Raw genomic sequence first — 248,143 nt, forward strand, 5'->3', positions numbered from 1 at the left:
GTTCATTGTAAGCCAAATTGGCAAATGGAAAATGAATGACGCAAAATCGGGTGAAAACGTTCAAACAAGGTTTGATTGTTTTCTGTTGAACCAGCAAAATTTGTTCAGAAAAGCATGACATGGTTTTTTTTCCTAACTATTACGGTACTCAGAAACAGACATTGGACACATAGTGTAGTTCAAGAGCTAATAAATGGCCGATGTTTCATATTTTCTACCACTAAATAGTGTATTGTAACATTTTCTTCGGAACTACATCAGCTCCACATGGACTCTCCGTAAAGCCGACAAATTGAAGGAGAAAAAAAAAAGGTTTTATAACACAGATTAGCTGCCACATAGGAGCGAATTGAAACCACTGTGAGTACATGTCATGGCCACATTCGTCTTCCTGGAGTCTTTCACTTTATGGTTGGCCGGCTCCACTTATATGGGAAGTAAAGAATATGTCAAAGCAGAGTTTTCTGGCCGTCGCGTAATTTGTGGGATTGAAAATTCAACCCAATGAGCACAAATTCTCAATGATCATAAAAGGCACCTCATTATAGCGGCCTCACCGCCAGATTTGCGCTCACGTCAGCCTGGCTCCCAATATTGCTGCAAAACTAAGTGGAGGGTGTCGAAAGAGTGGAAATCAAGCAAAAATTGCTGTTCTAAGGTACTTTAAAACATACATTCCACTAGACTGCAGTCTCCATATGGATAAAGGCCTTTTCTTCTGTGCTTTTAGCGAAACAGCTGGCCATTGGGAAACACATCGAACAAATGACTGATCTTATCTTGGAGTTATCCTGATGGGAAAGAGGCTTTATTTCCTTCACACGAGTATGGCTTCATCAAAAGCATGGGTGAGCTAAACTTTTTTCTTATCAGGTGCCTTTTTCAAATAAATGTGCATTTGTAGGCTTTTAAAATGCAAATTATTCTAAGGTGTTATTTGTTTTTCACGTGCAGTCAAAAATTTTTTGGTTTTAATTTTTGCACTTTTTTTTGCTAACATGTAATTATTACCATTCATCATACATTTGCTTAACAAGTTCGTCAAGTTGAAGTTGACTGGTCTATAAAATGTGAATTTCAATACAGTGCCACAGTCCCTAACTTTTTGGGCCATGGACAGAAGGTCCTCGTGTCTGCCAAAATTTTAGTTTCCCACGGCGCCCCTGATGATCTTTCACGGCACAGAAATTTGCCGCGGCCAAATGGTTGAGTGTCATTAGCCTATGTGGTCCATGGGCTGCAGGTTACCCACCCCTCAATAAAACGCATCACAGAAGTGAACTTGGCATCTCCACAATTGGTAATGCGAGTCAGTCAGAGAGGTCATAAATTCAAAATGCATTACGTCATTATTTGCACATTAAGAATCATTGACACGTTTTTTTTTTTAACTTGAATGACATCACGGATGAGTCACCTCTCCACTTTCTACTAGTGAGATAGATGATGAGCCAACCCCTCAGTAAAGACAAAAATGCCCTCATTCACTGAATATTTGCGCGGGGTGCTCACCCGACCCACAACCGTGAGGAGGACAGGCAAGCCCACCATGTTACTTTTGGCACAGGACCTGCTCCTTCATCGCCCCCCCCTCCCCTTCCTCCTTTTTTCTCTCTCCTTTGATTTGTTTTCATACTGTTGGCTGGGGCTGAATGAGCAGTCATGCTGTTCTGTTGGATATGGAAAGGGCCATGACATCCTTTCAAATGATGGATGCCAAGCTCGCACACAGACACAGTGAAATAAGTCTTGCTGATATATGCTCATACTCAAACGCACAAGTCACCAACGGGGTAGTGGTTCACTTGGTTGATGTCAGCGTGGGTTCAGTACGCACTCAGTGATGGGCATTGACTACTGGGGACCGGAGTTAGTATCGTGTGGGATTATTTTTTATTAAATTGAGTTTTAATTTTATTTTGAAATTGTTTTTTGAAATGATCAGAATAATACTGCCTGAAGGAGTTGTGCCAGAGCATGGATGTCGCTTAACAGCGCCTCAACTGGTCACAGACAAGTACTGCATTTCCACTCCAGTCCTGCAGGATGCAGTACCACCAGTTTTGGCTAACTGACAAATAATATTAACACTCTTATTTGTGCAACACATACACAGGAAAAAAATACTTAGAGACAAAATTGGGGGCATTGTTGGAAAAAAAATGACTTTGCTGTTTTATCCGACAACAGGTTTAGTGTGACAGACTCTCAAAAGTCAAATCACCTTTTATTTGTTTTTTCCAAGGGACCACACACCACCCACGTACCCGCGCGTACACTCACTCCTTACCGACAGTCAATCGCATGAGTCTGAGTGCCTCCCATGTGAGCAGCTTTCATCGGTTAATGGTCATCACTCCCCTCACTGTTTTGGAGATGGCAATTTTACCCCAAAGCTGCCCCCCCCCCCCCCCCACCCAACCATTTATCCTCGGAGGGCCCCTGTCTGAGAACAATCATCCACTATACGTATTTGTCAGCTATTTGAAAAATTGACAACAATCTCAAATTGCACTTATTAGTCACAGCGCAAGCTGCTGGAAAAGATTTGAAATGCCAGCGAGGAGGTGTGCACGTGTTGCGGATCCAACGGGAATGTTTTGCAGCGCCAGATGCTCTTGTTGTGATTTCACACACTTTTGCCGTTCACCCCCGCCTTTGCATCAAAAATTGAATGCTTTCTACCTTGAATCCCGTCCACCAAGTTGGGAGAAAGCCTTTCAACTTCTTTTATTAACGTCCTTTACCTTTGTATGCCTTCTTTCTCCCTTTCTGCTCCATCACTTGTCATCTCACCTTGTTGATTTGGTTTTCGTGCAGGCGGATACTTTGTCTGTCAGTGCCCCCGTCGCCCGCCCACAATTTTGCACGCCGCAAGTTAGTCTTTCCTCACGCAAAAGAAAGGAATTAGACTTGCATTTCAGCCCCCCTGTTTTTCTGGCCAGGGTCATTGTTTTCATTGGCTACCTCCCTTTAGGTTGATTGAAACAGGTCCTTTTGTTATTCTTTCATGTCTATAAATTGACTCTTTTCATGACTCTTTGACCGAACGCTCGCACTCGGTGGTGATTTAGGAGGATAGATACTACACCACACTCAGACAGGGGATATGACATTGAGGCCACACAATGAAAAACACCGCACATTCCGTCTGATAGGAAACAGCAGGCGAAACCTAAACGAGCCATTGTGGTAGTTGTTGATATTCTTACCGGTGTGCCGAAGACAACTGCAGAGGTGATGACAGTTGTTAGTGAATTACTTCCCGTCTCTGAGCTGCGGAGCGAAAAAAATGAAGGCGGCAGCAGGCAGTCCGAGCCATCCAGCCGTCAGACTTTTTTTTTGCTTGGTAGGTTACAATAGTTGTGCCTTCATGACATTTGGGGAATTTGGGAGTATTTTGCATTCAACTTTCTTCACCATTCACACCTATAAACAATTTTGAAAAATGATCTCGCTGCAGGCTAAATTAGCCTGTTCCTAACAAGGGCGATCAAGCCTGACGTTTTCTCATGAACACTCCGATACTCTTCAGGGTGAAGCACACGTCCAAATAATGTCAAAACAAACTAATATAAAGTCCTCACTTAAATTGTTCCAGTTCCTGAAGGTGTTCATTGACCAGGTCCATGTGGACTAATGGCAGACAAAATGAGACCTCGGGAATGTTTGCTCTTTTGATTGCTTCCTTCTACTATTATTGTGTCATATATTCCCTTTCATTGTTTTTTTAATTTTTTTAAATTTAATTTTAACCTGCAGTTATAGTAGATTGACTTGAACTGCACACGCACACGCACACAGACACACTGTCTTACAGCGCAAGCTCATTTAAAGTTCCGACTCAATTATTTCTGTCAAAAAAGTGCCCCCGCCGCACACAATGCGGCTTGTCTCAGGTTGCTGGAAACGATCACATGACCCTCTGCTGAACCCCCGGCATCAAATGCTCCAGATGTAGCGCGACGTGATTGTAAAACGTCAAGTCGAACCGCAGTGAACCCAGAGGGCCCGTCGCCGCACTTTGCCCTTCATAAAGTGTCACTGAGCGACTCCCAGAGGTCAACCCCACTCTTTCCCTTCACACTTGCCGTCATTCTGCGATTTCCGTGCGTCAGGGCTTCATTTAGCCGCCGAAGTCAGCCTGCTGCGTTCTTATGCCCAGAATTCCATACGTTTGAGATTTGAGATGGAGTAAGCCGAATACGTCACTTCACAATTAACTTTATGACGCAAGATAACATTTTGGCAGAAACATTAAAATGAAAGCGATGTTGCCCGGGTGGCATGAATAAATAACGACCTTCCGAAACGCGATTCTAAACGAGAACCCCTTGTGATGAATTGGTTACGGTGCTGAGAGTTTTGAGTTAAAACTTTCAATCTGTTGCGTGTGATCAGATTTTCGCAATATCCCATAACATTGAGTTTTAAACAAATGTCGTTTCCCAATCGAATGTGACGCCAAACGAAACCATATGAGTCGATAAAAGCCGGAAACTTTCTTCATCAAATACCACTGAAGTCTTAAACTGAAACCACTTGAGAAATGATGCCTTTTTTGAAGAAGTAAAAAAATTTAAAAAACAGTCCTTTGTGTTTATTGACCGGATTATGGCTTGTAATACAGAGAAAAGAGGCACTGTTGTTGCCCTGGCAACTGAACACTTATTTTACTTGGATTTGACCAGCCCGGACACTTTATATTATGTTAGCTTTAGCATCTGTGCCAATGTTCAAATCAGGCAACGCTTCTTTCAAGACGTGTTTTGTAACACGTTTTGACAATTGAGGGAAACCTTGAGTAAAAATAAGTATTGTTTTGAAATGTCGCGTTAAAAAATAAGAAAAATCTCTTATTTAAGAGGCCCCCGCGTTGACAAGCGCCATAGAAACTGGATGGATATTTCAACCTCTTTTCAACCGCTTAGAAAGTGTCACATTTGTTTCTCATATGACTGTAATTTCCTCAAATGTGTTTCTCATTTGTTCTTTTTTTTTGAGCTCTCAATTACTGTCCCATTGACATCACAGGAGTTGTAACAATAAATGCTATCGCATCGTTAGGGTTCCTCCACCTCGCTGAAGTGAGAAACGCGCAACCGGCGGACTGCCACTCAAGCAACCGCGTCTTCCGATCAGCTTATTGTTTAGCTTTCGTGGCCCCGTCAATGTAGCGCTTGGCTGGCTTTCACAGATCTTATCCGCCCCGCGTCCAGATGGAGCCGGCGACTTGGCCAGGAAGCGTCAGATAAAGTGTACGCCGCATCAAATGGAACCAAAGAGGAAAGTGAGCCACATGCGCAACATCGTGTAAGGTGAAGAGTTAAAGAGTCCCCTCAGGACAACTGGGGCCTAATGGGACGTGGATAATCGGCTGTTTCAAACATGTGCGCTAACCTTATCAAGATCTCTCCACCGCAATCTAATTTTTTTTAAAAAGCCCTTTTTGATGTGCTGCACTACAAGAGTTCATAAAATATAGTGACACGAGGCGTGAGAAGATGTGACCAGCAGAACTCGATCTGGAGGAATAATAACATCCGCGTGGAAATGACCCAGGCACGCTTCTTCACCAGACATCCACGATGAACCCTCGAAAACCCCTTTTGGGGACCACCATTCTTTTTTTGATTCTCCCATATGCCTTGTTGACCTTTTTTGTTTTTCTTTGGAAAACAAATCCATTTTATTTTGAGTTGATCCTACCTTGCCTCCCTGCATCGGGGTCCCCCATCCCCAAGTTGTGACAGCCAATGTGTGAATAGGAGCAAAAACATGGCATGGGAACACGGTATTGAAGAAATGACAAACAACGTCGTGAACTCAAATCGTGGCTGAGTGCAGACAGCAGACAAGAGTTATTTGGAGTGCCTTTGTATTTCAGGCATGCTGTTTCACATCTGTAAGCGTGTTCAAAAGAAGACTCCCGACAGGACTGCGGGGACATTCATCAGTCCTTTTCTAGTTGGACTGCTTAGTGACCGACAGCAGCCAAAGACTCAGCAAGCGGCCTGCTTTATTTCATCATGAAACTTTTACACATGGAAAAATAACGAGACATGGAGCCGAGTGGCCTGAGAAAAAGAAAAAAAAAAACAACCCCCCGAGACAAAAGACGTCTGTTGAAAAAAAAAACAAAAAAAAATGTCAATTAGCAACTTACCATAGTCTTCCCTGAAAGAGTGTTTCTGGTCAAGAAAAGAATGAGTCAGGGTTCCATTGTTCACATTTTTTATGTTTGGCTTTAACACCCGAGAGCTCTCCTACGGTGCATCTAACGACTTTGCGACCAAGCGCAAAGAATAATGGAGCAACCGCCATTTACTCTTCCAGTCGCTCTCCCTTGACTGATGCCGCAAAACTAGAAGGGAGTCATTTTTCAAAGAGAGTGTGCAAGTATCGAAAGGTGACACACATTCCGCCATTCACCTGAGTGCCATCTGTCTCCATTTACAGGAAATGTGCGCGCACAAAAAAGGGACTACGCCGGTCTGGACTTGATTCGGAGGCGAGCGGCGAGCCGGCCAATTTGTCATCATTTGGGTGACAAGTGGTCTGAGTGACGCACTCCCTCTCTGACCTCGCCGTGTGCTTTGAACTGACAACGCCGGCACGCATGTCACGGGGTGTTTGCGGGTGAAAAAGCAGAGGAATGACAGGAGGCAAACTGGGGACGTTTAGGGGGAAAAGAAAAACAAAACTGCGTGTCTGGCTTAAATGGGAAAACTCTTTCGCCTATCATAGCTTAGCTGACAGTAGACAAGAGGATTTGGGATACACCCTGGACTGGTCGCGAGCCCATTATGTTTAGTAATCATGGCTACTGTTTCTAGGTAGAAATGCCCCGATCTTCAGGATCAGCAAAGATGCCGAGCTAACCGCTAAGCTGGCCCGAGCTTCCAAAACCTTGAAAAGTGCATGAGGAAATGCGCATGTCAAGACACGGCGACCGCTCCTTTACCACCCAGTTTGGCTACTGTAACAAGCCACACGCTTGCTTCTTTGTTAGCGGGCAGAAACGGCTCTCCCTGTGCGATCGCGGCAGGGCGCAGGCCTTGGAGCAAACTTGCGCTCACTTTGCACCACAACCAAGGGGATTCTCCATCTAATGAATGTTTAATGAGCGAGGAGCAGGGGCCTGTCATTTTCCCACACATGCACAAACTTAATGAGGGCCGTCTCACACGTAGACTGAAGCCAGGAATGGGAGGAATGAGTCGAAGAGGTGTCGGAATGCTTTATGACGGCCTGTCATGTATCTGCATGTATAAATATACAGGTTTCTGCATAAGAAATCTCTGGATGCCTTTAATTTTCAATTTTTAATTTGCCTTGTGGCTAACAGACCATTTTATATAATAAGCTACCTCACGGGAACAGGTCTTCTGTTTTTGAAAACATTGTGGCAAGGTAGATTTGAGAGGGCCCGATAATTTGGTAGCGCGGCACTTGTTATGAAACGCAGATAGCAGTTCTAGTTGTGACCCAGTGGCTTCACAGAGATTTTCACAAGTACGTAGACGGGTTTTTTATTGGTACTTTTATGAGAAACTGTACATCCACTTACTATCATGGACAATTTCAGCCATTAAAGGCAGCCAAACATCTGAGGTGCCATACCCGGAGGAGAGAGTGTGAATCGTGAGTGCAGAAATGAAATATGTGCGAAATATGACATGCAGGACCGGCGGTAAACCCCCGACGGTTGTAAATTGTCTGGAGGTGTCTGAGTGATAAAAGACTCGTGGAGTGAATGCGGGGGCGCCGACGCAACAGCCTGTGGGCCATACTTTGTGCTTCCTATGCGTTTTGTGTTTTTTGTGGGAACTAAAAAAGAGTTTGATCAAAAACAATCCAAATTGGGTCAAAAAGGCTGACTTACTCAGTTAACACCAAAACGTTGGGTCAGTTGAACGACCCACCAGACAACCCAACAGATTGCCTTGTTTTTTACACCCACACTTCAAAATAAAAATTTTTTTTTTTTTTTTTTTTTTTGGTGTATCTAGACCTTGATGGCCACTATCCTGCATGTTTTAGATGTTTCCCTCCCCGCAGCACACCAGATTCAGGCTCGTTATCAGGCACCTGATGAACTTGCTGATGAGTGTGTTGGAGAAAGGGAAACTCCTAACATTTCTAAAATAATAAAATGTTCACTTTTTTTTTACTTTTTGTGCTCCGAATATTTTCATCATCCCTAATCACGGCCATTCATTGACACTGCAAATGTCCCAAATGTGAACTCATCTCTGACTCTTGCAGGGACACCCACCACGCATGAAAAACGATGGCGGTCCCGTGTCTGATCATGTGCCGAGTCGTCTGGGAGCATGCGTGAGGAGATTCAGAGGTAATCTACGTTCTCACCTCCTAAAACAACCTTTACAGACACAAAGAGGACTGGCGGTGATGGATTGTAGTCGGAAAATCCCTTCCTTACTGATCCTTCAAAAGAGAAAAGCCTGCAAAACTCTTTAAGGCACATCCTCTCAGCACGTAGACATGAGGCGCATGATTCAGATACTTTATTAAGATTTTGAGTCACAAAGCCACTGGAAGACATTGTGCTCCACAGCCGATGGGCCGCAATGAAAATGTTTGATGCCGAGCATACATCTGGGATACAGCTTTGGTGCCGAGTACTCTGTGCTGGAGACCGGTCCATGTCCTGCAGACATTTCCTCAGCATTGGACTGAACAAAGATTGATATCAGGATGCACGAGAATTTGAGTTGAGCCAAAAAAAAAAAAAAAAAAGTATTGGATGCAAAAAAGTAGCCATGAGTCTCTAAAAAGTCATAAATCTACAAGTGGATCGCATTACAGGTGCAAAGAGGAGAGTGTGGTCAGTCTGAGCAGACCAAAGCAGAAGTGGAGAAGAATCCATGTGTTTTTTTACCCTGCTTAAGACCGTCTTTGGCAATGTCAAAAACCCCCATCCATTCATACTTTTTATTTTTTTTGTACCACGTATCCTGTTCAGGGTCATGGAATAGGCTAGGTCGTATACGGACCTAAATGCAATTTAGAGTCTTCAATGGATATACTGTGCGTGTTTTTAGACCATGAAAGGAAAACGGACTATCCAGGGAAAAAAAAAAACATGCCCAAAATAAGGAGAACCATCAAAGCCCACACAAAATTTAACCAGCGCTGCACGCGACAAAATGAGCCTAACTCCGGACATGATGGTTTGAACCCGCATGGCGGCTCGCTGATGAGATCGATCGCCTGTTCATTCGCAATTGTACAAGTTGCGTTTCGTTTGGTGAGTCGAGTGATGCGCGGCGGTCTTAAAGTACTTTAATGTCAAGTAATGTAACACAACCTCATGTAAGGTCAAAGCAAACTAACAAAACACGGCGCAACGTAATGTCGAAAAATTGGGTGCCATGCTTGGCAAATTTTGCCCGTTAGTCCATTTCGGTGAGTGTTGGTAGTACAGTACTCTCTGACATTCTCCCTTGTAGTTTCCTGGGTTACGCAGCTGTCCTATAAAGCTGCTTTCTTTGTGTAATGCGTGTGTGTGCGTTTATGTGCATGGAGCTTGTTACTTTTATGACATGCTCTCTGCCTTTTTAACCGCTGGCCGTTTTTTGACCATTGTCGTCCGTGCTCCTTCAATAAGACTTGCATGGCTGAACACAAAGTCAATTGGAGAAAGTGTGGGATTGTTTCACTTCACTGGGCACCAACACGCACCACCAATGGTCCCGAGTATTTGTTGCAGTTCATTTTTAGCGCAGCTGCTACATTGCTAAACATTATTAATGAAACTGAGAACAGCAATGTTGTGTATGGATATCCTCAATAAGTAGGAGCAACCTCTCACTGACTTCTGTGACTCTTGTTTTTGTCTTTCCTGATGCCGAGGGGGCGTGGCCAGCAGGTTAGGAAGTCGAGTCAGTGCCGCCGTACTAATTAGCAACGGGGGCCATTTAAAGCTGGTTCTACGGAGTTGGCTGTGTCATAAAGCATCCCTTCATGGGCGTACAAACCCCACGTCCGACTGTCACTATGATGCCTTTTGCCCGGCTTGGCCAAACACAGCCTGCAGGAATGCGAGTGTTTAATCAGAGGACAAATGCCATATTTTGAGCAGTTTGTTTTTACACCCCAGCGGGAGTATGTGATTGCAGTTCTGTGTGCGCGCTGGTGTCCAGATGAATTTGTGCAGAAGGTACATGTGTTTACTTTATGGATGTGTGCATTAATGCTTGTGACAGGCCGGTCAATACGAGAGTGCACGTTTTCTCAGAATGCATGTGCCAACCTGCTGTGTGTATACCACCGACTGATAATTTGTATACACCTCGCTCTTTTTGAGTTTGCGCTGCATTTGTGTATGTTGGGCTGTTGGCCCAAAGTGGCCACCCATGATGCTTTTCAGGCCTCTGAGTAACACAGCTTGAATCAACAGCAACACAAAACGCATCTGAACCCTGCTGAGTTCTTCTATGGCCATTTACAAGAGGTTCCCTCAAAATACAAACAGAGCATATATGGACCAGTCTACTCGCGCTAAAAACTATGTGAATGGCCGCCTATATGCATCCATCTACGGATTATCTCGGCTGATTATAGGTCAAAGGCGTGGTCTGGACCGTAATAGTAGTCAACCGCATTTATGTAAATGGTTCGACACAAACCCTTTGACTAAGCATAAAAAACCTTGGAAATTTCTTAACTGCCTGTGGCGGAAGGAGGGGGAGCACTGCGTAGTGAGTGTACTGGGCTGGACTCCCAGATAAAGTCTGACTGACCTGGAGCATGTCCATGAAAGATGTTCTAGCAAAACTACTCTTTGAGCCACATGCAGGATTTAAGCAACACAGAGGCGATGTACAATAAAATTTGGTGAACTAATGTATTGTTGCGGCCCATGTCAGGAGAACTCAAAATAATCACTTAAAATTGTGTTGACTCTATATTTTTGTTGGCAGCTGATGCATATTTTCTTCGGAGTCCGAATGAGAAAAGCGGTAGCAGGTGTTTGGACAGGATTTTGAGTTCCAGTTTATTTAATGTAATAATGATAACTTCTAATTTGGCCTGCTAGTGGCTACCTCACACCACTAACCCCTGAACCATAAAATGGGCATTTCCAGACATATGCAGTACATACAAGAAAATGGTGATGAAGAACGTTTGCCTATCCGTCTTGTTTTATTGTCTGTCTACACCTGTTGCTCCACCGATTGTGTTCAAATATCTGTTGCCTAAAGGGTTGCAATGCCGTGACACCAATGCTATTCGTGTGCCTTTCTATGCCATTTTGCATTGTATGTTAGCATTATTATATTGAATGCTTTCTTTGGTTGTCATGCAACGTGTAATTTGCACTGTTTGATGTTTAGTTTTATAGCAAAGCAAATCAAAGCCCCCCCCCCCCAAAAAAAAGCAGAACAACGCTTCGTATCAAAAGTAAAAATACAAATTGGGAAAGCCAGGTCACTCAAAGCTCAAGGCAGCAAATTTCAGATCATGTTTCTCCTCTTTTATTATTTTTTTTCAAAGAAAAATAACTGCCGTGCAAAAAAAAAACACCCCAAAACGATTTCTGACTCAAAGATCAAGTGTCTGCCATCTTTTCTCTTTTGGACTAGGGCAAAAAAAAATGTCTAAGGGTCGTGATAAATGAAATGATGGCAAGGCTACAATAAGTGAAGAAACATGCAGACACACCTCTTGTGCATTTTAACAGAGCTTCTGGCACCTGGGGGATGCGTGGACAGGGATAAACGGTATCATATAACGTTCATCACACTCATTACGGGGAGAAGATGACACGTGCGTTGCAGTGAAATATTACGCAGGCTCAGTGAAGTGTTGCGTCTTGTCACAAACACGCCACATGTGTGGAGAGGATGGATTGCAGATAACAAACAGCTACAAGATATTTCTTTGTAACCCAAGTATGCTGTCATCTTAATCCTAACTGTTCACTTCTGGGCCTAAATCTCCTTGACTCTCCAAACATATCCTTTTTTTTTTTTTAAGATTGTAAAATCAAACTATTTAAATGCTGTAAATGTTTATAGCTATGGTCACCTTTTACAGTCCTGCGGCTGCAAGAGAAAATAAATCCCCGGCCGTCTTAACAGCCTATCCAACCATATGATCTTGAAATCAAAATTCTATGTGTGCCACAGTGGATTTACTTTGCCTTGTGGGATTTAAAAAACAATTGGAGGTAAAGGAGAAATATTTATTGGGATGAGACCGTGAAGCTGGAAGCGCACAGATTTTTCATGGGACGGTTTTAAAACAATGGCTCAATTGTGCATTCAGGAGAGAAAGCTCAGTGGGATACCTGCGCTGTACTTTCAATCATGAACATACAATTGATGTTCAACTTAAACTAATCAAGTAAGCAATTGACTGGTTGATTTCCCCCAAAAGTACAACTAATGAATACATATATTTTTGCCTTGAACCACTTCAATTCCAAAGTCCCCGTACATACCCACCTGCTTATTTCAACTAAGAGATCAAACTTGACGGGACATACATTGGAGTATTGACACCGCCAGCTCTGCACTGCCATCTTCTGTTCATCCAAAAGTCTTGATTGAAATACAACACAGGCGACGGAGGGTGTGTGCACCGTACTTTCCAAAAATCTAAATTTCGATTCACCGACATTATTTTGTGACTTTTTTGAAAAATTGTGTTCTGAACAATGACTTCATAGATGAGGTCTTGTGATATGAAAATGTCCCAGTTTGAAAAACAAAACAAGAAGTCATAAAAATGTATTGATTAATTTACTAATTATTATTCTCAATTTGTTTTGCATGCATTGAAGTTTTTGGTTCATGTCCATGTGTAATATTGTCCAGGACTGTATGAGAAATCACTAATAGCATCCGCTGATGAAGCCGTTAATGTTCGACGTCTTTTTTGACAGTTGGAGGCGAAGTGATCCATCCTGTGATTCCCGTTGATGACAAGTACCACCGACACACGCTGTCAACTTGAATGGTAAGAGGAATCCGTCATCTGTATCGTTGCCGTTGTTCAACGCGTTAAACAGAGTCCACCTTGAGATCTGTAGATCCGATTTCACTTATTTGAACCCATGGACATCGTCCTCGAGAGTTTTCAAATGAAACGACTTGGGAGAATTTGGAGATTTTGTGAGTTGGTGCGTTCACAAATCGGAATAATACAGATACTAAATAACAAGTGGGGGACATATTCAAGCCATTGTTCTATTCAAATTGTGCACATCTTACAGCCTTCCATGCATGCATGCATCGTTTCTTCATTTCAGTTCCAATAGACTGTGCGCGTCGTGCCTTAAATCAACCGTTTGTGAGCGAGAGATTGGAACAAGATGGTCCCGGGGATGGTGATTTATAAAATAAATGACAAGGAATGATTTACGGGAATCTGTGCCACTCTTTCAAAACATTTGCCGGGCAAGGCATTCCGCATAGCAACAATGGGGCTTTTATATGAACCGATGGAAAGATACGGCTGCGGGATTTACAGCTGTTTTTTTTTTTTTAGCCTGCTCATCCTCTGCGATTCATTAGGCCAAAGAGAGAGTTTGGGAGGATAAGTTAAAGGTGAAGAGGAGGAAGGGTAGAAGGAGTGTGAACTACTTTTTTTAAAGCCTGTCTGGAGAAATTAGTCAGTAAATCAATGACTGATTATTTATTTACGTATTTATTTTTCCTTGATTTCCTATCTAGCTGTTAAAGCCTCTGGAAACTCGTGTCGTCTCGTCTCGCACTCGTGTTACGATGCTAAAATTCAACTGAGCCAAAAAAACCCAACAAAATAAAATGACAAAAAAAACCAAAAAAACAAGCAGTCTTTTGCTTGTGAAAATTGGTGGTCTTCAGTTTTCAGCCCCTTTACCGATTTTGTCTTTTAGAGCAGCGTTACTTTCCGCGAGCATTTTTTTTCCCTATGGGTCTTCAGGGAGTGGTTTGAGTGCGGAAATGGCACCTAAGGGGCGGAAAGGCAGCGGTCTGATTGAGGGCACGTCGGCGAGGGTCGGTCTTGTAAAACTTGTCTGGCCCCGATACGATCTTGCTGTTTGTTTCACGGTGGGTGATGTTAACTGCTGTAGCGAGGCGGAGGGTCCCGGGCCTGGTGTGTTTAAACTGGAGATGAAGGGGCCTGGTTGCCAAAAGATGGGAAGGGATAAATTTTGATCGTCCATCCTCTGGGTGAAGACAGGTTGGATTTACAAACACATGTGAGTTGTATATCGTGTATGCATTGGTTGGAGGCTTCTGCCACCTAAATGACAAGACAATACTTGCCTTCACAATTCATTTCCTATCCATAAGGGACATCCGGGAGAGATGTTTTCTTCATCTCGGCCAGCTCAGAGACCTGGGACCCTCACAGGAATATTTTCAAGTATGTCCTGTGTGCTGAGTTTGTACACTGGGCCGGTTGAGTTCATAGGCGCCCCCTCCCACTGTTAAAAAAAAAGAAAGAAACAGCTACCATCTGATTTCTTTCTTTCACATTTGTGCATGCAAACCTGGGTGGTCGTCCTCCTCAAAATTCATCCCCGTAATGTTGCGATGGACTGTGTTTTAAGTAGGAACACATCCGGTTCAGTCTACCTTGCAAGATCCTTCACCTTCTGTCGATCAACTCTGATCTCGCTCTAAAAGTTGCATCAAGGGGCCTCGTTGGATCTATGGCTGTGGTTTATCTCCATAATGTCTGATTTTCTATAACCACGCATGCCTCGAAATCTGAGGCCATGATTTTTAGGAGTAAAAGTTTGATTTGAACCCTTTGATTTGGCGTTGCCGTCCTGACTTTGTTGGAGAAATTTAAGCATTGTCGCTTGTTGTTCGCAAGAAAAGGGAAGGAAAAGCACGTGAGATCAGCTGCAGCATCAACAATGATGTGGACACTTTATTGGACTTTGATGCCTCCTGGTTGCCTCCCTGGTGAGGTGTTCTGGATATTTCCAACTGAGAGGAGGTCGTTGGAGGAACTATCTCACAATTGGGCCAGGGAACGCCTCAGCATCCTCTCAGGGGAACTGAGGAGGTGGCCAGAGACAAGGAAGACCGCGAGCATCGCCATCTCCGAAATGGATAGCTGAGGGAAGATCATGGATTGGATAGACTATGACCATGTCTTCTGCGCTTCAATCCCGCGCCAACTTTGGCACAAAAGAAGACAACAAGAAGTGGCGCATGACAATTGCGGCTTAATATTTATTGGCTGCCAAAGTTCATCCAGCCAGACGAAAATGGTCAAGGACAGTGTACACGGCAGCAAGTATGAAATGTCCACAGCTATTTAACTGTTTAAAAGTAATGCATGTATGCGTTTATTTATCTTCCTTTAACTGGTTTCCATCTCTCCTTGTTGGTTCATCGTTAGTTTGCTGTCTCTGACCTTGTCGCTCTCGCTTGCCTCCATTTTGTTAAATGAGGTATCATATTCCTGTTGTCGAATGAGCAAATCTTAAAGCGCTAGCCCGGGGCGCCGCGATTATCTCACCAGACTGTTTTGCTTTCTGAACGCAGCCGAGACGAATGACGATGGTTTCCGTTGACAGAGTTGCAGAATTCGTCCCTCGAGTCTGTCAACCGGCATCCTCTTGGGATTTCAGTTGTGGAAATTAGATAAACGTGAGGGTACATAGAGGCAGGCAAATGGCCCCGATGCGTGCACCCGAGCCTGCGTTGCCGTCTCTCCATTGGAGCGTGCGTCACAGTAAGCGGCAATGGAAAATCTGAACAATAACCTGTAATGCTGAGCGAGGCCTTTGATGCCTGCCAAAAAAGCATCACTGTGCCCATTTGTCTGAGCTGATGTTTCACAAGGCCCGAGCATTACAACAATCACATTTAACCGTGCGCTTGCGTTGTCACAGTCTATCAGCTCCGAAAGTAGGACCGGCAGTGTGTGTTTGAATGTACGCCCTTTTGATTCTAGGTGAGGACATATTTAGTTAGATGGTGAAAGCTGTATTTAAATTTTTTTTTTTTTTTTACTGAGTTCCCACTCCAAACTCCTCAATTGATATTCTTCCCATCCTCCATCATTCCCCTCATCCGTCATCGCCACGTGCACTGACCTAAGCAGAGGCCGCAGAGGTCAAGACCGCGCTGTCCATTGCTGCTTCTCCGCTCATGAATAAACAAAGGCTAGTGTTTGGGTGTACACGTCCGTCAGGGCGATTACACACAAAACATACACATACTCACACAGCCTTGGGCCGTCTCCACTGGCATAATTAGAAACATTTGGGATCATTTGCAAAGGGAGCACAAGTGGTGATGGGATCCAGATGCACTACTGGCTTTGGCTGTAATACAGGAACCCCTTATTTTACGACGATGGACTGGCTCCTCCTCACCCAGGGAGGCGTGCGCCAGTGTCCGCCCTGCCCAATTTGTCTTCATATTTAACTTGGGCTTTTTTTTTCTTTTTCTTTTTTTTTTTTAGGAGGGGGAAATCATTCACATTGAGGTCAGATTTTGGTTCAGGTAGTTTTATTTTTCATTGAAAATAATAGCATCCACAAACAAAACCTCCAACATATATACCTGTATATAAAAAAAACAACAACTCTGATATCAGGATACATATTCAGAAGCAAAACCCACGGTATTATTTTATGGTGCCAAGAAGCACAGGTATCCTTAAAATGATGTCGTCTTTTTGGTAGATATTCCAGTTGCCTGTGGATGAAAAATAAAAATGACACTATCAGCACCTCCTGGCTAGTAGGTGAAAAATTAAAGGAGCATCTGACTATTTTAAGTACAAGTCTGCCACCTAGCGGCAGATGCTTGGAAATATTTCCCACCAAACCAGTTTCTTACATTTGAGTGAGGATGATTCAAATGTTTTATGCGCGTTTTATACCCAACTACTTCTATGCTCAGATTTGACAATTCAAATACTCTAAAATCTGCACAAGACTCAAATATTTATCGATACTGTTAAGAATCAGTTTCTCACCTTTACTTTGGTTCATGTCGCCGCAAACAAACTCCCGTGTTTCACCTGCAGTCAGTTCATCTGTTTCTTTCGTATGCTGGGAACATAAATTAGATGTGAATGAAGTAAAAATGAATCAGGCTGTCATGCATGCCTTTTCCCCGATAGCCTATTGTAAATTCAGCAGAGCCATCATTCCTCGATCACTCCCCCCCCCAAAAAAAAAAAACACAAAAAAACCCATCCCTCTGAACATCTAATTCCCTGTCCGAAAACATCTGTCTCAATCCCAAGTTAAGCCTCAAGAATTTAGAACTCCAGCTGTTAGGTCCATAATGTTCGGTCACACAGCACTGACCTGCCCTCTTTGCGCAAATCCTCATATGTCATCTCCGTCTGATCAGGATGCAAAGAGAGCTGCCTCCAAATGTTCTTGGTAGCCGCTGTTTGACACACGACTGACTCACGCGCCCCCTGTAAGCTGATGGATCGACGGAAGGATCCCTGAAGAAAACACAAATTGAGAAACCCGAATGTAAAACGTGCGTCTATGGCCGCAAAGAAGTGTGTGTCAATACCTGGTAAAGGCCTACAGAGCGTCAGTCGGACCTCGGGGCCTGACGTCTTGAACAACTTTAGTACTTTCTAAGAAAAAATACAAAATATGAATTGTGAATAATGAAAACGACGCCAAATATGAGCTACATGAGCAAAAACATCTCGAGCCTATCCTAGGGTCTGACATGGATGTGCAGAACAAAGCCTCTGGAAAACCACTTTAGTAGTTTTGGTCAATATCACAAAGACAAATTGTGTCCATCGCAATGGTGACGGTTGTCAGTCTAAAAACTGCAGTTATGATCAAACGTTGAGAGGTAAAAAAGATGACCTAGCAAATTTAAAAGCCGAATCCACATACTGGATAAGACAGCTCCTTGAGCGACTGGCCGTCGATGGCTAAAAGTACATCCCCCTCATTGATCCTGCCACTCATTTGGGCCGGTTGGCCGGGGAAAAGCTGCTTTATCCGGATCAGGTTGCCCAAGTCCGGAATGGGCGGGTCCAGCTCACACATAACGAAGCTGAAGCCCAGACCGTTGGCGCTCTTAGTCAGAGTCACTTCCTGTGTATTGTCTGAGGAGTTTTGGTGAGAGACGATGGAGATGCAGAGAAGATGGAGAGAATAACACACAACGCTGGTTAGTGCATCAAACGTCACACCACTCCAATTGGGCTTGCGGAGTGACAACTAACTTGAGTGTGAGGAGGGCCCGACCGATTAATTGTTGATGTTAGCGCTTTTAAAATCAGTGCAAATGCGAGTAGAGATTTTTTTTTTCGTTGGTTGGAGTAATACACGTACATACTGTTAATATTAAATTACAATTCCCAAGTAAAGGAATCGTTAATTGCGCGTCCTCACAGCTTTTGAAGAACGCAGAGAATAAAATGCAAAAAAAAAAATAGGCAGGTGACAGATTACAAACGGAAATGGCCACAGGACAAATTCGCAGAACACGCTCATTTCATTAAGCAGGAGGGATGGCAGACCTTGAGGATAAGGGAGGCCGGAGGGATAAGAAGTGGAAAGGGCAGGGTCAGAAAGGAAGATCAGGAAGAGGAAGTGTGTGAAAGTTCATCTTCATGCAGTCCGTTGAGTTTGCTTTTGCTAACGTGCGGCTTAGTGACAACCGCCGATATATCTTAAGCAGCGTTCCATCCAGTCTTTGCCGTAAATTGTATTGCAAAATATGTCACGACAAGTTGCAAACGTACCATCAGTAACAAAGTTGTAGTCCCTGGGCCGGTCGCAGAAAATGTGGGAAGGGGTGCTCATGGACGAGGCGCTGTTGATCCCAAACTGCCTGGTAGCTCCATCCACGTTCTGAGTGGGCTCAGTGGTGTCAGTGTCGGCGCTCAGTGAAACTCTCGGGAAGCTTTTGGGCGCACTCTCCACAGCCAAAGTCACCGTCTGGAGAGAGGTGGGTGGGAGAAATTTTTCATCACTGTCCCACTTAACTGCAGAGTGATCAGTCCCACGTTGCACTGACCTCCCCGGTTTTGCACAGGCATTCCACGGCCTGTTCATAGCTGAAACCTTGAAAACGAATCCCATCGACCTCTAATATCTTGTCACCTGCAACAGAAAACAAATACAGTACAATTATATTTTCACTACTTAGCCCCGGTAGACCTCTGTGTCGCCCCGATTCAGCCCCTCCAACATTGTAGTTGATATTCTAAAATATATGTGCCCTCCCTATGTATTGGTTAAGCCCCCCCTTTTGAGAAACCATTCTGGAGCCGTGCCTGGGCAACTTGCTTTTGTGTTTGGGTCAGAGATATTTGCAGTTAGTCTCACTTTTAGTGTTCAAATTCATTCATTTCCTGTTTGTGTGTGTGTGAGAGATAGGCCTCTTCTAATGTCACAATATTGGAATACAGTAGTATACTAGGTACAAGTGTTCATCAAAAAACAAAAAGGCAGAACTTAATGATTTAAATCAAATATAGCGCACAGAAGTTTAAAAAAAAAAAATTAAAAACTACTTAGCTATACCTGCACGTAGGCGACCGTCTCTTTCAGCAGACCCTCCCGGAACAAGGCTCTTGATGTAGATTCCGCCGTTGGGAGCATTAGTAGTGACACCATCCTTGAATGATAGTATTTATCCTCGCATCAATCCAAAAAAAATATCTTAATATTATAAGTAATACTACGACATTGATTGTTGGCCAAAGCGGCAGTTTCGGTGTTACAACAAGAGCAATCTTTCTGTCGCTAATCCTATTCGACCGTGAATGTTAATGAGATTGAGTCAAGAAGACTTTGTGAGCCACTCCTGCTCGTTTCCGCATCGACTCAAGGTTAGCCTCCTTAAAATCCACATTCAGTCACTTAGTCGGTACCGTAAATCCGCCGATTTTTTTTTTTTTTTGTGCAAACTCACCGTGATGCTGATGCCCAGGCTTCCGGCGATCTTCTTGAGCTTCACGATGTTCTCGTCTGACCTCACGCAGTTCAGAGAGGAAGAAAGCGAACAGCCGTCCTTAAAAATGACACCCAACTTGTTGTTACGCGCTCAGCTGTCAAATCCTGTACCGTCACGGCACTTTGATAAAAATAAGGGGTCAGAGTTACCGATACCTTCACGGTGTTTTGCATATATTGTGCATTTTTTGTACACCTCCCCTCCAAAAGTTTAGAATGGTGACGCCAAATGTTTTGGCCTGAGTCAATCCAGCAAAAAACAAAGGCGGCAGGGAAGAGCGTCAATTGACCTTGTTAGAATCCTTTTTGGGGGTGGGGGGGGGGGCAGGTGTACAGTGTATGCACTTAAAAAAAAAGTATGCTCTACCTGCGCGTTTAAGATCCGGACTTCTTGGGGAGGCTGGAGTCTGTTGCCGGTCTTTGGCTCCATCATGACGGAGACAATCTCATCCAGGCTGTCTCCCGGCTGCCCGTATGCCATCAGCGTAGTTTGCGACTCATAATTCCTCAATGCACAAGGCCGCAGAGTGTTTGGAGTTTGTGGGGCTGAGATTTAAAAAAAAAAAAGACACACGAGTTATTTTGTATGCTGACAACACGCGTCCACACCAATGCGCGCACACACACACACAGACACCCAGCACCTTTTGGCTGTGAGATAATAAGCTGCACCTCCTCCGGGCTGCTCTGCATGACCTCCGCTGCCTCGCTAAAGGTGGCGCCCTCCAGGCTGATGTGGTTCAGAGAGATCAGGCGACCACCTAAGGGGAAAAGGTCATTCCAATTGTGCTTTCCGCCAAAACCGCACCCGACAAAGTGCGCTGTTCGTACAATAGACCCGCTAATTATGCTCTAACGGCCAAACAAAACCATACAGAGCAGAACAGAAATGACATTCAAAAATCATATTTTTCATTCATTCATTCATCTTCCGAGCCGCTTGATCCTCACTAGGGTCGCGGGGGGTGCTGGAGCCTATCCCAGCTGTCTTCGGGCAGTAGGCGGGGGACACCCTGAATCGGTTGCCAGCCAATCGCAGGGCACACAGAAACGAACAACCATTCACACTCACACTCACACCTAGGGACAATTTTAGAGTGTTCAATCAGCCTGCCATGCATGTTTTTGGAAAGTGGGGGGAAACCGGAGCACCCGGAGAAAACCCACGCAGGCCCGGGGAGAACATGCAAACTCCACACAGGGAGGCCGGAGCTGGAATCGAACCCGGTACCTCTGCACTGTGAAGCCGACGTGCTAACCACTGGACTACCGGGCCAACTCATATTTTTCAGTGGATTGAAAAAAACAAAAACATTTGAACTTAATATGAGTTCACTTGGATTCGGTACCTGCTCGTATACGTCCATCCTTATCAGCAGGCCCCCCCGGCACCACAGATGCAATAAAAATGCCCAGATCATAGCGTCCCACCGTGTCTTCTCCCACAATCATGATGCCTGCATAAACACGTGATTTGGTCCAACCGAATTACACTTGTGACCCTGAAACCTGCCGTGGGAACCAACTGTTCCGGTATTGTAGTCCAACCTTACCAAGGCCAAGCTTCGGATCTTTCTTGAGAGAAACGCACAGGACCTCTCTCTCTGACGGGGGCCCTAGTTTCGTTGGAGTTTCTGTGCAAGATAGAGATCCACGCTCAGGCGACTAGTTAAGTGAAGTCGACTAGACTCGCCAAAAGCTACTCTGGTCTTACCTCTGGCTGCTGGTGAGCCAAAAGGAGCTTCAGATCCACTTCTGGGAGAACAGGCTGGAGAACGCATACCGGTGCTGCCGCACTGACTGCTGGAGCACGTGCTGCAAATGGGACGTTTCAGAATGGCGTCGCATTCGCACGCAGTCCGACAACATAGTCCAAGGTGGAGGAGAATGGGGATAGGATTTTTTTTTAATGGAAGATTTTTGTACCTTTGTTCGTAAAGGCTCTGGCGCTGCTGTTTAAAGCGGGCCTCGATGCGAGCGGCGACATCTTCACAAAGCCTCGTCAGGGACTCGCTTTGAGGAGTGTTGAGACCGTTGACATCTTGAGGCGTCTCTGAGCCCATGATGGACTTGAAGCGGCTGTTTGGAGTCCGGCAAGCTGTCGTCGCGTATTGAGTAATGTTCTCGTCTAGAGACAAATGCAACAAAATGGCCCCAACAGAGTATCGGTATTATTTCCCCGTCTTTTGAAACGAAAAGTGACGTGCATTCTACTGACCCGAGACCATGCTGTGACTGAGCTGACGAGAATTCATCTCGTTGTTGAACTTGTGCTGCGATGAGCAGAGGTTGCACAGGTATTTGGCTATCTTTGACGTCTCTGCGATGAAGGTGTGTTTCTTCTTACCGGCCCGGCACTCGATTACAAATTTATGCCTCTGGAAGAAGATGATGGGACATTCCGACGGGATTCGTTAGATTCCACATTCTAGTTTTGGAATCATTGGTTGGATAGTTTGGGTTCACCGTAACGCTCACATTGGAGGAAATAGTTTCCGTCTCCCTCCAATAAAACGTCTGGCTTGTGCTCCGGCAGCCATCTTTCACCTCATAGACAATAACGCCTTTGGCACAAACTCCGAGGATAATTTCTCCTTCCACTGGCTTTTTCTCACGTGTCACGCGGTGGAACAAAACACCGTATTCGGGCAACTGCAGACACACCTGCACGATGGGTATCAAATTCTGTTGTTGCGTAAACTCGACGACGCGGCGTCTGCATCGAAATGAAAGGATTTCTCATCAAATGTCTTACTTTGAGGAACTCCAGCTCGGATTCATCTTTGAGCATCTGGGCGTTGTTTGTGTGGAGCCGTTGCAGTTCTCCGAGAATATAAGGCAAGGCGCGTTTCTCTATCACGCTTTTGGGGACATATTGATCGGGGCGACAGTAGTTTCTACCGTACACCTGAGGGAAAAATAAACCCCACGGCATTGTTACTTATCGTTTTAATGTATCTGATTGAAATGCATCCCACGCATCTTTTTCACAACCTCATAATCAGAGCAATGTTTCTCCAAACCTCAGGCATGCAGTCCCCATACTCCGTCTGCAAGGCCAGCGCTCCAAGGTACAGAGCAGTCTCCTCATGGCAGGACAATCTGTTGTCCAAGAGGTCTCTTCGAAGTTGGAGGTAGTACTGGTGGTGGGTCTGTTTGTGCCTGATAGGATGAGACTCTGAATCAGTTTGAGAAGGTGGGCCGGGGGGCGGGGGGGGGGGGGGGGGGATTTTAAAATACTTACAAAATAGTAGAAATGTCATTGACGAAGAATTTGACCCGAAAAAAAAGGACAAAGGTGGTTGAAGGCACTTTCTTCCAGCTCTCGGGAGCAATTTTGGAAATCTTGGTCTCGTTGTCCACGAAAAAAAACTCGTTATCTGATGAGAGAGACATCAACGGAATCGTCATATCCTTTAATGGCGCCCGTTGGCGCAAATTGCTCATATACCATCAATGTAAGCAAGGCCGAAGTAGAAGTGTTCCACCAGATTGGCGTGAGCGACAATCATATCAAACACGTCCCCGCCTCTGGATTTCACCTCGCACTTGATGGCTATGTTCTGACCGTTTGGCATCACCACAGTCAGTTCTCGCTGCGTGCTGGGAGATTTCCCTTTTTTTGACTGCGCCGTGAAAAAACAAAATGGAAGGAAGACCGAACGCTTTTCTCAATGCTCGTTACAAACTTTAAGAGTACAAATACGAGTAAATTTCTTTGGGCTCTCACCAAAATGGATCCAGGCAGCTCTAAGACAACCACGGGCTCATCTGACATTCTTATAAATTCTGGACCCATCTCCTACAGCAGAGATGGAATAATTCATCAGTCATAACCCCCCCACCGAAAAGAAAATGGACTTTTTGCACAGACTTTTCCTCACCTTCATTTTTTTCTCAGTCAGACTCATTGTTGACTCAAACTGTGTGAGAAATCTCGAGTTAGCGCGTCGACCTCCGTCCAGGTACGGGCTACAAACGGTGCGATTGAATTGCTGCCAGCTCCCGTTACTCTCAGTGCGTCGACATCCCGAGGACTCTGGTGTATAGGATGCTCCCGAGAATCTTCTGGAGATCTTCTTTTTTGTCAACCATGTAGAGTTACAAAAAGACCGGCCTGAAATTGAAACCAGTGAGGAAGGTTTGCACGGTACATTGTGTAAATTCTCAACCGTAATACCGTCACCTTCCATACCGTGTAACTTGTCTCTGATGATCTGACTGCGATCACTCAGCAGGGATCCGTTTTCTGTCATCGACACCGGATCTACCTGGGACGAGGACGGTTTGTGCTGTCAGTCAAACCCAGTGGAGAGCAACATCGTCAAAATTTGTGGTCCACGAACTGAATTTCTGTAGATGTCTTCCACCAGCTGCTTGACAAGCCGCTCCGCTGGATGGAGCATAAAGGTCTTGTGGTGAAGCTCGCAGGTCTCCAGCACCGTCATCAGGTCTGTCCGCCTTACTACTGTGTCCTCGCACATGCTCAAGAGTAAACCCTCCAGCGCTGCACTAAGATAGACGGGCTGGGGGGAGTTAAGGAAGGGGCGGGGGGTGTCCACAGGAAGAACATTTCTTAAGAGACATTTTTATCATCTGCTAATTAGTTGGATAGTTGATGTTTGGAGGAGCAAAGTACCTGGTTTTGAGGTACCTGATAATCCACGCACCAGTAAAAAGTCATGCCCAGTGAGTACACAAGTGTCTGTGGGAAAGCAGGGACAGAAAAGGCACCTCGTTGTTCCAAGTTTGCTCTAATAACTGGCTAATAACGATCACGTGATCGAGATCGGGGGTTCCGCCGCAAATGTTTTTACAACCTTTTCAGCTGTGGTTCTTGTAGAGGCGGTGTGACCCTGAATGACTTCAGGAGCCACGAAAGAGGCCACATCATCATTTCGCCCGCAGCTCTTGAAGGCCATACGCCCATTAGAGGACAGTAGCACCGAGCCTGGGCTGAGGACACTGCACATGTTGCCAGAGCCTGAACAGACCACAGCAAGAAACCGTTAGGGATAACTGGGGGATCGTTTGTGGGAATTTACAGGAAGCTAATTACCTTTCTTGGAAACATCCAGTAAGGCCTCGGTGGTGACAAGCAGCAGACACCAGACCTCATCCTCATCGAGTGGTGAACCCCTGGCCTCTAGCACCTCTGCCAGGGTCACAAAGGTCCCCATCCTGATGGAAAACAGAGAGCTGCATGTCAGCAGCCTGTTTTGTGTGATTCACAAAAGCCTCCCACCTCTATAATATCAGCCAGTGATCAAATATTTAACCAAACCAAACCGGATTTTTTGATCTATAGGCCGATAAGAGAACGTGAAGACCCCGGTCATGTACCTTATGTTAGCTTCAATGAAGATCTAAAATAGAGAAGATTTTTTTTGTCTAAATGGTTGTCTTTTCTGTGTGAGGGTTACTTTGCCTGTAGATCAGCTCGGAGCCAATGACCAATCTCTCATTATAATAATAGACACTTATTTCTCATGACTGCATCCACATTGTTTACTAAGTTCTTGAAAAAAATGTGTCCATCTGTCAAGTGGAAATTAGCAAGCGTGCATGCCTTCTGTGTCTGTGTGAGGAAAAAAGTGGTTAAAACAAGATACCGTTAGAAGCTATTTATTCTGCTCCACAGTGCAGCTAGTATTGGGTATTTCTGGTGTTCTTTTAATCATGTTTGGACGTAATAACTATTTGTTTACATGTAAAGTATAGCTTACCTTATTCCCTTTAATTTGCCATAGACATCCGCCTTGTCAATCTAATCCTTCCTCTCACACGTTCCCCGCTGTCATGTCATCCACCTCTCCTTCGTCGCCAGGTCCCCATCTGTCATGACAGCTTGTTGCCTATCTCATTGTCGTCGTCATCATGTCCTCATGACAGGTCAATTGTCTTTGCTGAGACCAAAGTCCCAAGATATCATTTCCTCTGCACTCACAACAAGTGACGTGTCGATTCTGTGTTTTCTGTCATTTTTGACTATTTTTAGACTGGAGACCTAAGCGCATAATTGGATTTGCCAGACAAGCTAATGGCAGCTGTGACAATTAAAGGGCCAATCCAATGGAGGCAGCACTGTCTTAATGAGCCATTTCAACAACAATTGAAATTTAATTTTAATAAATTTGATTTATTAAATACATACTCTTTGGCATTGTATTAATGATAATTCGGAAAAATTACTGTATATGTTTTATGTTCAATAAACAAACAAACAACAACAACAATAATAATAATACTGTAGTACTGTGAAGTTACTTTTATTGCAGAAGCTTAAACTTTGAGCATCTGTAAACAAGGGAGAAATGTGACATGTTAGTGGTGAGATTTTACAGCCTTAAAATCTATCGTGCAATATACAGTATTACTACTTCGCGGATTTCACGCGTCTATATTGTTACGTAACACCGCGATAAAAGAGAGACCACTGTATACCTGTACAGTACGTTGTGTGACATTTTAGTTCCGTGACGTGCTGTGCTGTGAGAAACACGAAAGTAAAATGACTTTTGTCTTTAATGAAATGTATTCTTCTAAGTATGAATCATACAGTCTGTATTTGTGCATATGTGTTTTATGAAACAGTTTGGAAATTACTTTTGTAAAAGCCAAACGAAGACCGTTCGAAGTAAACAGTCGGGTTTTCTTGAACGCAGCCTGCCTAATCGTCATTTCCGCTTTCGTTTTGCTTGTCGTAGCAGCAACCGGGAACTTGCAGGAGATCTTGAACGTCCCACCCTGGTCCTCAATTGTGCAGCCGAGGAAACGTCGCAAGGTTCCGCCGACGTCGGTATGAAATGGCAGAAACTGCTTGTGTCACGGAAGCGCAAAGATTAGGTTACGCCGAAGCCACACATGTATATTGCCGGGACCCCGGCCTGTTAGTTTGAGGGGCCACCGAAGTCTTTCCGAAGAAGGATTTAAACGTTGTTTTGTTTCCATAAACCGCCCAGATTGCGTCTCCGGCGGGGGGCGAACGATCGGCGACTGCGGGTCGACGCTGTTGAAATTATCCGGAGAGAGGTGAGCTCGACTTCTGGTTGTTTTCCACCGGTAAAGCGTGTTGGTGGTGTTATTGTCAACAGTTGCGAGGTGGCGGGGTGGCAAGTGCCAAATTTGGGACCGTCAAAATGTGTATGCTGCTCATGCCACTACAGCAGATAGGACAGGTCTGGCCTAACTGGTACACGGCGACCAGGCTCGTGCAGTTGCCGAAGCGCAGGCTACTACTGTTTTTCTTATTTTGGTTGTATAGTAACCACCAATTATGAACATTCAACTGTGTATAGAAACAAACAATGTTCATACTATGCACAGACATACGATTAGCAGTCTGCGTCAACACATTTACACCCAGTGGCCAAATCATTTAAAATGACAAATGGAACATGTGCAACGATTGATGTCACGTGGTGTACAGTGGATGTAGAATATTTCCAGTAATGACAGCAAAACTTTTGATGTAGTCTAATTGACCTCGCTCGCATGCCCTGCCAATTGCATTGGCAGTTGCATAACGCAGCTTGATTTTTCTGCTGCAGTAATTCTAATGCACTTTGGTAGAAAAAAAATCAACAACAATGCATGATAGCTTGTCGGTGTTGCATTGCTATTATTGCTATGCAGCTTTTACTCTTATTAGTCGCACTATATCAGTGAGAGAAGCTTTTTGTTACCTCAGCCACACGCACTTGATCGTTGGTTTAATACATATAAAGTAAGCTCGTTGAGGTGGACGCTCCACTGTGTTTTATGTGTTTAATTATTGTAAATGGAAGCAGGCATACAGCTTGTTATCTCAAGACACTCAGCCAAGATTGCAGGAATGTGCCATCATTCAGTTTGAATTGATACATTCCACACATAATTTTTGCCAATACATGTAACTGCATGCACCACAATGATTCTTTTTCCACCGCCCGCTTTTCTTTTTTTGATAACAACACCGCCATGTTCATAAGTCGTTGTGGTAGAAATAACCTTGGTGCTATTTCCAATTTTTGTTGGTAGAGGAAGATTCGCTATTGGGAAGAATATTGATAACCCAACCTTAAACTGTGCGGCAAGTAGAAGTGTAACCTTTCATGGGAAAGGTGCACAAATATTACTTTGAAACAAACTGAGCAAACTATTTGGATGATTTTTATCATTTTGGCTGGATTTATAGGGATATATATTTTGCAGGGACCGTGTTAAAGGTAGTAATGCCTCCAGCCATTGACTAAGATAAGAGCGAGGCTTGTTCACCGGGGCGAGAATTATCAACATGGCAAGACTTGCCTCTGCGGACTTTGACTTGCATTTGGCGCGATCATCAATCAGCGCTCATCCATTGAAAATGACTATCATTTATCAAACGATTTGATGATGATGAAGGTTGCAGCGTTTGCTGGAAAACATGCAGAGCAGACTTAAAATCTTCCTTCAGGGCAAGTTTCAAGAGATGTCGTTAATTTCTGAGCCCCACTTCTGCCATTTGGTCACCTCAACGAGAATTAATTCACCCTGTTATGATTAATTGATTTTGTCAAGTACCTGCAATCCCCCGATGGGTGGTCTATGTCGGCTGCCGGGCCCCTCTGCAGACAATTAGGAGGGACCGGGTGATGCTTTGATAAGAGTTCAAAGAAAAGAAGGCGGCAAAGCTGAGTCAGAAAGTCTGAAACAGGATTTAGAAGAGAACCATCAACATTTTTGTCCTTTACAAAGATAACAACGTAGAACCTCGACTTAACAAAGACGATTCCACATTGTGTATTTAAGATAATGACATCATTCACAAGCTTGGATTAAAAATGGGTGGCTTGTGTCAGGAAGGGCATTCGGCATCAAAACCGTGCCAGCAAATTATGCAAAGTGACTCACTGTGGCGACCCCGTTGATAGGTCAAGCCGAAAGTGGTCCACATGAGCACACAATGAATAGTCCTGTCGTGAAACGTGACCATCAGTGACAAGAAATAGAAAGTACAATGCCTGTTTGAAGGCTAATTGGCGCGGAAAGGAGGGCTTTGCTCGCCAGTCACGGAAATGAAGATCAAATCATGGTCCGAGAAACATCCAGCGATCGTAGCCAGCGCCGGTCTTCTCAGCACACAGTGATCCAAATCCCTCTAATGATTCTTCCCTTTTGGAGCGGGCACGAGAGGCGGCTTCCTGCTTCCCTTCATCCTTCACCTATTGTCATCGCGATATTGCTCTGAGCCTTTACCTTTACATGTCGTTGCCTTCGCAGCACGGACGTGGTTGTCCAGCTACGATATCGCCAAATATATCATCTGTATGATAAATGAAGAAACTGCAGGATTTTCTAAAATCCTATCATTCAGAAATATGTGGGGATTAATTTTATTTTATTTTTTCTGCTCTCTGAAGGTGTCGTGCGTTCTCCTCCATTTGGATGCTCGGCCACAGTCCAAGGCAAAACCATGAACCGCAACAAGCGTGAAAAGGAATACTACAGTATAGATGTGGGCGACTCGACTTTTATGGTTTTAAAGCGCTACCAGAACCTCAGGCCCATTGGGTCCGGAGCACAGGGAATTGTCTGGTGAGTCACTTCTATTTTGGACAATGTTATTATTTTATTGTTGGGCTGACTTGGTGATAAATGGATCCATAAGGAGGTGGTGAACTGCGCAGGAGAGACGATCACCATCGGTTTGCATTTCTGCACGCCATGTACAAAAAAAAATAAAATAAAAATAACGATAATAACAAACACGCCGTGTCAATTTTTCGCTTGTAAGGAGGAAGGAGCCAAACCAAATCCAGTCAGAAGATGAAGCAATGTGAATTTTCTAACTCTGACCCCCCCCCCCCCCCCCCAACCCCTACAAAGCACTCTATATGACTTTCCCATGAATTTGGCCGCCTCTTTGCGTCCCGGGTGGTGGCCTGAGTCTTTGCTTTGCCTTTTCACTTCAGTTCGGCTTATGACCACAACTTGGAGAGGAACGTCGCCATCAAAAAGCTGAGCAGACCCTTTCAGAATCAAACGCACGCCAAACGAGCCTACAGAGAATTGGTGCTGATGAAATGTGTCAACCACAAGAATGTAAGTTTGGTTTCTATTTTATTCCAATTGTTTTTTTTTTTCCTTTTGTTCCCCCCCACAGACTTGATTTCCATAAAATTCCAATACACCGCACATTTAAATATTGACACACACACACACACAACCCGCTTAGTTTCTCACACAACACATCTGGGAGCATCTTTTTCTTCTGCCACATTATTTAAAAAAAAAAAAAAAAGACGATGTATCTCCTTACGTCTCCATCTTGCATCCCTCAAACGGTCCCAAATGCTTAATTGAAACGGAATAATCGCGGCCGACCATGGGTTTGGCACGTCTTTGTATTATTTACCGCGCTGCCTCCTCCACACGCGGAAACAAAATCTCCTGCTGTTTACGACGATAGCTCAGGCAGCTGCAACCTTTCAGATGAACAAGCCAGCATTGGCGGGATTTGCGGTGGCGGTCATGTTGTCATTTCACAAAGCTTTATCCCTCTGCAGAGTAATAACCTCCCTTTTTTTTTTTTTTTTTTTAAATTTTGACAGATAATCGGTCTATTGAATGTATTCACACCACAGAAGACACTGGAGGAGTTCCAAGATGTGTGAGTAGCTCATCACTCAGCTCCATCACTGCATGTGTCAATTAATGCGGGAGCAAGCGCAAAAAGGGGGCTTGGATTCTATTTGCTGACATTTTGAGGTGCTTGGTGAGTTCAGATGAATCTGGAATTGGTGTTGAAGCAGTCTTCTTACTGCGCTCAGGATTTGCATCGAACTACATCGCTACAAAATCAGACCGAGGTGGTGTTTGTTGCTCCGTCCGAATGAGTGTATCGCATTTCATCATTCCGGGGCTTGATGAAGATCTTTTCAACAATTTTTGACATATAAACGACCGAGATGTGAACTGGAATGAACTCTTTTGCGTGTTTGTGTTTCTTGCGGTCTGCCTGATTGGAAGTCAAAAGGAAGCTGAACAAATGGTAGCTGGAGGGTCGCAGAAGAAGTCCCGGGATGAAAGAGTCGCCCTCCATTAATGCCTGTGCGCCAAATTAAATTTCATTGCGTACGGATTCTGCACACTTGTACAAAATCAGCCTTGGGCTTTAAAATTTTTTCAAAAATTATTATTATTTTTTTAATCGCCTGCGAGTTACGAGTAATGAGCCTTGAAACGAGAAATGCTGTGGGCGTTCAATTATAAATCTGAAAGTTCGCAGACAACATTTTCGCAGACTGACATAACAGCTGTCAGATCGTGTTACGTCATTATTAATGAAAATGAGAATTCTGCCTGTCAGTTCTTAAATGCCATGGGTTGCACAAGTGCGATGTCTGTCGCAAAAAAAGATCACCTAAACTTGATAGTTTGGGGTTTAATTTTTTTTTCTGTGCTTTTCAGGGAATTTGTAGTTGCATGACTTCCCTCGCGACTACTTGCAAAATTCGCTGTCCGTTTGATTCTGTGGACGTCATTGCGTGTATAAGATAAGATAAGAAATGCACGTGCGTTTGATTAAAGCACCCGCACGTCTCTGCAGATATCTCGTGATGGAGTTGATGGACGCCAACCTCTGCCAGGTGATTCAGATGGAGCTGGACCACGAAAGGCTGTCCTACCTGCTCTACCAGATGCTGTGCGGAATCAAACACTTGCACGCGGCTGGGATCATCCATCGGGTCGGTTCACATACACACACTTGGATTTCTTGACATTTTGATTAAAAAATAAATAAAATACCCGGCAGAGTTGACCTCCGCAAGTTGTCGGAACCCAATTGTGTTCCCCTCGAGGCGACAGAATGGTGTGCACACATACAAAAATAAAAAATAAAAAAAACACCTTCTCACACATGCACACACATCGCAGACTGTCGATCACCCGCATTGAAGAAGCAGCAGAGAGCCTCTTGCTTTGCCAAGCGGAACTAATCGAGCCACTGGCGGAGAAAAGCAGCCCCGCTCGCACTCATTCAAAGCCTTCGCTAGGTGAACAGATGCGACCTGACTCATGGCCACGCATTTGGGCCATTTCAATTCTAATAAGAATTTGTATCTAAGCCCACTCAAGAGTCACTCGAGCGTAGCTTAATGTTAGCCCCGACGGACACGCTGGATGTATCCAGCGCTGTGACTCACCGCTGCATATCTGATTTGGTTGAAAAGAGGAGAAAGTCTTTTCACTCGTGGAGCCAAGCACTTCTTTACCGGGTAGCTGATTGGCACAGATCTGTGTATGTGTGGCATGCAGCGGACGCATCGCAAAACACAAATCACCCCCTGTAGCGATGACTTAGTTGAATATTTGCCTGGGCTGGCTATCAGAAGCTAACGCTGCAGCTCTGCTTACCTCTTGATATCACATGAAGTATGGCTTCATGGAAGAAACTGTTATATTCTTCTCCTGAACTTTTTTTTTTCCAACTTCTTCAATTCAAATCAGTTGTGGAGCCTTTGTTAAGATTTAGTTTCCCATTCCAGGACCTGAAGCCGAGTAACATTGTGGTCAAGTCAGATTGCACACTGAAGATCTTGGACTTTGGCCTGGCCAGGACCGCCGCCACGGGGCTCCTCATGACGCCCTATGTGGTCACCCGTTACTACCGCGCCCCGGAAGTCATCCTGGGCATGGGCTACCAGGCTAACGGTGAGTGGTTAGGAGCAGACTTTTTGGGGCGGTGCAGGGGAGCAAAGGTCACACTTGGGCACGACTTTTTTTTTGCTCTGTGGGGCAACCTTTCTGTAAGCACGTGATTGATGTTTTATGGGGCCCGTCCGGATTGTCACGCAAAAAAAAAAGAATTCTTTTGCTTGAGAATTGCTTTTCAAAGTTGTTTTTTTTTTTTCTTCTTACCCTTGACACACCCCCTGCTGACATTTGTTTTGCTGATTCCTTCTTCCTTCTTTTAACGCTGCACATTGATAGTGGATATATGGGCTGTGGGCTGCATTATGGCAGAAATGGTTCGCCACAAAATCCTTTTCCCGGGAAGGGATTGTATCCTTGAACCTCTCGCAGCCTTCGCCGGAACTACGACGCCTCACATCCGATTGTTCGGCCCTTACGAGGGTCGCATACCGATTCCACTTTTAACTCTCATCTCCCATTCCGACGATTGTCGACGCTCCCGAAATGTTTTCAACTGGATTATACGACTGCACCTCGATTTTCCAAATGACCGATCAACTCTTTGTTTGTTACATTGCATGTATTTGATTTTTATCTCACCGGCACATCCATTTTTTGAGGTTCTTCTTTTTTGTTTATTATTTATTTTTGGTTTGTTCGTTTTTTTATAATTTTCCTTCCCGCATGCTAATGTAGCTATTGTCATTCCATTTTTTCAGTTGATGTCTGGTCTGTTGGCTGCATCATGGCCGAAATGGTCCGGGGTAGTGTGTTGTTTCCCGGCACTGATCGTATCCTTACATCGAACCTCCTCCCATATGGCCCCCCCCCCCCAAGTGCCATCTTCTCTCATCTTCGCTCACATCTTAGCACGCAAAACACATTTATTTTTTAAATCCCATCACGTGTTTTATTGTCTCTGATTATTTCTCGCTTTGTATTCATCTGGCTCATTCAGTCGTTGACCAAAAACTGTTGATGGTGAGAAAGCGTATATCATGCTAGCATCCTAACAAGCAGATTCGAATAATGAGCGTCGTTGGTTTACGACGGTCCCGATTTTAAGCTTCCGCATGGCGCGCTATGAACTTTTTTGCCTTGACATTTCTCTCTCTCTCCCCTCATGCCCTCGTGCGCAGTTCTTTTCTTAACGTTGCTCTCCAAAGATATTGACCAGTGGAATAAGGTGATCGAGCAGTTGGGGACGCCGTCTCAGGAGTTCTTGATGAAACTCAACCAATCGGTTCGGACCTACGTGGAGAACCGACCGCGCTACGCCGGCTACAGTTTCGAGAAGCTCTTCCCCGACGTTCTGTTCCCCGCAGACTCTGAACACAACAAACTCAAAGGTAAATCTGAGCCGAACTTCAAAACGATCCGTCCCGTGAAAGCTGCGATGCGGACGGTGGCTGCAGGAAACAGTCATTTACATTTGATTTGTTGTTTTTTTTTTTTGTCTTCTCACACGCTCGAGGCGCCGAGAAGTGTCAGACTTGTGGTCGTTAAGGGTGTTACGCAACAATATTCAAATGTGTTTGGACAGAAGGGGTTGACCTTTATATTTAGATAGTCGAGGAGGCAACTGTGGAAAAAACAAAGTTACATTTGTCATACCTTGCAAACGTGCGTGTGATAAGTCACCGCCTCGGAATAAGCTCTTAATATGGAAGCCGACACTTGGGCGACAAGTTGTTGACCGAGACGCAATTTAACCTCAGGCGCGTCTTCACGGAGAGACTACGACGAGAACATTAGCGGCGAGCACCGAGGAAGGGGGGGTGGGGAGTCGCACATCTTCTTTGGGTCCTGGTGAATAAAAAGTATCAGAGCATATTTGCGTTTGACATCTGCGTTTTCCCTGGGGGGGTGAAAAGGTCCACATTGGGGCTCAGCCATTTCAATATTTTCCAGCTTTGCCTCTTGCGCAACAGAGTGACGAGAAATGTACTGACGTGAGGCGGTTTGGAAATGAACGTCTGTTTTTGGTCCTCCCAAAATGCATTGCCAGCAAGTCAAGCCCGAGACTTGCTGTCAAAGATGCTGGTCATCGACGCTTCCAAGCGGATCTCCGTGGACGAGGCCCTGCAGCACTCTTACATCAACGTGTGGTACGACCCCACCGAAGTGGAGGCGGTAAGCGCCCGCGCGGAAACGGTCCTTCGAGCCCGGCCGCTCGGTCTCGGTGATGAAATTGCGTTCCGTCTCGCCGCAGCCGCCGCCCGCAATCACGGACAAGCAGCTGGATGAGCGGGAGCACACGGTGGAGGAGTGGAAAGGTAGGAAGCCGCTCGTCGGCGTCTTCGTTGCCGCCCCGACTGGCTGCCGCCGAGGCTTTCGCCGCGTCGGTTACATAAGAGCGTTTTCAGGGCGTGGATCCCCCCATTGTTGCTTGCGGGGGATTATACTCAAATGTCGACATCTTCCCCGGGAGTTGCTGTGGGATTTGCTTGATTTTTCTCCCAATACCAAACAAGTTTTTTTTTCTTCCCCCGGAGTATCGACATCCCCAGTTCTAATCGAGATGTTTTTCTTATCAGAAGAAGAAAAGTGCTTCCTCTTGGAAATATGTGCCATGATAAATGAACAATTGAACCAAATCTCTTCAGCTCCAAACGGATTGTATGATTGATTGTACATTTTTTTTCCTTCCAGATTTGATATACAAAGAAGTCTTGGACTGGGAGGAGAGGACAAAAAATGGCGTCGTCAGAGGACAGTCGGCATCCATTGGTTAGTGCTCATGTACTTGATGTATTTCATGATTATTGTGATTTTTTTTTTTTTTGCTCAAGTATTACTTCGGTGGCATCTCTGACCTGGCGCTCTGTCCGCTCTTGCCCATAGCACAGGTGCAGCAGTGAGCGGCGACACCCCGCAGCAGCAGCACCAGCACCCCACCTCCACACGCTCCCCCGCCCACGTCACCTCCGCGCCTGCAGACGTCGAAGCGGGCGGCGCTCCGGGCCGCCGCAGGTGACCATCTGGTCAGCCGCTTCCTCTTGTTCGTGACAGTCTCAAAAGACAGATCTTTCTTTTTTTCTCCCCCCTCCCCCCTCACCCAATGTTCTTTTGAGTAAACAATCTCAAGCTAAGAGACAATTTGAACGATTTCACAACAAAGCGGTTTGTAACGACCCGACAGTGACGACCTAAGTGTGTGTGGAAAGCCCGTCAGCTCCTGCCCCCGACAAGCTGTCTCGTGAACGTCCCGGCGACTTTGTGAGTTTTGACACGAGATAGTCGATAGTTGCGCCTCCCTTCGTCTGTCCTCCACAATGAATCAAGGCGTAAGGGACGTTGTTTTGATGAAGTGGAACCTCCCAGTTAGAACACAATCGGTGCCCAACTTCAGAGTTCACATTTTTCTCCCCCATAGAAAATCTTGTCAAGTCAATCATTTTTTTTTTCTCTTCCTCAAAGCGCCTTCCGTCCTCAACGTTTTAAGTATCCGTCAATGTTTGAAAAGCAATATTGAGTCTTAGTGCCCAGGAACGGTGTTGACGTGAGTCGAGGAGCTTCATTCCGTCAAAGGTCGTGCTCTGCTGTCAATTTGCGGCGGGCTTCGGTCTCGCCCACATCCCTGTTACGATTGAAAAGCCAAAAGAGAAATAAAAAAACAAAACGTACATCCTTTGAGATGTTCATGGGCGGGCGCAGAGTGTTGTTCAAGTTGTGGAGGTTCCACCGACTGCTGTTGAGAAGGGCCTACAGTTAAACGGACGGAAATGTTGCATGTGAAAATGTTTCCGTTCAAAGGTTTTCAAGATGTAGAATGTGACTACGACGCAAGTTATTTTTGGGCCGTTGGGAGAAAGTGAAGAAAAAAAAAACATCCTGTTATTAGTAACTTTTAATACTGTTGTGTGTTCATGATGTCCCTACAGATGCGAGGCGAAAAAGTTGGATGTTTAAACAGCAGCGCACCACCCAAAAAAAACAAAAAACGACCCCCCCCACCCCCAATTCTCACTTGATGCAATAATGTTGTCCTTTGATGTGTTTGTACCCCATGAGAAAAGTGCCTGTTGTACTGTAACAATTCATTGGTGTTGTTCTGAAGGCATCTGGACAGTTAACAGTAGATTCCATCAAGAATCACGACTGTGTGGTTAAAAAAAAAAAAACCAAAAAAGCATTAGTATTTTTTTCCACTTTTTTTTTTTAATTTGACCCACGAGGGACACCGGAGGTGGCAACGTATCCGAGGCTGGCAGTGGCACCAAGGTCTTTCAGCAAAGTTTAACATGCGGCTTGACAACGGGCCCCTTTTTCCAGGAAGCGCGAGACAACACAAGAGATGACAGAGAGCTTGAATCATATTTTTTGGAAAAATTTCTGCTGGAGTCGTTTTACATTGCGAAACGGTGAGGATCTTTGTATGTGCAAGATTACCATGAATATTTTAAAGTTTTGGAAAGCTGTGGTCCGACTCCGGCCTTCCTGTGTGGAGTCTGCATGTTCTCCCTGTGCCTGCGTGGGTTTTCTCCGGTGTCCGCCCACATTCCAAAAACATGCATGGCAGGTTAATGGGACTCTCGAAATTGTCAGTAAGTGTGGGCGCGGATGTTTGTTTGTCTTGTGTACCCTGTCATTGGCTGGTAACCAGTTCAGGGTGTAAAATACACACCGAGGGACACTTGACAGTGCCCCATTAAACTGCATGTTTTTGGAATTTACGTGATTGTTTAAAAATGCCATATGATCATTTGGAAAAAAATATATAAAGCCTGACTGTACATGGTCGAATAAAAAAATGCCAATTTAGATTGTTCCATTTACCTTGCCATGCATGCCTTTGGAATGTGCTTGGAAAAAGGAGCACATGCAGGATCCACAAAGGGAGACCGGAGCGGAGATTGAACCCTGGACCTCTGCCCTCGGAAGTTGACACATTTACCACAGCTTCCGGTGTTGATTTAGGTTTAAAAATATGTTTCTCAAGCACGGTCACTCACACACTGAATAATTACATTTGCAGGCTCTCGGCTGTGCAAATTGGTCTATTGTAATTGGTTATGCAAATAGAGGTCCTGTTGTGATTGGTGGATGTGGACTATTCATAGGGTCAGTTTAAAATGTTAAAATTACTCAACAGGGTTTGTGGACAACAGAATAACTTGCTCGTTGAACCGGATGTGACTGTTCTTATATTTGTTCTTGGAGGACTGGATTTCCTTGGTCCAAATCGCCCCCTGTTGTCCGGGAAACCACAAAGGCGTTTTGTTTGGGAAGCAATCAATCTAATTCACAGGATGAGCCGAGCATGCAAAAACACAAAAGGAATTGAATTTCCCAGTTCCAACTCTTCCATAGGATCATAAACGCAACAACAAAGACCAACATGGTGAGATAGCATCTGATAAAGCTACTCAGACAGTTGTATTTTTTCGCGGAACGATATCGCGCACACAAGCATCAACGCGTCGCAGACATACACGCGAAGCCGCGGCCCAGACCCAACCCCTAGGTTCTTTTTTTGGGGGGTGGCGGGGAGGCGGCGGCGACTATTTTATTCGGGGGAAAAAACAATTGTGAACCGATCTCACAATGACCAATAAAGCAATAAAAGCATGATGTGCGCATGCACGGTAGGCCGTTGTAAGGGTTGGGTTGTTGTTTTGTTAGGGGAATCGTAATCATTTATAAGGGCAGCTATTTGCCGAGGTTGACAGGTCTGCAAAACGAATTGACTTTCCCAGTTGCAACTTGTCCAGAGGATCATAAACACAACGACAAAGACCAACATGGTGAGACACCACCTGGTAAAGGTACCCAGAGAGTTAGATTTTTTAGGTGACTGTACTTGGAAATTTGAGAGCCACTTCAGTCGAAGGTTTGTCATTCCTATTAGTCACCAGTAGACGGCGCCATTGCGTTTCATTAAGACCTTGTCAACACCGTCGACGACGGGCCCGAGCCTCTTGTGAGTTTGCGGTCGAATTTGACAATGATTCTTACTGTTGTTAGCTGACATTGGAAAGCGAAATCGGGTTTATTGTTTCCCCTCGCCAATGGCGGGCCCTCTGCTGGAGTTTGAGACCGAAATGTTTCTGACTCCGTCCAGCTGTGACAGGCTGCTCGTGGTGGCGCAGGGGCCGGGAAGAGATCGCATTCTGCTGGAGTTCATGCATTGTCGTAGTTGGGTAAACTTTGTTTTAGAAGTGGTGGTGGTGGGGTGGGGGTGCATGTTGATCGATATACAGTGAATAGTTTGAGGGGGGAAAAGTTATCGGGGCCCTCAGAAAGTCATCCGTTGTTTACTCCCCAATATGAAACGATGTTTGATTTCACCGCGATCCTTTGGGTTTTGCAGGTTCTTCAGCCCCCGGCCCCTTTGGGACCAGCAGAGAACACCCCGCAAGCATCCAGAGACTTGCGTCTCAACTATTCCAATGGAGTTGGCCTGATCAACAAAGCATCTTCATATAATGAATAAAGTTGGCTCGCACGTTTGGAAGTGTGCGTATGGGTGTTTTATTTGCACTTTATTCACGATCGCCAAGAAAGCACAATGACAAAATGACACGATCTCATTGTGCAACTCGCCTTCAATCGAAAACAAAGTTGGCTTTGCAAACTCTCTCTCCTGATCTCAGGATGGCGTTCTGAGTCGTTTATAAATTAAGCAAGAATCGAAAACGGTTTTTTGTGGGTAACAAGTATTGTAAGTCTTACTGTCGGTCTATAGCTGAATGGTATACGACTGTGTGTCCCACCTGGTGAACTGAAGTTCGAACCCGGGTATCGGCACTAACCAGTCCTTTACATCGACGTTCTTTGTTATATATATGTAAAAGCGGCAGGTGTTACTGTCAGTCTATAGCTCAATGGTATACTATACGACTATGAGTTCCACCTGGTGAGCTGATGTTCGAGCCCGGGCGTTGGCTCTTCCAACTTTTATTTTTCCCTTTAAGTTGACGTTCTCTATTATATATATGTAAAAGCAGCGGCTGTACCTGCCGGTCTATAGCTGAATGGTATACGACTGTGAGTTCACGTGTGTTCACGTCTAGTGAATTGAAGATCGAGCCGGGTTTTTAGCATTAATCACCCCCCCCTCCCCCTTAACGAGGAAGTTCTTTGTTATATATATATGTGTAAAAGCAGCGGCTGGAACTGTCAGACCATGGACCAATGGTATACGAATGCGAGTCCCCCCTCGTGAACCCCGGTTCGAGCCCGGGTCTTCGTTTAAAATTTAAGTATTTTTTTCCGGAAGTGATGTCATCACCTGAAACCTATTTAAACGGCGACAACGAGGCAATCATTCCTTCTCTCTTTTGACAGCCTGCGCTTGGCCACACGCTTCTCCTGCTCCGCACGCCTGTCTACAAGATCACGCAGAACCCAAACAAGGTGACTTTTTACTCTTTAATAGCCTCTTAAAACACGCACATTTCCTCACTTTGAATGGAAAGCAGCACGTACAACGTTCTCGCATCTGGCAAACATGCAAAGCAAAAATGTTTGTTCAAGCATTGCAATTAACATCTCCTGCGACCTTGCAACAAACGCGTTTTCTTTTTCTCGAACTTCCTAGGAAAGCTACGTTCACCGAGAAGGTAAGTAGACAAAACTCATTTCTAAATTCACAATTTAACCGAATATGCATGTGTGCATACTAATTGTACCATTTCTGTTCACAGGTACAAATCTTCAAATCGCATCTAAAATGGGACACTTGTGCGTTCCAATGTGCAATTTAAATTGAACCATTTGGAGCAAGCCCAACTAATTGTCTCGTTTCTATCCACAGGCTTTGCATCTTCTACAGAATGGCCAAATCGACTGCAACAAGGTAAAACTGCCACTTTTGAATACATATCAGACTAAATCCTAAATGTGTCTATTCTCATTTCTGTCTACGCAGGCTCACCTCGACAAAATGGCTGCCATCCTGTGGCGTTTGGGTCTTCGAAATATCTGGGTGCCCAGTCACACGCTTGGAAGGTTTGAATATTAAAGAGTCGAGGGCTAACGTTACCGTGTCTTTAAGGCCAGCGTGCTGTCGAAGCGTCCTGCTCTGCTCTCTTCACAAGTGAAGCCAACTCTTTTATAGAGGTGCACATGTGAAAGTACTCGTAATTACGAAAGCACATAATTGAGCACAGGTGTCAAATCCAGAAATTTGAATAGGTTTGGTTTAACCACAGGACCTCTGGTTGAGGCGGCTGTGGCTAAAATCAAACGGTGGCGGGGCTCCTGTGTTGCTCTCTCGCACACTGACAAATGATCATATTTGCTGTCCGGCCTTCAACGACCTTATTGATGATCTGATCATTTGAATCAGGTGTTGCAACGGGAGGAAACGGGCGGGAGAGTGACACTCAACATTGCGTTTGTCCCACTGTTATCCACCAGGTGGTGCTGAAGAACCACGTTGTGAAGTCGAGTCGTCCTCAAGGTTTGGGCCTGTCGCAAAATTCCAATCAAAGTCCTGGAACTGGAGGAGGCGCTGGTGCAGGCCCTCGGGAAACGTGGCGTCACGATCCACCTGATGTCATGCATGTCAGGTGACGGAAGCTACAAACAAAAAGCACAGCACATTGAATTTTCAAGCACTCGCCTGCTTTTTCTTTCATTCTGCAGTGCAGCTTCCAGTCAGACCCTCTGCCTGCTGGGCAAAGGGACAAATGCGACAAGCTTGTAGCAGGTCCTCACCGTTTTCAACGTTGCCGTTCAAGGGTACAAAAAGGAGTTGACGAGCCTTGTTTTGTGACATTGGCAGATTTGACCAGCAGCAGCTTGGCCTGTTGGTGCTGATCATGCTGGACCAAGTGTTGCAGCAAAAGATTCCAGTGAATTAATCGGTTGAAAAAGAAGCGCTTGTACAGCAGCAGGTTCGGGTAAGATAGAAATGCATTTTGGTTCGTAATTGGTGTCTACTCACATGTACTTTGTCATCCAGATGAATCCGGTGGAGTCTGAGACGAAATGTGGCTGAGCCATTTGCTGGTAAGAAGGCTCAATTCATTTCAACAAGCATGTTTTCCGCAGTGTTGAAGACTTTTTTTTTTTCCCCCCCTCTTCAGGCAGCAGTCAACATGATCAGATTCCTGCACAAAAGACCCAACAACTTGTCTCTCTCGGTGGTAAGTTTCAGGCCGACAACATCTTTGTCTGCACAAGACATTGACTTGCGTGTAACTCTCAAATGTCTTTCTTCTTAGGTCGGCGCACTTGTCCGACGTTCTACTCATGAGCCGACCACTTTGCCACCCAGGGTCAAGCAGACTGGCATCCAACTTGCAACTTTTCCTCTGCTTTGTGATTTTCTGTTCTGCAAAAGAAGTAAAGCTTGATTACGAGGAATACTTTAACTCTCAACTTCATTCCTAAACACATTACAAAAGTATAACTGAAAACACTTTTGAAAAAATAATTTTTGAAATTTTTTTTTCAATATTTTTTTTTCTGGGAAGTAAATTTGAAGAAAGTGGGTGTGGCAAACCTGGAATGGCGGTTCATGATTGGCTGTTGAATGTGGAAGTGGGTGGAGCGTGGCAATATCATGCTGTGATTGGTGGAGACGAGGGCGTGGATATGCAAATTAAGTGCACTCTAATTGGCGGAGCCTCGTTGGGGCGTGGTTATGCAAATCTGAGCGTTCTGGGTGGCTATACAAATGAAGGCTTCGCTGTGATTGGTGGGTGCCAAATTCGGCGTGGTTTGGGTGAACTTTGCAGAAATTTTTCTAAGTCCCACTTGAGTTTAGAGGTGAGAGCTACACTTAGGTCACACCAGACAGTCTTTTCACTGTTCCCGTCGGTTTCACATGACCCAACAGCTAATAAATTTGTTAATAAATGCTGTATATATATATTCTTTATTTATTCATATATAGTGCATATATATATATTTTAATATTCATATAAACATGTATTTATTTATATAAATATTTTACCTACATGTATATATATAATATTTATATATTTGTGTACGGATCGTTTTGGTATAATTAAATACAACCTGTTTGCTTTTTACCGTCGTTCAAAAGAAATAAAGCTTGATTAAAGAACACTTTTACTCTCAACTTTATTCACAACATTCTCACTTGTTACTCATCACAAAAATCTAAAGTACCCAATTTTTCCACAGGTTTCTTCCCCCCTTACCATACATCCCCCCCCTCCCCCCAGGATCCCCCCCCCCAAAAAAACTTTTGAGTTATGAATGAGAGGCAAACCATGCAAGGGACATTGTTACATTTTGATGGTGTACCTAATGTTTTGGCAAGAGAGCACGAAGTTCTCTCCTGTGCCAACGGGCCCACACACAGAGGGCCCTCGCAGACCTCGGGGTGTTTTCCCCCCGCCTCGGCTACCTCTCGGGACCCTTCCAATTGCTCCGTCCAAGAGTCCCTTAAAAATACACATCCCCCCTCCCCCTCCCTATTTCATAGACACGGAAACAATTTATGGTCATTACAGATCATTACAGATAGCATCTCCAAAACTTCCCGTTGTTGACTAAATGTCTGACAAAGTGCACGCGCTTGCGCGCACGCGCAGGCACACGCAAACGAGCACGTTGGACAGTCAAAAGAGTTAAAGAGGAAGAAAAGGAAAACAAGGACTCAGAAGGGTTTGTTTGTTGGTTTGGTCTTAGCAGTTTGAACTACAGCAGCAGAGATTAGACTATAAAGAGAAGCAAAATAAAACATAAAAAGCAGCATGCAAGAGCGACGGACCACCCAGAACTTTCTTGGATGTGACTCACGGGAGTGTTTTTCTTCCCTCTCAGATAAGCCGTTTGCTACTGTGAGACGGTCTGGGCTGAGTAGCTGCATAGTACCACCATTAATGTACTCCGGGAGAAAAATTAAGAAATGATGATGGACGATGCAAAGCGTTGGGGAGTTTTTCCATCTAAAATCTGCTTCAAGAAGTTGCGGTCAGGGTTCGGTCAAGTTCTTCCAACCCAAACTTATCAAACCTCCATTTGACCCCCCCCCCCCAAAAAAAAATATAAGTACTTCATTTCAAATAGTAATATGAAATATAAAAATGCATTGTTAATATCACCGACGTCCAAGGGGGAGGTAACGGACATCCAAAGAATCCACATTCTCCTCTTGCACCAAATCCAATTGACAATCATGCAAACTTAACAGGAGTGGACACCGTTTGGGGCAAGACGGGGGGGGGGGGGGGGGGGGGGGATGTCGAGGATGTTGGAGGGAGGGTGGGGGGCTCTGGAGGAAGAGGAGGCCGCCACCAGGAGAGCTCCCAGTGGACGTCGGCTGGCTGAGCAGAGCAGCAGGAGAAACGACGGCAAGGTGTTGCTGCGGGAGACACACACACATTTTTTTGGGGAGGGGGGAAAAAAAATATATCACATAATAAGTGCAGACATGTTTGACACTTCTCACTATCCTTTCAACTGTTTCAATTACGATGGAGACGCGTACGCATCTTGTAGCACGGACCAGGAGAAGAAAATGTGTCGGCCAGCCTACAGGTAGGAAAGAGCCAAACTTTGCCGTTTCTTTTCGATTTTTTTTTATTCCATTATGAGGAAAAAAGTTATCTCGAGGCGTTTTGATGACGGCGTACTAACGGCCAGTGTTAGTGTTCAACTTTTGTGACAAAACAGGCTTTCGGTTGTTTATCAAGCAAGCAGCCATTATTACAAAATTCCAATTTTACCCAAAAATATAGAACACTCAATATTCACATGAATGTGCATTGTTAAAAATATGTATGAAGTATACCAGAAATGAATTGACAGCTTTGTTATAATTGCGAGTAAATCCGATTTAAACTACCGACTTATTTTCTCGAGGTAAGCACATTTGAAAACTTCAGTTTCCTTTCAATGATTTTATGACCACATCTGAAAATAGCACCATGGAAATACATTTTGCATTACGGTACCTTTTTAAACAGGGATTCTGAAATATATATATTTTTTTCCTTTTAACTTTGTACTTTGACATATTTCTCTCGTTCAGATGACATGACTTTCACTTGTCGTCCCCCCCCCCACCCCCAATATGTACGAAACACAGGCCATGTGTAGATAAATGTAGCAATATACTGCACATTCATTTTCTACATTTATCTACACATGGCCTGTGTATTTCGTATTTATCACACCAGAAATGAATTCAGCATATTTTAAGGTCACTACAACTTAAGTATGAATATATAAGAATTCATGGAATGGTGATAGTGTGTGCTTATATACATTTATGCTGAATTGAAATTCTGTCATTTTTAATTCTCTCATGACCTTTGACCATGATAGACCGTTGATCCGCTTGTCTAACTGACACGCGTGTATACGCGCACGTGTTCACGTCAGCTACATCGCCCTGATCGCCATGGCGATTCAGCAGAGCCCCGAGCAGAGGGTGACACTGTCGGGCATTTATGAGTTCATCATGAGAAGGTTCCCTTACTACCGCTCCAACCAGCGGGCCTGGCAGAACTCCATCAGGCATAACCTGTCGCTCAACAGCTGCTTCATCAAGGTGGCCACGCAAGTAAAATTTCATTCATGATGAAAAATTTTGGGAGATTTAAAGGATCTCACTGTCGCGTCGCAGGTTCCCAGGACGGAGGGAAATGAGAAGGGTAAAGGAAACTTTTGGACTTTTGCCACAGGATGCGAATCCATGCTTGACCTCTTTGAAAACGGAAACTTCCGGCGGCGCAGGCGCAGGCGCAACATGAAAATCGGCCTCCGCGACGCGGGAGAGGCTCCGCCCCGGCCTGCCGAGAGCCCCGGCAAACAGCGCGCAGCTGAGGTCCGCCCTGACCTTTGCCCTTTGAACCCCGGCAGGCCTCGGCCACGCCCTGTGCCGAACCCCCTCGCCCCGAAACCGGAGTCTGAGATCAAGTTCAGCATTGACTACATCCTGTCGACCCCGGACCCACCCGCACCTGAGGTCAGACCCTCGCACGTTGGCCCAGCAGGACCACCCGTACATGTTCTGGAGCCTCAACACCTGAACCTGCAATTCTGGACCCTGTGAGGGTGTGTGTGGGGGGGATTCTGGATCAAACTGTGATGATTATTTTTTTTCTTCCAAAGACGATAGTCATTGTATTGACTTTAAACTGTCATTAAATGAGAAACAAAGTAGAAAGGTACAGTACAACGTGTTGGCTTCTAACGCAGAGAAAAAAAAAAAAGAACATCGTAATTAAATATATGGCATGCACAGATAAGATAGACAATAGTGTCCCGTATACATTTACATGAGCTAAAATACAGTATTTTTTTGGGTTGGTTTTTTTGGGGTGCATTTACTCGACAAAGCTCAGGATTAGCGTGTAGCGGGCATGACGGCGGCCTGTTACGCCCGCACCGGCGACGCGCCCCAGCCCACTGCCTAAATTCTTTCTTTGTCGCTGACCTTTGGGAATCCTGATTGACTGACACTTAAATTCTAATCCACTTGCTCCTTATTATAACACATTATATGCACCTTCTTGCTAATGAAAAAAACCAAAAAAAAAAAAAACAGGTCTGGCAAACACATATTTCCTGTGTGAGGGAGATCAATCATACTTGTGTGCCGCTGAAGGGACATTTTTCAATTTAACCTTTATATAATGTGTTGACTACATCGGGGAACACACTTAACATGAGTGGCATTTAATATAGCATAACACTTGCAAGGTGAGGCCCAGATGTGACCCTATTTAAATAGTGAGAGGGGGTCGAGGTAGCGGCAGAGCTTTAACAACGTCCCCCCCGCCCCCACACACACTTCCTTTATACACACGCCTACAAACCCCCAATGCGATTCTAATTAAACACTTTATGCCTCCTTTGCAAATGGCCCTCATCGATCCACGCAATTTTATTATTATTATTTTTTTTTTGGCGTGAGGTGCCCCCCAGCAAACGTCTGCAGCAGCGCCAGCGTTTATGGATCAGCAAGTTTCCATTAAGAAAGTTGTTGATGTCGCATAGCGGGCAACGCCGTGGATATATTTGGGTAAATTAACTTAGCATAAAGTGCCCCCAGGCTTCTGGCTGCCAGGACCGATGTCGAAAAGGGAAGGCCAGAAAAGTCTCGGTATGTTTTGTGCTCTGAAAGAGTGCGCGGGTCGTGTGGAGCTATTGGGCTATTAAAATAATAACAAATCCCTTGAAATCTTGCGGTAGTTCCAGCCGGCGGTTTCGTAATTGCTGACGCCGACCACGCTCCCCATTTTTTAAGTCGACGTGGATAACTTCATTAAATGTGTAAAATGAGTAGCTCGGGGGCGAGAGGAAGTAGCGTAGCAGGTCGGATTACATAGAGAAAGCCGCCGATGAGAGACGTTCATAAATTCATAAACACAAATGGGTCATTTGGTTTGAAGTGATTACAATGAGGCTGTGGATAAATATCGGACAATTATTTCTACACGTTCCGATGAGGATGTTTCCTACATTGCATTCTGCAGGCGAACTAAAGAGAAGTATTGGGGGTCGGGGGGAGGCATTTACTGTATTTGATATTCAGTTGAAGATTTGTGAATTAACCTGACAACATGATAAGCTGTCCACTGTAGTAACCGCTGTCCCCTAAGGGTGAAGACACCATTGCAGAATTGTCCTACGGGTGAAGAGCGTACTAGTAGGCCGGTGAATACGCAAACTGTTTTCCGTAGCAGGAAATCATGATGCGCCGGCAGCTAAATGAACTTTGTTGAAATAGCCTTGAGTCTTCACACTCACACACAGACAAACAAACAAACGTACGCATGCGTGACCTTTAGCAAACATTCAGGTGGCGGTGCAACCAAAGCAGTTTTCTTTTACATTGGCCTCGTAGGAGTAATGAGGAAATCAACTCAGCATGTCAATCGATGCCCGCTGGGTGACGCGTTTACATTTTTTGTTGTTTTGCAGTCTGATCATGAAAACAAACTTAACACCTTCATATATGAAGCAATTCCAATCTGTACTCGTCTCTCGGGCAAAATATTAAATTAAAAAATAAATATTTATAATTTTAAAAGCATTCCAGAGGTGGTGAATGATACCGAATGATATTCTGAGTAGCATGGAGACCAAGTTCTATGTTGCACGGCAGTAACATTGCACTACGTGGGGAAATAACATGCATTGCAATTACAATGCACCACAGTTCGGGCCGCAGTTCCGACTTCCTGCCACTTGGGCTGACGTCAGTGTGCAGTACCTTTTGACACCGCCAGAGGCCGCTTGGAAGCTGCGAAAGGAGTCTCCACTGTTTTGAGTTCGGCAAAAACGTTGACCCCCGAAGCAGAATACAAATCTGAAATCAACCATAAGAGATCATTCAGGATGTGACCACAGTCAAGAATAACACCGCCACTTTAATTTTATGACTAAATTCTTGAACAATAACAGACCAAGGGAATTGTGACTCAAAAATGTTATTTACACAACAAACTTTTCTTCTCAGAATGACAGCGTTTCGAATTTAAGATAAACGACAAAGAGATAAACCAGTTACCTGTTTGCATCACAATCCCTCACACTGCAAGTGTTCCTTTTTTTCTGGTGATTACGTTAACAGACCCTGCTTCTTTTATTTTGACCGAAGGGGAGAGAGAGAAAAAAAAAACAACTGCCACCGTCAAAGGAAGAGGTGATTTCAGACGACCAATTGGGAAGGCCCTGGTGTGGGGTCCACGGGCCCCCATAAGAGAGTCAGGGTAGGGCAAAAGAGGAGGTTAAATGGCGAGCGTTTACTACAGGCCAGCCAATTAGTCTGTCTCGCCAATAAAACGCACAAAGTCAGGAGGATGTCACACTGCTAAGGTTTTATTTGGTTCATGCAGATGTCAAACAAGGAGAAAATCACACACCTCCACCGGCGGTTCTCCACTTAAGTGTTCGGTGATGCGCACAGAAGCACAACGTTAATCCGAAAGGAGTGATACTAGGACCCAGTTACACATCAGCAACAAAGACACAAAAACATGAACGGATTCACACGGGGCTAGCGGAACACCGGCAATGCACGAGGTATGTCAGTAAAAGTTCCGAGACTGGAATCAAAGAAAGATCTCTTTGTAAACCCAATTACTTTCAATTTCGGCCGACCTGGAGTCTCACGCACTTCCCGAGCCTTTTCTGCAACACCTTCATGCTTCTGGCACCATCTGCATCCACAGCTTCTAAACGGATGCCCTTGATGACCCCTTGACCTTCGGTAAGAGGAGGGGGGGGGGAGGAATCCCACGGAGACGTGTTGTCATGAACAACTCTTGTCTCTTCCCCTGCACTGAACGATTATGACAGGATCTCTGTGGATGAATTCGAGGTTTTGAAAATGCTCTTTACCGACGCCAGTCCTGGAATTTTTCTGACACACTTCTTGGGTTGAAAAGTTCAGAGCGGGGAGAGGATGCGCCAGTCAACCTAAAAAAAATTTAACAAAAGATGGATCCTTCATGTCTCAATGACACGTGATGCTTCTTTACACAGGTTTACATTCAGTCCACAAGAACACCAACAGAACCACTAACAGAACAGACGTCGGCTAGCAGCAATGTATAAAACATATCAAGACTCCATAAAAAGCCACAAAAATAAACGACTGTCCTTACATAGATCATTTCTCCATATAGTTTTCCTTGAGCGCAATAAAACCATTTAAAACACTCATCTGAAGGAGGAGGAGGAAACAATTACAAATAAATTATTTTGACACGCCTTAACTCATTCATGAATTACACCCAAGTGCTCGTCACGTAGCTGATTTCCCATCCAGTAATAATTCACATGCCACGCCGCAGTCAAAAGTGCACGCTTGCGCTGAGCACGTGGGAACACGTTTACTCCCGTCAAGAGCATGAAAGGTCTCGTCGGTGAGCGCCCGAGCTCATTTCCGGCGAACAAATAGCGGGCGCCGGAAAAATCAGACCCTCACGTTGGCGTCGAGGAAACGCACACAAATAACGCGCAGACTGCACAAAAGGGGATCAGATGATGGAACGGTGCGGTGAACTCGTCATTTCCGTCTCCAAGGGCAAAACACATTTGGACCTTTGAACGAAAGAACGAGAAGAATAGAATACGACTGCCTCCTCAATTCTCTTCAGAGCATGAAGGTGGTCACACAAACAAAACGAGTCAATTACACCTCAGCACGTAACCGCCTAACACGGCGGTTTGAAAACTATAACACACACACACACACACAAGCAGATTGGACCCCAAATAAAACAACTACGCCAAAAAAAAAAAATCCTTTTAAACGTCAAGTTCCCGTTACTTGTGCAGCATTGTGGGGCGCATCCCTCATGATACAGCAGCAAGGAAATGTTAAACTCATCATCCCTCATTACAATCCCACTGTATATTAAATTTGTCATTTACACATTTACAACCGACCTCGGGTCGACTTGCAGAGAGGGACACAAACGGAAACAATATTCTCGTAGGAATGCTCGGGACAACCAAAACCAAACCGGAGGATTTCCTAACTAAAAGACTCGTCGTGTGTCAAAGCATGCTGAGAGGTTTTTGGGGACTGGAGGAAGCCCCAAAAAAGGGCAAACCCAGTTTACGACTACATGCTAGTGTGAAGAGAGACGTACCGGGACGGTGTCATTATATGCCGCTCGTCCCACCCCTTTTTAATTTATTTTTGAACATATGAAAATAGACCGCTTTGTTTGGTTTGTCCCTTTTAGACATACAGACTTCCCTTTCAATGACGATACATCCCTGTCGTGGATCTAAACAGTGTTGTTGGATGTGTCTCGGTCCATCCCGGCCATCCTCCCAGGTGAAGCGGACGACAGCTCTACATGGCAAACAAAGTGTCCTCCTGTTTGTCCGGCTTTTTGCGGCTGGGGGTCCCCTGCGCTGTGCCGGGGTCGCCACTCGTGGGCGATGGCAGGTTGGGGACCATCTCTGCAGCTTTGGCCCGCTCCTCAAGGAACTTGTCAAACTCTGCCATCATAGAAGCAAATAAAAATGACAAGTCTTAGCTGGGCTGCAACGTCTGCTGAATGGTTGAGTAGACGCACGCAAACGCTAATCTACTGCATCAGGGCTCTGCGATAAATAGGACTTCACTGTACTGCACTTACCTTCACTTGTCACGCCCTCCTCACCTTCCTCTCCTTTCTGTCGATAAGAGACAGGTTTTAAATGTGACACTGCACAAAGGAGGGGAAAAAAACCCTCCCATTCGTAGTAACGGCACCTCAGAACCAGCATGCAAGCAATTGTCGATAAACAAACACTCATCCTGTTCAATCAGATTACCCTGCTGCCTCTGAAAGTTCTGAATTAAAAATGACACCAATGTGCCTCGAGAGAACCACATACCCTCAAACGCGTGGATGGTGATATTCCAAAAAAGAAAGGATTGCATATTTGTGTAAAATGAGCATGCGCAGAGACCGTGCAAAAGCAGATGCAAATGAGTTGGAATTGATGTTTTAAAATCTTAGCACATGGGCTGCATTTGGGGGAAGTTTTAAAGAACGTTACAAGGGTAAAACTGTACGACTACAAGTCTAGCAGGAGAAGAAAAGTAATTTGTAATGCTCATTTTTAACAATATGCTGCCTTGTTAATGACCACCGGTTCCCACAACGGCGTGTTAGCAAAGTCATCTAGGATGTTAAAATTGGATGATCAGAGGGGGAAAAAGGTGTAAGTGGCTACTCGAAGTAGCGAGACAAAGGAGAAGACAGCATGAACAAAAAAAGTCAAGAGGAGGCAGAACAAAAATCATGATGGGCTCACCACATCAGTACTGAGCCACACCTCTATGTCATCCATGACAGAGGACTGGCCTCCGACACACTAGAGGGCGACATCAAAACGGCCGTGGGGTGGGCCATTGAGCGCAGCAAAGCCACAAAACAAAACCCAGCCCCAAAACAGAAAATATGATTATGCCTATTTTTTGAATGAACTTACAGCAACTTAAAAAAAAAAAAATTAATGGGATGAACAAGGTTGATGTAAAGCTTCATGACAACCCATACAGACTACAATTTAATAATAATGAATTCAAATTTTTTAAATGTCCATTCTTTATCTGCTTATTCTAATTTTTTCTTGTTAGTAAGTCTTAAAATTAAATCTCAGATTCTTTGCAAAGCCCCCCCCAAAAAAAATTCTCAGATTTTTGATTTCCTCTTTGCTTATGGAAAAGCCAAAGAACATTATTCAAAAAACTTTTTGTTTGCTCGATTTCCCCAGACAAATGACACTGCTTTCGAAAACATTTTTTCCCCTTTTGCACCGAGTGTGCAGATCAAAGAGGAGCGCTTTCACCGACAGAAACTGCTTTAAAATAAATTTAATTTTTTTTAAAAAAGATTATTCGCCCCACCCTGTTTATTTAGTGACTCCTACATTTAATCATTCAACCTCCCATTTAAATGATTCTGTTAAAAAATCTCAATTAACAGGGGTCTATCATGATTTGTTCTTTGGCTAAATAGCATCTGGCAGTGTTTGCTGCAGGCTGCGGACTTTCTACATCTCTCTTTATTCATGCACATCTGAAAAAAAGTGTTTCACTGGGTAGACTCACCGTGGCGGCACGTGGCTGTTGTACGTCCAGTGTGGGAGGATGATCAGCCGTCGCACCGGCAGCAGCAGCCGGGCTGTCGCCTGCCGAAGTCCTGAGAAAGGAAGAAACCATGAAGCATTGAATGAGTGTTTTCGTGTCATTTAACCCTTTAAGGGACAGCGATGACCACAGTGGACAGGTGATCGATCATGTTATCAGGTTACAGGGTGCATGAACGGGTTCATTAAAACAGCTGTTCCAACTTTTTTTTTTGTTTGCACCATAGGCTGCTTCACATAAAGCAAATTGTTTGACCTATCAACATTAAATATCAAAAACAACAACAAAGGCAACTCACGATTACATCGAATGTAGTTGTTGTGATTCACAGGCCAGATTTAAAGGCTCGTGAGTGGCACGTCACAAATTCATTGATTGTTCAAGCTTGCCTATTTGACTTACATCTTGTTCGGTTCAGGGAGCGATACAGTCCTAGTTTGGGCGAACACGTCAAATTCATCTTGGGAAGGGGGAGGCTTGGAACTGGTCAAAGAGCTCAGAGTGCTGGTCACAGTGTCTGCGCCGACATCTGCGGGGAACATAAATATGCTTCACAGTTTACCGCTAACACAGGACTAACTTGCGCAGCTCATCGACAGACAAACATGACACATTTGTTCAATTCGTTTTTCGCGAGTGGTCCTGAGCCCCTTTTTTTTTTGTGTGTGGGGTTGGCTGTAGTTGACATACCGAGTCCAGCCAGGCGAGAAGCCAAGGTTGCCGGAGAGGAGGGTCTCCCCGCGGTGGTGGTGAAACTCGGGGGCAAGCCGCTCGGGGCGGCGTTCGGCATGTTGCTGACCACTGCCGGCGAGGCGGGGCCCAGATCGATCAGGTTGTCTTCCGTCGCTTCACTTAAGACCTGGTGGGGAAGGGAGAATTATATATGAGCAAATCAAACTCATTGTTGTGCGTGTTTCTTTTCCCCCAGTATGGCTGCATCGGGGTGCGAGGAGGCAGGGGGGGTTCCATGCTGATATGTGACAGCATAACCTCATGATAATACGGGGTGGAGACAAGAGTGTAAAAAAAATAAACAGGTGATGACGTTATGCATCGCAAGATATGGGCATCATCGATGTGTGGAAATGAAATCTAGCCGATAAGCTTCAGGACAGCATGAAAATGTCTGTCTGGGGAAAAAAAAGTTTCTTAAGGGGTTGTATACTTTAACTGCAAGACTTTACATACAGAATATACCATCAGCAGAGCATTTTTTTTTCTCTCATAATGAATAAATAGAAAATGTTGAATAAAACTCCCCTTCAGAAAGATGAGTTTATTGAGCTGCGTAGACAAAACATGCTATCAAGGGTTGGAAACTCTTCATATTTAGCCGGGTTTGAAAAGTCCACATCAGACTACTTTCACAAGCTAGCGATCTTTTAGGGAAGGCTGACATTGGTTTCATACTTGCCTGTCTCAGCTAGCCACAGAAACAGAACAGAAAAGAACAGGGGGGGAAAAAATAATAAATAGAGTATGAGTACAGGTCGATGCCCGGAGGGTGACAGTGACAAAGAAACGATGGAACATATGCACAGACAGTGCCTGAGTCACCGGAAACCTAACAAAGCAAGCGGCTATATGCTTCTGTCTTTCGGATAATGTCTGTGGAGGCAAAGTACATCTTGAAAACAAAGATCGCCGGAACTAAGCCTCGGCAGAACGCACTGCAAATGGCTTGCATCATTTTCTTGGATGCGGCATTTTTGTTGTTCAATAGAACAGGCGCATTTCAATGATTTAAAACTACAGCGGGGAAAAAAATCACTTCTTTTACTCGTCCAATTCAAATCAATTGAAACTCATTCTTGTTTGAAGCTGCGTGGCGATTTTCTGAATCAAGGCATTGATGCCCAAATTAAACGACCGTGTCTTTGTTGAGTTTCCGGTTAATCAGGCATGAAAACCAGGGAATGACATTATGAAGACGGACGGCTCAGAGCGTTCGGGCCCACCAGTTAAAAGCGGAAAGGCGTTGGCGTCGAAGAATGTGATGTCATGCAGCCGCGGGTTGCGACAGTAAAGCAATGAATGGCAGAACAGACGAGGGGACACCTTTGCCCCCGCCTGAAGTACCGACTTACCCCATTGTTGACACTCTGGGCTGTAGACCTTCCCGATCGGAACCTCTCGTATCTGTAGTGGCGAAAGGGCATTGTCAAAAAGGGGCGGCGACAAAAGAGGGGTCAGTCCGGTCGCGTGTAGCCGACGTCACTGTCAGCGTTTTCACCTTTCGTAGCGCAAGAAGATGTTATTGAGGTCGTCGTTGACGTGCAGCAGCTCCTCGGTCACGGCTTCGTTTGAGACGCAAGAGATGAGCTCCACGATCCTCTGTTGCATGGCTCGACAAGTCCTGTTCAGCTCCTAAAAACACACACGCGGTACACAAATCTATTAAAAAAAAAAAAGTGCAGAAGTGTTTTGTGTGTGTAAACTCAAGGCAGGAGCGCTTCCTTGCCTGTAGCAACTCGTAGTCCGAAGTGTCCTCCTTTCCCGGGACCATCTCAGTCAGCATCTCAGACATGACCTTGGTGTTTCCTCGAACAACATCCAACTCACTGCGCAGTCTGCAAATCTGACATGGAAATGAAAGCAACAGACTGAAAAATTACGGACAAAAGTAAGACTCACTGGTCAACATAAAGTACAGTAAGTAAAATTCCCGGTATATATTAAAAAAAAAAAGTACCTGTTCAGGTGTTGGGTTGATGGATCCAGAGGGTTGAATGTTTGGAACCGGAGGGCTAGTGTAGGCTGTTGGAACTGCATGCGGTGCAGGCTGGGGAGGCGTGGTGTACTTATGCAGGGTCGAGTCTCCCTCCGGTGCAGATGCGGTCTTGGTACAAAGCAACAAATGACATGAAACGATCTGGCCGCACGCGCCAACAATCATCCGCTTGTAAGCGATCTCGTTTTACCCGCTGAGGCGTATGTATAGGCGAGAGGGTCTCCAATTCGGACAGGGGGAACTCAATGCCTTTTCTCTTGAGCTCCTCATAGATTTGGACAACGCCTGTGAGGTCAGGGCTGCTTCTGAATGCGTCGGCCCACGCCTGCAGGTGCGGGCGCGGAGGAGCAATATTTTAGGTTTTCGTTCCGTTCAGGTTCCCATAATAATCATTTCTCCAATTTAACTAGTAGCCAATTAACTGCAGGGCATACATAGACAAACAACCACTCAGACTGAAACAGGTTCTTTTCCATCAGTGCAAACGGTAATCTTGCAAAAGCATTCTCGGACTTGGTATGTATAAGAACATCTGTTAACATGCCAACGAGACTCATATGACCCGAATGGAACAAACTTGTTCGACTAATGGCTTGACAAACAGTGTTCTGCGCCTGTCCCTGGCTCCATGCAATGGCCAACTGGTGGAAAGAAGAGCATTGCAAGGTTACCCGATCCAAGCCTGGTAACATGAGCCGCACTAAGTGAAGCCCTACAGACACTCGATTTCAATCAGACTGCACCTCGCTCACTGCTGCGCAGTCTCATAAACGCCTCATTGACTGTATTTTGATCATAAATAACAATTTCTCCATCGCGGCACATGAAAAGGGATGACGAGCACGCATGTGCATCGCGTTTGTTGTGATCTTACCTGAATGAGGGCCAACACTTTGTCTTGAACGATGGTGGGGGGGTTGTTTTTCGGAGAGATGATTTTGACAAGCACGCCGTCCACAAAGTCCCTGCTCGTGACCAGCGCATGAAACCGGTGGCCACAGTTCTTTACGCAAGTTTCCAGCACCTGCAGGAAGAGGTGACAAATGCCAAAACTTGTTTAACACACAGAATGCACTTTATCTCCCACTGTTGTCACTTGAACCAGCAAAGGGTACCGGTGGCATGACGACCACAACAGAGGTGGTAATGAAACCTATGACAAAGCGACGGCGTACGCATGCTCTCCTGGCTGCACAGTGTGGGATGTACACAGCAAGAAACTCACCTGAAAAGAAGTGTGTTGAGTTTTATTAAACAGCTTGTCAACTTGCTTTTATACAGCCTTGTACGACAGGGATATGAACAAAGCAAAATGAATGCCTTCAGCAAGTGTGTTTTTCTGTTTGAACATAAAGCGCGGCAACCACGGCCCAAACGACTGGAGTGTGCTGTGCCTTTCGAGGTCCACTTTAATGAGCTGTGCGCTCACCGTTAAAGCCAGCATCACTTCCCTGTAGTTCCTATTGCCATTCAGTCTCTTCTTCACTGCTCTAATTGCGTCCTTTGGCCTGCACACAAAACGGCATCTCAAATTAACAACGGCAGCATAAAATAATACACAGAAGAATTTTTAAATAGGAAATGAACTTCAAAATCGTGAGTCACTCTTTTAAATCAATGATTTTCACAAAGCCGGTGTTTACTTGTACACAGGCGGTAGTAATAATTAACGAGTGGTTTGTTTGAACAGTTTGGCATAACGACATGGATCTCATACAATGAATACCCAGAGAGGAAGAAACGTAGATGTGAGCAGACTATTTATAAAGTGGAATGCAGAGGCTGGGCCCATCTGAGACGAATTACAATCACTTATCAAACACGCTCTGGACTTCACACAACAGCTCAACCATACAGCGAGATAAGCAGCGGGGCCTAGTATAAATCGTATGTGCACAAAAGAGATCGGCTTCAAATTACACAAATGTAACATAATGGCAAGCGTGTTGCGCTGCAGCTATCCTCATTACCTGTGTAAGTGACCAATGTCTTGATTTGCTCTGTGCACTCACCCGTCTTCCGTTTCATTGATAATGTCACATATTTCCATGTTCAAAGTCCAGTCTTCACTTGGTAGCGACCCATCAGTTGCTTTTTCTAGAATAGAAGTACAGCGAGGGGAGAAAACGCCGTTTAACTGCCTCTTCATCAACGACTGGAGTTAATACAAGGGTGATGACTAATGATTAGCTAACTACTGGATAACTTAAGCTCGAGCTCTGCTCATTCAGCGCACCAATGAATGAGCGAACGACTTCGCAAACGTTATCTGCGGACCGCTAAGCACAACAAACGACTTAAGTCATGCGTTCTGTCACCGGTAATGATTTTGCAACGATCACATTCAATATATGTTAGCTAGGCGGCTAACGGGGAGACCTTAAAAGAGCCCTGTTAGCCTAGTGCTCGCTCACACGTACACAACATCGACACGGATTCAACGTATTTTCCAAATATTTGAAAACAGTGTCGTTTCTGTGATGCCTTTTTTTTTACATACCAATGCAATGCCCCACTGGGGTACTGTACGGATTTCCCAGTAGGAACTCCATCTTGCCCGTCAACAAACAATTCAGGTCGGGGAATGGTGACGTTGAGACATCAGGAAACATCCAGCATACCCCGCCCCCCAAGATATGTCATTGGCCGAGGAACGCTGCGCCTTAGTGCGATTGGTCAGTCCTGACATCACTCATCGGGTGTAGTCGATTATAAATAAAGGCTCCAAAGGTTACCACTGTAAAACATAAAATGGTTTTATGGTTACCTCGCTTGCTCTGGTTTTGTAACAAGAAAGGATTTATACTTTTTTTATTGTGTAGTGACTGCATGTTGACTGGTGCGGAAAGAAGACAAACGTGACGTAACTTGTCTATATCTGTCTAAACTGTGCTTTGAAACTTATATGTAAATGACAACTTTAGATTTGCCACTATTAAGGCACTTTTTACGCATATTTCTTGTGGTAGCTCCTGTGAATTTATTGGTCACAAACAATGTACATTTTACAGTACAGTATTTAATTTCTACCACAAAAGATGATGAGAATGTCCGTATTTCAACAACATCTATGCCCCGTTACCACAGAGCGTATTATCCACACATTTAACATATTTCTATGTAGCAGACAGTTCGCTGGCAAGCAGCTCAGGGTGGACCCTGAATCTTGCCCAAAGGGAGCTTGGATGGACTCCGCCAACTCTCACATAACCGTCATGAGGATTAACAGTATAGGATATGGATAGATTCAAAGTGTCAGTCAATGAAAACTGTGACAGAGATTTAACACTCAAACAAATAGAAAGAACATTAAGTCTCCATTCACTTAATGCACAGTGTCCAAAAATGTCACAGGTGACTGAGAACCGACTGGAGACTGAGTGGGTGGTGTCATACTTGGCATCTATCACAGACCTCCCTTCCCCCACAAGAAAAAGACTGGAAATGTGTTTTAAAGAGTGGATATGACTTAAATGGCTCACAGCTGTTATTGTCGAATAGAATGAACATGAACATTTGTATTTCTGACTCATACACTGTAGAGTTCTGTCAGTTAGGCTGGAAGTTTGCATTTCTTTGAGCATGCAAGCTTCTTCCTCAGTCCTGCAAAATTTTGCGTTTGACAGTTGAACCCTCCGACGAGAGGTGTACAAACAGAGCACCGGCAGCCGTGCGTGCTCTCAGCTCATACATGTCATAGTCGTGAGCCCATTCCACATTTCCCCAGCATTGAATCTGTTGGGGAACAGGAACAAGGCGTACTGGGTGAGTCAACAACAAATATAATTTCTTTATGTCATTGCTGCTGACCCAAAATGTCAGAATCGGGCTGTTAAATAATGATCAAAATCTCCACGCTGAAGTGTGAATTATAGGCCCAAAAGGCAACGTCTCCACCAAGGCAAATATAACTGGATGATGTATTTAAAGGTAAAAACAAAAATAATAAAATGCGGTCAGCCTTTGTGTTGTACCTGGTATTCCTCCTCCAGCCTGGAGAGGAGCACAGCCTGCTCCACACTCAGATATCTGTCAATCATTCCGAGTGACAGCACGACAGACTTCAGCTGGGCGATCACATACTCAAGCCCTACATGGAAGAAACCAAATTATTATGGAGATCTACTCTGGTAACATCAAAACAATCTGATATTTCAATCACGGTGTTAAACTGCACATAATATTATCAGGACTTCTCATTTCCACTCAAATACATAAATAAATGAGCAATCATTTGCAAATATATACCTGTGAGAGACCAGAAGTTGTACGATTTGAGATGTTGGTAGAATGTGTCTTTGGTTGTCTGAGAGATGTCAGGGCCCATAATACTGGACGAGGAGCCAATAGTGACGTCATATCTGAAATTCACGTAATGAACATCTGGAAAGTCCTTTATAGCATTCATATCTACTTGCATTCACAAGTCACATAATATATATTATACGTTTCTTTGGAGTGTGCTGGTGTGTTTTTGTTCACCACTATTACCTGTTCTCAATCCATTGCAATACAGGGTCCCACTCGTTTTTCTGTAGATCAACCAAACCATAGGGCTCTTCGACTCTGTAACTACATAAAACATCAACCTAATTAACACGAGATTGTACATTGTGGCTTTCGATAGTTACTTCCTTATTATTACATTTCAATCGACATTGCAAACACATAAAAGTTGAAATGGCGTGTGTAATTAACACACCAAACAGTGTCTGTCTCCAGAAACTTTAACGCAGCGCTGATCATTTGGTCCTCATTGCGTTGTGTAGGATTGTCCAGTGCAGTGTTACAAAGGGTTGTCTGCAAAATGAGTAACAGTACAATGAATTGGAACAATTTGGGGATTTTGGCAGAGCAAAAATACTAATATTCTGAGTGACTGTGTACAAATCTTTGCAAAATATTACACACAGATATGAAAGTCGCTTGACTTTAATGTCAGTTGATGAGCTTTACCAGGTGCATGGCATAAAACTTAAGCGAATCCCTTTGAGCATCCCACTCAGTTGCCACGGCGATAGCGAGAGCTTCATTTGGCAATGTCAACAGCTTTCCTCCGGGAGTTTTCAGCTTCCTTCTGTCTAGGTTTATCTCAAATAAACCTCCTAAGAGGGACAATTTAACAAAAGATTGTAGATTTTATCTTATACATAAAATCTGTGATCATTAACAAGCACAGTGATTCCGATTGTGACATGAAATGCATCTCATCATTCTGCATGCATTGAAAACTGATTACCGGTAAGTTCACATACCTTCACCTTGGGATATCGTGACATCCTGATAAAATCTCTTTCTCTCTGGAAGCAAATAAGAGTATGTTTGGTTCCATCTTCACAGCGTGAAAGCAGAAAATTCAGTTCAGTTACCTGTTGCGACTGATGAGTATTTTAACGAACAGCTGAAGTGATGATGATTTGTACGTCTTTTACACAGCGACAAGGCATTTCCAAACTGATGGTGGAGTCTTGCAAGGCTTCTAAACATTGCAGCGAAGATGTGATGTGTTCTGTTTACGGAAAGCTAGGTTAGCCGAGGAGTACAAACGCGCTGGGTTCCTGTTCTTAGAGCACGAGACGCCACATTTTTACGTGTATTTAGGAGCATTAACAGCGCATGTTCACGTCTGTAGTGAAATTATTAGTTAAGTATACCTACTGGACTTTACATCCCAGTTGAAGCCCGTGTTCAACAACACGCGTGTGACCTCTGCGTCTGTCAGGCAGCAGTGTAGCGCATTTTAAAGAGTAGGGAATTGTAGTTTTCTAAGTGGCTGTTGGTGCTCTTACACAAGGCAAAAACACTACATTCTAATCCCGTGAAGCTTTCCGACAAATGAACCAATAAGAATACAGGACATTACCACGTCGAATAGTGGTAGCCAATGAGAGCTGCGGATGCTTTTAGCATCGTCGTTGCGACGAAGTCCACTCCTCGGAGATCGGTACCTGGCAAACTACGGCGTTCAGGTTTCGAGGGGATTTGGAGCCTGGAGGACAGCTTCAGCCCCCTTATCGCTTCTTTGGGGACGCCGGCATCACGCAGACGGCGATTGACCAGTGTGGGTACCCAGCCATTTTAACGGGAGCCATGCCTGTCCCTGCTGGATACACTAGCGACTCCCACTGCGCGGCCTTCGCATCCTCGGCCTCGCTTATCCCTCCGCCCCCGATCAACACTACGCAGCCCGGTGTTGTCACTTCGCTGTTGTATAGCGGCTCAAAGTTCAGGGGGCACCAAAAGAGCAAAGGAAACTCGTACGACGTGGAAGTTGTTTTACAGGTGGGCATTCGAATGGTGCATTTCATGTGAAAGGTGAACTGTGAGGGGCAATGGTGATCTGTCAAATGGGAGCGTGATGATTGACAGTTGCAGAATCAATGAGCATGGGCCTAGCTCGACAAGGCAGCAATCGCTTAGCATTGCCTGAATCAACACTAACAGCCACGAAAACAGTTATTACTCCATAATGACACACCCCACTCTCAAGTAAGACTTTGCATCTGCGAATATAAATCTGAAGAATTCCTACTGAACTGAAATGCATGTTTTGTGTGAGTGAAGGGGGGCATTATTGACTTGCCAATTCTGCTTTGAGCCAGATTGTCAACATGCTCACGTTTTTTTTCTCCTTCCAAGCACGTCACCATGGAGGACTCTTACTTGTGTGGTTACCTGAAAATAAAAGGACTAACAGAGGTGAGCCCGGGCTATTATCACTATTTAATAGGTCCATCTTAAACCATGAATAATGTCATGAGTAGTTTTTGACGTCTTTCTGCAAAATGCATTCATCAACAGTCTGCCGCATTCCATGCACAAGCAAGTTAATAATTTTCCGCTTCACAAGAATTCCCACTTTTCTCAGAATTCAAGACAACTCCTGCACTACATTCATTTGCTAGCCATGCAGAAAACAGCTTGTGCAGCTAATGTTATGTATATGTAGCAGCTGCAGCTGCCAGCTTTTAATTTGAGAAAAAATGGGTCACATCCTAAATCGCATACTGTGAAGAGAATAATGCACATGAAGATCATTTCAAAACCTAATTGTCTCTCGGGTCAGGAATACCCAACTTTAACCACGTTCTTCGCTGGAGAGATAATCAGCAGAAAAAGGCCGTTTCTCACCCGAAAGTGGGACGCAGATGAGGATGTGGATCGTAAACATTGGGTAATTGTCTACTATTGTTTAAAGTTTGACATGGAGCAAGTTTCTTAGAGAAATGACCAATGTTTCCTGTTTGCCACCAGGGCAAGTTCCAGGCCTTCTACCAGTATGCAAAGACATTCAACTCAGATGATTTTGACTATGAGGATCTTACAAATTCCGACTACATTTTTATGAGGTGGAAGGTAAGTTGTCGTTTTATCGTGTGACCTTGATGCCGTGCCGTTAGTAATATCAGGCCTATTCTGCATCATTAGGAGCAGTTCCTGGTCCCGGACCATACAATCAAAGACATCAGTGGCGCATCCTTTGCTGGATTTTACTACATTTGCTTCCAGAAATCCACAGCAACGATCGAGGGCTACTACTACCACCGGAGCTCTGAATGGTAACCTCGGCACAACCATTATTCCTTTTTCGTCATCATGGCGATGAACTCATTTCTGGATTACATCCCAGAACAGCTGGAGATTGTCGGCAATGACCGAGCCACTTTTATTTCAGCGCCTGCTTAGCTTCACCATTGTTGACATGATAAAGTCAACATGACCTTAAAAGAGGATGTTCAATTGTATTTAGTTTTCAGTTAATATTCAAGCTCTCTGATGACATAAGAACTGATGCTCACTTAGCTTTATATTAATGCACGAAATCAAGGAACAACAATTCTCCTTTCACATTAGCAAGCTGTGAGTTTGCACTGGTGGAATATTACATGTTTTTCCTCCAAAGTGGGGAATCATCAACAGCCAAAAAAAAAAAAAAATCTTTTCTCTATTGGCATGTTTGTTCTGCATGGCTTTCTCTAGAATCCACCAGAACAATTGGCATGACCTTTCGGAGTGAATGACAAACTGGGGCACCCACTCTGGGGCACCCGAGTAGTACACAGCAGTACTAATAGTATGTAACTTTTTCACATTTACACATCATTCACATTTTGCTTTTTCCACATTCTCTTCCTGTTGCATTGTCAACCAATCTGTGTATAGAGCAGTAGAAACCTATTGGAACTTCCTTTTGTTGTTGTTTTTTTTTAAACCTGGATTATTAAACACATTTTAGCTCTAGTAAGGGTGGGCCAACCTTTGTGATCAAGAGATGTCGTTGATGTTTAAAACAGACAGATGGGTCAAGTTATTTACATAATCATATTACCCTTGTAATCTTAAGTATGTTGTCTCACCTCACTCAGGTACCAATCTCTAAACCTCACCCACGTCCCCGAGCACAGCGCCGCCATCTATGAGTTCCGGTGACCCCGGCTGGCATCGTGGATCTTGTTTGATGGACTTGAGGCGAAGCAGAGGTCTGCAGATGCTACTGAGACTAGAAACAGACAGTATTAGGATCTTTAGAAGACACATCAAGCGCACGTGGACTTGTCGGTCGGACGGAGTGCGGACCAATGGATGCGAAAGGACATTTGAATGTATGTGTAAGGCTCCAAAAAAGAAAAGGAAATGCAGCTGTGCTCCCTGGCTGGAGTGTGTAAAGTCCGAACCAGCATCAGAGTCCGGGTGTGGTTGTTCTTACCCGTATTATGTTTAAATGTCTGGCTTTTATTTTGTAATCCTTGGGACATTTCCTCAAGACACTTTATAAGCTAAGCTGGCGTTTGCCAAGGGGTGGACAATAACCAGAATCAATAAAGAACCGTGGCACTTCAGGTTGTAGAAATGGAACGGCTAGACATGACGGTATATCCATTATTTGGTTGAAACCAGTTCTTTGTTTGCTTGCCAAGAGGATATTTTTGTGATTCTATCAGAAAAGATGGATACTTAGCGGCACTTTTATGCCCCCCCCCCCATCCCTGTGGGTGACACGCTAATTACGCAAATACCTTTCTCCTTTCGCCCTTGTTAGATATGCTTTTTAATCACAAGTGATTGCGGTGGATGTTGTATGATTGTTACATTTGCACAACGACGAATTGCAGTATGTTATTAACGCTAATGCTCACCTGCCCCGCGGTACAAAAGCTCAAAGCGATATGGAGGGGGGAAAGCTTTTCAACGACTTTTAAAGCATTTGACTGTTTGGAGTGTTGAGAGACAAAACAATCACATTTAAGTATTATAACAGAGTACCCCCCCCCCCCCCCAGCTCTGCATTTAAAAAAAAAGCTTTTTATGTGTCCCTTTTAACTTATAGATTCCATTCCTTCCATTGACGTCTCTTGACTATGCAACATGTTCAACATAGCACTCTCCAAACACCAAACCTCCATTTTCAGAGATTTTATTCTATTCTTAGAGTATATGAAATAAAATAAAAAAGTTATCTTCGTTTAAAGAAAATATTTTTGTTAAAATTCCCAATGAGGCCCCTTTATCATGTTCCCTTGTGATGTGACTGTGCCATGTTTTTAAAGTGTATCAGAGTTGTACTATAACAGATCCAGATGTGTGTTTTCTTGAGATTGAGGCCGAATTGGATTGATTGATTGATTGTATCCAATGAATAATGGATTTGAAAAGGAGAAATCATCCAAACAAACCTGCTGTCTGTGCTTTTATATTTTAAACATTTGCTTCCCTCTAGTGGGTGACAATGGTTTCTGCTAATTTGTATGCCTTAAAGTTGCATCACACCAAATTCAATAGGGTACAGTTTTGTGTTTGGAGGTCACCACCCAGATTAACAAAACAAAAAGAGGTTATTGACAAAGTAACTGCAATGTTATATTTTAATTAACAGAAATGTTGCAATACAGAATATTTATGTATCGCCAGTATTTTATATTAAAACACAGCAACTTTCCAAACACCCCATAAGGCAAAAGGCCATCTGTTAATCATTTCTCCATTATGAAACAACCATTAATGAAACAAGCACCGTACTACTTGAATGCGGTAGGGACGGGACAAATACAACTTAGCAGAGAAGGTTGGAGAAGAAACAACTATAACATGGTATTATCTAACAATGGCGCAGTGATGACCAAGGTGATCCAAGTTTTCACTGGAAATTATCATTGTGTGAATGTCTTCAATGGAAATGATCAGAAAGACATTGGGAAAATAGTTTTCAGGTACAAACTACACATTAGTTCTAATTGTGTAGCAAACAGCACACACCCATCATGTGATGTCTTTGCAACCTTTATGGTTGGCTACGTAACAATGGTTAAATGGGTTGGAAAACGTTTGCCATTATGTAATAGAAATCAACAAGACTCTTAAGAAACATTTTCTCTGTCACCCTTGAATATAAGAATGAGGAGACGAGTTGCTGCATTGATCACGTTGGATGTTTTGATCTGACTGTTGTTAGACCAAGAGATGCAAACGAAACCCAAATTGACTCGAAGGTAGAACACCACATGACTTGAAAACATTAGAAAATGAAGCATTTTCCCTCCGATGACAGGTGAAACCAGTGTCGTCAATCGTGGTTGATACATTAATTTGACATTGAAACAACCTGGATGAATGAGAAGCATGTTTCCCTCATTTACTGTGACGCTGCAGTCACAGCAAATGAGGTCAGGGATAATAACTTTTTGCAGTCTATGTTTAGGTTCATAATTTAGCGGAACATGTTTTAGTGTGTTGTTCGAGTTCCGCTTATATGCTTGTGTAAGATCCTGACGTAAGGTTGTGTGCGTGGGGCTCTATTGTTTGCTGCAATGCCATCATGCTGCGAATCAGGACCTTTCCACCTGAGGTTACGAGACACACAATTAGGTACACTTGCAAAATCTGTAAAGCTGATTCAAACTGAGAACGTTTTTGAAGGACTATCTAGTGCATCCACCAGTATCAATATAGATTTAAAAAACTGCTCACACTCAGATTCAGGGCAATTTTTAGTCTTTCTTGCAGTACAAGTTAACACTAATTGAAAGACAAGAGACTCACGCAACTTGAAAACCAACAACGCAGGTGAAGTGCGTTGAATTGCAAACATGCCGTACCTGCCTTCATAAATTTGCTCACTTTTAACTGATGTGGCAGACAGGTTTTGGCTATTGTGCTATTGTGGTTATGGAGTGCGGTGAGTGAAGCCTTTGTTAAATTTACTGACACTCAAGCAAACTCTGGTTACCTTTTTTTATGTTGAAGCATGTTATATTTATTATAACTATTATTTGGGTCCAAGCAACTGCTCAAGGTCCCCATTGTAATTGTACAAATTCTTTGTTCAAGTGAGAGATTTTTATTGGTTTATGCTAGTTTATTTCATGATGTAAGTTGAAAGGATCAACAACAAAAAAGATTGTTTTCACATTGAGCAACTGTAACATCATGACTTACCGACTTGGCTCAAAAGGTAGTGAATAAATGTCATTGAACAAATGGCATGCACGCCTGTGATGAAGAGTTGGAAGCTGTTCGGTAATGGCAGAGCAAACAAAAGGGGGGGAGAGGGTTAGGGCTCGTGGAATGCCACATTACCTCAAACAAAGGTTGCTGTCAATCCTAAGAGAAAACCTCTTAAGTCTCAGGAACTACATCCATCATGCACGCACAACCTTTGGGGAAATGATATGAAATGAAGCTGCTGTAACTGAAATATTGAACAGCAAAATTGATATATGAACTCAAATTTCACCCTTGCCATCTGCCAGTGGAGCTACAGATTCCTGACACGTCGACAAAGCAGTTGAGGCCGCTGGGCCCAACTTCATCAACACGCACCACTAGTACAGGGAGCCCCCCAAGGATCTGTCCTCTCGCCGCTGCTCTTCTCCTTCTTTACAAATGACTGCACCTCAACACCCCCCCCCCTTTTTTTAACCGTTTTTAATGAAGGAATGCTGAGCATTACAGTCTTGAGAGCCAATTTTGTGGTTGCTCAAGCTCAAAAAGTCCCCGCTCTTCATCATTGGAAACTCGCAAAGTGCAAAGTAAACATTTGGTGACAGAGGTCTCTCATTCTTTGGACTGTCTTCGTCGCGACACGGTGCATTTAGGTTACCTTTTAGCATTCCGTGTTTATCATCTACTTTTGGCATAGGCATGTTTGTGTCAGACTGGAAAGATGCCTGGGGTGATTCAGAGCATGTACACATAATGTGCTGCTCAAGTGTTACGTGTTATATAATGAGTGAACGGTTACAGAATATTAAGTTGACAAGGTGCACACAACCCCCCAAAAATAAAAACTGAATCTAAAACCTATTAGCTTGATCCCCCCAAAACTTTTCCACATACGGTAAAACCCCCCTGTCCCCCCCAAAAAACAGAGCAACAACTATCACACACCAAATAACTTTCACATACCAAAAAACAAGAAAAAAAAACATTCACCAAAAACCTCTGACAAAAAAAAATCTTTCACGTCCAACAAAAAAAAATCTCACATAAATATCTCAAACGTAGCCAACAAAAACTCTCACACCAAACAACTCACACACTCTTAAAATATTCATACTCGGCAAACATTTCTAACACAACCAAAAAGCTCGCACGCCACTAAAAACACTTCTCATCCACCCAAAAACTCTGATACACACACACACACACACATAAAAAAAAAATTCTCATAGAAAAACACACACACACACACTGACGCGCACACACACACACACACACACACAAGGAAAACGTTTCTGTCTGCATCAGGTCATTTTTTGGCCTCCTGCTGAGTCCTTTATTAAAATAAATGTCTTTTCATTATCATGAGTCAGTCAGGAGATGCATTTTGCTTTGGATGGGGAGAAAGAGGAGCTGCCCACGTTCTGCTAATTTCGTCATTTCTTTTGTGTGCTCTTTGTGCTTTTTATTTTGTGTGCGTGTGTGTGTGTGTGAGACAAGCATTGTGTTTTCCCGGCAGTGGCTATACATTTACACTTAGTGATAGGTTGTCTATGACCCGGTGTCATTGCACGGACTCCGCCTCTTTCTTTACACGCGAATTTTCAATCAAGGTCCTTTGTTGGGACTACGACAATTAAAAATGACGACGATGTATCTTTGACCAGAAAATGTAATAGGTTTTGTTGATTTAACCCGTTTCGTTTTCATAAAGAACTATGTTAGGTTTAAATGCAGATATCCTTCCTTGTGAGAAGAAAAAAATAAAGGCAATGCTGCTTCCTTCTCCCACTTCCTTGTTTAGCTTTTGGGTTGAGTCACTGGTCAAATGCCAATGAGATTTGAGAAAAAAAAGAGAGAGATTAGGGCATTGGCTTTCACTTCTGCAGCCCTTTTCTTCCTTTAAGATGCTTTCGGAGCATTTAAACCGTTTCCTCATTCACCCACTGTTGACAGAACATCGGGAGCGCCGGGGGAATTTGGCATCTTGCTCAAGGGCTCAGGATTGAACCACCCAACTATTGTACCACCTGAGCCACACCTCATCCAGATTTATTATATAACGCTTATAAAGATGTAACAGAATGTTTTTTGGTCATACCCCGTGCCGGGTTTCCTCAATTTGAGGCGATTTGACGTTCATATTTCATTGCACATGTCGTGCGGACGGATTTAAATGAAATAAATGGCGTGCACCTGCACAGACAAAGAGTTGCTTGTGAAAACCGGACAAATCATGCAAAAATTATGCCGTGGGGATTGGGGTGGCTTCAATTTTCTCCAAAAGACTCAAAGCTGTGGTAATTAATTCAATTACCAGCTCGTAAAAATAGAAATCTAATGACGATGTTGTTTAATTTATGCTTGTTTATTTATTTATTTTTTTGCATAATTATCAGTGTTACATGGAGAACTCAGATTACAGTGACACCTTTCCTTTCCAGTGTGACATGTTTCATACAGTTCCTTGTCATGACAATTAGTGAACAAGATTGCGGTAGGAATAAATGTCGGAAGGTTACATCACACATCGGCTAAGAATTAATAACCTTAAACAGGAATGGGGATGGACATTTTTAGCGAAACAAAGCGAGTACAGTAATTGAATGACTGTGTAACTTAAGGCCTCTAAAAAAAAAATCGGAATGGCTGCATAGCTCTTAATGTTAATGATGGCGTGACCAAACATCATTTTGTATGCAACCGTAAGTGCTGCTTCATAATTCATTCATAATATTATATAGTTTTTCATATTAATTTGTTTTAAATAATGTCGATAATTGCAACATGATCATGTTAAATTGGGCAAGTCCCCCCACAGAAGGTCCAGGTGACAAATGCATGGCCCGCCCACCCATCACTGTCAAGGTGAGAGCTTGTTTGTTTTAGTGTCTTATATTGCCTTGCTTTTTGCTTCCTTGTGTGCCAACATACCGAGAAACCCCCCCCACAAAAAAGTCCCATCATGTGCGCTTTGCTCACTGTGTGAGACCTCACGTGGCTCTTGAACTGAGGTGTTGACATCTTCGGCAGAGACACATAAAGCTGGACGGACACTACTGCCCTTCTCCTCCCCTGATGCCATCTGAAGATTGATGCTATGTGTGTGTGTTTGCGTTTGTGTCAATCAGAAGAAATCCTGGCATCGCTTCATACAGGAACTGCACACTCGCACACTCTAATGAGTGGTTGAGATAAGCCCACTCAAGAGTGGGGACTTTTTCAGAGCGTCTTTGAAGAGACACCTGCTATTGTCTCTCTCTCACACACACACACACACACACACACACGCACGCACACACACACACACACACACACACACACACATACATACACAGAGTCACATTAGCAGGAGCTCTGCGGGTTGCTGATAAGAAATATTGCTGCCGCATGACATGTCTGAAGTGACTGCACGTGCACAAATTCAATCATGCAGTTGGGAATCCAGGAATCCTTCAAGTAATTATAGAACGAAAAACAGCCGACAGAAAGGGGCTTGCTCACCGGCCGACAGTCTTTTGGATACAATTTTAAACTTGAAACGAAGATCATATGCTGTTACATTTCGGGCAAAGGTGTCTAGATGAAATGAGATGATCGCAGATTAAGAAGGATGTCGAAATATGAAAACTTCTCAGTTTGGCGCAAGGCGGTTCTACACCGGCTATTATAAACGCATTGATAAAGCCATACCTCTGTGAGAGTATCATGACACTCAAGTCAAGTCAAGTCAAGTCAACAGTATTTATAGAGCACTTTCAAACAGCCATCGCTGCATACAAAGTGCTGTACATGGAGCGATTTAACATATACAATAAACAGTAAGACGAATCAGTAATAAGTAATAAGGCGGTAGAAAGCACCAAGCAGTAAAAACAATAGCAAATCTAAGTCATGCTGAGTCAAACGCCAAAGAATACAAGTGAGTTTTGAGGAGGGATTTAAAGATGTTGAAGATAAACAGAAAGTGAAACAGTTATTCACTGCATTCACAGCACTCGTCATGGTTCTTATCGCATGATGTAATTTAAACACTATATGACAATTTCTGTAATTTCACTTACAAGGAGACGTGTATTCAATATAAGATAAGATAAGATAAGATATCCTTTATTCGTCCCACACTGGGGAAATTTATGAATCTGCCCAAAGGTAGAGATTTGGACGCTTGCACCCAAAGCACTGTCATCAATTATGTCTTTGTATCACCATCCATGCGCACTGCTCACTGTAACCTAAATGCCCAAATTGTACGGCCCACAATAAAAACAAAAAATATATACAGTATATAGTTCCTGCGTTGTGCCATTTTTGGACGACAAATTCAACTCAACACAAGTATTTTTAAAAAAGAATTTAGCTCCATTTATCTATCTCAATCATATCCAAACTACAAAATAAAACAATACTAAGGACATCTCAATGAATATCTGTCACTAAGCACGTACAAGTGCACATGGAGTCTCCCACGTATGACTGCAGGAAGCCTGCCAAGCCCCTGTGGCAGTGACTCCGCCCACTAGACGCATGACTATTTCAAGAGGCTGCGGCACAGCGGCACTGCATAAGCGCAGCGAACGGTGTTCACAGTTTTCGCCCCCATCCTGCACCCCCCTCCACTCCCACCAAAGTGACAAACCAAGCGGAGCAAGATGCCTGCAGAAAAGCGCTTTGTGTTCTCCGCTCGCTTTATCGGAGCCATGCACAGGGAGACACCAAAACTGAAGGTGAGTGCAAAGCTCCAATTATAAGTTTGTAATGTCAAAATATGCATTTGGATCGATTATTTTATTTTATTTTTTTTTGTGGGGGCATGGGGTGCTTCCCAGATGTTCATGATATCCGTGCTGTGGTCGGATGAGAATGAAGTGATTATCTACAGGTCTTATAATGATTTCAAGAACTTTCATGTAAGTTTTTTTTCTTGTATTTCTTTTTTTTTGAAAATGATTTTAATATGTAAATGAATAAACTCTTTTTTTCCCCCGCCCCGAACAGAAGCAACTGAAGAAAAAGTTTCCTGTCTTTGACCCTTCACAAAATAACAGCAGAATGATCCCAAAATTTAAAGGTAATGGTACGCCTGCTTGTTAAAGAATTGCTGCCTATGTTAAAGGTCAGCTGCACTGAGCATTCTGAAGTGACTGAATCCATGTCCTCTCCTCAGGGGAGGCCCAAAAAAAGGGAATCCAGCAAAGTGGATCAAAACGATCAATCGAGAGGATGAAGGACTTGCAGGGCTACTGCGACAAGCTTCTCATGTGTCACGAAATGGTGACCCGCAGTTCAGAGGTCACGCAATTTTTCACGCCACTCGACCAAGACATGGTGCCGGAGTTCACCAAAAACTGGTAGATTTCTCCTCAACGATTCGCCAGCGGTGACGGAGAGACAAATTGTCACATTGACCTTTGTGCCACTCAGCGTCATGATCCTGCTGCCAGATGATAGCTCGGCGAGAGGAAGAGAAGGAGAAAGAGGAGGAGGTAGCGTCTGGGATGGAGGACTTGGCTCCGTCACTCCCCCGTTTGTCACCGAGACATACCGCTGCGTGGCTCCGTACGAGACCAAAGACACCAAAAACCGTCCCTTTAAAGTGGCCAAGGATGAAACACTGGAAGTCCTCATCAAGGACCCCACTGGTCAGTCCACAACTCTTCTTAGGAAATTTAACTGACGACAACTGTACAAATCTGCATATTTTTTACTCTTCTTGAAACATACAACCGCCCCCCCCCCCCAAAAAAAACAGGACATTAAAAATATCCTACGCTGAAAAATCCTAAATCCTTCACCATTACCGAAGATACATTATCCATCAAGAACCGCAATCTGAAATGAATACAGAGAGTACGTACTAAAACGAGTGTATATAAAAAGTCTACACACCCCTGAATTCTGGGTTTTAAGATACAATTATACCAGATCAAGATCAATCATTTTCACCATTACCGCGGCCGACAACCTGTACTGAAAAAACAAACAAACAAACAAACAAACAGAAGAAAAAACTACTTTCAAGACAGTAAATAGAAAAAACAACAACGGGGAATGCGGTTGCACAAGTGAGCACACCCTTCTTATAACTGAGGCGGCTGGGTTCAGAATTGCACACACCTAGAACATTTTAAAGCACCCCTGAGTAACCTCAAATAAAGTTCAGATGTTCCAGTAACCTTATTTTTAGCCCCCCCCCCCGCGACCCTAGTGAGGATCAAGCGGCTCGGAAGATGAATGAATGAATGAATGAATCGGACAACTGTGTGCGTATAACTTCCATGACATACCTATGTACAGTACATACACTAAACATACCACACATATTGTACATTTCTACCCATCCGCCCTATATACACAGACTTGAATCTTTGCAGACAGTCACATCTATCACAACCGCTAGTTTTTTGGAGGGGGGTTGGGGGGGTAGGACCTCTCAATCAAACATTGGTGGAGATAAGGCATCAGATCCTACCTTTGTCACGATCCGTTTACTCCCCATCAGGTTGGTGGTTGGTGGAGAATGAGGACAAGTGCATTGCCTGGTTTCCTGCTCCCTATCTGGAAAAAGAGGAAAATGATATGAGAGGACTGCAACAGCAAGGTGTGATATTTGTCTGCCGAGTTGAAATGTACCTTTTAGAAGAGGTGATCCAGTTTTTGAAGTGGAATTAGCTTGAAAATCCAATAAAAATGTGATGTTAGGGCATGAACCTAGAACGACTGGGGGGGGGGGGGGGGGGGATGAAATGAGTTACAATCAACACGTGCAACTTGGACAGTGAAATGGTGCAATTAGTGAAATGCCGCGTGTCAAAAAGATTGGCAGTGATGCATTGCATCAATTTGTTGTCCTTCAGCCAAACACAGTTTGCTCAGAGTCCATAAAAGACAATTTATTCATGACAACTTTGCTAAGGTCGTTTTGTCTGCGTTGTCATTTAAAGGTGCTTTCTACCTCGCCGTGAGAAATTACTTCGCCAAGAAGGCTGACGAGGTGTCTTTGCCCATTGGTTCAGTGGTGGAGGTGCTTAGGATGTCCGATGACGGCTGGTGGCTCACCAGGTAACCTATATTTGCCTTTTGAGAAAAAATCCTATCGTGTTACACCTTTCATACTGCAGCAATTGGCCGCTGTAAAACAGAACACATTGCTGTTCTACACCCGAGTGTTGACTTGGGGGTTAATTGTTGGATTGCACAGGGACGTAAACAGATTTGCTGGTTAACTCTGGGGAAAAATAAATAAGCAGTTTCCTTAACTGAATCAGAGGGGTTGCTTGAACGCCATGCCCAGGATGGGAAACTTAAACTAAACTAACTTAAACTAAAATGGTTCATTTAAGGTTCAATGTTTTTGTTGTTTACGATGATACTAGTGCAGCGTGTTATACCGGAGACAAATTCCTTGTGTGTTCTACATACTTGGCCAATAAAGATGATTCTGATTCTGATGAAATAATGGAAGCTGACACAATTTTCATTAGTGCTACTGGGGTCCTGCATAGGATCGCACAATTCCTAACCAGATGACAAAATGCCCATTCTCGAGAAGGCCAAAATATGTGATATGAGCCAATGTACACAGGAGTATCTTCATATATTTAAATTTCAAATGCACAAAAAGATCCAATGCTCAACTATATCACATAATCACATCCTGTGATTTTAAAAAAGGGGTCTCTTGCATAAAAGTCACAATTCAAAAATGGCGCAAAACTCCTGAACCCTCGGGGATTTTAATATTATACGACCGCATGTTTTCCTGCATGTAATTCAAATCCCCAAATGAATAGGCCGGTTCACTCACCTGTGTGAACAGTCAAGTTGGTCCTGAAGGCAGCACCACAGCCGTTTGACCAATTAAGCCACCATACGCGTCTGAAACACTATGAAGCGTTGAATGCAGCTATTTAGAGGACACATTTATTCAATCCAAATGCATTTCAAAAAATCTGCAATCGCAGTGAAGAAGAAAATAACTGTTTGTGGAGTTTTTTACCTCGATTTTGTGGTGGCCGAGACACATTCTTCTTCGCAATTGCAGTCTCGGGGTTGGAGGCGCTGGTGAGCGATGTCTGCCATTGTGTGGTCAATAGTGGTATTGCAGCATACCATGGGTCAGCAACAGCAAACTTTTTTTTTCAGACTTTTTTCGAGGGTCGGGCACTCTAAAATTTTCCCTAGGTGTGAGTGTAATTGCGGATGGTTATTTGTGTGCCTTGTGAATGGCTGGCATCCAGTTAAGGGTGTACCCCGCCTGCTGCCCAAAGACAGCTGGGATAGGCTCCAGCACGCCCGCAATCCAGGTTTTGCTCTTTTGTTCATTAAAAAGTGCAAACAGATTACATCAGTGACCGCGTGCATCCTTGACGGCACGAAAGGGCAATGCAATACAATAGCCTACACCTGTTCTGTATGACCTAATGAGATTCAGTCGAAAATGTACAAATGATGAGGGGGGAAAAAAAGCAAAGAAAAGAGTCATCACAAGTTTGTAAGGTCAAAGTCCAAAAACATTGCTTTGTTTTCTCACTGTGACGTTTGGCAAACAATGAGAGTTAAATTATAATTAGCCAGGCGTATCCTCAAGACACTCCTTGTTGTGGTGTTATGACCCAGTCTGCCAAATTGTCAAGCGCGTGCGCTCATGGGATAATTAGCAATTGTCAACAACTTGGAAAAAAATGGAAAATAAACTTTAAAAAGTCTACTTAAATGATTTTGCCGCATCTTTTAATTGACTGTGCACCAGGCCTGTAAGTTCTAAAGAGAAAATCTGAGACAATTGACGATGCAGGACAATGAACAGTAAGGATAAAGTGTTGAGTGCAAGTTCAACAAAAGGTCAAAAACAACTTCTATTTTCTTCCAGATTCAACGACAAGGTGGGCTATGTCCCCTCCATGTACCTGCAGCCCTACAACAACCCTTGTACTGGACTTTTAAGTTTACAGAAAAAAATGAATAGATCCACCCTCAACCTGACCATCAGCGGGTTACCTCTGGATGCTTCTTCTCCAGCCCAGCTCGCCAGGGAAACCCATCTAGGGCAAAGTTTTGCACTCCAGCCCGGAGCTCAGTCTAGTGGACGCGGCTGTCTGGACAAAGCCAGATCTATGGAGCTTTTGTCAGAGACCCAAACTGTTCCTGCCCAGGTCGAGATCAATTATAGCCGTTTAAAAAGCCGCGTTCGCAGCATCAGCACAAGCTCAAGCATAGACACCAGCATCTCCTCGGTCAGTAGCTCGTCATCAACTTCGAGACGCAACTCCAGCGCCAGTTATATGAGTTCCGGGAGTTCTGAGAGCTTTAGTTCCAGAGGCAGCGACACAGGCCCGGTTCCTCCGACGGTCCCACCCAGACCAAAGAAGGAGGAGATTCTTAACCGGTGCTCCTCCGTGACTCGCAAAGCTGCTCTGGAGAGCAAAACCCAGCTCCAGAGATGGCCCGATTCAACCATCCACTCTCGCTTGTAGGAAAACATTCTAAATACTACACATTGGAGTCTTCATGATTTACTCACGCTAGTTCTCATTCACACTTTTTTTTTTTAATTCCTCCAAAAAGAATAAGTGATGACAGAATTGCAAAGAGAGGAAATAAAGTGTATCGAACTTGAAATCTAGTTCTGCGCTCAGTCGATGACAAGCAAGTGTAATGTAGCTTCAATGAAGCACTAGACGGGGCTGGTAGAAACAAACACATTGCTCCAGATGTTGACGTGGATCGTTGAATCTCAGGAGGTTGAAATATTTTCTCTTCCTTTCTGCTTTCCCGTGTTCATCTGTATCATTTGTTTTGAACGCACGGAAAGCACAGCATGAATTAAAAATGGATGAATGGTCGCGGCAGTTTTTACATGTCACGAGCATGCAGAACAATCAATGTTGTAAGTTGCATCATTTGTGATATAAAGATTATTTGTTAAACTTTCTACACCACACTTGTTGTCTTTCTTCTGATGGATATTATGTCATGAATGTATTTAGAATGAATGGATGGGAAGATGGTGCTTCATCAGCACTGTAGGATTCTTCGTGAGGGAATTTCTTTCTCCCTCGAGCTTGAAGAGGGAGTTGCTAGTCATTTTGTTTGTTTCCTCAATTACTCGATATGGTTTTGACAATCACCCGACGATCGTCGATCATGAATTCAGTTTTGGTTTGGTGCCGACTCTCATTTCTTCACAACAAAGGCAGGCCGATTGAGTGCAATACAAGAATGGCGCTTTGTGTTTGCGTGCTTAACAAGAACAGTAGTTCTATTATTACCCTACTATTGAAAATGAGAAGTGGCTTTTAATTCAAGGTGTGGACTATAGAATAGCATTCTAAACACTGAGGGGAGTTTCGTGGATCCTTTTAAATGTATTAGTATGGAGAAAGTTATGGTTTAAGGTGATTCATTTAATTCAGAATACATTTTAAAAATCTATATATAGTTAAATAATCTGGTCAAGGGTTGCACTATTTTAACGGTGTTTCAAGTTGTCAGGTTAGAGGGTGCATGAAAGGGATTAATCATATTTTCACATTTGGAACGGTCATACAGCGACGTTCAATTTCCCACACCCCAAGCAGGCCTGATACACCAGATTTGTTGAAATGAAACTCGCATGAAAAACATCCCTCAAAGTGAACTATGCTACAAATTCCCCAAAAGAGGTGCACAATGCCACGGTCCAATGAAATTCGAGAACAAATGAGAAACAAAGAAAATTGCCTTCTTTTGGAAAAAGGTTACAGTCAAACAGGGCTACTGCAGGATCTGGACCACTTTTGTCATCCGCACAACTCACGTGCTAACGCTAGAAAATGTGTTCCCCGCCAGTCCACTTGAAGTTGATGATGAATGAAAGACATGGTGAAAATGTTGCTGAGGCTGCTTGAGGGGAAAGTCTGTTCACATTAACAGTGTTGGTGGACGAAAACATCTGGATGATGGGAATAAAAACAACGATGTATATTTTAGTACATCATTTTTATTTTTGGCCACTGAGATAACAGGCATCTTTTTAAAGGCTAAATATCAACACAGTGCAACATCTTGCAAAAGAAAATAAATAACAAGTTGAATTTTGAGGATAGAATGTAGCACATGGCAAGCGAGATTAGCGATCAATACTCTCCTTTTGGCCTGGTGACAACTTTGGCTTCTTTACAAGAACGGCTGGTTATTGCACTTTAACAGCGCCGAACAATTAGCTGAATGGAATGCGTTGAGCTGGAACCTATCCCAGATCAGCTGACGAAGGGCAAGAGGCTGGAAAAACAGAGCACTGGTTCGCAGCAGCACTCTGGGGAAAATAAGTGAACAGCAGCACTTAGCCATATATTCTTTATCGTCGGCAAAGAGCGACAAAGAAAAGTGCTGCACTGATTGTGCATGTTAGGTTTACCGAAGATGCTAAATAGTCCACGACTGCTACACAAAATGAAGGAACAGATGACATGCTGCTCAAAACGTTTTTAAGCTGTTGCAATAAGCAGCCTCACGCGATAATTGAAATGACCTTCGACAACGCCTGCACGCGACTGCTTCCGCTCGGCTTTCCCTGCTTTCAAAGAACGTGAAGCATCTTTTGAAGTTATCTTATCAAGGCCACACATTTATTGCACCATTTTAGAAGTTACCAGAAAGGCAATTATGATGCTCAAACTGCATTATTAGGTTTTGCAAATATAATTACGGACAATTTGAAGAGGAGAAACGCAAGGTTTTCGCCCCATGTTTTGCGGACATAATAGGCATTTTATTGCATTTATGTTTGCGCTGGGACGAAGCTGTCATCACCCATGAAAGGATTGATTGTATTTACAGAGAAAGACAAGGAAACGAAGTGAATGGTTAACCAAAAAAAAAAAAAAAACAAAGAAAGAAAGAAAAAAACGTGAGACTGACGGGAAGGTCATCTGGTCAAATTACTTCCTCCATTTTTGTTTTTGTAAACATTAGTCCATGTGCGTGTGTGCACAGTAATGTAAACAGACTACCCGTAAGAAGTTCCATTTATCACTTTGTGACACAAGAGATTACCGCCGTTGTCTCAAGATAAGGTGTGTTGCAGAAACAACACTACAAGCAATAAACATACCATCCAAACAACAGGTGTCATTAAAACTGTGACATGGCCGTACACATTTGTGTTGCGTTTAAAAATAAAACTAAAAAACACATGCAGACATCTTTCAAGGCCAAGTCATTCTAATTTCTTTATTGGATGAGAGTCTGCACATGTTTTGAGATTTGTCATTACCACGAGGTGATTTATTTGTCATTTTTTTTCGGTAAAGGGAGTGCTCAAGATTGCTGCGATTACTTTCACATACTAGCATCTATATTTGTCTGCTTGATGAATGGACTAATTGTAATTTGTTCCCTTGAATTGATTGTCGCAAGCGACTGTGAAAAGTGACACAAGAGCAAAAGCACTCAGGCTTTGACCTCTCAGGTTATTGCTTTCTTTGCTTTTATCTGGAACAAATTTACAGCCAAAAGAGTTTCAGTAAGATGATTGCTTATAGCCAAAAGCTAACACAACAACGAAAGTAACAACAAAAACAACATTTGTAGCTCGTAAAACATATTCAATTTGTTTGGTGATAGCCACAAGCCACACCAAGGTATCGGGTGTGCCTGTTACTGTTGCCCCCAAATCAGCTTGAACAGGCACTGGCTTCTTGTCAATGCATGGGCTTTGTCATAAAATGAAACAAAAGAATTGAATACCTGAATGAAGTGTAGTGTTTTATTTTATTTAATTTTTTTACAATCAGCATCTGCCAATAATAAAAGAAGCAAATAATCTCAGAGGGACGTAGATATTTTGCCCAAAGTATCATTTACAATCTTTTTTTTTTTTTTTTTACACAAAAGAGACTCAGCGGTCAGCGACATTTTGTCTGAGAATCTCCAGCTTCCGACAGAGAGATCGATAACTCTCCTTTGGAACAACATGAGTCAATGCGGGCCTATGAAGCACATGGACCCCTTCGGAAGTGCATTTTTCTTAGCTCTCCTTCAATTTGGAGCATGGCAAACGTCAACATGTCATTTAACCAGAGTCCGATTCCGTTTAAGTCACCGCTGATGGGATACACTCCATGGACTCAGTGGAGCTCTGGGACTGGCAATCACGAGAGGACGGATGCTCCGACGTGTGGGGGTTATCCAGGCTGGAGTGCATTATGGGTAAGTAGATGTCATCCATGTTTGGCAGCACAAACACTTTCTAGAAAGGGAACGTCAGCAGAGCTAAGATGTATGTATGTATGTATGTATGTATGTATGTATGTATGTATGTATGTATGTATGTATGTATGTATGTATGTATGTATGTATGTATGTATGTATGTATGTAGAATGTAAAAGCGCGCATTGTGGCGGGTTGTACTTCCTTACCTGGAACTCATCCTGCAGTTTCTTTTCAATCCACTCGGTCACGTGACACAACGTCACCTCCCTCTCGCCGAGTTTGGGCCGGACACGCAGATCCAGCTTGGGTGGGACGCAGAAGCTATACCTGCAGGGGACAAACGAACAATCAGAACGCATGCCTAACGCAAGCAAAAAATAAATAAATTTTAAAAAAAGCACAACTGTGTTTTTAATCAAGCCACAGTTTTCATTTCATGCATGGTGCAGGGTTCGAATCCGGTTGCGGCCTTCCCGTGTGGAGTTTGCATGTCCTCCCTATGCCCGCGTGGGTTTTCTCCGGGTACTCCGATTTCCTCCCACATTCCAAAAACATGCATACCAGGTTAATGGAACACTCTAAATTGTCCCTTGAGGTGCGAGTGTGAGCGCAAATGGTTGTTCGATTATGTGTGCCCTGCAATTGGCTGCCTACAAGTTCAGGGTATAGCCCACCTACAGCTGGAATAGGATCCTGGTGAGGATAATCTCTTTTTTATCGTCCTCTTCCCAAACGCTACACATTCATTGGTTTCCAAGTTTCACATATGCCTCACCATATCCTGTCAGTAGGGGGCGGCGGAATATTGACAACCAGGGACCCTGACAGCTCTTGAACCTCCACTGTGAGCAGCAGGGGCGTGTTTGACATCTCTTCAAACTTCTTCTTGATGAACTCATTTTCCGTTGCCTTCTGGAAATATTTGGATTTAGCGATTTTGTCCACAAATCTCAAAATCTTCCTTCCAGTCCTCCCGCCTCCTGTCCTGTAAGACACGATTAACAGAGGGGGAGGGAAGTATCAGTGTGGCCAAATTTAGCATTTTGGATGCCCTGCTCAAAAGAAAAAGAGGAGAGTCTGAACATTAAATGAAATTGCTCCAGTTTATATTCAAGTTCCACTCTGTCCTGGTGGATCATATTTGCATGTACCCATCCGTTGCTGATGACGGGCCCTTTTCCCCAGTGGGTCCCTGAGGCTCAGCAAGGATAAAATCTTCCTCATCAGATGAACCGGCACTGGAGGACTCCTCATCACTGTCCGCCAGCACACTTAGAATGGGTCTGCAGCTAGAAAAGCAATTATAAAAAAACATTAACAAAAAAAAAAGACACTAAACGGTGAGCGCGTCTGCCTCACAGTTCTGAGGTCCCATGTAAAGGTTTTTATGCAAATCGTTCCAAACACATGATACGCTGATTCAGACTTTGGATATTTGTGAGGTGAATCAATATAGGAAATGTAACCACAGTCTATAAGGTGTGTCCATAAAATGTAATTACGAACTGTGAGTTTCCAGGTTCAGTCAACCAATCGGTGTCCTGGCCGCCCTCTTTCCCCAGTTTGGACAAGTTGAATTTGGTCTGCAGGGTCATCTGCAGGGTGCCATTGTAGGCCAGCTGCAGCTCCACCCACAGGCCTACAAAGTGGGTCGCACAGAGGGGTCAGCGCCAGAACACCCAGAGTAAGACAAATCCCCCCTCAAACAGAATCTGGGCACACTAAACAGCTTTCATTGTGATTATAGAGCTTTGAATACTCATGACAGACTACAAGGAATTATGTTGTGGGTGCAACACATCTGCATTTGTTGGAAAAAAAAACCCAGACGGGCTGAATTTGTAGCACCGTGGCAGCAGAACAAGCAAAAATTCGAGGCCAAACATTTTCATGTCTCCTTGTCAGTGCTGGGTGCCAAAAAACAAAAACTCTTAAACACTAAAAAAAAAGCACATGCATTGGAAAAAGAATTCTCACACCCATACAAAAAAAACACAAAAAAATTCAGGCAAAAATGATCTCATGCATGACGTGTGTGTGTGTGTGTGTGTGTGTGTGTGTGTGTGTGTGCGTGTGTGTGTGTGTGTGTGAGAGAGTGTGAGAGGTCGATGCTACAGTATTTTTGGCCTACACAACACCCTAGATGCACGTGTTATTTTGCAGTGTCGATGCTCACCTCTGTGGTTTACCTCTGGTCGGGAGGTAGATATGATTTTTGGGATGGAACAGCCCATATCCAGCTCAGTCAGGGTCAGTTCATTCATAAAGTAAGGCAACTGTCAAAAGAGACATCCCTTAGGACGGAAATTAAAACTTTTCTTTGTACTGCACAAACATTGACATCTGTTAATCGTACGCTCGAGGAAGATGAAAGAACATCCACAACATTCAGACGACACCAAATTACTTTGATTTTGCTGAGCTTCTTCTGGATCTTGTGGGAAACCGCGTTGGCCCAGGACTTCTCTCTCAGGAAGTCCCAAAAGATTCGCCCAATCAGAGCGTTCACCCATAAAGTCGAACTGCTCCCAGAGTAATCCACCAGATCACAGGTGCACTGTGGGAAGTAGAAAATCTCCAAGTGACTCTCGGCAAGCATGTCAAAGGGACCCGCATGAGTGCTCCGCTTCAATTTCAGCATGACTTACGTTTCCTTTGAGGCTGGGGCTTGTCTGTGTACTGCCGACTCCAGGGCTGGAGAGTGGGATCAAGTCTTCTGGAGCCAGAAGACGATCCATGTAGCCGGGGTAGTCAAGCAGTGAAAGGCCCCTGGCGGTGCTGCTACCGGAGGAGGTCTGACTGAGAGAAACTGCAGGCACGGAGGGGCCGTCGTCTTCATTGCTGCCCACTCTGCTGGAGCCTCTGCTGGCCGGTTTATCGCTTTGGCCGTTGATAGCCTGCGACAGTACTGGGTCACCTGCAGGGAAATGGACGTTTTATGTAGTTAGCAAAAAAAATAAAATAACGGTTGTGGCATGTGTAGTGAAGTGGAGGGAGGTGTTTAGGCCTCACGCCGACCGAGTATGCGATATTTTTGCTGTAAAAAAATCAAATAAAACAGACAATAATAATCTCTTTTTTTCCAACCTAAAAGAATTATTTGGCTCATGATAATGATGTTCAAACCATCACAGGAAGATAAACATAATTTTACCATTCCAGAATTGGCTGGTGTGACACGAGGAGACATGATTTACTCGTCGAACTTTCTTGCGGTGTTCCACAAGAGTCCGACTTAGGGCTCATTCTTTTTGCATTCCACCGCATTCTCCATTTCTAAATTAACTTGTCATGCTATTTCATTTTGAAATAGAAATGATCTTTCATGTCTTTGCCTATTGCAATTCTCTCTCCACTTGTCTTAATGAAACTGTATCTGTTCTGTCGTTCTTGTCATGACTCACTTTTTAATTTTGGATTTAGCACAAACTTTTACTTGCGGTAAACTTACAGAGCTCTCAAAGGTCAGGGCCATTTTATTGCCCTCTGAGATCATATGTAGGCTGCTGACAGTCTTTTAATTAATTTCCCTGCAGCAAAACTAAATTGTTCTTGTTTTTTCGTGTATTACCGGTAATTAAAAAAAATCATGTTAGATATTCATTCATTCATTCATCTTCCGAACCGCTTGATCCTTACAAGGGTCGCGGGGGGTGCTCGAGCCTATCCCAGCTGTCTCTGGGCAGTAGGCAGGGGACACCCTGAATCGGTTGCCAGCCAATTGCAGGGCACACAGAAACGAACAACCATTCGCACTCACACCTAGGGACAATTTAGAGTGTTCAATCAGCCTGCCACGCATGTTTTTTGGAATGTGGGAGGAAACCGGAGCACCCAGAGAAAACCCACGCAGGCCCGGGGAGAACATGCACACTCCACACAGGGAGGCCGGAGCTGGAATCGAACCCGGTACCTCTGCACTGTGAAGCCGACGCGCTAACCACTGGACTACCGGGCCGCCCATGTTAGATATGTACAACTGTATTCTATAACGACGTGAAGCACTCTTGAGACACTGACAACCTAACACAAGCACGACCGTTGTTTCCTAGTGTATGTATGCGAGATCCGTAGTGTTCTCACAAATAGGATTAACTTTGACATGCAAAGAACTGGAGCATGTAATCCATAATCCACACACACATATATATGTTCTCTACATCGATGCCTTATCTTGAGGCCTTGTCGTCACTAATGCATCATCTATAATTCTCCTACCCGATCGAGGCACACATCTGGAAGACCTGGGCTCATCCCGGTCCTTTCCTCGCTCTGCGCACGTGGATGCCAGTAAGAAATGATGAAACCACTCCTCCTTTTCTCTCCCCGTGCGCCCAAAGAGGTAAAGAGTTATGGCTGGGTCACGGGTGGACTCTGGCAAACGTTGAAATGAGCTAGCGGGTGCAGTTTTTGGCTGCTCCTCCACTTCCCGACTCTCCTCCGACCGTCGTCCAACCTCCTCCTGGGAGTTTACTCCACTGGCCAGCTGGATGCAGATTGGATATTTGGGGTTCCATAGTCGCTTACGAGCCAACACAGATGGCAGCAAGAATACCTTTGAGGGACACACAAACATGTTATCGAGCCATCAAGTGGTGAGAGATTATTACTTTCATCCGTTTTTCAACATGTTTATGTCCGAAATCCCAGTCAATGGAAGGATGCCAAATAAATGTGAAGGTCATGCTAACATTAACGTATTCAAAAACGGTCATGCTCGTCTTTCTCCAAGCCAAACTCTTTGGCCCGAGATGAATTACGAAACACCCGCAACATCTGCTGGCTTGAACGCCGTCATTCCCAGATGCATCATTTAGCATTCCATCTGTGATGCTTGAGTAAAATGGCTCTTGGAGTCATTCATATTTTTAAAAAAATGTAACGAGTATTTGCGTCCCTCTCGGGATTCATAAAACACACAAAAAGGGAAACGTTTAACCTTCTGTTTTATGCACAAACCGTTTAAATAGTACTCCTACTTTGCTTTGTTCCAGCTGGTAGGTGCGCGTTTTTGTGAAAGTGGACTCGTTGATTCTCTCGCCGCATGCGGCCCTGCGGCTGATGTTAGATTGGGGGGTGTCGAGTCGGAGACGGGATCCCTCCAGCGTGGCAAACACAGAGTTTGTCTGTGCTGAGTGATACGTCTCTGGGCCGTAATCGTGAATCTCATTCATCCAACCCTAGAAAATAGATGACATCAGGCACAGTATTGAGGCGTGTTCACAAAATTTTGGCTGGAGCATCAGGACATCCCATTCAGTTTTAGTTAGCATATAGCTAAATGCGAAGTATTTGGATTAACTGAAAAACTTTTTTTTTGAAAAATAAAAAAATCCAAATAGGTAGCTGGGATTGAATGTGGAGTCTGAAAGGACATCAAATTACGTCTTTGGGAGGGAATGAGTTTGAAGGAGCAAAAAAAAAAAAAAAGGACATTTCTTGTAGCTTGCAAATAATGAAAATTAAAATTGATTTTTGAATAAATACAAGGTTTTTCCAACCAGGCGCGGACAAAAGGAAATTCCACACGCCAGAGTGGGCCCCCTCTCGTTTTTACTCTGGCCCATTGAGCATTTACATTGTCCTCCAAGAGTCCCATACTCGTTTCTTTTATTTTGAAAGAATTTTACCTTGATGGTGTCGGGCTCAGTGGAGCAACCTTTCCAAATCGGCTCTCCCAGAAGCGGTTTGCTTGGAGAAGCTGAACAGAAGTTCCTGGAAGAGCCCGTTCGAATCAGCAAGAGTCCGAGCAAGAAACCCATTGCCACCCCGAGAGCCAGGCCGGAGAAATATGGATTCAGCGGTAGGGTAAAATAACCGTAGGAGATTATTGCCACACAGAATAAACTCATGCACGGCGGAGGATTGGTCGCGTGAAATGGAGACGTCCTACATGATGCGACCTGTGCCGCTTTCCCGGCTTGTAGCTGAGTATCGATCGAAGAAACCTGCACCGCGTCTCCGTCGGAATAAAATCCTTGCTCTTCATCGCTGAGATGTTTGCAGTGATGCACCGGACAAGTGCCGCGGGGGCTTCTTCCGGCATATCTAACCGAAGGCCAGTGGAAAACATCACCATCTGTCCTGCCCCCGCTCCTCACTGGAGATTCCGAGACCCCCGCGTCTGTGCTAGCTTCCCGGCCCGAACCTCTAAAAACGACCTGGGTGGTCTTACACGTGTGTTTGGGACTGCCTGTGCTATCTTCTCTCCTGATCTTGTTGAACATGCTGCTGAGCGGCTCATGGACCGCCTCCGAGAGTTTCCTCTTGGTGTCCTCGAGTTCCATTTTAAAGAAACCGCCTTTATGACCCTCTGCGCTTGGAGAGAGCGCGCTGGGAGATGGGGGCGCTGTCCGAGAGGCCCCGGCGTTTCGGTTCTTGGGCTGCGTCAGCTGCTTCAACAGGTGGAGGTTGAGGCGCGAGTCCGATTTGGACTGCGACACCTCCGGCTCCGAACGAGAGAGCTCGGTGGAGATTGACTTGACGAGGCTGAGAAGAGGTTTTGGCCTGAGGGCGGAACTTTCTCTCAGCTCCAGCTCTGTGGAAAGTGACTTTACCAGACTGGACAAGGGCCGATGAGTGGGCGAGGAAGGGCCCGGGGAGAGGAAAGCGGGGCTCGCGGCGGAGCAATTCCCCAAAGAACCAGGAGACGAAGGTGAAAGCGGGACATGGAACGCTTGGGACTGCAATTCTTTGTCATCGTCACCGGAGATGTGCTTCTCCGAGGCGTAGTACTCATCGTGATCCAGCGAGAGGATGAGCTCGCTCTCATCCAGGCTTCTCCATTCTCCCTCCGTTCCTGTCAGCTGGATAACAATCCCCCGGGGGAGATGTCGCTTTGTCCCAAGCGAGTTCGGGACAACATCTGGGCCTCCTCTTGCATCCTTCTCATATCCTTGCGCCCAATTGTTTCCGCTCTCTGCCATTTCGTGACTACATCACACGGCCGAGGCACCTAAGAGTCACTGAAAGAGAAGAACCGTGATTGAATCCCTGAGGCAAAACAAATGAAAGCAGACGAGGAATAACAGGAGGCATGCGTTCTACGCTTCTGCCTGCTCGCATCCTGCCAATTAGGTATTAGTGTGCGAACATGACGTGCGCTCTGAAATGTGAATTCGCCTTGGACGCTTGAGTCGAGTGAGTGAATCGGTGCCAATTCAGCGCCTCTCCTAAAGCTGTTGCTCTACATTTGAGTGTGTTTTGGAGACAGGCAAAAATAAACCAGGCACGCTCTCAAGCCCGAATGCTGAATAAATAAAAGCGGCTTGGATATCCTATTTTTTTTGGGGGGGGGGGGGGGGGTTTGATTGGATGTGTTTGTGCATGCATTGGTGACATCGCCAGACACACATTATTTGGACAGGGACACCGGCAGAAACTGAAAATTTCCGTGAGAATAAGGACACAATTGAGAGGTTGTGCATCATTAAATTAAGAAACCACCTCCGATGTCTTTTAGACTTTGTTATGTAACCAAGGGTTGAAAAGTGCAAGCTGGAAAAGAACACAGAAGAACGAAATCAGTCATCCTCATAGAACCCCAAGAGGCTCTAATCAGTATTTCCAAATAGGCTGAGCTTGGACTTTCATTTTCATAGCCTTGCTCTTCATACGGGTTAAAACCTTCTTCGGACCAATCAGATTTATGTAACAATATTACAGGTCCGTGTGGCACAATCTCAACCAATTCCACAGCAGATGGTGGATTGTGACTAATCTGCTCGCACCCAAAATGCACGGCGGAGACATAAAACCTCAGAGTCACACATGCAGATATTAGTCCTTCATTATAGATTTTCACACGCGGTGGGAGGTGTGGGGGTTGGGGCACCAGACGGATGCTGCGGTCTTCACATTTCTTGTGATGGGCACGGCAAGACGATCTGATTTGGAAGTTGACTTTTCGTGGATTCCGCTGACATTTTATTCTGGGATTTACGAGCCGTAGAAGACAAATTGTCCGATTATTTCAGTGTAGCACCAATCAACTTGGCGATTAGCGCGAAAAAAAATTATACTCATTAATTTGATGTCACAGGCAAATTAGCATGATGTCAGTTATCGTTAGCATCTAGTCCAAAGCTGCTCAAACCGATTTAAGGGGACATTTTGTTGGGACAGATTTTTGTTGCTCACCGCCATAGTCTCAATCACAATATAACCACGACCGCCGTTTGAGTCAATAAGGTAAAGTTGAAGTTCACCTCACAATCTCCGATTAACATGAATTCAGGGTTTAGCTGTGAAATCTGACAAATCACACTGGCATGGCTTATAGATAAGCCAACGTTTGGCAGTGTGGTTTTCCAAGCTAGCTCATCTCGTGCTTACGTTGGGACAGACTTCGCGCGGGGCAAGGGAGGTCAAGAAACGGTTTGGTGATGGATCGAGTTTGAGACGTTGGTTCGTTTAAATTGCTTTGCACTCATAATCAGTTATCAATAAAATACAAAAACATCAAATGGCGTTTTGAATGAAAATAGCCTGAAAGCGCTTTTTTTTTTTTTACCTTTTGAAAACTTAGTTGAGAACGAAAAAGGACACACACAAAGGAACGACTATGTCAACATCAACACATATTCTTAAACAATTATTAAAAAACAGTGACCTTGTGATCTTGGCTTCAGGAAATAATGTGTAGTTCACTTTTTTTTATTTTTTTGATGTGGAAAATGGTCAACAGGAAGATTAATTTTTTTTTAAATGGTAATGTTTTAACCAACAGATCATCTGCATTGGATAAAGCACAACAAACCTGGTGGGGGGCGGGGGGGGTGTTAAAAATGAATTTGCCAAGAATTCCCTGCAATTTGAAATGTAAAACTCGAACCGGGATGACAGCCATGAAATATAAACACGCATAATAAATAACCCTCCAATTTGAGAAGTCATAATGCACTACATGTGCAGAATAATTTGGTGTAGCACCTCGATTCAAAGCTCGCATGACATAAGTTGCCGCGAATGACAACAATATGCAAAAACAAACAAACAAACAAACAAACAAAAAATAATCTTACTGAGTCGACCATTCGGCCTCAACTCTGGATTATATTGCACTTGTTTGCTGTGCTGAGAGATGATCTGTAAAACAAACACATGCAGGAACATGCACGGAGATTACTCACCCGCGTGGGGATCAACGGGACGGCCACAATGGTCTTCTGAGAAGTCCATCTTCCCATTTGCGTGTGCAAGGACAGCAGCGGTGTAAGGAGGAGCCTGCGTGAACACACTCTCCTCCGCCATCTCTCTCGGTCTCGTTCTCATGCACTCTCACACACACACACACACACACACACACCTCCTCTTTAAGCCAACGTGCCGGTATCCAGATGTGTCATGCGCTGCCGAGAATCGCAGCTCACCAACTGATTATGAAAAGCGTGGCCGCTTGGCATGATAATCCAGATTTAGAGTCGGGCAGCCCCAACAGACGCGCTCAAACAAACTCACCCATCTGATGTACACGTATCGGATCCTCATGAAGCGATACTGTTCCACTGTCTATCCCAGATAAATTCGGGGGACTAGTCACCCATCGCATGGCACATAAAGACAAACAAGCACCCCCACACTCCCAAAATATTATTTAACCTTCACGTTAATAGACTCCAAATTGGTGTGAATTTACATGTGAATAATCGCTTGTCTATTCCATGCGAGGGTGGCCCGGTAGTCCAGTGGTTAGCACGTCGGCTTCACAGTGCAGAGGTACCGGGTTCAATTCCAGCTCCGGCCTCCCTGTGTGGAGTTTGCATGTTCTCTCCGGGCCTGCGTGGGTTTTCTACGGGTGCTCCGGTTTCCTCCCACATTCCAAAAATATGCATGGCAGGCTGATTGAACACTCTAAATTGTCCCTAGGTGTGAGTGTGAGTGCAAATGGTTGTTCGTCTATGTGTCCCCTGCGATTGGCTGGCAACCGATTCAGGGTGTCCCCCGCCTACTGCCCGGAGACGGCTGGGATGGGCTCCAGCACCCCCCGCGACCCTAGTGAGGATCAAGCGGTACGGAAGATGAATGAATGAATATTCCCTGCGAATGGCTAGCAACTGATTTCTTCTTTGCCTTGTGTCAGTGGTTGTCAAACTTTTTTTTTCCATCGGGTCAATTGGTGGAGACCAGGTTTCATTGAAAACATGGTGAAGCAGCCTTTAGGTGTTATGCCGCATGGAAATGGAATAAGCCGCCAACAGAAAGTGAAGTCAGCCCCAAGTCACTCACGTCTGAAGAATCCACTAGTTTCCCAATTAAGATTTATCATCTTATACGAGCTCATATTACAAATAGTTCTCAGCAAATTTGCTTGTGTCGGTTGTCGCACGACTTGAATCGCTCTGTTACTAAAGAATCTAACCCAGTACTATGAGTGACTGCAGCCGACGTGTGCATGCTGGCCCACCCACACACATGCGCAGAGACACACATACCTTGCCATCTGTTGTCATCGGTTCAAAAATAGCCTGAGCAGAAGCTTCCTAAGTGAGTGAAAGCTCAGCTGAGTGCTGGTGTTGCTAAACTTTTTGTCTCCAGAATGACCACGAGCCACGAAAGGTCCGTTGACTTTCGCGTTTTTCATTAAGGGGACAATGCGCCTCAATCCATTCTGAAAATTAGAGTGAAGGCGTAATAGGAGATGGAAGCTTTGCCGGAGCACTTTATGGAATTCCACCCGGTCCACGGCTCCAACGTGCAACTGGACTACTCAGCGACCCAGGCCACACGGGTGGAAAGCTTCGCTAACGGAGTGTGTTTCAGCAAACATCCGTTAAAACCCGGGGAGATTTTCCTCATCGAGATTGAGGACAAGGAGCTGGGCTGGTGCGGCCACCTCCGGATCGGCCTGACCGCCAGGGACCCCGGAGGCTTGCAGGTGGTTCCGGAATACTCCATCCCGGATCTGACGGATCTGGGCGACAGCTGGGTGTTCGCTATCACTCGCAACCACAACAAGGTTACAGAGGAGGTCCATGCGGGGGAAGGAGGCCACCAGCCTCCAGAGGAACCGGCCGGGGGTCAAAGACTGGGTCGAGGGGAGGCTGAAAATAACGCCGACGCCACCTGCAAACCAAAAACTTTTTTCACAGATTCTCATTTGCGGATCGAGAACGTTCTGATCCCCAGAGACAAGCTGGTCGGCCGCAGCCGGCCTGGGCGCTTCAGCCACATTCTGGATGACTTGTACAAAACCAACGCTTTGCCGCCGACTGCCAGACGCAGCCGGATTGGAGTTTTGTACGTAGCGAAAGGCCCCGGTCGAGGTGACATGCATATCGTCATCAATGGGGAGGACATGGGTGCTTCCGCCAAAGGCATACCGACGAAAGAGCCTCTTTATGCCGTCGTGGATGTATTTGCTGCTACTAAGTGTGTCAGGATTGTGCAGGTGGAGTATGGATGTGAGTATGAATCCGGCGTGGGATCTAAGATTTGTGTCATTTTATCCTAATCAGTACATTCTTAAATTGTCTACTTTTCAGTCTCGTCCTTGCAGACGCTGTGCAGGAAGTCCATCCAAAAGCACATTGTCCACAGAATGGCCCTTGACTGGCTGGAGCTACCAGAGGCACTCAAGTACTTCTGCAAGTACGAGTGAGAATTGAAAATCCTTAACGGCAGGAGCCGTCAAACAGTTTTCTGACTTCCGGGGACGATGTGAACTGAACTGGGATTGTTGATCGTCAACCTGCTTGATGAAGAAGCGCCGATGTGAGCAGGATTTGGAAACTCGTCAAAAGAAACCACACACACATTATCGACCATGCTGCTGTAAAAAAACAAAACAAAACTATAAAACAAAAAAACAAAAACACATATATACTGCAGGGTGCCATAATACCTAAACTGAAATAAAGAGAAAACGTGTTGTGTTTGGTGTCATGACAAACTTTCACTTTAAACTACGCTTGTCTAAGTTTTCAAAAAAATCTACCATATTTTTGAATTAAATTATTATTATTATCATCTCCTCTTGGAGCGATTTACCTTACGTATCATCTTCATTTTTGACTGACACTTCACATGTTTCGGCAATAAAGAAGACGGCCTTAATCATCATTCAAGCCATTCCCTAGAAATTTTTTAGCTATAGTTCACAGAGGGGTAAAACTGGACTGCATAATAGTGAGTGCTAATATTATGGGGCGTAACAAAATAACAATTTGTGCTATTCTAAACTATTGAAAAAGGACAATAAAACCGAATGTTATTATTTGCAATTTTTTTTGTTACCGGTATTTCCCTTTCAATTTTTAACGGAGAGGACGCGTTCACGTAGTCAAACAGTGCCGTCTAGCGTCGAAAGAGCTAAGTGCAGAGGGAGGAGTTCCCGTTAAATCACACGAGAGGAGCAGAAACGGGAAGGGACAGTTTATATCTATTCTGCAGACACGTCTTTCTATTATTTGGAATCAATTTGATCCGGTGCACAACAGCAGCATGTCTTTCTGTCGTTTTTTTGGCGGAGAGACCTACAAGGATCATTTTAAACCAGGTAAACCCGCAGTGTTACATGATGAACTGAGATGTGACGTAACCTGCCTTCAATGTAGATCATTGCAGGTGCAGATAATATTTTAGACTTGTATTTTCTCCTACCGAATACTGTCATTTATTTAATCACTCATCCCCGTTGTATTGAATAAATGGGTGAAAATAATATAATTTTTACACAACGTCTATTGGGTGTGACCGAGGCAGCATGATGACCTCGTTTTGCACATTTGACTCAAAGATTTAAGTTTTCTGAGTCTCGGGTGCGGCTTTTCCTGCGTGCAGCTTCCACATAAAAATAAAACTACCAAAAAACCGCATGTTAACATGTTTGGTTCATTGAAGTAATTAGGTGTGAATGTGATTGTGAAGTGTTTGCTGTCCACATATCTTTCCTGCATTGTTGTTTTTTAAAGTCACGTTTTCCACAGGTATGTACGTGTGCTCTAACTGTAACCATCCATTGTTCTCAAGTCGCTCCAAGTTCGCCCACTCATCCCCATGGCCCGCTTTCACCGAGACCATTAGAGAGGACAGCGTGACCAAACTGATGGAGAGCCTCACAGCTTTCAAGGTCAGCACGGCTTCAACGGTCTGAGTATGGAGTGAACATTTCTCATCATATGTGTGCTATTTGTAGGTTCTGTGTGGCAAGTGCGGCAACGGGCTGGGTCACGAGTTTGTAAACGACGGCCCGCAGGAGGGGGTGTCTCGATTTTGAATTTTCAGCCACTCTCTCAAGTTTGTCCCGAGCAAAGGTGAGAAAAACACAGTGCTGTCATTCAAACTCATGTCTAATCGAATCATGACACTCAGTTATTGACATCTAAGGATAACTGCTCTAGGTAATCATTGAGTGGGCTGTCAACCAGTCCAGGTGGTACACCACTGTTTGTCCAAAATCTGCTGGGATAGACCGATCTCTTTTTTTCTTCTTCCCAGGCAAGGACAAGCACTAACGAGCGAGTTTTCTGACCGTTGCACCCGTCCTGTATGAGTATGTGATGCGGCCAGGATAAAGTCCCGAGAAGGACATCCTGTCTGCTGAAGTATCTCAGACCAGCCAGCGACATGCGGCATGGATGGAACACCTGCACATCTTTTTTTTTTTTTTAAAGCTACTGCTTTCGTACTTAAATAGCTCATATTTAAATAAGACTCCCAACTTTGAGGAACGCGAAAAGTTTATGTTGCATCGGAGAGAACTAAAAGGTTTGAATTTGGGCATTTTGTATGTTCATGAACTTTTGTGATAAATGTATTCAGTGGTAAAGACACTTCATGGACACGCTCTACTACTACTACATATATGAATGATGTATGATGTCATAAGAAGTACAGTCAGTCCACTGAATAAACCACAGTTGCAAATTAATTTGCAGTTTGACAATTGTCCGCTAGAGGGAGGCATCCCACTCCTTACATCACCCTCAGTGGCTTTAGGTTAACAGTACAGCTTGTGCGCCCAAGTGAATGTGATTCTACGCTGTGTGTGCTTGTATGCAACGCACTACTTACACACTTCATCTGCCGTCCATGTTTTTGTGATCGAATGCGAACGTCGGTTGCATGAGTGGTGCTTTCTGGCTCAGCTGCAGGCCGCATTCCTTGCGGCGGTGGCTTGGCAATGACACTGAGGTTTTTGAGGAGTAGCCGGGTCGCCTGGTTAGAGAGTAAAAGGCTGTCATTATAAAGGCAACGCACATATAGTCAGAGAAGAGTGTTTGGCAGACAACAACACATGGCTGTATTCTTGGATATGGCACGGAAGAGCCGCTTTGAAGTTTTGTTGATGTATTCACTGGTGTCACGCTTTCTCACGCAGTCACTAACCGCCTTGTTTTAAGCGATGTCGTTTGTCTTGAAATGCACCGTTACTCAAAGCGGGCGCTGCGCTCGCATAAACTAGAACTTCAATGAGTATGTACATTAGAGTCAGCGGGGCAAGGTATTGCAAAGAATTAGAGCGTCAGTGTGGCTCATCAAGTCCACTCGTGGGTTTACTGTAGTTTGACATGGTCGGTTTGTGGCAGTGGAACTGGAAATACATTCTCAAGCCATTTACCATGTTGTTGAGAGCCAAACAGGAATGTTGTGTCGGCCTCACTGATGTTTTCAAAAGACGGTTTCATGTTTGACTTTAGTATTATTAGTGTTATGGGTTGTACTGTAAAACTCGTTTTGGGACCGTTTTTATAATGGCACCGCAAAATTATTGGTTTTACACAACAAATTAATAGATTGCTAGTTTTGAAATCAGTCACGTCGATTCAACTACCGCAGCGTAGTTTGTTGAAGTGAGGGTAAACAGGGTAACAAAATGATTGCAAAATCTCAACGTTATTTATTACACATGACAATTTGACATTTCGGTGCAGATTCTAACAAGTTGACACACATGATTTGCTTTCACGGGCCACATAAAATAACCCGGCGGGCCGTATCTGGCCCCTGGGCCTTGAGTTTGACACATGAGCTGCAGTATATTGCATTACAATACCAACTTCCATGAATTTAGCATTCCAATATTAATCAACATGGCGGATCCAACTTTTATCTGGATCTGCATCAAAATGAAATATTTTGTGCTTGGATTGTAACCCACCGCCACATAAAATGAAAAACCGAACCACTTCTAGAAATTTGTCTCTCCCAAATTCAGAGCAAAAAACAAAAAAAAATACATTGATCATGTGCATTTTGTAAGCTCCAGATCACAAGAGATGATTACTCGCAATTATCTCATTAGTCAGTGCCTCCAAGCCAAAAGCAGGTGTTGTAAGTGACATCATTCTTATGAGAGCGCTCCAGGCCAGATTGCGGTGCCAACGTACACACGCGCAACTATTTTGTTTTGAGACAGTGCAGCGATTGTTGAAATGGAATGACATTTTTGTGGTTTCCCGTCTAACAGATAAAAAAATAAATACACCCGCCTAGTTCGAGACTAAATCTGGTTGGTTTCTAATGTGTGAGTTCATTCCACCTTACGACAGAAAATCACTTGACGATGTACTATCTTATTAGTTCATCTGTGGGGTTTGATTTCATCCACCTTTCGTAACGTAGTGAAACTTCCCAGAATGCACCAGTGACTTGGCCCGGACTTGTTTCCAGACGGCGAAGATTTATGTAATATAGCGGTGAAATAACATGGGTGCATGGGTGCGCGTGTGTTTTTGTGGATACATAGACGGAGAGATAGACAGACGGACAGTTCACAAATTGCATTGGGTATCCTTAAAATTTCTATATTCAGTATTTTGCTTACTGACTGGCAAATAAATAAATACCTCTATAATGTGCAAACTGAAGTCATCTTTCTGTGTAGTATTTACATTTGATGCCTTGCATAGGCCTGGAAGGCGTCGTCAGTTTTTTACCAAATCCGCAAGCGGGGATGCCCCCAAAAATCTGCGGCTGGGATTCGCAAGGGCTGAACCGCGAATACTGCGACGTCTACTAAATTTTCAAACTGGGTGAAGAAGATCAACCAGAAATGTGGTCAGATTGATACGCTCAAATCCACACGATCTATCCGTCCATTTTCCATAGCGCTTATCCTCATTACGTAAATAGTAAACAGGCCGATAGAGTCGTTTCGCTAATGCATTTGACATGTTTTCATTTGAAAGCACAACTGGCAGCAAAACAATCGTCTGCTCGGATTTCTAATCCTAGACCTCGCTTGTAGAACAATGAAGGAGTTGTCTGAAAAGTGCTTAAGTGACATCATTCATCCTTCCCCGTGGGTTGACAAATTAGCGGTGCAAAAAGTTCAAAACCTAACTGTCCGCAACCCGCAGGCGGCTACGTAGCCAACGTGACGAGCGTCACTTAGCATCTGGGCTAAATTACGGCTAAATCCTCTGGACACGGAGCAAAGCTCAGCCATCCGTCTTGCAAGTTTTGGCATGTGGAGGTGGGGGGGGGGGGGGGGGGCTGGAGGCCGCAGCACACCAGCATGCTACACGGCGGACCCTGGGAAGCTTCCCCCCAGTGGGTCACCGTACATCCAATACACCCGCGCAGTTGCAGAGCATTGAGCTGCCGCTCAATATGTCTGCGAGCAAGACTGCACGGACAGCAAAGTATCGACGCCTTTGCACCCCTTCTCGGGATTTGACTTCAAAAGCCAACGGGGAGCTACTGACGTATTGCTTTTTGGCGTCGACGCTTCACAATGGTGGACTATAAATAGGCTGACCACAGACGTAAGGGGTGTAACTTGCACTGGGCGAATCCGCGGAGACGCCATTTCACTCTGATGCTGATAAAAATACACGTCAGACTGCATTCCTTTTGGACCATACACAAGTGTAGTTATTGTTCATTTTCAATTGTCTTATTTATATTTCATAATACTCAAATGATCCTTTCTGAGAGCTATTCTGTTGAATTCATTTTATTGAGGTTAAAGGTGAGGTTGAAGTTAAAATCTAAAAGTTAGCTAAACTGCATTCAAATGTAGAAAGTTTAGCCATGAGCAAAAGTATATTATTATGGCCCAAATGAAGTCTTAATAAATAGTGTTGTTCATCCCAAATACTTAAAACTTAAAAAAAAAAATGTGCTCGGCGGAACATATTTCAAAAGTTACTTGCATAAAACTTCAAAGTCAGCCATCTTGTCACTTCAAAAGGTGACTTCTCAAGAAATGGTGCCAAAGCATCCGACTGCGTGAGAGGTGGGAAGGATTCAAAGTGACATTTTGGGAACGATCGTTTTCTGATGTTCATACTTACAAATGGTGTTATGCAGATGAGGGGAAGAGGGGAAATGCAATGCTGTAGTTAAAAGATGCTGCGGTGCAGATGCACGGCATTCATTTAGAATATTTTGGTTCCTTCCCACTCATTAATTTTCTACAGCGAGGTATGTGCTCACCATGCTGCCTATTTTGGTTAGCCTATTTAACCGAATAAGGGTTTTATAACATGGAAAAATAAAACATTACTTGAAATAAGATTTTTTTTTAAATCCCCATTTGGGAGGGCCTTAACATGCCTTGAACCCCCCCCCCCCCCCACCCCCCCAAGTGTGTACAGGATACACGAAACAGACTCAAGGACCCGCGGTCGAAATTGACCAGGAAACCAGTTGTTTTGCTTTTACGCACCGGTGTGCTGATCCTATGTTGAAGTCAACTGAGGAGCTTCGTTTGGATAAAAGTAGTGCTTCTACCACCATCTAGTGGCATCAATCGGCATTTCTAACCCCGCTTTTTTTTCCCCCTAACGTGGGTTAGTATGAATTGACATATAGTTTGCACCACACGTTTTAAAGCAGCTTGTCGAGCAACTTTAGGTCGAAGCGCATCCTCGGCTGCAGCGACATCTGCCCAATCCTGTCCCGTGTGTGACTTGAGTCAACATGGATGCCTCCCGACGGCGCTCGCGGTGACTGCTCGTAAACACGATCCCGGAGAGCTGTCTAACAGCGTTATCTTCAGTCCCGACACACAATAAGAGCCGACCTCAGCGACTCGCTTCAAAGCCGCTGAGCTCATTGGGGCGCAGCGACACACTCCGCAAAACTATTTAATCAGGAGCTTTTGGACTGCGACAGACGCGCGACCCGTGATATGCCGTGACAGCCTGCGTGTGTGTTTCGTGAGGTTAGACGAGGTTCGCCGTGTTTGTTTAGACTACCTGTCGTTCCTTCAGAGACTCACTGATTTTTTTTTTTAAGGGCTCATTCATCTCTGCATCTTAAATAGTCCAGTAATGGAGAGCGGCGTCGCCTAGCCTACTTTGCGTCGAACGAAAATTATACCACGAGCATCAGTCTTTATTTTGGCCTTGGGCTCCGTCTACCCGCTCTTTAAATTCACTGCTCTGCTTCACTTGTGATATATCGTGCTCCTCGGCAGGATTTGGTAGCAGCGAGAATGGCCGAGAATGATTATAGGGCAGTTTTTATTGCATGAATGACATCACAATCGTAGATCATGAGATCGAAGGGTTATACTGGGCTCGGTAAATCGCATAGTCGCGTCGTCCAAGAGTCTCGGTGAAAGGTTTGGATTTGGCGAAGAGGAAAATGCAAGGCCAGAGAAGGAAAGTCAACATTTTGGAACACACGCACGTAGTCACACATATAGATCCAATATAACCGATTGCGAGATTTTCTTGAGCGTTGCAAAACGATCTATGTAACTGCGATACTACGCGCGGTGACTGGGGACGCTTCTCCACCCTCGCCATATCTTTTTTTGCGTGTTTTGTGGATACGGAGGAACAACAAAGAAGCCACCGCCTGAAAGCCTAATCGCAAAAAGACAGCAGATGTGAGGAGATAAAATGTGTTTTGTTGCGTCTAGCGGGCCCACCTGTCATGAGGTCGCTTTTGCTTCCTGTACCGCTGCTCCGTGATCTTCCTCCGGATCACGATTGCTCGGCATTCCTTCAACACAGATCAGCAGTGAGAAATATGTCAAAACGATGTCAACAAAGTTGAAAAAAAAAAATAAAACACAGAATGTCACAGTTATGGAAGAATATCAACCATATCTCAGGGTGCCCTGCTAGCCACAAGCTACTAAGGCTCCCACTGATGGGATTCCTGACACGCTCTTGATTGTTTTGTCATTGATGTGGGCTAATGTCAAGCAGGCTCTGCACCCCCCCCCCTCCGTCCCCCCGCCACCCTTTCATCTCTGCTCCCTAAGTTGCCTGCTCTACTGCGGCGAGGCCCCCCCGCCATCTGAAATGGATTCGTTCCACGGCTGCTTTTTTTTTCTTCTTCTCCAAAACAACCGAGCAAGCTATCTAAATAAATGAAGATAAAACGTACGATTCCCCCCCCCCCCCCTCCCCCCGTTATCTCAGATTGCCACTGTTTTAAGTTTCCATTTGGGCAAATGCTCCCGATTCACTAAAATGGATTCGCGGTTAACGGGGTTGCACGCCACCTGTTGCTCTGGCATGCACTTTCCAGGCTTGCAAATGTGTTTTTTTTTGTGGACGGAGCTCCTTTTAATGAAACTGGAGATTTCGCTCGACCCCGTCATTAAACTAAAAAATGCCAAAAATGCACCAGCAATGGATAAGCGCGGATGCCGCTTTCACCTTCCCATCCCCTCCCCTCCCCTCTGTTATGACTTTGGTAAACACATTTGCCACAGAATAGTTTGACAGTCCTGTGCAGGCATGCTTGGCACGCTTTCTTCCAGTCAAAAGATGTTCCGAAGTCGCACGCTCTTAGGCCACACCCATGCAGTAATGGACGGTGTCGACGTGCCCTATATTTACCCGGCTCGCCGCAGAACTCTGCCCTGCAGTTACGGCGGAGAGTGTGTGGCCTTGCAGCTGGCCTTCACACAGCATACTGGGTCTATATAACCCCCCCGCCCCCCCCACTCCTCCACCCCAACCCCCACTCCACCTCTTGCGCATAGATATTGTTCTGAAATTACCATCCGAGGAGAAATGTTTTCCTGACGGCATCCCGGGTGTGAAATGAGGTCGCGGCGGTTATATACCACAGAAAAGTGTAATTGTTATTTTCTCTCCTCAAGGCCAATTATGCCGAGAGCAGAAGTAATTTATTGTTACAAAGTAGAATATGAACAAACAAAAAAAAGGCCAAATGACCTTGACACACGCCGTTTCTATTTTCAAAAAAGTTACGTTAATGCACACTACCAAACAGAACGATGATGAAAATGTAACCTTAATACAACGAATAATAAAATCAATCCCAGTCACGCTAAATGGATTCGGATTCTTTTTCGTCTCCGTTTGGAATTATCCACTGATAAAAGAGTCACAATTTTCACATCCCTGAAATATCACCCTTATTTCCCCAATCGCTGAGCTAATGGCTTGGGTTTGTACCCATCGACACTCGACCAGGGTGACTTTAATTAAATTTGTAAAAAAAAAAAAACATGCTAGCATTCATCCTCTAATCCTTGCTGACCTTTAATAATAATGAGGAGAGGGAGAGTGGTGACAAGTGTGTGTGTGTGTGTGTGTGTGTGTGTGTGCATTCCATACAGGTGAGCTAACAGGCCATTTGAAGAGCAGCACTTCACGAGTACATCTGCTTTATTGTATCCTCGGTGACTTTGCCATGCTCACTTTTTAACCCCGCTTGAAACAAAGGGCGCAGTTCACTTCAATCGTCTTTTCCGATCGTTAAAACGTTACCCGAAATAACAAAGCGGCCCAACCGGTTTTGGGACCCTGCTATTAAATGGGAAGTCAAGTCAAAACGTTTCTTGATAATAATTTGTTGGACGCAACTCTGTTCATCTAAGATCGGTATTCTGATTAATATTGAGACCTTGCAAAATCTGCCCAAATCACTTCAACATAGTTCAGTGACACCAAGATGCCACTTCAACATAAAATATGTCTCTTGACAAGATGTCAGAAGATAGATGCAAAAGCACTACTTGTGTCTAAATGAAACTACTCCACTCCATTCCCCATAGTGCCCTGCCAACAAGATGCCACAAGATGGCGGCAAAGCACTACTCTCATTTTGCACTAAATGAAGCTCCTTAACTCACTTCAACATCGCTTCTCGACAGCAAGAAGCCACATGATGGTTGAACCGAACTGTCCCGCTCAGCGGAAATGTAGATAAGACATGAAAGTAGGTCGACCCACTTTGCACTTCACAAAACATCATTTATTTATTTTTTTGGTGTGTGTTTGTACAGCGGGTGACGTTCAAGGGCTCGAGAATGACGGACGGCGTCTTTGAAGCAGCAGCCGCTGGCCGTCAAAAGGGAATTTTGCGAGGATTACAGAGCGCAAATGTGCATGCCGCGCTTTGTACAGCTGTCTGCTTTCCCACAGCCGCATACCTGATGCAGGTGGACGGGCCTTCAGCACAGAGGATGTTGCTCGTGGTTGCAGGTGTGTTTACAGTTTGTGCGCGTGTGGTTGAGGGTGTGTGTGTGTGTGTCTCGGGGGGTGGGAGTTCCCGTTTCGTACCATTCAGCATTACATTTTTTTACTGTAGATATGACTGATATGTGCATAAATCAAATTTTGGCACATTGTTGACATTTTTTAATGATTCCAACAAGGACAAGCTGTGTACGACACCAGTGACAAGCTATTGCACCGCTTACAAGAGTTACACAAAAAGTATGTTCCATTCAGGTGCATGTCAGATGTGTTCTAACAAGCCACAATTGGAGTCATATCAGCATTTTTTTTTTCATCGTCTTATTTTTTTTAACGTGGCAATGTGCGCATGGCCAAACTGAATGAGGGTTTTTTGTGGGTTTGTTTGCTTTTAAAAAGGACAAAAAAGTTCACAAAATGAGGCGATACTGAAGCCTTTTCGTTGGACTGTTTATAAAACACCAAACGCAAGTTCTTCTCTCCTCTAAGTAGAGCTAATGCTAATGCTAGCTGCCAAACTCAGATTAAATAAATACCTCAACTGAATTTGGAACTGGGTTAAGGCCTGAAAAAAAAAATTGAAAGTTGAAAATATAGGACGTTTCTCATACACCAACAAAGTAGTATAGCGCCGATTGTTTCGGCAACATTGCATTTGATCAATATGACAGAGCGCGTGGCGACTACAGAAGGATAAATGATGTCGCCTCAGTTGAGGGACTCTAGGAAATTGACATACTGCCAGGTTGGAGGAGGCCCGGGTCGATCGGGGCTGCCCGCGCCCCCTCCGGTGTGTCAACTATATGGATGTACTGTCATGCTGCAACTCACGTATGCTTGAAGTTGCCAATAATTTGTGATCCATCCCAAAACACAAATAGTTTGTTTTGCTACGGTGCCAATTAGCAGCATCAATGTCGGAACGGTCGCAATCGGATCATTCTCGGTTCAACGTCATCGACCCTGATCCAACCTTTGATGCTTGACTTCAAAGTTCGAATTTTCAAATCAATATTTCTCCATGGCAAATAATGTCAATGTAATTTATGTTCAAATTATAATCATTGAAATCAACCAGACACTCTAGGTTCAGTCATGTATAAGGACATGTAAAGCACAAAAATAAAACTAAAATAAAGGAAAGCTACTTAGCATCGGTAGATGGAATGGAGAATAGGAATAGGTCCAGATAAATATTGTTACCTAGTGGCACTCTATAGAAATTGGTGAAATCAAATGAGATGAATAAGATAAAAAGTCAACACACATTTTTTTGGTGATATTAAAAAAAAAAGGACACCAAGATGAATCATTTCATTTTTTTTCCCGGGCCTTAACGTGGCTCATAACATGTTGAACTTTGTGATAAAAAATAAAAAATAAATAAATAAACAACTTGACTTACCCTTTAATTAATTAAGATGCCAATTTATTTTATATATATTTTTAAATACAAATATTATTTTAAAAACATTGTGCACAAACACAACACGTTATTTTATTAAACAATAAGTAAAAAAAAAATAATAAATTATTTTTTATATGAAACATTTTGCATACTGAGATATTTTCCCTTTTTTTTGTTGTTTTGACTTCATGTCCTGGATAACAGGTCAATTTAAAACATCAAATCGTACCACTTTTGGAGACTTTTGTGATTCCAATGTCGGCTTTGGCAGTTTGCACGAAGGAGAAAGCTGGCGGCGGTCTGGATTCCTTTAAATTGCACACCCGCACAGATTTAGGTGGGGAAAGGAGCTAAAACTGGGAGCACCTGTCTGTCCCAGAATGGCAGGAGTGCAAAGGTTACATTTGTCAAGGCAGGTGGCCACTACAAAGTCACATAAATCGGACTAAAAAGTCAGATCATGCAACTTTGCAAGTGTGCGCTGCGCCTCTGGGTGGATGTGATTCACCGGAAAAAATGCCCCTGGGCTTTACTTTCTTGTGTTTCCCGTCACTCAGCTAACGACATTTCTGTTAAATTGCTTGCAAAACAGCGAACTGAAAGCGAGGAGGCGTCTGCTAATTATTTCGGTGACTGACGACGGAGGGGCGTGCGTCTTTTTGGGCGAGGGCGTGGAAACTCGGGATGGCGCTGATGAGTTTTTCCCCCAAACAGAGACAAGGGGTGAGGGTGGGGAGGGGGGCGGGGGAGATTCGGAGAGACCTCCAAACCTTTTCCTGCGGATCACTCGGGTCGTCTTGAGGTGATCGTTCCCCGAGAGGAAAGAAGCGGACAGAATGGGGCGCGTCTTGACGCACGCTGCTGCGCAACATCGGCACCGCTCGCTCCCGCTCCGAGGGGAGATCTTCTTATTTTCAAAACGTGCCTTTTAAAAAAAAAATTACAAAACAAAACATAACTATGAAGACTCATGGGATGTAGTAAATGGAGAGCTGCGTTCAACTTCGGACACCTCAAGGTGCAGTCCAAGCTATCGGTTTTCTTGACCATGATCATCCTCTTCGTTTACCTCTTTTACTGCCTGAACGGATTCTGCGAGTACTTGCCCACGCCCGTGTATGACCGGCAGACACATCACAAGGACAAAAATGTCCAAATCGACGCGCAAGAGACCTCACCAAAGCAAGCCGCTGCGTCTTTTGCACGGGACCGGCTATCGGACGTTGCGTATACTACAATTAATAATAACATCTCCGTAGCGAATAACTTTGGGAGCAAAAAGTTTCCTCAGGCCATCATCATCGGGGTGAAGAAAGGCGGAACGAGGGCTCTCCTGGAGTTCTTGCGCATCCATCCGGACGTGAGGGCAGTCGGAGCCGAGCCTCATTTCTTTGACCGGTTCTACGATAAAGGGCTGGACTGGTACAGGTAAGACCACATATGGCGCACCGAGAGGAAAAAGCTATCCACTTTGAGGGGTTGTGTTTTTTTATTATCAAGAGTGATTTTTGACCACTTAAATGCATATATCGATATTATTGTGAACTTACAATATATTTACACACTTATGCATATTCTTAGAGTGTAGCCATGTTTGAATATTGCTGCTGTCATAATTAATCAGTACCTCTCTCGTCTACCTGCATTTAAATCGTTGAAAAAGAAAATAAAAAACCTTTAATATATTGTTTGGGACAGGGGACTTTAATTAAACTGTATTGCACATACAAATTCTAGACGCACACACACACACAAAAAGATGCTGATCCGTACATTTAAAAAAAAAGCTCTGAATGCTAATCAACAAGTACAATTTTGTGTCACCTGCAGCCCAAATATGGCCCAATAACAATATCATGTCACTTGTGTTCCATTAAAACGCCCAATTGGAAGCAAAAGCAAAGTGATGCAACGTCTTAAAAGCATAAAAAGCACTGCTGCAAAATTACTACAACTGGACTGTTGTGAAATACTCCATTGGAGACTGATAATTGACTCCCTTGTGCAGATGGTACTTTGAAAGACTGACTGTCCCCCTATTTCTGATGTTATTGACGGTAAAAAAAAAAAAATGAAGCTCCAATATGCTTCATGAACCAATTGTGTTTATTGAGCCCTCTCGATGGCGCTCAATGTTCAATATGAGGCTGAAATTACACCGACTTGCCGTTTCTGAAATAATAATAATACATTTTATTTCTAAGCGCCTTTCAAGACACCCAAAGACACTTTACAATAACAAAAAACACAAAACAATACGGAACACCTTGATTTAGACCAGCAGTGCCATCTAGAGGTGTAAAACAATACAACAACTGGTTCCTGAAGCAAATATGAAGCTTCATTTTCACAACATAACAATATATGATTGAACTAATAATAAACCTTAAGGTATGTTGTACGTAACCTAATAAGATGACGAGAGACAAATTTGATCACAATTTCATATCAGAATTCAATGGTTACAACAAACCCCGAAACCAGCAGCCATGCAAAAAAAAAAAAGGCATTAATATTTTAAAGTGGATGATATATTACAGACAACGTATGATCCAAGCAGGAGCTGGATATTCACCAGAAAGGAAAAGTGTGATCCAACGAGCTTTCTTTTGTCTTCTGTGAGAAATGAGTGAGGATTTTCATAGGGATTGAGTTTCTATTTGAGTGCGGTGAAATACAGTATGGCCGAGGGGTTGGCATGACGGCTCCATAAAGCACACATCCAGTAAAACAACGTGTTTTTCTGGCATGAAAAAAAAATCATTTTCTGACATCAGTCCGCGAGCGAGGGTTGATTCAGGGGCGTCTCATTCAGCCATCGCTTTCTATGAATGCACTCAACAGCCTTCATCGAGCAAATAAGTCCGTATGGAGCATTGATGATTTCCAAACAAGTCTCTGCTGATTCATAATCATAATTGGACACTCTCAGCAATACGACACGGGAATGAGCTCCCGAGGACGGCAGTGTATTCATTCCCCTGCCAATAAATTGCTGTTTATTGAGCTGACACGCCGCTTCCCAAAGTGTCCGCGTTGGTCCCCGGGGGAGCAGGGGTGTGTGTGGGGGAGGGGGGTGGCCTTCATCACCAAAGCTAGTGTGATCACAGAGGAGGGAGCCTGGTGTTGCTGCGCGCGGTGCTGATGTGCTGATGCTCTTCACTCAAATGGTGCGAAATGCAGAATAGCACCGACGACATTTCAGGGTCGGAAAAGGACACGTGCAGAAATTGAATTCGATTTTTTTAAAAAAACTCATTCAGTACCAGGCCATTCTAGACCAAGTCTGAAAAGACGTTTGAAAACGTCTTTGGGAGTGAATGAGTTAAAGAGATGAAAAGGAGAATGGGGGCTCGGATATGACTACAGACGAAGATGGAAAGGGGGAACGTGGACGTAATAAAGAACAAGTGGAACAAGATGCATGGATTGATCAATACAGCCGCGTAATGATCAGGTCAGGGCGAGAGGCTCAGATAAGACAATAGATGATAGTAGTTCATTTGCGGACTAGTAAATGGATTCTTGCCGCTATTAATCGAGTGGGCGGGTAGCACATGAAGATTTAATAATGCAGGAAGTTGCTTCGTAAACACAAAATGAAGGGAGTTATCTTCCGCTTCCTTATTTTCTGAAGATGCTATTTTACAATTTATTGGATGATTGCATCTGATCATGGGCATGGGATGGGCAACTGGTGGTTGGCGGAAGCATGCAAGGCCCCCGACCACACTCAAGCGGGGCCCCTTGATTCATTAGAAAAAAGGGATTTTTTTTTTTGGGAACATTTTTTTTTTACAAAACGCACAAAAACACTTATACACATTCAATATTGTTTTTTATATGAAAAACAGGCGGGTTGAAAAAAAAATCCCAGGAAAAAAAACGATTTATGTTTAAAAAAAATGAGCAAATATGCAAATTCAGGATTAGCAAACTATGAATAGTGTCGGTATCAACTGTAGGTTTAAGTTGTACTTTATGACCAATGTTAAGTGTGTGTTGTATGACTGGTCGAATATACGTACGTTATTCGAATATAATAACACCCTTTGACCGAAATGCAGCCGATGCAATTATAGTCCGAGGTTACGATCTGAAATTCAAATGACTCCTTCTGCAATTGGACCAACTTTACAAGAGTGACTTTCTTATTTTAGTCCTCATAAGTTCAGCTAATATGCCCTCATACTGCATAGACGCCCGCGGGTCCATAACTCTCCTATGATGTTATAAATTGTCCTCTTAGATTTTGCGCCAGATGCACAGCTAAGAAAATTCAGAGAAGCACAAAAGTCAGATTTATGGTCAAGTCGTCGACGTCGTAAATTCTCCCTTGTCGCCGCGCCAGATTGCCGTTCGGCGCTGCAAATGGTCGGAGGTCGGAGGTACTTTGAGCTCAACTTTTGGCTCCCTGCAAAATTGGCATCGGGGATCGTCCCCAGTTCATCAAATCTATCACACGTATTGTAGGAAGGGTGAATTTGTCATTTTTACAGATACGTCTCCTGTTTTATAAGCACTTAAGATGAAACGCTCGCAATTACGGATAAAGGTTTTATTCTGGTGTCAGAGCCCTAGGAAGCACTCCGACGGGTTAAATGTAACGAGACCTTTAAATGTTCCTTTTTACGTCTTTCTGCTGATGTCAAATCGGCTGTCCGCCCCCGCCCCCCTTTTTTTTTAAATTATCATTCAGCTCATTATTTGTCCCCTCGCTCTCGTGACGAAAGGGGTGCGTTAGCTCGCTTTCTAATCCGCTGACAGCACGCGTCAACGCTGCGCGAATTGGACCCGTGTAATGACAGGTCAGGCATTAACACGGACAGCTCGGGGACGTGCACAGGGAGGGTGGGGTGGCAAGTGGTGGGTGGGGATGGGTGACAGTGATTAGGCCCAGCGGCCGCTGTCCAACAATACCTTTTTGCAACATGAGTCCCCCCCCCCTCGACTCTTCGCTGGGATTTTGTATGATACCGATGCCATTTTGTGTGTTCACCTCCCTCCACTGAGCTTTCATTGCATATTATGGTGCCAGTAGTTGTGAAGTGAGGAATTCTACCATCCCTTCTTAGTCACTGCTGGTGCTGGCCTAACCCTCCACCCAGGATGGGACATGACGGATGGTTCGCTTCTTTGATTCCCTCTGCTCATTATCTCCCCCCCCCATCATGCCCTTTCATTGTGATTTGTTAACCGTTCTTTTACTTCCGTCGCCATCCTTTCTTTCAGAGAAAAGGAAATTAAGAAGGAGAAGCAAAATGAAAGGAAATTAACGGGAAGGGATAAGTAAAAAGAAAAGAGAGAGAGAGCTTTGACATTTTATTGCTGCTTCAAATTCAAAGTCCTTTTCGATTATCGCCAGCCTTTCATTGCATCGTTGCATCTTTCCTTCTCCGCTAATTTCAACTTTGGAACCAATCAAGTGCTTTTTGAAAGTCAAAGGGCTCCCATCTTTCCTTTCTTCTCCGTCTATCCCTCCCCCCCCCCCCCACCATCCTCATTTTCTTTCGCCGCACACCGCATCCAGATTTCACGTGCTATGATTCGTTTAGCACAATCGCACGCTAACGACGCTGGCGACTCCCATATCAATTTGAAGCAGACCCGCGGCGCGGCGGGCCAAGAAAAATCAACGCGAAAGCAGAGCTGGAAAGTATCATTTGAAACGTCGATTCTTTCCACTTTCAAAGCGCTTGTCTGCTTCTTTGAGCTCCAATGAGAGAGTTACCCCCCACCCCCCCTCCCATGCTCAGCCGCTAACCAACTATAACACATGGACATCCTTAAAGGAAGCATTTGGCAAATTGTTTGAGGACAAACGCTTATATGTGGAAAAGCCTTGGATTTGCCATCGACTGGAAGTGATTCTGCGGTTTCCTGATGGGGAGTGAAAGGTTCGCGTGTATGCGTGAGACAGCCGCTTCAAATGTACCGATTCCCTACCCGAAGTTATTTCCCACACACACCTCGGCAACACCGTTGCCCCTTCATCTCGGCCGTGTAAATGTCACAGCGTTCAAATATTTGTCATTTGGCCGTACAGATCGGGAGAAAAGGGTCCATTCTATTGATCGCGCTTCCTTTTTTCACGCCGCGATAGCAGAAACGCATTCGCTAGTGAAATATTGAATCGTCGCCGACGTGGTTTACGCGTCAAGGTCGCCGTGAGTGGGATTTATCAGCTTGTTCGTGTTGCTCAAAGATTTCAAGCCACGTGCGAGTTCTTTTTCTTGCCAGGTCACCGTCTCGAAATCCGTTTGCTTATCGACTCATCTGGCGCGCTCGCCGTCTTTCTTGTCCCGTCGTTTTAAGGAGGCTTCGTTGCGTCAGTCCGTGACCAGGATGCGCTACGTACACCGGGACCGCCTAAGTTTCACTTCCGGTCCTTGAATTTTCAAGCAATCACGAGGGAATCTTTGGTTGAATTCCTCATTGGCCGCTGCATTTTTTTTTAAAGCTTTTCAGAAGTGGAAAAAAAAAAGCGCAATGTATACGTTATACTGCAAGAAAGAAGGCTTTGTGCAGCAGATGGAAAGCGGGGGAGACGGATGGGGGAGGTGGGGGATGCCGGGGATGGTGGGGGGGCAATGCTTTTTAAGCTGCATCGATGCTTAAAGGAAATACTTTTAGCAGGATGCATGTCAGAAGCAATCAGTGCGACAACCGCATGCGTGGAAAGCACGGGAAGAAAATGCGCTCACTGGACCGACCAAAAAAAAAAAAAAAAAATTAGGAACACCTGCAGAATGTAGACGGGCCGTAGCGAACCTTCAAAGGTTACAGCACTCAATTTTGATTGACGCTGTCGCTGTGGTATTAATCCAACAATATGGTTATTGTTAGCGGAGCGTGCGGTGCTTTCGAGCCGCCGTGCATCATTTCGAAAGCTTTTGCCGCTCGCGTCAAGCCGACTAGCGTAAAAAAAATAACAAGCCGCAATGACCACAAAATAAACACGGCGCGAAACAAATACCGTCAAAGCCGCCGTATTGTACTGCATCGCTAACGCCGGCGGCTTATATGACTTACGATCAGGAACCGCACGCTGAAATAAATTACTTTTCGAAAAGGAAGAAAAGTGACATTTGTATTTTTTTTCCTTAACGGATCTCTTTGACTGTGTCAACAAAAACAGAAGTCAGAATTTTCAATAAAGATCTCCTCTAGTATATCATTACATTGACCGATGATACAAATGAAGCTGGGGGGGGGGGGGGAAGGAAGGTTATAATCAAGCATGACAAGATAAAGTGAAGTGGGACGTGTATAGATCCCACCACCCCCCGGGATGGAGAAAAGGCCTCGTCATCAATCAGTCAGTATTTTGACACTTCGTCATTGGCCGACCTTTCTCCTCCCGCTGGGCGGCATCTCATCCCGTCAGTAATAATGGAATCGGATTGGTGCTTGGCATCGTTGAGATGCGCGTTCGGATCGCTGGGAGGCGGCATTGAGTGACAATTTCAGTCCGGGTGATGACTAGCTCTTGAGTTTTCCCCACTGGCGTTGCTTCTATTTATTTCTTGCCTGTGGCGTTTCGATTTGTCCGTGATATTCTTGCGTTGAATGATTCCAATGTATTTAACTTGACCGCCAACTGTTTTCAATGACCGCGTCGGGTTCTATCGTAAGTTTTGTTTGTTTATTTGTGTGTCCCGTTATGATGGATATTGTACGTCCACCCAGTTCTATGCGGAAGGGCGAAACTACAGTGTGGGACTTTAAAATGTGTTTTTGTAATTTTCTAGAGGCCACCGCTGAGTCAATTTTAGTAGAAGGGGGAGGAGGGGGGTGCCTATGAGTAGGACCCATAAAATATGTAAAGTTGCATTGGGTTACACACGGTTGCAAAAATTTGGGTAAAAAGAAAAAGCAATTCATTTGTCAGAAGAGTAAAAGCAGCGATTCGAAGAAGTGGCGCTCAGGGCCCCAAATACCAAAGCAAACAACCCCCCCCCCCCCACCTCCCACCCACCAGCTGCAAAATGCACGCATGGTCTTTGCATCCTTGCAAGAAAAATACCATCGTGGCATGAAACCTAAACAAAAACAAATATCGGTCCTGTGCCCGCCTGAAAGGTGACACTTTTATGCAAAAATATTGGTGAAACTCCTCACCGGCTTCGAGCCACACAACACGTCGGGCAAACAACACAATCTGCAGCATTGCAGGATTCCCATACAATAAAAGTAGTGAGAGTTTGATTAGGTTTAGCATGCAAACGGAAAACGCGCCCGGGAAAAAAAAAAAAAAAAGCAAAACGAGCCAGAAAAATGTTAATTATGAGCTCAAATCCATCAATTATAATATCTGTCATTTGTTTCACTGATGCGGTGATGGAACGTAATCCTCTCAAATGTCGGGCTCAAGTCTGAGCAACAACTTGCTTGGCATTTGAAAGGGTTTCTCAGACCGCCAACTTCATTCTGACACTCGGCTCGCAATGATGTTAACCATCGTAGGTGGAGGATTTGAAAAGACCGAGGTTCCCACTCACTTCAAAGTTGCCGCCGTTGGCTTTTGTCGGACCCTTCTGTTTACGTCACGAGTCCGTCTGGAAAGGCGGGTAATTATGGAGTGTGTGTAGCTGTCAGATGGTGTCCGCCTCTGTTTAATGTCTGACTCGCACGGAAAGAAGGGTGAGAAGGAGGTGGTAGGGTGGGGGGGGGGGGGGGGGGGGTCAGCCTTCATCCTGAAAGCGTTTGTTAGAAAACACACCTCCGCTGCTAAAAACTCTTGCTGAGCACCCCTGCGGTGCATATTTGGGTGAAAATGCTCATGAGATGTCGGCCATTTTCTTTTCATGGTATCACGCTAACCGTGATTGGGCGGACTTTCTCCCAACAGGGCTGCTATGGCAAATTTTTCACCGGGCATCCACGGCAAGCACATGCCCCCCGCCCCCCCCCCCCATCCCGCCCCACACACACCCACATAATCTGAAGAAATCTCATTTTGTACACTGTGGCCTGAAAACGAGGCTGCTCTGGCTGAGAGGAACATTGTGCGGACGTGGCTGAAAGCAGACTTCACTGTGGCGTACTAATAGCAATTGACCGAAACGCTGTTTCCAGTCCGACAAGCTAGCTGTGACTTCCTCTCAAAAGAAAAAAAACACACACACAGGGAGCAGCGGGCAGAAACTGCTCGGAAAGTGACTTGTCGGGGATCAGACAGTATCGAGCGCTCTTATTGGCCGGTGCCTAGGGAGTTGCCAGACAATTTCACACTGAGTCGATTAAAGTTTTGTACTTGCACCGGTCCCCTGCTCATTTCCAGGACCGATTTTACGAGAGTATTTGTTTTTTTTCTTCTCTTGCACGTGTGCAAAGATAAATGCTACAGTGTGTTGAAAAAAAAGCTTGTTTAACCCTTTCGTGCATGTCTGTGACCCGATAACGTGGTAAGATGTCCACTGTAGTTACCGCTGTGCCTGAAAGGGTTCATTTTGTTTTTTTTTGTTTTTTTGTCAATGGCGAGCTGGTATTCAGTAAAAGATGACTTCAAAGTCAGCAGCAAAGCCGAAAATTGTCTCATCGCCATTAAGTTACAGGATGGCGCTTTTAAGTGCTCCAGGGGTAGAAACGGTCCCGCTCCTTATAAGGCCGTACTGTCCTCCTTCCGTCTGCTGAGTTCTGTCAAGGTTGCGAGTTTCAGCCATTCCCGGAACGCGTACTAATTATGTTTACTGGAAGACACGGACATGCTTTTGTGGCACAAAATTTGTAGTATTAATTACAGGGTGTAATCAATCTAATATTGGCGACTAATGTGACATATGGTTTAAAACCATACCCGTTTAAAGAAAAAACAACGGCATCACTTTTTTAAATGGAGGAAATATGTTATTTGTGTACAGTCCACGGGACTCATCCGCGGGGATGTCACAGTACACCACACATTTCCATCATTTCCATTTTAACAGCCCAATTATGGGACTGCGGCGAGGACGCGATGACATCAGTGGGGTCAGCAAGCAACGACAATCTGTAATTTGCTCATCTCCCCACCCCATCTTCAGGGCGTCCGGCCTGTGTTTAGGAGAGCGCACCCAAGGCGGGGCAGGGCGGGGTATAGCTTGGCGATAAAGCCGGACGAGTGGTCCCCGCATGTGGGCCGGACAAGAACACCGCTGCAGATTTTCCCATTCGATAAGCCGAGCAAGCAGCGGTGACGCGGCCGTCCACGCTAATGCGCGTAAACCCGCTCGTATGGCCTTCCAGAAGTGCGCTTAAATAGTCAACACAAAGTCAGTCGATGTTCGACAAGGGAGGCAATTTACGCCGGCGAGAACAGGAAACAGAAAACGCCGGCAGGAATGCACCAGCAAAGAGGAACAGGCATGCTGGCACACAGACGAGCCGTCATACCGGCCTGAATGCAAAGGGGGGGGGGGGGGGGTAATCCGAAACAGGTGAAAACAATCTGGGGGTGTGCGGATAATCGCAGCGAACATGATTCTGACGGTGGAAAATACTTTTGCAAATAAAAATGGGATACGTTGGGTCTCAGCAGTTTAAAGCACGAGAGCTGAGATATTGTAAAGTCAAACAAATACGAGTTTTGTAAAAAAAAAAAAATCCATTCATTCTTATCGTTAGAAGTATAAGGAACCCCAATTTCTTTTTTTATGATTATTTTTTTTGAGTTGCCGATATATTTTTAAATTAATGATCCAATGATTCCAGTAACAGAACAATTTTTTCATTCATTCATTCATCTTCCGAGCCGCTTGAGCCTCACTAGGGTCGCGGGGGGTGCTGGAGCCTATCCGAGCTGTCCTCGGGCAGCTGAAAAATTTTGGAATCGGCCTAAAAAAAAAAACTCCATCTCAAAATCCGTCCCGCTTATTCATAAAAAGGCCACGTTGCACATGGTGACATTTAGCCATTTTTTTTTTCATGCAATGTACAGTTCATATTTTTTTGCAAAGCGAGAACCCTGTCACAAAGAATGACGATCAACAATTGAGCCCCCCCCACCCAAAACGCTTCAAAATTCCCTATCAGTGCCACAAGAAGGGCGGCACATTACTACTTTTGTCTAAATGAAGCTGCGCAACTTACTTCTTAGTGATATCAAGATGCCAGCAGATGCTTGCGCACAAAAGTAATAAGTAAGCAAGTTTTTCAGTGAATCACGGGACGAGACACTACCCCCCAAAAAACCTGAATACATCGAATTACGGGACCGCAGGCGTTCACCGTTAAGTGGAGCATTTTTGTTGTTGTTGTTTTTAATTCAAAAGCGCCATAAGCACAGCAGTTGTATTGCACGAGCGTAAAGTTTCTTTTCCGAATGACACCGCCAACTACCAGCCTGCGCGTATTCCAACTTGCGCAGTTATCTTTCACTTTGTTTTGACTTTGCTGTCATCGTTTCATTCCCTTGTTAACATACCGATGAAAATCACATTATCCTAATCGAATTATACGACGGGGACGGGGTGCGGAGGAGTTGCCAAGTTGTTTGTTTTATCAAACGTATTCAAGTCAAAAACGTGGAGCCGAGTGAATGGAAAAGGGTGACTTCCTGCGTCTTTCAGGTTGTGGTGGACCCTGACTGACCAGCGCTCGCTCACTTTTGTGGCTTCCGGGCCTTTGTACGTGTCGCGTTTTATTTTTTATTTTTTTCAACTACAAATATTTTTCCACTCTTTTCTAACCGACCTACCCCAGAGATGCAAAACCTTGTTGGCGAAAAATGCTTTTCGCTACACCGTAGCGTCTGCCAACAATAACCTGAGGTGTGCAGAATGGTGTAAAGCATAATACGGATTAAATTGTTTTAAAAAAATCAACACACCCCTCCGCAAAAAAAAAAAAAAGGGAAATTGTGGTCTACTGGAAGGACGTATTACTCGGTCAAGCTTTCTTCGGTTCGAGTCCTTAAAGGCAACGTGAGGCAAGAACATTTCATGCAGCCGATTCCAGTTTCTTACTTCTAATCAGCCCGTAGGAAGCTCTTGGGGCCTGTATTTGCCCTCGGTAATGACAAACGTCTCCCTCCACACTCCAGCGAGTTACAGGGAGCCGCTTCGCCTTTGAACACACGCTGGCTTAAGTGGTTAAGGATGTTGATATATTTGCACAAAGTCTATTCCTTTGGAAGAATGGATGGATTCTTGGACAGCGGGGGGGGGGGGTGGAAGAGTGAACCCGGTTCGATAATGTGGGAGAAGAGGAAAAAAGGGCACGCATGCATGAGCGTGTCAGAAGGAAAACTGCGCATGATGACAACTTGCATTCAATGATCCTCGGTGATTATACCCTGCGGTTTGGGCCCTCTGAATCGCTACCATCTGACTCTGAAATTCAGGATTTGGAGGAGTCCCATTTTGCGTTGCCGAGCAGGGGCCACAAAGGGGGGGGGGGGCGGGGGGGTGAGGGGCCGGGGGCCTTGGTCACCGGCCAGCTTGTGTCGCCACAGATCACAGCATTCGGGACGTCACGGAACAGAAAACGTCAGAAACACTTCCTTCATCTCTCTCTCACACACACTCACTCTCACACATACACACACACATTGCGTGGTTCTAAAAATTCATTGCTCCCAGATGTGGAACCGTCCTGCGGATTGGACGGCGCGTTCGGATGGTCGCGTGCGGTTGGGTCCCCAACGTTTTGCGTTTTTGCCCGTTTGCGCCTCAAAACATCATTCAAAATGTTCGCGTCGGAAGATTGGAAACAAAGCCGCAAATGATGCCAACATGGCGGGCGAGGAAAAACGGTCTTTAGATGCGTCGTTTGAGAAAGTGGAACCATTGGGTTTGGACCGCGATCTGTTTTGGGATGTTGCTTGATCTCATTTATTTTATTTTTTTTTCTTCCGTTGCAATTAGGAAACTTTTCACGGTTACAAGCAATTTTATATCTGGAAATGCAATTGGGATTGGCCCCGTTTGAGCAACAACAGCACGGCTGACTCACGCGTGTCCATATCCGAGTCGTAAACAGCAACCTGCAAAGTCCGCCGCCGTGTAAATGGTCTCTAATAAACCCTTAAGACCACACACATGGATTGTGTGTGTGCGTGTGTGTGTGTGTACGGCCAGATCATCTGCGTCGTGACTGAATGCCATATGCTAAGACAAAAGGGGAAATATCACTTCCTGGTTCCTTTGAATTTGGGGGAAATTGGTGAATTTGTTTGGGGCCTCCTGAAGTAAAAACATGAAGAAAAAAAACGACTTTACAAGATAAGAAAAAAAAAAGGAAAAAAAAGGCGCTCCAGTCTGGCGAGTGACTTTTGTTTTGATTGCGATTCTTTCCTTCCTTTCCTGCCACCGTCTCTCTTTGCTCTGCCTCTAGCGTGTCTTTGTCGCTAACCGCCACCCGGCATTCTTCTTCCTCCTCTTCTCAATCGCTGTGTGGGCTTCCTGCGTGATTGCAGGCCAGCGGTTGCTTTCACATCGACTTGAGGTCAAGTGAACCATGCGAGAGGTTTTCTTTCCAGGGAGCCAACGCTGGATGTTTGCAAAGAGACAGTTCTTGTACTGTTTACAACACGAGCGGACGCACATTCGTTCCATTTCCCCTCGGAGGATTTTCCCCCAAAACATACAATCTATTACAAGCAATCTTTGATGCAAGACATGCATATGATTCCTTAATCGATGATATTTGCTCAATAAAAATTCATATTAACTCATTTTTTACCAGCTAATTCTGGGCCAAGTCTGAAAAGACGTTTAAAAACGTCTTTGGGAGTGAATGAGTTAACATTGAGCCGCCGTATGTTAACGGGCTACTTTTGCTATCGCGCAAGGTGATTGGACCACACTTTTTGAAACCGTGGGAATGGCTATAATGTCCTCCAATTTTTGGGGGGGGGTGATTTTGTTTGATTTTCTGTCTATTTTTTGTGACGTTATTTTCAGCGTCAGGGTTTATGACATCAGACGACAGGGAAGCACGCGTCATTTTCATGCTAGGCTAGTGACTCAAATGACGCAAAAATAAACAAAAAAAATCCTCCTCCCGAATTGGAAAAATGGTGTCACGCATTTCTTTTTTTTAATTTTTGTTAGCAATAAACAGGTTGGCATTTTGGTTCAAGGGGGAAATGTTTTCTCAGTTCCATTGAAGGGAATTTTATCAACACGTAAAGCTGCTTACTAGCAAGCCGATACATGATGCGCTGTCCACTGTAGTGACCGCTATCCCTCAAAGGGGTTAAATTAAATGAGTGAATGTACTACAGCAGCGGAAAAAAAAAAATCCAAAGAGGCTTCTCAGTTGGCACTTCCTCCCCAAAAGTGTTTTTAAACCATTCCTTGGATCCAGATTCTATATCATCACTCACGTCACGCCGTGCCTGAAATAAATCTGCGAACCACAGTTTCACTTGAGTGCCCACAGCGCGAGAGGCCGCCGCCGCTCACGCGTTGGCTTCAAGTACTTCCTTCAAACAAATCCTCAGACATTTTCATACAAGCTAGTTTGGAAACTGTCTTTTTTTTCCAGCTTTTCTCCTTGTGGTGTTTTTTTTTTGGTTGTTGCTAAAAGCTGTCTGACTTTGTGTCGCCCCAGCCCCCACGGAGCACAACTGGTCTTATTAAAACCCAACGTCGTGTGCTTGCTGTCGCCCTGACATAACATCACACAACCGAGAGCCATCTCCCATCAAAGCTCAGAGCGCTATAAGCCTTCCACTTAGATACCAACCGCAAAGCCCAAACCGTCTAAATATGCTTGCTCCGGGGGGAGGGGGCGGGGGGACTTTGCTGAAATCCGCTGAGAGAGCTTTCGCAGTTCTAACCCTGGCGCTGCTCCCCACTAAGACGACTCCTACTGTCAGATGTCTCTGACACGGACCAAATAAAATTCCCCCACGCCCCCGCCCCCCCCCCCCCTTTTTTTGCATGAGGAAAATTGGCAGGATGCTGCTCACAACAGGGGTTATGCCTTTTTTTTTACCACTACACTAGCATCTGCACGAAATATATGATCCCAATCAGGTTTTTCACCATTCCACCCCCCCCGTGCTTTATACAATCTGGTTTGGCACCCCTCGTTCCCATCTTTTATTTTAAAAGGTAATACATCCTCTCCACTTGAGTCATCAACTTCTACAAGCGATGAATCAAGAAATATGTCAACACCCCCGAAAAAACGGACGAGAACGATAATAAGCGGCGAGCCAAAAGCAATAGCCAAGATTTAATGAGAACACGGTGAGATTATCCTTGGATAACCTCACGTATCGTAGGCGCATACCTTTTTTTTTTTTTTTTTGCCCGGTTATACTCTCACTTTCCACAAAGGAACACCTGCATGGTTAAATTTATTAGCTTTATCAAAAAGATTTTTTTTTTAAAGATAATGCCATTGCCACAGACGTATTAAAGTAGGAGACAGTTAGAGACAGTCAGCAAAACGGTAGATACCATTATGTGCCGCACGGGGCTAATTATTCTACTCCCTTCCCAGACCCCAAAAAAGGTGGAGGTACGTTTCCCAAGCTATAAAAGTCAAGGCTACCTTTTTACATTTAACTGTAGTGCGGTGATGCAGAACTTCCACTGAGTGATGTTTTTTAATATCGGGTCCCTCTCATGTCATTAAATAAAAGCAACAGAAAGGTTAGAAAAAAAAAAAAGCATTTTGCGGTGCAGCTCTTGGCCCGCCGTAAAAGCCCGAAATAAAACGTGACCGTTGAATGAATGCCTCGCGTGGATGCGTTTAGTAAAAACGGAGTGCGCGTAAATGACAGGAAGAAAAGAGGGAGCGTCGTAAAACTTTTTGAACTGTAGCGGCATGTTGAAAAGTCAGATAAACAAAAAAAATAAATAAATCGTATATCAAGTCTCCACTAATAGCCAAGAACAAACAATCGAGGAGCCCATAAAGTATCTGAGCTTTATGAGTCTCACCAAAGGAGAAAAAAACACTTTTTAAATTAGAGGATGTGCTCATGGTAACATTCATGCAGCCATTCTTCCATTTTCTGATTCGCTTATCCTCACACGGGTGTGCTGGAGTCTATCCCAGATGTCTTCGGGATAGATTGACACCCTGAACTGGTCGCCAGCCAATCGCAAGGGCACATATCGACAAACAACCTTCCGCACTCACAATCACACCCGGGATCAATTTTTTTTCCGTTAACCTGCTACGCGTGTTTTGGGAATGTGGGAAGAAATCGGAATACCCGGAGAAAACCCACTCAGGCACTGGGAGAACAGGCAAACTTCACACATTCATATTGATTGCATTCTCCCCCTACCCCCCCCTCTTTTCTCAGGAATCTGATGCCCCGGACACTAGATGGTCAGATCACCATGGAGAAGACACCCAGTTATTTCATCACAAAGGAAGCCCCTCGCCGTGTTTTTGCCATGAGTCGCCACACCAAGCTGATCGTGGTGGTGCGGGACCCCGTGACCCGCGCCGTTTCCGACTACACGCAGACCGTGTCCAAGTCACCGGGCCTCCCGTCCTTCAAGAACTTGGCCTTCCGCAACGCCACCACGGGCCTCATCGACACGTCTTGGAGCGCGGTGCGGATCGGGATCTACGCCAAGCACCTGGAGAACTGGCTGCGCTACTTCCCGCTTTCCAGCTTCCTGTTCGTCAGCGGCGAGCGCCTGGTGACGGACCCCGCGGGAGAGATGGGTCGCGTCCAGGATTTCCTGGGACTGAAACGCGTGGTGACAGACAAGCACTTTTACTTCAACCAGACCAAAGGCTTCCCGTGCCTGAAGAAGCCGGAGGGGAGCAGCAGGCCGCGCTGCCTGGGGAAGTCAAAGGGCAGGCCCCACCCGCAGATCCCCTCGGATGTCCTGCTTCGGCTCAGAGACTTTTACAGACCTTTTAACCTCAAATTCTATCAAATGACGGGTCACAACTTTGGCTGGGATGACACAGCTTGACACCAAAGCGTTTTAAAGTTGATCGGAGACATTCACCAAAGTTGAGATCGTGCAAAACAGGCCTTGCGATCGTTTCGGGATGCAACAATCATGCGAAATAAACGTCGCTTTTTTTTTTTTTTTTTTTTTTTTTTTGTAATCGGTGTTTTTGAGTTTCGATCAAGTGCCATGGCGTGTGTCAGAAAAATTCCAGGACAGGTATCACAAATTTAAAATTTCAAGTTTAAACTGCAGAAGGAGGCGTTTTTCCTTTCAACGTGCGCCATACAATCAACCAGAAAATCTGCAAAGAGATCCTGCCCCCCCTGCGGATACTTCACCAACGTACCTGCCCGTGATACCCTGAACATCTGACAGTTCCTGACCCGAGCAGAACATCTGACCTGCCCCCCTGTTTGTTTGTTTTTTGGTTGTTCACTGTTCACTGCAGATGGATGAAAACTTGTAGTCGGGATTTGAAATAAATCTGACATCACCCACATCAGTCCTGGAAATTTTCTGACAGGCCTCATAAGAGGAAATTTATATTTCCTTCCCGTGCAAATCTATTCCCTGGACTGTCCTTTCAATTTCCAAAATGAAAGCACGGGAAGATGTGGTGGAAAGAGGAGCAAAAAGCGAGCGCTTTGCTACGTGTTGTTCATGTTGCAGGAGTCTCTTCTAGTATCAAACTTTTCACGCGGAGCCTCCACAAATGGTACTCGCATTCAGCTGTGCGGCCTATTTCAGAGATCCTAATTTATAAGATGACAAGATATTCTTGAAATGTTTTTTTTTTCCTCAGACTTTTGTATTTGGAACTGAAATCCTGACTAAAACGTTTACTCTTCAATGTAGTTTTTTTTTGTGTGTGTGTGTTTGATTCAACCCGACGACGGCAACTAAAATTAGACAAAGTTTTACTTTCGAGTTTGATTTACTTTGCAATGAAAATATTGCATTTGTCTACATAAATGAGAGGTTGATAGCTCGCAGAAGTGTCCAGGTTGGGAGGGGGGTCTTTCTGATGTCTCAGCAATCAATTCAGCCAGCTGATTGGGGAACCTTTTTTTTGGGGGGTGGGGGGACTTTGACATATTTCGACCCTCTCCCCCTTTCCCTTGACCTGTTGACCTGTGAGCGTGCTCATCATAAACTGCAGACCGATACCCGCAGACCGGTTAATGGAGTCGCGTGGCGTGAGCCGCGCGCACACACACACACACACACACACACACACACACACGCACACACACACACACACACACACACACACACACAAATGTGATGTTTATCCTCCCAAACAAATAGGCAACCCTCCCCACTTGACGCATTCAAATTGCATTCTCAGGCGAGTCGGGACCCTTCGCGGCAGGGAGACGGCGAGGATCAATACGTGGCCGTTTTGTTGATAGCCGGCGGGGTTGTGCTTATATGTACCATGTCTCATTGTCACTATGATTTGGCGCAAGGGTCAAGCAGAGGTCACCGTTAAATTTTTGGGGAAATATTCTTCAACACGGAAAATATATTTTCTGGCCTAGCGCGAGTATAGCGTAAAGTGCAGTTTGACGGCGTGCATGGCTGGAGTTTTCGTAGATTCCGGCGCATGCACTCGAACCGTCTCATTTAAGGATAAACCTCTGAAAAGCTGAATTTTTGGGGGGGCGGGGGGGAAGCTACAGATTGAAACAATTCTCTCATCATTCTAGGTTTGCTGGCAAACACGCATGACAACGGGGATCTGCGTTGTCGAGATGGTTAATGGAAGGGCTTGAGTCACCGGTCCGAACGCTCATTCGAAAGGCAACGCATAGCTTCCAACTGAGCTCACAAGTGGAAAAGGAATCAAAGTTAAAAAAAATACATCTATAATCCCCTTGATCCCGCTGCCGTCTATTCATTACAACTTCCTGAATGGCTCGCAAATTACATGGCACGTGATGGCTTTAATTACGCGTCCAGCTCCACTTGAACCGGCCCGATTTTCATTGGTTTCAAAGTCAAACCGGTTTACTTTGCGCGATTGCACCCAAAAATCCCGCCTGCGAAGGGTCGAAGATTTTGCACCCGCGTTTCCTCCCAACCTGGCAGATCAAGGCGACGCCGGCGATTCATATGATACAATAATTACTGGGAACGCATCCAAATCCTTGTGTATTCTATTTTCCATTTGAGCGCTCTCCTGCTGACAGCTTGTTAAATGAACGCAGCCCTCTCGTTGATTACAGCGTGCGCCCAGCGCCAGTTCGAGCGAGGATTCCTGTTGATTCGGCTCCGACGCCTTTGGTGGTTCGCTTAATTTACATTTCACTGGAAAAGGGAGGGAGGGAAAAGGAAAGCCAGTTTGAAGAATAGGTTCAATATGTTATTGACGTTTGGAAATGGGTTGTCAACTCAGATGTTTAAAAAAAAAAAAAAAGGGCTGGGTCGGCTGAGGAGTAAAGGGTGCAAGGACGAAAACTTACCCTCAGGGAGGATCATTAAAATCTAATGAAGCTGACCTCTCCGGTGGATATCTTTGGGTGAACTTTGACCCCGGAAAAGTGCATGGCAAGTGCATCGCAAGTTCTTGGACAGGGTGGGAGTGCTATATTGAGGGAAGTCGGGCGCTTGGTATTGTTCAATTTGAAGGATTGGATTTGAATGGAAAAAAAAAAATTACAGAAGGTAATACACAAACGGAAGGTTTCAGTCAAGCCGTTTGTTCGAGACGGGAAGAGAACTACTGCCACTCCAAAATATATATATCGTGTTCCATCAAAAACACTTCAATAGAAATATTATACTGCGTAATAGCAAGAAAACTAAATTTACCGAACCACATTTTCTTGGCGATGTCATTCGAGTTACGATTAAGAAAAGACGTTCGACGTGAACTTAAAAAAAAAAATTGTCCGCTTAACTCAGTGAAAGTGCGGTTGGAGTTCTCTCGAGTGGTATGGAGGGGGGGGGGGGGTCGTTAAATTAAATACAATTTTTTAAAAATGGCATTTTAATAACTTTTTTTCCTTTATCCGACTGTGCTCGTGTATTTCAGCGCTTCTCAAATATTGTCACCCTGGTTTGTCTTTCAAGCTGATTTTCAAAACAGCACTCCCCCCCACGTCACCCCAAAGGTCACCTCACATCCTTTCTATTAAGTCTTTAAAAGGGAGCGCGACACAAACACAGATAAAGACGCTTCCTTTCTGCGTCCTAATTGTTTGCTTCCCTTGCACTTCCCATTCTTTGTTTAGTTTTTTTCCCCCCTCTGAGCAGAAGGGAAATTAGATGCCACACTCTACATAACAGATGTCAGGAGAGTCGTGTCGCCTCTCCTCTGCCTGCCCGTCCCTCTCCGAGGACTCGCTTAGATGGGATGAAGTTTCTGAGAAACTCCTCAGGGACGTGATCGGCTTTCGGAATTTAGCAAAACGACGAGGAGAGGGAAGGCAAATCTCCTTAACTCATTCACTCCCAAAGACGTTTTTAAACGTCTTTTCAGACTTGGTCTAGAATTACTGAATGAGTTAATCTTGGTCATCTCTCTCCTGGTCAGAAACACCCATCCAGGTGATGCAAAACTTTGCGAAAAGCAAAGATGGTGCGTTTGCCTTTCTCGGATTAACCAGCCTGCAATTTGATGCCGAGTTAACAACATTAACCCCATAAAATGCGACACAATGTTATCTTAAAGAGCATTTAACCATTTCATGGACCGTGGTCACTACAATGGATGGCTTATCATGTTATCTTGTTGTATGTCATTATTTGTGCATGGAAGGGTTGAATGATTATGAAGAAAATTATTATTATTGGTGCCATCATTATTAATGCTGAAATCTTTTTCCTTTTTTTTCAAAAGCAATCAGTCATGCTTTGCAGAGCACATTTTATCTTGAAATGCAACACAAAGGACTTGGTAATAGTGAATTACTACTCTGAGCCCCACCCCCCACCCCAACAAAAGTTATAGTGAGTGTTGACTTCTGGTGACTCACATGTCCTCCCTGACTTTCAGTAGTTCAGTCTGAGCAAATATTATCCGTCAGCATGAGAAAATATCATAGAGCTTTATTATCTTCGGCAGTGACCCCCCCCCCCCCCAACCCCCTCCCCCAGTATATTGGACAATGTCCTCCCTTCCTGCGTACTGCTGGAAGCACGGCTACACTTAATTCCCCTCATTGGAGCCGGAGATAGGAACAATATCCCCCCCCCCCCCCCTTTAGGAACGGGACGCTTTATTGAGAGGCTGCAAACAGGTCAGAGATTTACAGTTTTCATCGCGGGCGCGGAGCAAACCGAGATTTACAGTCTCCGACAAAGACGGGAGCGCATACAAGTGAGTGGATGGTGAAAGGTCAAAGACAAGAGTGTGATGAATAACAACCTAAACAGGAGATTGACAGCAATTCTATTCAATTTAAGGGGGGGGGCGGGGGCAGAAAGAAGCGGGAAGTAATCCAGGCGTCCAGGTCAGACCTGAATATCAGAGGGGAGACAAGAGACAAGACATTCCCCAAGAAAAATAGAAATTGCTGGCCACACACATTTTCCATCTTTCTTTTCCTTTCGCTCCGTGACAGGAAACACATGGGTTGAAATAGAAGATCCCGATACTAACTACAAACAGATGTGGTCATCGTGCGTGTCTCGGAACAACGGTTTACAGAAAGAAAAAAAAAAATCACACATGAGATGAATTCGCTGACAATGTTGTCATAATTACTGCTCATCTGCCACAATGATGAGATTGTTTTTCAAACCGTAATGAGTCCCTACTTATTCTCTCCCCCCCCCCCCCCCCCCCCAACTCTGCCTGTTGCTCTCAGGTAGACTGATGCTCACTATGAGCGGAACCGGCAAACCACAATGAAGAAAAGCTGCAAATCAATTTTGTACCCTGCCGTAAACAAATATTGCGTCGGTATCTGGGACGACTTTTTTTTTTTTTTTTTTTTTTTTACAATCCCGATGACAGACTTGTCATTTATTTGTCTTTTATTGATACTTTCACAACAAGTGTCCCAGTATGACCTCAGCCGAGCGGCCCCGCGGCACCGAAGCGAGAAGATTTGGTTTGTGTGCAGGCACCAAAAAAATAAAATGAATTTTTTTTTTTTTAAATATGACTGATTTTAAACTTTGTCAAATCGTATGAAAACGACACCGTTTAACCCTTTCATGCCCAAATAATGATAACGTGAGAACCCGATGAGCCGTCCACTGCAGCGATCGGTGTCCCCGAAAGGGTTCATGCTTTCAATACCCATCAAGAAGGAATCTTTTTTTTTTTTAAATCAAGTTTCTCTTCTCGTCTTGTTCCAGTTCCCCACATTACAACCCCAACAGAATTGCCCGACCCTGAACTGAAAGATACTCGCCTACTCCAGCCCCAAAAGCCTTGATTGCAACGCTCGCAGACAACCAAACTACATCCTTCCCATCAGGCGATGCTGCGGTGAAATGTTCACCACACTTATCGTGCGCAAGGCCGTGGAAAAGTGGAGCTCTTGCGAGACAAATTTGCTCAAAGTTCAAATGAGTAAATCAGATGATGGGGGGGGGGGGGGGGGGGGGGGATATACAGGAAGAGTCCGTCGTTGATTTAGTGTTTCCAGACGTGAATCAAGGGAGATTTTCTTTTAACATACTTTGAAAAACAAGATGGTCTGTTTCTCCCCTGAGGGGAGATGAGTGTCTATTTTGAAAGACCCTATGGGATGAATTTGAGCCAGGGCCCCCCTTTTTGACCCCTCAACTATCTCAGGAACAAACGTGAAAAGATGACGGCGTGAAACTCCGCTCCTCTCTCGCGCTGCTGTTTGATCATTGGTTGATTTGTTAGTTGGCAAGCCCAAAAACACATAATGGATTTGACTGATTTTATGGAGGGATTTGCTGAGGAACAACCAATTGGAGCCTATCTCAATTGGTTGGGGAAGGGGTGGGGTGGGCAGTATACTCTGGATTGATTGAAAAAAAAATGTAGCAAGCAAGAGTAGCATTCTGTCGACAAAACGGACCAAAACAAATGGAGTTGGCGACACTTTGCCACACACCAGGCAAGTTAGCCCCGCCCATTGCGACACTGCGACACTGTATCAGGTTTTGAGGCTCCACATCTGCTGTGTCCATCATGCACGTAAGGATTTATGATTATAAATATTCCGGGTGTTTAACACGATAGCGATAGTGGCCGAGCAAGACTTGGGAAGAAAAAAAAAATCACTCTTCACCCTTTCGTGCACGTTGTAACCTGATGACATGGTAAGATGTCCACTGTAGTGACCCGCTGTCTCTGAAAGGGTTCATTTAATTATCTTTTGGCTGCTTGAGTCACAAAACCTTTTTTTTTTCCTTGCCCCAAATAAAAAATGCTACCGTCCTGTTGCCATTTGTCACGAATAACAGACGAACAAACTCAAATAAAATGCTAACTGCCAATCCGGAAATGTGATTTAAATGCGCTAACTGTAAATAATCAGCTCCTGAATATAATCTCCTACTAAAAAAATGCGATTTACACCTATTTGTAATTTCTCACCATCCACTCGTGTAGCTGTCAGCGCCGATAGGTGTAATCAATGAAATTTACAACACACTCCGGAGAAAAGTATTGAACGTGTATTAGAACTGAAATGTGGATCAATGCATGGCCCGCATCATAAACACTCAGGCGACCCCACTCGAATGAGCACACCATCCCCAATCAGGTAATAGAGCACATCGTAATCGGCGCATGAGCGGCAGCTGAAGAACTGATCAATAGGCGGCTAAAGGAACAGGTAATATGATATTGATGGAAGCGCAATTATGGGAAGCAGATGGATGTGATTTTGGTGTCGTTGGGCCGCCGGCAGCCATGCGTGCACCTGTAATTCATGAGTTACTACACTTTTTTTTTTTTTGGACAACATAAATGTATCCTTGCCTGCTTTGGCAATTTTTATTATATTTTTTAACAAGCGCTTCACAGCCTTAATATTGATCTACCCGGCATTCTTGAGGCCTGTGGGAAATCAATTACACGGTGACTACCGTAGGTTAATATCAGCATTAGAGTGGCATTGACTTACAGATAGGCACGGCTGAGAAATTAAAAAAAAAAAAGCAGCAGTAGTAAGTTTCCTTTTCCAGTCCTTCTCCTGGTAATCCTTCCTAAAAAGCTGGCCAGATTGAAGGAACAGAAGTCCAACTCTGGTGGTCCGGGTAATGACATCACAGACGGCAAAGGGGGGAAAACGACTACGGGTCAAAATAAAACGCCCGACAGAAAGAGAAGAAGGAGGCAAATCCTCCAATCCAAACACTGCAGATGTCTGCAGGTTGAATGGCGGACCGACGAATGAAAACGGAAAGCTTTTTTTGTTGTTGTTGGTGCGGTCGCAAACAATTCATCGAAAAGGCGGCAAAGATAAGTCGAAAACGCGCGTTTAAATTCTCCGCTTCAGACCGACGACAAGCCAAGTAGAAATCTGCCGCCACCACAGACGTTAAGTAATCACAAGCAGGAGCTGAAACGCTGACACGTCCTGATAGTGCCATTTGGATTTCCCTCCACGCCGGAGGTCGGAACCAACCTGCGCTCTTGCGGCTGATCTAACAGACGTGTCCCCGCATGGAGAGACGAGGTTTCCCCATCGGCGTGTGCCCCACCCAGCAACAACAACAACAATATTGTTTTTTTTTTCTTATACAGTTGTGTGTTGAGCTACGACTTTAATTTCTTTTTTGGGCCATACTCATAACTCAAAACATGCGTATCTCAAATAATTGCTTCCATATAAATTGAATGGTGTTGCCATGAATTGGCTCCAGCTATGAATTTTTATTTTTTGCAGGAAAATATAACTTGTATAAATTGCACTTTACAAAAAAAAAGTCAGAAAATTGTATGAAACGCAAATATACGATTTGTATCACAAACAATTTATTGCGGCTCCCTCGAGTGTGAGTGGCTTGGTTACAGGAGGGCAGTATAATAATGACAGGATATTGAAACAAAGAAGACTTTCACAACTATCGGAACTATCAGTGACTCAGAAAGCTGCAGTATAGCTTAACGAATTTCAAATACAGTATATGCCTCTGACTATTGATATATTGTCCGTCTATATGTGTTACTGCACCATTTGTGTTCAAGGGTCTGTTGCTCTAAACACTGTACGGCCAATGCAATTCGTTCGCTTTACTATGACATTTTACTTTGTTTGTTGGCATTATGCTAGCAGTGTGAGACAAAGTTATGTTTTTTTTTAATGTTTTTAAACACGCAATGTGGAATTATCTTTATTCCTCACAATTATCGTCTCTTTCTCCCTCTGTCTGTCTGTCAAATGTCCCCAGGCAGTCTCCATAAATCTTCCTTCCATTTTAATCAAGACTCAAATCAACATTTATGGTTGAACTGCTTTTGATGGTCCTTTATCTCCGGCGGAGCAAGTCAACGTGCCCCCCCCCCTCCCGTGCCCACCCCTGACATCTCTCTGTGTGTTCCCTCGGCGTACCGCAGCATGGAAGCCCACAGGGGGACTTGACTGGTTAATCCTGGGGAAGGCTGGCACCCACCTACATTCCTCTCGCCGTCATCCTTCCCAGTCTGCGTAGCAAGTTGCCAAGGCCACGCTAATGCGTTGCAGTACACGATGGCGCAGACTGGGAGAGGGCCATAATTCCTTCCATTCCTCTTTATTAAACTCATAGCCGCATTGTTATTAGCGTGCGCTTGCCTGATGCCTTCCATATGGGATGTTACTAGCATCCTGAGGAAAGGTTTTTGCAATTTTCTTTTTGTTTCTTTTGCTTCCGATGTCATCGTTTGCTTTGAGGAAGGCCAACTGTTGTCGAGTTCAAAACAAAACGTCTCCTTTCGACAGGCTTTAGCCCTCATGATAAATCATCCACTCATCAGGGCCATTTCTGCAACGAAATTGTTTTGGTTTTTTTCGCCCTTGCCTCTCACACTTTGAATCAGCCATTGTAAATACATTCTAAGCTCCCATTTTGGAGTTCCCAGCCCATGACTTGGTAGCTAGGCTGGGTGAAGATTCGGCAAGGTCAAGTGACAGGCTGCCGTGTAGTATTCGCTCAGATTTGCTCAAAGTATTTTCGTTAGCTTCTGATTAAATAAACGCAGCCACGAGTCAGGGGTTTGTGATGAAGTGCCGCCTTCCTGAGAGAAAATACAATCAAAATGTTTTTGTTAAAATGGTGTTTATTGTGGCGGCCCGGTAGTCCAGTGGTTAGCACGTCGGCTTCACAGTGCAGAGGTACCGGGTTCGATTCCAGCTCCGGCCTCCCTGTGTGGAGTTTGCATGTTCTCCCCGGGCTTGCGTGGGTTTTCTCCGGGTGCTCCGGTTTCCTCCCACATTCCAAAAACATGTGTGGCAGGCTGATTGAACACTCTAAATTGTCCCTAGGTGTGAGTGTGAGTGCGAGTGGTTGTTCGTTTCTGTGTGCCCTGCGATTGGCTGGCAACCGATTCAGGGTGTCCCCCGCCTACTGCCCGAAGACAGTTGGGATAGGCTCCAGCACCCCCCGCGACCCTAGTGAGGATCAAGCGGCTCGGAAGATGAATGAATGAATGAATGAATGGTGTTTATTGTGCAAAAATAGACGATATTAGCTACACCGAGTAGAGCGGCACATATGATGTTTCATTCCGCAGTGATAAAAGTGTGACAGCAACAAATGGGAGATAAATCATGCAACTATATCTTTGTTATTACTGTATTAGCTACATGCTTTTAAAAAATAGAATAATCCTAATTAAATTTCATGCATCCAACATTCAATTATTCACCAGGATGGAAAGCGTGTCTTTTGGCTTTTATTGGGACCGTTGAGAACGTCGGCACTTGATGAACTCATTTTAAAAATAATTCATAAATACCACTCGGTGGTGAAAAGTTTGTGCCAGTGTCTTTGAGAGACAATGCATCATTGTTTTGAGGGGCATATGCGCCCACGAAACGAAGGCGTCTGCTTAATGTTTTACTTAATTAAAGAAATGTGTTCGCTCCCCTTCACATCCTTAGAATGGAATACTTTCAAATTCCGGAAAAAAAAAAATGTCAGTCGGGGTCAAATGTGCCGTTCGATATTTCTGTCATGGGCTGTCGGAAGGCGGAGGGGCGGGGGGGGGGGGGGGGGGGGCTTAAGGGAGGATGTAAAGATTGGAGTCGGTGTAGACAGTTTGATGGGCCGACTTTCCTTAAGTATGCACCACTGGGATTCGACGGGGTAAAGATGATGAATGGGTGAAGTTTTCTCTTGGCATCGACGCATTTGCATTGGCAGTATGTCGAGCCTGATTTTCGTCCAAGAGAATGAAAATAGCGAGCGCCAGTGATTCACCTCCGAGCAGAATCCGATTCCGTCTGTTGCGGTGTCATTCGACTAAGTACATTTACTCAACAAACTGATTTTCGAAATTGGGTGGATGTTTACATTCCGTGTCACCGTCTGGATTGATTCGAGCAAAGCAAACACTTTTCCTTACTTGAACAATTTTGGTGACTTTAAATTACTGTAAGTGTTTTGGATTGTGGTAATCTGTTCATTGGCAAGAGCCGGTTCCACCCAGAGGAAATCGATGGAGGCAAACAAAAGGTCCCATTCAGCCCGATGGGTTGGAGCCCAGAAAGTGATGCCGCCATCTACTAGCAAGACTGTTAAACGACTGTACATGAACCCTTTCGGCTACAGCAGTGACTACGGTGGACAGCTTATCATGTCATCAGGTTACAGGGTGCGCGAAAAAAGTTAAACAAATAATAAAAATGCCGATTGATTAAAATACTGTCGCTACAATTTCACCGTGTCTGTTTACAAAATAAACCCAAATGGTCGACTATGAAAAAAAATACAAGAAGCTTCGCTAATAGGGAAGGCAAATACATATTGCGCAACTGTGCAAAGCTATGAAACCTGCAAATAATAGGCGCTCGCAATTCATTTCATCATGGGTGGCGGCGAGCGCTTCAAAAGACAGCGAGTGAGTCATAAAATTGCATGAAATATAATAACAGATGGATCATTTTATCTTGGTCGGTCGTAAATTTTGATTCCTGTGACTACAACCATAATAGCGTTGCACTGTCATCATGAGTCAGTTAAATAATGGTATTATTTCCAGACACCCACATTGCCCAGAAGAACGAGTCTTTCGGATGTTCCGGCACAAAATGTTCAGTTGCAACATTTTAACCATTACTAGTAGGAACACTGTGCTGTACTGATGTTTCTGTTTATATCCAAGCTACCACGTTCTTCCTTAGAGCTCGAACACATCAAGTCACTTGTATGATGTTGAAACGTTTGCGTATACTCAGTATATTCTGAAAATTCTCCACGCAGGTTCGAAAGAGATTTGTGAAGCAATGCCACATACTCTGCGTCGCTCCGAGGCATGCCAAAAATGCAAAGGAGAGGCCGTAATTGGGGAAGGTAGACACGCAAGGAGATGGTGAACATGTCTGGGCCGCATGCTTGGATAATGAATCCCTATTATTGTATTAGCAAGCTTAATGCTGACACATAATGGGAAATGTCATAGACGGACAAACAAACTGCGCATCAATGTCACAGTTTTTTTAAATCGTCAAAAATTTACATTTTGACATGAATGATAACACGTGATTTCAGAGCATACAACAATTCTACTCACGTATATATTCTTTATCCTCTGCAGAAAATAATCGATATTACTGTCATTAAGTGCTATTTCTCTTATTAAAACAGAACAACGTTTCTTGTTTGTCATTTTTGGGCAGCTGGAACAGATTCACGGTATTTCAATTCATTTCAATGAGCGAAGGCGATTTGAGATGCAAATATTTTGAGTTACAAGCGTAGTCACGGAATAACTTTAAGTCAGAGCTGTATGTTGAAGTGATGGCAGGAACTTCTTTAGTCGGACCCTAGCCTTGTCTAATAGACAAAAAGTGTGTTGTATTTATCATCAGCATTTTCGTGATTCATTGCAGGGCCTGCTCACTCTGCCACTGAGACTGTCACGGATTCGTTTACGTGGTGTCAGAAAAGTGAAGCAACCGCGTTTATTTCCACAATCTGCACCATGTTCAAACGTTTCCTTATTTTTCCCTCTCTCACACCTACAAAACATGACAACTGTAAATTTCTAATGCCCCCCCAACCCCTCCTCCTCCCGCGTCTCTTTAAAAATGATATATGGCAATAGGTTTTATTTTCCCTTTTCATTCTGCTTTTCAACAGCTCATGATTAGCATCATTGAACCTTTCCTTTACAGCCACATATATAATGCTGTCTTCCCAGGGTGAGCGGGCAAGCCGTATGGTTCCACCAGGCAGACCAGGAAGTGTGCATTCACTAGCTTCGAACGGGCCCTGCGGTGCAGCAGCAACCGTCCGTCACACAGGTGGCAGGGAAATTATAGTGTCCACATACATTACTCGTATTTTGGAAGGCAATAAAGTCTGCTGATGCTGATGCCAACAACTGCAAAACCTATACTTGGACGTAAAAGTCTCGGCTAAGGTTTTACCAGCCTATATGTTTAATGATTTGAAGTAATGTGGATCTTATTGGAGCTGCTGCAGTGAAATGGTCTTTTTCTTAATAATAGGACTATTGTCATGGGTGCGTGTGAACTAAAGCCGCTGGTTAAATACTTCAACCTGTCTCTGGTTTTTGTAAAAAAAAAAAAAAAAAGAAAGAAAGAACAGCACTGAAAAACTGCTTTGCAATAAACCACATCGCATGCCGACTTAGTGTAAACACAAGACTAAGACTTCCTGGTTGCAAATGGTCTACGAGAGGAAAAACTGCGCTTCGACAAAGACGCAAAGCAGCGGAAGGACTAACAAATGTGCCGCAGCTCCGAAAAGACTCGAGCTCGGCCACGAGCTGCCATTCTGCTGGCATGCCTCTGAGCAGTCACTGGTGTCTGTACTTCATCCTCGCCGCTCACGTGTACGCGGACGGGGGTTGCACGGTTGGACGGCAAATCTCCCATCTGGTGCCATTGTGGACAGTTAGATGCTAAATAAAAAGCGCGGTGGCCGAAGGCTTCAGATCAGACAAATCTGCAATGCTAATTTGAGGCGAGACGAAAACGTGAAGCGCTGTACTTAGAAATTCACACGGCCACAATGGCTCCTGTGTTACATAAGCTTAAATCACATGTTGTCTTTTTTTTTTTTGAGTACTTTCACAACAGGGCCATACCTGTAATAGCTAAAATGCTGTCACCCTTTCAACAGGGCTCACAAGGATCAGGTCAAACTAATAAATTACACAAAGAGCGGAAACAGATGTTTTTTCCACTATACATCCCAACAAAATGGCGCATTTCAACAAATATTACACAGTTTATGAATTTGTACTATAAAAGACATACAAACACAGTCCACTGCCATTGGTGAACTCAACAGCAATTTCCAAAAGAGGAAAATACATTCAAAAATGACTGATAATATACAATCCCATATGTCACTTGAGAATGTTTGAGTTAAATTCAGTTAATTAAGACAGGAAAAAAAAATTACTTACAGTGAGATGCTGGCGGACGTGTCTTCACCACAAACCATAACTGGAAAAGAAGCACTGGCGTTAATGACGTTATTCAGCTGAGATTTAAATACAAGGCTGCGTTTAATATTTCCGACTGTCAATCAACTCTTCCAATATAATATCTACTTTGATTTTTATGTGAGCTATTTATGGTCTTTACTTTACTCTGCAATAATCTTCGACAAATGATTGCGCCACAAACCAAACTTAGACTTTCAATATTGGATTAAAGGGTGATTCATGTCAGATTAGGACAGGCTGTGTATCAATGTGAATAAATCATTTGCCCAAATGGTACAGTGTTGCTTGATTTATCTGATAGTGGGGTGGGGGGGGGGGGCATAAAGGCGCTGCTGTGATTAATAGCATATTGATGAGAGAGAAAAAAAAACACTAACAAAATGACACTTTAAAATTGCATCTCATTTGAATAGTGTGCATCTGGCACAAATAACAGATCAATTCTATCACACAGGTAATCACTTTTTAAATATTGCTGTTTTACATTACACAACATATTGCATCCTATGTCAAATGTCTCCACAGACAGTGACCTAAAATTACAAGCCTAAAAAAGAAAAAAAAAAGTCAACATTCGTCGAAAGGGATATGATGATCTATCCAAATAGCCAACTGTGAGGATTATTCATACACAGAGATGAGGAAAAAGCCTGCGATATGATGATCTACCCAAACAGCCAACTGTGAGGATTATTCATACACAGAGATGAGGAAAAAGGCTGCGTTTGCGGGTTTACCGTCACCGCTCTTCATTCATGCTTAGCTATATTGGACAGTATCACGAGTCAGATACAGCTTTGTTCAATCAAACAGACAGGAAATTGTCACATTCATCTTTGCCAAACTGTCACTGGTTGAATCCCGTGCTGTGAATTATGATTGGAATAGATTAGCATGGTAATATCCACAATGTAGTGTACAGTGCAACATTTAGAAGGAGAAAAAAAATAAAAAACAAAACAACACGTGGGCAAAAGTATTGGGACATTCGAGCCATTTCACTGGCGGATGTGGGGAATTATGCAATGTCAATTTGTTTATTTTATTTTTTGTGTTTGCTTTACACAAATGGTGTATCTGTGTTCATCTGTCGATGATAATGACGTACAGTGACAGGGAGGTTTATAGAATACATTTAGCATTGTGGATGATTGATATGTAGTTTTTTTTTTTATCCTGGACTTAAATTATCCTCAGAAGAGGATAGTTCGAACGTGTTCACCCCCCCCCCCAACCTACCCAGCGTTTTCCTTCTGAAAATTCTGATTGTAATTGCCCCATTGCGGGACAAATAAAGGGATATCTTATCTTATCTTAACAAATCTCTGTGTCGTAATTTTCAAGTTATTTGTGTGTGACTATTTGGGGGTTTCCATTGTTTACCAAAAGCGGACCAACATTTTAGTCCATGTGCATCTTTTTATTTTATATAATTTTGTTCGGTGGTGTACCGTGATTTGTATTTTAATGGGTGGAACATGAAAATTAATTAAAATAAAAATAGTATTTTCGTCCCCTTATTCAAGGTTAGGAAACACAAATTTACAGGAAGTGATATTTCAAGAAGATTGAGTTGCGTTTTAAATTGTGAGTTTGGTTTTCGGAGCTAAAAACATAAGAGAGTTGATTGACACGTTTTAGTGAAATTTCCACAATGGACTAAGCACAATTGCAGAGCATAAAAACAGCTTTTATACGTAATATTTAGACATGTTTGCTTGGACGATATCATCAATAAATCCACATTTTCAATATTTCTCACTGCACGCGAAGGCATCAAGTAAGCAAGCACAAGAAAACTTGAACAAGGTTGTACTGACACACACTTATTCTTTGAGGAGGTAAATACAGTATGTTTATGTTCGTTTGTAGTATTAGTATTTAACTTGTTGGTATTGATGAAATATTGTCTTTACAGTTGTTAGGAAGAATTATTTGGAAAAGTGCTGAAAATGGCCGCCATTAACTACAATTCCATCTCTGAGCTTCATCCCAAATTGTCTCACCCTGTAAGTAAAACATATTTTTCTTTTGACAACGGTCTTAACTATTTTAGGGGCAGGGTGTTTACTATTTTTATTATTATTATTAGTTAGCATGGTCTGACGTTGTGGTTCAATGATGTTGACGTTTAAGGCTGAATTTCTTGATTCACAATAACGAGACTGTATCTTTTCCAGAAAGTGATTGGTATAATCATAGGAAAAACGGATATTAAGAGCTTCCCTGACAGAAAAAGTAGGTATCACATTTATTCTCTCAGTATATCGAATTTATTATTTCAGAAGAAGGACAACATGCTCAGATTATAAAATAATTCATGCCTTCGTGTTCTGTCCACTGGCGCCCTCTTCTGGTGAATAGTTATAACATGGTTTGAGCGTTCTTTCTCATTTCCTCTCTTCTGTGAATTTTGAGATTTTGGTGTGGACAGATTCACTTTTGGCTTCACCGTTAAGGACTCTCCTGACTTTTTTATCAATGTGTCGGCCTGGGGAAGCGATGGTTACATTAACAGGCTGTCAAGCAGTTTCAGTCTCGGTGATGTTGGTAAGCAAAACCGTCCCCGCGCCACTCCTGTCCGTCTAAACGTCCCTAACGTGTCTACTCTGATATTGCTGAATGCCTACGTCATTATTATGTCTTCAGTCATTATTGAAAATCCATTGGTGACCACCAAAGATCCAGAGAAGGAGGAAAAATTCTGTCCTACCACACCGAGGTAACTAATCTTCAAGTCACATAATTTCCAATGTCTAAGTTCACAGTTCTCCTCTCCTTCTCTTTGCCAGTCCCTACAGGTTGATGCTTGCAGAGGCTCATTCCCAAGTGTGTCTTTGTGGGGACATGGACACAAGTGACAGCTTGCTGCCACTGATTCACATGCCAGTGAAGGACTCCAGAGACTTCTACACTCTGGGAGACATCGTGGCCAATGGGAAGAGTCTGGACGGCTCATTTTTAAACATACTGGCTGCTGTGAAAGCGGTAGGTTCTCAATTTCGCCAGCCACAACATCGTGGACACCTGCGTGATCTCATAAGGGCCAATATAGAGATCAGTCAATTGTTCTATGAAGCAAATAATAATTCGGATTTTCATCAAACAGCGGTCAGAAGGGAATTTCATTCCGGTTTTCGTGCCTTGTCGTTCTCCTTTTCAGATCGGTGAGATGAAACTGTTCAAAAAATCGGATGGACGCAAGGGACAGAGGATGGAAGTGAAGCTTTTTGATGAGTTGGTCTCGTCCTTGCCGCTCATTTGGTTGGTCTCCGACTTTGTGTTCTATTTGCTCTTCGCTATGTTTCAATCCCATTGACTTTGGTAAGATGAGTCTGAACTCGCTGGCCTCTCCAGACTAACTTCCTGACCTGCAATTAATTCACAGTTGGGACAAAGAAGTTATTCAGCATGTCCAGACTTCAGTGTCCAAAGGGACTGGTAGGAATGAATCTCTAGTTGAATGTTATTACTACCTGTCAAGTCTTATTAACGTTCCCGTACTAAAGTTAAGCATAACTGTGGACACTTGAGATGAAGCGCTCTGTTATTTTTTAGATAACTTACGCATGTTTTGACTCGATTCCTCATTCCAAGTGATCTTCATAGCGGATACGAAGATTAACTTTGACAGCTTCCGCAACGGAATGACCGCAACAGTCAACTCCAAAACCATTATCACTGTCAATCCTGGTAAGCGTGTCACTGCATCGTATCGCCAAAGCATAACAGCTAACAATTAAACAAGAGTCATGCCAAAAAAAGGTATGCGGGAGAGGGTGGGGGGGGGTCGTCCAGCAGTGAGCCATACAAAGAGGCATGCACTGTGTTCATCTGTTTTTATTTTTGGCAGACACGCGTGAGGCTGGCTTGCTGTGCAGATATGCTCGGGAGATGTTAGAATCCGGCGCTCTGGAACAAGATGACAAGGCAGAGGATGTGCAGGGTAACTTAGCATCGAGACTTGACTGACTTTTGGTATTACTCGAAGAAAAAGCCTCTGCATTTTAATGGGACATTTGATATCCCACTGGGATACGTTAGAATGTGTGGTTATAACTAGCGGCGCTTAAGATCTCAGTATACACTAAAAGCTTTCATGATATATCCAATGTTTAACCATTTCATGCACCCTGTAACCCGATAACATGATAAACTGTCCATTGGAGTGACCGCTGTCCCTGAAAGGGTTAATTGGGATTACGAAAAAAATCTGGTGGAATACGGCCTCGTTTTCATTTTCTTCTCATCATATGTCCAAATGTTTACGATTGAGCAGTGGAGTCAATCACGGCCGTGTACACGGTGGGTCAGCTGAAGAAAAAAAGCCAGGAAACTCCGGAGACGTCCCACGGCATCACGTACAGTTTCATCACCAAGCTCGATCTGGACTCTTGCGTTTCCAAAGTCGTCAGGACTCGCTGGTATGCTCACTCGGGGCACAGAGGATGAGTTAATCGTTGTAACAATTGCCCTTTTTTTTTTTGTTGTCACATCTCTCAGCGCCAAGTGTAAGTTCCAGGTGACCGAGGGCACGCAATATTGCAGCAACCAGTTGTGTCCAGGAAGGGGTCAAGTCTTCTCTTCCGTCACTGGCTTTGACCTCATGGTGGACCTCACGGACCACACGGGCACTCTGCACGCCTGCAGCCTCAGAAGCCCAGTGGCCGACGCCATGCTGGGATGCACTGTTAGTATTCCAACCAGCACCGTTACTCATCAAGAATCAGAGGGAGGTGGGGGGGGGAAACACAAAGCGTATATTTTCCTTTCTCTTCAGACCGAGCAGTTTACTCGTTTAACCGACAATGAGCGCACTGTAATGAAGTGGAAGTTTCTTCTGGAGAGATGCAAAACATATGTGAAGGTGAAATTGCTGTTCGCTTTCCGCCTCAAGGATTCAGTGCAAAGACACACGTTATAATTTTTGTTTTAGATCCTCCCTTCCACAAGGACAAAGAGCGGGGTGCGGGCAGTGGTCCTGGCCTGCTCACTGGCCGACCCGGGCGAGGTGAAGCAGCACATGTCAACCCTGATAAAGGGGGACTGAGGAACTCCCCCTCAACTACACGGTGGAAGCTCGAGTGTTCGTTTCCTCCAAGCATTACACAGAAGCGATGAGTGTGTTTAGGTTGTTGTCATTCTATCTGTTCTTCAACACGGTTTTGTATTTGTCTGAGGTGTTAAACCGTAACAGCTTCTTCCGCGAAATAAAGATGAGTTCGTTCATCAAGTCTGGTTTCTTAAATCTTAACAGGACTCTTTTTTTTATCCTAGGTATTTTTAGATTTTGTTTAAGGAAGACGGAAGCAAACATCTCTAAAACATTCAGACAATTTAAACAAGGATTTGGGACATGTGTGACATTGAAAGAATGAACTATTAACATTTCTTGAGCAGAAGTGTATTGTGTAAAAATAATAAGCAGGCTAGCTTCAAGACATGCATCATCTCAACATAAATTATAATTTACACTGTGTTCATATTTATGTGGCAGGTTTAGTCAATTTTGAATTTACAATACCGGTAATTTGAGAGAATAACAAACAACGAGACAGCAGATAGCAGCATTGACGCGAGCAAAGCGGAACTTTTGTCATCATTATTTGTTGCTCAGGGGGGCTATTTATAAAGACGTACAGGTTTAGTGCAGGACCAAAACCAAAGGTAATCAAAACTAATTTAACTTTTCCAAGCTTAGACAGACAGTCATTCGTGTTTTTTTTCCATGCATAGTTACACATTTACTATATCGGCTTTTAATACCACGGATCTGCTGTTCCGACCCATTTAACATAGCAACGAACGTCAACTGCTGATTGGCGTCAATTGGATGTAGATGCGTGGAAATATGCTGCACTTCCTTCGTGTTGGGTCGCATAATAATTGAACGTTAACGCGTATTGGTGAACTCTACTCACTTCGACAGTGGCAGCCAGAAGACAAGCATGAACGTGAATCAGGGGACCGTGGGCAGCGACCCGGTCATTTTAGCCACGGCCGGGTACGACCACACAGTCCGCTTTTGGCAAGCCCACAGCGGAATCTGCACCCGAACAGTTCAGCACCAAGACTCTGTATCCTTTAATTGGGGATCACACTTCCGGTTGAAGACAACGCAATACGCCTTTGCGTCACATTTTAAGTTATCTTTTAAGCTCCAAATTCACTTTTAGGCTTTCGTTTTGATGTTTATCATTCTGCAACATGGTTGTGTACTCAATGATAAAGTTGTGAGGGGATACTGATGGTCGTGGTTCACGTAATTGACTTCCATGCAGGAAGTGTGGGTTCAGTTCCCATTCAGTGACTGGAAATCTGAGAAATGAATTGTTTCTTTAAGAATACTTGTGGCCAGCAAGTCAACTCACTTGAAGTAACACCAGACAGGAGTATGATTGCTGCTGCAGGTTAGTTACTTTTTAAAAAATCGCTCTTGTCGTCATACATATGTGCATGTCATGAATAAAACGTTGCCTTCCCTTTTAAGGTTATCAGCATATCCGCATGTACGATCTGAACTCCAACAATCCCAACCCTGTCATTAACTATGACGGCGTAAGTAAGAACATCACCTCTGTGGGCTTCCATGAAGATGGGCGCTGGATGTACACAGGAGGAGAAGATTGCATGGCTCGTATCTGGGACCTGAGGTACTCCATTGCCAGATAACTGGACTGTAAAAGGGTCCTTTGGCTAACGTTACGCTAAATCATAAATACAGTAAATTTTTGGATAAATATGAAATATTTAAATACAATCAAATAATGAATGTGTCAAACTAACTTAATCCTGCACAGGTCAAGAAATCTGCAGTGCCAAAGGATCTTTCAGGTCAACGCGCCCATCAACTGTGTGTGCCTGCATCCGAACCAGGTGGGATGTTCACAAATGTGCGTTGATGTTGATTTTTGGTTAACTTGAAATGCACATTTTTTTTAGGCAGAACTCATCGTCGGAGACCAGAGTGGAGTGATTCATATTTGGGATCTGAAAACGGACCACAATGAGCAGCTCATTCCCGAGCCGGAAGTGTCGGTCAACGCAGTTCATATCGATCCAGATGCCAGTTACATGGCAGCAGTCAACAGCTCGGTCAATTACTCACCTTTATTATTGTTTTTTTTTTCTTTTAACACTTTCAAGGACAGCGATTACTATCATGTTCTCAGGTTACCGGCTGCATGACAGGGTTAAAATCTACATGGAAGGAGACAAACGGTGCACTTGTGCCTTTAATTCATAAAACTTCCTCGTTGTTCTCCGCGACAGGGTAACTGTTACGTGTGGAACCTGGCCGGAGGCATGGGAGACGAGGTGACACAGCTCATTCCCAAAACCAAAATCCCAGCACACAAACGCTACTCCCTACGCTGCAAGTTTAGTCCCGATTCCACGTGAGTCTTTGCCTCGGCGACAATTCTCGCGCCCGTAACCCACAACCTACCTCACGAGGCATCAAATGAGTGTCGCTGACGCCGAGGTTCTCATTCCGTCAGTCTGTTGGCCACCTGCTCAGCCGATCAGACCTGCAAAATTTGGAGGACGTCCAATTTCTCCCTGATGACCGAGCTGAGCATCAAGAGTAACAATCCTGGAGAGACATCTAGAGGCTGGATGTGGGACTGCGCCTTCTCAGGGGACTCGCAGTACATTGTCACAGGTAAAGCAGAGTTTGGTCATATTAGCGCTTGACCAAAATGTCCTCGATCATCGGAATAATAATGATAATGAATTGCGTTTTCTTCCCCCGCAGCTTCCTCGGACAACTTGGCTCGTCTGTGGTGTGTGGAGACGGGCGAGATCAAAAGGGAGTACAGTGGCCATCAGAAGGCCGTGGTGTGTCTGGCCTTCAATGACAGCGTGCTGACCTGAGAATCGGGACTGTGCAATGTTGAAAGCGACAACATAAAAACGTTTTATTAAAAATCATATAAAAAAGTGCGCCGTTGTCTTTTTTTTTTAATTCAACACTGACATTACACTGGTTGTCGATACAAGAGGGCCGCCAGGGAGGATTGTAGGCATGAATATTGTATTGACAGCATTCGTCTTGAAGAAAAAATTCCTCTTCCTAAACTTTTTTTTCCCCAGGATGATTGTTAGAGATCGAGAATTACTCCGGTAGGTAGTAAAAGCAAACAGACACGCAGATGTTGTTGGGAAAGCATATGTCGATGCAGAAATAGACCAGCCGCTGTTTGCCCGGCCCTGAGAAAGACAGAAACCGAAAATTGTGTCAAATAAATCAATCAAAACTGAAATGGCCAAATTGTACTTCCTATACATTCGCGTTCCAGTCATGTAATTTGCCGAGTGTCTTGAGGTCTGTTCTCCACTTCTTACCTTCGGCCCTCTTGGTCCAGTGAATAGTCTTATCCTCACACAGAAGCTTCAGAGGCTCTTCTAAGGTAGAGGCATCTGTCTGAAGAGCAGGCAGGACCCCCAAGAACTCCGTGCGCCGGCGAGTCTCGTTTGCAGAAAGCTGGAACGGATTCTGATGGAAAAAGAAAAAAAATATTAACATGTGGTGACTTATATCAGAAGTACGGTTGGTAAACCATTAGAAAGCCCCCCCCCCCCCGCCCCCACAGTATGACAAAGTGCAGTTTCATACTTGTGGTGATCGACAACCCCCCCCCCCCCCCAAAAAAATGCTATTTGTAAATTTGCATTGGAGATCTTGAGATTGTGCAGATTCAAATGTGGCTGGTGGGCGGGACTTTCGAGTTCATAACATTCAAGAAAAAACTTTTTGCTGGGTTGGCTAATACGAGACCGCTTCATCGAAATGCAGAAAAATATGTAGATGGCCGCTTAAATTGCCCAGTGAGAACTAATTGCAAGTCAGTGGGGGCAGTATTTCCCTCCAAAAAAGAAGTTTAACCCCCCCCCCCCCCCCCCCGCCCACACACACACACACACAGTGAGGCTATTGTATCTGCTGCAGTCTCCTGTAAGAAGAGCCCAGGCTGCAGGGATCACGTGTTCTGAGGAATCCAGCAGGAGCGAGATTTGAAAAGGATCTTCTTCACCCCCCCCCCCCCCCCCCCCTCACCTCCTCCCACCAATTTGGATTTAGCAGCAAGGTATAGTCATGCGGAACCACATTTTAAACGCACAAGTATCAGGCTTAAAAAAAAAAGTTGTGAATTCGTCAGGGTTTGGGTTGAAACTGCCATACTGTGACTATGAATTAATCTTGATCTCGGATAAAAGATATTTTGGACAATTCTACGCTTGCAACTTTGTGGGAAACCGTTTTCGCTCGTGAGTCCGGGGACTTCTCCAAAAGGATACTTCCGGAGGGGACTGTATGTCCAAAAAAAGCTCCTCAAACCCATTTCAACATAGTTCCTCGAGAAGATATTGGCCAAAAATGAACTTGTGTCCAAGTAATCTCTTCAAATCACCTCAACAAAGTTCCGTGGCACCTACTGTACATATTACTTTTGTTTGGCCTGAGTATAAAAGAAATTATAATAATTGAATACTCAAGGGTTCACTTTTTACTGCCTTGCTAACCTTGTGTACCGATGCTTGAAGAAGGGAGTGCACGTTCTCATAGTCCGATGTCTCCATGGTCCGCAAGAAGCAGCTCTCCTGGTGGACCGGCTGGTAACATACCAAGCCCTGAAAGAAAAAAAAAAACAGGACATTTTTTCCTCCGTCATAACCCCCCCCCCCCCAGTTCATCGCTCCCGTGAACGTACACGATTCATGTCAAAGAGCACAGTGGACGTCCGATTCGCCCGCGCGGTCACAGAAAAGGTCACGAGGCCGTTCTGCTGGTCCACGATTGCCGACTGGTTGAGGAGCAGGACCCCTGCCGGGTCTGGAGCGGTGAATCGGACAGCCTGTGAAGACTAACGGAGATGAGGAAGAAGAGGAGGATGATGATGATGATACGGAATAGGTTGAGAGATATGACCAGCCAAACCTGCCAGAGGCGATGCGGCAACTCGAGGTGGCCAGTCAAACCGAGGGCCAGGAGGATAAGGAGCAGGGAAGCCGAGAGGCCGACGCAGAGAGCTTTTTTGGAGATGTGGCGGGAATCCGAGGAGCCCCCTTTCTTTGGAGACAAAAGCAGGAACAGCTGAGAAAAGTTCGCCATGAAGAACCAGGAAATGACACGCTTACCGTGCAGCATCCCCCTTCCAAAGTGCCTTCCGGAAGATTCCAACATCTTCCCATCCCGCGTCCCATCATGGCTCCTCACTCGGTCTGCTCCCGTCTCCAACGGCGCCGGAACGGCTTCCGTTTTCATCCCGAGACCTCCCACTTCACCCCACCGCCCCCTCCTCCTCCTCCTCGTCTCTTCAATCCAAATCTTTGGAATCACCTGAACTTCATCGGAGGAGATTCTTTTCATGCCTCTGACCCTACGAGGAAGAAGCCATTACATTTTGGTGTGGATAAACAAATGGTTAAGAAAAAAGCTCCACCGAGTTCCCTTCCCTGCAATCTTTTTGGAGTCCACACACGCACGCTTGGCAGCCGACCTCAGTGCGGACAATAGACAAAAGGCAGAAAAAGCAGCCGCGGCACGGAAGGCATCTTTCAGCAGGCGAGAAGGTGATACGCGACTCTGGAGTAGTTCCCGCAGGTGAAAGCATCAAAGTGACTTTAGGAAAAATAAAACCACGGCAAGTTGACGTTAAGATTTTTGTTTTAATCAGGATCAGCGTTGCGTATTTGCGTGAACATCAAGAGGCCCGCATAAAAGAAAAAAAAATCATTAGCCCGATAGCCAAAGTGCCCAAGTCATTTTTAACACACTGTCACAAGATCAAGAAACTATATCAAAGTGCTTTTTAAAAAATATTTATCTAGATCATGGTTATTTGCAAAACATGTAATTTACATTTTTGCTACTTGCCATTAAACGCCCCCCCCCCCCCCACGCTTGCAAACATGACTCCGTTCCACTTTACAGCTCACTTCCTTCCTTACATTGCAGTTAGTTGCCAAAGCAAAGGCGCAATTAACCCTTTCATGGACTAACCTGGTAACATTATAAGCCACAGGTGTCAAAGTCAAGGCCCGGGGGGCCAGATCTGGCCCGCTACATCATTTTATGTGGCCTGCGAAAGCAAATCAAGCACGTCAAGTTCCATGATGCTTGCTAAAGTCTGCACCAAAACTTCAAATTATCATACGTAATCCACAATAATCATTATTCTTGACTTGTGATTTTAAAACTAATTATCTATCAATATCAATCAAAAGCGACAAAAATGAGTTAGACACCCATGTTATAAACTGCCCACTTTAGTAACCGCTGTCCCTGAAAGGGTTTAAGTACACAATTATCTCAGAATGTTATACTGTGTGGTACTCTCACTGAATTTGGCTTCTTGTAGAATTCAGAATCAAATTACATTTTGAGAACCATTTAAAAGTTACTGTGTCTTCTGGCTCATGCTAAACCAGTTAGCATTAAACTAATTTGATTTTTTCTTTTTCTTTCAGCAGGTCAAGTAGCACCTTGAAATGGACAATCCTGTATAAAATCTTAAAAAGCTGACGGTAGTTGTGTCATAAAGATGATAAATCATGAATAGAACCGAGACAACTGGAAGATGATGGCGATCCCAAGAGTCCTTCATCCCTGCAGGGCCGGGAGCAAGTCCGCAATGCTCTCCACGTAATAATCAGGCACCATTCCCTGCCTCTCCGAGCAGCCGCTCTTCTGATTGGCCTCAGCCTCGGCCACCGTGCTGACGCCGGTGAGGGTGAGAAGCGTCTTGAGGCCGCAGTTGGAACCCAGCATGATGTCCGTGTCCAGGCGATCGCCCACCATCAGGCAGCGGCCGGGCTCCACGTGGAACTCGGAGGCCACGCAGTCAAACATGAAGCGGCTGGGTTTGCCCACTGTGGCGGCCTGGCGCTGGGCTGCGGTCTCAACCGCCTGCAGTAGGCAGCCCGTACCTGACGGGAGCGAGAAGAGACACAATTTGAACACTTAGGCCTACTACGCTACTGGTCGAGATGGCGGTATTTCTTAAGGTGTAAAAAGCTTAAGTGCCAGAAAAGATCGGAAGTGAAGGAAACGAACGCAAAGCACCCAAGATCCAAGCAGATTTCTTCCTACCTGGGACTGCTGTGCCCCCCTCCAGAGGCAGCCTGGTGTCTCTATTGGTGCCCACGAACAAACAGTCCATTCGGGTGAGGTACTGCAAGGCTCTGTTCAGCTTCATGTAGCTGAAATGCTCATCAAACCCGACCAGCACCGCCTTCACGTCGGGTTCCAGAGGCACGTTGGCCCAGTCGGTCTGCTTGCCGAACACATGGTCCGGTCCCAGTCCGGTTTGCTGGATGCCGACCGCCTCCAGCTCCTGTTTCATAGCGTTGCTGCCGATGAGGTACACTTTACCTTGCAGCTTGCACACGGTCTTCAGGTAGATGGCGGAGCAGTACGCGGTCCCAAACACCTCGTCCTCGCTCGCGTTAAAGCCCAGCGTGGACATTTTATCCACGTACATCTTTCTTGTCTTGGTGCTGTTGTTTGTTACGAAAAAGACTTTCTTGCCGTGTTGCTTGAGCAGCTCGATGACTCGCGGGGCACCGGTGATGGCCTGGTCCCCCCTCCAGATGACCCCGTCGCAGTCAAACAGGACGCTGTCCACAGAGGCCAGCAGTTGTTTCGCCAGCTCGCCGCTGAGTCGGACGCATTTTGACCCGGCCATGAGGAATTAAGTTGCGCCCAAGTGTTCAAAATAAACACGTAATTTGTAGTTGCGCAATCGACGACCGTTCGCTTTCCGCACCAGGAAATATCTCTAGCGCATGACACACCCCAGGTTTTAAAGCAAGTTAAGTCAAACTTTTAGGGCTAAACAAATGGCTTAATTGTACTGAACAGTAATTATTTAAAACCTGACCTTCCAGCGAGCCCTTCTTCATGCCGATGCGATCACTTCCGCACCGGCTTATGAGACAGGACCCACGCTCGAAGCCCCGCCTACCGCCCCCTAGCGTCCGTTTCCACGCCTGCCTAAAATGTCATTTTGGAAATTCCTTCATTGGACGTTCGGCGAATCTAAACATGATGTTCAGAGTAAACACATTAAAATATTCTATTTTCAAGCTATATATACTCTCGGCCCATTTTAAAAGGTGCACGCATATGCACATGCTCAAATAATCACAATTAGGATTAAATGTACATTCATGTTGAGCATGATTCTTGTTCAGTACTCTATTTTGTGTGTTGAGGACACATCATTTAATCAGTGAATAACACAATAAAATAATTCAAATTACAAATGCCAACCTTTTAATAGTGAAAAAAATACAATTTAATTCATCCAGTTAAAGCAATATATTAAAAAAAAATGTTTCACATAGAAATCCCCTAACACATGTGCGTGTCTATTTTTTCAGAACTAGTAGTTGATCGTAGAATGTAAACAGACACCAAGCGCAGTGACAATCTTCTAAGTGTTTTTTTTCCCACCAGGTCGTCGAGGAAAAAAGACTTCTCCCAAGTTCCGTAGTATCCCACGGCTGTAGTAGTTTCTCTTCGAGTTGTGAAACGCCACGCCACAAAAACGATCTCCCGTGGGAGACGGGTGGCAGTGCTGACATACGTAGCCGCGATTTCTGTACCACTCATTGGAAGTCTGATTGATGAGCGCCAAGAACAAATGGAACAGTGTGTAACCAGCGAGCAGCAAGAAGACAAAGACGACGAAGCCCAGCATGAAGACGATTCGGGGGAAGGTCAGGAACAGATGCTACAAAGGAAAAAAAAAAAGAGAGAAAATATTTCAATATGAAATAAGGACCAAACGATCAATTTCCAGCACTCCCACTGGAGTTCACCGGCTTTCCAAATTACCACTCAAACCTTCTTCCACTCCTTTGCGATGACATCATCAAAGCTGGTGGATGTTTGTTTTATTGCCACTGATTGATTTTTACCTGTATGACAAATTGAGGCCCAGCTGGCTGTTGCTGGCCGTACTCATCAATATAGCTGGCCCACAGCAGCCCCGACTGCAGCACGGCTTCAATTAGCACGTCGGCCGTCAGGATGGCAATGTCAGCCGACATGGCGCATACGCTGATCAAGTAGAGCAGGAAGTAACGGATGTTGTAGGCACCGATGCAGTTGTTCACCCAGATGCAGTGGTGGTCGAAACGCTGAACGCACCTGTCGCACACTCCTGAAATACAAAGTGCATTTGGGCTTCGTAACGTTTGAATTCTCAATAAAATATCAGGAGGAATGAAGAAAGGCATGAATGCAAACAGTTAGAAAGGATAAGATGCAAATACAGTTTTCGATAAAGCCACAAGGGTGTGAACAAACGAAACAAAGAACTCACTGCAGTGCTTGGAGCGGGCAGGTTTGATAAGGTGACATGTTGGGCAAGAGATGCCCGGGTGAAACAGCCTCTTGTCGTATGGATACACGTTCAACTGGCTGGAGTTTTTCTTCTTGGTCACGGTGCCTTCGAGATGGTATCAAATAAACAGTTACAGAGGGGAAAAAAGGACAAAATAACAAAACCAAATGCAAGGCCAACAAAAAAAGGTACCTGGTTCTTTGTTGATGCAAAGGTAGAAGAAGAAAGTCTTCACGACAAGGAGGATGTAAGGCAGGGACAGGCTGATCAAAGAGATGCCCATCTCGACGCAGAAACCAAAAACCTCATAGGTGAACTCGGCGTATACCGCCCCTTCTAACAGGATGTGCAGAATGATGAACATTTTGGTCCTGCAGCAACAGGGAAGTGGTACATTAGAATGGCCATGGTCTGAGAGTGATTACAAGACATCAAATGCATGTCTATGATGTGCAAGTATAAAGTGTACAGACGTTGTGTACACACCTCTGGTGAAAAAACCTGTGCGTGGTCCACTGTAAACACCGCTTGAGCCATTTTGGAGTAAGTGGTACAACTAACTGTGAAGGGGAAATGTAAAAAAAAAAGTCAACAGTATTTTAGTGGGTGTGTTGATCGTGTCATACTTACTCCAACAGCGCCATTTAGAGTTCATTTCTGGAAATGTCAATAAAGACCCCATATGTCTTACCTTTGTTGTGGTGTCGAAAATGTAAGAAAATGGACTTTGTTGCTGGCCCGAATATTTGCAGACTAAGATGATGGAAGTGAGCACCACAGTCACGTAGATGGCAAACAAAGTGAGGAAATCCATGTCTCACGGGACTACCTCAACATGTGTTCGCCGTATAACCTCACCACAACGCCGATAATATCGCCACTGTCAAATTTTGCTGTCGTTTTGTTCTCAAGTAAAGCATAAATGACAACAAAAATACATTCTAAACTTCTAAGGTGGACAGGTTTGACGTCAGTAAGCACGCTTATTCAAAATACAGTACACGTTTTTTTTATTTAACCTCTAGACGCAAACAGAACTATTTGAAAAGATTATCTCACGTTAACGTAACTGGTAAAGTTGTGCAGGTAGCAGACGTAGTTTTTCTTTCGTTTGGTCTACTTCCGGTAAACATTGTTTACTTCCTTAGCATGCGTGGCTCGCTAACAGCAGTGGGTGGGGCTTAACTCATTCAAGGTTATATAGTTGATACGTTATTAATATAATCAGAATAATAATTTCATTTATATTTATTTTCCATTTTCGTGTTAATCCTTATTTTCCGATTCAGTGTTTGACACGTTATTAAAAATGTATTCATCTTTTGTGCTCAGATGCGCTCGTGTGTTTTGTTACCTTGTGCTCGCGTTTTCAGTTTATGGTTTTCATTAAATGCCTACTGCATCAAAATCTGTGTTATGCATTATTGACCTATTCGGGGCTTTATCTTTCTCATATTCAACTGATTTATATGCAGAATACTGCATGTTTTGTGTTTATTCCATTGTGTGTGTGTGTGTGTGTGTGTTTTTAAAAGAAATATATATTTTTACATCCCATTGCATCAGAATCATGAATTATTGGCCTATTCCAGATTGTAATTAATTAAAAAAATAATAGAACATTTGCTCATCTATAGTTAGGTCTGAAGTTGTTGAAACGATATGAAGTGCTCAACGTAAAATAAAATATTCATATTGCTCGAGTGTGATTTTTCTGATGTGCCTGTTACTGTAATCCACCGTGAAAGAAGACAAGGCAACACAAGACACTTACTAGATCTAGTTGCTAACTGATCCTGCCACTCATATTACAGCTCCTGTTGCTGGGAGAAACAAAAAAAGGAGTAAAATGTCCAGGAGTTATTGATGCTGCCGACAAAGGTATGAGATGCCTGCTTTTAAATACTTTACATCTTTTCTTTTGCTTGTAAAACTGCCTCACTGTTGGACTGATATTGTTGATATCAAATGTACTCATTGTTGATTTCAGTACAGACGTAATTTAATATTCGTACATTGCCTGTGAAGCGAATGCAAAATTTTACCCATAATGTCCTGATAACAGTATATTACTTTTTTGCATCACAGAACCAAATAAGATGAGAACTATCGAATGAAATGATCACTTGAAAAAACAAAACACTCTGAACTGGTTGCCAGCCAGTCGCAGGGAACACATCGGCAAACAACCATCTACGCTCACACCTAAAGACAATTTAGAGTCTACTATTAACCTACCACGCATATTTTTGGAACGTGGGAGGAATCCGAAGTACCCGGAGAAAACCCGCGCAGGCTCGGTTAGAACATGCAAACTCCACACAGGAAGGCCTACACCGGAATCGAACCCTGAAACTCCGCAGTGTGACGCGAACCGGTCGACCACCAGGCTTACAATGTTAACAGGTTTACAGGGTGCATGAAAGGGTTAATATCCAACCAGAGACTGAGCATGTGTTTCTACTAAAGCTGCATTGTGATGTTGGGAGATGGAGGTAGGGCTACAGAGCCCACAAATAATCCATCTAATCCTGCAGCTTTAAGTCTTGAATGGCTACTTCTGCTTCTTAATGGACCGAAGCGTTTAAAGTGCGCACACATAATCGAGGACGAACAGAATTCCAGGCTGACGTTCCAATTAGTCCTCCTCATCAGTCTTCCTGACATCAACTCGGAGTGATTCTGGGCCAGGAGCAGTTCCTCGGAGAGCCACCTAGCCACAAGAAGAGGAGGCGGAAAAAGACACGCCGGTGTATTTATAGAAAAATGAGGCCTCACAATAGCCTTTTTCGGAGAGTGAATTATTAAGGAAGTCAAGTGCACGGGTGGCGGCGTCCCAGTTTTATGATGAACACAGCGAGCATCTCGGCCCTGGGATGAATCAGGGATGAGACGCAGGACAGACTCCTTCCATAAACTCATCAAAAGACTGGATTTGCTTTTCATGAGAACTCAGCCCTCACGTCTTTGGATCTTGTGACTCTATTTTATGGGGTTCTGTGTCAAGGGGGTGATCAGGACGATTTTTAAAAAAATCTACATTGACCTGGGAAGACGTTCTGCAATTAAAGGCTGAAAATGAAGAAATTTTTGCAAAACAAAAAAAGCAGATCTTCATTGCGCCAGACCAAACGCAGCTCTCGGTGTCAATCCAAAGATTTCTGTGAGTGGTTTCTTGCGTTCTCTTTAATTTCATGTAAATTGTCTCTTTGGTGTGCGAATAATTCTCCCGCTATTTTTGTGAAGTAGCTCAGAGAGGTAAACTTCAACGTTTGCAGTGAGAACCTCTTTGCTCGGGTCACGAAGGTCCCAATCTCTGCAACGACTCAATTTAAATTGGCTCATATGCACTTTGTGAACCAGATCGGGGGGAAACTGTGCTGTATGGAAGGTTCAGGGTGGAGAAATCTACTCTGGCTCCAGTTTGAGGCAATTGTAGGCAGAAGAGAAGACGGCATTCTTTCCAGCGGAATATTCGATGGAGAGTTTTTGTGTCACGTCAGTCGAATTGAATGCATCTTTTTTTTCTTCCTTTTTAACACCAATTGAATTCAAAATTACAATACGAGGCATTTTGGGATTATGGGGGCTCTCAAGGCTTTTTCCCCCCATTTCAATTAAAAATTTCTAACGACCTCCTTGCCCACCCTCCGCTTACTCCAGTCCTCAGCATGCCGGCGTCTAACCAGGGCTGGCCTGAGGAATTTGGATTCCAGCTTGGTGGGAATGGACCGAGCTACATCCTATCTGTAGAGGAAGGAAGCAGCGCCCAACTGGCCGGCCTTCAGGCTGGAGATCAAGTGTTGGAAATCGAAGGCCACAATGTGTCAACGCTTTGTCCGCAAGCTGTTGTTGCCATCGCCCAGACGCAGAAGAACATCCCGCCCAGCATTGGTGTGGTGTCCCGTATCCAGCAGGTTTGTGATAAAACAAATAGTTTTACGCATTTGTGCGATTTTCTTTTTTTTCTCTCCCATTATTGTGTATTTTGTGTTTACAGATGGACATCGTACCAGGTCCTGATGGCCGTTACGGTTTCACCATTGTGGGAGATTGCCCATTGCTGGTGGAGGACTGCTTACCGTGCTCCCCGGCGGGCCGTGCGGGTTTGAGGGCAGGCGACTGCGTGATGGAGGTCAACGGCATCCCTGTCAGGCAGCACGAGATGGCCGCGGCGCTCATCAAGTCTTCCCAGGGGAGGACTTTGCGGTTGGGCGTGCTGGGCCTTGGCACGAGGCAGAAAGTCAGCCTCGGCATGGAGGATAACCGGATCGGAGGGGAAAGCACAAGAGCGGACCGGAAATACAAGGCCCTGGAGTTCAACGGGAAGGTAGCAGACACACCAGAATATTTATTAAGATTTATTTATACTCCACTCATTTGGATCGTTACTTTCTCACCACCAGGTTGAGCAGATTTTAAGCGAGGAGCCCAACGTGAAGGAGAGACTCTTCAGCGTGCTGAAGCAATACGCGGCGGAGAAGAATGTCGACTGGTTGGCCTCCGTCTTGCCCGAAATCCTCATCACTGATGACCATCGACAGCTCATCTCCAATATCAGGTGAGAGGTTTGGCGGTCCTTAAATGCTTGGCAAACTGATGAAACATTGGCAGCCGGTGCGCACGCTGGAGGGAAGGCCCTCCTCTGCCACCTGCTGGAGACACGCAAGAACAGAATTATGACATGAGTGAGTTTTAAAGTAATCACCCCCAATATTTTTTTTTCTCCGTGTTGCGTCCAGAGACCAAACAAACAATTTGTCCTGCTCAAATAATCTACGGGGATTCATTCACACTAATACCGAAAGAGGCACCTCCATCTGTCACCCAGGTTAAATCCACAGAGACCCCTAAGTCTCTGACGAGCTGGATGTCAGATCAGTCTGGCTCCAGGTTTTTAAATGTTGTTGATTGAGGAATGACTGGGTTTGTTTTTCTTTCCATTTTTGAAGCGGTCCATCTGGTGTTTCAGGATATTCATCATACTGGAATCATCTAAATAACCTCATGTGAAAAGAATTTTTTTTTTAGACAGCCTGAATTATCTCTTTGTCTACAGTCCAAAAGAGACTGTGGTCTTATTTTTCCCCCCTCTCCATTCCCCAGACAGTTTTGTCCACAGATTGCTCTTCCTCCGCAAGTGCAGCCATTAAAAGCTGCCAATTATTTTCGTACTACTCTGGCTGGTTACCCACAACTACTACACCAGCCTCCACATACTGTAAGAAGGGTTTCCAGCATGAAAAGAGCAGGCAGCTTTTTTTTTCTCCAATCTGAAGCAAGGTTGAAATTTTAAGCGTGATTCAACATTTTGTTGTTGTTGCCACGAATAGATGAAGGGCACTCCACCTTGCGTCTACAGCACTAGCGGGACTAATGGCATCCTTGTGATTTGCCTTTCCACAACTCTCTCACCAAGGGGGTAGTTGTCCTCTGCTCTGTTTGTCTGTATTGCTCTCTCGTTATCTTACTCCAAGCCCCCCATACCCCCCTACTCCAGTCCTCCCTCTCTCTGTGGTCCGTCTCCACCTGACACTTTGGTGGTGAAGGACTCTTGAATGCTCTCGCCGATATATATATATATATTTTTATTTTATCCCCCTCTCAAACGTGGTAATTTAGTCAGAGGTGTGTTTGATACCGTGTTGACTACTCAATGGCTCAGATGGTGTTTTGGTAATTAGTTTGCAACCATGGGTCGGCGCTAAAACAATGAACTGCCTCGGGTGAGTACGCTCTCTTTTCTCGTGTCTGGATTTATGTTATTGTGTGAAGAAAGTGGACATCTTTATTGCTTTTTTTTTTTGTATTCGTGAACTGAAAAGTGCTTTTGGAGAGAGCGGTTCTGGTTTCTGCTCTTCAGGGCTGCCTCTTTTGAATAGCGTCGGTAATGATAGTGTTTAGGCAGAGGCTGCAGGTGCGGTTGAAATGCAGCACTGCAAATGTGAACCTGTTTATTTATTTATTTTTTATTTTTTTTGGTGTGTCAAAAACATAGCTGACAAGATGTCAAGATGAAACCACATGATAGTATTATAGTGAATACAGAGTGCATTATAGGTCTGTTGCCATGACGATAATTTAAAATAGTGCAACTGAATTTTGCTTGTCGTCGTGGCTTCTCATTTGTGCCGAAATCTTGCCGACTGATCGATTTTTTTTTCTATTTTTATTCCCCCCGCTTTTTATGGCTTCAATAAAGTGTACTCTTGGAATTAGATATCGCTTGTGTCTCCTGTGTAAGATTGACCGATCCTATAAGGGGCCAAGCCAGGGAACAAAACGTGCGGTAATTGTATGCTGCAACTTCAGGACCACGGAGAGCGACATGACAAAATGTAGCAACAACAACAAAAAACGTAACGCCGACTAAAGTGCTCGTCCTGTGGCTTCTGATGAAAAATTGGAAGTTACAGTGTTCAAGAGTGGTTGTCTGGAATGATACATATAAGCACAGAGTCGATGCTAAAGTTTGATGTTTGCAGATCCAGAATCAAAGAATCCTTTGCCTAATTGTTTGCTTTTATCCTTTCACACAGACGAATCATTGGGCTTTGTTTCGCGTTGCTCTTTTGTTTTTGTTTTTTTTTTGCTCCAGCGAAGAGTCAATTTTACAGTTTAGTCTCACTCGCCTGCCTCTGAGTCACATCTGAAGGCCTCCACATGTAATGAAACGAAGTCTGCTCTTTGTAGTTATCTGCTCGTCATTCTTGCCTTTGGAGAAATACACCCCTGCACGCTTCTATCAGATAATTATAGATTCTCTCTTACTTGATAAATGAGGTCAAATCGGGACACTCGTTTAGTTTCCAAGAGTGGAGGCAAGCAACTTTTTGGGGGGGATGTGGGGGGAGGGGCTCCCTGTTTCAACACATCAGTCACATTACTTCTGGAAATAACAGCGATATTCCAAAAGACAAAATACACACGCGCACACACACAGTAGACATAATGTAATAAGCTTTCTGGTACAAATAGATGACAGAAGAGACACAGACAACACAAACAGCGAGGGGCTGTGTGGGTGTCGACACCTACATGGCTGCGGAACATTTATTTAAATCCCGGGGCTCTGTTTATTGGAGCTATTCGTCGCCTCATGCACACGCGCAAGCACACGCAAACACAAAAAAATCAAACGAAAAAAAAAATAAATTGCAAAGGCAGTGAGAGTAAGTTAATACCCAGCTGTCCATATAGACGTTGAACTAATTAAAAAGCAAAAATAAAATGACCTTCAATGCCGTCTTCTGATGTTTGTTATGATTCAGAAGACCCGTTTAACCCTTTTCATGCAGAAATAATGACAACCTGTAACCTGATAAGCTGTCCACTGTCGTGACCGCTGTCCGTGAAAGGGTTAAAAATGATTCAACTTCAGGGAATTTTTGCTGTCGAATTATTCTCAATTGTCATTTACTTCCTGGACAAAAAAATAAAATACAGGATGATGGTGGGCACTGAGCAATTTGGTTTGATTATTTGGCAAATGTGGCCAGGTCTCGGGTCAATAAGATGATGAGAGCTTCCTGCTTTGTGCTCATACCGAGGTGACGAATGGGCGGAAGTGTGGGAGATGCTGCAGATGGAGAGAGAGAGACAGTAAAAAAGAAAAGAGGGAGGTAGCCGAGGAGGAATCCCATGCTCTTTCACACCCACACCTTTTTTTTCTCTTGACGTATTCAGGCTCCGCTTCCTCACACTGCCGCACTCCGACTCCCGCTAGCAGTCTCCATCTCTTTGACTTCTCCTTCAACTCCCTTCAGTCTTCGCTTTCTCTGAGAGTTTTTTTTACAACAGGGGAAGGATTTGTCAAGTGGTCTGTTAAAGGCTCTTTCCTGTCTACCTTTAAAACTGGAGGTCTTATCAAGATTAGACTGGATGTAAATATCACGGGAGGACCTGGTGGATGTTTATCCATTCATTTGTTTCCATAAGTGGATCCAATTTGGACCCGTACTGTAGACCCTCAACTCTGCTCACTCTCTGAGGTGACGCTGGTGGACTAATCTCACCTTGCCGTTTTCTTCACATGCTGCCATGTTGGCCAGAATCTTCATTCCCAAGAAGCACCGACAGCGCTTCGACGAATCCGTCTCCCAGAACGTAATCAACAGGCTGCGTCGCAGTAAGAGCATCAGCGAACCGCAGGGCAGAATCCGTCGCAGCCGGAGCGAGGACCACTCGGACCGCCACCACGGGACCAAACGGGCCAGTTCGGTGCCCCGGGATGGAGGCGAACCTGGTGGGAGGGGCGAGGGGGAAAGAGACAGAGCCCACAGGAAGTCAGTCTCCGGAGTACCGACACATCCTCCCATTGGACCCAATCAGAGGTGAGTACGTACCTCTCATCTCAAACAATAAATAGAGAAACGGAGCTCAGGGTTAAAATACAACTTCTTTGAATTAGACCGAACAACACAATGACTAAGGCCATAACTTGTGAGCGTTGCATGTTTGTTCCCCAACCAATTGAGGAAGGGAAAAATATGACCTGAAATATACCAAATTGCAGATTGCCTTACATTGGAGATAAGTCACGTTGACCATTCAACCGGTGTGGAGCTGCTCCATAAAGTGCCAGATGTAATTTTGAAGGGTTCCACAAAGCCATTGTCACCCCTGGAGTTATGTAATAGTCGGCGGGTGGAGGGGGTTGATGATTGGAGTGTGATGAGCTGCTTTGTATAGGCTGACGTTGGGGAATCAAAATGGCCTTGAGCTGCATGAGCGCCGATCTTTTGGTGCGCCTCCCTTTCCCCAACACCCACCTCGTGCACCCCCCTCCCCCTGCATCCCCTCCCCTCATTGTACACCACCCACCCGTCTGCAATCACTTTTATGTAACAGCTACCAACCTATATAGAACATCGTTGGCCTCTTGCCCCTTGTTTACTTATCAACAAAGCATGAGTTGAGTCATCTCCATGGCAACCTGCCTTTCCCTGCTCCAATGTGTCCCGTAATGATCTTTCCATTCCCATTGTACGTGCTAAAAGACACGGAACGGCACTTCACCTGTATTCTCAATCTCAAAACAGGCTCATCCGCGTCTACAGAGGCAAGAAGACCTTTGGCTTCACGCTGCGGGGTCACGCTCCGGTTTGCATCGATTCAGTCATCGCAGGTGTGATTCTGTCTTTATATTTGATACCCAATCATGTGCCGGAGGTGCGTGTGCGCACGCGCTGGGTGGCTGAGTCTGTTGCTGTTTTCAGCTCCTGGGCTTGAAGGGCATCTTTTGTTCATAATGAATGTAGCGGGAAGCTAATTTGACTCACAGATGAAATTTGAAAAGCTCTACGAGTAGATTAAGGTGCATGAGGGCAACATTTTGCAGTTTTAAGAACTGAAGAACTGGTTTCCTAGTAACCCTTTTTTTGCCAAATGATGTTTATGTAATTCTAGGAGATTCATACAATATTATACTAACTAACATCAAGGTTTTTTTTTCCATCCCCGCCTGGACATGTGAGCCGAGCTTCGCGTGCGCGTTTGTTTCTGCGCGTGTTCCACGATGACGGCACAGCTTCCGCCCACCGCCATCTCCCACCAACATGTGCCGGAGAACACGTTGACTCAGTGGGCCTTATGGAGGATGGTATGGGGATGGTGGAGGCGGCTGCCGTGACTTTCATCGCCATCACGGATCATCTATGACACCTCGATGACACTCGATGTGGTAGCAGCTTAATAGTTTTCCCTGGGAGCGGAGTTACATTATGTCACAAAATGTCACTTGGACATCAGATTGTTTGTCGGTGATCTTGTTGGGTGTCATCCAAAGACTGATGGAAGCACATTTGTCACCATTCCCACAATTATCCCGATGTGCATGTCACCTCTGTGGAACTTCATTACAAATTGCTGGAAAACAGCAAGTTTGCGTTGAAGTCTAATGCTTCACTTTTTGTTGGGTCTCCTCACTTGTGTCTGATTTTCGGGCATTATCTCCATCGCAGATAGTCCGGCTGAAGAATGTGGACTTAAACCGGGCGACCGCATCCTCTTTCTCAATGGACTGGATATGAGGTCAGCCCAGGTTTCGTATTCTCAATAACAACATTATCATCCTTTTGAAACGGGCTTGTCTCACTGCAAATATTACGATGTGTATCGCCAACTACTGCTGAGTTAGATAATCCATCACAGAGGCCTTTTTTTTGTTACTGTCATAATCTTGAACTCGGTATTATATCACTGTTGCCGCATTGAGACTGACTATACAGTCAGTGTCAGCTCGACATCAAAATGTCACAATTCAGCAATGTGCTTGCACTTCCCTTATGAGCACATCGATCTTTTTGTATCTGGAGGTAGACAGAATGGAGCTGAGCACCAATATGAGTGAAGGTAATTGTGTGTGTAAGTAGCTCGTGCAAGTGACGACTTTTTATATAAGAACTTTTCTCGTGGGAGGCATCATAGTTCTCAGTATTCAACTTTTTGCCCAATGGATCACAGAGGGCACGGGTGGGAGTGAAAAAAGAGAAACTGAATATATTTGCTGAAATAACGGTGGACACCGGCCAGCCTGAACAATAGGTAAATTGTATTAAGTAAAAACATCTTAATGACCAAAACAAAATCGGCTAACAAGGAACTGGGATGAATCAAACGTTCTAAAGGAACAAAGTCCAACAAGTCACTTTGACTTCTGGGTTCGAATTAAAGGTTTAGTGTGAGTAATATACTGCTATCTAGCGGTAGACGATTTGACTAGGTTTGTCTCTTTCGACTTTCCGTAGCAAAGGAAGCCGGTGAAACATTGCAGCAGTAGGGGAAGCGCGCCTATGTCATATAATTTACGATTACTTCAACTAATCACATACAAAAAATGACGTTGATGTGATGGAACACAATTTTTGCAGTCATAAAAACGCCGTCCCTGTAACTTGCGCAGAGAGCACGGCTGCACAACGCCGCGTAGATTCCCCATGCTAATGCAGATGATTGCCATCACGCATTCTATAATAAAAAACATATCCAATCCATAATCAATATCCTGGTACATATAAAAAATGTATATATATTATTGTGGGCGTGTGTTACCGCTCAATTTCCAACACCCTCCTTGCATATGCGACCGCATATTTTTCTACAAATTATCATAGTTGGGCTATTACGTATAAGCCTCGATGGCGCAGTAGGCAGCGCGTCAGTCTCATAATCTGAAGGTCGTGAGTTCGAGCCTCACTCGGGGCAAATGCTTTTCGTCCGAACCAAATGACATTTCCAAAGATGATTAAAAAGTAACTTTGCACTTTTGCAAAGCGAGTAGTTCTATCGTTAGTGAGCTTATTATTGTACACTTGAACTGTAGAAACATTATGAGTCATCTTTTCTTTCTGGTACGACTAAAAGCACATCACTTGTTTCACCCACCTTCTGTTTATTACGCCATGTTCCCCGCGTAGGAACTGTTCCCATGAAAAGGTGGTGTCAATGCTGCAGGGCAGCGGTGCGATGCCCACGCTGGTTATAGAAGACGGTCCGTCTGATTACTCCTCAGACCCGACAGAAGCGGAGGAAACTCCCAGTCTGTCTTCCAACACCTTGCCGCGCTCTAGGTGAGAACTTCAAAATGCAGGGGACAACTTGCTCAAGCACATGAAGTATGACAGTATGAACATGTGCCTTGCTGCTTAGATCTCCTGTCCTCAGCTCCCTCCAGTGGGTGGCAGAGATCCTTCCGCCAAGCATCAAAGTCCACGGGCGGACATTCGGCCAGCAGCTGGACCACTTATTGACAATCCAGGAACGGTACACTGTCTGCAAGGCCCTGGAGACCTTCTTTCAGCACAGGTCACTTGAAAATTCTCCTTGAACCCCCCCCCCCCCCCAAAAAAAAATAGCAATAGCGTTAAAAAAAAAAGATATACCCGGTACTCTATTTGGCATACATTGACAAGCACTGAAAGAAGAGTTGCTGTTGCCTAGGAAACTGTACAGTAGAGTTCATGCGACTGGTGATGATGTTGCAGGCAAGAAAAAGAGGGGGGACAAATATAGAATACACGGGGAAAGCAACGAGGAAGCTCTTTGTCCCTTGTATCGACTCCCGACTTAAAGCTAGAACTAAAAACAACTCAGGAAATTGTTTGGTCGCAAACTCGCTTACTTTGTTGTGCTAGCTAATAGCATTGCCATAAATGTCAATAATTTACATTTTGAAGCTGTTTCAACTTAAATTACAAAAAAAAAAACCCACAAGTTGTGATTTTTACAGTGTTAGCAAATGCGGGGAAGAGATTTGACGGTGAAGATATTCCGACTTCTATTTTATGTTTGTGTTTCTTATGATGCAAACGCGACAAGAGGCAAAGCAGCCATTCGACTCTAAATAGTACAGGGGGGAAAAAAACACTTAAGGGCACAAATAACACAAATGTTGTCCCACTGTTTGATAATCTTGTTTACACCTTCCTCCTCATCCACCGTTCCGTTACAAATGCTGAGAATACCCATCTATACATCAATATGATCTGTGGTATTTGTGCTTTTTTCCCCCCAGGAATGTGGACACCCTTATAGTAGATGTATTCCCAGTCTTGGACACGCCGGCTAAGCAGCTGATCTGGCAATTTATTTACCAGTTGCTGACTTACGATGAGCAGGAACGCTGTCAAAGCAAGCTGTCACGCTTCCTGGGTTTCAAAAGCAGCGGTGAGCTGAAGCATTTGGATAAGCAACTATTGAAGTGGAACAAGCCACTTGCTCTCATATTATTTTCACCTCCGTGATTTGCCCAGGGGTGAAAGGGTAATCAACGTTTCAATGATTTGTGTTTGTTTACCGTGTGTGTGTGTATGTTTTGCTCCAGCTGTATTAGAGCCCGAAACGGGTTCGGAGCACCACCGGAGAAGCAGCTCAGTGCGAATATCTGGGACATCGTATCGCGGCTGCGTGCGAGAGAGGAGTTCTGATGACTGCATCATCGGAACTCACCTGGGAATGGGTACGCAGCAATGCCACCAGGAATGGCAAGCAAAAGCCCGTCGTCCTAGCGGATGGGACAATCGGCAATTGCTAAAAAAAAAAAAAAAATGTCGACGAGGTCAATTTTGGGCTGTCTCCCTTTATTAAAAGGAACAAAAATATAAATGTTAACATTTTTGGTTTTGTTCAGCTTTTTGCATTTTGTAGTGACCTCACTGTTAAAAAAATAATACAGTAATCACAACTTGTATTTTTGGGGGGCCTAAAACAGTAATTTAACCCTTTCTGGGACAGTTTCTCATGTTATCAGGTTACGGGTTATCATTATTGGTGCATGAAAGAGTTAAGTTGGAAAAACGTGAAAATATAAATGACATTTATGGCGACAATGTTAGTCAGTGCCACAAAGCGCCGCACGTTGTTATGCAAACTCATTTCTTTGTCGTGAAAATCAGGAAAGGCGATTTTCACAACAGCAAAGTTTGTTGACTTGACATTTTGAGTGCAGCTAGCATGCATCTTTTTTTTTTTCAACCTTGTCAGTCGCTCGCAAAAATATTATCTTTGTTGCATCGGTCACGATAGTCCGCTTCGCTTTCCAGCATCCGCTTTTCGCTCCTCCGCGCGACTCTTCATCCTCTCTCCTCTCGTCTGGGGAAGGATGCAAGACAGTATCACTCCTCATGCTTTATTGTGCTTCAGGAATTCATGTGGATGAATGTGGCAGCCAGGAGGAGAGGCAGTCGGGAGACGGAACCTCCTTCCCCGAGTCTCCTGACCTCAGCCATGTAGGTACAACGCCTGCGGTGGCATGAACAAAAGCTCGCTATGCTGTGCTCTTGTGTCATTTGAAGGTCAGCCGCTAACAACGGCTTACGATCAATTTGACTGAAGCAGGCGGCGGACCTTCAAAGTAGAGTACCGCCCGACGTGCGCTAATCATGCCTCCACTCATAGATGTCAGGTGTTTACACGGAGCTGGAGAATGTGTACGCAGGGAAGAGCGTGTCTCCGCTGCATGGGGTCGCCCAGGCGGAGTCCGAGGGGCCGGGACAGACTGAGGCCTACGGCCGCTCTCTCTCCCCCCTCACGCTTCCCCCTCTCAAAGGTACTCCAAAACACCCACCGCAATCTACGTCCGTCCGCACGCTCTCAGACGCGCACACTCCAAAAGTGCTTCAGTCGCCATCAAGATCGCGTTCTCTTCTAATTTGGTTGGGCCGCGATGGCAAATGAGCGATGTGTCAATGTTACATAATCAAAACACTCATGTGAGCATCACGGCCCAATGTATCTTAGTCACTTGTTTGTTGTCATCGCTGTTTGAGGATAAAAACAGATTAGAGCGTCATCATTTTAAAAGAAAACATGACATGCCGCACCCATTTTTTTTTTTTTTTGGATCTTCTTTCATCATGATGGTAAATTGGATACAGGCAACCGGAAGTCAGGCTTGTCCCTCACCTGGAAGGAGCCCCTCCCTACCAACGTCTACGGGATCCACCACCAAAGCAGCGTGGACTCCAATCCCTACGTCAGCCTGGAGAGCCCCCCAACGTCTCCCCAACACAGCCCCGGCACGTTGGGCCGCCGCAAGAAGCTGTTCACCTTTTCCCGCCTGCCCCGCAGCCGGGATACCGACAAATTCCTTGATGCCCTCAGCGAGCAGTTGGGCCGGCGGGTCACGCCGGCGGATGACTACGTGCCGGGCGAGAACGACTATGAGGAGGTGAGGGGAAATCTTGAATTTTCAGTTCTCTATATAATAAGGGTGCATTTTTCTATTTGTTGCATTGTAGTGTTTCACGTTGACATGAGAGGGTCTGTAATGTTTACTCCCAATGACCGCTTGTGTCACATGAACAGATATATCAAGGTGCTTGTCATGGTTTCAGAAGAAGAGGTGCGCCTGTAAGTAAAATGTTATCGACGTATCGTTGGTAGTATCGTATTTCTGCCTCTAAAGGACCGGAAATCAAATTTTTAATTCCATCCCATTCCATCTGGGGGTTTTTTTTTGTCCTACATGAATGAAGAAAAACATTTGCTACCCGCTGAATAGTATAACGAGATGTATTCAAAGTGATAATGAGCTAATATTGTATTTTATATTTACGGTATAATCAAGCATTGCTTTGTTTGGTTCATGTACACTGCACTGCAAAAGTATTGGAACAGGGAGGCCATCTTTGTGCTGTTGACTGAGGTGGCTTGGGTTTGCATGGCTACTTTTGGGATGGCGCTCGAAGCTTCATTGATGATGTATCGCATGGTGACATCATCAAAATGAAACAATTTGTCTACCGACTGACAGAAAAATGCCACCAAATGCCCCAGCGCACTGTCACCACACTCGACAAAGCACATCGGGCCAGTGAGCGGGCAAGTCGATCACCAGAGTTAAACCCAATAAGTGTTTTCACTGTTCAAAAATGGCCGACGGAAATAGTCTCCCAAAACAAACGTGCGACGCAAGACTGGAAAGAATCTAATAAGAAAAACAGAACCGTTTGGCAAAGCTGATTGCGTGTTTCCTCCCTCAGATGAGCTTCCCTGAGGATCAGGACACGGGTTTCATGCATCGGCAACTCAGCAGTGGCAGCAGTGAGGAACACAGTAGCAGTGACGAGGTTTCCTCTCCCTGCTACTCTTCTGGCTCCGAGCACATTCCCCCTCCTCCGAAACAGAGCCCCCCACCCCCTCCACCCTTCCAAGTCTTGTTACCGCCTCCGGTCCAGTTCACGGATCCCGTGCCACCCGTCCGCTTCTCCCCAGAACACGTCCCCCGCAGTCGGATGCCCTTCCAGCCCCACCATCCCATCATCCCACCTCCGCCACCCCCGCTGAGGACCCTCCTGTCCAACCGCTCCCCGCTCCACAAGGTCTCGCCCACCAGGGAGGACGCGGACGAACAGCGTTTCCAAACGCTGTCTCGCGGCCGCACCACCTTCACCACGACCACCATCCTGCGCTCGTCCCGCCCCGGCTACCTCCCCCGCCAGCTCAGCCAACCGCAGCCCATTTGCCAGCCGTCCCCGCTGCCGTCTCCGCAGACATTACGGCCCAGCCAGCTCGTCCTGCACAGGCACCATCAGCTCCACCACCAGCACAGCTACCAGGGTCCGCTGCCCACGTCCATCGAAGATCACAGCCCACCGCGGAGTCACAAACAAGACCCCGCCGCCTCATTTAGCAAACCCTCAAGCTCTCACTCCGCCCTCTGCAGCCACACGAAAATACCCAGACAAGAGCCAGAGTGTCAGCAGGTAGTACCTCTACTTATTAAAAAAAAATAACTGTGACAAACGAAACAAAGGACAACAGTGGAGGGAATCTAGAAATCTTCTATTTGAAGTCAAGACACTGCTTGTGTTATTATTGTTCCATTGCCGTCATTGCACTAAAGTAGGGCTTACTAACATGGTACCTGCGGGCTCCATCATTTCAGGCTCCTCCCCCTCCTCCTCCTCCCTTGCCCCCACCCTGCGACCCACCTCCACTCCCAAAACCGGGTCAAGCCTTAGACACCAATCACATGAGCGTGAAGAGGCTGCGCTGGGAGCAGGTGGAGAACTCCGAGGGAACCATCTGGGGTCAGGTGGGCTCTCTCTGCATGCTACAGTACACCCTCGCACACCAGAATTAAAAAATAAAAGAACAGCTTGTACCCACTCAAATGTTACGATCCCGCTGAGCGCCGAGTAAGAATATTCCCGCAATTTGTCCTCGTTCTTTGTTCAGCTCGGGGAGGATTCCGACTACGACAAGCTCACGGACATGGTCAAGTATTTGGACCTTGATCTGCACTTTGGTACTCAACGCAGATCCAGTAAGTTGTGGTGGACATCCTTCTCATCTTTTTGTAACGTTGTCACCATTTCACCGCGCTTGCCACCTCACACTATTTGTTGGAAATGTTTTCTTGCACCAATCGGGGATTTTGCTTTTACAGCTGTTTTTTTTGGTACTCATATTGCCCCATTTTGATTTATTTCTCAAAGAAGTTGGATGTCACTATACCGTCTGTGTTTACTGACCTTGTCTTGCTTGCACTTCCACAGTCACATCGGTCACGTACTATAGATGAGGCCTGCTCTGCATTCGCCTTGTCTTCAAATCCATTCTCCATAAGGCACCCCCTTTCACCCACCTCCGGTCCAATGATAACACAGTTCTGCCACGAAAAAAAAAATCACATTCACCAGTCAGTGAACCGTGGCTGCAAGAGAGTCACACGACAGAACTGTGCTATTAACCTATCACCCTGGAATGTGTGTGTCTGACTGTTTATGGGAGTGCGAGAGTGTGTGTATGTGTGTGTGTGTTATTGATCGCCGGTGCCTGGAGAAGTCATCCTCACACTGTTGTTTAATTACCAGTGTCTCCACCAGAGCCGACCTTCCTGCCTGAGAACTTAAAAAAGAAAGATGTTGTGGAGATTCTGTCTCACAAGAAAGCCTACAATGCGTGTAAGTAAAGTCTTTTATTTAAAAAAAAAATGTTGAATTTACTCAAGTTGATTTCATTAACTGGTCGCACGAAATAAAATGGTCTGGAGATCGCCTCGCAAAAGTGTTCCCGATGGAAGCTGCAAGTTGCCATGGCGACGTGGGGGGGGCACAGCTGTTTTTCTCACACGCGGCGCTAATTCTTTTTGTTCACGGAGATGGTCAGTTACAGTGCTTCTGTAAGCTTAAGAGCATTTGTGCTGGCTCCGCGCTAGCTGGCTATTTGAAGTGTTTTTAACTCTCCACGGTGTTGCCATGGCGATCGAGGGAACCTTGTTCGTTCTCGCCTCAAGGTTGGAAGATCTTGCCCGGGGGTTCCACTATTAGCAGAGACCTCCCCTTTGCAAGCCATCACTCTTACACGCGCGATTGGCGACCCTCAATCGAATTGCCGATCTCCTCCCCCCCCTTCACAGCCATCCTCATCGCCCATCTGAAGCTCTCCCCCGACGAGCTACGGCAGGTGCTGATGGACATGACCACTGACAGGCTGGAGCCCGCCCACATCAAGCAGCTACTGCTCTACGCCCCCGACGAGGACGAAGTCAAAAAGTACGAGCAGTTTGAGCAAGACCCGGCCAAACTGAGCGAGCCCGACCAGTTCATTTTCCAGGTGACTCTTACGCAAAACTGACAATGAAAAACACAATTTCGAAGAGATGCAAACACGAGCGGTGATCTGTCCCAGATGCTGATGGTACCCGAGTATAAGACCCGTCTGAGGAGTCTCCACTTCAAGACCACCTTGCAGGAGAGGATGGAAGAGATGAAGGTGGCCTATGATTACATCTACAAGGCCTCAGTGGAGCTGAAGACCAGCAAAAAATTGGCCAAAATCCTCGAGGTGAAACCAATCACACATTCTTTGATTCATGTAAAAGTACACCTACACTATACTACACATACTTATATATACACTTGCTCTTAATAATTTAAACATTTTGTATTATATTCTAAATATACAATGCCAGATCTGGCAGCCCCCCCCCCCCAAAAGATGGAGACCGGACAAAAAAAAGAGACTTACAGTAGAACACAGTTAACGTTGCGGAATTAATAAATGCACATTCTGTAGGTTTTCAGCTTTACATATTTTCATGCTGATCAGCTCTTTCGACTGCACACAGTTTGTACTTGCTATGGGGAATTACCTCAACAACGGCCAACCAAAAAGCCACAGGACCACCAGCTTTAAGATCAATTTCCTCACCGAGGTATACGGCCCGGCTCATCTTTCGTCTCGACGGATCGATCGATGGCGTCTAATGGTTTCATTGCGTCCGCTAGCTCAGCACGACCAAAACGGTGGACGGGAAATCTACTTTTCTCCACATTCTGGCCAAGTCTCTGTGCCAGCATTTCCCGGAGCTGCTTAACTTTTCCAGAGACCTCCCCACAGTGCCTCTGGCAGCCAAGGGTAAGACAAGAAATTCATACGAGGAGCAGAACATGCTGCCAAATTCTGCCTCTATATATTTTTTGAAACCGCTTGAGCAGCATTTCAAACGTCACTTGTTTCTCCAGTGAACCAGAGGGTGGTCACCACAGAGTTGAGTGACCTTCAGGCGATCATCCTGGACATCAGAGCAGCATGTCTGAAAATCCCGCTCACCTCTGAGGACCACTTTGCTTCTGTCATGAGTGTATGTTACACATACATACACTCCCCTAACGTGACACGGTTGATGAGAATTCACTTTTAAGATTTCATGTCCTAATGCGTGTCGTCGTACAGAGTTTTTTGGAGAACAGCCACCCCGCAATACAGTCTCTGGAGTCCCTGCAGAGCCGAGCGATGGAGGAGTTCTCCAAAGTGGCCTCCTTCTTTGGAGAAGACAGCAAATCCACCAGCACAGATTCCTTTTTTGCTATTTTCGCAGAGTTCATTTCTAAATTTGAGGTGAGCTGGTGGATCGGAATGGTAGAGTTTTTGTTGGTGGGCTGTCAAAATACAAGGGGTCCTCAGTTTACGACATGGATGGGCGACTTGATGGAGGGGGCCTTTAAAAAATTTTTTTTTACTTCAAACGAATTGTCAACGGTTCTTGTGAAAACAAACAAACTGCAGTTTGTGTACTTTTGAGTTTGGTGCTATTTTGGGCAACTTGGGTTGAAATCATTCATGTCGATTATTGTCTCTAAGTAAGCCGAGGGACATGCGTTTACATGAACAATGGGAGAGCAGAAAAGCACACAAACACAATGAGCATGCTCACGCAGGAGCTGGCGTTGGTCACAGCCCACGCTCACACACTCACGCGTTGTTGTGGCATCACAATGAGCATGTGGGAGGGTCAAAATTGTTCGAAAAAGTCATTTAGTATTTGTACATCATGTATCTTTGTATAGCAGCCAGCGATCTTGCACTTCGGGTGCCAGTTTTTAGACATGATTTTGGCCTGAGCACAATACAGCGATTGAGTGAATTTTTCAGTAGTTAAAAAATATAGATATTTGCAAATAGCATATCACGAATATGCAGGTTTTCACTGTGTGTGGTTAACTAACAGGTTCTTATTTGTCCTTCCAGCGAGCCCTCAATGAGACTCAGACCCCCGAAAATCCCAGAAGTCCAAGACTGTCCTCCCCTCTGGCCTGGTAGATGCAACACAGTCCAAACCCCACTACCAAAGTGCCAAAAATCACACATGGTGACGCCCCCCCCCCAAAAAAAAAGTGGAGAGCCACTTCTTCTCCAGCACCCATGCTGGGAAAAAGAAGCGCCCCCGTGTGGAGAAGAGATGTCACTTCAGGTGCTCACTGGAGCTGTCCCAAAAATCAGCACTTGACCGACCATTCCATGTAATTGAACCTACTGCAGATGATAGCCTAGATAGCTACAGATATTTATTGTAAGATTATAAAGAATAAATATATTTTGTCACATTGTAAGGATTTAGCAAAGATGTAGGCGGCTTCACAGAGGTTTCACAGTTTACATTTCCATGACAATTCGACATTTGGGAGAATACAAAAGTCCTAAATGAGAATGTTCATGGAGAGTCATCTTGTAGTTCAGGATAGTTTAGGTTCTGTGGTCTATGAGATGTATCTTGGGGGTCCGCAAAAATAATTTGCAATAAATTATGGAAAATAACGAACTAATTTCAGCTGGACGAAGGACAAGAGTCAATTGTTAAGAGTTATTGTTTCGAGAAAACACTGTTTGCGTCAACTCAGCTAACTTAGCAAATTTTTCATTAAAAAAAAATTAAAATAAAATCTCTATATAATTCCTTTGTTAGAGGGAGCAACTGTGGTCTACTTCATGCCATTTTCGGTACAGTTCACATGACTCAATCTGGTATTATAAAAGAGTGAAGAATTTGCATCATCAATCCGTGTCACGACAGAAGTGATTAATTCTCTTGAAGCTTCTGGCTTTGAACAATACAAAGTCCTGCTTGTATAAGCGGGCATGAACCGAAGGAAGGACCTGTAAATGATCCATGATAAGTGCTATTGTGGTTGTCATGGTGACCTCAGCCACAGTGTACCAGTAACTGTGGTGTACTTCTACTCTGTGATGCATTATTGAGATTGTAAATTCCCATATTTTGGCTATGCACTGCTCGTTTGTTTCATTGTGAGTGCTTGGGCGTTCCTCACCTGAGTCTGGTTTTAATTTTGTCGTTCAAGAGTCACTGGAGTGTATTGTTTCTGTGTTGCACAGCTTTCAAAGTGCAGTGTTAGCGCTAGTAAACAAAACGCAACCAGAACTGCTGCTAAGTATTGTAACTGTGTTTCTAAATCGGTTGCATGTTGGTGCAGGTGGTAGCAAACAACCTCCATTTTAAAAATGAACGTACTGTACTTGGATCCAGTTTTTTTCCCCCTTCCTTTTTTTGGCCTGTTGAGTTTTTAGTAGAAGTCTGTGATAGTTTGACCCCTTACGTTTGGATCAATGCCCCCCCTCCCCAATGTTTTTGATCTATAAAACAGTTTCCCGCTCGAAAGTATCGCCTCTTCATTTGCACCACGCTTATTGGGGGGGAAAAATTGGTGTCATTTAGAAGAGAATTCTCTCATACACTGTTTTCGTGACGCTGACAGTCCGTCTTTATTTGGATCTGGATTGACACCACTGCGATACAAATGCAGGACTGTGTTCATATTGGAATTTCACTTCTGGTGGACAGCACATTTTTTTAACACTTCATCAGCACAAATCAAATATTTGGAAAAGTAATACTTCTTACATGTCTGATGACAGGTCATGAGAGTGATCCTCATAGGAAGGGCCTGCATCGTCATGAAGAATTGGAGCATCCGACTCGAGAAACGGCGGGCAAACCTGATTTTTGAAAGGGACAGATGGGTGGGGTCATTTGTAGATGATGTAAAAAGAAAAAACAAAACAAAACTATTTTGACAAATCAGCTTTGTACAATACAAAGGAGAGAACCGCAACAGACTTGAGTTCTTCATATACTTTATTTTCTTTGGAAAGGGTGTATAACCAAGCATTCATATAACAGATTTTATTCCATATTCCAGCTCACCAGACGACAAACATACAAAAACTACGCAGCATCATCACTTCTAGTTGAATGGCATTTGTTGGTCTCGATGTGTCGGGAAGAGGAGTAGGGAGGCGTATAAGGCAAAGTGTGACAGGAGCAGAGGGGAAATCGGGGGACACTTGATTGTCTCGGAGGGGGGGAGGGAGAGAAATCACATATTTCCAGGGCAACTGCAGCATCCAAAACTTTCTGTATTGGTACCATTTTGCGTGTCAATTCTCTAGGAACCGGACCTCTGCATTACACATGAACGCACAAGATAAAGAGAAGAATCTCGTCCATTAGATAAAATATTTGTCCCGCACGTCACTACCGAGGGCATACGTGTTCTCAGTGGGGAGTTCAAAATTTGTACAAAAAAATGGTTTCATGGCCTGTGCTCATGTGCGACATCGGCTTCAGACAAAGAGGCATTTTTACAGAAAGATTCCTTCCGCTTACATTCATCACACTCCAAAGAAAGGCAAAAAAATACTGACTGCTTGAGGCTCGGGGAGGGCAGCTAACCCCCCCCGTTTCTTGCACTCGGAACAGCCCCGAAAGAACCGCAACACGTTTTAACACCATGAGAGGGTTAAGATAACCTTCATATGACATCCCTGAAAACACCAAGACAGCTTCTCGGAAATACTGCACGAATACAAAAAAAAAAAAGAAAAAGAAAAAGCAGTATTTGGAAAGCTGTTTGCGTATTTATTTATTATCCTTGTTATCAAGGTCAAGGTACTCGCAGTCTTTTGGCCTCACTAGTAAGACAAATCTTGTGTGCTAGCAGAATGACTAGCACTCACCATGTTGTCTTATTTAGTGAGGACATGTACACGGACCTTGAGCTAGATATCAATAAATGCTCTCCATACAGTAAATCTACAACGTTTCCATCCTATTAAGGCTTTATTTACATGTACTGACTGCACAAAGTGTGGCGAGCCACAGGGAATGTGTTTGTTTAAACTTGGTAGGTAAATAAATACAAGAGCAAGAGAATAGATGGAAGGGGGAGGGGAAAAAAACATGTTAAAAGTTGAGATGACTGGAAACCTGCAGTCACCGCGAAGTTTTTGGTTCCAACTGCTGAAAAATACATTTGTCATTTCATGTTCTAAGGCCATTTCAAACGTTAAAAAAAAAAAACACACACCAAAGTCTCAAAGTAGCCCATAATCATCTTTTGTTTGCCAACTAACTCCAATGTTAGTTTGGCAAGAACGTACGACCTAAAACGGAGCATTTTTGCATGTATGTTTGGTAAAATATTTGGGAACGATGACACACAAAACCACCCTGCCCCCCAAATAATCGGTAGAACAGTATTGGAGTGTGTGCACACGTGTGTGTATAAAAAGAGGAAGTGTGCGTCCTCCCTTTATAGGACGGTGCTTTCGCTGTCCAGCTCACAGTCTCTGGAAGGCGGCAGCGAGGAGACTGGTCTCAGTTGCTGGTCTGCGTTGAACTCCGGGACCAGAGTCCGACTCAGCCCTTTGAAGGAAATCGCTGGGTCTGAAGACAAGACAATCAGACGCATGTTAGTCCGCCCGTGTGTTTCTCATCCAAACTATCAACTCACGCCCACGCGACGTAAACAAAAGGCCTTTCATGGCAAATGTGGAGCGGCACGAGTGTACTCGAAAGCCCTTTGAGCATCTAATCGATATCCTTGATGTACTAGTGCGCTCTTTGTCATCACTAGTAAAGAGAATTCAGCAGTACACTAGGAGTGTTAGTTCCACTACTAGGACTAAAACATACTCATTAAGTACTGTGCTACACTAATAACACAACTGGACCCAACGAGTAAGCATGTGTCACATACTAGTAGCATTCTGATCAGAGATATCAACTAAATGATCCACAGCTTTCCATACAGCTACTAGTACAAGATTGACTTGCTAGCAGAGCTTGTACGTTTAAATTTTTACAGAGGAGAAAAAAATTAATTGCAATCAGATTTTTCTAAATCTTTCAGCTCTACTCAAGAGTATGCTTGCTTCTTGAACATCTATTCGATATCCATCTTAAGGCTCACGTAACATAGTGAAATGCACATATGGCTTCTTTGAACATTTATTCGGTATACTTGATAAGATTACTATTGTGTGACACGTGTATATGAATTGGACAGAGTCGTGTTACGAGTGTATCCAGTGAAGCTGGAGTGACATTCCCCCCCCCCCCCCCCCCCCACCCACGAGCTTCACTGCTGTGCATGGGCAGTGCTAACAATAGGTGGCGCTGCTGGCTTTGGGGGGGTGACAGCAAGCAAAGACAAAGTGAGATGCGGGGGAGAGAGAAGCCCGTGATGGATGTGACTTGAGTAATGTGTTGCAAGTACAGTACTGTATTTCCTCAGAGTGGCCAAGTGCAGAGAGTGTCTAATGGGCGTGAAGGTCTTTCTTTGCACCAATGCATTTTTATTTGTATTTTTGTCAGTGTTGACACACTCACTAAAATAATTAAGAGCATTATTATTGCTTTATGATTGTAACTTCTGAAACTCAAATTAGATAAAAATGAATTTTTGTTTTAGCTGCCCCAGCTTCCTAGTGTGACATTCAAATGTCACTTAAAACTTTCCTGGCCGGATGAGCTGTTTTTAGACAAACCGCACCAGGAAACAGTAAACTGACAAAGGCTGAATATAAGCTGAACTTGTTAGTCAGGTAAGAGAACTTCTCTTTACCCCAAAAATATTTTCCTGACCAATGAAATGTAAAACGAAATTGATTAAATTACAGTGACTGAGTGGTATAACCTGCTTTTAATTTTCTATGGAGAAAGGAGGTGGCATCTTTTTTGAAATATGGCACTCACTGTATTTATGCTTCTACTTGTCCATTTGCTCCAGGTGGAGTTTTTTTGTTTTGTTTTTTTAAGTAATACAATGTGGAGACCATGATTTTGGAAGGGAACAATAAAATAATCTAAAAGGATATGCAAATAAAAATATACAATTATCTATTAGATTGGAGGCCACAAGTGAACACTAAAGTGTCTATTTTTTTTCAATAAATCAAAAATGCACGCCGTTTACTCAATCTTAGAGACCATGATTATATGATGATATGATATAAAAAAAGCCACTATTATTTTGGAAAATAGTGTAAACTGTCTACATGTACACACACATGCTGCATAGAATGGAGGCTACACATACACTTCTATATTGGCCAATATTGAGGAAATACGGTACATGTTAGGGGCTGGACATGCCTCATACTGACAATTGTAAAACCAAGTAAAACCACTAGATTAAAAATGTGTGTCTCGAAACAGCTCCACTTTTTCAAACAGGTCAGTTTCATGAGTCATGTGCAGCATGGAAGCTGCGTGTCAGCCTTTGACACGTGATACGCGAAGGAGAGACAGTAGGAGGTGTCGAATGGCCGCAGTGACAAAAAGTGCACATCCATGAACTACAAACCTCTCACACGAGCTTCTTAACCCTGCAGAGGTGTTACAACGCACACGTGACCATTAGTAATCGAGGTCGGAGAGAAAAGATGACGTTAGAAAAGCCGCTCACCCATCGTCTTATAAGCTGTGGCGCAGATCCCGTTGGTGTCGCTGGCCACGGGATTGGGCTGCGGCGGTGGGGGTATGCTGGGCCTGTTCCTGGGTTTGGGGACAGGCCGCGGTCGGTGGAGCGAACCCGTCTGGTAAGGGGATGGGGAAGCGGGGGCAACCTGAGGGCTGTCTGGGCTGGGAACTGCGGGTGGCGGAGGGGTATCAGGAGGGGTGGGGGACTCCGGCGGCGAGGGTTCTGCGCTCTGAGGATCCCCAGTGAGCTGAGTGGGTGAATTGGTGTGCGTAGGCGGCTCCGGGGGCGGATGGCTGGGGGCTTGGATCGGCGGCTGGTTACTTGAGTGTCGCCGGTGTGTGCTGTATAGCTGAGAGTTGGGGGATGTGGAGGAGGTTGGGGAGTGGCCGGACAGAGGTCTTGGAGTGGGGCTTAGGGGCTGGGATAAGTTGACTGAAGTGGAGGGCTGGCTTGGCGGAGGGTTTGGTGGCTTGGGGGGAGCGGGTGCCTGTTTCTTGACGACTGGGAATTGATGAAGAACATTGGTTGCATTGTGGATTGTCCCAATTGTGCAAGGTAAAGTGTGTTTTACTAACTTTTATATGTGGGAGTGGTAATATTGTAAATTCCCCTTAAATGTCCACACCAAATCACCCTTAAATTGTTTTTTTTAAGCATCATACATTTTTAAAAGTTTAATTCCTCATACAGTTCTTGTCGCACATTTCATTAGACTGTACCATGATCATATTGTTACAGCAGATCAGCTGGCTAGTGATGTATATGGGCTTGGTTGACTCACCTCGGCGTGTCAAATGTGGACTGGTCGCGGTGCCCATCTGGCCAGCAGCCTGGCTCCCTGCTCCAGAACCGTTCCGTTGCAGGAGGGGGGTCGATGTGGTTGTAGGGTCCCGCGGCTTTGGGCTTGATGAAGGGAAGTGAAGGCAACAAGAATTAGCCAGTATGAAGGGACCACAAACAGCGGAAGCGGTAAAGCGAAGCAAGCAATAGTTGCTGTGCCCCATACACACACTGGTATGGGCATCCATTTGAATGGCAAACCACACAAAGCATTTAACAGCTAAAGGCCTCTAAAAAAAATATGTTCCTACCAGAGTGAATAAATGCCACTTGCCAACGTCTGATGAAGCACGGTAGCTAATTATTCTTAAGTGAGTTGCTTCATATGCATTTGACAGGAAGCCAGTGCAGGTGTGACCCAAATGTCGCCAAAAGTTAGCTGAGATCGGCTCCACTTATGTGCAACTCTAATGAGAACAAGCCTTGGCTGGTCCAGCCTCCTTTTCTTAACAGTTTATTTAGTTATTGAGTGACTAAGCAGAGGCAAGATTGCACAAAAGAGCAATAAGATGATGACTTGTGAAAGAAAAAGCACACTAGGGATCAGGCTTTGTGAACACAAAATGAGTTGTAAAGGCATGTTGTCCCTCCGCCTACAAGTGAGCAGCATTGTCGAACAAACAGCTCTTACCTGAGCTCCTCCGTGTGCAGCGCCTGAAGCTGCTGAGAGGCAGCGAGCGCGGAGAGGACCGGCGCCGAGCTATAGGGGCTCTCGGGCCCCGCCGCCCCCGGCGGAGCCGGCGGTTGGGGCTCGGCCGAGGGCTGCGGGACGTGCCCAGCGCCTTGTCCCTGACCCGAAGCCTCCACGGGCGGTAAAGGGGGCTGGAAGGCGGGTGAGCTGTGCTGCTTTCTACTTAAGGTGGTACTGCCTCTACGGTGCATGTGCTCCGAGTGCTTGTTAGGGGTGTTACTGGGGTTGAGGATGGAGGTAAGAAAGTGAAAGAGACAAACAGACAACACCACAGGAGTGATCAGAAAAGCAATGATTACATCAGATGACGGATCATTTCGAATCCAGCGAGAACACAGAGTATGAGTGGGATTACCTCCTAAACACAACAAAGATTTTTACATATAAAATGTGAACTTGGGAGAAATTGCATTTGTGTGTGATCTCCGTGAGTCCAATAGTCAGGAAGCGAAATCAAAGCCAGGAAAGCAAACTGTACTAAATCCAGTCATGAAATGCTATTCAAACAAATGAAGGAGCATACAACACTGAAGATGTTTACTTCTCTTTGCGGTTTGCGTCTGTCTCTGGTCCCACTAAACTGCCTGGTCTCTTTCTCTCAATCGTGCCGCTTTCATAATCCAGATGATTGTTGTGGTTGGATGAGGGTACGGGCATTGCAAACATGCCAGACACATTGAAGTCTACATCTGAAAGATAAGAGGGAATATTTAGAAAAACATTTTTGCAGTCTTGGTGTACGCATCAAACTTTATAAGGTGCAAGGACTGCAGGCAAGTTGTCATTTCCGCTTTTCTTGGGTATCTGCGTATCCAGGACATGTGTTTTAGATTTCAAAAGAGAAAAAAAACTATAATCGTCTTTCATCAAATAAATACATTTTACCCATGAATAAAAGACCCCTAAGAGTACTGTCTTTATGGTGGCTTATGAACTCTTAGTGTGGAATTGACTCCCACGCAATTTGAAAAAATAAATAAATCTGTTAAGATGTTAAAAATTAGATGTGCGCGTGAGTCTTGGAAGAGGCTAACTCTTTTAGGATGAAAAATGTAAATTCAGCTGTTCATCCCTGTTGTCAAGTAGGTAGCTCCAAATTTCTCCTGGGTGAAAAAAATGAAGGTTGTAAAGAGAAAACCCAGAATTTACCCTCAGGAAAGAACCAGTCAGCATGCTGGATGATAGGTTCTATGATGGACACCACATGCACAGATGTAGCCGCAGCCATCTCTGCCAAACTCCTGGGGTGCGCAGATGAAAAAAAAGAGAGCGCTGTTTCACATTTTTATGACGGAAAACTAATGTTAACTGGATCATTCACCACCCACATATTTCTTTTCATCATTATGGACACCTACTCACCCTTCAGTCTTGGCCCAGAGCAGATTGGGTCCGAGGACAATGGCAATGTTGCTGGGAGTCATTTTGTTGACCTCACTGTCCTGAGACAATTTCGCAAGGAACTTCACCAGATACCTACATGTCAACAAAATCAAATCAACCGCGAACAATGAGACACCGTCCTAAAGTATTGTTAGAATTTAGGGCGAGGTTACCTCAGGTTTGTTTTGTTGTTCTTAGGTAGCTTATCGCATACAAGCCACAAAGCTTGAAGCCTTGTGTCCGAATCTGGTAAACTGAAATGGAGAAAGAGCACAGCTCCAGGCAAGTACACACATACCGATAGTATCTGTCTAATCTGGGCTGGGGAGGGGCACTTGCATGCAAGTTAGGTGCATTTTTGTCATTTGTTAATTTCGCATCTGTGGCTAGCAAGTTCATAGGTTTTGATCACATAAAAGTCACACGTGCTGATTTTGTGTGTGTGTGTGTGGGGGGGGCTCTCTCACACATTTGAAAAAAAGGTTATGGTGTTGAAAACATGAACTGAATGACGAATGAATGAAATCATGACATAAGGAGCCTTGCCTGCAAGCTTGCGTCCATTCATCGTAAAGCTGGTGGGTCATTAAAGGTTCGGGGAGTTCCCTCAGGTAGGACTTCAATGCCCCTGAAATTGCACGTCCACCCAACATTTCAGATTTGCGTTTCAGGCAAGCATTAGCAAATTAGAGTTCTGGTTTGAGGGTTATACCAGCAACAGCATGTGGGTCAGAGTAGAACTCCTCCAATTGTGAGGTGGAACAGTCCAGCGCCGCCTTCAGCTTCTTTAGCTTGGATGCCCCGGCGGCAATTCTGAACAGACCCTGACATCAAAAGAATGAAATGAATCAACGGCGGTCACGGGTGCCCGAAAACAACAGCAAAGTGTGTGCGCTGCCAGCAAACAAATAAAGCAGTCTTCACACTGTAACGGCACAGACTAACCAGGATATTGGATAGGCCTATGCTTTTTCTTGTACAAACTCGGACTCACGGCTAGAAATCTGAATTATAACCAGGAGGACTAATTGACAATTGTATTCTAAATTTGCTTTCACAAGGGGACATCACCTTTGTATCAATCATCATGCTGGTGGAGTGGCCGGCGATGGGAATTGCGTCAAAGTTTCCCCCGTTTACTTTTGAGTATCCGCTCATCTCCTCATCTCTGGCAACTTACATGTGATCGCGCTATTTTAAGCTCACGCTCAGCTAGCGGAGCTGTGAATCGCAACCACGGCTCCGTGTGAGTTTTAATGAGTTACGTCAGCACTGGTTTGACTTAAGGCAGCAAAACAAAACGGTGAGTGGTCAGGTTTTGAGCATACGAATACTCATTCTGCAGAGGGGAAATTAACTGGCGGCAAGATCATCTTTAAACAATGAAAATGCCGCACTAACATCTGGTGTGGTTTGAACGGGCTGATGGCAAGGATGATGGGTTTGTTTTCTTTGGATCGCAAAACAATTGCTAAATGCGATGCAGGTGGTTTGAATCGGACAATTCATCTTTGGAAGGGAGCGCCAATGGTAACTTAAGAGTGGAAAGCACAAATAAAATTACACTAAATCAGACATTATTGACAAATCCTGCAATTTAAGCTGTAAATAGTGGGTTACTTTCAACTGTAGAGTTTGAAATGGTACACCGTGACCCAGCTGGCAGTTGTGCATTTGATGCTTATTTGTTCCAGTTTGCAATCAGAAACTTTAAAGTGTCTCGGTAGAAACTCCATTTAAATAAGCAATGTCCCAATTACACCTTATTTTCCCCATCACACGATTCTGAATCGGAGTCTTGTCCCGATCCGATACAATGCATTTTGGGATCAGATTTTTCTATCCTTAATTTAAATGCCAGCTTCATATTACCTCTTCCTTCATGCCCGTTTCTAATAGCATCATGACACAGGCCTCTATGGGCAGTGCAATCTCCCTCCCGCTCCTCTTCAGGTGTTCATCCAGCGCGGTGCCAAAGGCGGGCTTCTCAGTCCATGAATCTGAACACACAATGTGAAATTCCGCATGACGACACACGCGCTGCAAAAAAAAAACAAAACCTTGTGCCATCTCGATTTCATCCCGAGCCTTTTTCATCACAACCGTCGCTTTTGTAATGACACATAAAAACAATAATATAACATGCCATTGTCACATCGGTGTGGCCTGGAATTGTTCTAGGCGGCAGATTTGTGGGGTCAACCATTGAGTAGAAGTACAAAGTCAGCAGGATTGATTGTGCACGGGTTTGGCGTTTACGCCTGTGTCAGATATTGCAATGGAGGTAGGCAGGAGCAACGAGCGTCTACGTGCACACGCGTATGAACTGATTCTCCTCGACACCTACTAAGATTTTTCACATTGCGATAAATAAGAGTGTCACGCGACATCTGGAATGTGATTTCTCGTCAGGTGCTCGCTTTACCTTGCTGAGCCTTGATTGTTGGCAAGACACTCTCCAGTAAAGTGAGAGATTTTCGGTGGTATTCAGCCTGAGCTTCAAGAAGCTACGGGAAAAGAAAAGAAGAAGAGGAAATGATGAAGGCTGCAGAATGAGACAAACCAAACAGGAAAGTGAGCCTGGTAAGCGACACAACAGCTGCGGGCATTCTCGTGGCCGCCACGCAAACACGTTTTTTTTTTCTTCACTTGTCAAGCGTGGTTGACTCACTGTTAAAAAATAGCAGGCGTAGTCTCCTTCTTTTGAGAAGAAGCTGTACATGTCTGCGGCAAGTTGGTCCTGGTTGGAGAAACACATGGTGAAAAGTGAGCCGATGCCAGTCAAGAGAAGGAAAACGGGGTACTCGTTCTGAAAAATTTTAAGTGGCACTTGGTTTGGTGTGCATTAAAGTGACTATGTGAGTCAAATATCCTCCTGCGGGAGAAAAGGTTGAGGTGGAAAACACAAGGCTCTTACTCTTCCTGGGCAAAAAAATAAATAAATTGACATGCATCCTGCAGCAGAGCGACACTAAAACGCGTCAGTGACCAACTTCAATCGCTCCAGACACATGCGAGCCGGAGCTGACGGGGCATTTTGAGACATCCGCGCGCGTCAGCAAACTGGTGTTGGAAGGCTCAAAAGGTCTTGGAATGTTCATTCGCTGCTGTGATAACTTTTTTCACAGTTGAAATGTTTGGCCTAAAGCCACGCAGACTACAAAAAGACAGCCGGCCCACATATTTGTTTCAAAAGTCACCTGATCTGCCAGTATACGAGGCTGTACAAGTTTTCATGTGAATGCAATCTGAGAGACGCTTCCACAGCTGCATGAGAGTGAAACGGGAGGAAACTGGTGGTTGAAAGGAACACTTTGAGGCAGCTCGTTTTTGATACCTTGCAAAGTTCCACTTTGTTCATGGCCTCGTCCAGCTCCTCCTTGAGAAGGTCGGCCTTGGCCGTCAGTGCTTGAGTGTTTGTTCCTGAGATTATTGACTTGGTCGCCTGCAACCATCTGTGTTTGGCCACACACACACACACACAAACACGGCGTCAGATTGTCTCCATGACATCACAACGTCACCTTCATAAGTGAGGAACAGACGATCATGTTCAAATCATGTTCAATTTCATATCCAAACGGACAGACCTCGCTCGGGCAGAATCGTAGTCCAGCACCAATTTGGCCAACTGCTTCCTCTGTTTCAAAATGTTGGGGATGTCCGCCTACAAGAAAGCAAAAATGAGGCACCAAAAATAATACTTCTGACGGTGAATTGAAAATCTTAACCTAAACAGAAGAGAAATGCGAGTGTTGACAAAAGTTGTTGGTTTAAACAGGTGCTATTCTGATTTGAAATAGTGTAACACCGCCCATACTGACACATGTGCAAAGCAAAATCTCACAACGTGAAATGCGATTTACAGTTTCTGACCTCGGCAAGCTGGCTGAGAGGATCCAGGACGTCTTTCTCTATCTGTAGCTCGTGCAGCATCAGTTCAGATGCCAGACGACTCTCTGCGTCCCCGCACACCTCCATCATCTTCCTGCCCACACATATTCGGTACAGGAGGGGTTTTAAGTGTGGGCGAAACACTGAGTAAAATGTGGGAGGCAACTGACAAACTCTGTGGTCTGTCAGATTTTGGTCCTCCATTTTCGTGAGATAGTTGAGAAAGCGGTCACGGACATTAGAAGACGAGGTGAGGCACGCTCTCCCTTCCTCATTATTTCCAGACAAACATGTGACTGCAGACTACTTTCAGAACCGTTCCGATACTTTTTTAACATCCTGTTTTGTACATTTTCATTTGGCAACCGTTTTTCAGAAAATAGGACGATGACATTTCTGTGACCTCATCATTCACACTCCCTGAGAAGCATATCGCCTGCATGGTAACAGTCGCCACTGAGGAGGAGAATATCAACTTGAGTGTCAATCAATGACCAACTCACCCAATTAAAGAGTCCTCACCCAGCTGGTTTCCACCTTCCACCATAGCCTGGGACAACGCCGTCAGGGGAAGCTTTTTCTGTGGCGGATATGTTTGTGTGGAAGAGAGGCAGACGCAAACAATGATTAGTCTCAAACACAAACAGTGTCCGCATTTCTATTCAAAAGCGTGAGGTTGAGGCCAATGGAAATGTCCTCAAGACTTTCCATTGAGCGGGCAAGAGGTGCAGTCACAAAGTCAGGAAGAGGAAGTGAGCTTTCTGAGTAGGGGGGGGGGGGGGTGTGAGTGGCAAAGTTGAAGTTCAATGGGATACAAGAGGCGACCAGGTGAAGTGAATCTAGAAAATGCAGTGTTTTTTTCCCCCCACAAGCTCCTCGAAAACAGGCACGTTTTCCAAAACGTATGCTCCCAACCCTAATCTAATGAGGAAAACACAACCCAAACACTCATGCAGAGACTCTAGTGAAAGCGAATATAAACAGCTCAAGAGATGAAATGGAACAAGTGGTTGTAAACAGGCCAAGGAGGTGGAATACTACTTTGTTTGTTTGCTCCTTTTTTTTTTTTTTACCTGACCATTTCCTGTATAGAGGCGTGGTACAGACTGTAGTGCATGATGGGTCGTGTGGGGCAGAAAGCACAGAACATAACATCAAGTCTACTGGGATATTTCCCTACAATTCTGTTTACAATTTCAAATGATTCGTTTCTGCAAGATTCCCAGTAAATCACACAGTGCCTATCACTAGTGAGCCATTTTATGAACAGGCTCGATACCTGGTCCTAAAAGCCACCGCGTAGGTGACCACCTGAGGTTGGACAAAAAGGTGACTCACGTGTCTTTTCTCAACTTCTGCGCCAATGTGTCCCTGTAGACACGAGACCATCTTCTTGTGTGTGTTGTGCGACACCACGCGCACCAACTCCATCCGCCGCTCAATCTGTTCGACAAGATGTCACAAATATTTAGCATTTGTATTTTAGAGTCTCGAAACGGAGACACAGATGAGCCGCATTTTGTGCATCTATGGCCTTGGAGATGTGGATTCGGGCTTTAATCTGTGGACTACATTTTGTTGTCGTCAACGAGTTTGTGTTCCGAGCATCGATTTGATTTGCATCTGCCCTGAGGGGAGTTCAGAGTTCAAGCGTGATTAATAGGGCTGAGCCCAACTGAGCAACGCTGGAATGTTATCTTTAAAGCACATGGCTCATCGGAAGTGTCGCCACGGCGACGGTCACTGTGCTGAGAGCGGGGCCGAGGCATTCATTACTGTTCAAAAGGCGTTGGGGTTACACAAGCTTTCTCCTATCTGCAGCTCGGGCAACACAGATCCACTCTATGTTTGAGATATAATGCCGTCATTGATTAGCTGGTCAATGATGGGAGTCGCAGCTTTTTTGGTGGGAGGCCAAGTGAAGCTGTGCACTGTCCTTGTGATGCCAGGTGCTTGACTGGTCCCGGCCAGTGTCAACAATGTGCGCGGCATTTCCGTCACTCAGCCTTAGCCAAATAAGAGGATATGGGAAAACGCTTGGCAAGTCGACTCATTTATCTCCTCAAAAGCTGCCAGCACAAAAGGAAGAAAGCCGAGTTAAAAACAATGTTCCGTGGGGTGTTGGGGGGCAAGCGGGAGGGGGACAAATGCAAAAGGGAGGATCAAGAAAATACCAGACAATTGTGTTCCAAATACAGAACGGCGTCAGGATTCCACAGCAGATATCCGTCTCCTTAAGCCAGCCTGTCTCCTTCGTGCCTCCCACTGTTCTGGCGCTCTTACGTCAGCCGTGACCCCCGGCGGCCCCTCCGACATTCCCAAAACAGCTGGGTCGAGTGCAAACTCACTGAACGCACACGCAAAGCACAAGATCTATATAGCCTTGTAACTTTGTACAGACTGAGCGCAGTTCGCACTTGGCACAAAAACAAGAAGGGGATTCCCTTTCCGCCGCAGCAGGAGGAGGGAAAAAAAAACAAATCTATGTATTGGAAGTGTTTGGCTTATGCATCGCTAGGAAATGGTTTCCTTTCAAAACAGGATACAGAACACCACTGCAGAATTTCTGCTATGCGCCTCGAAAGGGTACCGGCAGGGTGTGTCTGCCCAGTTTGGATGAGCTAAACAAGGGGGACAATCCCATGACGTACTCCAGGCTAGGGAATCCCAGACCCGGACAAAGACAAAGAAGGTGCCTGTCCTGCTGCCTGTATTTGTTTATTGGTTACCAAGAGAAAGGTCGAGTTTGGAATGGCAGGGGGAACAAAACATGACTCACTCAATATGATTTTAGGAATCAAAATAGTTTGCACCGGAGAAAGTGAAGTAGAGGTTGGTCGCGACTCTACCGGGCTGCTGTCAAATTTTCAAGGCGCAAAATAGAGCAGATTGTGCAAGTCGGCGCCTTGTTCGTTGCGCGGCATTTCTGCGGCCTCCTACTGTGGTCAAGCCGCTTTTAAAGAGGAGCAGCAAGGAATGGCAGTTCAGTGGGAAAACAGGGGGTGGGGGAAAAAAGATGCTTGGGTCAAACAGTACAGTCGACATATCATCCCGAAAAGCCAAGACGATGTGCGATTTATTAAACAAGTCGTGATTTCAAACCTACAACATAAATTGATGGCTAAATTCCTCCATCCGAGGGCTTGCGTCATCATCTTTTGATCCTCCAATCACATCCGTGTTGCTGAAGCCCGTTTGTGTGGATCAAGGGCAAAAATGTTTGTGGGAACATTTTCCGCGGGTGATGTTTGCTTATGTGCCGCTTACAAAACACAAAAGCGTGCGTTACTGTCGGCTTGATTTCTCAAAGCCGAACACTTTTGTTTTACTTGCGTCCTCGACAACACCCTACTTTGAACACAAAGACACTTCATCGCTGGAATGCCTTTGCCGAGCGGCCACGATTCTGCCGTCAACCCCACCTGCTTCCTCAAGACAGACACGGGCAGGCTGGAGGAACAAGTGAGCCAGAGTTTTTTTTACGTCATGTACCTATCCGCCCTAAATGCCCTTAAAATTTTTTTTTTTTCTTGAAACGATGCCTGGGAATCATTTGATGACGCCGAAGACTGAGATGGGCAAGCATGCAGCTGGAGACAACGGTAGAGCAGGGGCAGCTTTTCCAACACGAGGCATTTGGTTCTATGCGAGGACAAGTAGGGTGGAGGGTATGACAACTTGTGACGCAAAACTCCACCCATTGCAAATAACTCCTTGGAATTTGTGTCTTTCGTCGTTCTACATGAACACACAGAACAAGATGCCTTCATGGGCTTTTGTCAAATGCTTGGAAGGGAAAAAATAACAATAAAAAAGTGTGGCCAACACCCAACAGATGGAGCCTTTCCCTTGGATGAGGTCAGAACTGGCCCCATTGCTGCAAAAGTCAGATTAATGGTTTACCTGTAAAAGGTCATCGCTGAGAACTTCTGTTTTCTCCGCTCTGCGGATGGAAAAGAAAAACAGAAAGGAAGTGATCAGTATTGACAAGAAACGGGGCCATACTTCATTTCAGTTTACGTGTGATGAAAACATGTGCAGGGAGCGGACCGCACGGCAGAAATACCGGTCCGCTCACTGAACTCGGAACTCCGTGTGAACGTTATCTGGGGCAAGCAATCAAAAGGCTACACAAGTGCAAATCAAGAAAAAAAAATGTGTAAAAACAGTCTTTAAGAGATTTCATAACATACAAATGACAAAATCGTGGCACAGGATCAAACGGCGCAGCTCAAAGGGGGGAGTTGCTTCAACTCCAGTGGGTATGTGATAACTCACGCACGCGGAGGAACAACACAGCTGTGCCCTGCCCCGAGCCTATTATTAGTCGACTAATAGTTGGGCCTGATGAGGTCAGACAGATTAAATTCACTTAAAGGGAGAGGATACGGGAGGAACTAACGCTTGTTTAAGAACACCTTCACATGAGTTGATCGCTACTGCTTGGAACGAGCGCAACTGCCGAGACAACCGTAACCTTTATAAAAATGCTAACTTAGCCATGCCAAACGCATCATACTTGAGGGGTGTTTTTCCTCATGCTGGGGTGGCTTTTCTGCTGGTACTTGGGCTTCCTCCCATCTACAAAAAAAACAAGCACGTTTGGTTCACGGAGGGGACGAAATAGCACCGAGGTGTGAAGTTAAGCGCGAGTGGTCGTTTGTCTTAACGTGCTCTGAGATTTGCTGGCTGATAATGAAAGATGTACCCTGCTTCTTGCCTAAATTCCACTGGGATAGACCTCTGGCTCACCCGCAGCCCAAATGAGGACACGCGATATGGAAAACGGATCGATGGATGGATTGAGGTCTGCAGTGATTGGACAGAAAATGGCCGCTGGAGCTAAAAGCTCCAGAATGCACTGAAATAAATGACTATCCTTGGATGGAATAAAGTGTTGAGTGCACGATGTTACTAATTAACAGTCAAACAGTTTACACCCGCCCTATAAGGCGACTCGCTTTCCCTCAACACGCCCTGTTGCTGAACACGCCGAGGCAGGTATGGCCGCCGACTAAAGTAAACCTGGTAGACGCCTGCAATTTGAGTAACCGGAGCTTTCCACGAATTCTCCCTCAGACTGTCGTCTTGATGAACTGTAGTAACCTCATCAGAGCAGAGGACAGCTGCTTTCCATTACAAACATGCAGGCAGAGAGCAGGCAGAAACTGCCAGACTGACAGAGGAGCATAGTTTGGGGGTTCTGTGGAAAGAAACACAAATGCTGAGGTTCAGAGATGGGCTCGGGGAAGCTTACAAACTCTGAAGTCATGTAAAGCCAATGCATGGATTTTTTTGGGGGGGTAGTTGATGAAGTGGCACATGCAGAGGAGAGGAGTTGCAGAATAATATCCAGAAACACAACGCAGCACTTCTGAAGTCAGTGTGGGATTTCTTGTTCTGGTGCGCACAACTCTGGCGAGGCGTTTATGTGGTTTGGTATAAATGCTAATTGATGGAGTCATCAAACATGCTGAGCCTGTAACCCGACATTCTCAAACAAACATTTGCAAGTTAACCAACGAAACATGAGCTATCGGACTATGGGATATGTGCGAATGGAACTACCCTTTGATGTACTGATGGAACACTTTAATAAAGAGTGAAACCTGCAGCATGAATCCTTGGGAGCTGCTTCGCGCTGGCTGTAAATAGAATTTCCCACCACTGATGAGTTGTTGTTTTTTTTTTTTTTCCCAACACACCACAGTGCATCTAGCCCACCAGTCTCCAAGCTGACTCAAAACACTCCCCCCCCCCCCCATCCTGCGCCCCATCACAGTAAACTGAAGCAGCAGCCTTTGAAACGGGATCCATCTGACTACTTGACCACAGTGGACGCCACTTGGGAATAGTAACCATGGCGATCTACTATCAAAAAAAAAGTGGAAATTGAGGAAGAGAATACAGCCACCGGAAGCACAATAGAGCTTCTGTTAGCGGGCACGGCACACAATCAGCGGGCTGAGGAGTAGGGAGGGTCTTTCTGTTTACAACAGTTGACAGCTTGAGGCACCCGGTAATGGATACTGGACCGGGATAAAAAGGAACTGGGAGAATCATTGAGTGACTCGGGCCATACACTTTCTTCTAATACAACGGAGTGTGTGAGCAGTCAAAATGCGCAAGTGTGCGCACGCAAAACGCTAATTGAAACAACAAATCATGACTTGGGTCGACAAAACGGTCGTTTTTATCGTTTCACTTGAGAATGCGGTCATACAGTTCCCCGTTCTAATTTGCCTACAATGTGGATTGGTTCGTCACGATTCAAGAATTTCCTTCATCATTACTAACGAACTAACACACATAACTATGCGCCCGCATAAAATATCACCATTACAGCCAATTTAAAACTTCCAAGGTGCTCTTTCAGTCTCGCCCATTCCAATTGGATGAAAGCCAAACGCTTGCGGTTCAACAAAAAGCTGTCTCATTTTGCCTGCCACCAAACCAAACAAACAGCTGACACCCTGACACACCTTGTGGTCCCTGGGGCAGAGTCTCTCGACACCCAGTTAAAAAAAAGAAAAATAAAAAATAAAAAAAATCAAAAAACCCCACCCATTTTCTCTTTATTCAAATGTGACATTCAGTCAGGAGGAAGGCGCCCTTCCGACACTGAAATACTTTAGATTGCATTACGCTGAGCGAGCTGTGGCATCAGAAAAGATGATAAAACTATTTAGAACATGAGTGAGGGGCGGACAAAAGTGTGACATCACGGTTGTGCCGATTAACCGAATGACAAATTACCCTGCCCCCCAAACAAGATCGGCAAAGTGATGCGGCAACGACACTAATGTGCACTACGTTTGACTGCCACGTGCGATGTGAGTTGAGACAAAGATATGACATATCGTTTGTTTAAAAAAAAAAGTCATTTGATTAGAGTTGGCGGGTTTATGAAGAAATAACAACAACAACAAAATACATGAATGATTTCCAATCGTTTTGTCAAAGAAAATCTATGAGTTTGAATATCCAGACAAAAGTGGACAGTTGAAGAGTCCCATTTGTCTATTGCTAAAAAATGCGCCGAGCTAGCAGAAATTGAAACATGTTGCCAATTGCCTGGTCTGCCTGTTCTCAACGATTTGTCTCTTTACATGTGCCACAAAGTAACCTGTGAGCTCAAACTAAAATACGCTCTGGCCAGGCAAATGGTCCACCAGGACAAGGTGGGGTACACCCTGGGCTCGCAGCCAATCAATCGAGGCTATTCAGCTCCTTTGTGGTCATAAGTGGTCTTCAGCAACAACTGTCACAATCCCGATCTTGTCAGCCAAAAAGATGCGTATGAAAACCAGTTTCTCATAGTTTTCACCTCACCGCAACTCCAAATAAGGTCATGTTTTACTCACGGACATTGCTGTGTCTCAGGTTCTCTTTTCACCGGACTTTGCACCTTTACGTGCTGTGACTAGATCCTATACGGCAGATGTTTACGACCATCTCTGGCAAACATGTACGGTATGAGGCCAAGGGCTTCACAGACTGCCATCTGAAATAACCACACTCCGCGTACGGAGGACATGCCGCTTAGCCTCTCCACTTCAGTTTCACTCGATGCATCAATCTTCCCCAACTCTCCGTTCTCTCGCTAGAAAGCAGTCGCTTGTTTCTGGGAGGCAGTTTCCTGTTTGCAAAAGGAGCAGAAGGAGAGATTTCCTCTCAGAGGGCGCATGCTGGACATAGAATTCTGCCGCCGCATAATCGCAGGAACCCAGGGAGCAGCCGAGACGGCCTCGCCGCTCCTTGCAGACACGGATGTCCAAGCGGGCACCACCTTCGCCACAAAAGGTTTGTTGCGTGCTTGCCCTCATCCAAAACACTGACATACCAACCACTTGAAAGGAAGGAAGGAAGGAGACCGCTTGTGTCTGAAAGTAATGCACTCTCTCACACAGGCATGGTTCTGCTTTCTACATTACGTTCCTTTCAGCTTTAATTTACAGCTGGTCTGCTGTATGAACGAATATTACGAGGATAACAGCTGCCGTGGCTCTTAAAGGTACTTAGTGAACTCTTTAGGTGGTACTTACGCTGTCCATAAAAATAAAATGTCCAAGAGGGCAAACCATGTCTGTGAACGTCTTTTTACGATCAAAAAAGATCTAGTGACAAAACACATGATGTCAACCTCTTAACCTAACCATGTACCTAAACGTGACTTACTTTTAGCATATGGTTGAGTTTGCATGCATGTCTCATTTAGAACGAGGCACACTCCACAACTACGTCAACCAGTAATGAAAAGTATGCTCATAACGTGGTTCATCTTATCTTGTTGAGTCTATCACACTGATTATATTATTTATACTGTAGGCCGCTGTACTAATGGTGACACACATGGAATGTTGCCGACTGCTTCAATTTTTCATACACAAAAGTATCACACATACACATAACGTCATTTGGAACGTGTACGTGTGATGTATCTGTTCACACAGGTGGAACGACTTGAAATATCAGCAGAAGCTGGCACTACATTTGGACGATTCGTTATGTTCACACAATACAAGAGCAACTGTATATCAAAGAATCTGCTTTAGTCGTCACGGTACACCAATCCATCCGTTTTCTATAGTGCTTATTCTGTTTAGGGTCTCTGGGGGATTTGAAGCGCATCCCATAATCATGACATGAAAACTCCATACGGGCCGGAATTCAAACCTAGAACATCACAATTGTCAGGTAATTTAACAACTCAGCCAGCGGACAACATCATCCTGTTCTGTGGGTCCTGCACTGGCGTGTTGATTTTAAGGAATCCCCATTCTTTGAACAAGCAAATTTGACGAGCCTCCTCATCTCCATTCATGTGACCCTCATTTTACAGCCTCCATAGCAAGACTTGACTGTGTGGAAAAAAAGAAAAATCAGGAAAGAAAACACAGAACACCGTATAATGTCCTATTAAGGTGAATACACATTTGCTATTTTGTTCTGGAGTAAATAACTTGCGATACTTGCCTGCCAACTGTTTGATTGGCGAGTTGCTTCATGCGATTAAACTGCTTCTTCATTTTCGGTCCTCCGAAAGTTCACACTTGGGAAAAAAAAATGCTGACTTTGGATAGTCATGAAGTTCACATACAGCCTCTGCCCGTTTTCAACTTTCCCAGCTATCGCTGTGACAGGGAAAACATGCGCGAGCCATTTGAGCCCAAAGCCAATTAACGATAGTTGGTTGCTTGCTAGCTTCTAAATTAGCCTTTCCGAAGTGGAAATGTCTTCAGAGAGGTGCGACGGCATGGTCCACCAACTTGCTTTTGGCGATATTTCCGAGCGTGAAAGTCGCGAAGGAAGCCGCGGGGCAAGTTTCACTGGTTCCAGCGGCCTTTCATCACTCTGAGCTGAGCCGGACGGTCCCCGGTTGGTGTTTGGTTGGTGACACCCGCTAGCCGACAAGCTAACGCTGCGTGAAGCGAGTCGGGAGTCGAGTAATCCGTCAAAGCGCTTTTTCCCTGTCGAGGGGAGAGAGTGAAGTGGAGCTCCGCTTGCGGGAGACGGGGAGGGAGGGGTAGAGAGAGGGAGAGAGAGAGAGAGCGAAAGGGCGCGCGTAAGAACGTCACTGCATCGTCATTTAATTTCAATTTAATATTTTTTAGTGTTTTCATATAGTTTCAATGATATGAAGTCTCACGTTTTTCCACAATAGAAGGAAAAAAAGATTTTTGGGCTTTTATTTGAGGAGACCATATTTAGTACGTTATAGAAATGTTTATAATTGTTCAAACCAATGTTTGAGCTTGTACTGTACAGTATTTAAATAACCATTTTACAGGTAATTAGAAAATGAATCAGGCTTGAGGTTCGTTGCCGCTCCAGTCCAGCAGAGAGCGGTAATGAACGTCAAATCTGTTTGCCGATTGCCAAAAAATACCAGTGAAGAAGAAGTACCTACGTGCTACTTCCGGTCCAAAACCACCATTACATTAACAGTCGGCCGTCCGCAAGCATGATATTCCACCGTGAAGTTTAATTAAATGTTGTTTCGATTACTGTCGCGATCATCACGTTATTCTGTTAAACTGACAGTGGGGTTATATTTATTTGTTAATTTGTTCCTGCCTTGTGCAATAAGAATACTCTGCTGGCGTCGTTAGCCTGGTAGCTAGCCTCCTGCAAGAGAATAACAAGAGTGCAATGGTACAGTTGATAGTTCAGTTTCGCACACGTTGCATTTAGGATCGTTCATGGCAACTCGGCACCCCTTCACTGACACGGATACTTCAGATGAAGCGGTGAGGGCGACGTGTGATGATGCCACGACGTGCAAAAGGTGGAGTGTGTGCTTGGAAACCTGCACTGCTGTTTATTTGAAAAAGGTTTAATGATGTCTGCTTTCTAGGTTTGCCATTAGTAAAGGCTACTGGAAAGACCCTTACATCCAGTATTTTGTAAGATCTGTTGGTGAGCGGAAGGCGCCTGAAATCAATCGAGGTAAACAATGTTTATACAAGTTGAAATGTTTTCATGATCAGTAACTGTCGACAACCTCCAGCCAGTGTGTTGGTCAAACTGATTGTTCCTGTCTTTATCTTACAGGTTACTATGGCCGTGTTAAAGGTGTCAACCATCTCCTTGATGCATTCATAAAGAAAACACAACGTGACTGTCAAGTAATCAATCTTGGTGCTGGATTGGACACCACCTTCTGGAGACTTAAGGTCTGTTTGCTTGCCGACCGAGTATAAACGATTGTCATCATCATCGGCACCAAGCATTGAAGGCCTGCGATCATGGTTTGTTTGTAACAGGATGAAGACCTCTTGCCCAAGAAGTATTTTGAAGTTGACTTTCCTACTGTTGTGGCCAGGAAAATACACTATATAAAGTAAGTCAGGTAGTTTGGTAATATTTTTATGTCTTTATCTTTGCAAACATTTTTTATTGAAGTACATGGCTTATTTAGTCTTAAATAAATGTTATTTTTTTTACATTTTAATGCCTATTCAACTAGGACCAAACCACACTTATCCAAGCCTATCATCGAAACCCATTCAACAGATTCCTTGCTACTAGGTAAGCCTCAAAGCTCATGTCAGTGTTGTTAAGTGTTCAACAAATATTAGCAATTAGTACTTTTGTGCATTAATTTCCTCAGATTCCCACAGCCTTGACTCTGATCGATATTGCATCATCGGCTCAGACCTCCGAGACATAGCTACTTTGGATGAACAACTGAAAAAGTACCATCTTAACCCAGAGTATGTGAGCATGAAATGTGGGTTTCATCTCTATCTTGAAGATGAAAATGTACTTGCGCACAAGCGGATGATCGTTACACTGCGCTTAATTTTGTCCTATAGGTTGCCTGCTTTGCTGCTTTCAGAGTGTGTGTTGGTCTACATGACACCAGCACAATCCTCCAATTTGGTTCATTGGGCTGCAAACACCTTTCACACAGCCATGTTCATCAACTACGAACAGGTAACCACAATCCTAATACAGAGGCTTTTATTTTGATTCAAATATTTTAATAAAATTAAAACGCATAACTCAAGAGTATTAATCAAAACTGAACATCTGCAAAAGTGTTCATTGAGTCTTGAGATGATCTCACAGGTGTGCGTTTGACATGTCCAGGTGAACATGAGCGACCGTTTTGGCCAAGTGATGATTGAGAACCTTCAGCGGCGTCAGTGCACACTGGCCGGAGTCGAAGTCTGCCAATCTTTGGACTCTCAGGTAATCTTGTGCAAAGGCTGGCTCACAACTTATTCAGACCTGGGCAGAGGACGGATCTACTTGCTTGTGTATTTTTGTACTCCGAATACCCAACTATCAGTACACGAGCAATTAAAATACTCATTACATTGCTCCTTTCGAAATGGTTTGCAGAAGGATCGGTTTCTCAGGACTGGCTGGGATCATGCGGATGCTCTGGACATGGTGACGGTCTACAGTATGCTTCCTCAAAAAGATGTGGAAAGGTAGTACGTGCTCTCCGGAAAGGGATGGGATCGCGATATGCTTCAGTGTGTCACAGTACACGTTGGTATTCATTATTCTGCGATAATAAGCCGTTTACAAAGGAACATTAAAATTAAAAGCAACCCAGAAAACACTAACTTGCGTCATATTCTTGGCTCGTCTTCATCGCAGAATTGAACGACTGGAGTTCCTGGACGAAAAGGAGCTGTTGCAGCAACTCCTGCAGCACTACAGCATCTGCTGGGCCAGCAAGGACAAGCTCAGTCTGGGTAATGATGCTGAACACCGTACGCTTCTTGAAAATCATGTCGGTACCCAACCATTTAATTTACAAGCCCATCCGCGTTTGTGTTTTGTCAGGTTTGTCACAGTTGGCGTTTTGACTGAAAAATTCCTCCACTTCGTCGCTGGATGAGCGGTTTTATCTATTTAGTCTATCGCCGCGTGCATCATGGTTGTGTTCCGGCGGCTTTTGATCGAGCGACAAGGAGAGTTATGAATGCTTTGTGAAGATGGCCTGGTGTTTTGTTTGCGGCGTCGACAAACTTTTAGTTGGAAGACAAGACAATCAAGCCTCTTCACATTTCTGAATCCACTCATCAATTCGGGATCGTAAAAGAATGTCAAACTTTTAATTATGTGCCACTTTGGTTGTATTTATTAATGAATTGCTCACACCTTCTCCTTTTCATAAACACTCCCAATAAGATGAAATGGGAAATGCGCACTCTACTTCTGCATTCGCTTTTAATGTTTTATTTTAGGATCATTGAAATGTCATCTATATATTTGAATGTTGTCAATTGAATAAATGTTCTGCATATTCCCTACACTTCATAAAAATGTCAGCAATCACAATCATTTCTTATAAAAATCAATTAACACTGCAGCAGTATGTAATTTGGTACGCGTACATTCCCATAGCAACCATTCATTCATTCATTCATCTTCCGTACCGCTTGATCCTCACTAGGGTCGCGGGGGGTGCTGGAGCCCATCCCAGCCGTCTCCGGGCAGTAGGCGGGGGACACCCTGGATCGGTTGCCAGCCAATCGCAGGGCACACATAGACGAACAACCATCCACGCTCACACTCACACCTAGGGACAATTTAGAGTGTTCAAACAGCCTGCCATGCATATTTTTGGAATGTGGGAGGAAACCGGAGCACCCGGAGAAAACCCACGCAGGCCCGGGGAGAACATGCAAACTCCACACAGGGAGGCCGGAGCTGGAATCGAACCCGGTACCTCTGCACTGTGAAGCCGACGTGCTAACCACTGGACTACCGGGCCGCCCCCCCATAGCAACCATAAACGTATAAAACAACTTCAGTGGCTTAAATGAATGCAAGTTTCCACTAGAGAGCGGTATAGTTCATGGTGATTACAATGAACAGTTGCTGTCCACTAGCACCTCTGCGGGATGACCCAAAAGCAATCGGATTGGAAATTCTGCAATTATAGATCTTGCCTTTAATCTTTTTGACCGCTCACATTAAAAAAAAAATGGACTGGGGAAAGTGACAGCTGCACAGAGTTCTACAGTATTCCAATGTTGCTTTGAAAGTGAAAAAAGGAAAGAAGGGGAAATAATGCATTCACATTTTTTTTTGCGGTGGGCAATTATTTTCTCTAGCGGGAGGAGTTGGAACTAGAGCGTGACCGGTGGCGACGGCGGCCAGCTGACCGGGACCTGCGCCGGACTGGGGAGCGTCGCCTTGGCGACCTGAACGACAAGATAAAGAATCACCTTGAGGGGCGGCTGCGAGACGGTGCGTGACCCTGCTTGAGCTCTGGCGCTCACCTTCTCCTCACGCGAGGCGGAGAGCGTCGCCACATCGGGGGTGGAGGCAGCATTCTGCGGGGAGGGGACATCCTCCGAGGTGGGGCGCGCACTGTCGGTGTCAGAACGGCTGTGACTGTAATCTCCTGACCGTCAATCTGTCCTGGGAAGATTAAAAAAAAACCAAAAAAGGAAAAATCCCATTTGCTCTCTGGACCTTGCTTGAATTTTTGTATATTATTTTTTTACAAACAACATATATGGCCCAAAAATTCCACCAGCAAGCTAAAAACAGTAAAAAAATCAAGGCCAGAGGGTTAATGAACATTGATCCAGTATTTCAAGCCCACCACAGCATCCTCTACCTCCATCCATGTGTTTGAGAGCCTTCTCGGCTTCCTCGGGGGTCTCGAACTCGATGTACGCGCAGCCCTTGGACAGATGAGGGTGAACGCGGTTCATCGGCATGTCGATCATCTTGATCTTGCCATAGGTGGAGAAGATCTCCTGAATGTGTTCCTTCACACAGACAGTCACAGCACTCGTTCACTTTTTCCAAATCCAAATGAACATCTCACACTTTCAGGATCAATGGTTCAGTGACTTTTTCCAGAGCATATATTGTCACAGAACCCCAAATTCATCAAAGACAAAGAGAAATTACTCATTGGGCTGAACATTGTCCACTGCTCATTGAATTACGACATGAATATCTGACACTATTCTTCAAAGACTAAATACACAACCGGCCATCACATCCAGCGCCCGCTTGACTACTTGGGTAAGAATGCTTCGCTCTTTTATCCTTTAACTCAACTGTAACGTCATCACAAGATAAACCTTGCGACATCATTTTTTTCTGTCACATCGTCACAAAACAAACATTCAACTTTGTGTCACACCAATGGATAATTTTGAGTCTTCAATGAAAAAAAAAACACACACGAAAAGCAAGAACACTCAAATTCTGTGATGCGGGCTTGTTACAAAGCACTCGAAAGATCGTGGCCTCTCCATGTAAAGACAGATTTGTTTTTAAGTTTACTCCTTAGTTTCTTGAGTAATCTTCAGAGGTTTCCTATTCCTGTGTAGCTCAACCAGAGTTTTCCAAAGTGTTGGTGCATTCACCTTGATGACATTCCTTGTTAGTCGGCCCAGATAGACCTTGGTGGGTTTTGGAGCGGGACTCTTCTTCCGCCATTCCCGATCATCTTTCTTGGTCACTTTGGGTCTGTAGTCAGCAAATATCCACTCCTGTTATTTTGTTCCAAATACACTGCAATAAGATCATTTTGATTTGTTGTGGAAGAGTTCCGATATTCTCTTCAAAGTAAATGGAGTCACTCTTTGCTTAGTTTAAAATATAACTGGGACGTTTGTACTTTGAGAGGGAGCGTCGTCGGTTGGGTTGTTGTCGGTTGGGGCTTGGCGACGACGAAGATGAGCGGGAGCTCGAAGAACCGGAGGAGCTTGTGGACGAGCTGGAACTTGAACCCGAGCCGCTACTGGAACTGGAACTGGGCCAAGAAGTGGGAGGAATTGTTTTTTTTTGCTCACTGGTGCCGTTGAAAGATATGACGATACTTTCATTCTTTTATTTGACAAGTTCCACATTTATATTTTTTAGGTCTGACCTGCTGGTCCCACTGTGCGCACGGGGTCGCGTTTGGCTCTTCACTCTGCCCTGATCTTTTTCAGCGCCATCTTTCGAGGCTCCTGATTTCCGTTTAACTCCTTGCTTACTCTTGTCATCCTCCTTTTTGGTTGGCGAAGGCGCCCTGTTGGAAGACAATTCATATTTACCCCTTAAAAAACGGAATGGGTAAGTGCATAGCTGAAAATGATGACATAAAAATTGCAGTTAATGTCAGTCAGTTATGTGGCTCGAACTAAAAAAAAAAGGAAAGCCAACGCGCAAAACACAATCGACAGAAATGTCTTGATACATTTCGAATTGTACTGACTAAAGTTCAAACAAGATGACACACTGTTTTTGACCACGAAGGCAAACGTTTTCATCTTCCCTGGTATCCTACATCAATGTTACCGACACCTAAGTACTTCATATTAACTTAATAAACATTTCTGATGGACTCACGTTTGTGAAACAAAACTCATTCCTTAATATGATGCTAGTGGTCTGTATATTTCTGTTCAAAAAACAAAAGAAAGATGTATCAGCTGTTACTTACATTTATCATCATACACACGACAATAGCAGTCGCATTCTGATGACGACAGCACAACAAACCCAATCAGGATACCTTTGGACTTCCAATAATTATCCCGATGTTTATTCTTTCAGGGAAAAATTGTTTCGCCAACCCACTATAATCTTTCATTTACAGTTATTGAGACAGTTAAAGAGACATTAACCAGTACATGCATGATGATATAGTTCCATTATTGTGGTCGAATATTAATTGGAAGTGAAAACATCGAAAACATTCCTCCTGACATCCCACAATGAGGAAGTTACCATTTCCGTATTACGTTATTTAGTTTTTTGGCACCGTTATTCTGTCTGGCAACATCAGCAGGTTCATTCTCAGTATCGGAAGATACGCTACGCGTTACAAATGCGATTTTAGGATAACTCACTGTGGTGTTGTGAAGACCACTATTTGTTTTTCTTTGTGGGACAACCATGTCTCACACAAAACCGACAGGAAATGCAGAAGAGGAAGCGGCCGGCAAAGGATCTAGTTCCAAAACACTTGCTCTGACGGTTTGTTCCGCTGCGATTGGAGGCACCTTCCAGTATGGATACAATATTTCGATTATCAATTCTCCCACCAGCTACATCCAAAAGTTCATCAATACTACCTACGCAGCACGCAGCGGCATAGGGTTGGCAACGACCCACGTGACTCTTGTTTGGACTCTGATTGTATCAGCTTTCCCACTTGGTGGTCTACTTGGAGCCCTGCTGGCTGGACCGATGGCGGTGCGCTTTGGAAGGAAGAATTCTCTACTTTTCAACAACTCTTTTTTGCTAGTAGCTACTATTTTGGTTCTGTTGTGCAGAATCGCAAGGTCGTTCGAGATGATCATCTTCGCACGGTTTCTTGTGGGCATTAATTCAGGAGTCAGTATGAATGTCCAACCGATGTACTTTGGGGAAAGTGCCCCCAAACACCTCAGGGGCGCCGTAGCATTTTCCTCCGCCGTTTTCACGGCCTTAGGCATTTTCTTAGGTCAAGTTGTGGGACTGACCGTGTTGTTGGGAACAGAACCTCTCTGGCCCTACTTACTAGCTAGCAATATGCTTCCAGGGTTGATCCAGGTGCTGACGCTACCCTGGTTCCCCGAAAGTCCAAGATACCTACTCATTGACAAGGGGGATAGGGAAGGATGCGTCCGGGCACTTGAAAGACTCCGAGGTGGTGTGGCCCCTGTTCTTGAAATACAGGAAATACTGGAAGAACAGAAGAGGTATTCAGAACCTGGATCTGCAGCTTCTGCAAAGACACCCTGGTCCCTTTTTACAGATCCTGATTTAGGATCCCAGCTCCGAACAGTCATGGTGGCAAGCAGTGCCATGATGCTCTGCGGCAACGACTCCATCTATTTCTACGCTTCCTACATATTTCTTCAGGCGGGCATCCCTGCAGATAGAATCCAATACACCACCATTGGCACAGGGGCATCTGAGTTGACTGCTGCCATCCTGAGTAACTTCCTGATTGAACGAGTGGGCCGTAAGTGTCTTCTTGTTGGGGGCTACACTCTTATGTCTTTCTGGTCCATCGTCTTCACCGTCGCCCTCACGCTCCAAAAACAAGGAGTAGAAGGGATGGCTTACCTAAGCATGGTATGCGTGTTCGGCTACATCCTTAGCTTCGGCTTGGGCCCAGCAGGCGTGACAGGCGTCCTACCGGCGGAGATCTTCGACCAGACGGCCCGGCCGGCGGCGTACATGGTCGCCGGATCGCTAATGTGGCTCAGTCTATTCCTGGTGGGAATGTTGTTTCCCTTTATCGTCAGCGGTCTGGGGAGCATCTGCTTCCTGCCGTTCTTGGCTGTGTGTTTGCTGTCAGCTGTGTTTTTGGGGCTCACGGTCCCAGAGACGAAAGGCAAGAGCCTGGCTGAGATCACAGAGGAGTTCGATCGGAAGAATGGACGAAAGATGCCGGCGGAGCAGGTGAATGAGCCAGTGGAGGATCGCAATGTGCAGGAGGCAGTCCAACTACTTGTCCTTACCAAAAAAGACCTTGACCAAGAAGACTGAACTCAGGGAACTGTGGCCATCTTATGTATCTTCCAGATCCCCGTGTCTGAAAGTCTGTGCAAAATTGCTTGCTGCATCACCACCAAAATAATCTTCCGTTTCTATTTTAACGACCTTATAGGACAGTGTAGCATTAAAAAAAAAAATCAATCACATGTTGATGGAAGACGATATACTGTACTGTACGCACACCTCACACACACCAAAATGACATTTATTGCAATGGTCGTAAAAATTGGGAAAGGTGCCCTTGAGAGCATGTTTAGAATAAGTCACTCATTTTTATTCCTTGCACTTCCCTACTGTGCAAACTGAGTACTGCATCATGCTCCACAGTTTTGTGCCATTTGTCATTTATGCATCATTTCAACCGCAGGGCCCGTAACCCTGCATAATTGGAAGCGCGAAATCATTTATCGTACCAAAGTTTGTAATAAATAAATATATATATATATATATATATATAAATTTTTTAATAAGGTTTCAGTTGAACGAACGGCATGATGTAGCAATGCTCAAGTTCATGAACGCAGAAATGCATCCATGCAAAAATCGTCACCGGTTGTCCCGGTTTCTGTCACTTGGTGCCAAAGAGCAAATGTCACACTCACAAATGAACGTTGTACAGTATTGTCATTGGAATGAAATGCAATCAACTGCTGGGTCAGCTGCTGCTGCTTTTGCTGTATATGGCCCCATCAGGCCGTCGGGTTCTTTTTGAGAGTGCTCACAAGTCCAAAGAGAAGTTATTCTGCTCACTGAGAAAAAATTATTGAAATTCGTTCTTGTAGAGAATCAGTCACGTCAAGTCAGACCCAAAAAGCAAACAAGGGAATTCAGTTTTTGCTCATGCATGTTGCACATCTCTGTACTGTATGTCAATATTGCTTCTCCAAATGCTAAAGAAAATGTATATTTGTATATGTGTGTGTATATAGCTGTATGAATATATATATGTGTGTGTGTGTGTGTGTGTGTGTGTGTGTGTGTGTGTGTAATGAACAAAGCAAAAGGGAAAATAACTATGGAAACCGTATCGATCTCAAGACAATTAAACCCGATGACCTTCCCCACTTTGTAACTTTTCTGATGTCTCGGTTGTCATTATTTTCAATCCATCTTCATTGATTTTCTAATTCGACAACGTGCCACGTGAAAACATCCCAACTCGACGGTTCACTTTTCTGTTGTTAAACTTGACACCGACTCACTCCCTTCTGGAGGGCTAACATGAGGAACATCAGCTTGGGGAAGTTGAGCTACGATGGCAAGTCCACTAGGTGGCTTTATTCTGCGTAACGCAAATTAAAAGAAAGTCACATCAAAACCGGAAATCATTCATTTAACCCTTTCGGGGACAGCGGTTACTACAATGGGCAGCTTATCATGTGATCAGCTGATCAATATTGCACATTTTCTCAATTTTTTTTTCCTCCGACTGGACTTGATGACCCGATGAAACCTTTCCTGATTAACAGCGCGAGACAAAGCGGCTCAGCAGCAGCAACACAAAGCACTAGACAGGAAATGAGATACAAGCCGGGTAGAAGGATTGTCGAACAACAACAGCAGGCAGCTAAATACTCGGAGAATGACAAGCTCCAGGTGGGCGATGGAAGTACAAACGGTCGGAAGAAGGACAAGGGTGCAAACCGTGCCTGACAGGTGAAAACCGCTCTCAGGGCAACAATTTCCAAAATGGACTCAATTGCTATATTGATGACTTGCAAATAGATGCAGTTAAGGTGCACGTAGTCATGGAAGCAATTGGTATTCCATTCAAGAGGTGGTTTAAAGTGGCTTTGCACCAAATTGCAGTTGGCTCACTCATTTTCATCCAAGTGAAGAGCTCAGAGATCAACCTATTAACCACGCAAAAAAAAAAAAAACAATTAAAAAAAAGCCAGCTGTACACTTGTGAGTTTCATTGTTTGAATCTCGGCTCCAGCATTCATTTTTAGTGTTTATTTTCCATTTGAGAAATATTTTTGGACGTCATGATTGACAATAAACCCACCAGCCAGTTATATTGTTTTTTTTTTTGTTATTGTAAAGTGTCCTTGGGTGTCTTGAAAGGCGCTTATAAATAAAACGTATTATTATTTAATCGGCCAAATGAATTATTAGATTTCTATATAGCCACTTTTAGTAGAAGAAAAAGACGAAACTATTGCAACGAACATTACATGACTTATTTTCAACGGGCTGGATTAAAGAACAGAGAAGAATATATATATATATATATATATATATATATATATATATATATATATATTTAATCTAGAGCACATGTGTCAAACTCAAGGCCCGGGGGCCAGATCTGTCCCGCCACATCATTTTATGTGGCCCGCAAAAGCAAATCATGTGTGCCAACTTTGCTAAAATCTGTACACAAATGTCAAATTGTCATTGGATAATATTATATATTATTTTCTTGGGATATTTGTGGACCGATATGAATTAGATTAAAAGTGAATCCTCACTGTCTCTCTGGGTGTCACCCAGCCTGCTGCTTTTATCTGCCGCCTGCCACGACAGGCACATGGAGAGAGAGAAAAAAATCACCTCATCCCTCGACATCATTGCTCTTGGCAGAGCCCATTTTACGAAAGGACATATTACCGACATAATGAGGCACCCACACCTTTCAGGAATCCGATTTGGGTGTAGCAGAGCGTAAGAGAAAATCGAGTTCAAGGGGATTATTATGTTCGTCACTGCATCCCTTTGAAAAGAAATGGCCGATAGATGACTAGAAATTTTCAAACATTTACACGTGTGGCGTGGTAAACACTCTCCTTAATTTATGCTAACACCTCAGGCTAAACTGACCCCCCCTCACCACATTTTCTTTTGGGTGACTCGTTCATTTTGGTAAAGCATTTGGAATGGAATTTAATACTTTCTCTTTGTTGAAGGTGGATAAACTGACACAGTCCTGGCTAACGTCCCCATCTGCCCCGTGGCTCTTCCTCTCCACGTCTGACCTATACCGGCTGTTATACTCTATGAGAAGTAAGTCACTTTTTTTTTTTTTTTTTTTTTACCACTGCTAGCATTTATGAAAGTGTGAGGGTGAGTACTCACTTTTGTGAGAGAATTGTGCAAAATATTAAAATGCATAAATCAAGAAAGAAAGAATACGCGCAGGTATCGAATGAAATGTAATATATTAGGAAAGCTACATTAAACAAAATCTGACGTTTCATAAAATAGTAATTTTTTTTGTTGAGTGGTGGTTTTATTTATTTGTTTGTGCAGGATCGAAGCACATGGGCTGGTGTTTGTTATAGTTTTGCAGCACAAAATGGAGGCTCAGCAGGTTTAGGGCCAGCAAATTTCTTTGAAGCTTTCATTTGTTTGTTTCAAATCACCATTAGTGGGTTTTTTTTGTCGTTGTTGTTGTCTCTGTATAATTCAATGTACCATAAAGATTTATGAGTGCGAAACGAGCCACCATATTTAATTGAATCAATTACACAAGATTAATAGCTCATAACCCGAAAAACCAAAATGTGCGGCATAGACTGTGTTGATGCAAGGTCATGTTTCACGCTGCTTATTCTGTTATTTTAAAAATGACACATACTGGGGACTCCTTGACACAAAACTCTTCGCCGCAGCTCAGCGGTGGAGGCTGGAAATAATGACTTCATTATGTCGCGTTCTGATTCTATTTAATACTAAAAGTCCCGAGGCAGGAATAGCTTTGAGTTTCTCTTAGCTGTGCTGATTCGGTGCTGATTGCATATTATTGCTTTTTGTCATTTCAAAATAGGTAAGGGAGGAAAGCTGGAGGGAAATTACAAATGAAAATACGGTGCATGAACGTCTGACACGTAAATCAGATACAGAAGTTTTCTGTATCTGATTGAGTTATGTGACTTGAAAAATGACACAATAACATTTTCTCTTGGGATTCTTTCTGATTATTGCTTTCCTGTGCTCTTGTTAGCTCCCCCGTTCCTCATCGACATGACCAATGAGATGGGTCAATGTCATTGGCTCATCAGTCCCGAGTTTTGAGAATTTTAGCATCTTAATATTTTTTTTTCCCCCAAAAAATTGCATATTCGTGTCAAACGGATCAAGAAATATCGTCCAACATAATTTTAGCGCATTTTCCATTCAACATTTTCTGTTAACGTTTAATTCCGATAGGGCTGTGTTTGTTAGTGATATTGTGGTTTTATCATTGCTCTAAACTGGTTCAGCTTGAGTGCAATGATTCAATTGTGGTTGCTGGACAACTGTTAAATGATTTAAAAAAAGAGGATCTAGTCTCTTTAATTTAAAGATAGGAAGCAGGACTGCAATCTGGTCTTCATTTTAATCCTGCTTTGCCCCTGTTACATCATCCCCTGTCAAGACAGCAGCCATTTGGCCACTTTACCACCATTGCCCACTAAGAGAAATACGGTGAGTCATCCTGCAACCTGGAGAAAAGAAACATTTATTTTGGTTTCGCAGATTAAAAAAAAAAAAAGACAGATGGGTGCATTGGATTTGCCAGACGAGGGCGGAGGGTTGCGCAGTAAAGAGTGATGAGGGACATAAAAGTTCCGGGTGGATAAGCCTGGCGTGGTGGGCGCTGATGTAGAAACGAGGGAGAGGCAGCGGCGGCAGAACGAGCGAGCGAGAGGATGAGTCACCTCACATCATTCCTCGTCATCCTTTTATAGAAAAACAATCTCGAATGAGATTACAGAAGTAACCCCTCCCCAAAAACAAAACACTAATGTGTTGAAAGTATTGAAGAGCCAAAGAAGGGAGACTAAAATATACTGAAAATGATCACGATACAATAGTGTTGTTGCGCTCTGACAATGACATCGTTGCCTAAAATGATTATTATGAGGTGATGCTCGCATCGACGGGCTTTATCCGATCTGTCAGCAGTCGTACTGTCTGATGCTATCCAATTCCACGTGTTTTTTTTTTTCTTCACCCCGATGCACATCTGAAATATGTCACTTGACTCAAAAATGCGCCCACTGAACCGTTCATTGTAACTCAACTTGAAAACAGATGAGTGCAATTCACCGCCGGTCTAATGTCAAGCGAAACTGAGCATCGTGGCCTTCGTAAAAGCAGTATTTCTGGTACAGCTTATGTTTTTGAGGAGGAAATCATGCCGATGTGTAAAGCGAACCGCCTGTTGAGTGTCTACGGCAGCATTCAAGCACCCTTCAGGCATCGTGAGACAGAACTTGTCCACAATCTCATTCCGCATCTACCCAGTGTGCTGAAGCAAAAAAAAAAAAAGTCGCCACGTAGCATTCTCATCTCATGGATGCTGATTAGCATGCAAGATGTGCAACCCCCCCACCCCCACCCCACCCCCCTCCTCCACACCACCCCTTGTTTCATATAATGCAGAAAAACACTTTGGGTGTTATTTGGGAACCTGTAATCTTTTTTTTTTAACTTTAATTCCCTTTTTATAGTTCTCTAACGTGACTCAAGCCACACCTTCCTACGCGCCGACATGAGATTGGGCCTACACAAGCTCTGTTGTGTAAATGCGTGGCGATTTGTGAGCGGTGATGAATTCTTAGTTTTTTTTTGGGTCGCTATATCATCATGATGACGTACAGACAAATTGTTTCTTTTGTTCTTTGGAACATTCGTGGAAAGAGAAAATAACAAATCAGACAGAGGCATTGAATTGGAACTACTTGTACCTGCAGTTTTTGTCGAAACGACACCTGACATACTGAGAGTGAGAAATAAAATGCCAAGCGTGTCAGGGGCCAGCGATCAGGCCATGGCCCCGATTTAGGCTTTCATTCGGAGAGCCCGATCGAAAATTAAGGTTTCTCCTACATTGGCCTTCCTCTCAGCTCTATTTTCATTTTATTGATTTTTTTTTTCTGTCTTCCGAACTTGAGTCACAGTCTTTCAGAAGCACTCTCACACCCCCCCAAAAAATAAAATAAATAAATTCCAATAATAGAAACACAGTATGTTGCTGGCATAGATGCACAAAGGCATTATTTGTAGCAAAAAAAGCAACTTTTTGTTCAACTTAATGCAATTTTATCTGCCATTGCTTTTATATATCTTGGAAATATACGTGCATGTTTTTTTTTTTTCCCGTATTGCACATCTGTCTGTCTCATCTCCTCTCTGCGATTGGTCATTTCTTTACCGACTGTTCACGATGCATTCAAAGTCCTCTCGGAAAAGCGTGGAACGACATGTTGAAAAGGACTAGATGTTTTTTTTTTTTGAATGACTGTGAAAATGGAAGGGTGGGAAGAGGGAGCAGATTCAGAAAGCAGGTTGCGATACTCCCCCCACTACACTCCTGACTGTGTAAATTAAGCACTATTAGTCATGCGCTGTGCATGAGCAACGATGAGTAACTAGCGACTCCTGATCATTAGATTGAATTAATTTCTGGCATTTCTGAAATTTGAATATTATTTGACCACTCAGGGGATCCAGGTGCTAACTGCTCCAAAATGCACCTCAAATTCAGAGTCCACAGGTGACCGAATCAGCGTCTTGATATGTTTTGACCGCTATACATTGACACACACTTTACGCCACCTACTGGACTCGAGCATGTTTGCACTGAGGATGGAGAGGAAGAAATTTAATCTATGCTGCATGTCATACATAAAGCATATTTGATAGGAAAGATCACCTTGACCTTGACCTTGAGTGGAATCACAATGACCCGAACGAACCGAGTGAACGTTCAAGTCATAACCGCCGAACCGCACTACTGTGGCGGTATTTATTTATTTTTCCTTCTCTAGTCTGTAGCCAGTTTGTCTTGCGGCCAAGCAGGTGCACCCATGCATATATTGCACATGGCTGAAATACTAATCACTTGGATGACAATGGCGATAGAACCTCCGCAATCAGAGCACTTATTTTGACTGTGACATTCAATCGGGCGTCAAATGTGATCTTATTTCCCTCTTGATGATGAATCAGAAACAACCGTCGTCATCGTTGTCATCAGATGAATTGTTTTCAATCAGCTGCATTCTTTCCAGAATGTAAAACACGTGCAATTTATACACTGACGAGGAACATCACCGCATTCTCCCGGAGGTTAGCCGCTTTTATAGCCTCGACTTTTAGGAGTGTCACCAAATGTTTGGTTGCTGTGGAACACTCTTGAAAGTTTAAAAATATATATATATATATACTGGTATATATCTCCGAGTCATTTCCTGGTTAAATATCAATGCAATCCTAAATTGATAAGTAAATAAACAAATAAAACGGTGGAAAACCAATTTTCCACCGTAGTGTCCATGTGATGATGCACATCAGCAACTGCGTATTTGTTCCCTCCCGCGCGTACGTAACTGAATAATTGATATGATCACCTCATAATGCCGACACCGGAAATGAACGAGCCATCGGTGCGGCGGCACCGCAATCGGTCACAAAACTAAAACCAACACAAACGTGTTCCCTGCCTCGTCTGCCCCGGTCTCTTTTTCATCTTTTGGAAAATGAAGCGGTCACCTTTGTTAAAAGCGAGTTGACTTGAAATGCTCCGAATCGAGTGGAGGAGGATGAAAAGGAGCAAAAAGGGAAGCGACAACCTTGCCGTCAGATAAAATGTTAGCGGTGACTTTCCTGCGGTAATGAACAACCTTTAGCACTGGACTTTCAAGCCTCAATCGAGGCAAAAGCTATTCAATACGGGGCTAATTAACCGAAGCTGCTCATTAGATTGTTTTTTGGGTTTTTTTTTCCTTCTTTCCCAAGAAAACACGGAACAGGCAGGTGAACAAACAAGAGGAACGGTTTACTTTGCTTGAATGCCCGGGCGATGGAAATTGGAAGGAAATTTTAATTAGCGCTTCTGAGTGAAGCTTTCGAAGCGACTCGGAGCAGTTTTCAGCAAAATGAAAAAAAAAATCCCAAACACTATTTGATTTTATATTTGGAGTTTACAACCAAAATGTTGGAGATGAGGAGAACTGTAGTGTTTACATTTTGTTGGATTCAACAGGGTTAGCCAACAGCATAGATGAGTGGCACGTGCAGTATTTGATTTCTCAGAGGAGTTGACGATTAATTCGGGGCTATTTGACGGGGTTCCGTCTGACTGGAATGGATCGAAAAATTGTCCATTTTCGGGTATCACCACAATTTCATATAAGGGAGCTGCAACCGATTGCAGCCTATTCTGTATAGCTACCCAGTTTCTTTTCCTTGTGCTTTCCAGTCAGCCTCAGTTTATTTTTAGACTGTTCAAGTGGGGGGAAGCAAAGAGGGAGCATGGATGACACAATCCCTTATAAAAGGGTGAATGTGAAGACGAGGGAGAAAAAAAAAGAGTGGGAAGAAGAAAGCGTGGGCGCAGATGGGTTGGGAGGCGTAGCTCGTAGGAAACATCCCGCTTGACAGCTGTGCTCACAAAAGATGCCGGGCACGGACACGGCTGGTGAAATCAATACATCACTAAGTATCAGATTTAACGACTTAGTTGGAGCGCTCATGACTTTATTTAATTTTCTTATCAGACTTTCTCGACGTTGTTGCTGGTCTTGCCGTGTTCCCGAGGGACATTTTGGCCTCTGCGTTGGCAAAGCGTTCCGTTCTTGCCTGTCAAATGGTGAGCATGAAGTGTGTACTGAATTCTTAGAGGATTTTGAGTTGCCTGATGGAGCTGAAATAGATGACAGGCGATCAAATTATAGTGGGGCCTTGAGACACGAGTTGAATTCGGTTTGCGTTTGTGACGTTTGTGACACAAAACACTTGTATCTCAAGTCATCAGTTCCTCATACAAAAACATACAAAATGTACTGATATGACATCATTAGTCCTGCATAATGCTCAGTAGGCTTCATACACCCCCACCCAAAAAAAAAAAATTCATCTGTGCACCTGAGCTCATCGGTGCGGCACTATTAGTCACTCTACGCCGAGGATAAATCACATGACTGTGAAGACTATACTGGTGTATTGTCTGCCTGCAAGTTCAATAACTTTTGAAGCTCGTCATTCTATTTCATCACTCTCTGAACTGAGGAAGATGAACCTTGGTACTTAGAAACACTTTTTTTCTTGCTCGAAGCTCGTTGCTAAAAACTGTTTGATTTTTTTGTCCACCTGGTGACTATTCAAATAATCAAGCTTAACCACCAGCTGCCCATCTGCTATCCCGCCGGTAGCTAATTATCTCACATCGCTCCAAAGACGCGCCTGAAGCAAAGCGATGTTGATATAGTCCCGGAACACTTGAGAAGAAAAAAAAAAATCTAAAATGGACAGAAGGCCATCAGAAAGATGTTATGTTGTGATTTGCTATTCTGCGTTGGTTGCCAATGGCAACAGCTTTTGTTATAGCCATTGTTTTCCATCTGTGCATCACACAAAATTGCCTTCCTTGATTGCTGCATTATCTGCAGTGTCAATATATATTTAAATATATATATATATATGATAAGATAAGATAAGATATCCTTTATTCGTCCCACACTGGGGAAATTTACAGCCTCCAGCAGCAAGAATATATATATATATATATATATGTGTGTGTGTGTACATATATATATACAGTATATGTAAATATATATAAGAAATACGAGACAGGAGAACAGGAGAAGGCACTCAGGAACAAGCTGACAATGAGGAGTTTTATTCAAGCTCTTCCAGTTACTCGAAGTGACAGTTGCTTTAAAAACATTTTCTACTCTCATCACTGGAGGTGAAAGGACGATGAAAAAAAATAAAATAAAATAAAAGCCTGCTTTCAATATACAAACACGCAATTTTTTTTCACTATACAAAATAGAAGTTACAGCTTTACAACCTGTACAAGTAAGACACTTACTGTTAAATATACATTCATATGTGTGTTTTTTAAAAAATTATTTTAGCAAACACCAATATTTGGTTGCCTATTTGGGCTTTTCTACAATGTTAGGGGCACAAAGAGGAGAAAAAAACCCCCTGAAAGTGATTTCAGAAAACAAAATGAAAAGTGTAACCCAGTTAACATTTAATCGAAGCAATTAATGATCAAACACATTGCTACAGCTAAGTCGATGCTACCGGGTCTTCTAACCACATCACCAGCTGCTAAAAGCCATTATTACATCACCATGACATTGTGCTTTACTGTACACTGGCTGACCCACAGGACATGCTACATGTCGGCTCCACAATCGCTTCTTGGCTTGAGACATGCTATCGTTGGGTGGGCAGCGTTAGGGGCAGCGCTAGCTATAGCATTCTCACAAATGCTACCGTTCGCTAAGCTATCGTCCACGCGAACCGTATTCCTTCCTCATGTCACCGAAACGAAAATGTGGGAATTTTTTTCATGGATAGAGGGAGAATGGGATTCCCTTGTTACGCGCCACCGACTCTTCATGTCAGTGGGATATAGCCGGTTTGATTTTGCGAGGATAAAAAAAAAAAAACAGTTGTGCTGTCTTTTTTGTTGGTTTTGTTTGGGATTTTTGTTTTGTTACGTTGTGTTCACTGAGGTATGTCTGAAATGGGAGTTGTTTGCCAAACAACAAAAGGTTCACCAACAGGAGGACATACAACAGGCAAAGCAATTTCATCTGCAGGAAAGGAAAAAAAAAAAACAAGTTCATCCCCCCACCCCCCCAAGGCTTTATCGTTCACATCACAGCTATTTCTATTGATCCCACACAGCTGGATGGTGGTTATCCCAACAAAGATGGCAGGGGGGGGGGGTGTGACAGCAAGTGAAAGTGGTGACCTTTGAGAGTCTGAATCTTTTAGAAGTTGTCCACGCAAGCGGAATTTGTTTTTTTTTGCGACTTCCCGACAGATATGAATTGAAAAAATAAAATAAAGAGCCCACTTTCTACCAACCCGGACAGTTTGACTACGTAGAACATGTTAACATACAGCTTGTACTTGAAGGGATTTAAATGGACTCCCCTTCCTACTGTTTCAATGAATCACCCGGGCTCCAACACAAAGTTGGTTCACGAAGCGATCATAACATGTTTGCATTTTCCACATCTTTTCGACAGTCGGCATCGAGAGATTCTTTGCCAGAATCCACAAACTGTTCAACTTCCCATCACCCTGTCACGCCCTCATATTTCCCCTTGCTACAAGAATTGTTGTCCTGTACGTAAACATTGATGTATCAAGTTTCAGGTTAAGGATCAGGATGTCTGTAGGACTCTTGCATATCTTTACTTCTGTTCCCTGATATGAGGAGGCAACTTTAGGGTGAAGCTATCAATAGATTGGAGGGCATATTGGTGATGTCTTCAATTATCAGGACCTTTCAGTGTGACACACTCTATAAGTGGTCAAGATGGTGGCGACCCCGCTTTGAAACGCTTTGTCGAATTGCGATGATTCGGCGCTGTCACACTATGACATCAAACTTCTAATCATACACCCGGTTCACATGTATTGTCATTCATCTGTTCTTGCCAGTGACAGTCTGGCTCAAAGTATTCCGCCTGGGATATACCTGACCTCCCCCACTCCTCACAAAGTACCCAGATCGGTGGTAAAGAACCCCCCCTCCTTCTTTTTCCTCCTCCTCAGTCTGTGGGCCCGCCAACAGACGGCAGCCACCAGCAGCATCACGACACCGATGCAAAGCAACGCCACGGAAACCACTTTGGTCTGGAGCAGATTGTTGAAAGTGAACGTCACCCCCGTGCCCGCCATCCCGATAACCAGTGAAATCACCCCGAAAGGGAATACACAGCGGTACCAGGACTTTTCTGTGCCCCCCGTCGCTTGAGCCAGCCGCTCGAGTGTGGGGAGAGACTCCGGAGATTTGACTTCTGGTCCCTCCACACTTCCCGAGCTGTTTACGTTCTGGTTTTCCGAGTCCTGGGGTAAGGCGTTTGCGTCGCCGCCGTGGCTACAGTCCAAGTCTGGGTGAAGGACCGGGGCGGGGGACTGGCGGCCCGAGGAGCAACCCATCTCCGAGCCGCTGCCCTTGGGGAATGATGCAGGAAAGGTTGCCCGTTTACGGAGGGGGATCCTCTCGGCGTGCGGTCGCGGCTGATTGTCGCTACACGAGCTTCTTCCACGACTGTCTGTGGCACTCTTGTTCTGCTTCTTGCCCTAGCAAGTGCCTTCAATTTTGAAAGATAGGAGGAGAAGAAGGGCCGAAGATTAAAATTGAAAAACACAAGCCGAAAAGATATTTCTGCCGGAAAACATTTGTGGACTGGAATTTAGGACTAAAACGATGCAGCCGAGTTATTTTTAGCTCCACTCACATAACACGCACAAACGTACCAAACGGAATCCGCTCACCCTCTTTCGTCACCGTCCATCAATAACGCAAAGTCTTCATTGCAGCCTCGTCGCGCGAGCCGCGGCGTGCGTGCGTGCATCCGTGTTGCCATTGTCCCGGGGTCTATATACTCACGGATGAGAGAGGGAGGGGCTTATCGGAAGCGCTTTGACGTTTTGCAGCGATCCCATAGGCTCAGAGAGCTGAGAGGTCTCAAGAAGGACAGGTTTGGGTGACGTTCGCAGCTGAGCGCTCTCATTCAGCGGTGCTCATCTATTATTCAACTTGAACATGAGTGCCATGAAAACGTAAAAGGTATCCAGATGGAATGCAACCATTTCCATGCATCCTGTAACCTGATCATATGATCAGATCTCCACTGCAGGAAAAAAAGCGTTTAATAAATTTTTTTGTGGGGGGGGGGGGGTCTTTTTGTTTTGAATTTAAACTGAAAAATCCAAATCGTTCAGTTCAGTGGAATGGTCACATATATTAATGAACCGCAACTGCCCTTGAACTCAATGGGGCGATTGACAGCATCCCCGATCATGCAATCGGCATTGATTTTTGCTGTGATGTCAACAATGTCGTCAATGCATATGCATCTGTGTATGTTTTAATGAAAGGCAAACTCACATTATTCATGGGACACTTGAGGATTTCATGTCATCGCTTAATGCCTCTTAAATGAGACACACATACCGTCTATCTCGTGTATATAATCATATGATTGATGTTGATTGGTCTGGGGTGTTGGGGGTGGGGAGGGGGGAGAGAATCATGCCGTTCGACTGCCTCATTATACCGCCCACTCACATTAACAATTTTCTTGCCCAATTAAAGGCAACAAAAGAAGAACACGATCTGCGGCGACGTGTTTTTTGGGGGTTTCTATCGCACCCTCCCAACTGGCATTTGCGTGCGTCATCCACAACCCCCCTGCGCGGCGACACGGCAGAGCACCACGTGTGACATTCCCTCACAAATGCAATATGTGTCCATGTTTATCACGCCTCTCCCCATGACAGTGAGACACATTAGCCAGCCTCCAGGCCTCCCCTGGGAGACAGTGGATATACCGCGTGTGTGTATTTTTTTTTTTCCCCAGCGTGGGCGTAGATTGAACCTGACTTACCTCTCCTCCTGAAGCGCTGGAAAAATTCTCGTGCTCAGGTTGTGTTTTATTTTCCCGACATGTCATTTTTAGCAGAGCTCTCTCAGAGGAGCATCTGCTCAGGATGAAGGGTGTGATTTGTCTATTATGGAGCAAAATTTGGTTGATATTCAAATAAGTTACAGTGAAACTGGGAGAGGGGGAAAGAGGGATAACCGTTGAAAGATGTTTTCTAGGGTGGTTATTATTATTCATTTAACCCGCGTTTACTCAGGCAGGACTGATGATGAATGTAAAGCAAAAAAAAATAATCTAATGACACCAAATAGACTGCATACTTGCGCCAAGGTCTAACAGTAATTCCAGATGAGTTTTGTAAAGATTGACAGTCCCACTGCAGACAACCCCCCCCAAAAAAATAAAATGGACACACTATTTACTGACTACTTTGATTTCATTGTTTGCTTGTTGCTACATCACTCATCTGATCTGATCGTATTTTCCGTCCCTTGCACCTATTTTAACACAGTGTCATATTTGTTTGTGATGGTTGTAAATGCGGTTTGCTGTGAAGTCAGGACCAAAAAAAAAAAATAAATAAAAGTTCATGAAGTGCTGAAGCTTTTCCACTCCAGTCCTGTGGGCAACAGCATCGATAAATTCCTCCTAAAAATAGGACTCAGAAGGCCTGGTGTACGCACATCTCAAGTAACGGGCACTTAATTACATGTTTGCGCTAACAGTACATGCTGTTGGTGCACGTGTGTGTGTGTTGCATGTCATTGACGACGATTCCAAACAGCGTCTGCTAAATTGGCTACAAGTGTGAACGATTGTTCAGACCGGTGATGCGAACAGCGTTTCATTTGACTGCATGGGATTACCGTAATTAGTTCTTTTCTATACATTGATGATAGTAGACCGTCGTTTGTGGAAAAACGGTTTGCTCTTTTATTCCTTTGCGCAATCTGTTCACCCTTTGTGGACGGTTTATCATGTTATCCGGGTTCATAAATACAGTTCCGCAATCTACATACAAATTTAGTATATCACACTGTTGGAACTGATACATCATTAAATTGGTGTACTCATTCACTCCCAAAGACGTTTTTAAACGTCGTTTCAGACTTGGTGTAGAATTGGTTGGTAATGACTGAGTTACTAATAAGCAGCTTATAAGCGCTAGTGTATGAGAGAAGAAGACAAAGCTCCGTTTTAAGATGCTTCTACACACATTACATCCATTGAAAAAACCCAACACAAAAACAAATTAAAAATCCAAAATGTCAGTACCTAAGCCAGTTGTTCTGGTTAACCGCACAATTGCATGCGTTCACTGTCATCAATGACAGCCGCAAATTGGTCGGAAATGCCACCTATTGTGCTGAGAGAGGGGAGCGATTTATCACCGCAGACATTTACTGTCAGTGGTTGCAGTAACCGGTTGGGAATGGGAAGGTAGTTTCTTGTCCTTGATAAAAAGGTTCTCTTCTTCATGGTTTGCCAATGCAGGTGAAATAATGCGGCCAATGAACATGAAGCCCATCTGTCATTTTTCACATCGCGTCCCGAAAGTGAGGCCCTTTTTCCAAATGACGAGCTCATTACGATGCAACATCACTTGGCAACAGGTTGCTGTGGAGCCAGATAGATTTTTAAAAATTTTTTGTTGCATTGTTACATTTTTTTTCTTTCAAATTTCCTGGAGGAGAAAAAAAAATCTGTCTGCTGACTGAAAATTATCAGTCTTTTTATAAAGGTGCAGTTATGGAGACTTTTTATTTTTAAAACAACATCCACGTTTTACTTTTATCTTTTATGCCTACCAGAGAGTTTTTTTTTGTGGGGGGGGGTGGCATTTGTTCCCATGGCAGCTGTAATGACTCTGACCATTAAGTAAAACCAAGCCTTTGGCTCATTAAACAAACGAAATGAGTGAAGAGAATTCACTTTCCAGAGCTGAAAGACGGGCGAGAGAAAAATGCCATAGCACTTAAGTTTAACTCGCGGTACATTATTATTAATCTTTTTTATTAAAACGCACCTTTCAGTCAGTGCCATTCCGTGAAAGTAAAACTCGTAGCAAGCCAGGGAAGAATTAGAGGGCAGCCCACACCGCAAGTGCAGAGCCGCATTGCACAAGGGCTCTAAAAATGGAGTGGATTTCTTTGTTTGCATTAGCTCTTTACACTCCCGTCTGAACCCACGTCCTCTCGTAGCCCACACACCCACTCGACGGAACAATGATTCTACCAACCGTTTGTAAGGTTGAGTCCCTCCAACCCCCGCAATCCAAATCTGTATAACGCTTCGAAGGCACAGACTCCTAAAAAGAACAAAAAGGCATTCATTCCAATCGTACGAGAAGGATGACGGGAAAACCAATTAAGGGGAAGATTACTCACAAAAAAAAATAAAAAAATGTAACAATTAGAAAAGGTGTCATTGGCATCGAGATAACCGGCCCGGAGAAAAGAAAGAGAATTTTTGGCTTTGCAAGGTTCTAAAATCGAACTAATGTGGCTTAAAGGTGGCTAATAGTAACTGCTACTGTAACTGTATCGGCATACAGGCATTATTATTATTATTATTATTATTATTATAACTATTATATTTTTGGGTATCCTAATGACATGTATTCTCCTACTCCCCAAGCCTTTTTTTTCTTCCATGTGCCAATTTATTAAAAACTTGGTTGGGTTGAGCTCTGCACTTTTCTACTCAGATTATGGATTTCCACACTCCGCGACAGTGTTGTCACAGTGACATTTCGAAATGTATGAATGGGCAGACCCCTGTGAAATCAATGCCTGGAAGGTCAATCTTCTTCTCGGAGCATTGAGATATTTGACTTTTATCTCATTATTATTCTGCGCCTGAGCTGCAGCGACGTTATAGATTGGTTCTCCCGGCCAGCTTGTGGTTAAACGTTGTTATTGTTCCGTCATTCTTTGTCTTGTGAATGCGGTTGAAGATTTCGACGAGGTGAAATTCGTACGTTGGGCTGCTGCCCGGATGCTGTTGCTATGGAGTTTTCTGAAAATAATTGGCTGCATTTCCTTTCTAAAATTGGCTCCTTTTTGCTTCTCTTTTTTGAGACTATTTATGTAACTCAGCAAGTTGGGCCTTACTGTCATAATGGATCGTATGAATGAGGGGCTCCTTGCCCCCAATTTACTTTGACAAACTGCAAAATAATCTGAGCTCCGCTGAATGTATTTTGAAGAAACAAAGTCAGGTTTTGACAATTTATTTTCGTTCAAAGACACAGGAAGATGAGCTGGCAGGTGCATTTGTATTCATGAAGTCCATAAATAAAAAAAACACACGCTAACAGCATGCAAAGCTGTGGCAGGTCATCTGATGAGTCATAACTCGCAACAAGCTGTTAATTATGGACACATTGTGGCTCACTCTGCGTGTGCCCAGCTTTTCGTTTGCCAGTCTGCACAGAAATAGATGGCACGCTATGATATAACAAAACACGAGCAGGTGGCAGCAGTTTCCGGGTGAGATCAATACATTCCATACAACCCCCGAGCTATTCTATAAAACTAAATGGACGTCTGCAACATCCATTCATGTTTTGTCTCAAGCTGATGCTTTCCGATTCTACAATGCGTCCACCAGCATATGTGCTGTGATACGAATGCGGTCGACATTTTTAGAACCACATCATTTAGGACCACACTTTTCTTGACTTTATGATTTTCTGAGTAAAGTCTAAATACTGGATGGTGTACAATTTTATGCACAAGCAAGCAGTAATTGAGAAAACGAACAGAATCTTGAAGGTGCATTACATGTTCTAACCACACGGTGGCACTAAAGCTCTATCAAAATAAATAGGGAGCTGACAATCCGGCATTTTTTTCTCTTTTTTTTCATTTTAATTATTTTTTTTTACAGTGCAACAGACTGTCCAACAAGTCCACGAAAAGCTGCCATACTTTTGGTTTAAAATAAAAAGAGAATTAGTTACTTTGCAATGATAATAATATTTGGGCTGTATGTTTCATCAAGGCTGTTTTCATGTTCGATAGTGTCAGACGCAGGAGGCAGAGCAACCAAATGGTAACACAGCACCAGTATAGATAATGCAATGATGATGACTGTTATTGTTTTTACATCTTTGCTCCATTTCTCATTCATGCCTTGCTTACTTTTTGTATTTTGTTATCTCCTGGTGGCTTCTTGTCCTCTTTCTCTCTTTTATAATTGCCTGGGAGCTGCCAAGCTCCCCCCCCCCCCCCCCCCAGCTGGTCGCTATTGTGCCAAACACCCCCAAACCACCAGCCCATCTCCTCACCCCTCCACCCCCTCCATTTTTGACTTCCACAATTGACCTGTGCCCTAAACAAGACAAGAAAATGAATTGAATGGAACTGTTTCTGGCCCTTCTGGACGTGTAACTTGTTTATGAACTCACAAACACATTTCCACGCATGGAGCATTTTGTAGGGAGGAGAGTTTTGAAAGTTAAGGAAGAAAACAAAAAGGCTAAAATAGTCATTGAGGAGAGGAGGAGGGGTGGGGGGGCGGAAAGATGTTTCCAATTGAAGAATGTAAGTAATTAACCCCTCTTCCTCTCACAACAACAACACTATCCCAGAGCATGTGTGTGTGTGTGTGTGTGTGTGGGTGGGGGCCGGGGGGGGGGGGTGGGTTGCATCTAAGCATGGTGTGTGTCAACGGACAGATGCGCATGGCGTCTCCCTCTCCGGATTGAATATGTCGAGCCAGTTTTGGATAGAAATAAACGATTGCCAAAACAGGTGCGGACACCAATCGTAAAACTTGGAAAAAAATAACACACTCACAGATTGACTGAACAATAGTATTGATCTGTGAAAAAAAAAGGCGAATTAACCGAATTTGGTCTTAGGAGGTTCACGCGTGACAGTGACGCCATGTTTACAAGTTTACCATAAAAGTTATTCAACCGAACAATCGAGTGGCATTTACAACCTCACGTTTTCTCCAAATAAATTGTTGCTTTATTGAGACTTTTTAAGGTGGTGGTGGTGGTGGTGGGATATACATTTTCAATTGGCCATTGGCACAATGTGACACGAGGAGGGGCATCAGCAAAGAGTCGGAAAACTACTGGGCAGGCCCGGGGAATTTCTGACGTCAAACTTGAAAGGTCAAACGTCGTGGTTGGCGACCCATCGCATTTTCAGGGGGTTCAGGCTTTCAATCTTGGCTCCAGCCTACTTGTAGGCAAATTTTCTCTGGAAACTTTGGCTTTCTCTCACGTTTCCAAATCATCCTTTCTCGGTTAATTAAAGACTATTTGTGAATGGTTGTTTGTCTACATTGCTCCCTTCCTTGTTTTGCGATTGGCTGCTAACCAGTCCAGCGTGCACCATATCCCTTTCATGCACCCTGAAACCTGACAACATGATAAGTCAATGCTGTCCCTGGAAGGGTTCGATCCCTCCCAAAGTTTCTGGTAGCAGTTCACGTAGCAGCCTACCAAGCCGTATTACAGAAGCTGACAAACCAGTTGGAATAATGCTCGAGGAGGTCTTTAAAAGGAAGTGCATTGTACAAATGGGCATCTGGTATCAAGGGGGAGGTAGTGACGTGAGGTGGAACGGTGGAGGTTACGTGTAGCGGTTCCGAGCCAGTTCCCGGGGGCGGCGCCCTCGGGGAGCGCAGCACCCAAGGAAGGAGCGGAGTCATCTGCAGAGAGCGCTTCCAGATGACTTGTTTGCGGAGGAAAGGACCGCAATAGCATCAAAGTAGCAAACCATCTGGATGCAAGCTTGGGTCTGATACACCCCAGCTGGGTCACCTGGAAGAGAAGTGGCGTACGACGCCGAAAGACCCAAATGATTCCCGTAACATGGCCGAAGGTGCATACACGTGTATCAGCGCACGTATGTACAAAGCTGTGTACATTGCGACCCAGTATCCCCTTTACTTAACATCTACTCCCTGCACCTCCAATGATGAACTCCCAGGCCAGCTGCAAGATAGTGTCTCCTTCCCTCCCTTGCTCTGAGGCCTCCCTGCTGTGACACGTCCGGAAAGACCACACCTGGGAAAGTATCCATCAAGGTTGTAGAGCAGGGGTGTCCAAACTTTTTGCCAAGGGGGCCAGATTTTATGTGGTAAAATGTCGGGGGGCCGACCTTGGCTGACATTCTTTACATTGAACAACAATATTGTTCAACAAATTTTAGTAAGCCAGTCTGTTTCACATTTCCATTTTTATTTTAATTTCAACAATCTTAAAAATTTCTTTTGGTTCATTTGAAACAGGTATATCACATGCAACTGCTTATTCACTTGACTTTTTCTTAAACAGAAGTTTAAGATTGATTTGAAACATAAAATGTATCACCATGACTTTTCAATAGTCACAAAACCTTTGACTCGAACAACAGGGAAATGAACAAGCAATACACATATCCACAACTGCAAGGATCATTTGAAATATGACATATCAGTCAATATAAACACGGAGTGATGTCTTGTTAACTCGTGAGTGATGCCCTCTAGTGTCTAAATGCTATTACTCATTTAGTGAATGCTATTACTCATTTAGCCACTAGAGGGAAGCAGTACTCTATGAAACATCACTCACCAGTCTACGAGACCTCAGTCAATGCAACACGTGTTCCATTGCGCCCAAACTGCGGGCCAGACGGCACTGATTTTAGGACAGGGGCCGAGGGCCGGATGAAATTCGACCGCGGGCCGGATTTGGCCCCCGGGCCGGACTTTGGACATGCCTGTTGTAGAGCAACTGTTCGAATTCTCAAGGGTTAGCCTGCTTGAATCCCGTAGCTGGTCATTTTGCTCACAATCCAGATGTGGTTGACCGAGCCAAACATATGAACCTCGATGGCACAGTAGGCAGCCCATCAGTCTGAAGGTCGCGTGTCAATCCGGCGATTCACATGTCATCCGATTGGTTTCCGCGTATGCCAATCAAGTAATGGGATTGATTATCGGCTGACGCTTGTAATGCGAAAGCCCGGGAGCCGCATGCGGCTCGCGGGCCGCGGGTTGGCCACCCTTGCAGTAGAGCAACACTCCCAACTTGAAAAAAACAACAACCCAAACAATTGGAAATGACCTTGTGGTGTACCAAGTACCATCCAGCGTATACTTGTATATATTGCTGATTACACCTGGCTAATTTGAATGAAGCCCATCTGCTAACATTTTAATTTCAATGGAGGTAACATGAATCCGGGTGGCGTTTGAGGTCATATCTCACCACGGAGGTTTCCTCTTTTCGACTGATCGCAGACTCATCTTCCTCTGATCTCTGTGTGCTTTGGCAAAACCAACAACCCCCCCCCCCCCCCCGACATCCCTCCCGGTACAGAGCAGATATCTTCTCTATTCTTAGGATGAAAAGGGGAAAGCTGTCACCCAGTGAGCATCCTGGAAACTCAGGATCGTCCTCCTCTTACCTCTCGTCTTTGAAGTGCTCACTTCCCCTTGGACAGCAGGTTGAAGAAGCGCACGAGTTGATATGGCGGAGGGGGGGGGGGATATATGTTGAAATGTTTGTGAATGGGTCCTTTCATCCATCATACAGAAAGTCTATGGACCAACCAACCTCGTTCTTATTGTTTCAGAGTCTAAAAAAAAAAAAAGCTGAATTAGCCAGACTGTACGTTGTGCACACAAAGTGGGAACTGTAAGTGGAGGCAAAATGAAAATAAGGATTTTATTGTGTAATAGAGTGACTGTGGCCAATACGGGGCAAAAATAGAAAGAGAATGTGATCCACCGGGGTTGCACAACTGTTTGCGGTTACGCGACTCTACATATGTTATTAAGTTTGGCGGGAGCGCCGAGGCCAGACGGCGTTCGATTGCTTTGACGTCAGAGCGGTAGATTGGGGAGGGGGGGTGGAGCTGGGGGGGGAGGTGTCATTTCACTTTTGATTAGGTCTCCATGGATGAAAAAAAAAATTATGAACAAACGCAAAAAACGATGATGCAAAATGGAAAACCCATTGACAGGTGTGGCAACAGTATAGCGAGAATAAAAAAAAAATCCAATTGAATTACAAATTGACAGGTTTACTATCTTGTGAACAGTCCATCTTGGTGTTGGTCCCCGTGTGTGTCCACGTATGCGTCGAGCTCAATGTGGTTCCATTGAAGCCTTTTTCATCTGATTGTGGCACGTTTTTAACCGGCGAACTGCTGCAGTCGAGATTCCACTTAACGCCACACTTCCGCTCAGCTGCATCTGAGCAGCTGGAGGCAACACACATGCACACGAACATCTACTCACCCACTGTGTGCGAGTCACCCAGTGTACCACTTCGCCGTAAAAACGCCGACCTCACTGATGAGCGAACAGCCCACTCCAACTTGCACATTTGCAAGTAACGCCATTCTCGGGCCGCTTCATTTCTTTACTTGTGCATTCAATGGTGGTTCCCGTTTTTATTTCCCCCCCCCAGTGACGGTTAAGAGGATATGTGTTGCTCCGGTGAGCAGGTGGCTAATCCGTTATCAGTGTTTCAATCAAAACTAATCAGGCTGCCTGGGTCCTCCCCCCCAACACACACACACACACACACTCACACACACTTTTCACATTCACAGCGAGGTCCCGATCGTAATTAGAAACGTTTGACAGGTGCAGCGGTCAATGGAGTGTTTTGCTTTTAAGATTTTTTTTTTTCACACAGTGACCAGTTTTATCATCCTCAAAGAGCGTACTTTCCGTACTATGTGGCGAATCTAACAGCATTCCATTTTTTTTTTCCCAAAAGCCTTGAGCGCGTGTTATAAACCGATGCGGCTTCTATATGGATCAATATTCTGATTTCTTGGATGTAGTGCTTTAAATGTTCTGTTAAGCGCTTTGTTACAGCTGCAACAGTTGTGAAAGCTTTACGTAATTAAATCTGTATTTTATTGGATCGGATTTCCATTAGCATAGCTCCATCTAGTGGATGCATAATGCAACCGCAGCTCCTGTTGTGGCTTCGATTCTATGCACCTGATAATGCAGAGTTATTATTATTTTTTTTTTTTGCAATTTTGAAATAGTTTATATAAAAATATGCAGTTTTCAGGTAGTTATCATATTGGGATAAAAGGACCAGAAAGGAATTCAACAGAACTTTTTAAATAACGTCAGATTTGAACCAGGGTTGTGAAGTTTTTTTTTTGTTTTTTTTTTAATGACTGACCACGTCTCTCTTTTAAGATTTCTACTATTGTGTGTCTAAGAATGGCATGAGGAAAACACAGAAATAGCCTCGACAGGATTACGAGTTCACTGTAATGGTTTAAGAAAAACAAAAAAAAGTTGTCGCCACCTCAGACACCTCATGCTACCCTCAGCCTATCTCGGTGCATGATTCACACTTAAAATAACATTTGTGGCTGTCTGAGGCCTGATGCAACCTTGTCATTTGTAAATTTGGACTTTTATTGTAGTCAAACCAATCTTCTCATTGTCATGTATGGCTAAGTTTGTCCTCCCTAGCAACCTACAAAAAAATTAATCCGTAGTTTTTCAGCAAAGTGATGGGATGATGCATACAGTGTTGCCGAACATTAACTTTTAAATTGATTCAACAACCAAGTATTTTTTTTTGTTATCTGCTTATTTTTAAAGATGTGTCCATGTGTGAGGTTCTGTTACATAACAGTGGGGATAATTTATATAATACGCCCCCACATTGAGTTTCTCCGCCCGGGAGCCGCTTGAAGGCTAGGCAAAGATCCAGAGCACTTTCTTGGAAGAAATTTGTTAAGTGTCTTATTATCCTTGGGATTTATTTAAATAAAAGCATGTTCGCTTCATACTTTTTTGCATTGTTCGCCAATGAATTAATTTTGAAAATATCGCATATCGCGTCCCGTGTGAGGCTAACGGATAACGGCGATCACCTCTTTGGTGGCAAATTCAACAATGAACTCATCGCTTGTCACAGAAGCAGGCGCGCATGTTAAAATGACACCGCAATGACAAATTGACATGAGATTGCATTCCGAGCCCCCGCTCGACTTGCACACATTTTAATTACTCGCGCATTAACCTGAACCTGAATGAGTGTGTAGATCTCCCTGACAGATTAATGGCGGAGGAGGAAAGCGGCGTGACTCATAGCCGCCACGCACGCTAATAACTCGACTATGGAGGACCTCACGAGTCACCGGCTTGCCCCACGCACGCCACTGCGCTACCCGCAAGGGACTTGTTATTTTATTATTTCAATACAGAGCTTCTTTATTTCATGACCTCTTAAAATGCGCCGACAATGAAAAGGTCTGTCCGGCGGGAACAGACGCAAAACTGGGGATGCTCCCTAAAGAGCTCAAGTTTTCCCATGAACCCGATGGACTAAAGATTCCAAATGCTGAACTTTATTTTACATTTAAACATAGTAAAGTCAACAAAAGTGGGATGAAATACTTGAAGGTTTTAGCATCACGCACGCAATTAAATTCTCATGCCGCTGTGTTTTAAGGCAAAAGGACAACGTTTGGCCAATGGACTGACAACGTTTCTCACTGCCATGTATTCTGGTTTCATCCGATTATTCATCCGAGGCCAAAGAAAATGGAAAGTAGACAACATCATCTATGGATTCCCGCGAAGAGATGACGCTGACATCTAGCAGAACCTGGCAACAGGCAAGAGTTGGTGAAAGAGCCACCTTGGCTGATTTTTATTTGATTTTTTTTCGAAAGATCATCCTTTAGCGGTCATCGATTGAACGTGATACTTTGTAAATATCTGACGTCCTGCAGTCGTGAACATCTATCACGATTTGTCTTTGTTTTATTCCTAAAATGCGGTGAGTCATCATTTGAACTTAATGGAGCTAAAATAATATGCGGCTGAAAATTTTTTAAATAATTATCTCAGAGCGGGCGCCCGAGCAAAGGAAAATAGTCAAACGGCTCCATTTTTACGGTACCTTGTTGAATGATGGAACTAGTCATTTGAAAACTTCATTCACACCTAATGCATGTAAGTTTACAGCTAAAATCTGATTCCACAGGCTAAAGTCCAAGTCAAACCAAAAGAACATGGCGAGACATTCGCCCCCCCCCCCCCCCCCCAGGGGTGCGCTTAACTACATTAACGATGACCGTAAAATGGCGCGACCTTAGTATGTATACGTGGGTTCATCCGATGAATCATGTGGTCTCGCGTGTAAACAAACGTATGTCAAGCTCCAGCGTCTGCCGCATATTACTGCGCTTGTATTTGATTTCAATTTCAATTTTTTTAATGCATATGTTTGCGTATTGGTAAAAGTCACGCCAAGTCAGGGGGGTCACTCGTCACTCGTTGCTGGATGTGGGAAGGCGCCAGTGGAAAAGGCAGTTGCTTATTTCCCAGCGCCTCACACTGGTCTTTTCCTCTCCGTACTTTGGCATAAGCTTGAGGAAAACCCTTTTGGTGTGTGTTCACGTGTGTGTATATGTGTGCGTACGCCCTCGCACCTCGTCACTTCTGATGCTGCAGTGGGAAGCCGAAGTTGCCAGGAGAGCCCCAGACTGGCAGGCGTTCCGAACGCCGACGCACACGCTCACGCATGCTTTTAACACACACGTGAGCCTCACACACACACACACACAAACACATATTTAAAAATACTACACACACGAGTCCTTCCTCTACACGCCTACTGCGTGTACCAGCTTTTCCATAACTTTACTGCCTTTTCTCTTAACAAGTCAAACTTGTTCTGAGTCGCTACAATTATAGTCGGGGTCACCTGCGAGGTGGCGGTATTCCGCGCCTGCAAACGCAGTCACATTTTCCGGCCAATTTAATGTTTTATTTTTATTTGTTCATTTTTTTGAACTGATGTTTCAAAAACAACCCAATTTGGGGCATGATTGCACCAGACAGGATCGAACTAAAAAAAAAAAAAAAAAAGGAGAGACAATGAGGCACACCTGGAGAAGACACAAGTAACTGGAGGGAGCCGATTGATAAGCAGGCTGACAAGAACAGGCGGAGACGAAAACGTACAGACGTAATCAACATTTTTTTTTTTTGTGGAACATGGATTTCGAGATGCAACAGTGGCCTTGAAATGCTTTCCTCCTCCAGCTAATTTCAGCGACAAACACGGCGGATGCTCACATTGATTACCACGTTCCCTTTTTAATCCTCCTGCGCGTTCATTAAATAGTATTCCAGTGACGAGCAGGGAAAATCCGTCATATGGGAAAGGGAAAAATACTTGCGGTCAGCAGGTGTGACATGGATCAGAATTGAGCGGAACCTTCTTTTTTTTTTCCCCCAGAGTTGTCCGTTGCACGTGCGGACAGTTTACGTAGAGGTGGTTGTGTATGTGTTTGGCAACCCCGCGCTGGAATGGGAAGTGGGCTTTAGGTTTTTCTGTGGAAATGTCAGCTCACTAGTGTTACCACCAGCGGATCAGAAAGCAGTCGGGCATCAGTGGGCCATTTCCGGATTGGAATTCTGGTGATTCCAGTGCTGTGCTTGCTTCTTAATAGACGTTTCCTAATTGGTGTGTTGTGTGTGTGCGTGTATATGGATGTGCATGATTGGCCGGGCAGATGTTGGCATTTAGTGTGTATCCTTGCAAAATTGGATTGCAACAGAGCATCCAGTTTTGGATGTTTTGGAGCAGGGAAGGATTTTTATGTGATATTATGCGGATGCCGCAAGATAACAATCATGGATCCAAAACGTTTTATTTCTTGTCGTTTGGATTCTTCGGCTAGTGATGTTTAAAATATGTTCAGGTTTAGGGGTTAGGGTTGGAAGGGTCACACCGGTCAGTCTCAGAGTACATAATGACCGACAACTATTAGCACTTCTATTCACACCAAGCTAGTAATATCTGCATCCAGATTCCTTGGGATCTATTTTCTTTTTTTTCATACATATGACAAAAGCATGCATTGAATACTTTAAATCATTCCATAAATCATATCTGTGACCTCCCTGGCCCATGGAGGTCTGTTTGCCGTTCCTTATAAACGTAAGTTGAGGGCCTTGAACTGCCCAAAAACTACAGCAAATCAGTTTTTCCATATGCCACGTCAGCGACTATTGGCAGCAAATGAAGTCGGCTGTGTTCACACCCACAGCGGCGTCCACGTACCTGTAAAAATACCAAAAGAATGTCCACCCCACCTCTGCGCAAAATTATCCCACGCTATGCACTGTGCATGAAAATAGAGTCCCTTAAGTCAAAAAATACCTAAAGCTCTGATGTCAAATCCTCAAATTACATATTGAATATTTCTTGAATCGGGATATACTCTATGGTACATTGGGATTACCGTTTGACACTACGTAGAAGGTATAATTCGAAAAATGTCTGTCTTTGGAATTTTGCGTGTGAATGTCTTCTTCCTCTCTCTGCTCCCATCTGGTGTCAAAGTAAATCTGAAATGTTTTTGTTGTGTGTTTTCCCGAGGCCAAAAGCTTTTGATTAAATCCAGATACACGTAAACATTGGACCCAACCTAGACCTGGTTTCTCCTTGGACTTTGGATCATCTTGAGGCTTGGCACAGGAGCTGGAATTTAGACACCAGATTAAGCCTGAAACTTTGGATGAGGGGGATACAGATGCGACTCCACCGGACAGTCAGCACCGGACCCAGAACTTTGAATCGGCCAAAAACTGAGATGAATTGAGGACAGCCGAAAAATGATATCATGGTGATGTGAATGGCTCTCTCAGGAGGCAAGAATATGTGGGAATCGGATGCATGAAATAGAAATAAGAAATAAACATGGAAACCGATACTTCCATAAACACGCGCAAACAACACTAATAAAATGAATACGTCTTTGCGATCAAATTTGAGATGAATCATCTATCCCGACACTGTAATATTAAATTGTGGCTTTGCGTCTTTCTCCGAGGGACAAAAGAAATAGAGATTGCGTCCATCTTTGTATTCCCTTGCAAAATCATGCCACTTGTTTTTAGCGTCAACATGCACAAATGAGGTTATGTGAGAGTCTCTTTTGTCGGATATCCGTGCACTGGGCTGTTTATGCCTGTGTGTGCGTGTCAGAGTGTGTGGTGAAAATCAGGCAGTGGACTGGGACGCCGCCGCCGACTATTGACACAATCTTGGCAGAATATTGTGAAGGGCGCTCCAAGAAATGCGGCTGGTGGGGCTCAGTGCTGCAATTCGATCCCTGGCTTCGAACAAAACACTCTGAAAGGCTCTGCAAGGGACACAGCTCTATTTTCTCCCACCTGATCTTTTTCTTCCTGCCGTTTGTATCAACCAACCCTTTGGGACTATTGGTCCTTATCGTCCTTTGTTGAGAGACCCGAGTAAGATTTGCAACATGACAAGTGGTTGCCATCTTGATGACATTTTCTATGAGGGAGGCAGGGTGGGTGCAGGGTGCGGGGGGTTTGCTTGTTCTCCCAGTGCCTGCGTGGGTTTTCTCCGCGCACTCCGGTTGACTCCGGGGTAGGCTCCAGCACGCCCGCCACCCTCGTGAGGATAAGCGGATTAGAAAGTGGAGGGAAAGATTGAGATCCAGAGTTAAAAACTCTCCGAACAAAGACCAAATCCAATTGATGACACGGCCACTGTTCCCCATTATGAAACAATCCAACGCACTGAACAATACATTTTGAAGAAAAGCCAAGTTTGCTTTACATCGTTGTCTATTAGCCCTTTCATGACCCCCCACCCCAAAAAAAATTATAACCTGTAACCCGATAAACTGTCCACTGTAGTAACCGCTGTCCCACAAAGGGTTCGTACCGTACATCCGACCGCACAGCAACATATGACCATTTTAGAAATAAACAATTATAGAAATAGATATAAGGTGCAAATCGTCATTTTGCCGTCCGTCATGGCGGAAGGGGCGTGCCTATAAAGACCGTAGCATAACGTACAAAGGATTAATAGTATTGGAGGACTCGAGATTAATTTCTGGGGCCGGGTTATCCCCCCCCCCCCCCCCCATTCAACCTTGGTGACATTTTAGTTCTGTCTCTCTGCAGAATTTAATTGAATTCATTAAAAAAAAAACGTCGAGACCAATTTGAGAAAGCCACCATTATTGACAAAAAGCTTTCAATGCTGCGGCGCATACACGGTTTCTGTTTTGATGTGACGAATGGTAAAGAATGAAGCGCTGCCATATGCTTTGACGAGTGGCTCTAATTTGCGAGGCCAATCATCTCCTTTTGGCTCTACTTAAACCAATGGAGCTTTTTCATTTTTTTTTTTTTCGACTGCCAGCCTCTGTTGCCAGTGGACCGGTGGACTTGGATCAGCACCGCTCCCTCCCTCTGCGGCACTTAGTGCAATGGTATACAGCCAGTTCGAGGCTGATCTCTTGCAGAAATGGCCTGGAAAAAAAAAAAAGGACTGCCGGGGGCCGCAGGCCGGGTTCTAATCCTCAGCAGTATGTCCAATAGTCTTGGCTTAGGCTGAGCTGTTCTCAAATACCCTCTAATTCGACTAATGCAAGTTCTTTGGCTCCTTGGAGCACCGCACAGACAAATTCTCTGCCAGATTTTGGATATTTCGGTTCTTTATCAGCGCCACGGATGTACTCGTGATCGTGATAAGCCACTGCTGTGCCATGCCTATGAAAACTGTGGTGTATGTATACTTTTTTTTTTTGCGCTAATGCTAGTCCTACATAGGTCAGCGAACAATAGACAAAGGCCCAACACTGCCAATAACATCTCATTGGGACGGTCACGGCTGCAATTGACGTACTCTGTGTAATGAAGCCCAAGAGAGCGCTGTCTAAATGACTACTTGGCTATATTGTGCCCTCGACAGCAGCCAGAAGCGATTATAAAAACGATTCGCCTACAGTGATGCATTTAGTTTGTTTAGGTGGCCATTTTCTTTCTTTTATTTATTTATTTATTTGTGGTTCTTGTTTTATTTTTACACATGAAAGCCATTTTATGAATAATCGTTCCTCTACCTGGTCCTTGTTGAAGCGGATTGAACAAATGAACGGTAGGATCCCACAACATGTATTCAGAGCCTAAAATTTCCAACGTATGAAAAAAAGAACTAAAAATCAAAAAATATGTCAGCATCTGTAATTTTGCAGACTTTTTTTTCATGTTATGTCTTCTAATCCCCGTTGCGTCATCGGCTGGTAAGGTGATCATCGCCACCTGTTGCTTGTGTCAATCAAACGGCCCTCCAGCCAGCCGCGTCGTCCAGGTTTTCGTCATCGCCGTGTCAATTTGTTTTGTATTCATTCCTGCTTTCTTGCCGGCCGGAGGTTTATTGCTGTTGCTGTCATATTACATCACCTTTGTTGTCATTTCTCATGTTGTCTTTGGTGTTTTTTTGTGGGTTTTTGGGGTGGGAGATAAAGTTTTTGTATTTTGCAGCAACAAACTCCACCTCGCAAACCCACTTACTCAGACAATGACTATTAGTTCAAATGAAAAAGTGAAAATAAATTGCTATCTTTTCAAGTATAAAATTTCTAGAGGCATGTTCACTTATTTTTATGTTTTATGACTCAAATTAATTCACAAAACTATGAAGATTGAGCTCTGAATATTTCGCAAATGATTAAAATCCACGTCTCGTCATCCTAATAAAATCAAAATTCGAATGGAGTCCCTTTAAATTTTTTTTAATTACAGTTCAGTCTTCAGTTCACTGCCCCTTAAAGGACAGTAACTACATGTTGCATTGATTACCCTCCAAAAATAATCATAACAAAATAAAATCACTTTCCGTCTAACCTTTGCTGTTCTTTTTCGCCACCTTCAATTGTTTGACAATCGTCGCAGGGGGGCACTTGTTTTTTTTTTTTTTTTTTAACAAGGAAGTGGTGTGGTTTTTGGAGCGGCGGCTTATTGGCTCCTTGTTTCCTGGTTTTAGAGTCTAAGCCTAAGTGTATAATGAGAGCACTGTAAACCTTTGGTGCTGCGGTCAGAGAAGGCTGCAGCGTAGTGAACATAATTAGGACCAACGTGAATGCTGTACCACCAATGTGGAAGAGTTTAACGTCGCTGGACCGCGATGAAGAGAAGTGAAAAGAAGTGGACGACCTCAGGCTGGGCCGAGGCTGTTTCGCTGCCGCAGAAAAGACAACAACGGTTCTCCAAATTGAGATTTGAGAAGCATCTTAGGTCAAATAGGCACCCTCGAAAGTTGATATTGGCGGATATGACCGACTTTGTACCAGATGGCTACTTTAGGGGAAATATCTGTCAAAGTAAAAAAAAAAAGTCTCCCAGGTTTCGTGTTGGCAGTCTCGTACACTCTAAAGTTTGTTGTGTGTTTTTATTTATTTATTTATTTATTTATTTTTCATCTGCTGTTGCTGTGGATTTTTCTTGGAAGCTTCCAAAGAGGCCACAAAATCTCACCATCTTCTCGAAACTGCGACGCCGACTCCTACAGTTTGGCATGTCATCTTCAGGCGCAGTTTAGGGAACAGCAAGGTGGGGTCCTTTTTTTTTAAATAGAGGCATTATCTAACTTACATGGCAACAGATGGTCTTTGGATCTGTTGTTTCACCCTTGGGAGGGAATAAATGAGCATATTTAGGAGGGAGATCCAAACATGCAGCATGTTGCTACCCCGTTTAGAGGTTTGTTTCTGAATTGTTGTGGTTAGGGGGTTTTGGCCCAGACGAGGGAGGTGTTACAGATGCTGGAATCCTTTTAACTCGCAACAGACGCACCCACCGCATTGGAACAAGGTACTCCTGACCACATAACCACCAAACACGTGACAATATGTCGAGTTAGGCTTTGTGTTGCTATCACAGTGGCGCCTTGAAATAAGAGTAACCCGACTTACTTCATTTTGCGATACAAGCTGTTGTTTGGCCAATTTTATTTGATTTTTTTTTTCCTTGCAAGCAAAAGTTTGAAATGCACGGTACACTAAAGCGCTCGGATGGTGGTTCACAATCAGCGGCAGTCGCTCCGAGTTGAAATTTTCTGAAATACTCTACGGATAAAGATCTTGGGGATTCTGACAATTACATTGGGGCAAAAAATGAGAGTTGACCAAAGTCACCACATGACCCCTCCTCCTCCCATTCCCCCACCCCCATAATGAGGAAGCGAGGTCGGGATGGCGATGATGATGCAATTACTGCTCAGTCAAGCCTTTCATGTTGCGAAGAGCATGAATAAACATGGCGTGTAAAGCGCTCGATTCATTTCAAAGTCCTGATTATAGTTTGGGTTATGCATCCACGATGAGTGGACACGCATACAGTTTTCTCAAATTTCCATGGAACAATACCAAGGTGAATTTAATGAAAAAACAAAAAAAAGAGGGAAAATTATTGATGATGTCTGTTGAGGCAAAAATGTTTCTGCATGTGTTGTTTTTCTATTTAATCCTTCATTCTGACCAAACACACTAACAAGGGAAAATACAGTTTGGTCTTGGGTGGGCCATAAATAAATCCCGATGACACCATCCACTGCCTTGTGGTGATGCACTCATGCGCTTTGTATATGCAGTACGTACTTTTTATATGCACACTATATGAAGTGTGTCAGAAAAGTTCCGAGACCGTCGTGCCGGAACTGCAAACGACGCTTGCGCATGACAAGAGTGTGGCAGGATTCCTTATAACGCAGCTGCTCAGAATGCCCCGAGCATTTGACAGTTCCCGCCAGAGAAGCACATGTGTTAAACTCCAGAGGATTGCTTTGAAAGGGGAAACTTGTACTTTGCATTTGAAATGTATACGTGGCACAAAGAGAATTTCAAAACAAACTCTTTCGTGAGCAGTCCCGTAACTTCTCTCACACTTTTATAAAGTGTCATTTTATTGGTATTATGCTCTCCGAAAGAGCAGCCGTGACCCAACTTTGGCCCCTCGGCTCGCAATTTCGCCTTCAACTACTGTGTGTGAACTTACGTACGGGGTGATAGTAAGATGTCAACATGCTTTCACTCGCACAACATGAACTAAGAATTGTTGAGTGGAACACTCCAAACCACTAATGGGCTTAAATGGTGAATGACATCACAGCTGTTAGGCCTCTTGTCATTTTTCACTTTTAATGCATCTGCAGCAGCGCTGGCCGCAGTGACTGAAGACATTGCGTTCTCGGGTTGCACGTATTATGCAGTGCTTGGGAGCACAATATATTAGACGAGCCTTGAGGGAAAATCTTGTTACGCAGTTGAAGGTCCAATATCATTGTCTAAATACATATTGGAGACCTGGCGATATCCAGACGTGGGTAGAGTAGCAAATAATTGCATTCGGCTTATTAACTGTTACTTTGCAATATCATAATAACTTCAGCAAGTATTCAAAGACTATACATCAAATCGACAAAAGCAGAAAATAGGCATGTGGGAGTTTGATTATTGCCGGAGAATTTGCTCTGCTCTGCTCTGCTTCCTGTAAATGAGCCAATTGGAAAACGGTACTCCTGTGTGGGCGGAACCATGGAGGTTTTGCGTGCGATCAATGGAGTCAAACGGTGGTAAAACAAGAGTCACGTGACAGAAGTCTGTGTGACCAGAAGAAATAGAACACACAAGCAATCATCATGAGAATCACGAAAAGTAGTAAACTGAAACTTAGCTCAACGTACGAGGAAATGTTTCGCCTTTTTGGATGGTACGCTCTGACGTCATGCATGACAGCAGTTTGCAAGTCGCCGTCCACCATTTCTGGTGAAATACTCTGCTCTGAAAGAATTCACACAATGTCATGCAACTCAGACATCCAATACCTTCTTCGCCCGCAGTCTGGTGTTTCGAAGACCTAACCACCACCAAGAACTATTCCACGCATGCAGGCCTGAGTTTATATTTGAACAATATTGAACAATATATGACCTCCAATTACATGACTTTGAGTCCACCACCAATCAAGTTTGAATCTAATGGACATTCCGTTGGCATTGATTCCCTAAAACAAATCTGTGGACTCTTTCAAAAGAAACTTGGGAATTCAAGATCACCCCCCCCCCCCCCCCCCACCAAAAGTTATGTAACACGTCTGCAGTTTTTATTCCAAAGCAGTGTCATTTACTGTAATATGCTGGCAACATTTTCACCCCTCCGAAGAAACTCAATCCAAAAACTTTTTCGAGCCATATTTATTTTTGATTAGTATCACCTCACAAGCCTATGAAAATGTTTTTCTTCAAATAGACAATTTGAATTGACCACTTTTTTTTTTTTTTTTGCCGTGCTGCAATGTGATGAACATGCATCGTGATTGTGTTTTTAGGCTTTGAAAGCGTGATTTCCGGCCCCTGAGCAGCACTTTCTTTTTTTTTTTTAATGTCTTTGTTTCTGTCTCCTTTATTATATTGCAAACGTTCACCCCAACCCCTACTTATTCTTTTTTCGGTTTTGTCTGCAAGCTACCGTCTTGCTTCAAACTGGCTGGCCAGAGTTCCCGTTGGTGACGAATGCACATAGGAGGAGATATGGCGAGGGATGACATTAAAGTGATTGATCAAGGCATTAAAATGAAATAGAGTGTGTGAAAGGACTGAATGGGGGTGGGCGATTTGAACCGTTTCCTTCGATTTATCTTGCCGGGGAAGGTAGGTTCCTCGCTAATGGCTGTTTGAAAACTGCAGTTGTTTGTTTACATTCAACCATGAGCCAATGCGAGTGACCTCAGGCACATTGTCATGGCGTCTTATGAGTGAAGTGCTTTTTTTTTTTTTTAATGTTCAGTTTATATTTCTTTGAGCTGCGCTTGTGTTTGAAAGTGCTAAATGTATGAGAGGAGTTGTGTTTAGCTTTTTGGGAGAGCAGGACTGTTGGGAACAGGAGGGTCAAGCTAAGTACATCTTAAGTGCAGAGCGTGTTCTCGATTTGATTATTATTATTATTTTTTTTGTTTCATTTGGCCGGGCATGACAAAGAGTGCAATGATTTACAATTAGACTTTCCCTCCACGCGCCAAGCACATTGTAGCGGGATTCATTACAAATGTAATTTGAAGTCGCCAACAGGAAGAAAACCCTTATTCACCAAATTTTATGGCTGTGCGGAGACAGATGTTGACATTTAGCTGGAAGCCTTAGGAAAGCTAATCTTGACTAAATGAGTCAAGGTAAACAGCCGACTGAGTAGTAGCTTAATTACACTTACAGTAGTTTAGGGGAAAAGGGTGGCATAGGACATATGGGATTCCCAAATGTATTGATTAGATCCTACCTACGCCTTTTTAACAATGCTGTCGTTCCTTTCATGACTTGTAGAAATAAAATAAATAAAATCAAGATGGAAGAGATGTTTCGATAGCCTTTTGAATGCTTTCAGGGATGGTGGCTGATCATGTGATCAGGTTCCGGGTTGTCGTTATTGGCGCATGAAAGGGTTACGTTTCTGAACAGCGCCAAACCAAATGATTATTTTTTTAAGTGTATAATCATCGCTTTTGAATATGAATAACATGGCCTCGAAACAACGTCCTCAGTTGCTCGGTTCGGTTGTCTCATCCAAAAGTGTGACGCTCTTGTGGCCTTTGTCCTAATCAGTTTGCCCTCATTATCACTCGAACTGGGTTACCGCGGCAACATCGGCATTAGCCCCACTGAGCAATTCTTTTGTGAGCCCCATCCCAGCCCTGTTGTGTTCGGCTCTTTTTTTTTTTTTGGATGCTAAACAACAAATTTATCCGACAGCAGAAAGGGAAGGGACAGTGAGGTGATGCCGACGTGAGGTAACATCAGTGAAGCGGGGCCTCGACTTCTAAGTTTTCACTTTTGAAGTTCGCTTCACGTTGGGATGAGTCATGACAGGACGCCAGGGAGTTAGCGAGCGGCTACAAAGCTACACAGGCACCCCTCCCGGCCCCTCCGATCGAGAGTTTGCTCTACACATCGTGCGATATCCCAGCCAAGGCGCTTCTCCCTCGACTCCCACATCATCATCAAAGTCGAACGAGTAGCGTAAGGAGGTTGCAGGGGAAAAAATAACGAAATCACAAAAAAAAAAAAAAAGGGGGGGGGGGAAGGCTCTGTTGTACTAATCACGTCCTCGTGGGGATTCAGCAACGGAGGTGAGGGTGAAGTAAACAGTTTTCTCAACCATGTTTGTTTTATTCTTTTTTTGTAGTGTTCTCATCAGTGTTTTTCAAGATTCTAATTCTTTGTTGTTGTTTTTTTATTTTTTTATTTTTTTTTTTGCGTGCTGAGGAATAGGGAGGTGATTAATGCAGATCCCCCTCGCTATTATTTGCCCCCTTTCTTCTTCTGTTTTGGGAAAATTCCACCCTCTCCCGGTAATTAATGCACAGCAGAATTAATTAGAGTGAAAAGAGATTAACAAAGGAGAGCCCAGTTGGGGGGTGGGGGGGGGTGCGGGGGAGGGAGTCATCTTGAGATGAATATGTGCGATATTTAGACAGGAGAAGAACAGCAGTGAAGTTAAAATAAAATAAAAAAAATAAATAAAAAAGGATGATATGGTCGTAGGTTAATCTAACAACATTTCACACGGCACCCAGCGAGGCTCTATCGCAGTCTCTGATTGGACTGTTGATTTTGTGTTGGGCTGGTGTTTGGGCATTGGTGTAATCAGAGCCTTCCCCTTGCGTTGGTGTTTTGTTTTGCACGCTGATTATTCGTTTGACCTCGTCGCCGGCTTGCAGTAACCTTTATTCGTGCCCCCCCCCCCTCTCCCTGCTGCGTCTTTTGGTCATAGCGAAAGCCAGATGCACTGTACTGACAAGAAAAACACAGTACATTTTATTTAGCTTTTTTTTTTGTATCTTCAAAAGAAAATACAAACATCAGAATTTGAAATGAGGTGTAAAGACGTCAGTATTTCCAGCGGAATCTGTGTCTCCGTCTTTTTTCCTTCTACTTTAAGTCCTATATTCAGATCCACCTGCATCCACCTTTTTTTTTTTTTTTTGGTGCTAACTTCCAGAGGCTGACGAAAACGAAAATTCTAAATTAGGTTTTCCCTAAGGCAAGTGGCACGCCGAGTGCCAGGGGGGCGCGGATGATGGGGATAAGAGATCAAGATATTCTGATATGCCACTTTACGGGTCTGACTAATGGAAGGTGACGTATAAACACGCGGATGATGACAGAGAGATGAGAACTTGGTCGGACGGGCGGGCGAAGGCAAAGAAAGACGCGGCCGAAATAAGTGCCGCGGGATCGTCTTTCCTCTGTTTTGCTTACATTTTCGTTCCCATTTGTCTCCGAGAGAAAAAAAAAAAAACGAACAGAGCGTCCAAGTGTTGTACGTCCGCTGACATAAGGACAGAAGTGTTCCTCAAAAATGAATCCTGTCTAAACTCAATCAAGCACTTTTCCATTTGATTCTGCCGGTTTTTTAATTGGCCGAAAAGCGGAACGAATCTCCGCGGCTGGCACTTGCCCGCCTCTCGGCTTAATTGGGTAATTGTATTAAGGAATTGCAATGTGCTTATTCATTCTCGAGTATCGTCTCCATCCCTTTTTCATCACTTGGATTCGACGTCTTTTCCTGTCCCCCTCCCTTCATTCTTGTCCTCTTTCACTCTTGGCCACGAGCTCACCTCCGGGTTTTTCCTCCCACTCGCCGATCCGCCGCATACGTCCTTTTTTCCACCTACCTACACTCTGTTTCACCTGCTTTCGACTACTTGGGATCATTATTCAAGCTCTCTTGCAAGGAATTAGCCAAAGCAAATAGCGTGTTTTCTCAAAATTCCCCAGCCTTCCATTCTCAAGAGGAAATGTCGCTTCCTTTCCCCTTTTTAGTTGCCGCTGTTTTAAAAAGCACGGAAAATGAATCAAAGCGGGTCATGGTTTGTCTCATTCAAATCGTAATCGTTCTTCGATGGGGTCCTCTTTCTTGAGTGGGGTGAGACGCTCGACTGTATAAAATCAAGACCTCCCGACCTACTCGAAATGGATGCTTCCAAAAGGCTTGTTTTGTGATGGAAAGTCCCTAGCAACAAAAAAACATATATATATATTTTTCCCTTGCCGGTAAGATTAAGTATGTTTGCCCGTCGCACAGATGAAGAAATGAAAATTTATTACCCGACGGCGACGCTCTTCCCAAAACGCTCTGAATTCCTGTTCGCAAGTCTCACGTTTCCCAGAAGAGTTGCTGTCATCTCCGTGGACATCGTTCCCGTCGCTGAGGTCACGTTGCGGCCGAGTCACTTCATTTCGCCTCGGTTGCTTCGAGATGTAATTCATCAACACTCAACTTTGAATCAATTATGCCCACGCCGAGCAAAAAGAATGCCAGAACAAGCCCCGAAATGTTATTTTGGCACATTTTCTGCAAATGCTAACGCTAGCTTTATCCTTAACTCATTCATTCCCAAAGACGTATTTAAACGTCTTTTCAGACTTGGTCTAAAATTGGCTGGTACTGAATGAGTCAAGATGCGTTCAACAACAAAATCCTTTGTACAGTGATTCAGGATCAAATTTCAAACGGTTTATATTTCAGAGAAAATATCTCGATCTCATTCAACTAATACTCGGACTCCAAAACGTCGCACGCAAAGAGCTGGCTGCACGACTACTACGAAGTCGTTAGCGCCAGAACAGAACTAAAAATTGTCTGCACTGAACTGGAATCACTACAGTATTAGTAATAAAAATGACTTCTTTTTAGTGGCCTCCATCAATCTTGAAATGTCTTATTTCCCAAGCCAGTACAAACCTTGCTTGACCTTCAAGTCGGCTGGCTCCGGATCACTTGCCTGCTCCCGCCAGATTCAAACGAGATCCAGTGAAACTGCTTTCCTCAAATGCAACCCTGCCAAAATTGGAACGACATTCCGGTCCGCTTCTCAATCTTGAGACTTATCATTCGCCGATGACACGCTCGCGTTTCCATTAGTGTTTTATGATCTCGTTTTTTTTTGTGGGGGGGCGGGGGTTGGACTCCGGGGCACCTTCTTGAAGTAAAGTGGTACTTTGGGTGGCGTGCCTGAGAAACTCACTGTATCTATTTCCCTTGATGGCATCCAGATGTGTTCAATTTCTCACTATAAGGCCCACAGCTGGCCTGCGCTTTGTCATCCGGTCGCTGCTCCAGCATTTTGTCACATGACAGAAAGAGAAGATGTCATCCCAATTCTCGGCTACAAATCACCTCGCGCGAGCTCTTGATCATTTTTGGAATCTATTTCCTTTCTTGTTTAATAGGGGAAAAACAAAAAAGATGGTTTTGTTTAAGTAACAGCTGACGAGGGAGTAAGTAAAAGACAAATAAAGCATCGCTTATTAAAAGTGGATCGAAATTCAACTGTTTCGCCACAAGCCGATCCCTTGGGAAAGCCGATTTTAATGGAACTACAGCGTGTTCTCTCCTAGCCTTGCGCATCTGGTAATGTCTAAAGCTTAATTCGATTGTATTCCATTAGGGAGGGGTTTCTGTCACGATGAAATCAAGATGGTGGGAATACGTATTTGACTCTGCTTACCGATGTTCATTTACTCTTCATGCAGGACTCATTTTTTTCCTTCTCTTGTCCAACGCCGATGTATTTGAACCGCTCAACCATATTTCCAATTTCTGCCTAATCCGGACTGCGTTTCCCACCTCTGCATTGTATCCGGACCGTCGCCGTGTAAACACGGCGCTAATCGGTATCGGTGTGTTTGTGTGGCTTGCATGTGTGGCTTTAAGATAGCGTGGGTGTAAAGCGATAAGGGGAAGTGAATGATTCCCTTTGGTAAACAGAGCTGTGCGGGACACAAGGCAGCGAGGGAGGGCGGGCTGCCCTGGGAATGCGAATAATCAAATTCAATCATGTTGGTCGCTTTATGAACATCATCAAGAAGTACACTGAAGGGATAGATGGGGGGGGGAAAAAAGGTGAGGGAATTGTGCAAGGTGGAGGACATGACAATAGCAGACAACGCTTCATCCCGTATTTCCTGTTTGAAATAAAAAAAAATATGCTATTGTCGTAAGAAATTATTTTATTAAATAATTCATTCATTCATTCATCTTCCGTACCGCTTGATCCTCACTAGGGTCGCGGGGGGTGCTGGAGCCCATCCCAGCCGTCTCCGGGCAGTAGGCGGGGGACACCCTGAATCGGTTGCCAGCCAATCGCAGGGCACACATAGACGAACAACCATCCACGCTCACACTCACACCTAGGGACAATTTAGAGTGTTCAATCAGCCTGCCACGCATGTTTTTGGAATGTGGGAGGAAACCGGAGCACCCGGAGAAAACCCACGCAGGCCCGGGGAGAACATGCAAACTCCACACAGGGAGGCCGGAGCTGGAATCGAACCCGGTACCTCTGCACTGTGAAGCCGACGTGCTAACCACTGGACTACCAGGCCGCCCTTATTAAATAATATTTCACGGGTTTCTGGCACTAATAGCTAACTGTGGCTACCGTCGCTGTTTGTGTCGGCTGAGCCCAGTAACCGATTAATTATGCAAATGTCACTCATTCCCGGTAACTAATAAATGGCGCTTTCAGAACCGCGGCCGGCTGCCAACGACTGAAGCCCTCATAACACAGGCGCTGCTCCAACGCACCGTTCACGTCTGCGTCACTGAAAACGTGATTACTGTATGTTCTTTTTCAGACTAGTGTTGAGAAAACAATGGCAGGGTGATAATGGCTTTAAAATCAGTGACTTGACTTGTTTTTTACAGGCAAGTATCACTTTTTGAGCAAAATTTGCTGCAAAAATACAGTTTTATGTTCTGTAATACCAGCCTGCTGCAATTCTCGGGCAGAATATGGTCATTTCTGGGAAAGTACAGCCCCGACAGGCGACTGGTACAGTCCTGAAAAAGGAACTTTCCAAATAAGAGCAGACTATGCACACATATCAAAATTGGGAGTGTCGCAAAAACAAATGTTCCAAATGTGGAAAAAGTCATGAGCTCAATCCTGATTCGCCTCACTACACACACAACACTTCTTGGCCTTCCTGGCTTTGAGGTCAGGGTCCTTTTGTGATTGTTTTATTTTATTTTTATTTTTATTTTTTTATGTGTGGTGACATTGCAGAGAGTGCGCACACGCACACTCACACGCTCGCACAATAAGTCCAAAATAACCCAGACTTTTCGGTTGAACGTACAGTTGGTGCGAGCGCTTTTCAATGCTTTCACATCCAGAGAAACGCATAAACATTTAAGACTGGAACTCAAAAGAACACTCCGGTCCTACGACACACCCTCTCTCCCAAACACACCTCCAGCCAGACTGTTGGATAAGCCTCATTTAGCCTGGTGTGTAACTGCGTCTGTGCAACGCAGTCCTACAGTCACACAACATTTGCAGGCCCTTTTACACTAAACAGACACACACATGGAATATGACTACACACTCACGGATCAACGCAATACCCACATGCCCCCGCTACCAGCGTCATACATCACCTCCGCGTCTCTTGTTATGCTCCACATCAGCGGCCCGGTCTGGCGCTCCAATCCTCCGACCAAGTGCGCGCCATTTTGGGCCACTGTGTGTGCCACGCCTGCCTTTTCTTTGGGTGGAGCGCCGTCTTTTAACGATGAAGCATGTCACATCCTCGGCTACCACTTTCTCATTCGGTCCACGGCTACTGACGGCGGGGGAATTTGGACAAATGACCCATTTTGAACCCCCCCCCCCCCCCCCCTCTATGTCAACATAGAGAAGACGGAAAAACACTGAAAGTTCAGTTTTTGATATGGTCTCATCTTATGACTCGTGCAGGGTGAAATCACGATTAACTCAGCGTTTTATTTTCTATTGTGAGATACTTTGCATTACAAAACTGAAAGCTTTGCCATTTCGGATAAGAAAAAAAAACTGTTTTCATGCATTTCATGCAACTGTTTTCACATTTTCCTGCTCCAGTGTCAGGGTGAGTTTTATTCTGAAGACAAATATATAATTAGAATACACCAATTGGATATACCACAAGAATACAAAAATATTTCCAATCCAGGAACGATCCCCCCCTCTTCCCCAGTCAGCCGGAATAGGGTCCAGCTCACCGGCAAACCGAATGAAAACAAGCGGTATCTAAAATTAATCAATGGATGAGTCACGGTGCTGCTTAAGAGTAAGCAAAAGTGCCAACCCCCTCCCCCCTTAGGTCATAGATAACAGGTTATCGCAGTTAGCTCAAAGATTTAACTCGTCTGTGTGAAAAAAAAAAAAAGTATTGATCACCGTCCGAAGCAGCCTAACAAATATTGACCCATTGTAACTTCCTAACTGATGCACGTGATTTGCGCTTCGCCGGTGGGAACGGATGACTGTTTGAGCGAGCGTCAACATCGGCAAGGCCTTGAGTTACATAGTTTCACACATCGTTACGACACCTTGTTTTGGAATTCATTATTTATTTAGTTTGACTTCTGTCGGATCACACACACACACACACACACGCACACTAAACATTTAGACAATGCGCCTCTCCTGCACTGGATTAAAAGGAAATGAAAGGAGCCGTTTCCATTCCAAGTCGGCTGTGTTCACACCCACAACGGCGCAAAGTCCAATTTCTAACTGCGCGAGTCTGCAAAATATGCCAAACGAAAGAAAACTCTGCCCATGGGCAAAGTTAGGCATGGAAATAGGGTCCGTGATCTTACCAGGATGTGTTTCGATGGACTTTTTCTGGCACCAAATTGTCATTCCAAAAGGAGAAACTCCACCAACGCTCAATATGCTGCGCCGGTGCACCCACTTTGGCGGAGGCCCATCTGCCAAATTGACAAAGCGGCAGTGAGCCTTGCGCAAGTACGAAACTCAAGAGCCGCCGGCGTTTCCACTCTACTGCAGACGCCCTGTTTACAAAAAAAAAAAAAAAAAAAGAGAGCCCTCTTTAATTCTCTTATTTTATTTGTCGGTTTTGCAGTAAATTCCAACTGAGCATGACAAACAGCCTGAGGCCCCGTTTTAAGAGAACTGTGCAAATGAGGGAATCTTTTTTGTGCCCTCAAAGAAATGTTGCGTGATGCTCGTCGGTTTCTTGACTGTGGAGGCATGAGAACTGATTGGTAAAAGTCTGCTTTAGATTGTTTAAATGTGTATTTCCGCGTCAGGCCAGTTTATCCAAAACTTTGGGCAAAGTTACAAAAATAGATTTGAGAGGGGACGTTCCCATTGAACCATTTTGTTTGTGGATAGAAAAGAATCCCACCTACAGGACGAAATAAAAAAACAACAAACAACTTCATACCAGGCTGTGATTACACTTTTGATGACGCATACCTCCTGAAGGGCACTGATGCACTCCCAAGCATTTCCAAACCACAGTTTGGAAATGCGCCTCATAAGGCATTTGTTAGTTTTCAACCACTAGTATACAGTGGATTAAAAAAAATATATATATATAAATATATAAAGCCTTTTCATTCTGGGGGGCCTGAAGCAGCTGAGTCAGAATCCGAGCGGCGTCGGATCATGCAAAGCCGCAGTGGCGAGATTTCTTCTCCTCAGAGCCAAACTGATTAGAGTGGCGACACTGTAAATATTCTCTAGTGTGATAAGCGATCACATTTGCAAACCAAGGTAAATGTTTAGCCAAGGCAATTTGGAGCTATTTCCAAATCTCCAACGGGTGATGCTTTCTCGTATAGTCGTGAAATCCAAGTCGGCGATATCGGAGTCGCGATATCTATCAGTGATGAAGTCTGAGAAATAATAATTGTTTATTCCACGTCATCGACATCTTTTTGTTTGCTGCCCCCCAACCCAACCCCCAAAAGCTGAAGTCCTCCACCGGTGAGTCTGATGATGTCTCTGGTGGACAGCACATGTGCGGGATTATCGGACTCTTCGAAGAGAGGAGATAGTGTTTCTTTAGCTAATTTTCAAATATTTGTTACCATCTCAGATGTTTTCAATGCAATTGGTTCCACCTCAGGGTCATAAAGAGTGGCCACGTTCGCCAACGAAGAGGCCCTGTAGTTTAAAAAAAAAAAAAAAAAGTAGGACAAAGCCTTTGGAGAAAGATTTGACCTTGACCTTCATCCTTTCACCCCAAGGTCACCCAGAGGTCGCACATCTGTGGTCACACATCTGGACAGGCAGCGCGTTAACTTGCTATTAGCGTCATTTCTCATATCATCGTCAGGACTGTTTTGTTTACTGTCGACGTTACCAGCCGTCATTGGTATGGTGCTAAAGGGAAGTCCTTTGTCAGTATTCAATAGGCATCTATCACTATTTTTTTTCCACACTTGTATGTTTTTGTCCACCCCCCACCCCCACCACATATGTTTTACCCCTAAAGCATTGTCATGGAATGCGGCCATCACAACTGTTAATCATTACCCGTTTCCTGCTGTGACAAGTCAAAATAACTGCCCCAAAAAGGAACAAAAAACAAACACACACACAAAAAAAAAGGCACGGTCGTTTTCTGTCTACTTTCATGATAACAGAACAGTAAGTGACATCAGTAGTTAATGTTTGCAATAAAGCCCTTCAGGGAATTACGCTTTGTCGATGCCAGGATGACTCAGCACCCGAGATTCTCACACTCACAGGCAACAATATACAACGGAGGGTGTAAACATGGCATTTATGTGAGTCCATAACATTTGTTTTGCTAAAATTGTAACAAACAAATGAAAAAAACAAAACAATTCTGTATAGTTACAAAGTCTGGTCAAGAATCACAGATAAGCTCCTGCATGGTGGTTTTATTATTATTTATTTTTTTTGATGACATCACTGACCGGGTCAGTCAACCATCTCACTGCGCTATAATAGTTCCTGGTGATGAGAATGTGCTCAGCGAAGGAGGCGACGGGGGGGCATGTGAGTCACCACGCATTCATGATATCAGAATTAGCAAAGATCGGATATGAGCCATCAAACGTACGCTTTTTCACGACCGTGATGGTTTTGTATAGTTTGCAACTGAGCGGCGTCCCCCCATGTTGCACTCAGTGTCACGACTGATTAGGATTTGACCCAAGTGCTGGTCCCTGATTCAGAACAAATAATTTTAAACGGTTATAAATGATTTCCAAGGAACTTTAACAACTTAACTGTGTCGGTTAAAATAAAATAAAATGAAAACAAAAAGCCTTGCTCAACAGAATCAACTCAGATGCTCTTTTATGTCATCCCCCGTTGGTTTTATGCACATTGTAGGCTTCTTAATGGCATTATAAAAGTGCGCTCACTGTTCTTCAAGGTGCCGCCATTTCAAGACCTTCAACAAAAATTACCCACGCGGTTGATTTTCATCGGTTGCTGTAATTTTCCATTTTTAATGACAGTCAACGATTATGGTGTGTAATCATCCAGACCGTCTCCGTGTAAATCTGGACCTCAGGCATTATTTTTCATTTTGGCTGGATCATGTGTGGATGCTTGTCAACGCACAAGTGATAAATTGAAAAAAAAAAGGCAGACCAAAAAAAAAACCCCAGACCATTAACGGGTTTATTCCTTTATTTTTTTTAATTTTTTTTGCCGCTTTGTAACTCCTCGCACTCTTGACTTAAGTATCGCTGGAAATGCATCCAACCCTGGGATTTGCTCATGCTTCACATACCTGATTACTTGGCATGACAACGCAATCCATGTTACCGAATACAATGAGAGCACCACAGAAATCTAAAGACGCTCCCTACGAGATTTGTTTTTTTTCCCAGCAGTTTCCAATCCATAAGCTTACGGCGGAGGAAAACACGTGAAGCATCAAGCCAAATACCGCAAAACTACTGCAATACTAATGAGAGAGTATCGGGTATTACGGCAACCCGAAGTAAATGATTTGGTACGGTTCTCTGCAAATGCAAATGTTAAGATAATACATCATTACTTCAATCGATATGAGGACACGGCCATCCGAGTGAGGCTGCGCAGATTCCATGCAAATATTGACGAATATACACCGCTAAGGCTCACAAACATTAACAAAAATACACGTCGTACACCGTTTAGCCTCCGCGTCGGAAAACAACACGTAGGATGCACTGGCAGGAAATGAGAGAAGTAATAAAATAAAAGTGAAGACGTCAGCGTTGAAAACTAATTCAGCGAACATATTTCATGATCGCGAGGCTTGAGCTAGCAACGCAGCATGGGACCGTTTGTCCGGTTGTCAAAAAATAACGGCGCTATTACCCGACTGGCTTTCAAAAGTGTTATTTTAAAAGCTACCGTGCATCTGCGCAGCGCTTGGCTGCCCGCCGTGTATTATCTCGGTGCAATAAAAGCCAATTATCTCAGCTACTGCATGCAGCTGGAGGGCAACAGTGATAAAAATGTACAAGGCAGGGGGGGGGGGGGGAGGCAGATAATGTTTTCGAGCAATGGGAGCATACAGACAAAAGAAAAGGACAGGAAATGCAAGTGGAGTCAAGGACGGACGGACCGGAGGAGGGGAGGAAGTACTTGGCCATTAATCAGGAGCAAGGTGTTGTGTAACCTTGACACGAAGTTATCCGCGAAAACGGCACGGTTGTCTTTACGCCGTGTGGACATTCTGTTTCGCAAGAACACCCCCTGGGCTTCGATACCAACTGCGATACTTTAGACGGAAATTATGGAGAATAACGTCATTGTCACCAGAAGGCTTCATGCGATTCCCAGAGATACTCCGGGGATGACGAGAGAGTGGCGAAAACCCTGTGGGACGCCCGGTTAACCGCTAAGAACCAGAGAGGCCTTGCTATGCCAATCATGCTGTGCTCTTAAATGGCCACTTCACTTGCAGAATGACAGACTTCTGGTGCCAGATGAGAGGCCAGCTCATGCGGAATTACCACCGATAGTTTACACACACACACATGCCCACACAAAAAAGGCGCAGTTGGAGCAACAGAAAATATAGTAATAACGTTGTAAAACGGAAAACCCAAGGATACGAACAAGGATGAGAGTGGAAAAATGTTTTTATGTCGGGACTTTAAAAAAAAATTCTACTGGGTTGGCAGTGCTTCACTACCACAATTAAAAAAAAAAAACTTTTTATGATAAAAAATATGCATGGGGGGCGAGGGCTGGTTCGAACAACCACTGGGGTTCTTTTGACGACACTGAGGGACAGAAATCTCCAGGTTTTACTACCCCTATTCCTGGTCCAATGAGCAAAACCTAAAAAAAAAAAAAAAAAGGCAGGCAGCATTTATCATTTTTCCAATTTCTGTCACCTTCAACAACAGCTTGTCTCGTCGCTCTCTGGAGGCAACATTCACAAGAAAGGAAGTATTGCCATGATTGGGTGGAAAGGGGGGTGGGGCAACTTTTTTTTTTCTTCAGTCAAATCAAGTTGATACTAAATGACAAGCTGTTCCACCGGCAGTCGTGGTCCAAGTCAGGGTGTGTGGGTGAATTTGAGCCAGTGTAACAATTAAAAAAAAAAAAAAAAAAAAAAGGTTGCCGTGTTTGTTTGGACAAGCCGTCCAAATCTGTCACTCCCCCTATGGTGCAAAATGCCCAGCTTTGTCAGCCCAATAATGGCACCTAATTTGCTTGAAGTCAAGAGAAATCAGCGTTGAAGCAAAAACAAGGTTGAACCAAAAAAAAAAAAAAACGGCTCTTGCCAACCCTCCTTAATTTCCCTCGTAAGCATCCTGTCAAATATTTCAGGCTTTTCCGTCCATTAACCCTGGGACTTGTGGTGATTTTTCAGAGACAGAGTGACATTGAGGAACTGCAGGGAAATGTCTGAGCTGCTTTGACAGTTTTTTTTATTTTTAGTGTCTGGAGTGGACAATTGGGAGGGGACGGCGGGTGGATTGCGCTGCAGGTAGGACTGATGACAATGAACCGGAGGCCCAAAGATACCGCATGAAAACCCGCTTCGAGCGTTTTGCTAATTTCGCTTATTTGGCTCCTCTTCCCCTCGCTTCTGTTCTCCCTCCGCGTGGCCGTTGTGAGCCATGAGGAGCTGGCGAGGCAACAGAACCGAGCGGGACTTTCCCAGAAACATTAGCCTCTCTAAGGACAAGGTGAGCTCGGTGGCCTGGATGACTATCTGTCTGGCTGCCCGTCTGGATCAGTCTGACTGTCAGTCCGACGCCGTTTTTTTGCTTTTCGAGCCTCCCGTGCACCTCCGCACTACAAAAGTCATTTTCATCATCAAGATACATGAGACGTCTCTCCGGAGCGCTATGAAAAAAAAAAAAAAAAGAGGAGGGTAATTAGCATGAGGATGAAGATGATTGCCTCCGGACAGAAATGTTCCGTTTGTGTTCGTCTGTTCCCACAAGTCAAACAATGGCTCGGAGTCGTTGCCATGGCGTGAGGCCAGCTCTGCCAGTCGCGAACATGGCAGCCGAGACGATGTCCAATTTCGGTCAAAGCGGAGGTTGTTCTTTCGGGCGCTACGAGTTAGCATGTTTGTACATTTTATGGATTTTTTTGTGTGAGTGTATGTTCATATTGGTAGTGTATCACTTTCTTCAAATGTCACATTTCTTTCTCAATTATTACCCAATAGTTTGAAGAAAAGTCATGATTTTAATTTTTTTTTCCCTGGGAGACATTTTGTGCCCTTTCATCAAGGTCTTTTTTTTCCTACGCCGGTTTATAAACAATATTCAGCAGAGGCAAAACGGCGCAGTCGATTTCTCACTTTTCAAAATCCAAACAGTGCTTATGAGTCACCGCAATCCGTCACCACCCATCCGTCAAAGGCCCCCGGTCACCAAATTGCGCGGATGACGACAACAAAAACAATACCCATCAACGGAATTTGCAGTTGGGGGGGAAAATCAATGGTCGAGATCAGTTTGAAATATTTTCAAGAATCGAAAATCTTTTCGCGGCTCATACTCGTCTCAAAACTTTGAAATGTTTCTTGCTTGAATGGCCTCGGTGGAAGTCCAGTCTCTTGACATTTTGTTTCCTTAATGGTCACTTAAGAATAACTTACTAATGATCTCAACCATTATAAAGAAATCATCTCGTCATCGCAACTCGACATTGACTTGTTTTGAAATTCTTCTTGAGTTGCCCGGTTCCATGTTTGGAAACTCTCGGATTTCCTCATCTGTCTTGCTGTTTTGTCAACCCTCAATCTCCCCTCCCCCCTCCCTCCCTCCGTTCCACCAATGTGCCTGCAAATTACTCTGTCACTCTGAAGCCTCCGTCTCATATTCCGGCACTGAGTCATAGTTTTGATGAACGTAAGCAGCGAGTCGAAGAAAAGCTCAAATAACCACCCCCCCCCACCCCCCCGGAAAAATATTGCGGCGACAAAACGTTTTGTTTTATGATTTGCCAAATTCATCGGTCAATCTGCAACTTTACCTTGACGGGGTTGACTAATTCTGGAGAACATTTACAATGGGTCACACACAAAAAAACTGACGCAACGGAGGGTCCTTAGAAAGAACGGCTCCGACCTCGAATAGCAGCTGGCCACGAGCGTGCACGAGACCACGAGATGCCTGTCGGAAAAGACGAAGAAGAGGCAAGACGGGGGTGACTCACATATTTGATTTGTCGATTTGCCTTGCTCGCTCTCGCGCCTTCATGATCTTTCACCCCAAAACACAAAACACATTCGATCTCCCCCCCAAAAAACGGATGAGTTTTTATATGACAGCAAAAAGACACACTTATTTTTCTTTTTTTTCTTGATTTCTCTGTGCCAGGAACAATCCTTCATTCTGACAGGCCACAGGCAAAGAACCGAGGACGACTGTCAGAACTCGTTGTACCCATCTGTCAAGCGGCAGCGTAAAAAAGGGGGCGGGGGACTTGGGTTGAGAAGAGGACGGCGTGTGGGGGGGTGGGGGAGGCGATGGGTTACAACAAAATATGCCAACGTTGGTACCTATTTGCGGTTACCTTTGCGTGATTGCTCTGTCCAATTTGTATATACTAAAAGGTATTTAATATGGCGCCACTGGATGGCGCTGTTTCCCCTTCCATTATTTACTTTATATTTAATACAGATCCGCGATTCCTTTTGCGACTATATCGGCTCTCGCAACAGCTTTTTCAAAGGTCAGGGACCAAGCTAAGTTTACCTGCTTTTTTTTAGTCAACGAATAGTTATTGAAAAGCGAATATTAAAAAAAAAACTGTGTGATATATTTACTTTTGACAGCTATTTACATCCACTTTTCTAATCGTTTTTTAAGGCAGGTTACTTGCTATTTACATTTATTTAAATTAGCATTCACATTTTAGCACAACATCTCATGCGATGAGCCACAACGTATGTTCCTACCGACACACACGCACACACAAGAAAAGGTACACTCTGCTCCGGCGGCCACCTCACTAATAGACTTATTTTCTTCACCTTGGAAAACAGGAGAGGATGCCAAAGTTCTCTTGCCAGCCTTTTTCGACCACACCCACTTGCCCGCCCAATAAAATGGATGTTTATGGGAGAAGATAGTCAATTCTGACACATAGGTGCTGGGACTCGCGTCGTTCAAGAAAGATTTATTTTAGGGGTGTTTTCAGTCAGAAGTCTTGTAAACGTCAAAGGATTCTTCACCGCAATGAGCAACTTCTCTTTTCTTTGAGGTATTCTCGAGGTACTACTTGCAACCAACCCATTTGTAAGGAAGCGTTTCATCCAGCGTCTAAGACATCTTGCTCCAGGCACCTTCTCAAGGCTCTTACCTCCTCAGAGTTTCCATTTAGTATGTCAAAATGCTTTTTTCTTTTCGTACTTGTTGTGGTTTTTGACGTTTCTTGTTATTCTGACTCCAACAGTTGGAAGTAATGGACCAAGTCTGAAAAGACGTTTAAAAACGTCTTTGGGAGTGAATGAGTTAAACTCGTTGCATTGAAACATCATGCATCATCATTTTTTATTTATTTTTTCTCATCGTCACTGTCTTGTCAAAATAATCCACTCAAAGTCATTCTAAATCGATTCTATGGGTTTGGGTCCGGGTTCCGTGTCACCCATTCCAAGTTGAGTGGATTTCTATTGGGTGGGGGGCATAAAGTGTTCTCGGAGAAATCATAATTTTGACATCAGCTGTCGGAGGGGGAAGAAGTAATCCTGCTGTTGTAGCTCTCCATCCACCTCTACCTCATCAATACCTCGTCATCCCGGCTGTTTTGTCAGCGCCTGACCACAAGGTGTACCGGAGATTGTTCAGGCTCCGAATCCCAAAATATTCTTTCCCCTTTCCTTGACATCTCATTAGATTTGCCTTGATTGGAGCGATGATGACATTTCAATGATTCTGCAAAGTATATCAACATTTCTTTTCTTAACCTTCCAGATGACATTCTATATCCTCTGCTTTTCTCTGTTCCGTCCCCCCCCCCCATCCCCCCTCCCTCCCAACTTCCATCCTCTGGTATTTTTTTCCTATATTTCCCTCTTTAAACTGTCTCCCCATAATCTATTTTCCTGTCTTGTCATCCTCGGGCTTCCCCTCTCCCATGGGGTCTCATCTTCTCCCACTGCATCAACCTTTTATTATACCCTGGACTTCATTTTCGATTTTCTCAATGCTAATAAGAGAAATCTACAGTAATCCAGGAGAGGACACGTGTACTCTTTTGAATCACCCACGCACCTTGGGAAAAACAAGTTCGATATTTGCTATCGTTGGGGGAAAAAAAAATCCTTACGATCATGCTTTTTTTTTCACTGCGGTTTTGTTCCATAAAAGCCATAAAGGGACAAGTTGATG

At 44.3% G+C, this 248,143-nt stretch overlaps 20 protein-coding genes, 3 long non-coding RNA genes and 1 other non-coding gene across 45 annotated transcripts; 12 read left to right on the forward strand and 12 right to left on the reverse strand.

Annotated features, from left to right (window-relative positions):
* Positions 1-14,541: 14,541 nt before the first annotated feature.
* Positions 14,542-26,112, reverse strand: frmpd2 (FERM and PDZ domain containing 2). Its single transcript, XM_052069265.1, has 29 exons — positions 25,663-26,112; positions 24,996-25,117; positions 24,757-24,920; positions 24,576-24,641; positions 24,283-24,462; positions 24,132-24,207; positions 23,821-24,053; positions 23,667-23,738; positions 23,388-23,562; positions 23,181-23,316; positions 22,960-23,098; positions 22,692-22,844; positions 22,415-22,600; positions 22,155-22,314; positions 21,863-22,064; positions 21,651-21,751; positions 21,490-21,570; positions 21,286-21,393; positions 20,581-20,697; positions 20,304-20,482; positions 19,896-19,994; positions 19,505-19,598; positions 18,996-19,081; positions 18,721-18,916; positions 17,864-18,078; positions 17,523-17,589; positions 17,303-17,448; positions 16,966-17,041; positions 14,542-16,682 (listed from the first exon to the last, which is right to left on the reverse strand). The coding sequence occupies exons 2-27, from the start codon at positions 25,114-25,116 to the stop codon at positions 17,408-17,410; spliced, it is 3,447 nt and encodes a 1,148-aa protein (XP_051925225.1). The 5' UTR covers position 25,117; positions 25,663-26,112; the 3' UTR covers positions 14,542-16,682; positions 16,966-17,041; positions 17,303-17,407.
* A 519-nt stretch (positions 26,113-26,631) lies between these two features.
* mapk8b (mitogen-activated protein kinase 8b) lies at positions 26,632-36,521 on the forward strand. 4 transcript variants are annotated; one of them, XM_052069252.1, is made up of 12 exons: positions 26,632-26,968; positions 29,320-29,494; positions 29,872-30,001; positions 30,511-30,569; positions 31,509-31,647; positions 32,449-32,614; positions 32,894-32,965; positions 33,763-33,945; positions 34,605-34,729; positions 34,809-34,872; positions 35,249-35,326; positions 35,446-36,521. In XM_052069252.1, the coding sequence occupies exons 2-12, from the start codon at positions 29,373-29,375 to the stop codon at positions 35,571-35,573; spliced, it is 1,266 nt and encodes a 421-aa protein (XP_051925212.1). In that variant the 5' UTR covers positions 26,632-26,968; positions 29,320-29,372; the 3' UTR covers positions 35,574-36,521. The 4 variants fall into 4 exon arrangements, with proteins under 4 accessions (XP_051925212.1, XP_051925211.1, XP_051925214.1 ...); XM_052069251.1 differs by lacking the exon at positions 32,894-32,965 and adding an exon at positions 33,316-33,387 and having other exon boundaries at positions 26,634-26,968; XM_052069253.1 differs by lacking the exon at positions 32,894-32,965 and adding an exon at positions 33,316-33,387 and having other exon boundaries at positions 26,635-26,968; positions 35,441-36,521.
* A 1,238-nt stretch (positions 36,522-37,759) lies between these two features.
* Positions 37,760-38,392, reverse strand: LOC127603165 (uncharacterized). Its single transcript, XR_007963004.1, has 2 exons — positions 38,356-38,392; positions 37,760-37,952 (listed from the first exon to the last, which is right to left on the reverse strand). It is a non-coding gene; the product is annotated as an uncharacterized LOC127603165 (long non-coding RNA).
* A 5,232-nt stretch (positions 38,393-43,624) lies between these two features.
* On the forward strand, positions 43,625-46,603 carry foxl3 (forkhead box L3). The gene is made up of 3 exons (XM_052069296.1): positions 43,625-44,059; positions 44,906-45,074; positions 45,150-46,603. Exons 1-3 carry the CDS (start codon positions 43,761-43,763, stop codon positions 45,576-45,578), a joined length of 897 nt encoding a protein of 298 aa, XP_051925256.1. The 5' UTR covers positions 43,625-43,760; the 3' UTR covers positions 45,579-46,603.
* Positions 46,604-48,332: 1,729 nt separating this feature from the next.
* Positions 48,333-57,518, reverse strand: tom1l2 (target of myb1 like 2 membrane trafficking protein). 3 transcript variants are annotated; one of them, XM_052069293.1, is made up of 15 exons: positions 57,365-57,518; positions 56,877-56,961; positions 56,294-56,372; positions 55,739-55,888; positions 55,055-55,189; positions 54,826-54,972; positions 54,595-54,711; positions 54,367-54,500; positions 54,221-54,272; positions 52,824-52,992; positions 52,536-52,662; positions 52,095-52,185; positions 51,296-51,355; positions 50,632-50,668; positions 48,333-50,491 (listed from the first exon to the last, which is right to left on the reverse strand). In XM_052069293.1, exons 1-15 carry the CDS (start codon positions 57,474-57,476, stop codon positions 50,343-50,345), a joined length of 1,644 nt encoding a protein of 547 aa, XP_051925253.1. In that variant the 5' UTR covers positions 57,477-57,518; the 3' UTR covers positions 48,333-50,342. The 3 variants fall into 3 exon arrangements, with proteins under 3 accessions (XP_051925253.1, XP_051925255.1, XP_051925254.1); XM_052069295.1 differs by lacking the exon at positions 55,055-55,189; XM_052069294.1 differs by lacking the exon at positions 51,296-51,355.
* A 302-nt stretch (positions 57,519-57,820) lies between these two features.
* Positions 57,821-60,754, reverse strand: atpaf2 (ATP synthase mitochondrial F1 complex assembly factor 2). 2 transcript variants are annotated; one of them, XM_052069283.1, is made up of 9 exons: positions 60,523-60,754; positions 60,234-60,373; positions 60,120-60,164; positions 59,821-59,969; positions 59,567-59,664; positions 59,356-59,436; positions 59,113-59,225; positions 58,839-58,954; positions 57,821-58,599 (listed from the first exon to the last, which is right to left on the reverse strand). In XM_052069283.1, exons 2-9 carry the CDS (start codon positions 60,349-60,351, stop codon positions 58,462-58,464), a joined length of 858 nt encoding a protein of 285 aa, XP_051925243.1. In that variant the 5' UTR covers positions 60,352-60,373; positions 60,523-60,754; the 3' UTR covers positions 57,821-58,461. The 2 variants fall into 2 exon arrangements, with proteins under 2 accessions (XP_051925243.1, XP_051925244.1); XM_052069284.1 differs by having other exon boundaries at positions 60,519-60,754.
* Positions 60,755-60,783: 29 nt separating this feature from the next.
* Positions 60,784-64,537, forward strand: LOC127603189 (glucose-induced degradation protein 4 homolog). Its single transcript, XM_052069285.1, has 6 exons — positions 60,784-61,146; positions 61,504-61,563; positions 61,931-62,038; positions 62,119-62,220; positions 62,293-62,423; positions 63,231-64,537. Exons 1-6 carry the CDS (start codon positions 60,955-60,957, stop codon positions 63,292-63,294), a joined length of 657 nt encoding a protein of 218 aa, XP_051925245.1. The 5' UTR covers positions 60,784-60,954; the 3' UTR covers positions 63,295-64,537.
* Positions 64,538-70,850: 6,313 nt separating this feature from the next.
* LOC127603186 (NADPH oxidase organizer 1-like) lies at positions 70,851-76,241 on the forward strand. Its single transcript, XM_052069282.1, has 8 exons — positions 70,851-71,027; positions 71,130-71,210; positions 71,299-71,371; positions 71,468-71,651; positions 71,725-71,942; positions 72,803-72,901; positions 73,245-73,362; positions 75,173-76,241. The coding sequence occupies exons 1-8, from the start codon at positions 70,953-70,955 to the stop codon at positions 75,774-75,776; spliced, it is 1,452 nt and encodes a 483-aa protein (XP_051925242.1). The 5' UTR covers positions 70,851-70,952; the 3' UTR covers positions 75,777-76,241.
* Positions 73,292-74,716, reverse strand: LOC127603190 (uncharacterized). The gene is made up of 3 exons (XR_007963008.1): positions 74,300-74,716; positions 74,108-74,186; positions 73,292-73,431 (listed from the first exon to the last, which is right to left on the reverse strand). It is a non-coding gene; the product is annotated as an uncharacterized LOC127603190 (long non-coding RNA).
* A 2,785-nt stretch (positions 76,242-79,026) lies between the features above and the next one.
* Positions 79,027-89,253, reverse strand: tex2l (testis expressed 2, like). The gene is made up of 12 exons (XM_052072314.1): positions 88,627-89,253; positions 85,126-86,460; positions 84,475-84,675; positions 83,714-84,050; positions 82,144-82,412; positions 81,903-82,052; positions 81,672-81,771; positions 81,002-81,134; positions 80,647-80,784; positions 80,271-80,480; positions 79,702-79,822; positions 79,027-79,531 (listed from the first exon to the last, which is right to left on the reverse strand). Exons 2-12 carry the CDS (start codon positions 86,419-86,421, stop codon positions 79,376-79,378), a joined length of 3,111 nt encoding a protein of 1,036 aa, XP_051928274.1. The 5' UTR covers positions 86,422-86,460; positions 88,627-89,253; the 3' UTR covers positions 79,027-79,375.
* Positions 89,254-90,134: 881 nt separating this feature from the next.
* On the forward strand, positions 90,135-91,286 carry neurl2 (neuralized E3 ubiquitin protein ligase 2). Its single transcript, XM_052072318.1, has 2 exons — positions 90,135-90,897; positions 90,979-91,286. The coding sequence occupies exons 1-2, from the start codon at positions 90,135-90,137 to the stop codon at positions 91,092-91,094; spliced, it is 879 nt and encodes a 292-aa protein (XP_051928278.1). The 3' UTR covers positions 91,095-91,286.
* LOC127604921 (uncharacterized) lies at positions 90,413-138,749 on the reverse strand. Its single transcript, XR_007963436.1, has 5 exons — positions 138,604-138,749; positions 132,641-132,680; positions 98,322-98,395; positions 93,509-93,652; positions 90,413-90,559 (listed from the first exon to the last, which is right to left on the reverse strand). It is a non-coding gene; the product is annotated as an uncharacterized LOC127604921 (long non-coding RNA).
* msrb1b (methionine sulfoxide reductase B1b) lies at positions 91,809-93,365 on the forward strand. The gene is made up of 4 exons (XM_052072322.1): positions 91,809-91,991; positions 92,422-92,564; positions 92,631-92,748; positions 92,933-93,365. The coding sequence occupies exons 1-4, from the start codon at positions 91,937-91,939 to the stop codon at positions 92,947-92,949; spliced, it is 333 nt and encodes a 110-aa protein (XP_051928282.1). The 5' UTR covers positions 91,809-91,936; the 3' UTR covers positions 92,950-93,365.
* On the forward strand, positions 134,004-137,915 carry meiob (meiosis specific with OB-fold). The gene is made up of 14 exons (XM_052072315.1): positions 134,004-134,523; positions 134,601-134,691; positions 134,863-134,920; positions 135,101-135,232; positions 135,332-135,404; positions 135,475-135,670; positions 135,846-135,946; positions 136,071-136,123; positions 136,280-136,375; positions 136,536-136,628; positions 136,962-137,106; positions 137,186-137,372; positions 137,463-137,549; positions 137,619-137,915. Exons 2-14 carry the CDS (start codon positions 134,635-134,637, stop codon positions 137,730-137,732), a joined length of 1,392 nt encoding a protein of 463 aa, XP_051928275.1. The 5' UTR covers positions 134,004-134,523; positions 134,601-134,634; the 3' UTR covers positions 137,733-137,915.
* mlst8 (MTOR associated protein, LST8 homolog (S. cerevisiae)) lies at positions 138,619-140,946 on the forward strand. Its single transcript, XM_052072317.1, has 8 exons — positions 138,619-138,759; positions 139,041-139,092; positions 139,173-139,335; positions 139,483-139,558; positions 139,625-139,777; positions 139,955-140,079; positions 140,182-140,345; positions 140,439-140,946. The coding sequence occupies exons 1-8, from the start codon at positions 138,631-138,633 to the stop codon at positions 140,555-140,557; spliced, it is 981 nt and encodes a 326-aa protein (XP_051928277.1). The 5' UTR covers positions 138,619-138,630; the 3' UTR covers positions 140,558-140,946.
* Positions 140,779-142,936, reverse strand: bricd5 (BRICHOS domain containing 5). Of its 2 annotated transcripts, none has more exons than XM_052072319.1 (6): positions 142,823-142,936; positions 142,623-142,754; positions 142,396-142,548; positions 142,208-142,315; positions 141,029-141,179; positions 140,779-140,893 (listed from the first exon to the last, which is right to left on the reverse strand). In XM_052072319.1, exons 1-6 carry the CDS (start codon positions 142,889-142,891, stop codon positions 140,799-140,801), a joined length of 708 nt encoding a protein of 235 aa, XP_051928279.1. In that variant the 5' UTR covers positions 142,892-142,936; the 3' UTR covers positions 140,779-140,798. The 2 variants fall into 2 exon arrangements, with proteins under 2 accessions (XP_051928279.1, XP_051928280.1); XM_052072320.1 differs by having other exon boundaries at positions 142,396-142,539; positions 142,823-142,930.
* Positions 142,937-143,333: 397 nt separating this feature from the next.
* Positions 143,334-145,630, reverse strand: pgp (phosphoglycolate phosphatase). Its single transcript, XM_052072323.1, has 2 exons — positions 144,777-145,630; positions 143,334-144,613 (listed from the first exon to the last, which is right to left on the reverse strand). The coding sequence occupies exons 1-2, from the start codon at positions 145,369-145,371 to the stop codon at positions 144,288-144,290; spliced, it is 921 nt and encodes a 306-aa protein (XP_051928283.1). The 5' UTR covers positions 145,372-145,630; the 3' UTR covers positions 143,334-144,287.
* A 314-nt stretch (positions 145,631-145,944) lies between these two features.
* zdhhc4 (zinc finger DHHC-type palmitoyltransferase 4) lies at positions 145,945-151,267 on the reverse strand. Of its 4 annotated transcripts, XM_052072067.1 has the most exons (8): positions 151,119-151,259; positions 149,634-149,749; positions 148,811-148,859; positions 147,523-147,596; positions 147,229-147,407; positions 147,016-147,141; positions 146,609-146,853; positions 145,945-146,421 (listed from the first exon to the last, which is right to left on the reverse strand). In XM_052072067.1, exons 5-8 carry the CDS (start codon positions 147,398-147,400, stop codon positions 146,122-146,124), a joined length of 843 nt encoding a protein of 280 aa, XP_051928027.1. In that variant the 5' UTR covers positions 147,401-147,407; positions 147,523-147,596; positions 148,811-148,859; positions 149,634-149,749; positions 151,119-151,259; the 3' UTR covers positions 145,945-146,121. The 4 variants fall into 4 exon arrangements, with proteins under 4 accessions (XP_051928027.1, XP_051928026.1, XP_051928028.1 ...); XM_052072066.1 differs by lacking the exon at positions 149,634-149,749 and having other exon boundaries at positions 151,119-151,267; XM_052072068.1 differs by lacking the exon at positions 149,634-149,749 and having other exon boundaries at positions 148,811-148,853.
* grid2ipb (glutamate receptor, ionotropic, delta 2 (Grid2) interacting protein, b) lies at positions 150,043-167,159 on the forward strand. Of its 5 annotated transcripts, none has more exons than XM_052072050.1 (26): positions 150,043-150,199; positions 150,700-150,953; positions 151,037-151,366; positions 151,443-151,597; positions 155,088-155,369; positions 156,078-156,163; positions 156,999-157,068; positions 158,454-158,606; positions 158,686-158,841; positions 159,551-159,702; positions 159,860-159,994; positions 160,678-160,763; positions 160,933-161,083; positions 161,412-161,704; positions 161,842-161,886; positions 162,519-163,241; positions 163,424-163,573; positions 163,717-163,804; positions 164,355-164,444; positions 164,900-165,096; positions 165,172-165,327; positions 165,611-165,697; positions 165,771-165,900; positions 166,008-166,126; positions 166,219-166,383; positions 167,014-167,159. In XM_052072050.1, the coding sequence occupies exons 1-26, from the start codon at positions 150,115-150,117 to the stop codon at positions 167,083-167,085; spliced, it is 4,410 nt and encodes a 1,469-aa protein (XP_051928010.1). In that variant the 5' UTR covers positions 150,043-150,114; the 3' UTR covers positions 167,086-167,159. The 5 variants fall into 5 exon arrangements, with proteins under 5 accessions (XP_051928010.1, XP_051928011.1, XP_051928012.1 ...); XM_052072051.1 differs by having other exon boundaries at positions 164,367-164,444; XM_052072052.1 differs by lacking the exon at positions 161,842-161,886.
* Positions 158,169-158,241, forward strand: trnam-cau (transfer RNA methionine (anticodon CAU)). Its single transcript has one exon. It is a non-coding gene; the product is annotated as a tRNA-Met (tRNA).
* Positions 167,160-168,898: 1,739 nt separating the features above from the next.
* arhgap17a (Rho GTPase activating protein 17a) lies at positions 168,899-188,873 on the reverse strand. Of its 7 annotated transcripts, none has more exons than XM_052072056.1 (22): positions 188,329-188,873; positions 183,256-183,295; positions 180,691-180,795; positions 180,426-180,458; positions 179,856-179,932; positions 179,335-179,446; positions 179,049-179,125; positions 178,796-178,913; positions 178,130-178,198; positions 177,884-177,965; positions 177,331-177,458; positions 176,171-176,282; positions 176,005-176,086; positions 175,632-175,712; positions 175,438-175,551; positions 175,225-175,316; positions 174,617-174,764; positions 174,016-174,294; positions 173,326-173,447; positions 172,530-173,045; positions 172,428-172,449; positions 168,899-170,506 (listed from the first exon to the last, which is right to left on the reverse strand). In XM_052072056.1, exons 1-22 carry the CDS (start codon positions 188,379-188,381, stop codon positions 170,401-170,403), a joined length of 2,568 nt encoding a protein of 855 aa, XP_051928016.1. In that variant the 5' UTR covers positions 188,382-188,873; the 3' UTR covers positions 168,899-170,400. The 7 variants fall into 7 exon arrangements, with proteins under 7 accessions (XP_051928016.1, XP_051928019.1, XP_051928015.1 ...); XM_052072059.1 differs by lacking the exons at positions 172,428-172,449; positions 188,329-188,873 and adding exons at positions 186,717-186,809; positions 186,881-186,971; XM_052072055.1 differs by lacking the exon at positions 172,428-172,449.
* Positions 188,874-189,167: 294 nt separating this feature from the next.
* lcmt1 (leucine carboxyl methyltransferase 1) lies at positions 189,168-191,843 on the forward strand. Its single transcript, XM_052072070.1, has 11 exons — positions 189,168-189,640; positions 189,710-189,801; positions 189,907-190,028; positions 190,119-190,195; positions 190,322-190,383; positions 190,466-190,568; positions 190,671-190,791; positions 190,948-191,049; positions 191,203-191,294; positions 191,467-191,564; positions 191,656-191,843. Exons 1-11 carry the CDS (start codon positions 189,555-189,557, stop codon positions 191,676-191,678), a joined length of 978 nt encoding a protein of 325 aa, XP_051928030.1. The 5' UTR covers positions 189,168-189,554; the 3' UTR covers positions 191,679-191,843.
* Positions 191,844-192,746: 903 nt separating this feature from the next.
* LOC127604786 (RNA-binding protein with serine-rich domain 1-like) lies at positions 192,747-195,288 on the reverse strand. Of its 2 annotated transcripts, none has more exons than XM_052072072.1 (7): positions 195,272-195,288; positions 194,714-194,857; positions 194,462-194,596; positions 194,208-194,310; positions 193,445-193,598; positions 193,101-193,242; positions 192,747-193,022 (listed from the first exon to the last, which is right to left on the reverse strand). In XM_052072072.1, coding segments are annotated over exons 1-7 (774 nt in total). In that variant the 5' UTR covers positions 195,274-195,288; the 3' UTR covers positions 192,747-192,928. The 2 variants fall into 2 exon arrangements, with proteins under 2 accessions (XP_051928032.1, XP_051928031.1); XM_052072071.1 differs by lacking the exon at positions 195,272-195,288 and adding an exon at positions 195,178-195,212.
* Positions 195,289-195,580: 292 nt separating this feature from the next.
* Positions 195,581-198,379, forward strand: LOC127604779 (solute carrier family 2, facilitated glucose transporter member 11-like). Its single transcript, XM_052072062.1, has one exon. It carries the CDS (start codon positions 195,727-195,729, stop codon positions 197,308-197,310), a length of 1,584 nt encoding a protein of 527 aa, XP_051928022.1. The 5' UTR covers positions 195,581-195,726; the 3' UTR covers positions 197,311-198,379.
* Positions 198,380-248,143: the final 49,764 nt, after the last annotated feature.

The sequence above is a fragment of the Hippocampus zosterae genome, chromosome 7 (assembly GCF_025434085.1).
Source record: "Hippocampus zosterae strain Florida chromosome 7, ASM2543408v3, whole genome shotgun sequence".
NCBI classification, from domain to species: domain Eukaryota; kingdom Metazoa; phylum Chordata; class Actinopteri; order Syngnathiformes; family Syngnathidae; genus Hippocampus; species Hippocampus zosterae.

Excerpts from the sequence above, each read along its gene's own strand:
- grid2ipb (XM_052072050.1), top strand. The coding sequence starts at position 150,115 with ATGAAGAAATTTTTGCAAAACAAAAAAAGCAGATCTTCATTGCGCCAG. Across the intron at positions 150,200-150,699 it reads GTGTCAATCCAAAGATTTCT|TCCTCAGCATGCCGGCGTCT; the intron begins GTGAGTGGTTTC and ends CGCTTACTCCAG. Across the intron at positions 161,084-161,411 it reads CACGCTTCCCCCTCTCAAAG|GCAACCGGAAGTCAGGCTTG; the intron begins GTACTCCAAAAC and ends AATTGGATACAG.
- bricd5 (XM_052072319.1), bottom strand. The coding sequence starts at position 142,891 with ATGATGGGACGCGGGATGGGAAGATGTTGGAATCTTCCGGAAGGCACT. Across the intron at positions 142,549-142,622 it reads TGCCGCATCGCCTCTGGCAG|TCTTCACAGGCTGTCCGATT; the intron begins GTTTGGCTGGTC and ends CATCTCCGTTAG. Across the intron at positions 140,894-141,028 it reads CTGGACCAAGAGGGCCGAAG|GGCCGGGCAAACAGCGGCTG; the intron begins GTAAGAAGTGGA and ends TGTCTTTCTCAG.
- zdhhc4 (XM_052072065.1), bottom strand. The coding sequence starts at position 147,850 with ATGGATTTCCTCACTTTGTTTGCCATCTACGTGACTGTGGTGCTCACT. Across the intron at positions 147,408-147,522 it reads CACAGGTTTTTTCACCAGAG|GACCAAAATGTTCATCATTC; the intron begins GTGTGTACACAA and ends CTGTTGCTGCAG. Across the intron at positions 146,422-146,608 it reads GGCCTCAATTTGTCATACAG|CATCTGTTCCTGACCTTCCC; the intron begins GTAAAAATCAAT and ends TTTCCTTTGTAG.
- LOC127604786 (XM_052072071.1), bottom strand. The coding sequence starts at position 195,197 with ATGAGTTTTGTTTCACAAAC. Across the intron at positions 194,858-195,177 it reads ATGAGTTTTGTTTCACAAAC|GGCGCCTTCGCCAACCAAAA; the intron begins GTGAGTCCATCA and ends GTCTTCCAACAG. Across the intron at positions 194,311-194,461 it reads CGACGACGCTCCCTCTCAAA|ACCCAAAGTGACCAAGAAAG; the intron begins GTACAAACGTCC and ends TGCTGACTACAG.
- tex2l (XM_052072314.1), bottom strand. The coding sequence starts at position 86,421 with ATGGCAGAGAGCGGAAACAATTGGGCGCAAGGATATGAGAAGGATGCA. Across the intron at positions 80,785-81,001 it reads ACTGAACCTGGAAACTCACA|CTGCAGACCCATTCTAAGTG; the intron begins GTTCGTAATTAC and ends TTGCTTTTCTAG. Across the intron at positions 79,532-79,701 it reads AACTGCAGGATGAGTTCCAG|AAAGTGTTTGTGCTGCCAAA; the intron begins GTAAGGAAGTAC and ends TTCCCTTTCTAG.
- atpaf2 (XM_052069283.1), bottom strand. The coding sequence starts at position 60,351 with ATGTTTAGAAGCCTTGCAAGACTCCACCATCAGTTTGGAAATGCCTTG. Across the intron at positions 60,165-60,233 it reads ATACTCATCAGTCGCAACAG|AGAGAAAGAGATTTTATCAG; the intron begins GTAACTGAACTG and ends ATTTGCTTCCAG. Across the intron at positions 59,970-60,119 it reads CACGATATCCCAAGGTGAAG|GAGGTTTATTTGAGATAAAC; the intron begins GTATGTGAACTT and ends TGTCCCTCTTAG.
- foxl3 (XM_052069296.1), top strand. The coding sequence starts at position 43,761 with ATGTCGAGGATGTTGGAGGGAGGGTGGGGGGCTCTGGAGGAAGAGGAG. Across the intron at positions 44,060-44,905 it reads ATGTGTCGGCCAGCCTACAG|CTACATCGCCCTGATCGCCA; the intron begins GTAGGAAAGAGC and ends TGTTCACGTCAG. Across the intron at positions 45,075-45,149 it reads TCAACAGCTGCTTCATCAAG|GTTCCCAGGACGGAGGGAAA; the intron begins GTGGCCACGCAA and ends GTCGCGTCGCAG.
- mlst8 (XM_052072317.1), top strand. The coding sequence starts at position 138,631 with ATGAACGTGAATCAGGGGACCGTGGGCAGCGACCCGGTCATTTTAGCC. Across the intron at positions 139,093-139,172 it reads GAGTATGATTGCTGCTGCAG|GTTATCAGCATATCCGCATG; the intron begins GTTAGTTACTTT and ends TTCCCTTTTAAG. Across the intron at positions 139,778-139,954 it reads TGGCAGCAGTCAACAGCTCG|GGTAACTGTTACGTGTGGAA; the intron begins GTCAATTACTCA and ends TCTCCGCGACAG.
- mapk8b (XM_052069252.1), top strand. The coding sequence starts at position 29,373 with ATGAACCGCAACAAGCGTGAAAAGGAATACTACAGTATAGATGTGGGC. Across the intron at positions 32,966-33,762 it reads CCTTTTCCCGGGAAGGGATT|ATATTGACCAGTGGAATAAG; the intron begins GTATCCTTGAAC and ends TGCTCTCCAAAG. Across the intron at positions 35,327-35,445 it reads AGGACAGTCGGCATCCATTG|GTGCAGCAGTGAGCGGCGAC; the intron begins GTTAGTGCTCAT and ends CCCATAGCACAG.
- LOC127603186 (XM_052069282.1), top strand. The coding sequence starts at position 70,953 with ATGCCTGCAGAAAAGCGCTTTGTGTTCTCCGCTCGCTTTATCGGAGCC. Across the intron at positions 71,028-71,129 it reads GGGAGACACCAAAACTGAAG|ATGTTCATGATATCCGTGCT; the intron begins GTGAGTGCAAAG and ends GGTGCTTCCCAG. Across the intron at positions 72,902-73,244 it reads GAGAGGACTGCAACAGCAAG|GTGCTTTCTACCTCGCCGTG; the intron begins GTGTGATATTTG and ends TGTCATTTAAAG.
- pgp (XM_052072323.1), bottom strand. The coding sequence starts at position 145,371 with ATGGCCGGGTCAAAATGCGTCCGACTCAGCGGCGAGCTGGCGAAACAA. Across the intron at positions 144,614-144,776 it reads GGGGGGCACAGCAGTCCCAG|GTACGGGCTGCCTACTGCAG; the intron begins GTAGGAAGAAAT and ends CGCTCCCGTCAG.
- neurl2 (XM_052072318.1), top strand. The coding sequence starts at position 90,135 with ATGGAAGCTTTGCCGGAGCACTTTATGGAATTCCACCCGGTCCACGGC. Across the intron at positions 90,898-90,978 it reads TGTGCAGGTGGAGTATGGAT|TCTCGTCCTTGCAGACGCTG; the intron begins GTGAGTATGAAT and ends TCTACTTTTCAG.
- tom1l2 (XM_052069293.1), bottom strand. The coding sequence starts at position 57,476 with ATGTTTCCTGATGTCTCAACGTCACCATTCCCCGACCTGAATTGTTTG. Across the intron at positions 56,373-56,876 it reads ATCAATGAAACGGAAGACGG|GCCAAAGGACGCAATTAGAG; the intron begins GTGAGTGCACAG and ends TTTTGTGTGCAG. Across the intron at positions 50,669-51,295 it reads TGTGGCTCAGTACTGATGTG|AAAGGAGAGGAAGGTGAGGA; the intron begins GTGAGCCCATCA and ends TCTTATCGACAG.
- LOC127604779 (XM_052072062.1), top strand. The coding sequence starts at position 195,727 with ATGTCTCACACAAAACCGACAGGAAATGCAGAAGAGGAAGCGGCCGGC.
- LOC127603189 (XM_052069285.1), top strand. The coding sequence starts at position 60,955 with ATGCCTGTCCCTGCTGGATACACTAGCGACTCCCACTGCGCGGCCTTC. Across the intron at positions 61,564-61,930 it reads AAATAAAAGGACTAACAGAG|GAATACCCAACTTTAACCAC; the intron begins GTGAGCCCGGGC and ends CTCTCGGGTCAG. Across the intron at positions 62,424-63,230 it reads TACCACCGGAGCTCTGAATG|GTACCAATCTCTAAACCTCA; the intron begins GTAACCTCGGCA and ends CACCTCACTCAG.
- arhgap17a (XM_052072055.1), bottom strand. The coding sequence starts at position 188,381 with ATGAAGAAGCAGTTTAATCGCATGAAGCAACTCGCCAATCAAACAGTT. Across the intron at positions 178,199-178,795 it reads ACAAAGTGGAACTTTGCAAG|GACCAACTTGCCGCAGACAT; the intron begins GTATCAAAAACG and ends TTCTCCAACCAG. Across the intron at positions 177,966-178,129 it reads ACGCCTGCTATTTTTTAACA|CTTCTTGAAGCTCAGGCTGA; the intron begins GTGAGTCAACCA and ends CTTTTCCCGTAG.
- lcmt1 (XM_052072070.1), top strand. The coding sequence starts at position 189,555 with ATGGCAACTCGGCACCCCTTCACTGACACGGATACTTCAGATGAAGCG. Across the intron at positions 190,196-190,321 it reads AGGAAAATACACTATATAAA|GACCAAACCACACTTATCCA; the intron begins GTAAGTCAGGTA and ends CTATTCAACTAG. Across the intron at positions 190,569-190,670 it reads AAGTACCATCTTAACCCAGA|GTTGCCTGCTTTGCTGCTTT; the intron begins GTATGTGAGCAT and ends TTTGTCCTATAG.
- meiob (XM_052072315.1), top strand. The coding sequence starts at position 134,635 with ATGGCCGCCATTAACTACAATTCCATCTCTGAGCTTCATCCCAAATTG. Across the intron at positions 134,692-134,862 it reads ATCCCAAATTGTCTCACCCT|AAAGTGATTGGTATAATCAT; the intron begins GTAAGTAAAACA and ends TATCTTTTCCAG. Across the intron at positions 135,671-135,845 it reads TACTGGCTGCTGTGAAAGCG|ATCGGTGAGATGAAACTGTT; the intron begins GTAGGTTCTCAA and ends TCTCCTTTTCAG.
- frmpd2 (XM_052069265.1), bottom strand. The coding sequence starts at position 25,116 with ATGGGGACCTTTGTGACCCTGGCAGAGGTGCTAGAGGCCAGGGGTTCA. Across the intron at positions 24,642-24,756 it reads CAAGAACCACAGCTGAAAAG|ACACTTGTGTACTCACTGGG; the intron begins GTTGTAAAAACA and ends GCTTTCCCACAG. Across the intron at positions 18,079-18,720 it reads CTACAACTTTGTTACTGATG|ACAATACACAGGAAGTGACT; the intron begins GTACGTTTGCAA and ends AAAACTCCTCAG.